Source organism: Apodemus sylvaticus, chromosome 11, assembly GCF_947179515.1.
Source record: "Apodemus sylvaticus chromosome 11, mApoSyl1.1, whole genome shotgun sequence".
NCBI lineage: Eukaryota > Metazoa > Chordata > Mammalia > Rodentia > Muridae > Apodemus > Apodemus sylvaticus.
In genome coordinates this window covers 91887109-92175466 of record NC_067482.1, presented here as the reverse complement: position 1 = coordinate 92175466, position 288358 = coordinate 91887109, and the positions used below count along the sequence as shown (strand labels likewise).

At 42.0% G+C, this 288358-nt stretch overlaps 3 protein-coding genes and 2 long non-coding RNA genes across 6 annotated transcripts; 3 read left to right on the top strand and 2 right to left on the bottom strand.

The window, feature by feature from the left end:
* The first annotated feature begins 9707 nt into the window (after positions 1–9707).
* Positions 9708–44703, top strand: Plek (pleckstrin). Of its 2 annotated transcripts, XM_052198109.1 has the most exons (10): positions 9709–9941; positions 21791–21946; positions 22270–22451; positions 24177–24268; positions 26918–27102; positions 29509–29613; positions 31592–31675; positions 33049–33118; positions 34609–34741; positions 42703–44703. In XM_052198109.1, exons 1-10 carry the CDS (start codon positions 9900–9902, stop codon positions 42704–42706), a joined length of 1053 nt encoding a protein of 350 aa, XP_052054069.1. In that variant the 5' UTR covers positions 9709–9899; the 3' UTR covers positions 42707–44703. The 2 variants fall into 2 exon arrangements, with proteins under 2 accessions (XP_052054070.1, XP_052054069.1); XM_052198110.1 differs by lacking the exon at positions 42703–44703 and having other exon boundaries at positions 9708–9941; positions 34609–34745.
* A 28613-nt stretch (positions 44704–73316) lies between these two features.
* On the top strand, positions 73317–95492 carry LOC127696505 (uncharacterized). Its single transcript, XR_007980231.1, has 3 exons — positions 73317–73437; positions 93347–93478; positions 94308–95492. It is a non-coding gene; the product is annotated as an uncharacterized LOC127696505 (long non-coding RNA).
* Fbxo48 (F-box protein 48) lies at positions 75152–78242 on the bottom strand. Its single transcript, XM_052199306.1, has 3 exons — positions 78203–78242; positions 75989–76321; positions 75152–75525 (listed from the first exon to the last, which is right to left on the bottom strand). Exons 2-3 carry the CDS (start codon positions 76292–76294, stop codon positions 75346–75348), a joined length of 486 nt encoding a protein of 161 aa, XP_052055266.1. The 5' UTR covers positions 76295–76321; positions 78203–78242; the 3' UTR covers positions 75152–75345.
* A 16637-nt stretch (positions 95493–112129) lies between the features above and the next one.
* On the bottom strand, positions 112130–283985 carry Egfr (epidermal growth factor receptor). The gene is made up of 28 exons (XM_052198471.1): positions 283631–283985; positions 169030–169181; positions 168032–168215; positions 165237–165371; positions 161774–161842; positions 160845–160963; positions 159696–159837; positions 157950–158066; positions 157306–157432; positions 157144–157217; positions 156217–156307; positions 154006–154205; positions 151028–151160; positions 148714–148804; positions 146766–146923; positions 143059–143100; positions 140493–140634; positions 139123–139245; positions 137400–137498; positions 133563–133748; positions 126053–126208; positions 125100–125175; positions 123543–123689; positions 121426–121523; positions 120472–120639; positions 120063–120110; positions 119173–119275; positions 112130–118554 (listed from the first exon to the last, which is right to left on the bottom strand). Exons 1-28 carry the CDS (start codon positions 283716–283718, stop codon positions 118193–118195), a joined length of 3630 nt encoding a protein of 1209 aa, XP_052054431.1. The 5' UTR covers positions 283719–283985; the 3' UTR covers positions 112130–118192.
* On the top strand, positions 121447–125423 carry LOC127696027 (uncharacterized). The gene is made up of 3 exons (XR_007980159.1): positions 121447–121535; positions 124211–124332; positions 124631–125423. It is a non-coding gene; the product is annotated as an uncharacterized LOC127696027 (long non-coding RNA).
* Positions 283986–288358: the final 4373 nt, after the last annotated feature.

Sequence of the window (288358 nt, the reverse complement as noted above, 5' to 3'; positions counted from 1 at the left end):
TTTTTTTTTTTTTTTTAATTTTTATGGGGACAAAAATTTGGGTGGGTGATTGGGGTGTATGTGGAAGGAGATGGGAAAGGAGAAGAACATTTCAACATATAATGTATGCTATTCTCAAATAGCTAGTGAAATATTAAAAATAATTCAAAGGAATAATATCAGTGAAGAGGTAACTGCATGTATAGCAGGGGATTAGAAACATGCAGTCTTATCATTCTGCACCTTGGATCTTATCTTATTCATTCATTATTCAAATTACATATTGGCTGAGTCTAGTGATGTATCCCAGACCTTGGGAATCAGAAACAGGCGGATATCTGAGTTTGAGGCAGGCCTGATTTACAGGGTGATTACTAGTACAGTCAAGGTTACACAGAGACATTTAGTTTTAAAACAAAACAAAACAAAGCAAAGCCAAACATAATAAAATAAAATAAAATAAAATAAAAGCTGTCCATCCATCTGTCCATCATCTATCCATCTATGTAACTACTATCTATCTATCTTTCTTTCCTTCCTTCTACCTTTCTTTCTTTCTTTCTTTCTCTTTCTTTCTTTCTTTCTTTCTTTCTTTCTTTCTTTCTTTCTTTCTTTCTTTCTTTCTTTCTTTCTTTCTTTCTGTCATCATGATCTACACACACACACACACACACACACACACACACACACATACACATACACCACATGCACAAAAGCGCTGCTCTTAATATATACCAGATCCTGTTGTGAACCCTGTTGATTCAGTCTGCCTTACATGATGCATCTTCTCAGCACTAGTTGGTATTACCATCTGAAACTTGGAATTCCAATTGGTGAGACATAATGAGACTGTGCTTTGTGCTAAATTAATTTTGTCAACAGAATAGGTTGGTGGCAAAAGCATGTGAACATCAGTGGTCCAGGTACTGATTGCTGAGGTACAAATGCAGTTTGCATTAACCAGGATGAGGAACATAAGACTCATTTTGAAACATAAAAGGACTGCCCTGAATCCTGTCAGTTTTTTAATTGCTATTATCATTATTTTTACAGAAGTGCACTAATATCAGCTCAATGTTAAGTGCCATTTGGAACTTGTAGTAAAAAAGACAGACAGCAAACTTCTATACAAAGTCACTTGTGCAAGGAAGTGTTTTAAAGGTTAACCACCAAAACCGTTAACCAAACAAATATTTGCCAAACAATAATTACACACACTCTAAAGCTTTGCCCAAAACTCAAGTTTTGTCTCAGTCTCTTGAATGAATATGCATTTACATGGAGGAATGTTTAAAGGTTCATCTCCTGAGATTGTGTGTGTGTGTGTGTGTGTGTGTGTGTGTGTTTACATATGTGTTCTCAGATTTTCCAAGTTTTATTTATGAAGACAGATGGCTAGAGTTTTCTATATGTCTCCTATTGTCTTGACAGTCATTGGAATGAGGATCTTTTCCACTTTGGAGTAAAGACATTTCTTTTCCTGAGATTTGTTAAGATATTAAAAACTCTGTGCCATAAAATCTATAAAAAAATAACAAAAAACTCTGCTAAAAATAACTGGTGGATTTAGGGGAGCCAATGTCAGGGTCATGAATGATTTATCTTGGGTGCCAATCAAGGTGGTCTAGAGGTGACATTATGTCAGGCATTGTTGAGTCTGTAATCTCTGGAGTGAGGCAGAGCCCAGCCAAGTCTCAATTTTCATCCTTCTGAATGGTGCTGCATGCGGCAAGTTATTTAACTTCTGTTATTGATCTTGCTGCCTTGACTATAGGACAAGGAGCATAGTAACAATGGTAATCATTGCCTCATTAAATCGAGAGGACTAAATAAGATTAAAATTAGGAAGCATCACTACATGGGACTCGCAGAATCTAGGTATGGGAAAGAAACTCACAGGCAATCCAGTGGAGTCTTTGCAACCGTATTTGATAACTATTTAAATAAATCCAACTATTAGCTTTCCGCCCCCATGTACTATCCTAAGATATTAGTGATTTGAATAATAATAAATTATGTATGCATGATTTAAATGTTAGCATTCTAATAGTTCCATAATCAAGTCATGTTATGATGTTTCATTTCATTCAGATTCATTTGGGAAGAAACTCTTATCGATTTCTGTGAGAGTCTCACTGCAAGGTCTCGCCAGTGCCTGGTGACCACGCCCAGTTCTCCATGGCCCTTTGCAGCCAGGCAATAATAAGCTAAAACCATGATTGTTGTTGCTGTGCGGAGGATGAGGTGCTGACCCAGGAATACCAGCTCTGAGCTGATGATGTCAGTGGCTTCTAAAATAGCTTACTTAAAAATCTTCCAGTGACCTCAGCTGCACTTAATCCCACTAGCTCACATAGATGTGAGCAGGAAATGTAAGACGGGCAAGCGATACCTGTAGCTCCAAGCAGATGCATCCTAGGCAGCCGGTTTTATGAAATCACTCATCTCAAAACATGGAAGGATCAAGATGACATCCTTAGTGTCTAGTGACCATCATGCAGATGTAGACATATGTCCCTGGCTGTGTTAGCCTGGGGAACATCTCTTATCACAGCAGCAGGTGCGCACAGTGTTTCTCAAGTTCTTCACACTTTCATGATGGTAATTCTGGCCCTCTTCGGGGTCTTTTGAGTATTTTGGAGATTCAGCAGATAACTCTGTGGAACCAGAGACAATGATAGTATACACTGTGTTTCCTTTCTTCTTATAAGTATTCATTTACATTTTAGTTCTTTGACAATTTCCTAAGTGCATGCAATGCATTTTGTTCATCTTACCCCCACCACATGCTTCTCTATATGCTTCCCACCCCGTAGAACCCCTTCTTTTCACAAGTCCCCTTCCTGCTTTTTTTGTCACCATTGAGTTTAATGAGGGCTGCTTGCATGAGCAAGGGTGAGGGGTTACTTACTGGCACAGAGACTAGTAACTAGTAGCTATGGTACTAAAGGAAAGGAGTTTGCCTACTCCAATAACAAATAATAGCCATTAGCTCCTCAGTGAAGGGTAGGGGCTCAGGGACGTATAATTGGATAATGGAATGGTGATGGGCCTCATCTTGTGCATGTCCTGTGCACGTAACAATTGCTATGAGTTCAGGAGTACAATGGTCATGGCATGTTCAAAAGATAGTATTTTGTAGAACTCCCCTGAATCTTCTGCCCCTCCTATATAATGCTCCCTGAGCCTTGGAGGAGGTTATATACATGTCTTGTTTAGGACTGAGAACTCAATAGTTGCTTATCCGCAGCACTTTTAGGTGTGAGTCTCTGTGTTAACCATCACCTGCTGTAGAAAATCATCTATGAATAAGACACAGAGAAACATTAAGCCGTGATTAGAAACAAAAGTGTTTACAAAGCAGTCTGATACCGTGTCCATTTAGTGAAAGGACAGAAAGTTGCCTTTGAGAGTCTGGGACCTCCCTATGTATGGGCTTTTGACTAGGTGGACAGAACAAGTTGTAACTTCCCTCTTGAGGAGTAGGCATCCAATCTAAGCAGAAAGAAGCAAGTTATCCCATGAGAACCATGCCATTATTTTACCAGTGAGCGCTTGGGAAGATTGCCTGGAAGGTTGATACTGTAGCTCACAGTGTTCCAAGCAATTTTAGGCCATTGATGGCTTGTCTCTTCCAGAAGGCTGAATAGCATCTTCTAGCCGTATGTAAGCTAGCCAGCAAGGAGAAAGCTTCCTTCTTGGTTCCAAGTTAATTTCCTTCATTTTATAATAAAAGTTTTTGGTATCTTCAGAAATGGATTCTTTTCATATGGTTCTTGTGGGAAACAAAGAGCAATTACAAAAGCTTGTGCCATTTTGTAGACGTCCCTGACAAAGCACACAGTGTAGAAAGATATCCCTGGCATTGGGACTTTTCATTTAATAGCCTATGGCTTCTGGGATCAGCATTATATATCCACGTAGGCAACCTTATAGGAAGTTTAAGTTTTCAAAAATTGTGTTTTAAAATTAGTGTATACTATAGTTTTTTATAATCCTTAGTTCCCATTAATCCTTCTCTTTACCGTTTACTCTCCTTTCCCTCACTTTCATCCTAATTCAATTTTTGACACCAAGTATTTACAATTCTGTTGTATCACATATATTCTACATATATTTCCGCTCTCTTAAAGCTTCTTTTGCCTCAGTCAATGCCACATTTTTGCTTTATGGCTTCTCCATGCCACTCAAACAGAGATAAAATACTTTAAGGTTAGTTGCACATATGAATTAACTACATGTAGCACATTTTCTCTATCCATTCTTCTGTTGAGGGACATCTAGGTTGTTTCCTGATTCTGGCTATTATAGATAAGGCTCCTATAAACAAAGTGGAGCATGTGTCCTTGTTATATGTTGGAGCATCTAAAAAGAGACACAGTAAACTAACAGAAGTTATGAACTAAGTGAATGTAACAGATAGATACAGAACATTTCACCCTAAAAGAAAAGAATATACTTTCTCAGCATGACATGGTACCTTCTCCAAAACTGACCATATAATTGGACACAAAACAAGCCTCAACAGATACAAGAAGATTGAAATAATCCCATGCATTCTATCAGATCACTCACAGACTAAGGTTGGTTTTCAATAACAAAAACAACAGAAAGACCATGTACTCATGGAAAATGAGTAATTATCTACTCAATGATAACTTGGTCAGGGAAGAAATAAATAAAGAAATTAAAGACTTTCTAGAGTTTAATGAAAACGAAGACATAGCATACCCAAACTTATGGGGTAGAATGAAAGCAATGCTAAGAGGAAAATTCATTGCACCGAATACCTTTATAAAGAAATTGGAGAGATCCTACACTAGCAAATTTGCAGCACATCTGAAAGCTTTAGAACAGAAGGAAGCAAACACACTCAAGAGGAGTAGATGGCAGGAAATAATCAAACTCAGAGCTGAAATCAACCAAGTAGAAACAAAGAGAACACTACAAAGAACCAACCAAACTAAGAGCTGCTTCTTTGAGAAAACCAACAAGATAGATAAACTCTTAGCAAAACTAACTAAAGGGCACATAGACAGTATCCAAATTAACAAAAACCAGAAATGAAAAGGGAGACATAACAACAGAAACCGAGGAAATTAAAAAAGACATCAGATCCTACTACAGAAGTCTATACTCAACAGAACTGGAAAATCGAGATGAAATGGATGATTTCCTCCTAGAAACTGAAATGTTGAATGATGGCATTGTTTGAGAACTTCCTTTATTGACCAGCAGATGTTGCTAAGAAGTCATGAGAATGGTGGGCAGGGCAATGTCATAACAAAAAGGAACTGAGACCAGTAAACTCATGAATGGTCATGAACTGAGACTGGTAAACTCAAGAAAGATGACTTCCATTGACTCTCTAGATATACCAAACTGTCTGTCTGAGTACAAACAAAACAAGGCACCATCTTTATATGTTTCTGTTTTGTGCAAGAGGCGTCAAATGTTGGTTCTTTCATCTAGATATATTTTCTATAATTTCTAATTAATGTCAGTGTAATGGGGAACTGCTAGCAACCCTTTGAAATTTTATTTGATGAGTACTTCCATAAGACATTGAATTAGAGGTCGTGACTTCACTGTTGGAAACAGTGAAGAAAACGGAAGGGAAAGAGCTGGAAGCTTCCACTAGAAATGTCAAATGGCTTCTTCCCAGTTCTGCAGACCTTTCCCTCTTCTTTGTTACCTCCTGTGCTTATAGCACCTGGGGCTCACTCTTGGGAAACAGTCCATTCTTTCTACTGTTCAGGGTCTTCTGTGTATGCTCAGTTCTCCTGTTGCCCCTTCACTGACCAGAGGATCAAGTCCGAGGTCAGGTGAGGCCCATCAGAAGCCTGGCACTCAGAAACTGTGTGGGGATTGGAAGTCATGGGCACACTGTCTTTTTCACTAAAATGACATTCTGGTAGTTCTTGTTCCTAGAACCCAGAGCCACCTTGTTTCCTTCCTTCCTGAGACACCAGTCTTCATTCCTCCTTCAAGTTTCTGAATCATCTTATTTTCTTCAGCAAATCTCCATTTGGCTCTATCATCAAAGGAAACAGCTCCCAACTCAAAGGAAGAAAAGCCACAATTTATTCTGGAGCAATTATGAGAGACCATGGTCCACAAACATCCATTTAAGATCTCCCTAAATTTAATTTTCCAATGTGGAAGCAGTTTGTGGAGTTGTTATAATAACAACAGAACAAAGAGAGTTACAAATCAAGGCATTTCAAAAATACATTGGCAGGAACATTAGAGAGGTTACACAGGACTGGGGAATCTTTCTTATGGGCCTCAGATGCTATCTGGTGACATTTTTAGTTTGGGGTTGGTAGAAGATAATGATCTGCGGAGTCAGTAAGTTACAGATTTTTTTTCTCTCAGTCACAGGATATTAGTTTCCACACAAAGATAAGAAAGAGAATGGCTATTTAGATAATCAAAGCCAGTCCAAGATTAGATGCACTCAGGGTCTCTGTACCCGCAACCTCCCAACCTTTCCACAGATATGTAGTTCTATCTGACTATGAGACTTTTTGCAGACACAGCATCTTTCCATGAATTCTCCTTCACACTTCCATTAGTCAAGGTTAGTTTCCTCTGACTGCAGCCACCAGATCATAACTGGTCTACCACATAGCTGGTTAACTAGTTTAACGCCTCAGAAATCACCCCAGTGGTTTCTACAAACCACTTCAATGGATTATATAATATCTGTTTGACTCACCACTGAGAGGGTGCCATCTCAGGATGGCAACTTGCTTGAGAGTGAAGAATAACTAACATTCACAGACCTTGACTGTATTCCATGCAATGTTCTAAACATTAACATCTACTGTCTTATTTAATATTCAGAATAGCCTCATTAGACTGGCATTATTATATCAGTTTTACAAATGATAAAACCTAGGTTGAATGAAGTAACTTTCCCATTATCATAGAGGTTTATTCTTTAGAATATTAGCTTTTCAAAACAGCATTTAATTTTTTAGGGCATCCATCAGCAAGTATCTCTAAGTGGTTGGCTTAAAACACAGAAACACCTTATGCTTCTGCAAGAAGCTGTGTTTTCTGAAAGACACTCTTGCTTATGTCTTTTAGTTGGTGCCCTTGGCATCCCTTGAATTATAAAATTATTACTACAATCATGCCTCTGTGCACAGAATGGGGTTTTCTTTCTGTGTGTCTCTTTTCCTTATATCAACAGTTTGGTTCCATTCTGTCCAAGCATGACTTCGTTTTCCATAACTACTTTCATCTATAGGGGCCCTATTTCCAAATATGTTGCATTCTGAAGTATGGAGTTGTTAGACATCTTTCTTTAATTCACAATAAAATGCCATTAAAGATTGCTCAAAAATAATTCCTTAGTCAAATAAGTTTGAAACATACTATTAAAGGAATTTCTTCTGTAAAACCTTAGTCTGCTCTCATCCCACTGGGAGGACCACAGTGCAGGTGCCTTCCCTTCTGGCTTTAGCTTTTACCTGCTGTGTAATAGAGACTAACAATTTTCTTCTCAGAGTCCTAGCTTCCCTATTTATAAGAAACACAATACTGTACTTTCCCCATGGGTTTCTCAAGAGAATAAATTAAATGAGGTTGAATGAACAACATCTGCTATTGTGCCCAGCATAGAAGCAGGTATGCGCTTAAGAGTAGGCCTTTCGGTTATCCTAGACAGATGCTTTTATTTTTTTGTTTATAGAGAATTTCATACATGAGCAATATTTAAATAATTTCTACCTTCCCTTTTCACCTTCCCAATTTCTCCCATATTCTTCCCAAACCTCTCAACGTGATGACATCTTCCTCTATATTATTACTGTAACCCCCCAACAACAAAAACACTCATAAAAATCCTATTGAGTCCATTTAGTGTTTGTGTTGCTTTTATGTGCATGTGTTTATGTCTGACCACTTGGGATAGGCTAACCTATCAGGGGCCTTACTCCTGGAGAACACGGATTCTGATTCTTCAGCTTACAGCAGCCATGGATGTCTGTAGCTCTTCATTTGGGAGTTGGGGTTTTGTGAGATTCCTCCATCCGTGTTGGTATATCAACTGACATCATTATACACACCATATTTAAACAACCATATTGTTGAGATTTCATGGTTGCAGCTTCCCTGTCCCATCTAGAAAATCCTGTTTAGCAGTAGGCATCCTAGTCTTTTGGTTATTACAGTATTTCTGCTCCTCTTCCACAACGTCCCCCGAGGAGTTTTAGGTTGTGTTGTAGATGTATCAGCTAGGAATCTCATGATCAGATGCTCTTTGTATTTGACCAGTTGTGGATTTCTGTAATGATCTCAGTCTGCTGCAAAAAGAAGCATCTTTAATGAGGGGCAAGAGCTACACTTATGTGTGGGTGTAACTATTAAGAATACATTTAGAGGCTATACTATTAGAAAAATGGCAGTAATATGTTCTCCCCAGGACTTGTTCAGAAATGGGCAGTTGAATAGATTTACAGTGCCAAGCGTGAATTTCGCCCTATCATGTGAGCCTTAAATTCAATTAGATAGTTGCTGGTTACTTCCAAAATGTAAGTGCCACTGCTGTGCCACTGAGATATCTTGCTGGGCTGGTCACTGTTGTGGTTCACAGGCTGTCTAGCTGGATAGGATGGTTAATTAGCTTTTCTCCCTGGGCAATTTACACAGCACCTTTTGATACTATGTGTGCTAGTCCTCATGGAGGAGACTTCTTGGTCCTGTGTCTAAGGAATGTGCTGTCTTCAGCAATAGGATCATACTTTCAAGATCTGGGAGGCATCCAAGGGTAATGGCAAAAGGCTATAATATATATTTTCCACCCCCTGATTGAGACAGAGCTCTGGCTATTCTGGAAAACATTACGTAGACCAGACTAACATCAAACTCACAGAGATCCACCTGCCTCTGCCTCCTGAGTGCTGGGATTGAAGGTGTATACAGACACACTTCGTTCCATTGTTTTTGAGTTCTCTGGACTTCTCTGAACAACAATTTGAAGGGAGGTTTCCTATGCCTTCCAGGTACACACACACACATCATATATGTATTTAAAAAATAACCATATGAAATAATATTTTCCCTAATTTTCCAAACATCCTCAGTGCTATTTGTCGTGTTTTCCTTCTCTCCTTATTATGTTTCCTCTTCTCTCCCCACTCCCCTCTTTCCCTGTTCCTATTACAGGGATAATAACTGTATCCCATTAAGCCTATCTCTAGAGTGCATTGTTCTCATCCCCCCCCCAGATGATCTCTTCCTCCTTTCCTGACTTCTACAGTTTACTATAGGTTATATATTCAAATCTAAAGCTCTGGAGCTAGGGTTCATAAACAAGAGAGAAAATGGGGCGTTTGTCTTTCTGGGGCTGGGTTACATTAGTATAATATTTTCCAGGTCATCCTCTCACCTGAAAATTTCATGATTTCATTTTTCTTTATAGCTGGGCCTCCTAGGATGGGTGGGACCAATGAGGGATGGGGTGGTGGGCACTCACCTGGCTGGGTTTTCTTACAGGCCAGTGTGGGGATGGAGACAGCTTCTTGGCATTTTTTATTAAGTACATTTTTAATACTTCAAGAACAATTCCTAAACAGGACAGTTTCAACCAATAAGGTTTCATTGTTCATTTCTTACCATTTTTTCTCTTTAGGACAGAGTTTTACATGTGGGTGAATATTTGACTAAGCTCTACGTTATTGTTTCCATCATTAGGAAAGCATGGGCCGTTCAGCTATCTAGTTCCTTTTTCCGACTTGTCACCCCAGAGAGGGGAAAAGGATGTCATCATGTAGTCACCAGCAGAAGAGAAATTGTGAAAGAGCCCTCACTGTAAAAAGGGCAGCCCACAGGCACCTCGGCCTTCAGAGGAGACTGAGCTTCTCAGAGGACGTGTCTGAAGAGTGGACCCGTGCGTCTGTCCACCAGGCATGGAACCAAAGCGGATCAGGGAGGGCTACCTTGTGAAGAAGGTAAGTGGGGACGGTCACTTACAAGGCTGGACTTAGAGAGGGTCTTACGGGGGATGAGAGTTTGCTCCATACTCTGCCCATCCCTTCCAGACATGTTCCTTGTCAGATCTATTGGGTTGGGATGAGAGGACTGCATCATATAGACAGTGTGCTGGGGTGGGGCTGCCTCCATGTGTCCCCCTACCCCCTTTTTTTCTTAAAAGTGGATTAATCTAGTTCAGGCATCAGCACAAAATTCAGGCTATGGAAGATGAAAATCCAGATTTTTTTTTTTTTATGACTTAAAACGCTTTGCAACAGCCAAACATTGTCTTTGGGGTGAAAATAGTCTCAGATTGTTGCTTGGAGGACTGTTTAGTTCTTATTTAAATTGACAAGGCTGCAGTTAGGAGCGGCCAACACTGCTGTGAGAAACAGACAACACAATAGAGCTGGGTTCTTGGGCGTTCTCCCACTTCACTGCAAGAAAGACCTTATGCTTCTGGTTAGAGGGTGTGAAGGGGGTTCCAGGTGGTGAGGTGGGTGTTGGCTGTAATCTCTTACCCACAACTTAATGAGTTTGAATAACAGACCACCGAAGTGGTAGCAGTATCATCTTAAAGAACAGAAAAGTGGAGATGTGAGAATACTGAAAACAGCGTGGTGTTGTGGAAAATTGAATTTTGACGCTGTTTCTAGTTTTTCTTCTGATGCTGAGTGTGCTTTGAGTTGTAAAAGTTGCCCGCCTGGTGAATTCACACATTGGAGCTGCTGGCATCCTGTGGGCAATACTCTGGGCACGAACACACTTACATGGAGCCAAGTGGGTTCAGCCGCTCCGAAATGTGGCTTCTGACTAAACTCACAAGAAGCTTTCTAACCAAATGAGCAGCCAATGTGACTCTTAACTTTTAAAAACACAATGTTGTTAATTAAATGGCTAATCAATTTTTGAGAATGGGTCTTACTCTATAGATCTTAATATATTTTCAAGGCTAACCTTGAACTGGTGGCAAGCCTCCTGCCTCAGTCTCCCAGACCCTGGGATTTCAGGAATGAACAATTTGGTCCAGTTGCATCTTTATTTTATATCATGTTGTTTCTTTTTAGCTTAAAATGTTCTATGTCTATGGACATAGGACACTAAATTGTACATGTCACAGCCTGGTTTCACTTTTATTTTGAATTAGAAAGAAACGTTTATTCATCTGTGAAGAGGCTAAGATGTCAGGGCCCAGAGGTATGACAGAGTCAGGAGAAATACTCTCTCTAACCCCTGGGAACTGAGATCTCTATTTAGCACACTAAGGTTTTTCTGAAGGAACACTAATCTCCATTAGTGTTCAGAGTTTATCTGTGGTGGTGAGAGTTATGAGTTGGTACTGAGGAACACACGGGCCTTCAGTGTATTCCCTTATGCTAACTGAAGTTTGAAACTTTCTTTGTAAATGAAACAGCTAGGTGTAGCTTATTGGTAACTGGCATCCATGCCTTCCTCTCTGAGAACAGATAGCAACTGTGACTGAGTGATCTTTTTCCCCCCTGATCAGACTGAAAAGTAATGTGTGTGTGTGTGTGTGTGTGTGTGTGTGTATGCGCGTGCGTGTTTCTCTGTGTCTATGTATTTGAGCAGGTGCACACCTTCCATGGTAGGTGTGTAAAAGGTCAGGAGACAACTTTTCAGGAGTCTGTTCTCTGCCCAGGCCATTCTGCTTGCTGCCAGGGACCTTTAACAGCTGAGCCACCTCACAGGCCAGGCCTTGTTTTAACACAAAATGACAAGATTGTTGTTATAAAGTTTGTATGTTTATATTTTACAGTCACTAGACTATAAAAATATAGATGATTCCATCTGCCCGAAGTGAGGCCATTTCATGAGAAAGGGGGAGCAGTAGATTCAAGACTGGAGCATCTGGATATACTAGTTTTTAACTACTCACAGTAATTCTCTCAGATTATGACCAACAAGTGTCAGTCTAGGAAAGACTCTAGGAGAGAGCATAGTGAAACTTCAGGTTGATCTTTCCATAATGTATATTTCCCATCATTCTCATGAAAATACTCATTAATATTACACTTAAATTTGCATTTAATCTAATATGCATTGTACTTTGCATTTCCCCAGGGCCACTTAGATGGTCTGTCTTGCAATATATGATGATTATCTCATTAGGCACTTTACTTCTATTTGAATGTTTTTCAATGTCAGAACTTGAATCCATTGAGCTGTAACCCCAAATGTTTTGTCACTGAGGATTTTCCCCATCCTCTCATTGGGCACTTTTGCCAGTAACAAGTATAAACTTGAAACTAGGATTTCCTAATTAGGCATTAAAATTCTTAAGGTCCTTATATTTTAAGTTTCTTTCAGTTATATACCATATCAGTTAAACTCTGTTTGTCTGTGAACCTATGTTACAGAGGGTAGCCCATAAGTGAAGATATCTATCAGCAAGTACATACACCCCAACAGCCTGTGGGAAAGAGCCTGGAGTCCCTCCTTCTGTGGAGATTTTAGGATGCAGGAGTGGCCTGCTCACATGCAAGCAAGCCAAGTGCTAGTAACGGAAGTGATCTTCTGCTCTGCTCTTTTCGTTTCTATGTAGCTCAAGATTCTGGTGTAGGAATTAAACATGCTTTTCTCCTATGTCTTAGGAAATAATTATTTTGAGGTAGGATATTTTGGTTGGAAAAATATAGCATTAGAATATGCTGATATAGTAATTTTGTCAAGTCTTCTGGTTGATGGCCAATGATATGTAAACTTCAACATGTCTCTTCCTCATTTCCTCTCTTTCTTTCATTAGTTTCTCTCATCTCTCTCTGTGTCTCTCTCTGTGTGTGTCTCTTTCTCTCTGTATCTCTCTGTGTGTGTTTCTGTCTCTCTATGACTCTGTCTCTCTGTCTCTGTCTCTCCTTCTCTCTGTGTCTCTCATCTGTCTCTCTCTGTGTGTGGGCATGCACCACAGTGTCTGTGCTGAGGTGAGTGAATGACTTGTGGAGCTGGGCTCTGTCCTTCCACCATCTGGTTCCTGGAGATTAGACTCAAGTCACCAGGGTTGGCAGCAAGTGCGTTTCCTACTGAGCCAGCACATGAGCCCATGCTTCTCCTTTGGCTCTGTTAGAGATAACTGTCCACATTTCACAACTTATGTTTCCTCTTTTGCCCCCTGGCTAAGATCTTTAAGTTGAGATTATGGTTGGGGTGGGGGGGGGAGAAAAGGAACTGTCATTGTCTACTCTTTTGTTCTAAATAGCACTCCTTGCCCTGAGTCTTGTCACTTGTGCTTATTTTAAGGAGCATTTGTGGTCCTGTAGGTATAGCTGGATGCTAGACCAATGTGATCTCTCTACAGTCCTAAAACCTCACAGAGAGTAAGTGACTTACTCACTATCAATCAGCTGTAAGCTTGGGGTCAAACCCAGGCTTACCTAATAGCAAAACCCCTACTGCATGATGCCACTGTGTTCTGAAAGGCATAGGTGTACTGCAAATAATATTGTAGTAACTTTAGCTTTTTTTCCAATTAGGGGATTATTTTTTGAGAAATAAATATTTTGGTTGCTATGGAATACATATGATCAGATATTCTTATAACCGTAGCTTTGAAACAAGAGACTATTCCTTCATGTTATGTCTCTCATTGCTAAAAACTAGTTTCCATGACAACCCAGCAATTACTTGGTATTGAAGGATGGACTCAAACAGCAGCTGAAGACCTGAATATCCTGTGAGGTTGATAAACATCCCAGAAACCAGAGTGATGAGAAAGACAAAGACTGGAGGCTGGGAGGGTGTTCCACAAACATAGCAGATGGCATATATTGTTGAGTCCAGTACTGAGCTGACCTTGTGAAGAAAGAAAGGGTTTGGTGGAAATAGGAGGGACATGAGAGAGGCTGATGGGGCAGACGGTGTCAATCAAAGTACTTTATATGTATGATATTGTTTAAGTAAGTAAGAAGGTAAGGTAAGGTAAGGTAAGGTAAGGTAAGGTAAGGTAAGGTAAGGTAAGGTAAGGTAAGGTAAGGTAAGGTAAGGTAAGGTAAGGTAAGGCAAGGTAAGGTAAGTAAATGAACCAGAAGCAGGCAAGTCTGAGATAAAGAGAGCAGAACAGACTGGGGATTTTATCCATGAATTCTTTTATAGAGCCATGTTGTCTTCTGAACAGAATGAAATAGTCTCCACAAGTTTGTGTTCCCTTCTTGGGGCAGTGAACCCATGTGCTCACCATGTTAGGGACAGTTCTAAGCATTAAGTGCGTTAATGTATTCATAGAACATTCCTAGGCTAATCCTAGGAAATGGACACAGTTATCCATTACTTTGCAAATGAGGAAACTGAAGTACACAGTGGCAGAAGGTCTTGCTTAAGGTCGACAAGGTAAAGCATGGCGCGGTGATGTGGAACCAGGAGTTGTGTGGCTGTGCGTCAGCATAATCCAGAGCTGTGTGTGATGGCTGTCACCATGCTTCATGTGGTCCTTACGGGCTCATTCTGCATGACCTCCTTTTCCAAAGAGTTCTTCTCTCTGATAAGAAAAAAGATGGGACCAGGGAGACTCTCAGGCCAGAATCCTTCCAACTGTATTGCTCACATAATTGGACTCTGACCTATCTGTATTGTGGCCATTTCTGAAGCCCTACCACAAGCTAACAGTGTGCTAATCTCTTTGAAGCATATCATATCCTTTAATGTTTATAAGTAGAAACAGATACTGATGTTTTTAAAAAAATGAACAGTTTGTTTAAGGTCACAGAGCCCAAAGACAAATTAGAAACGTAACCACAAATCTAAAAATCAGTTGGTAAAGCACACTGCCCTTCTCTGAAGCTTATTTGATATGTTTTGGTTAGGGAAAGTCCAGTTTGATAGAATTTATTCCTACAAAACTACACTACTGGATAGGCCCATTCTCTTGCTTCCAAGGAGCTTATGTATGTGTCATACAAATGTCTGAGAAGTTGTGCAAGTAGGGAACTAGATGATACGGTTTATAGTGCAGCAGAAGTGAAAGGCTGATTTAATATGCTCCCACTTAAAACAGAACGCCCCATAGGTGTAGAGGCGGAGTGTAATGGTGCACCACTCTTACGTAGTTATGATCATAATAGAATTCTGGGAATTTGAGCTCTGTACAGGCCTGTGAAATGAGAGTTTGAAGGAAAGGGGAAGTAAGAAGAGATCTTCATTCCAGGAAGTGTCTGGGAGGGCCCTGCACAGGCAGGCAGTCCACTTACCTCAGCACTGAGCCTCCAGTGCTGGCTTTAGTCAGTGAAGCTGGACGTGCTGAACAAGAGCACTCCCAGCTACACTTACACCCCCTTCTGTTGTATCGGAACTGTGTGAGGATGGAGACTGCACTCTGTTTATTTCTATACTCACGACACACAGGTCAGGTCTAAAATATAAGAGATCTCATTTCTGGACTGAACTTTTCGCAAGAAAGAAATGTGCCTAAAATAGACGTACAGAGACCAGAGAATAAAGGGTCCACATTGTGGTAACATTTAAGGTATTTGAAAAAGGGGAAGGAAGCTCAGTGAAGTTGGTCATTACATGACCACATTACGCCTGCTCTAAGCAGTTATGATTATTTTTGCATTAGGGGAGAGGAACAGGGTTGCCAGGGTGACCTGGGCATAGACGACTAAAGGGATATCAGGGCCACAGGTATCTAAAGTGAGGTTGGGGGGAGGGGGAGGAAATATAGGCATGAAATATGTAATCAAGCTTTCCATTTGTGCCTTGTGTATTTTGACTTATATACAATTAGCATTCAACACATCTATTGCCAGAGAGCTCACACATTGAAACTTTTTCCTTTGATGCAAAACTGTTTTCTAAAGCACCTAACTAGTGGAACTTCCAAGAATCTCATGCCTACAACCCTAGTACTCAAGATGCTGAGGTAGGAGTATTGCCACTGGTTCAAAGGCTAGCCTGAGCAATATAGAGAAATCCTGTCTCAAAACAAAATAAAACAAAAAGAAATGTGGTGGCACATATTTTTAATCCCATCACTCTGGATGTGTGGACAGAGAAAAGACAGTGAAAAGTCCAAGGTCATCCTCAGCCACATAGTAAGTTTGAGGCCAGCCTGGGCTAACTAAAAAACAGACAAACAAACAAACAAATGAACAACAACAACACGAAACTAAAAGCAAAACCCAAACTGACTGCTACCACCAATAAAAATCAGCATGAGTCAACGGAAGCTGCAGGAATCTGCAGGAACACCATGAGAAGTTCTTTGGTTCATTTCTCTCTTCGAAGTGAAGACCAGCGAAGACCAGTGAAGGGTTGGTCGCACAGCTTGCGAAGCCCAGGGAATCCCAGCAAAGCTTCCTCTCACTGCTTATGTTTATATACTCTTTCCAAACATAATGTGCCCCCTCAAGCATCCACTCCAGCAAAACATCACATGGCCTTTCCTGTGTCTGCTTCAGCAAAGCATCCTCTCATAAGACAGCTTCCAGAAAAGTATCACATGACACAACAGAGTTTCCAAAGAAACCAGAAACTTCCACTTGAACAGTTGGGGTGAAATTTCCTGAAGTATGCCTGTAAATGAAACAGATATGATAAATGGAAGCTAAGTTAGGGCTAAGGTCAAAACATTCATGTCAGGGGACCACACACAATAACCACCTCTGTGACCTGAGGGCTTTACTTCTTTTTGAAGGGCTAGCACAGTTTTCTTTAAAAGTTTTGTTGCTGGCTTTGGGATAGGATCTCACTATAAAGTTTAGTCTGCCTTCAGAATTCTTAGCCAGATTCAGCTGGGGATTACAGGCAAATTTTACCATGTCCAACATGACTTCATTATCATTTTTGAGAATTTTGTTCCTCCTGAGACACATTTACAGAGTGGCTGATAAATGTAGTTATAGGAAAGAATTGCTGACCAATACTAAAATTATCCTTTTAAATTTACATCTTAAGTTTGCCTAGCAAAATGTGGTTTAGAAACACTCTCTGTACATTTTAAAGAGGATATATTAACAACTTCATCATCTTTCAAATGTATGATCGTACTTATCTATCTCTTTGTCAGGGCCTAATAACACAGCTTGTTTCCTTTTTAAAAGTTGTTTTAATATTTTGTCACATTATTGTTTTATATTCAAGTGTATCTTTTTAAAAATATCTAATGCAATCCATTATAATGTAATTTTCCAATTCTGTTGTCCTTTCTTTTGTTAATCACCATAAATAGTATATGATCTTTAAGGTCCTTTCCAAGTATTAGGGAAACCTTTTGCAATGGCACACCATGTTATGTCTAGATCTATCTGTTTTAAAAGTCATGACCTGCTCACTCACTTTGCAGTGTTCAGAAAGTCTTCTGTAAGAGCAGCTGGGGCTCTTAACCTCTGATACGCCTCTCCAGCCCTAGACACCTTTCTTGACTTTGTCTTCATTTTTTTTCAGGTATTTACAGCTCATTCACCTTATTCTGTAGCCCAACATTTGTGAACACTCATGTATGCACAACTACTTTTAAATGGATCTGATTTTAGTCTAGCAAACAGAGTGGTGTCATCCTCATACATTTTGATATTGCATCATCACACTTTGCTCTTACTCATCCCCTCCCTTCTCACCCCACCCCTCCCCCTCCTCTACCCCTCCCCCACCCTCTCCTCCATGCCCTCTCACACCCTCCAGCTGGTTCCCTTCCCTCAGCCGGTTCCCTTCTGCTGACCTTACCTTCTTTATTTCACAATTCTCTGGCACCTTCTTCCTTCCATCTCACTCACACACACACACACACACACAGACACACACACAGACACACACACATGCACACACACACAATAAGACAACACATACACACATATCACTTTAAATCTTGGTACCACATTATACTTTTGGGGTCTAGCATATTTCACTTAACACAGTAGTTTATAGTTGTATCTTTTCTTTCAAGATGCCATAATTTCATTTTTCTTTATAGCTTCATAAAACTGCATATGTGTTTTTATTCATTCAGCTGGTGATGGAAATTGAGGCTGGTTCTTTGGCTTGGCTTTTGTATTCTAATAAATTTTATCATTCTAATGAATTTTAAAGTACATATTAATTACACTAACCTTTAACTCAATGATGGTATATAATAATTATCATGAACTTTCGATTTGTTTTCAGTTTTTATAAGTATTTCACAAAAAAATTCATTTTAAATATGATCATGTTTCATCCTTATAATTTCTGTTTGTGTTATGTAATGCTTTGAGATATATTATACCAGGTCCTATGAGGATGACTGGTTATCCAGTAGGAATTCTAAATTCTGCTCATAACCTAAAACCTAAAACAATTAAAATATTATATGAGATTTCTTTTTAGAAATGTGTATAAGGTGTATAGGGCTCACAAATGAATTTAATGTTTAGACTTAGCTTCCATCCTCAAAATATTATATGTATTTTAAAATCTGAAAAAAATAGAAAATCTGGAGCAATAGTATTCCCAGACGTTATTTTAAGAGTACCGTCATCCCTCCCTCTCCCTCCCTCTTTCTTTCTCTCATTTCTATTTATTTATCTACCTGTTTACCTATCTATTCATCTTTCATCTATATTAAACTGCAAAATCTTGCTAAATTGTATTAAGAAATTGACACAGATTCCAGAATTAAGCAGCTACTCAAGAACCAAAATGAAGATGGCAATAGATGGGAAGGGAAAGAGCATCCGTGAGGAACTGAGAAACCAGGACTCTACTCCAATTTCACACGGCCTGGGCAAGGGTGCCAACACAAGCCACTTCTGCTTCAGGCACTTTATTTGGGTGAAAAGAAACTTGAAGACAGACAGGGAAAGGTATAGGGCATCAAGAAGAGGAGGCTGTCTGAGTGACAAACCAGTGGCTTGTAGCAATCGCAAGCAGACAGAGAAGCTACTCCAAATTCCTTCATCATACCTTACCACATCACTTTCAAGCTTGGGAGAAAGTTAAATTTCTATAAGTGGCAATATAACTCTTTTTGTACAAAGTGCCTGCCTTTTCTTTGTCTTAATGACATCACATTAACTTTCACATGAACTGCCAGACATTCTTCTATGGTCCCCAGGCATGTGTTCCAAACACTCCACCTCATTGTGTAGTGAGGTTGTCCTCCCCTTTATAAGCATTAGGCACTCTACTGAATGCATGGCAGTATCTTACTGTGTTCTGAATCTCTCTTCTCCTGATAAATAGTTATGCTGACTTTTTTTTTAAATTTTAGGACTTTTGGATATCTTCTTGAATGGCATACCCATTTAATGCTGAGGTTCATTTTAAAAATGGAGCTTTACTTATTAGTTTTCAGGATATATGGTTTGTAAATTAAAATAATTGAAGTTGTAAACCAGGAGAGAATTCAATTAAAATTATTTCATGTATTGTCTGTCATAGTGTTCATTTTTGGAAAAGGCTAATCATTGCTAGCCTGGTCAGTTTTTCTTCCATGGTGGAAAATGATAGCACATTTTAGCAGAAAAAAATATTTTAGGCCTAGAGTAAAGGAAGTGTTTGAACAAGCAAAATGACCATTCCATCAGTGTTCATTCTCTCTGCATAAATAGTTTTCCTTTTGACAAATGGACCCTGATAAGGGGGCCTGTGTGTTTCATGATGTGCATTTCCCCGGATATCCTGGGAAATGGTTGATAATTCTATTTTTGGTAGTCACAAAGGGGTGTCACTGTCGATCAAAGAATAGAGGCCAAAAACCAATTGCCTTACTTTCTAAACTCTCTGAGCATAGAGACCAGAAAGGACTTCCTTGGTCTAGCACAGTGGTTAACTTAAAAACAAGATTTTATTAAATTTTTGACAATTCGTATATTTTCATTACATCCACCCCCTACTCCTCCCTCAGTCCCTCCCACATCCATCTCCACATCTTTGCCCTGTCTTTTTATTTTCCCATTAACTCCAATTTGTTCTACCCTTCCACCAAAATGTGGTTCACCCACCAGGAGCCACATTTTAAAGGAAGTCTGGCTGTTCTCTCCTAAGAGATCATGGGTGTCTATAGATCCCCAGTGATAAATGGCGGCTTGGGAACTCTTTCCATGCTATGCTAGAACACTGACTGGCTTGATCCTTTAAAGGTCTTCAGCTGCTGTGAATTCATGAGTTTCATGTTGCTGTAATGTCCAGAGGACACTGTTTTCCTCTGGTCCCCCCTGGCCTTAGGCTCTTAGAATCTTTCCACTCTCATTTCTACAGGGGTGCTTGAGCCTGGGGAAGAGGGTGGGTGACATCAGTGTTCCACTTGTGGCTGAACACCCACTGGCACTCGTTCTCTGCACTTTAAACAGCTGTGTGTTTCTTATCAACCACAGTCCACTGCACAAAATGTTCACTGATCTACAGGAAGAGACACACAAATTAAAAGGCAGGTTGATACTTTGTTCCTTTAGTAGAAGACCAGTAGTAGGTTCAACCCTGGCACCCATAGGTTTTTGGTGTGATTACAGTACCAGACATGCCTTTGCTCCTAAGAGTGGACCTTAAAGTCCAATTAGGCAGTAGTTGGTTAGTTCTCTCCTATCATGTGTTTGAATTCTGGTCATCAGTATCAGAAGAAAGAAAGAGCCTTTCTGCTGAGCAATCTCACAAACTACAGAATACACAAACTAAATGCAAACTCCTCTTTCTGCCTATATCATAGAAAGAAAAAAAAGAGAAAAGAACAAAGGCAACAATAAGTATTTTGTTGAAAATATTTTTCTTGTTCTTTTTGAGAGAACTAATCTCTACAATGCAAATGTTGTGACACTACATGTACACAGATGTGTACACACACACACACACATACACACAGAAAAGCTTGCTGATAGTTCCTCCTCATAGAAGTTGGGTAATACGGATGTGGTTTTAGTAAAGGGTGGTGAAAGGCAAAGGCTCTGGGTAACATGTAGACAACAAGAAGGACCAGTCATATTTCTCAGTAATTTGGTATTTTTGAAAGCGTCTTCTCTTTCATCATTTTAATGAACATGAGCTCTGTACTCATGCACGATGCAGTGAAAGGACCTATAATGCCAATCTCTGGAAAGGAAAGACAACGCCATGATGGCAACTCAATTGTAGGTGCTACTTAGGCTTTGTCAACTTGACACAAACCTTCCCTCTGGGAAGAGGGAATCTCAGCTGAGGAACAGCCTACATCGGATTAGCCTGTGGGCGACTGGTAAAGAAGGGCTCAGTTTGGAAGGATAGAAGGCTGTTAAGAAAGGTAGCAGGACATGCCAGGGAAAGCAAGCCAATAACCAGCATTCCTTCATGGTCTCTGCTTCAATTCATGCCTCCAGGCTCCTGCCTTGAGCTCCTGCCCTGACTTTTCTCCATGATAGAGACAAACCCTTTAACCACCAGGTTGCTTTGGGTCAGTGTTGTTTTGTTGTTGTTGTTGTTTCTTTTTATTTTTTTGTTTTGGTTTTTTTTGAACAACAGTAGCAGAATGCTAATTTGGACTGAGTATCTAAGGAAGCATACAGCCAAGTTTTAGGATGCAAAGAACAGTTGGTGAGGAAAGAGGGAGGAGACCTTCAGATCAAGGCCACAAAGGACAGTTGGCCACTAAGCTGAACCTTAATGACAGAGAGAGGGAGGGGAGAGCTAAGAGAGGCAGAGTTTGGAAGGGGCAGTCTGCACGACCAGCTCAAAGCAAATGGTAACATGTCAGAGATATAATTTTGTCTCAAGACGTCATTGCTTTGGGAGGATTCATGTGGTGTCCACAGAGACTGTCACAAAATACTTTTAAAGTCAACTCCAGGAAGGTATGAATCTGTTTTGTTAAGTGGAAAGCTCAGGTTGCACATTGTCCTGTCCACACCAGCGTCTCACCTCTTTCTTCTTGTTATAGGGAAGTGTGTTTAATACCTGGAAACCCATGTGGGTTGTACTGCTAGAAGACGGAATTGAGTTTTATAAGAAGAAAAGTGACAACAGCCCCAAGGGGATGATCCCGCTGAAAGGAAGTACTCTCACTAGCCCCTGCCAAGACTTTGGCAAACGTATGGTGAGTTGATATCATGAGCCACCGAGACCCTTGTGATACCTGTTGACCTTGGGTGCTCTTTTCAAACTCTGCCTCTCCTAACTCTCCCCCCCACTCTCTATTCTTAAGGCTCAGTTTATGGACCTAGCTGTGTTACCTACTGACCTTGGGTCCATCTGATTTTAGCAGTGTTTTCTGATTAAGCGTCCCCTCTTATTAAGGTCCATTTGTTACCCTGGCATTGGGTTCTCTCTGCCAAAACAGGATTGCATCAACTGCTGTTTCATGAAGGGCCTTAGACCTTGAACCGGGTCATTTCTAATGGAATATCTTTTGGTTTTCAGTTCGTGGTAAAAATCACTACAACCAAACAGCAGGACCACTTCTTCCAGGCAGCCTTCCTGGAGGAAAGAGATGCTTGGGTTCGGGACATCAAGAAAGCCATTAAATGCATTGAAGGAGGCCAGAAGTTTGCAAGAAAATCCACAAGGAGGTCCATTCGTCTGCCAGAGACAATTGATTTGGGGTAATTTTCTGAATTTGCCTCTCTCCACCCTTTGGTATTAGTGATAGGGTGGTGGCAGAGAACAACAGGGAATCCCTAGTCCCAGCAGAGAGTGGGTAATGGGTTCTTTGCAGTGTTCTATAATCTGCTCTAATCACAAGTGCTTTTTTCTCCAGTATATTCCTCTTGGTATATTTGCCTTTTGTGTTAAGCATGGCCTGAAACAAGAGACTCATTAGGAAGACTCTCACATTGGCTGCTTAATATGTCTGATAAGAATTCAGTTCATGTGGGCTGGAGCTGCAAGTGGTCTCTGAGAGGGGACGAGACATATACTTTCTGTACAACTAATATTGGCATGCCACAGGAATAGAATCATGGGAACCTCCATGAGACTTAGCACTTCTCTCACTTGGGTAAAGTCCCAAGAGAAGACTTGGTCTGGTATTGCCATAGCCACTGGTTTCAGACCTCATGTGATTGGCTGGCACTATCAGAATTAAGTGGGAAAAGATGTTCAAACTATACGGGAGCACAGAGTCTTAGACTTATTCAGACAAGGTTACTTTTAGTTTATTATTCCAGGGGAAAAAACTAAGAGGCCACTATTTTACCTTACCACTTTCAGGGAAAGAAGATAAGCTTAAAAAAATCTCTTTCTTTAAGGCTTAAAGAAAGCCTTAACCAATGGCTTGCTCAAAAGCTTGTGAGGAATTGGGGGACTTATCTTTCCCTTGCTTTAACAAATATCTAAAAGAATCAACTTAGGAAAGGGAGAGATTTATGGTGGGTCAAAGTGTGTCCTTTGACCTATTGCTTTTAGCCTTACAGTGGAGACTGGGGCCAGCACAGCATGGTAAATATAATATTTATGATAAATATCATGGTAGATAGCTTGTCTGTCCACTTGGTATTTGAAATATGAAAGAAAGAATTTAGATTCCCATATCTCCACTGGGAACATGCCCACAAATAACTCAAAAAGTGCTCACTGTGTGTGTGTGTACATGTGTGTGTACCTACATGTGGGTCCATGTGCATATGTGTACAGGTGCACATGGTGTCTGGAGGCTGATTTCAGACACCTTACCTTCTCAAATGCCCTCCTGACTGTTAGCCCAAAGTCTCTCTGGAGCCCACTGACTCACTCAGTTAGATTAGCTGGCCAGCCTGCCACAGTGATCCTTCCTGTCTCTGCCCCCACAGTGCTGACAAGGTACTGTGCCCCACTTTTTTTGGTGGCTGTTGGGGATCCAAACTCTGGTTTTCATACTCCCATGGAAAACACTTTACTAAAAGAGTCATTCTGACCACATTTCTTGAATCTGCAACCACCTTCAAACAGCACCAAACTGGGGCACAAACCTTTCAGGTACAGGTTTTTGCAGGACATGTCAGATCCAAACTGTTGCAGGGCCTTTAAAGATCTTTGTTCCTGTACATGGTCGCAGGAACTCCCAATCTTTAGCAAATAATAGGGCAACTCTTCATCTCAGGCACCAGGATGAAATCAACAAAGAAATCAACGAATTTAAGGGATATTAAGCACATCTGGTAAATGCTTTGCAGGTCATGTGATTATGTAAGTTGGAGCACTGTCCTTTAACTCCTGCTGGTCTGACAGACAGAGGAGGCTCGGGGCTATGCTATGCAATGCTGGAACTTAGTTTGTGAAAACCCATCCGAGGTAGTTCATCATTCTGAAATGCTCCTCTCCTCCTTCACCTCCGTTTCATCTCTGCGCAGGGCTTTGTATCTGTCTATGAAAGACCCTGAAAAAGGAATAAAGGAACTGAATCTGGAGAAGGACAAGAAGGTCTTTAATCACTGCTTCACAGGTAAAATGATGTGCACTCCCAAAGCGGGCCGCTGAGGAGGGAACAAGACAAAAGAATTCTACCTGTGCGGAAAGAGTAATAATGGGGCAAAAGCCTTTGGTTTTGTTCAGGACTTCAGAATCACAGCTACATCGACCAAGCATCTCTTTTCTCCAATACTTGGCATTATGTTGAAAAAGTATTGGGAAAGGGCACAGCTCCATGTACTGCAACCCATGCAGGGAGAAACAGGAATTCAGATATGTAGTATAAAGATCTAAATAGTAATGTTAGGGTGTTAGAGACTGGACACAGTAAGGTAGTAGGCGTTTACACCGTGTGCCCGTAGCTGTGGAAACTCAATCACTATAAACACACTGCCTGGTTTCAAACCCTGCATCTGCAGCTTACTACCCACAAAACCCCAGGCAATGGTCAGTTATTCTGTGCTTTCCATGTATACAGTGGGGGAAGGCAGAGGGTACCTACTTCTCAGGCTTATTTTATAGTGGAACAGTACCTGACCCATGCTTGAGTGCTAAGCTTTCGAGGCATTAGGATGATTAAAGAGGTTGTGTATCTAAGTAACAGCGCCGTGATTTTGGAAAAGACGAAGCACTAAGAATCGCCGAGGTGAACCTCAATTTGACCTCAAAGTAGAGGGAGTTTGTGGGGAAGATTTCTGATGATTAGTTATGGTGGAAATGTGCAGGATATAATCCGGAAAAATAAACTTATCAGCTGGAAAATCTGATGGCTCATTATAGAAAACGAAATCGGATGTATAGTTTGGGAGTGTGTCAGACACTCAGCATAGTAAACATGCTTGCAAGAGATGCCACAGGGATACAACTTGGAGGAATTATAGTAGTTTAAGCATCTGAGAAGATGTCAGGTCCACATGAAGTCCATGAAAATGGCTTAGGTCAGAGTCAGGAAGGAGAAGAGGAAATGATGTGATTTGTGCCGTGGGGATGTGGGACTTGAGAAAATGCAGGGAGTAGCCCGTTAGCATCAAGTCAGGATTAAGCTGCAGCATCAAGCTTACTTAGGGACACAACAAAAGCAAGGCAGGATCCAAGGCTGCAGGACAGAGGTCACTGTGAGAGAACCCCAGGCCAAAGGAATAAGAAAGGGTTCCTGTGTAGACTCGGCTGGCAGAACTAGCCCGGACTTGTTTTCTGTTGAATATAAGAGTATTTACTAAGATTCAAGTCCTTCCTGTGGATGGCCTTTATAGGTTCTAGAACTCTCCATGAGTGGAGTCTTCGTGTGATTCAGGCAGTCTCAGCTGAGAGGCAGAGATTAGGAGGCACTCAGCGCTCACATGCAGTGGAGTGCCCTGATAGCTCACGACAAAGAACCCAGGCTGAGGTTGTCGTTCAGACTCCAGCACACCCAGTCAAACAAGCACCACTCAAATGTGAGGCATACAAAATGAAGGCCTAGGAGGCCAACGGAGGGAGGCCCGACGTTATTTCAACTCCCCAAGTCTTTAGCTGCTTATTTTTCAAATGGAGCCAGTAATTGCTACCTCTTTTTCGAGGCTGTGAGGATTGAAGCGAGAATGCCTTCACAGAGAAAGAAATGGGGGTAAGAATTTCCAGGTGTGAAACTCATGGTGTGCTCACTCTCTGAACGAGGTCATGGCTCTGTCAGGTGTCCCACACCCAATGCTGCAGCTCCAGAGATCAGGGCTAGTTGGGCGTCACTGTGTGAAGTTGGAAAGAACACACTTTGTGAATGCAAAGCTTCAGGTTTAGCTTTCGAATAAGATGCAAAGAAAATTATAAATTTTCTTTATTTCATTACCTGTGCAATGTTCTCTTGAGAATAAAGCTAAATAACATGACTACTCAGTCCCTGCCTGACCCTTAAAAGGCATGATGATAAACACAAGTAATACAAGCCAATTTTAATCTAGGGCACACATCCCATTGTGCTATTTGATAATTAACAACTTGAAGTGTCTCTTTGTTGGCAGATTTCTTAATTCAGCATTAGACTCTCCTCAATGACCCACATCTTCCTCTTCCTCTAGACACCTCATGCCTTCTTCTCACCAGCTCCATCTCTGGTCTCATGGGCTGCAATGTGACTCTGCCTTTGTCCACAAGTCTGCTTCTTGCTATGCGGGGCCCTCAGCTCCTATCTCAAATACTTGCAAACATCTTCTTGTATTTTAGGTCTCAGCTCAGGTACTTTCTTTATCAATCCTTTTCTGATTTGACCCAATCATTCATCATACCACAATATTGACTTAGAGCAAAATTTTTTAACTTTAATGTTTGCATTTTCACTAGTTAATCGGCCCACAACTATCTTGTATGCAGTAATTGAGAATCTTGTACAAGCTCAGTCAATGTGTGAGGTAGTAAAAATAATTTATATATTTCTTTTTAAAGTACTTTTAAGTATTCATATGTATATGCATATACACAAATGTTTGTGTGTACATGTGTGTCAAGGTGCACACACGCATGCTTTAACTTTTGCACGATTCTTTCTGTTTCCAAATATCTGTCTTACTAATTTTGTTTTTCCTTCTTGGAGTCCAGGGAAGATGAGACCAGATGGACTCTGTGTGTCCTGGAGCCAGCAGGTGGTTGGGAGTCAGTGGCTTGTGGCTTGGGAAGGAGATTTAGCTTTCCCTTTGATGTTCTCATGCAGGTAGTGGTGTCATTGACTGGCTGGTTTCTAACAAGCAAGTTCGGAATCGCCAGGAAGCCCTCATGATCTCTGCTTCCCTGCTCAGTGAAGGGTACCTGCAGCCTGCTGGAGATCTGTCCAAGAACGCAGCAGATGGAATAGCTGAAAACCCTTTCCTGGACAGCCCTGATGCTTTCTACTACTTTGTAAGTGTGAGAAGCTTCCCACTTGTGCTCAGGGACATAGGGTTGGGGTAGATTTTTGAAGGATAAATAATTTATAGCCACATATGCAAAGAGAATGTGTAGTCGTGAAGAGATCTGAAGGCTGGAAAGGCTGGAAGGAGAAGGTAGCCGAGCTGGTGAGATGGCTCAGAGGGAAAGGTGTTTGCTACCAAGTTTGATGGCTTGAGTTCAGTCCCCAAAACCTGGATGGTGGAAGGGGGAGCCACCTCCTGCATGCTGCCCTTTGATGGTTGGATCTTCACACTAACTCAGGCTTCCTCCTGCTGTGAACTCCCTTCTAAATGTTGTAAATGTTGTAAGGCCACCTGGGAGCGCCAATGGCCGGGCTCCACCTCCACACTTCCCTAACAGCCATAAGGGCTATTTTCTAAGAGCTGTAATGACCATTCCCAGCCCAGAGGCAGAAGAGTGACCCAGTCTCACCCATCAAGAAAAAAAAAATCCCACCAATGCCTGAGTTTACCCCAAGGATCAGGCTGCATTAATTCGTCCAACGCAGACCTCCACAGAAAGCCACCCTCCTGCCCAGTTTTCTGCTGCTTCTTACCCTAGCAGAGCTAGCCACCTCCTGGGTTTTTCTCTCCCAATAAATCTTTTGTGTGAGCTTTGTATTGTGCCCTGTAACTTTGTGGCATTTTTGGCTCTCAACTCTCAGGATACCTTTTGGAGCAGACCTGTAACAGTTTTTCTGGAGCAGGGCTTTTTCTGGGAAACCTCTGCTTTCCAGAGAGGAGCTGGAACACTTACCCTGGGGAAATCCTTGCCGGAGAGAGCAAAGTGGTTACAGTTGCACTGGGGAAACTCCCCCTGTCTGGAGGAGTGCATTTGTAGGGAAAACCTTTCCTTTAGGAGCTACAATACTTCACTGACCTCCATCCCCACTCAGTGGCATGCACGTTCTCATATATATTCAATCTCCCCTCAGACACACACAAATAAACAAATATTTAAAAAACGCATACTAGAAGCTATGAAGTCACAAGGCCCATAAAGCATCTCTTACACCCCTGCTTCCTAGACTTTTCAGTTGCTTCCTCCAATGCTGCCCTCTCCAAGCGAACAGTTTAAAGAAAATGATTGTTTACCTGAATAGCTTTCTGTCACTCACCTTTGAAATTTTATTATTTTTATTCTAAGTCAGTGGTTCTCAACCTTTTTAATGCAGTGACACTTTAATACAGTTCCCCTTGAAATGGGGAATCCTGACCACAAGACTATTTTTGTTGGTACTCTGTAACTCTGATCTTGCTACTGTTCTTAATCTAACATAAATAGCTGTGTTTTCCAGTGGTCTTAGGTGACCCTGTAAAAGGGTTCTTTGATCTCCAAAGAGATCAGAACCTACAGGCTGAGAACCAGTGTTCTAAACAATCATTTAATTTGTTTTAGTTAAGATTACATTGTGTGCAAGTGCTTGGCACTTGCTGTCCTAGACGGTGGGAACATGGCAGTGGGAAGACGACAGCATCCGTCCTGCTATGATGTCCTTTTCTGAGGGCTGCCCGTGAAATCACAAGTGTGATGAGCTGTCTGTGTCCAAATAGACAATAAAATATTCACTGTGCTTTTATATGCATTCCCACCCATCACCTTGTGTATTTCTTATGCTATGTTTACTGAGATGGCTGAACTCATATTATGTAACATGACCCTACCTAGGGATCATACGACAATTTCAGCAACTGTGGACTTCTAGGGGGATTTTCCACAGCTTTGTTTCTATTTCGGATCAGAATGCAGAAGTTAGGAAAGCTCTGTGGAGGACCATCCAGCTTGTACAAACGCAGTGAACATCCCAGACAGAGGCTCATTTCACTTCTGGGGAAGTTCCGCTATCAGCACTTGGTCATGCTTCAGACCTTGGGTCTAACTTTTTATAGTCATTTAAATGAAAGGTGCTAAATTATCTCCTCGCAGCAGCTCCCCCCTCCTCTGTGTGGTTTGTCACTCTCTTAGAGCTTAGTATCCTGACCTCCGGGCAGAGGTGGTGTACATGCTTTTGGTTCTCTCAAGGCGAGAGATGGGTGGAGCTGGGTGACAAATCATGGTGGAGAGGGTTGCATCAGAGTGCTGTCTGATTTCAAAGATGTGGCCATGAGAAAGAAGATATTGCTGAGCCAGACGTAGGATGTTACCCGGAGAATCACAGAAAATGAAAGGCTACTGGTCATATCACACGTGAATAGAGACACATAAGGAGCAGCAACCAGGTGCCAGAGAATGACAGAGGCTTAGACAGCCAGTCCGGGTAACCCTGAAGCTTCAGGTCAAGGTGCATGCAACAGAGAGGCTGGCAGGAGGGGTGTGGCCATCACTAGAGCCATGTACTTGAGACTAATAAGAACCTGCTGCATGGTTTCTCAACAGCCAGACAGTGGATTCTTCTGTGAGGAGAACTCCAGTGATGACGATGTCATCCTGAAAGAGGAATTCAGAGGGGTTATCATCAAGCAGGGATGTTTACTGAAGCAGGTGGGTGACCGCCACTATTTCACCTTGGCCTTCCTCCCTTTTCAAACCTTCCAATTCTTTTCTAAATCATGACTGTGGGCAGAGGGTGGTGATGCATGTTCAGAATCTCAGCATTCACTCATAAAGCTGAACCCCAGATGCCTGTGAACTCGAGGCCAGCCTGGACTAAACTGTGAGACTTTATCTCAAAGAGGCAAAGCAAGAGTAACAAATGAAAAAAAAAAGGCAAGGTTATTAAATAGTATTTAGTTTGTTTGACCAATAATAAACAGAAAATGAAACCCACAAAGTGAAAGACAAAATGTAGATGATGAAGGCCTGGCTCCGGCCTGGGTCAGGCAGGGCAGAAAATGCCCCCCAAAATAGTGGGATGCTTCTTTTGCCCATGTCATGTTGATGAATAGTATTTTAAGAAAATATTGCCCTTTCTTCTTTTAATAGTGAGAAATAAGTTTCCAAGAGATGCCATTAAAAAGATAAAAATATTTCATGGCAAAGTACTTCAAAGTGGCTGGAAAATAGAAACATGCACACTCTCTGGTAACCTTTAAGAGCAAAAAGGTGCCACCCAGACTGGAGAAGCCTGGTCAGATGCAAAACTATGACATGACGCCGACTTTACAGGAACAGTAGGTTAGGTCAGGTCCTGCTCAGAGGCAGGGGCACAGGCACAGTACAAGTATGTGTGCTGGTGTGTGTGTGTGTGTGTGTGTGTGTGTAGTGTTAAGTGCAATTTAAGGTACAATGCAGCTTCTTTTCAAGGAGTTCAGAAGGAGGAAGTATCAATTTCTAGGGGCCGTAGTTTGGACAGCTCTGTTTTGACTGACAAGCTTGGGTCTTGGGTTACAAAAGTTTTTCTTTGTTGTATGTGTCATTGCCATAACCTCTAAATTTAATCACATTAATTTAGTTACGGATATGATGATAGGGGAGTTTCCCTAAAAGCTCTTTATTTGCATATGAGCCCAAAATTTGCTCAAGCTGCGTTTGTCCCGTCTAGTGCCCACATGCCTTTCAGGACATATTTGAGCATAAGGCAAATGGGGAATTACCAAGGGGCAGGAGGAGAGTCCTAGTTTATTGTGTGGAAGAGGATGCTTGTGTAGCTCCAGCGAGGTGAGAATCCAGGTTGCCAAGTGCATTTCTTGTAAATAAAGAGATGTGTTTGTAGTCCAATACAAGCAGAATCCTGTGTTACCCAGTTTCCTGCCTCAGTCCTTTACCTCATGAGTAACCCTGGTTCATATCAGAACCACCAGGGAGCAAATTCAACAATGTTCTTTATGTTCTTCAAAACATCAGCTCTTCTTCCATTGCTGCTTGGAGTTCACCAGAGTTAACCTGTAGAGAAGGTTCTCACTTTCACTAAAAAGAATGTCTGAGTTGCACACTCCACAGACGGGAAGAAGCTGTGTCTAGCTGGAGAACTGTGTTTCCCTCCCCGATTCTTCTCACTTTTATTTCAAGAGAAATAATCATACTCGCTAAATGGAATCAGTACAGGGATGAACCAATAACTGTGGCTTATATTCGGTCTAATCCTTTTTGTTTATTTTCTATTACAACATCTCTCTCATTTAATTCTTTGAGCTCTATATTTATACCTAGTATTTTATTTGTGTTTTGTTATAGTCTCTTTCCTTATGAGTCATTAACTCCTCAAAGATCAGGGCCATTTCTTGAGCTGAGTTACATACCCAACCCTGCTCAATATGTTACATACAGTAGTATGCCATTTCACATAATTCTACTGCCGGAAGACAGCAGAGGACTATTTTAACTTATCCATGTGATTCAATAACATTTGCCTTATTAACTGGTCTTGGTGCTGGCTCCTGGAGAAAGACATGGTGCAGGACCCAGTAATTCACCGTGGCCTTCTTTTACCCTGTGTCTCAGCAGACTTCCTATGTATGCACTGTGTATAGAGTGATGCTACCCACTCATCTGTCATTTCCCTATGTTGTTTTTGGTACAGGGGCACCGGAGGAAAAACTGGAAAGTCAGGAAATTCATTCTAAGAGAAGACCCGGCCTACCTGCACTACTATGACCCTGCTGGGGTGAGGTTTTGTGTAGATAAGTAATATCTACACAAATAGAAGCTTTGCAGTGTGGATGAGCTGGGGTCATGCCGTGCTGTTTGCATAGGTTTCCATCCTCAGGTTTCTTCTTAGTCTGTTACTTTTTTCTACCATTTCCCATGGCAATATCTGAGTTCTTGCATCTCCAGGAGTTGAAGACAATATCAGTATATTATATGTATTTGTTTAACTCAGTATAAGTTATTTTGTCCCAATATATATGTATATATATATATATATATATATATATATCACTTTAATATATATTTATTTATATATATGTTTCTCTTAACATTCAAATAATGGGTTTCATCATGACATTTCTACACACATCCACCTTCTTTGTTGCCATTCCCCTGCCCCAGTGCTCTCTTCTGTCCTCTCTTCTCCACTCCCATTCGATTCTCCCCCCCCCCCACGCCATAAACAGTCCTCTTGCCTTCCTGTCTCATACAGTCTTCACAGCCTCCCCCCTCCTCCCTTTCATACCTTTCCTCCTCATTTTCCAGTGTCTTCACAGGAGAAAACTCGAGGGGTAGTCACCTTTCTGAGTCTGGCTTAACTTGCTTTAACAAAATGGCCTACAGTTCATTCCATTTTCCTGCAAGTATCAATAGTTTGATATTTTACAGCTGTATGTGACACACTTTCATTACCCACCATCCAATCTAACATCCCTGTTGAACTTCAGTGTATTTCCTCCTTTTAGCCTTTTGAGGACCCTCCAACTTTGATTTCCGTAGTGGCTGTCTCAGTTTACATTCCCTGCAGGAGTGTGTAAGGATTCATTTTTCTTCATATCCTCGCCATTATTTCCTATTTTATTTTTATGCAGTCATTCTGACTGGGGTGAGATAGAACCTCAATGTGCTTTTGATTTGCACTTCAAATACATATTGACTGCGTGTGCTTCTTCTTTTGAGAACTGTCTATCCATTTCATTAGCCCAAGTTTTAATTTGATGATTTTTCCTTCATATTTTCTTTAGGAGTCCTTTATATATTTCAGATACTAACTAATGCTATGTTTGGTGTAGACTTGTCCAAGGTTTTCTCCTGCTCTGTAAGCATCTCTTCACTCTGCTCATTTTACTCCACTGATGTGGAGAAGGGTTTCAATTTCCTGCATCCCACTTGTCAGTTCCCGTTATTTTCTGTGCTGCTGGCGTCCTTTCCAGGAAGCCCATTCCTAAACATCCACTTGAAAGGGAGGGTAGACATTCCGCAAAGGACTTTCTTCCATCTCTCTCTTCTCTTACCAGACAGACTGTCCCTGTGCTAGGTCTGCAGCAATGGGACCAGGCAGGCCCACAATGTGTACTCTGGAGACCCAGCAGCCCCTCTCTCCTCTAGGGTGAAGATCCCCTGGGAGCAGTCCACTTGAGAGGCTGTGTGGTGACATCAGTAGAGAGCAGTCCTGATGGTAAGAAGGACCTTCGTTATAGCTTGTATAGTATAGTTATTACGCACAAATTAACTGTCTAAAAATTTTGGAGGGAGTTAAGTGTCATCCCTTCCCAAGAGCTGACCCACCTTTCAGAACTTAGGGAAAGGGGTGTTTTTGTGCATGCCTTGAGTATGTCACTGAATAATGATAGAAAAATCCATTACCTCCAAACCAGCTTCCATAGAGAGCTTGACCGCGACTCCTGATGCTGTGACTTTCCTTAAAGGAAATGATCATGGACTTATCCATATAAGGAAATGTTCCGGAACAAACGGAACACCAGTGCAGTGAGCTGAATGCTCAGTGGGAAGAACACAGGGCATGATTGGCTAATTCTGTGCTACTTAGTCTGCCACAAACACCACTGTGAGCCATGCCACCATCCTGGACCTCAGTTATGGCTCTGAAAATAAGGCTCTAGCCGGACAGTGGTGGCGCACGCCTTTAATCCCAGCACTTGGGAGGCAAAGGCAGGTGGATTTCTGATTTAGAGGCCAACCTGGTCTACAGAGTGAGTTCCAGGACAGTCAGGACTACACAGAGAAACCCTGTCTCGAAAAAACCAAAAAAAAAAAAAAAAAAAAAAGAAAGAAAGAAAGAAAGGAAGGAAGGAAGAAAGAAAAAAGAGAAAAAAGAAAAAAGAAAATAAGGGGCTGAACTAGATGCCTTTGCCACATGGATTAACCTGTTGGGCCCAGAGGACCCAGGGTGTCACTGAGATGTGGTGTCTACAGCCTGCTTTCATTTTTCTTCCCTGTTACATGCCAGGCTTTTTCTTTCTGCCTTATTTTATTTAAAAAAAATCATATTTTTGAGCACAAAATTACATAGAAAACTATGTAACAATGACCGAATTTCAACAGGAATAACTATACCACAATTTGTTTTGTTTGATGCATGCTTATCTGTTTTTATCTCTTGATAATTTTTCTTGAATCAAACGAAGGCATGTAAGGGGAGCAAACCATGGGCGCACTCTGCCTTGACATTCTGGGTTTATTTGTTTTTTCATCTTTTATTAAGAGCTCAGACCTAGGTCTTAGTTTAGACTATAATTACAAGACTGATGTTAGATCTGGTTCGGGTTCATTATATATGCATGCTTGTATATATCAATATACATACCTTTTAATATAATGTGTATTGAGCTTGGCTCTAGGTTGACATTATAGGCAAAACAAAGGAACTCCTTAAACACCATCAGAGTTACCCAATAGATGCTATTGGTGTTCAGAGGCAAGAAATTTAACTAATGATGAAGGAAAATATTTCTCCTTGAATATTATACATGTTTCCTAAAAATCAGTCTATATAGCTATCTTTACAAATACTGCCTATATCCTTAGACAATAAATATGCATTTAGATTTTAGGAGCCTGCGAGACAGGCATTTCATGACTTGGGGGACAAAAAGGGACAGGTGAGTTTCTGGTACCCACGGGTTATTTTACTTTCTCTCTTACCAGGTAAGAAGAATGATGAAGAGAACCTCTTTGAGATCATCACAGCAGATGAAATCCATTATTACTTGCAGGCGGCCACTTCCAAGGAACGTACTGAGTGGATCAAAGCCATCCAGGTGGCCGCGAGGACTGGGAAGTAAGGACAATATTCAAGTCCTCGTCCCCTCCTGAGGAAAGCCCATGTGTAGATAAACTCAGTGCATGACTTGTCCATTCTATGGCAATTCAACCAAAAAGAACCTGGGAGTCGACGGTGTCTGCCTGCATGTCACTAACCAGGTGCCGCATGGTGCTGCCTGTGCCTCTCCACTCAGTCTGGTCTCTCCACCCTATATACGTCCAGAAACCAGATAATGAGCTATGCTGGTGGGCTACGTAGCCTTTCCAGGCCTTCAGGACTCTTGTGGAAAATGAAGGCATAGACTAGGATATCTCTGAGGTCCTCTCTAGGTTGAAAAAAAGCTAAAGAGCCAATAAGCACATAATGCCCTGTGATTGTAATCGCCACGGAAGTGAAACCACCTCCACCTGTCCTGCAGGTGTCCTGTCTTTGGTCGGGTAGTGGGTTCTTGCCTCTCATCATGTGTGCCTGGTCTCTTTAGACATCAACTGTTTGAAACTGTTGTCAAAGTGTGCTGGTAACACTAAGAATTCTCCTTGTTCTCTGATCTCATAACTGTTGTTCACAGCTTCATGGTCATGTAGCTCATGCATACATTTCTCAAAGGTTTCCGCCTTCAGCTTTTGCTGTTGTAGTTCCTGAGGAACCTACACAAGGAAGTCAGGGGCAGCTGAGGGTCTTTCTACATGCCAAAGCTGCTTAGATCAAGATCTGAAGTGGGGTGGGGTCATCCCTTTGTTCTTTTCTGGAATATGATGCATCATTTCTTACAATCATACGGCAACCCTTAAGCCCTTGAGTTTTTCTTATGTTTTACAGAACTTAGTTCATTCAGGGTCCTTGCCTGTGTGAGGGGCATGGGTAGTGACCTGGCTGGTGTGTCTCCCCGATCTGCAGAGAGACATGGGATTGGATTGCAAAGCAGGCTGAATAGATGGCAGTTCTGTCAGCACGAAGGGTCTGGCGTCTATGCAGAGCATGTGCTGAAGGCTATCAATGCCACGAAGTTCTGTTAGACCCTCTGGTCTCAGAGTCATGAAGTTCTCCAGTCTTAAGAGTAAACAGCTCCCATTTGGACTCTGAGAGATTTCTGGTCTTGTTACTAGTCAGAGCTGATTCAAAAATTAGGAACTTGCCTAGGATTTTTCAGTCTGACTAATTACTCCTGTCCTAAAGTATAAAACCAGGTATTCATGTAAAGAAGTATTTTAAAAATTATCATTATTTTTATGTGTATGGGTGTTTTGCCTGTGTGTATGTATGTGTACCATGTGCTACACCTGGTTTCTATGGAACCAAGAAGAGGGTACTAGATGTCCTCATGCTGGAATTATGGATGATTGTATGTGTGTGTGTGTGTGTGTGTGTGTGTGTGTGTGTGTGTTAGGGGGGGGGGAGGTTGGAATTGAACCCAGATCCTCTGGAGGTATAGCCAGAGTTCTTAGCCCTGTGTCATATTGCCAGCACTAAGAATATTTTTCTAACTCCATATTTAGTTCTGTGGTGCAAGTAAAGAAAGGGGAGAACATTTTCCGATTCTATAGCTCCTCTTTTGCAAGGGTTCAATTCCTTTGTGCCGGCATGTGGCTCTGGCTATTCTCAGGTTATTTGATTGATGGCTGAGCGGCAAAAGGCTATCCTTTTCTTTGACTCTTTAGCACTTTGTCTTTATAGAATGCACACAACATTTTATTTACAGTTAGTCTTCAAATAATCATGCACGTGGAGTCAGCATCTAGCTTAGTGTCTTCTGGTATGCTGGCTTTGTTTCACCTCTCATTAACTGCTTTGGATTTATATGATTCACTTCTGTGATCTGAGTAGTGTTTTATTTTATTTCTTAAATCATTTGCATATTCTTGTCATTTAAAGCAAAACAATAGTTAGAGACTGAAGCAATTAAGGCTCGGTAGTTAAGAGTGCTTGCTGTTTTTGCAGAGGACTGGGATTCCGTTCCCTGGTCCATATGGTGGCTCACAACTGTCTGTAATCCCAATTCCAGGGATCCAACACCCTTTTCTGGACTTCAAAGGTACTGGAGACATGTGGAATACATGCATGCATCCAGGCAAGCACTCACACAATAAAACAAAAGTAAATAAGTCTTCTTTTCAAGCCAGTTTACTTTAGGGAATAATAAAATACACCCACACTGAAGACTTGGTTTAAGGCTAAGGTAGAGTGTACTTCTTGTTTTTCACACATATCACCTCAACTACAATCCTCTGACAAATGAAAAGACCCATTAAGTACACATTAAGTACACACCCAAGCTTCCTTCTTTCGGGCTGCTAGGGATGCTGAAATTTCATCTCTGTGACAGCCTAGTGACTGAGATGTCAGGTACCTAGTAATACAGATGTCTGCAACGGCTTGCAGCATGGTGAAGGCTTCCTAACGTAAGCAGTTGCCTTCTCCTCACTCCTGAGCTGTCTCTCGACAAAACAGGTACTTAGGGAATATTTAAATGTGCTATTTATATGTGAGCAACTTTTTGGCCTACAAATAAAACTCAGATCCCGTTGGGCACATTAATAAGATAACAGACATGATTTGAGCACTGTCATGGTAGCCACCACCCTCAGGATGCATGTGAAGGGTGCAGAAGCTGATGATTCTTCTTGCAGGGCAGCTGATGCTGTTAAGAAAGGCTGGACAGTTTTCCCCCTCAGTATTCCAACTTAAAGTGGGGAGAAAGAAGGTGGTTTTGTTACCAGCCGCAGAGGTTTTAAGAAATAAGATACAAGCCAGGTATAGTGGCATACATACGTAAGCCCGGAGCTTGTGAGATCATGGTAGGAGGATGGTGGGTTTAGAGCAACACAGTGAGACCACAGAAATAAGTAAAGAAAGAAGGAAGGAGCAGAAGACAAGGTGATAAAAGGAGGCAAAGATCTTCCTGTCTCATACAACTGATAGACAAATAAAACCTCAATCTTAAAAATGAATCACCTGTCAGAGGTCAAGATCTTACAGGCTGAAATGCGGTACTGACTTAAGGATCAATGTTTGGTTTTTCTTACACACACACACACACACACACACACACACACACACACACACACACACACACACTGGGCCATAGGGAGTGACTTTCAAAGCAGAATGAGGAAATTACTTAAATGAAGACATCGATAACCATTTGGTGCTTGTCAGGAGATAGCAAAGAAAACTCACCGAAGTGTGGAGCCCATTTCCTATGGATTCTTGGGAGAGTGATGTAACCTCCTCTGGCCCCCACCTTTAGGGCAAAAAAGAAGACAGGAAGGTAATTGCACAACAGTTCAGATTGTATTCTGTGTTCTCTAAATACAGGGTTTAAAACCATGCAGGACGTGTTAGGAGAAGTAGAGAAAATGGTAGCAAAAAAAGAAAGTAATGGGGAAGTTCAAAAAGGTAAAAAGTTGCTTAAAAATAGAGTGAAATTATACCCCCGCCGTGTTTGGCCTAGTTTCAGGGCAAAATGAACATAAAATTTAGAAGTCACTAGAGGAGACAAAGCAGGCAGGGGGAGAAACACACAAGGATGTTCGTGGCAAGCCTTAGATGTGATGGGGACTGCACTGCTGGAGCCTGGGATGGGGCTCAGATGCAGGCCTGTGACGTGTAGTTACAGCCCCCCCTTAGTATCAGTTCTGGTAGTCAGCATTCTACCACTGCAACAAATGTCTCAGATACGCCAACTTATCGAGAGAAGGGTTTATTTTGGCTCACAGTTTCCATTAACAGTTGCCTGGCCTCTGGTTTGGGGCTTCTGGTAACTATTTTATACCAGCAGAGAGCAGGTTCTGGTTGTGGGTGTGGTTAGCAATGGAAAAGATTCGGGGGCACTCACATTCTCTGCAGACACATGTTCCCAGCGACCAGAAGACCTACTACTAGACCTCTTACAGATTCTCCTGTCTCCTAACAGAGCTACATAGGAACCCAAACCTTAGCCACATGAGCCTTTCGGTGAGATCCAATTGTGGCAGCCTCTTTGTTAAAATGAAATTAGTGTTGCTAAAATGAGATTGGTGTTGCTGTTAGGATCAAATAGAGCAATATGTATGAACTACCTGGTATGTTTGGACACACTTCAAACTCTAGCTTCCCTTCCTTTTTCTTTTCTTCCCTTGAAGGCATTCATGGGAATCTAAGGCAATGGTTTTCAATTTTAAAAACTTTATCACAATTGCCTAGAATTCTATTGTTCAACATTCCTGTATAAAATTTGCTCCAGACCCCTTGCCCTATAGTTTCAGCATATTCAAAGCCCAGTTTACCTGACTTCTGAATCTATACATGCTCTTAAGCTCACAGTCCTGTCGTAGATATACTTAGCTCTTCCCAGCTTTTGATCTCTGTCTTGTTTCCATAGCAACACTGGTAACTGTGCTCTGGCTCCTGTCCTATCAGCTACAGCAGCATTTCCTGTTAGCACACAGCCAACCCTCACTCTGGGTTCTGGGTTTTATGTGGCCTAAGGGAAACCTCTATGGTCAAATGTAGCTAAGCAAAGGTCTCCACCCATGGGCACTGGTCTTGAGGTTTTGGGGGATTCTACTCTGTGATATGTTCTTACAAACATTTTTTTCTGGACTGATTAGGATGTGTTTACACACACACACACACACACACACACACCACACACACACACACACACACACACACTGGGTACTCATGAGTTTTAAACTTCCCTCTGGATGAGCAGCAAGAAGCATTCACATATACACAGGAAAAACCTGAAGCATGAATAAAACCTAGGGTGTGTCAACAATCAGAAAATTTTCCCAAACATGTGTGAAAAATCAATACATACATAAATAAATAAATACATGAACATACGTGGAGATTCATCAGCCATTAAGGAAGTGCTAACTGAGGCCACAGCAAAGCGGTACCATAGACTTGGGGGGGTTGTACAAACCAACATAGAGTAACATCCTGAGTTTTGACCAGGGAATGGAACACCTGAGCCTTTACAATGGTACAGTTCAATTACTGTGAGAAGTACAGTGGTACAGATACATTGAAGAACAGCCTGTGGGAAGACTTAAAGCATTAGGCAGATCCTCTCTACTCCAATCCTTCATCCATAGCCAAGGGAAATAATAGCACACATCCATGCAGAACTTTTCTGAGTGTCCATCATTTGTAGCTGTCAAAACAAGAAAATGATCCAGACATTTTAGCAGATATAGTAGTAAAAAAACAAATTGTATGTATTCATACAATGACATACTTTACACAATAAAGGAGTGAATTCTTTGTATGTATACCATGGGTAAATCACAGAACAAGTAGGCTCGGAGAAAAGATGTATAGACTGTGTAATTCTAATGACATGAGATTCTAGAAGCTGCACACTAATCTATAGTGATAGAAAACCGATCAGTGGGTACTTGGGTGTGGGAAAGAGACTGGAAGGAAGTGGGTGGAAGGAAGCACAAAGGAAGGGAAAAGCATTTGAGAGGGCTGGGAACCTCCATCTAGAAGGTTGCATTAGTGTCTCAGGTACATAGGAATATCAGCACCTGCTAAGTTGTGCATCATAGACGCCATGTGTTGTGTGACAGGAGGCTTTGCACAGTGGAGGCTCTGTATCTGGCTTCAGCACGAGTAGTTGCCTTGTCAACTCTCCATGTACCACTTGGCATTCTTCTGGAAGTGGTTTGGGGGAAGCCAGCAGCCTATATAGCCCCATCCCTTATATTTGGTGCAGTAAGAAGTATCTTATGATTAGATGTGCACAAACCAGAGTGCTTTGGAAGTGGTGTTCAACCTGAAAATTCTTGCTTTTTCTTGATATATATATATATATATCAAATGCCTCCCCCCATTGCTTTTAACTTGACAGTCTTCCTAAAGTTGTTGGCTAGGCTCCTGACTGCATAAATACTGTATAAAGACATTTGAGGATCTCCCTTACCTACTCAGGATCTTACTGAGTAGGACTGGTTATTCCTTATACCCATGCAAGCACACAAAAGAATGTAGAAGGAAGTGGTTTTTTGGGACTATATGTGTGGTTCAGTGATAAAGTATTTTATATAGAGTTCAGGGGCCTGGATTCAATTCTTAGTACCACCAAAATTTTTTTTTAAATTTTAAAGACAACCCATTCTTGACTTCTCCGGACAGTCATTCTGTTCTGTGGATTACTGATTTGTTCAACTTTCAAGACAAAAGCAGAAACCAACTTGTGATCTTACTCTTTGACTTCCCATTGAACATCTATTTTTTCTCTTTAGATTCTGCATCTTCAAGTCTGTCAAATATAAGTAGTATGGTCAGACAGAATCTCATCTTACCATCTTGTTAGGGGTCTAGTGTCATGTCAGAACCTAAGTGACATGTCTCATGTCAGCAGGAATCTTTCCTTTATTGTCAATGTCTTAACACACAAGGGAAGTAACATCTGGTTGCCTTATTTGTAGATTTTATTGGAGTCAATGTGAAATCAGAAGACTCAGGGCCTAGTTGGTTCATCTATTTCTTGTTTCAGTGACTGGCCTGGATGGTTAGCAGTGTATCTAGCCACTCACTATGATCTTTTTACTTATCTGGCTGTGACAAGTAAACTGAAGAGGGTAAAAGTTGAAGCTAGAAATAAGACAATGAATAATTCACTCAAGAAACAACACTGACCTAGGGCAGACAGAGTAGCCTTGCATATGAAAGTTGTCCCATTTGGAATACATATTTGTCGTAATCTCATTGAAAGGTCATACTAAGTAATGTGGGAAGAATGGGTAAGAGGAAAGGAAGGGTGACACACAGTGCCCTGAGTATTGGATGAAACGTGCAACTCTTTGCTGAGGTGCGAAGATCGAGAGACGCAGAGTACGTACTCCATCTCACTAAGACTGCCACCTATACGTATTTCAAATGGGACTTCTTACATATGCAGGGCTACCTTGTCTGGTCTCAGTTCCTGTTGTTCCTTAAGCAACTATTCATCTATTTCTCATTATATTTCTATATAGAGCATTAGCATTTAAGGCTGTGGGGCTAGTTTTCTTATATATGACATGCTTTGAGCTATTTAAGTAGAGGGTAGATTCGAAGAAATGGTAAGGATCAAATGAAACATTCCTCTTTTAGTGGAGAACTGAGTATTGAGGACGTGTTGCAGGGCTGTGCTGAGTTTGAAGTCAGTAAGAGACAACCCTGAAAAAAAAAGAGAGACACCCCTGACCTTGAATTGCTGTTTGGAAAATGGAAGCCGAGTTCTTAGCAGAGAGGAGTGAGATGTAGATACTTAGAAAGCAATAGGGAAAATGTCCAGGTTCTGAGGTAAAATGCAAGAATCTACTGGGGTCTCACACTTTTTACTTATGTTATATAGTTTTTCTCTTTGTCCTATGTGTTCACATCACCAATACGATGGCAGTAGGTATAATCCACTGTGCATATAAGCTCCCAAATCAGCGATGCAAATGCAAGTTTCTCCAACTGCACTTGAACAGGAGCTAAACAGCTTTGAGTTCTTCCACATTCTAATTGTGACACAGGCACAGACTTAAATGAGCACTGGAGAATGCTATCCAAAATGATCAGCATGAATGTGTCAGGTGGCAAGCACAGGTAGAGTAGAAATACCGCATACTTACTTATCAATTTGGTAAACATATCCTTTTTTCAATGTTTATCTGTAGGTTGTACTTGAGATATAACAATGCTGTCTGTATCTATGTATGAGACAATAGAGAGGAGACTAGTCTACCTTCTTAAGAATCATTTGTCTTCCTTGGGAGATTGATAAGGTGCTGGAGTTATCTTGTGAAATAAGTAATTCGTTTGCAAGGGTAATGATGATATAGTTTGTTTTGGCATTATTATTATTATTATTATTGAGAAATGACAAATCTCCCTAGTTTTGCCAATAGCCATTTATATAATATGTATCCCACCAGGAACCATATCAACTATGTTGTTACAAGTGTTGTTTTGTTTCAAACTCACGCTGAATCGTCTTTACTGTGGTTGTACAGATGAGGACACCAAGAATCATCAAGGTGAAGCTGACTGGTAAAGATTCTACAACCGGGAGAGCAGAGATGGAATCCAAGGGCAGACTTTGAACTCCGAGTCGGCATTCTGTTTTGTCTTCACCTTCCTCACATGCTTTCACGGTGTATCATTTTAATGTATTGTTTATTTAATATTCACTGAAGCAAGAGTTCTCAAGCTTTGTAGGTCTGTTCTCTGCACCCCAGCACTCGAATAAAGCAATTGTGCCTGCATAACTTACTACTGGAAGTCTGGAGACCTCACAGATAGTCCAGAAGTCTCAAGGCTGGAGGAGGATGAGGCCTTTCATCTCGTTATATGCTGAGTTCTCCCCCGTTTTCTTCTCACCTGAATAAAACAATTACCATGACACTTCATACAACACATAAGTCCTCAGCCTACAAGTGTCCCTTGTTCTTCCACCCTTCTGCTCAATGCCATTTCCCCAATGAATAAGGCTGTCAGTTGGGTCCTTAGGAAAGCTGAGTCTGAGAAACATATTAAGAAGGAGAAAGGACAGTATTAAAATAGACAAAAGTGCAAGGAAATAGAGGAAACTTCAACATAAATCTAACAATGGGGTTGTCCTAGAAAGAATAGCAAGGGACCATCTTCCCCTGACCAAACAGGACACCAGGTCCTTTTTCTCGTGCAGAGAAATGACATTAAGTGACAATATATGTATGGTCTAATGAGCAGTATGTATGATCTCTCTAATTACTCAGAGTCTTATAAGGAAAAAAGACAGAAAGAACAGAGACAAGAGACTCTTGGTAAGAAGCATAAGGGTGGACATATGGGAGTGGGTGTAAAGTGTGAGGATGTGTGTGTCATATTCTAATAGCCCCAGAAGCTTCCATCCTCAAATCACTTGGCCTGCAATAACCACAGCCCTAGCACAAAGGACACATTAATGTAATCACAGTGGTGGACAGAGAGGCTGCATACAGGAACAACAGCATTGGCTTCAACTTTCCAACCTTATTTAGCTACAGCCACTTCAGAGTGTCTAGCATATGAGCAGTGAAGACCAGTGCTGAACCCTGTGTGGCATTCTTCAAGGAAATGAACAAGTTATATGATAGGTTGGTTATATTTCATTCTGAATATTTTGTCCTAATGAGAACAGATGATGAATCTAGCTGTGGATTTCTCTTTCTTATTCAGAGTACTCTATTTAGAGACAAAGTGTCCACATACTATAATGTCTAGTTAGAGAGTTATTGTAGGTGGGAAAAGGAAATATACCCATTTTCTGGGTCTAGCACATCCCTCAATCCCTCAATCACATTATCTCGAGTCTGCCTAGTGCACCAGTTACCAATTCTTAATCCATGTTAAGAATATACTTCTTATAATTCATATTTCTGGTTTTAGATCAAAACCCTACCATTCACTGTCTGGATTCACTTCAAGAGCCTCCAAATGGATTTCTGTACCCTACAACTATACTCCAATCTAATATGTATATGTATATATATATATATATCACTAAACTCTACATTAAATGAAGGACCCTTAAATATCTAATGTTTATCTTCAAAACTTCAGCTCATCTCCAATGTTTCTATTGCTTGTACCATAGAGTCTAAGGTGGGTGAACTGTAGTGGTTAATAATGTCAACTTGACTAGACTGGGAGATGCTTAATGTGTAGGGAATCAGTTTAGCACATATATAAATATGTCTGTAGGGAGAATTTTAAAAGATAATTAATTCATGATAGCTCTGACTTAGTGAATGGGTAGTTTAATCCATTGGTAGATTTAAGACTACCAATTGGAAGGTGGTGGAACTTTGCAAGTTGGAGGAAGAAGGTCAATGTGGGTGTATCCTGGGGGAGGCATATCTTGGCCTCTCCTGTTATCACTCTGCAATGATTACTGTCTGTCATAATGTGCCCTTCCCTGGTTCACCACTCTCAATGACCATGGTGGACTGAAACCCTTAAATTTGTGTACTAAAAACAACTCCTTCTTCTAAGTTGTTTCTGATGTTCATTTTGTCACAGCATCAAACAGAGCACATAAATTTGTACATAAGCAAGGGGGTGGTGTCCTTGTTGGTCAAACATGAATTTTCATAAAATTCAGGAGTAAGATGAGAAACTTAATAAGATCTTGTAATTAAGCAGAAATGCAAACAAATAGCTGGGCAGGGAAGAAGTGTCCACTGGTGCCATAAGGACATGATTGGTAGGCGTGGAGCCAATGGCCTTCTGATGGAATCTGAAGCCCACTCCACGGAAAACAATTCGTGTTTAGTACTACTGGTAAAATGCCTATGTCTAGAGAGGACATAAGCCCTACCAGGAAGGCTGATACTATTGTTTTGCTAAATGCACCTTTTGTGTCTATCAAATTGTCCTTGAAAAGACCTCTAGTTTTATGAGTTCCGAAACTAAGAATGTCCTCAGACAAATCCATTGCCTACTTTGCTGTAATCCTTATAACCTATCTGATATTTCTACCAATATATTTGAAAAAAAAAGCCTCTATTCAGGACTTTATTCCATTACTGTGAAAATGCACATAAGTGATACAACACTGTAGTAGGGGTTTTGGGAAACCTCAATCTATATTCCCAAGCCACAGTCAAGTCACTCACATTTTGCTCTAGAATAAACTCTTATTCATTTGAAGGTAAGAGCTGTCTTTTTTGTGTGTCAATGGTGTGGAAGCCCTTAACCCCTCTCCCTATGCACTCTGGATGTCTCCATAAATTCAGGGTGTTCCTGAATAGATTTTTTTTATATAATAAACTGGCATTTGTACAGAAATAACTGCTGGGATTTGTAATACATTCTTGTAAGATTATGTCCTTAACTTGGGATTCTACCTTAACTCTTGGTTGGTACCATAACATAATGGTAGGACCCAGATGGTGTCTGCAGAATGACTTAATGTGAGGAAAAGTCCCACACATTTGTTGTCAAAACATCTTATGTAAGTAGATATAAACAACTCTTTTTTTAGGGGTTGTGAATTGGTAAAGTACAAGAAAAAACTTTATAAATTTTCTACAGGATGAGCTTGAATCTGAATTTACCTGTGGACTAATGTACAAAAGGCAAACATTCAAACTGTTTGCTCAAAATTAGTATACTTCTTATATTTAATTATATATTTCTTCAAAATTTATTGTATTATTTTTCTGTTGCTCTTTAAAGAAATCACCACAAATTGTGGCTTATGATGATACAAATATATTATCTTATAGCTTTGGAAGTTGTAAGTCTGAATTGGGAGTCAAGATGTAAGCAAGGCTACATTCCTTGAGGGAGTGCTAGGGGAGAATACATTTCCTTACTTTTTAAGGTTTATAGAAATGGCTCTCATTCTTGGCTAGGATGTCCACGAGATGGCCAATCTTGGTTGTCAACTTGACTGGATCTGGAATCAATAAAGATGCAAGCTTCTGGGCACTGCTGTGAAGGACTTTTTCCACTAAAATTATTTGAAATGTAAAGATTTCACTCTAAATATAGGTGGCACCTTCTAGTGGCAGCCCAGATAAAAGTGATGGAAGAAAGTAAGTGTTGCCTTTGCCTCCTGTCCTCTCTCACGCTGACAAGTCCACCTCTCCCACTGCTGCTGCATTTCTTCACTGACACGAGAACCAGCTTCTGGGTTCCCAGTATAGCCTGAAGACCAGTAGCTCTTCTGGAATCCTTCAGAATCCATTCCTGCCAGACTGGGACTACAGAGACACCTATCTGTGGATTGGGTAACTGCTGGATTCTTGGCTGTGCCAGTATGAGACAGTCATTGTTGGACTACCTGGATCTTATTGTATAATTCAATCTGGCAAATCACTTCTTAATATCAATTTATATTATCGATCTCTTTTTCTAGAGAGCCCAGCATTGTCACCTTCCAAGCCCACCTATGCCCCACACCCAAGCAGTCAAAAAAAAATGCTCTGAGCACTCCATGGCTTTTTTAGTGGGAATTTCCAAACTCCTCCATAATACTCCCCAAATCAACATGGTCAGATCTGTCACAGCAATGCCATTCCTGGTACCAAATTTTGTCCTCATTAGGATTTTTATGGCTGTGATAAAACACTATGGCCAAAAGTGCCACTTTCATATCACATCGTACCATAGAAGGAAGTGAGGGCAGAAAATTATTTTCTCAGCTGAGGTTCCTCTTTCCTGATAAATCTCATTTGTGTCAGGCTGACAAGAACTAGCCAAGACAAAGTTCTGTCTATAGCAATGAGAGAGAAATAAAGGACAACAAATAGCAAACGTGTGGTTTTCCCTGCGTGCAGATGATGTGATACTTTACAGAAGAAATTGTAAAGACTCCCTCAGAAACCTCTTACAGATGATTAGGATGTTTGACAAAGTGGCAGGTTACAAGAGAAAATTAGTAGCTTTCCAAAATGCCAATGATAGGCACACCAAGAAAAAAAGAATATCAGGGAAACAATTGAAGTTACTTTAAAACATTTCCATTTCCTTCTAAAGAGGGAGAGGGAGGGGAGAGAAGAGGGAGAGGGAGGGGAGAGGGAGGGGGAGGGGAGACAGAATAAATGACTTTGGAGTAAACGTAAGCAAGGAGGCAAATGCCCTTTAAAATAAAACCTTATAGAAGTTACCATTATTATGAGTGTGCCTGTTTCATGGCCTGTGTGGCTGCCTGAACAAGACATGATTAAGGAGGACATCAGTGGACTTGCTAATGTAATGAAGGGGGCAAACTTACACGGTCTCAACCCTAGACAAAGATCTGCAGTCAATTAAGCAACGTTGACAGTGGGAGGAATAGTCTTCCCCAGGTAGGAGGACACCAGTTGGTTATCCAATACCAAATGGACAGTCCTAGAAGCATGTACCAACAGGCAATCTTAAGCAGGCTGAGCGGGTATATGTACATGAATATACATGTATATGTAACAACAGTTAAAGAAAAAAGGTCATGAATTTTGAAGAAGAAAAGGGAGGATAAACAGAACAGTTTGGAGAGAGAAAAGGTAAGGAGAAAATGGTGTAATTACAGTTTCTAAAACTAATCTTATTTTTAAAGACATACTAATTTGACCACGAATCTTCAAATTGCTAGTTGCTATAAATGCTTGGCTAGGATATTCCTGTGGTATGATCACCTTTAAGTGCAGTTTTGAACACAGTTTTTTGTGACAACTCAATGCTACTGCGGTATTTTTATCAAGCAGTGTTCTTTGCTATAAGTGTTCAAAGTTACAATATAACATTTTAGTAATCGAAACTTTGTTACTCTGGAATGAGAAAACTAAGGCACACATCAGGCCTGCTCCCTTTTTAACGGAAAAGATTTTCTGAAAGGGACTAGCATCAAAACACTATTGCTGATACTTGCATCCACAACACCTTGGTAGATTCCCTCCATCTGGGAGAATAAAGCTGTTCACACTTTTGAGAGAGTGTAGTATTATGGTTTCCTGATGTCAGCAGCCCCCTCAGGGAACTCTTAACCTCTCTCTCTGAACATCTTACTTTAATTTAGGTGAAAGAAAATGAGCATTTTTGTTATTGTTGTTGTTGTTGATATAGGTATACAAAACCAATCTTTGGATAAAGTATACTATTTCCAAATCTATATTACAAAGTAAGGTGAGAAACAGTGAGAAAAACTTGATGATGATGATTAGTGGTAGTACTAGTAGTAGTAGTATGTGAATATGTGGTGTGTGTGTGTGTGTGTGTGTGTGTGTGAGTGCATGTGTCTGCACCTTGGCATGTACAGAGGTCAGGGGAGGTGATTCACACCTTCCATCTTCATGTTTGGTGAGTACCTTTACCTGACGGTCCATCTTGTGGACCTGTAACGAAAACTTTAAAGCGTCCGAGGTTTCCTTCCTTCAGCAAACACAGCTAGAATGAGGAACACTTGGCTTTCATTCAAGCCCTTGGAGATTCAATTGAAACACTGTTCCCTCTGCTGGCAGCTGGTGAAATACCATTTTAAAGAAGATGTCCAAAGTGCTTTAGGGCCAGTCTGGAGGACTGGGTTTTTGGAAGATCTTTTCATTTTTATTCTCTACTGATTTAAAAGCAGAAGAGAAAAATGGATAACGTTTATTTTTTCCACAATAAAAATATTTTTTATAAATCTTTCCTTATTTTCATTTTATTAATTGTACAAAATAATGTTTCCTTATGACATTTCATACATTACATAGTACACTTCATCATCCTGAATACATTATTATCATAGCAGGTGACAGGTACTATGAAGGGGGAAATGGGAAAAACAAGGGGTAGGGAGGAAGAGGGAGGAGGAAGGGAGAGGGAGAACAATAAGAGGGGAAGGGGAGAGGGAGGGATAAATAACACTGGGATATTTAAAAAGGCCATAGGAAAAAAATCCAAATAATATATATTTTGTAGAAAATTACACATGACATACATACATATATACGCACACACACACACATACACACACAGCATGGGGCGGGGAGTTATGCTAGTATGGGTCATCCAACCAAATTTCAGTATCAGGAATAAGAAACCTTCCTAATTGCTGGTCAGAGGAGTCCAAGAGATTACCAAATAATATGGACTATTGTGGTTGTTTTTGCTTGCCTTCAGGAATGTGAAGGTACGTCCCTATTGCTGAAGACATTTCAGAATTTGGACATAGGACTGAATGGGATGGAATGGACCTGGGAGCCCCCTCACATAGGATTAGTTTGTAAAGTGCTAGAAAGTGCTACGCAAGCTGCCAAGGGAGAAAAACATTCGAAAGTCCTACTCAGCTGTGATGCTCAAAAGTATAATGACAGCACAGCAAGATATTCTATCCTGGTGTTAACTAAGAGTTTGGTCCAACAACAATTGGATTTTTGGTCTGCTTAATAGAGGAAACTCAAGTTTGGTACAGTAATCCTAGCCAACTACCCAGCTAGTCCATGTAAGCAAGATTAAATGGACTCAGAAGATGCATTTATACATTTATATGTATATATAACAAATAGCAGCAATTAAAGAACAATTTAGATAGCACGCAAAAACAGGAGGAACTTAGAGGTGGAAGAAGGGGGATGGGGGCAGGACAGGATATGCTGGGGTCTCGAGACCATCAATGTGCATTATATGTATGAAATGTTAACAAACTCGTTAGCTTATACAAACAATAAATGTCAATAAAATTCAAACAAAAAGGTGCAGCACTTTCCCTTTAGGTAGATATGGGGGGTTAGAGATGAGACAGCGTGTCAACAGGTGGGTAGCCATCTTCTGATCCGTGAGGAGTGGATGGGAGTGGACATACGGCAGATCTAATCTTTTCAATTAATAGCACCCCTGCCATTTCTACATCAGTTTAGGCTAGCACAGAACTGTCTTTTAGAGGTGAGATTGCAAAGCTAAATATAGGTAGTCCAGTTAAAGTTGAGTTTCAGATATAAAAGGAATATTTTAATGTGTCTTCCATACAACACTGCAGATACACTCATCCTAACAGATGTTTTTATCATCTGTTTGTAAAGTCTGACCACCCTGTTTGGACTTCTAGTTGGTCTCATTTTCTTCTCGGAAAACTATTTGATCAGGAAGATCACAGCACAGCATTTATTGACCTCTGCTGCTCATTCTTGTCATTCTTGATACTGGAGATGTTAACGTCTTGTCAAACATGTAAGAGCTGTCCCCACCCCTCACCTGGGCAAAGCTGGAGATCTGGCCCTGGTGGCCCAAGCTTGAGAGAGCTGCGAGCCGGACCAACTCAGCTGCCACCCAGGCTCAGATACAGGGCTTTGATGGCCCATGCCAACATCTCCAGTGAACTGATGGAGTGAAGGAGCAGTCCTGTAGAACCAAAGCTGCAGGATCTCTATGACAGCACAATGTCTGAGAGGAGCCCCAGGGAGGATCCAGTACTGATAATGTAGCAGAAGCCAAAGGCCTCAAACCAGACCAATGTTAGCAGCGAACAATGGTAAATAAAGCGGTTTGCACAAAAGGCTGTACTGTGGGACACACTGTGACCTTGCAGCTTCTACGTCGAGATTATTTTAATTTTTTAAGTTTTGTTTTCCTTTGAGGGGAGGTTGCAAAGGTAGAGAACAGATACAGAGGGACTGGAAGATGAGTGGGGTTAGGGAGCCTGAGGTGAAATTCATGAAGAATCAATTAAAAAGAGAAAAAGACAGAAAAAATACAGCCTGAAAACCTTTTCTGCAGTTCTGTAGGCTGTCTACATCTGAGCTACAGCCCAACCCTGTTTCTCACTACTTGGAGACCTTTCGATGCCTCTTTATAGTATTGACTTTCGTCTGATTTTGTAAATATAACTATACATAGCTACAAACTCCCTCTTAGGACTGCCTTTGCTATTTCTCAAAGGTTCTGATTTTTTGTAGTTTTGTTCTCATTTGACGCTATGTGGACCTGTGTACCAGAGGCCTTCCACAGAGATCTCTGGCCTGGCCAGCTTGGTGTGAGGGCTCAGGCAAAGAAGAGAGAAAGCTACTTCCAGACTGATGGGCCACAATCCTCTCTGCAGGGGGGTTGTGGGAGGCTGTAGCTACTGACAGGAGCCAGGGGCCCAAGGGGTATGGCCAAATGCATGCTGTCTCTTGCAGGAGATAGTCCACTGCTGGGTCATCTGGGTCTTAAGCCTGAGCTCAACCAGGGACCAGGCTGCCTATCACAGCTCACCACCCCATAATGCTAGACATTTTTCCATTACCTGTCTGATTTCTTTAATAATCCATCGACCATTCTAGAGTGTGTGGTTCAATCTCCAGTTATCAGTTACTTTTTATAGTTTCTATCACTATTGATTTTCTTCAGATGATTCTTCAATTTAAACTAGTGACAGTAGATAAAAACAATGGCCCACAAGAATATTGCCGAAAGAAAAGAAAAGGAACAGTAATTCAGTTAATATATTGAATGTGACTTTCCTCATGGTTCCAGCCAGGAGTCAAGTCAGCTGACCCATATTTTACTAGTGTCGGGATGTAGGGAAATGAGACCCTCCATGGAGAGGGAGGAAACATAGACATTTCCAGAATAAACTAGACAAGGACAAGGGGCACGGGATGAGCCTGTGGAAGGTGCAGAGGCAGGAGTTTTTCAGTTCTGTGGGATGAGAACCCATGCTGAATAGAACCTGCCTCTGCACAGCTGTCTGCCACCTTGACATGTGAGCTGGAGCCCAGAATATGCTCACTCAGGGTGACGCTGCCAGGAGTAATCTGAGCTTCTCCTGGGAAGATGGGACATCTCAGTGGCTACTTGTGGGTCGTGCAGCTTTGAGAGCAGGGGCTGAGGAGTCAGGATCCACTAATGCAGAAGACTCACAGATCCACTTCTTCTCCATCCATTAGCATCTCAGTAACTTACTACCCTAGTATGTATCCTGGGTGTCAACTAGACAGACAAAGGAAGGCAGAGAAGGCCAAGGGCTTTGTGTTAGGTCCATTTATGCACGGAGCAGGGCAGACTGGAGTGAACAAACAAGTCTTTTGCCTTTCAGTGGCAAAGACAGGGTTCCAGCTTAGGTCTGTGGGACTTTGACAGAGAAAGGCAAGATATCCCCACCCAAGTGCCTGCATTAGGGGAGATGTAAGGAGATTCTACAGTGGTAAGCTATGGAAGGATTTGGGAGGAGTAACATATCAAGAGTACAGTTAAGTAAATAAGTGGATCCCAACTAAGGAGTTAGACAGCACTGAGACAGCAGGTTAGTCCAAGAGATGAAGATCCAGGTCTCAGTGGTGGACAAGAGCCTGGAATCCACTAGTGCTAGGAAGCCAAAGGCTGGTGCAGCCCGTTAAGAGAGAGAAAGGTGGGTTATAGCTTATAGAATGCCCCCAGGCCTAGGTACAAGTGCAGGGGACAGCTTCCAATTTCTGGGTCTCTGGAGAGCAGGCTTAATGTGGTTGTTCTCCCTGGAGACCACCCACTTGACTTCAGGAGGGCCCAAACCTTCCAGAGGACCAACCACAACTGCGGCTTCTCTGATACTATATAGGGGTCCTGCATAGATCACTGTGTGTGTGTGTGTGTGTGTGTGTGTGTGTGTGTAGGACTGGGGAACTTTATGGGAAGTAAAGGGAAGCTGGTGTTCGGAGGGATGGTAGAAGAAGAGAATACTAGATCTGCTGTGAAACAAAAACATGAGACCTGCTTTATTCTGGTGTTGGTCTTGAATTAGCAGTACCCCGTGGAAGGCCTGAAGAAGGGCAAAGGCAGGCGCTGTTTCTCAATTTATTGAATGCTCTTCTTATAATAGTTTAGTTTTCTTTAAACTTTCGCTCTGTTTTGTGATTGTAGTTTTAGGTCTGGCATTTTCATCTCTCCTCCACACCATAATTCCCTGGCAAAAGTTTCTATTTTGATCTAGCTTCATTTATCTTTATGGTAGTTACCTGAACAATCATCATTATTTTTTTTTGTTTTTCTTAATTAGATATTTTCTTTATTTACATTTCAAATGTTATCTCCTTTCCTCGTTTCCCCTCCAAAAACCCCCTATCCCATTCTCCACCCCCTGCTCACTAACCAACCCACTCCTGCTTCCCTGTCCTGGCATTCCCCTACACTGGGGCAATGAGCCTTCACAGGACCAAGGGCTTCTCTTCTCAATGATGTCTGACAAGGCCATCCTCTGCTACATATGTGGCTGGAGACATGGGTCCCTCCTTGTGTACTCTTTGGTTGGTGGTTTAGTCCCTGGGAGCCCTGGGGGTACTGGTTGGTTCATATTGTTGTTCCTATGATGGGGCTGCAAGCTCCTTCAGCTCCTTGAGTCCTTTCTCTTGCTGCTCCATTGGGGACCCTGTGCTCAGTCTAGTGGTTGACTGAGAGCATCCTCTCTGTATTTGTCAGGATCTGGCAGAGCCCCTCAGGAGACAGCTCTATCAGGGTCCTATCAGTAAGCACTTGTTGGCATACACAATAGTGTCTGGGTTTGGTAACTGTATATGGGATGGACCCCAGGTGGGACAGTCTCTGGATGGTTTTTCCTTCAGTTTTTGCTCCACATTTTGTCTTTGTATCTCCTCCCATGGGTGTTTTGTTCCCCTTTCTAAGAAGGACCGAAGCACTCACACTTTGGTCTTCCTTCATCTTGAGCTTCATGTGGTTTGTGAATTATATCTTGGGTATTCAGAGCTTTTGGGCTAATATCCACTTATAAGTGAGTGCATACCATGTGTGTTCTTTTGAGATTGGGTTACCTCACTCAGAATGATATTTTCTAGTTCCATCCATTTGCCTAAGAATTTGCATAAATTCATTATTTTTAATAGCTGAGTAGGACTCCATTGTGTAAATATACCACATTTTCTGTATCCATTCCTTTTTTGAAAAACATCTGGGTTCTTTCCAGCTTCTGGCTACTATAACTAAGGCTGCTATGAACATAGTGGAGCTTGTGTCCTTATTTCATGTTGGGACATCTTCTGGGATGCCCAGGAGTGATATAGCTGGGTCCTCAGGTTATGCTAAGTCCAATTTTCTGAGGAACTGCCAAACAGATTTCCAGAGTGGTTTTACCAGCTTGCAATCCCACCAGCAATGGAGGAAAGTTTCTCTTTGTCCACATCCTCACGTGCATATGTTGTCACCTGAGTTTTTTATTTTAGCCATTCTGACTGATGTGAGAGGGAATCTCAGGGTTGTTTTGATTTTCATTTTCTTGATAACTAAGGATGTTGAACATTTCTTTAGGTGCTTCTCAGCCATTTGGTATTCCTCAGTTGAGAATTCTTTGTTTAGCTCTATACCCCATTTTTTAATAGGGTTGTTTGGTTCTCTAGAGTCTAACTTCTTGAGTTCTTTGTATATATTGTATATTAGTCCTCTTTTCCCAATCTGTTGGTTGCCATTTTGTCCTATTGACAGTGTCCTTTGCTTTAGAGAAGCTTTGCAATTCTTATGAGGTCCCATTTGTCTATTCTTGGTCTTAGAGCACAAGCTATTGGCATTCTGTTCAGAAAATTTCCCCTGTGCCCACGTGCTCAAGGTGCCTCCCCACTTTCTTTTCTATTAGTTTCAGAGTATCTGGTTTTATGTGAAGGTCAATGATCCACTTGGGCATGAGCTTTGTACAGGAGATAAGAATGGATCGTTTGCATTCTTCTACATGCTAACTACCAGGTGAACCATCATCATTTGTTGAAAATACTGTTTTTTTTCCACTCGATGGTTTTAGCTTCTTTGTCAAAGACCAAGTGACCATAGGTATGAGGGTTCATTTCTGGGTCTTCAATTCTATTCCATTGGTCTACCTACCTATCACTGTACCAATACTGTGCCTTGTTTTTATAATTGCTCTGTAGTACAGCTTGTAGTCAGGGATTGTGATTCTATCAGGGGTTCTTTTACTGTTGAGAACAGTTTTTGATATCCTGGATTTTTGTTATTCTGGATGAATTTGCAAATTGCTCTTTCTAACTCTATGAAGAATTGAGTTGGAATTTTGATGGGGCTTGCATTGAATCTCTAGATTGCTTTCGCAAGGTGGCCATTTTTACTATATTAATCCTGCCAATCCATGAGCATGGGAGATCTTCCCATTTTTTGAGATCTTCCATTTCTTTCTTCAGAGACTCGAAGTTCTTGTCATACAGATCTTTCACTTGCTTAGTTAGAGTCACACCAAGGTATTTTATATTACCTGTGGCTATTGTGAAGGGTATTGTTTCCCTAATTTCTTTCTCAGCCTCTTTATCCTTTGAGTAGAGGAAGGCCACTGAGTTGTTTGAGTTAATTTTATATCCAGCCACTTTGCTGAAGTTGTTTATCAGGTTTAGGAGTTCTCTGGTTGAATTTTTGGTATCAGTTAAGTATCCTATCATATCATCTGTTGTGGATAGCCATGGGCTTGTATTTTGATGCTAATTCCACTCCTCAGAGGGGCTGCAAATGAGGAGTTGCCTTGTGAACCTTCTCCCCACCTTAACTTTTCTTTTTTTTTTTAAATATTTTTATTGATATATTTTTTATTTACATTTCAAATGATTTCCCCTTTTCTGGGTCCCCACTCCCTGCAAGTCCCATATGCCCTCTTCCCTCCCCCTGTTCCTCCATCCACCCCGTCCCACTTCCCTGTTCTGGAATTCCCCTATTCTCTTGCACCTCGTCTTTCCAGAACCAGGGGACACTCCTCCATTCTTTTAGGACATCATTTAATTTGTGGATTATGTCTTGGGTATTCAAAGTTTCAAGGCTAATATCCACTTATCAGTGAGTGCATACCATGATTGATCTTTTGAGACTGGGTTACCTCACTTAGTATGATGTTCTCCAGCTCCATCCATTTGTCTAAGAATTTCATGAATTCGTTGTTGCTAATGGCTGAATAGTACTCTATTGTGTAAATATACCACATTTTTTGTATCCATTCCTCCGTTGAAGGACACCTGGGTTCTTTCCAGCTTTTGGCTACTACAAATAGGGCTGCTATGAACATAGTGGAGCATGTGTCCTTATTGCATGCTGAAGAATCCTCTGGGTATATGCCCAGGAGTGGTATAGCAGGGTCCTCCGGAAGTGTCACGCCCAGTTCTTGCAATCCCACCAGCAGTGGAGGAGTGTTCCTCTTTCTCCACATCCTTGCCAACACCTGCTGTTTCCTGAGTTTTTGACCTTAGACATTCTGACTGGTGTGAGATGAAATCTCAGGGTTGTTTTGATTTGCATTTCCCTAATGATTAATGATGTTGAACATTTCTTAAGGTGTTTCTCAGCCCTCTGAAGTTTTTCAAGTGAAAATTCTTTGTTTAGCTCTGTACCCCACTTTTTAATGGGGTTATTTGGTTCTCTGGGTTCTACCTTCTTGAGTTCTTTGTATATATTAGATATTAGCCCTCTGTCAGATTTAGGGTTGGTGAAAATCCTTTCCCAATCTGTTGGTTGATGTTTTGTCCTTTTGACAGTGTCCTTTGCCTAATGAAGGCTTGAGCCAATGATTGGACAGGAGGAAAGGGGAGGAGCTGAGAGGAAGGGGAGAAGTGCCAGGAGAGGAATGGAGAGGCTGCAGGGAGAGTAACTCATGGCCTGGAGAAACCACAAGTTATATGGGATAATATAGATGGAAATAGAGTAGTGTAGTAGATCTGCCCAATCTAGGCTTGTAGCTTGTTTTGTTAACTGATTTGAGTTGAGCTTTCTTTTAAGGAGAAATGGGCTGGAAACAAACTAGCAACATATCATCTGCAAATAGTGATATTTTGACTTTTTCCTTTCCAATTTGTATCCCTTTGACCTCCTTTTGATGTCTAATTGCTCTGGTTAGGACTTGAGTATTGAATAGGTATGGAGAGAGTGGGCAGCCTTGTCCACTCCCTGATTTTTGTGGGATTGCTTCAAGTTTCTCTCCATTTAGTTTGATGTTGTCTACTGGTTTGCTGTAAATTGCTTTTTTTTTTTTATACTATGTTTAGTTATGGGCCTTGAATTCCTGATCTTTCCAAGACTTTTTATGATGAACAGGTGTTGGGATTTGTCAAATGCTTTTTCAGCATCTAATGAAATAATCATGTGGATTTTTTTCTTTGAGTTTGTTCATATAATGGATTACATTGATGGATTTCCGTATACTGAACCATCTCTTCCTGGCATCTGTGAGATGAAGCCTACTTGATCATGATGAATGATCATTTTCATGTGTTCTTAGATTTGGTTTGAAAGAATTTTAATGAGTATTTTTAATCAATATTTATAAGGGAACTGATCTGAAGTTCTCCTCCTTTTTTGGGTCTTTGTGTGGTTTAGGTATCAGAGTACTTGTGGCTTTGTAGAAAAAATTGAGTAGTGTTCCTTCTGTTTCTATTTTGTGGAATACTTTGAAGAGTATTGGTATTAGGTCTTCATTGAAGGTCTGATAGATCTCTGCACTGGGAGACTATTAATGACTGCTTCTATTTCTTTAGGAGTTATAGGACTGTTTAGATCATTTGTCTGATCCTGATTTAACTTTGGTACCTGGTATCTATCTAGAAAATTGACTATTTCATTCAGATTTTTCAGTTTTGTTGAGTATAGGTTTTTGTAGTAAGATCTGAAGATTTTTTTTTATTTCTTCAGTGTCTGTTATGTCTCTTTTTTCATTTCTGATTTTGTTAATTTGGATACTGTCTCTGTGCCCTTTGGTTAGTCTGGCTAAGGGTTTATCTATCTTGTCGATTTTCTCAAAGAACCAGCTCCTGATTTTGTTGATTCTTTGTATAGTTTTTTTGGTTCTACTTGGTTGATTTCAGCCCTGAGTTTGATTATTTCCTCCTGTCTACTCCTCTTGGGTGTATTTGCTTCTTTTTGTTCTAGAGCTTTCAGATGTGCTGTCAAGCTCATAGTCTATGCTTTCTCCAGTTTATTTTTTGGAGGCACTCAGAGCTATGAGTTTTCATCTTAGTACTGCTTTCATTGTGTCCCATAAGTTTGGGTATGTTGTGGCTTCATTTTCATTAAATTCTAAAAAATTCTTTAATTTCTTTCATTTCTTCCTTGACCAAGTTATCATTGAGTAGAGTGTTGTTCATCTTCCACATGTATGTGGGCTCTCGGTTATTTTTGCTGCTATTGAAGACCAGTCATAGTCTGTGGTGATCTGATAGGGTGCATGAGATTATTTTAATCTTCTTGTATCTGTTGAGGCCTTTTTTTATGACTGATTAAATGGTCAGTTTTGGAGAAGGTACTGGGAGGTGCTGAGAAGAAGGTATATTCTTTTGCTTTAGGATAAAATGTTCTATAGATATCTGTTAAATATTTTGGTTCCATAACTTCTGTTAGTTTCACTGTTTTTCCCTATTTATTGATGAGAGTGGGGTATTGAAGTCTCCCACTATTATTGTGTGAGGTTCAGTGTGTGCTTTGAGCTTTAGTAAAGTTTGTTTTATGTATATAGGTGCCCTTGCATTTGGAGCATAGATATTCAGAATTGAGAGGTCAATTTTGTAGATTTTTCCTTTGATTAGTATGAAGTTTCCTTTCTTTCTTTTTTTTTTATTCGATATAATTTATTTACATTTCAAATGATTTCCCCTTTTCTAGCCCCCCCACTCCCCGAAAGTCCCGCAAACCCCCTTCTCTTCCCCTGTCCTCCCACCCACCCCTTCCCACTTCCCGGTTCTGGTTTTGCTGAATACTGTTTCACTGAGTCTTTCCAGAACCAGGGGCCACTCCTCCTTTCTTCTTGTACCTCATTTGATGTGTGGATTATGTTTTGGGTATTCCAGTTTTCTAGGTTAATATCCACTTATTAGTGAGTGCATACCATGATTCACCTTTTGAGTCTGAGTTACCTCACTTAGTATGATATTCTCTAGCTCCATCCATTTGCCTAAGAATTTCATGAATTCATTGTTTCTAATGGCTGAATAGTACTCCATTGTGTAGATATACCACATTTTTTGCATCCACTCTTCTGTTGAGGGATACCTGGGTTCTTTCCAGCATCTGGCAATTACAAATAGGGCTGCTATGAACATAGTAGAACATGTATCCTTATTACATGGTGGGGAGTCTTCTGGGTATATTCCCAGGAGTGGTATAGCAGGATCTTCTGGAAGTAAGGTGCCCAGTTTTCGGAGGAACCGCCAGACTGATTTCCAGAGTGGTTGTACCAATTTGCAACCCCACCAGCAGTGGAGGAGTGTTCCTCTTTCTCCACACCCTCTCCAACACCTGCTGTCTCCTGAATTTTTAATCTTAGCCATTCTGACTGGTGTAAGATGAAATCTTAGGGTTGTTTTGATTTGCATTTCCCTAATGACTAATGAAGTTGAGCATTTTTTAAGATGCTTCTCCGCCATCCGAAGTTCTTCAGGCGAGAATTCTTTGTTTAACTCTGTACCCCATTTTTTAATAGGGTTGTTTGGTTTTCTGGAGTCTAACTTCTTGAGTTCTTTATATATATTGGATATTAGCCCTCTATCTGATGTAGGATTGGTGAAGATCTTTTCCCAATTTGTTGGTTGCCGATTTGTCCTCTTGATGGTGTCCTTTGCCTTACAGAAACTTTGTAATTTTATGAGGTCCCATTTGTCAATTCTTGCTCTTAGAGCATACGCTATTGGTGTTCTGTTCAGAAACTTTCTCCCTGTTCCGATGTCCTCAAGGGTCTTCCCCAGTTTCTTTTCTATTAGCTTCAGAGTGTCTGGCTTTATGTGGAGGTCCTTGATCCATTTGGATTTGAGCTTAGTACAAGGAGACAAGGATGGATCAATTCGCATTCTTCTGCATGCTGCCCTCCAGTTGAACCAGCACCATTTGTTGAAAAGGCTATCTTTTTTCCATTGGATGTTTTCAGCCTCTTTGTCGAGGATCAAGTGGCCATAGGTGTGTGGGTTCATTTCTGGATCTTCAATCCTGTTCCATTGATCCTCCTGCCTGTCACTGTACCAATACCATGCGGTTTTTAACACTATTGCTCTGTAGTATTGCTTGAGGTCAGGGATACTGATTCCCCCAGATTTCCTTTTGTTGCTGAGAATAGTTTTAGCTATCCTGGGTTTTTTGTTGTTCCAGATGAATTTGATAATTGCTCTTTCTAACTCTGTGAAGAATTGAGTTGGGATTTTGATGGGTATTGCATTGAATCTGTATAGTGCTTTAGGCAAAATGGCCATTTTAACTATATTGATTCTACCGATCCATGAGCATGGGAGGTTTTCCCATTTTTTGAGGTCTTCTTCCATTTCCTTCTTCAGAGTCTTGAAGTTCTTGTCATACAGATCTTTCACATGTTTTGTAAGAGTCACCCCAAGATACTTTATACTGTTTGTGGCTATTGTGAAGGGGGTCATTTCCCTAATTTCTTTCTCAGCCTGCTTATCCTTTGAGTATAGGAAGGCCACTGATTTGCTTGAGTTGATTTTATAACCTGCCACTTTGCTGAAGTTGTTTATCAGCTGTAGGAGCTCTCTAGTGGAGTTCTTTGGGTCACTTAGGTAGACGATCATGTCGTCTGCAAATAATGATAGTTTGACTTCTTCCTTTCCAATTTGTATCCCTTTGACCTCCTTATGTTGTCGAATTGCCCGAGCTAGTACCTCAAGTACAATAATGAAAAGATAAGGAGAAAGGGGGCAGCCTTGTCTGGTCCCTGATTTCAGTGGGATTGCTTCAAGTTTCTCTCCATTTAGTTTGATGCTGGCTACCGGTTTGCTGTATATTGCTTTTACTATGTTTAGGTATGGGCCTTGAATTCCTGTTCTCTCCAGGACTTTAAGCATGAAGGGATGCTGAATTTTGTCAAATGCTTTTTCAGCATCCAATGAAATGACCATGTGGTTTTGTTCTTTGAGTTTGTTTATGTAGTGGATTGTATTGATGGATTTCCGTATATTGAACCAACCCTGCATTCCCGGGATAAAGCCTACTTGATCATGGTGGATGATCGTTTTGATGTGTTCTTGGATTCGGTTGGCAAGAATTTTATTGAGTATTTTTGCATCGATGTTCATAAGGGAAATTGGTCTGAAGTTCTCTTTCTTTGTTGGATCTTTGTGTGGCTTTGGTATCAGCGTAATTGTGGCTTCGTAGAAGGAATTGGGTAGTGTTCCTTCTGTTTCTATTTTGTGGAATAGTTTGAAGAGTATTGGTGTTAACTCTTCTTTGAAGGTCTGGTAGAATTCTGCACTGAAGCCATCTGGTCCTGTGCTTTTTTTGGTTGGAAGACTTTCTATGACTCCTTCTATTTCTTTAGGCATTATGGGACTGTTTAGATGGTCTAGTTGGTCCTGAGTTAATTTTGGTATTTGGTATCTGTCAAGGAAATTGTCCATTTCCTCCAGATTCTCCAGTTGTGCTGAGTATAGGCTCTTGTAGTAGGATCTGATGATTTTTTGGATTTCCTCAGTTTCCGTTGTTATGTCTCCCTTTTCACTTCTAAGTTTGTTAATTTGGATACTTTCTCTGTGCCCTTTGGTCAGTCTGGCTAAGGGTTTATCTATCTTGTTGATTTTCTCAAAGAACCAGCTCCTGGTATTGTTGATTTTTTGTATGGTTCTCTTTGTTTCTACTTGATTGATTTCGGCCCTGAGTTTGATGATTTCCTGCCTTCTACTCCTCCTGGGCGAAATAGCTTCTTTTTGTTCTAGGGCTTTCAGGTGTGTCATTAAGCTGGTAATGTATGCTCTCTCCATTTTCTTTTTGGAGGCACTCAGGGCTATGAGTTTTCCTCTTAGCACTGCTTTCATTGTGTCCCATAGATTTGGGTATGTTGTGTTTTCATTTTCATTGTGTTCTAAAAAGTCTTTAATTTCTTTCTTTATTTCTTCCTTGACCAAGGTATCATTGAGTAGAGTATTGTTCAGTTTCCACGTGTATGTGGGCTTTCTGTTGTTTCTGTTGCTATTGAAGACCACTTTTACTCCATAGTGATCAGATAGGAGGCATGGGATTAGTTCGATCTTCTTATATTTGTTGAGGTCTGTCTTGTGACCAATTATATGGTCGATTTTGCAGAAGGTACCATGAGGTGCTGAGAAAAAGGTATATTCTTTTGTTTTAGGATAGAATGTTCTATATATATCTGTTAAATCTAATTGGTCCAAAGCTTCAATTAGTTTCATTGTGTCCCTGTTTAGTTTCTGTTTTCCTGATCGGTCCATTGAGGAAAGTGCAGTGTTGAAGTCACCCACAATTATTGTGTTAGGTGCAATGTGTGCTTTTAGTTTTAATAAAGTTTCTTTTACGAAAGAGGGTGCCCTTGCATTTGGGGCATAGATGTTCAGGATTGACAGTTCTTCTTTTTGTATTTTTCCTTTGACCAGCAAGAAGTGTCCCTCAGGGTCTCTTTTGATGACTTTGGGTTGAAAGTCAATTTTATCTGATATTAAAATGGCTACTCCAGCTTGTTTCCTGAGACCATTTGCTTGTAAAATTGTCTTCCAGCCTTTTACTCTAAGGTAGTGTTTGTCTTTGACCCTGAGGTGTGTTTCCTGTAAGCAGCAAAATGTAGGGTCCTGTTTACGTATCCATTCAGTTAGTCTGTGTCTTTTTATTGGGGCATTAAGTCCATTGATGTTAAGAGATATTAAGGAATAGTGATTGTTACTTCCTAGAAGTTTCCTTTCTTATCTTTTTTGATAACTCTAGGTTGAAAATTGATTTTATTTGATATTAGAATGGCTACTCCAGCTTGTTTCTTGGGACCATTTGCTTGGAAAATTGTTTTCTAGCCTTTTACTTTTAGGTAGTGTGTGACTTTGTCACTGAGGTGGGATTCTTGAATGCAGCACAATATTGGGTCCTGTTTACATATCCAGTCTGTTAGTCTATGCCTTTTTATTGGGAAATTGAGCCCATTGATATTAAGAGATATTTAGGAAAAGTGATTTTTTTACTTCCTGTTACTTTTGTTGTTAGAGGTGGAATTATGTTTTTGTGGCTATTTTCTTTTTGGTTTGTTAAAAGTTTATTCCTGTTTTTTTCTAGGATGTAGTTTCCCTCCTTGTGTTGGAGTTTTTCATTTTCTATCTTTTGAAGGGCTGGGTTTGTGGAAATTTGTTTTTGTTATGGAATTTCTTGGTTTCTCCAGCTATGGTAATTGAGCATTTTGCTGTGTATAGTAGCCTGGGCTGGCATTTGTGTTCTCTTAGGGTCTTTATAAATTCTACCAAGGATCTTTTGGCTTTTATAGTCTCTGGTGAGAAGTCTGGTGTAATTCTGATAGGTCTGCCTTTATATGTTACTTGACTTTTTCCCCTTACTGCTTTTAATATTCTTTATTTTGTGCATTTGGTGTTTTGATTATTATGTGATGGTAGGAATTTTTTTTTCTTGTCTAATCTATTTGGAGTTCTTCATGGGTATCTCTTTAGGTTAGGAAAATTTTCTTCTATAATTTTGTTGAAGATATTTACTGGCCCGTAATTTGGGAATCTTTGCTCTTTTCTATACCTATTATTCTTAGGTTTGGTCTTATTGTGTCCTGGATTTCCTGGATGTTTTGGGTTGGGAGCTTTTTGCATTTTGCATTTTCTTTGACTGTTGTGTCAATGTGTTCTATGGTATCTTCTCTACCTGGGATTTTCTCTTCTATCTCTTGAATTCTGTTGGTGATGCTTATATCTATGACTCCTGATCTCTTTCCTAGGTTTTCTATCTCCAGAGTTGTCTCCCTTTGTGATTTCTTCATTGTTTCTACTTCCAATTTTAGATCCTGGATGGTTTTGTTCAATTTCTTCACCCATTTAATTGTGTTTTCCATTAATTCTTTAAGGGATTTTTGTGTTTCCTCTTTAAGGACTTCAACCTGTTTACTGTGTTCTCTTGTATTTCTTTAAGGGAGTTATTTATATCCCTAAAGTCCTCTATCAGCATCATGATATGAGATTTTAATTCCAAATCTTGCTTTTTTTCATGTGTTGGGGTATCCAGGGCTTGGTGTGATGGGAAAACTGGTTTCTGATGATTCCAAGTAGCCTTTGTTTCTTTTGGTAAGATTCTTGCATTTGCCTTTCACCATCTGGCTATCTCTGGTGCTAGTTGGTCTTGCTGTCTCTGGCTGGAGCTTGTCCCTCCTGTGAGCCTGTAAGTCTGTGTCTGTACTCCTGGGAGACTAGCTGTCTTCTGGCAGGACCTGTGTACAGTGGACTATGAATAGCCCCAGATCTGGGATGCAGATGGAGAGTGAAAGGATCCTGTCCTAGCTTCTCCTCCATTACAATGCCTTGTGTGCTCCTAGCCAGTCCTGCTCAGGACAGTTATTGGAGAGAAAGTGGAAAGCTCACCTCTGAGCCTGGGAGTGATAGTGCTCCTGTGTGACCAGCTCTCCCCTGGCCGGACCTGTGCAAAGAGGGCTGTGGAACAGTCCCAGCTGGGTGACCAGCTCTCCCCTGGCCGGACCTGTGCAAAGAGGGCTGTGGAACAGCCCCAGCTCCCTGGTGCTGATGGCGATTGGACCATCTGTTATTTTCAAATTACCAGTAAACTCCACCAACTAGATCCTGTGACTCTGGCTCTATTATGTGGTTTTTTTTTTCATCATTACTTTTAATGAGGTACTACTGCCTTTTAGCATGCTTTATATATGTATTTCATACAGGTCCTCTGCATGGGTAATTGGAGTGGCTCAAGTGATATCAACGTAAAGTTAGGCCTTATGCTGTCATCCATAAAGCTTGCCTTCATAAAATCAGGAATTCAACTGAATTGAAGCTGGGTCCTTTGTGTGGAGCTCTCCAGAGGTGTCAACAGAGTGTATCAGTTGCCCATCCAATTCTTTCTCTTGACTAGGTCTTCAGCTGTAATCACTGTGCTTTCAGTACTGTGAGATTGCAAGAATAATGCTCCCTTTGCTTCACAGAGGTTCTTTGCTTAATTTCTCAGCCTCTTAGAAAAGTATTGGTAAATATATTTCAGCCAAAGCAAATTGTAAAGACAGCATCAGGTAAGGAATTGCCTATAAGATGATCATCTTTACAAAGGTAGTAATATCTTGGGGAAAAACAGTCCTGAGGGGGGAGGGAGGGAGGCAGAGATTGAGAGATATAGAAATAGATAGATAGATAGGTAGATATCTAGATCTGGATGCACTGTCTTATTTGGATAAAAATTGAAAAAAATCATAAAGTATATTGTGGAAGGTATTGGGAACTTTTAAATGGACTATAAACTATATAGTAAGAATAAGCACCTTTAAATATAATAGTGAATATAGGAAAGTATCCTTAGAAGATCCGTGCTGAACTATTTAGGGGTAGAGTGTCAGTTTTGAAAAATGCTTCAGCAAAAAATAAGTACAACACATATTTACTCATATCTCCATGGTGATGTTTACACACACACACACACACACACACACACACACACACACACACACACACACTTTCTGTAGGTTTGATAGCTTCCAGAACAAAACTGTACTACAACACTCCTGGTGTTTCCTCCGTTGCTCATTCTGTGAATTGAAACACACTTGACCTGTAGGCACATCCTCGAAACTCACCGGAGCGCTCATCATACATTATATAACCTCACAGGGCTAAGAGCTATACGTAAGATCATTTTCTTTCAGTTAATTCATAAAATGGAGGTGAGGTGAACACATAAGCTCAGTGTCTGGTACAGAGCCATCTTCCGAGGAATATTGGCTACTGTAATAATTGGCTTTGTTCACAAAGGACCCATTTTCCCTGCTTGAGATCTTGTGGATTTTTACTTAACTGCAAGTGAGAGCACAGCACTGCCCATCTTATGCACCCTTCTCCATTTGTCTCCTGATATTACTACTCAACTTATTTTTTATATTCCTTCTTTTAATTTAATATATATTGTTTACACTCCAGATTCCATTCCCCTACTGTTTCACATTCCACATCTCCTCCCTGCTCCATCTCGCCCCCATCCCACCAGACCTCTAAACTCCCTGGGGCCCCCAGTCTCCTGAATGCTAGGTGCATCCTCTCCAACCAAACCCAGCCCTGGCAGTCCTCTGCTCTATCTAATCAGCTGGTTCATGCTACTTGGTTGGTGTTTGAGAGATATCAGGGGTCCAGGTTAATTGAGACTGTTGATTTTCCTACAGGGCTGCCCTCCTCCTCAGCTTCCCCCAGCCTTTCCCCAACTCAACCAAAGAGGGCAGCAGCTTCTGTTCATTGGTTGGGTCCAAATATCTGCATCTGACTCTTTCAGCTGCCTACCAGTTCTCTTGGAGGGCAGTCATGATAGGTCCTTTTTTGTGAGGGTTCCATAGCCTTGGTAATAGTGTCAGGCCTTGGGGCCTCCCCCTGAGCTGGATCCCACTTTGGGCCTGTTGCTGGGCCTTCTTTTCCTCAGACTCTTCTTCATTTCCATTGCTGTAGTTCTTTCAGACAGGAACAATTATGGGTCAGTGTGGGGAGCGGGCATGGCGGCCAGTCTAAAATGGTGCCTGGGCTGGTTGCCAAGTCACATCACTCAGCAACGCTCCCTCACATTCCCCTTTAAGAGTCACATACGCACTGGAGAAGTGCGCATGCGCCCTTTGACGTCATATTAGGCCACTCCCGGGCCATCGTCTCGATCCTATCACGAGCCTCCACGTGGCGGTCGCTGATTGGTGCAGGCTGGGATATATAATTGGGGCAATGGGCTAGGATTGGGGGCTTCCTGAAGTAATATTCCTGAATAAACTGCCTCGAGAAGAGTCTCCCATGTCATCTCCCTTATTCTGCTGAACGGAATTGGTAGTGACAAGTGGTGGCCCATACGGGGATCTCAGAACTCATCGCAGTCAGGGCAGCTAGCTGGTAAGTCCCCGGGTAAGTGGGTCAAGTGAAAGTTCTCGGGTTAAGAGACAATAAGGTTCCAGGTTTGGACTATAACTCATTATGGGTAACATATCGTCTAGTAGATATTTGCTTGCAGTGCTTAAGAGCCTGTTAGAAGCGAAAGGGTTAGAGTTGAAAGAATCTACATTGCAGAAATTTCTTGGGGCTATGAATGAAGTTGCTCCCTGGCTTGCTGTCTCAGGACATTTGACTTGCCCTAGCTGGGATAAATTGGGAAAGGATATAGATTTTGCTAGGGAGCAAGGAATGTACATCCAGGTACACAATCAATATGGAAGCACGTTTGTTCTTGCCTTGTAGATCAAGAAGGGAAGTGTGCAGCTGAGATTGAAAGAGGAAGTGCAGTTCTTGAGAGAGTGAAAGAGGAGCATTCAGTAAAGTCAGAGAAGGTGACAGCTCTGATAGTTCTAAGGATGATGAGCTGGAAAAGTTAGTGGAGGAAATGGAGTCTGTGAAGCTAAAAGTCCAGCCCTCGGCCCCAGGACCACCTTGATGCTTCTAGGACAGGGACGACTTGCCAATAACCAGACTGGATAGAGGAATGGGGCATAAAATAAAATAAAATAAAATAAAATAAAATAAAATAAAATAAAAAGAGTAAAAGACAAAAAACAGATTTTAGAGACATAGAAGAGAAAGAGAAAGAAAGAAGGAAAATAGATTCAAAACTTTCTTAGGGACAAGGGGAAACATGGAGACGTCCTGTTTCCTCTATGGACCCTACTGGAGATATTATTAGTACTGGTTACAAGTGCTCTTTCCTCTCTATGTATTGTCTTTGGTGCACCAATTTGTCCACATGTGTCTGTCCTTGTTTTGTTGTTTGAATGATTGTCCTATGTTTCATGTTGAAAAGAAAAAATGGTAAATACTTTATTTCATGTTGAAAAGAAAAATTGGTAAAATCTTCATCTACTAGAGGTCCATCTCTTGATCCAGTCTTAGTTTACACAGCAGAGGCTGATTTAAGCTGCCCTACATTTAGCTAGGAGTCAGTCAAGCACAGCTAGAGAAAAGCTGCTTTTAAAGGGCCAGCAGCTTCTCAAGTTCTAGGGCAAGTGGGCTGATGGTTATTTACAAAGTGCTTTTTCTCTTGAAATTGCAGCTAGAAAAAAAAGAGTTTGGTTTAAATTTATAAGATTCGTGTGGTTGCTTCATTTTTGTTTCTGATTGGTCTTAAAGGTATAAGTATGTTTTGCATGTCTTGACTATAGAGTATTGGCTTATAAGTTATTGGGCTTGATTAAAAATTATTACATTAGTAACAAAAAAGTTAGTTTAAAACTGGTAACTCAGGGTTGGAGTTATATTAAACAACAACACATGGCATGACCCAACCCAGGAAAAACAGGCCTCTAAGATACTTCTAAATTAGCATAATATTTCTTACCAACTGAAGTACAACCTACAGCAGTGCTATGGCAATGTGCTCCCTTGTTGTGGGTATATCCTAGAATTTCTCCAGCTAAAACGTCGTCTCATTATCCTACCACTGTTGCTCAGTTAGCATTAATGGGAATTCAACAATGTTTGCAGTATTTTGGATCAGAGCCTGCGAGTCTAATTATCCCCTATTCCTCTCAACAATTCGAAGTACTTACAGCCATAGTTGATGATTGGGCTATAGTGCGCTGTACGTTTGGTGGCACTATTGATAATCATTATCCCAAGGATCCATTGTTACAATTGGTTAAAGAATATCCCATAATATTTCCAAAAAAGGACTTCCACCATGCCTTTGAAAGATAGCCCTGTAATATATACTGATGGCTCAAAGACAGGAGCAGGAGCTTATGTTCTTTCTGGCTCGCCGCCAGTAGTTATTTCATTCCCACCTGCATCGCCACAGGTAATTGAGCTGCAAATAGTAATGTGTGTCTTTGAGTGGTTTCTTGATTCCTTCAATTTGATTTCTGATTCTTTATATGTTGTCAATATTTTAAAACAATTGGTGATTACTGGACAAATAAATTTGAAAAGTACTATTGGGGATTTATTGGTTCAATTACAAGCAATGATTTGGCAAAGAGATCATCCGTTTTTTGTACAACATATTAGAGCACATACTGGATTGCCAGGACCACTAGCTGAAGGTAATGATTTGGCAGATAGAGCCTCTCGCTCTATTTTTGCGTTTTTAAATTCCACCCCTTTTGATTGTGCTCAAAAGTTTCATTCCAATTTTCATGTAAATTCAAAGACGTTAATGGCTAAATTTAAGATCACTAGGGCAGAAGCCAGGGATATAGTAAAATGTTGTACCTCCTGTGCCCCTTTACTTCCTCAAGCCTCTTTGGGTGTTAATCCATGAGGCTTGCGCCCTTTGCATGTTTGGCAGATGGATGTGACTTATATACCAGAATTCGTAAGATTAAGATGTGTGCATGTTTCTATAGATACTGCCTCTGGTGTAATTTTTGCCTCCCTCCATAGTTGAGAGGCTACTAAACGTGCTATTGCTCACTGCCTGGAGACTTGGAGTGCCTGGGGTATGCCCAGCTCTCTGAAAACCGATAACGGTCCAGCATATACTTCTTCATCCTTTGTTGCCTTCTGCCAAGTTATGGGAATTTCCTTAGTACATGGCTTACCCTATAATCCTCAGGGTCAGGGTATCATCGAATGTGCCCATCGCACATTCAAAGAATGTCTTCTTAAACAAAAAGGGGGAATTGGCCAAGGCAGAACCCCTAAAGAACATGTCTCTCTTGCTCTTCTGACTTTGAATTTTTTTCAATTGGATATACAAGGGCACTCTGCTGCTGAGCGTCATGTTTATCCTGATACCACTGAAAAGGGACAAGTGATGTGGGAGGATATTTTGACGGGCAAATGGCATGGCCCTGACCCTGTGTTAATCTGGGCAAGAGGGTCTGTTTGTGTCTTTCCACAGGATCAAGACAAACCACTGTGAATCTCTGAAAGATTGACGCAGGTAATCGCCATGCGACCTATTTCATAGCACAAGGAAGATGAAGCCATGGATACTGTTGGTGGGACTGCTCCCACTGATGCTTCCTGCCTTACCTTTTGATGGAGATATAGCTCCATCATTTCAGGACAAAAGCCATGTCCCATCTGAAGGAGTGGGCAGGCATTGGGTCCCTAGCCACATGCCTGACTCTGATTAGCTTCCTCATGTTGAGGTGTCTGTGTAAAATGAGGACGAGACAGTCGAGATAACAAGTGCTAATGGTGCAAGCCTTTGCGGCTATCGAGGTGGGTCAATCCCCTCAAGTGTGGCTCGGCATGCTAGAGAAGTAGTCAATGACGGGTAAGATCTCGTGGATGTGTTACCAACCTAAGACAGAGAGCAAACCAATGCTGTTTTCATCTTGATGATGGGTAAGGAACAGTGTTGCACAGGACAACCTAAGTCAGGCATTCTCTCTGCCATTTTTGTAAAATAAAGAAGGAGAAAATGTGGGGAGCGGGCATGGTGGCCAGTCTAAAATGGCGCCTGGGCTGGTTGCCAAGTCACATCACTCAGCAACGCTCCCTCACGTTCCTCTTTAAGAGTCACATACGCACTGGAGAAGTGCGCATGCGCCCTTTGATGTCATATTAGGCCACTCCTAGGCCATTGTCTTGATCCTATCACGAGCCTCCATGTGGCGGTCGCTGATTGGTGCAGGCTGGGATATATAACTGGGGCAATGAGCTAGGATCGGGGGCTTCCTGAAGTAACGTTCCTGAATAAACTGCCTCGAGAAGAGTCTCCCGGGTCGTCTCCTTTATTCGGAATTGGTAGCGACAGGTCAGAGGTTTTGACTGTGGGATGGCAACCCCATCCCTCACCTGATGCCTTGTCTTTCTGCTGGAGGTGGGCTCTACAAGTTCCCTTTCCCCACTATAGGGCATTTCATCTAAGGTCCCTCCCTTTGTTACTCAACTATTTTTGCTAAAAATGTTAGGATATCTTAAGTCTTAGAGAATAGGTAAAACAAAATTAAAGCAAAAAGGAAATTAAAATATAGATATGATTTTTTTTCAAATTAGGCATATATATTTGCATATGCCTTAAGGTCTATAGTTTTTATGCACTTTTCCAACTGACAATTGACTGGGTTGTCAGAAATAAGAGAAAGGTTTCTAAGTATATTTTTATATAGTAAATTAAACTGATTAACATTTTTAAAAAATTAATATTCCCTTTTAATTATCTTACTGGCTTTACAGTGTCTGCAGTCACAAGCGTTGTATTTCCTGATGAGGGCACACCCTTTTCTATTTGGCTGTACCTACTCATGCTCTCAGATACAAATTGTTTGGTCATATCAATAAGTGTTCCCCTTAAGCCCTTACTGTGTATCTTGTTATACAAAGAATTATTTTAATAAACTAGGAAACAATGTAATGTTTATTCATTCAACTTGCAAAGATAACACTAGAAACTGACTGGGGTGCCAATAGCAGAAGAAAAGAAATATGTGGTATTTTAAAAATTGAGTTTATTTTCAAGTACTTATTAAAAATACAGCAAAACACTTAAAGTTCCACTTATACCTTTGAAGATTAGAACAATCAACTACATTTTAACATTGAGTATGTCATACATCCCAGGAATTATAGTTTGCATTTGAATATAGTCTTATTTGGTAACAAATAGTAAATATGCTACTATAACAATACATATTTTATATTATTCACAATAATGCATTTTCTTATTCATTATGCATGTGATTACTACTAATAAATAAAACAATAAATAAGAATTTAAAAAAAAAAGCCTTAAAATCGCAGGTTTATGGGTCGGAAAAAATTTAAACATAGTTCCTAAAAAATTCACCCTCTATAGGGGCAGGTAGAGAAAACAACAACACAGTGTGACAGCCTCTGACAATGTTACAATGTATAGACACTTTGGAAGGGTACCACGATTTAGAATAATACAGTTGTGGATGGTTTGCAAGAAAGACTTTTGCCCAGTCAAGAATTGGTAGTGGAGGAAGGGGAGAACTCTTCAAGTGTTCCTTCACATGACCTGCACAAAGGGGCAAAGGCAAGGAAGCAAGCGCGGCCAAGCAACTGTGAATGATTTGGTGTGACTAAACTGAACAGGAAAGTTGTGCAAGAAAAGGCTCCTGGGGTAAGGCAGGGTGAGTCATAAAAAGTCTTACTGGCTTTTCAGAGACATCTGGTCTCTATGTGAATGTAGTGAATGGTCTAAATTAGAGGTGGCATGCTAATTTGAGTTTTTTTTTTTTTTTTTTTTTTTTTTTTGGCAGACTGATCCATTGACAGTAACAGGAAGGCATACTGGTTAGAAGGTTACCATAGCCGTATCAACTTCAAATGAGGGTAAGAAGTGATGAAGCAGAGACAAACATGGAGAAAGGATGAACTGCTCAGATGGTCCCATAGTTAAACAGGTAGGAACTGATTCTCGGCTGGACAGACACAGATCAAGAAAAGCGGAAGCAGTGTTAATTATCTTGAAGCCATGGCCACTTTCTGTGCTAGGGGCTGAAGGCAACAGTCTTTGGTTCTGGTAGTAATGACTCAATAGGATTCCCACAGATTGGGACAGGTGTTTCTGAACTGGACTGGACAAATCTGATGGCAAGTCATGGGTACAGACAACAGAAACACTAGCAGTGGTAGTGATGAGGGGGTAGATGATCAGAATATGGGAAGAAGACCAGTTTGGGCTTGCATGGACATCAGCGTGGAAAGAGTAGCTTTAGTACAGTGAGTCTCCCAAGAGGATTTAGAAGACTGATTAGCGTGTGAAAAGAAATGTATCACATGCCTGCCTATTAAGAATCACAGGGAGTTTCCAACAAATCTACCACGAAGATCTATCAGAGACATTTAGAAAGTAAACTACCTGTGTCTAAGCAGCATTTCCATTTGGTGGGAAGAACAATTATAGGAGACTGAGAAAGAAAGAAATACTGAGCAGATCTGAGGCAGGAACTACTGTTAGCACACAAAACTGGCAGGAAGGAGGAAGGACAAAGCAAGGTTTTAGAATCTCTAAAACTAAAATATCAATGTGAACTACAAGCATCACATACTTGACAACCACGAGCATCACAGACTTGGTAACCAGGCAAACGGAGCCCTACTGGTAGTGCTCCTAGTGCAAAACTAAGATACTAATGTAAACTTCAAGTGTCTTACACTTGAAAAACAATAAGAGCACCCTATGGGTAGGGCAGGGTTCAAGTGTAGTTTGTACTATAAACTAGAAGTAGAGAGACTAGAATCAGAGTCGTACACACCACAATCCCCTCTTCTACTTCCTGTTTTTCTGTGGGACGTGTATTCTGAGGACTCAGTTCTCTTTGTGGCAGGAAACAGTTTCATCACTTGTCTTCCACTTTAAGAAACAGGTGGTTTCAGTCACGTTCCACTCTTAGACTCAGTCCAGTGGCTGGCGGGGGAAGCCATGAGTGAGAAGGGCGGATCCCCATTAGTGCATTCTTTATCAGCAGGAAAACTGACTGGCAGAACGTTCATTACAAGAAATAGCTAAGAATACCCGCAAATGTATGTATGCTACTGTTGTACAGTAAGACTCTTCACTTTCTTGCCTATTTTCAAGATTTTTAAAGTGCTTTTTAAGGATCTCTTCTCAAATCAAATCTGTAGGATATCTTCCTTTCAATGGCACTTCAGTTAAGAGGGCAGAAGCACTAGACAAGCTGTTTGCCTTACACACCGTGGTACATGACTATCAGAAGTAACCAGGGAGAAGACAACAGGGAGCGACAGGCCAGCTGTCTTCAAGCATTTGAATTGCAAACCTAGAGAAGGACTATATCAGTGTCATCCTGGTAGGCAGAAACAGGACAAGCTATGGAGAGCATCCTATTAGGAAACTTTCTAATTATTGAGTCAATCCTAGACTCAACTGCCTTATGATAGAATGGAGAAACTACTAGAGAATAGATGGTTTGGAGCCCAGGCTGTTTGAATTCAGGAAATTTCTGAATAGCCTTGGGAATGGCAATGGCTGGTTTTCAAGGTCATTTCCAATTAACTTTATTTTTAATTTCCATTAAAACACTAGTAGATAATGTGACAATTCATGTGCTGCAGCAAAAAGAATGTATACAAGAGGGAGCATTGTTCTCACAGCTGTCTGGTTATTAAAAAAATGTGATAAGAAATGTTTTCCATAGGCTCCTGTATTTGGATAAGTGTTGGCCCCTGGTTGGGAGGGATGTTTGCGGATGTTTAGGAGATGCGAATTGCCTATAGAAGTGTGTCACCAGCACCAGGCTTTGAGAGCTTGAGACCTCACCTGCGTCCAGTTTGCTGTCTGTGCATGCTTTTGGTTGAGGATGTGATTCTTGGCCTCTTGCTCTAACCTCCATGCCTAGTTACTAAATACTGGCTTCCTAGTATTTAATAGCTGCTGCCATGCTTTCTGTGAAGTGATGGTCTCATATTGCTCTGGAACTATAAGACAAATGAACTCTTTTTCCCATAGCTGATTTTGGTCATGGTGTTTAATTACAGCAACAAAAGGGAAGGAATATAGCTACAGAAAATCCCATACAAATGGCCATACTTGTAGACACTTTTTTACATGACTTACAGAGTCATGAGGATTAACCTGGTAGGTGGAATATGCTACATAATATACTTTTAGGAAAAAAGAGAAACAAAGTTGGGGGGAAAAGTCTCTCTCTACAAAGATACACGTTAACAAAGTCAAAAAGGGCTGTGAGAAAGAAGTATCTAAGAGTACACTAGGTGGCGCTATTAGGTGTTAGATAGTGAGTGAGTCAGGCGGGTCTAACAGTTATTAAATGTCCTGAAACCTTCTACACATTCTCAGTCTATAAAACTAATCTCAGGTTTGTAGAAAAAAAATCAAAATCTTAATCTAAGAGCTTCTACCCCGAGATTAGATCAAGTTTAAATAAACCATAGGTTTAACACATTTTAAAATAGTTTCATTATTTACAGATTCAATCTTTTCCACTGCAGTGGAGCTGTAAAGTTATTAACATTCAAATTTACAATCAATTTAAATATATTGCAACTATTCACTTCAGTATTATTCCATGAGTGTATATATATACTTATTTATAATGAATCTTTAAATAAGTTTCTTCAAAAATTCCCTGAATTCTTGAAGGTTTAAAAAAGAAACAACAGTAAATTCTATCACTTAAAGTAATGCAATATTCTAACTTAAATATAAGGAACAATACATTTCAATATCATTCTATCAGTCTATTATTTCTTATAAAAATAACATTTCATGATTTCCCTGTAGTATAAGACCAGAAGTTTTTTTTTTAACTAAAGTGCAAAATACAAATAAAGCTTCATGTTCAACTTTGTTTCCTTTTAAATGTTAAATATTTAAAAGGCTGAGAAGGACATTATCAGTTTTCCAAACATTTCCTGGAGTCTGAGTGATTTTGATCACGTGCCATCAAACTATTGCAATTTTTCAGCTTCTCTTTCCAGTTCTGCATCTAGAATTTCCCCCCAGGTATCTGCGTCCATGGGGCACATGGCCTGCTCGGGCAGGCTAACGGGAGAGCGAATGTTGCTGTATCTGCCACTTAGCCACTCATGCTTCACTCTGCTCTTCTGGTAATTTCTTAGGAGTATTACCTGAAAGGGATAGACATCATCGTTCAAAAGGACTCTGGCAGTGTGGTTGGCTGGTGTGCATGTCTGCAAGTAGGGAAACTCATTCACAGGACTGAGATTAATTTTTGATGTGGAAATACACATATTAATTGCCTTGATAATTCATGTGTGCATGAATGGATTAGTGTATATACAAAGAGCAGCCTATTGGAGGTTTTCATAATGTGGAAGTAAAGGAAATTGGCTTCTTCACCTCCCTTTTGCTTAACAAGGAAAGTTCCCGACTTTAAGATCTGAGACGTACAAAGCTCAATAGAAAACAGTGTGGAGACTATGACAGGAGAAAGAGGATGATAACTCAACTTTAACTCCTTCCCTAAAGTCAGCATACTCTGCATGTTACCCTAAGTAGAAATAGTATTCTCTTAACTGTGTTATAACACCCCTGTCAAAAACCATGACAAGTTGCAAAGGTTCAACTTACCCTCCAGGTATAACCACTGTCTATATCCTCATCTATTTCTTTTTGGCACACAGCTCTTAAGGCCAAGCAGTGGGGTTTCCATAAGGAGTCATTGTTTCTTATTGCACAATTCCAACTTGTGCAAATCCTGGAAGCTCTGCATAGACTCTGAATGTCTAGCAGGCTGAAAATTTTAGAAGTGACTTCCAGGGGCAGCAGTTCAACAAAGTTACTTTGACTCTCTTTTATTCCCCTTTCAGCATCCTCAGCATTCAATTCCGTATCAGGAACTTTGAAATTATTGTTCTTCTGGAAAGTTTTCTTCATAGCTTGCCAATTGTCTTCATATATAACCTACGGGGCAGAGTTAAATATACTCAACCTCTTCAGACCAAACTGCACATCCTATTCTGAGTGAGGTAGTTTGGGCATGACTTAAAGAACTTTACATTTCTTGACTTGGACTCTCAATCTGCAAGGCAGAATCTTTTGTGTCTCTTGTGTGTTTCATGAAGACTGCCAGGTGGAGTGGGTAAAAACAAGAGGCCACACATCTGAACTGTACAGGGGAGGCCATGAACACATTCCCTCTGCTATATATATAGCAAATATGATTGTTTCTACACATTTTGTTTCTTGCTGCTCTCGAAGAACATTATCTTTCAAAAAAAGGGAAATGATCCTTCATCTCACACATTTACTGAGTTTAGTAAGAATGGCTACTTTAGTGGTTATTAAATCTCTGGGTTGAATTGATGCTTTACCATTGGGTTCTTCACCTTCAAGCTAACGTAGTCACAAACTTGTTGGACCTTTAGTAATTTATATAAGAACTACTTAATTACTTGGATGTAGTGAACAGGTGCATACTCTTGACATAAATTTACCTACAATGGTCTAGGATGAAAATCTGTACATAGTCACAGAGTTTCATATATTCAATTACACTTCAAGAGTGGTGTCTTAGAAATCAATCTATCTTAGGTGCCTAATTATGAGCTAAGGATAACTGTCCCCGAATCTATTAGTGAGTGACAGCTACAATCTAAGTAGTTCATAATTCATCTACGAATCGTATATAGCTATAGATTTAAAGCCTGATTCCAGCTAATGTTCTCAAGGACCACACTGTAAGGCTTCTGGAAGCAAGGCTGTGGGCATCATCTTTGGGCTACTTTGCAATATAAACACAATTTGTGTTCACCTAGTTTATAATATTTACAGTTACTTTTATAGTGGAGAATCAGGGTACAATAGGCATTTGATGTATAGCTAAATAGCTCCTCACTCAGCTAATAACAATTCCCTTTTCAGATGTACTACTCAAGTCTTTTTAGTTACTAACATCATGGTGACTACCTTTGATTAGGCTGTTTATGACCCAAACTGGTTGTGGTTAGAACTGTAATGTCTGTATTGAACAGGGGCTTCCTTTAGAAATAGAAAAACAGCAACTTAGTGTGCAAAACAAGACAAAACCCACAAGATTTTGCAATGAACCTTCTCTGCCTCTACCACTGGAACAAACTGAAGACAAAGCGGTATCTTTGAAACTTAGTTTCTATTAGGTAGTTACACTACATTCAAATGTTTACTCTTTCTCTCAGGTTCTCCCTAGGAATAAAATGCTTCCTTCTGTCAAAGGAATTCCACAAGAGGCAGAAGGTTTTTCAAGTGAACATTCTGTGGTGCCTTGGTCATATTCCCATAAAATCTCACTAGGACTCTTCTAAATTATCTCTTTTGAATGCTTGAAAAGCTATCCCTTGTATGTCGCCTCTTTTTGAACCAACCGAGCAGAACTATTAAGTTAGCTTGGGGTCCTCCCACCTTCCTTTCAAAGACTTACTTTTATGTGTATAGCTGTTTTGCTTGCAAATAAGTCTCAGCACAGAGTGCGTGCACAGCACACAGGCGCTCAAAGGGGAGGTGGGATCCCCGAACTGGAGTAACATCCAGTGGCAAGCCCCCTCTGTGGGCACTGGGAACTAAACCTGGGTCCTCAGGAAGAGTGGACACTCTGGGCCACCTCCAGCCCCTCCACCCACCGTCCTGTCAAATGTCACTAGGAGTGGGCAAACGGAGGACGAGACTAGTTCTTAGGAAGCCCACACCGGTCCTGGCGAGCGCAACCGCATCCCTGCGTGCTGTGAGGACAGGCAGGAGAACCGACCGAGCGAGCACAGCGGAGCATGCTGGTCCCGGTCTAGGGAAGGGCAGAGCCGCCTCTCCTACCTAAAGGCGCGGTCCCGGCTGGCTCCTCCCGCGATTTCAGTCGTTGAGATTTGAATCTTTTCCGGAAGGCCTTCATGTCCCGCCCTCTTAAGTCCCGCTCCGCCCATTTGCACGCGCGGTCCCTTCTGGGATTGGTAGTTTCCCCTGCATTTCATCACCGTAAGTGAAGGAAAGAAAGGAGGCCCAGTCACTTCAAGATCCAGCGTCCCCGTTGAGTGACAGCTGCCCCACGGGCGGGACTTCCAAAGGGCGGGTCTCCCAGTGTATTTTGGCTGTGAGGCGGGGAGGGTTTTCGCGCCAAGGCTCTCTTTCCCCAGGAGACTCTGCAACCTGTGTAGGTGCTCCTTCCCTATGGTGTGTGCTTGGCAAAGGTTGCTGAAAAAGTAGTTCCCGCAGTGTTTATTTTTTATTTTTTGAACAGGTGGTTATTTAAATGTTTTGATAATATCGTGTTACTCATTTCCTTAGTTTCTTAGCATAGTAAATATCCCAGGGAGCTGCCTGGGGAAGCTTAACTCTCAATGTAGTATGTATTTTATCTAGTAGCATCTTGCAAAAACATAGTGAAATACCAGGGACTACCGAGACTGCTATATGTTGTGATCATATGAGGAGAAAGAGGCGAGAGAATATGGTCTAAGGGGGTGTGGGGGAAGGGCTGCCTCAGCGGGTCCAGGCCAAGGCATCCTTTCCCCATGAGGGACCACACACACAGCGGTATAGTATGGAATAGAGTTTATTGGGGAGGGGAGTTAAGTGGGTAGTAGAGGCAGAGAAAGGCAGAGAGAGGGAGAGAGTAGAGAAGCAGAGGCCGCCATGACCAAGTGGAGAGGGGGGAAGGGAGGGGGAGAGAGTAAGAGAATAAGAGAGAGAGGAGGGGGCAGCCCCTTATATAGTGGGCCAGGACTACCTGGCTATTGCCAGGTAACTGTGGGGAGGGGCATGCCTGGCTGTTGCCAGGGGACAGTGGGGTGGAGCTTAGACAGAATCCTAGCTATTTATGACGGAACTGCAAACCTTTGAGCTTATGTGGTTATTAAGTTAGCTGAGCGTTTCATTTTTGTTACCAGAGCATTTATTTGCTATCATTTAGCATTTACCCCTTGCCAGTCTTTCTGCATTTCTCTGTGACTGCTTTTGCATATTACACCCTTATGGCGTTTAGTTTGGACAGTTTATAGGTCTCTGATTATAAAGATGCTGAAGCTAAGACACACTTAAACCTAATGGCAGGAAGCACCCTGGGGGAACTCCCCAGGATATATAACCATCTCATAGGGAAACTCTCAATAAACCCTGTTATGGATTCAAGAAACTCTGACTCAACTGGGAAGACACATTTAAGAGCTGATTACCTAGTGTATTGAGCTTCTTCACATTCCCAGTTAATGTCTGAGATAAGAAGCCAGAGACTTACTTAACAGAAGGAGCAGATCTTGGGGTGAGAGCAGAGGGAAGGGAGTTACCTTCATAAAAAATCATCAATCTGATCAAAGCCATACATCTCACTAGCCGGCATAAAAAAGCCTGCAGTTTTCTATAGAAGATACGAGTTAGAAATACAAGGAAATAGGAAATGGTGTGTGTATGTGTTGTGTGTGTGTGTGTGTGTGGGGGCACCATTTGGTGTGTAAGCTACTTAGTTTTTGTTAACTTGACACCGTGGAAGAAGGAACCTCAAATGAATTGTCTCACTCAGACTGGCCTGTGGGCAAGTTTATGGTGGCATTTTCTTGATGCTAGATCTATGTGGGAGGGCCCTGCCCACTGCCAGCCGTGCCATTCATAGGCAGGTGGTCCTGGGTCATGTAAGAATGCAAACAGCAAACCAAGCCAAGTAAGCTAGTAAGCAGTGGTCCTCCGGGGGTCTACCTAAAGTTCTTGCTCTTCCATTGAGGACTGGAATTAGTCTTCATTTCTGAGTTCATGCTCCTGTACACTATTTCTGAACCTGCTATTTCTGAATCTTTACCTCAGCTAAACTTTATGCTGTAAATGCCACCTTTGACCAGCAGAGGGCGCCACCGACTTATTGGTGCTTTCTTGCTTTCTTGCTTTCTTTCTCTCTCTCTCTCTCTCTCTCTCTCTCTCTCTCTCTCTCTCTCTCTCTCTCCCTCTCCCTCTCTCTCCTTCCCTCCCTTTGTCCCTCCGTCCCTCCGACCTTCTCCCCCCCCCCCCACACCTAAATAATATTACCACAACCTCTTCATTCCGTTTTGTGTTACTTGCATACAAATGAGTTCAGGGCTTGGTGTCCCATACTTGGCATTGGATAACAGATTAGGGGCTCATTCGTGGAAAAGACAAATTCTTGTGCTGTCTGCATTTCTTAGTTGCTTGCAGTTCTTTGCATAGGGGTAGGGTTCTGTGAAGGTTTCCACTGCCATGTTAGCTGTCTGTTGGTGTTATCTTTGCTTGGGCCTTTTTTAGCTAGTTGTATTGTTAAGGTATCATGGATGAGACATCCTCTGCATCTTCAGGACACGTGGTCTTGTAGAAGATTCCTGGGATGTGACTCTTACAGCACTTTCACTCCTTCTTCCAGGATGTTCCCTGAGCCTTAGGTGCAGGGGTGTGTTTGATGGACCAGCTAGAGCCACGCCCTTGTTCTTGCATTTGACCTGTGGTAGTTTAATGTAATGATCTTCATCTGCTGCAAGAAGAAATTTCTTTGGTGAAAGTTGGAGACTGTACTTATCTGTGGGTCTGAGGTTAAAACTTTATAATTCAGTTTGGTATTGTGCTGTTTAGTAAAATAACGGCAGTAGATTCTCCTCTAAGACTCACAAGCTCTAGGTAGTTGGTCAGATTTCCAATTCCAGGAACGATTTTCCTCCTGTTCATCAAGCCTTTAGTTCAATAAGAGAACGACTGGATACAATAACAACAACAGCAACAATAACAACAACAACTATTACTACTACTACTACTAGTACTACTAGTACTACACACACACACACCAATAAAAAGTAGACAAGAGCTGAACATGTATTATTTGACGCCAGCTTTGGACCTGACTTTATCAGTACCTCATAACTTTTCACACAGTAAGGAAGTAAAAAGAAGAGTGATAGATTGAGAAAGTTCTTCTCTTTTGATAGAAAAGAATATTTAGATACTTGTAGAAAAATCGCACCTAAAACCTCAATTTTCTATCTTGGGTTCTAATTCAGCATCTCTCTTAAGTGACCCTATGGGAACATAAACTATTTGGACTTTGATCCTGTACTTGACTGACGCATGTGAGGGTCAGAGAAAACATAGACTCCAAGGAATTCAGAGTGTGTTTTCAGTAAGGCAGACAAAATAGTCAGTTCTCTTCAATAGTCCTCATGTGGAGAAGGTCAATGCAGTGCTGTTGTAAGGAAAGGTGGAGCTGAGCCTTCCACATGTTCCTTTTTAAATCCAGACATAAATAAGACACATTTAGACAAAATTATGAAGTGTCGTCTTCTTCTTTCCCTAGACCTCCATCTTTGGATATAACCCAGAGCTCAGACAAAGGCCCTTATTCTCTGCAGTGATCGGGATCAGCCAGTGACTGGGATCAGGCAGTGATCGGGATCAGGCAGTGACTGGGATCAGGGAGTGGTCAGGATCAGGCAGTGGTTGGATCAGACAGTGGTTGGCTTCTAGGATATAAGGTCTAAATCATTTGAACATGAGAGGGAACTAGCAGTGGCTCGTAGATACCCAGTCCATGCAGAACCTGCACAGTTCTTTTTCTCAGTCAGATGTGGACAGATTCCTTAGCCTGTTCCCTGCCATCTTCTTAGGACCTTGAGTCGTAGACTAGAGGAAGATGGCTTTGACACCACTCTTCATTGTTGAATCACGGTAAAGAAATCCTCAGCCACTGAGTTTCTCCTCTTTCAGGATTCTGAGATGAAAAAAAAAAGGTGTAAATTTCAATGAACTAAGATATAAAGAACTCATTACCTTTAATCTCTTGAGATACGTCATAATAAAATAGTATCTCCTTAAATTTCTCTAAATCTAAATAAATAATCAATAGTAAATAATTATTTGAAGCTGAAACCAGCATGCAGGGGTTGTTGTCTGCAGAAAGGCGGGATGGTAACGTAAGTAAGAATAAAGGAAATAGTTACTGCAGCTACATTGGCAAAGCTTAATGGGAGAATGGCTAAGGGAGAGATTAGTGTGGTGGGGATCCAGGAGATGTTTCTGACCCATGAGATCTTATTAGAGAGAAAGAGTGTAGATAACACTCCCTAAAATGGATGGGGCTAAAGGATTATGTCCCAGCCAGAGGCGGCAGCTCGCCATGGCTAGCCAAGTGGCGAGTGGAGTCTGAGGATGGCGATAAATGCCTATGAGGAAGATCATGGTTCTACAAGACTGACAACTAATGGGCTTGCTCTCCAGAGGATTCACACTCCATAGATAACAATCTGCATGTAAAAGGGTTCTCTTCAGTTTTAGGAAATGATAATGGCATGTACTAAGCATTTCTGTGACACCAGGGAACCGGATTGCAATAGTCTCCTTCCTGGGCAGCAAGCTGTCCTTGAGAACAGTAGGGTAAGAACTTGGAGAATGTGAGAGCGAAATCTAACCCATGACTCCTTTCAGCCATGAATGCACCGATTCCAAGTCTTCAGACTCTCAGGGCCTTGGTTTGTGCCTCCCCAGTGCAGCTGTGGAGCCTGACATGGTTGGCTCTGAAACCAGTTTTTGGAAACCTCTTGAAATCATTAAAAACGGCCCCTTCACAAAAACCACAAATGTAGACTTATTTAGAATGACAGAGATATCACAACTAATAACAGCATAAGTTTGGAAACTGTTACTGAAGTTCCCCATTTCCCGTGGTTTTGTCTTTAACACTATAATTACCTGTGGTCAACTGTGATCTGAAAATGTGAAGTGGAATGTCCTACAGTTAGATATTAGCTATTTTAGTTAGTAAATGAATAGCAAATATCTGTTTTAAGTTGCCATGTTTTAAAGCTGTTTTAATACCGTGATAAACTGTTGCCCAGAAAATGTGTTACTTCTTTATTCAAGGCATCCATGTAGTACACTGTCCAGTTTTTAGTAACCATCCCACTTATGGGAAAGACTATCTTGATATTGCCAGATTTGTGTTTAAGACATCTTTGTTTTGCCTAATAATGACTCCAAAAGGCGTGAGCAGGGATGCCGAAGGGAGGCTCACACGGAAGCACAGGTGACTTGTGCTGGGTGGCAATGCTGCAGGACATGCCGCAGGCTGCTATGTGTAGGGTCCAGTATTTTCTGCTGTTTCAGACAGCTCTCTGTACACCTTCCCCGCAGCTCAACAAGCTGCAGAGCTTTTCTGTGGGTAGGTCAGTTGGGATGAGCCTCTTTCAGGCAACTGGAGTGTTTGTCTCTCCCAGGCAGCCACGGTTCTTTGAGACTGTCTTTCAGAATTTCCTACTGCTTAAATATGCTTGAGGAGGGAGGACTCTAGTATATCTGGCCAGTTTCAGGATATTCTGAAACTTCTGAGCTATTCCTTCTTGAGTCTTAATAAGTTTCCCTGTAGGATGCAATGTTTTCACTTGGAGGAAATTTGTTTACCACAACTTAGAATATTAATGGAGATGTTATTGGACATTATGCTAAGTGAAATAAGCTAGGCAGAGAGAAACAAACATCATATCGTCTTACATCCATCTGAAGTCAGAAATAAATTCAGGTGCGAGTGCTGACCGATGTTCAACCAGCAGGGATCACGGCCTGTCTTCTTATATTCTAAGCTGGAAAACAGTGATAGCAGATATAGAAAATAAGGATATTTGACTAACACATTTGAGTTTTATTTTGACTTTTGCTGTATTTTTAAATATTTTATTGGATATTTTCTTTATTTACATTTCAAATGTTATCCCCTTTCCAGGTCTCCCCTCTAGAACCCCCCCCCATGCCCTCCCTCTATCTCTGCCTACTCCCCCTACCTCTATGAGGGTGCTTCCCCTCTCCACTCCTGCCTTCCTTCTCTTTTTTGCCATATTTTTAGTTATTGGCAGACTACTAAAAGAGAAGTAATTTTTAACTGTACTTAGAGCCGGGTCCTGTGGTAGCCTCTTTGCGTGAACCATCTTCTTTAATGTTCACCCCAGCCCTCAGAGGCATCTGTCGGCCGTGCTACTCTATAATGGACCAGACTCCAGCCCTCTAGTAATTTTCCTAGTTGCAAATCATCCACACGATAATGAATAAAATGTATACTTACAGCTGCTACTGGGCCTGACAGTAATAAGGTACGATGCCTTGTGGAGTCTGTTGGCTCGAGGCCAGTTGTATACATAATGAGAGGAATAGAAATTGGCCAAGTTATGAGGCAGAAAACCCTCTGAGTTCCTGGATGCATGCGCAGGGGAGCTCCTAGCTCTATGTGCTTAGGAGCTGTGAAACATTTTTTTTTCTAAAGGTCTTTTCTTTCTTCTGTGTGTTTGGGAATAGTTTCAAGAGTAACTAAGGAATTGTCTGAAGGAACAGGAAGGAGGGCTGAGAGCAGTGAAGTTACAGATCTATGTCACAAAGCCCTATGTCTCAGAGAGTATTTGTACAATTCTGTCAATTCAGCCATCAGTGTGGCATTATTATCTTCATTTGTTTAGGGGAGAACAGAGGTTCATTAGGGTTGGATTAATTGACCCCAGAAATGAAGATGATGAACACTGACCCTACAAGCAAAATTGTTTGATGAAGGCCAGTGTTTCCTCATTGTTTCACTCCAATGAAAATATTTCTTTCTTAAAAGAGACGAATGCAGAGCAGAATGTTAGAAGAACAGAGGAGTGCACTGGGAACTGAGAAATGCTGACAGTCAGGTTGTCCTCTGAGAGCTCATTCTTCTTCATCCCCACTCCCTGTGCACTACTGCACAACTGTGGGTGACAGCCTCTGGCACCTCGCTGTGGTGTAGCAGGCTCGCAGCTGGAGCGCCCGGCAGACTGACATGTTGATTTTAGGATTCTCAGTTCCTAATAGCACAGCAAATGCTGCCTGGCAACTGCTCAGTGAGACACAAGCATCTGCTACCCTGGTCTTCCTCTCTCTTGCTTCTCTATAGTCTGGGCCACCTGGCTCTCTGTGGCTTCACCAAGACCCTTTGAATGTGAACAAACAGTAATCCAAGCTGGTCTGAGTTTCTATTCCTGCAATGAAATGCCATGACTGAAAAGCAAGTTGTGGAGAAAAGGGTTTATTAGGTTCACATTTCAGCATTGTAGTCCATCACTGAAGAAAGCCAGGACAGAACCTGATGCAGAGGCCTTGGAGGTGTGCTGCTTACTAGCTTGCTCCTCTGTGATTTTTTTCAGCCTGTGCTCTTAAAGAACTCAGGACCACAATGGCCTGGTCTCTCCTCCATTGATCATTAAGAAAACACCTCACAGCCACATCTTGTGGAGGTGTTTTCTCAACTGAGGCTCTGAAGACTGGTTTGCGTCAAACTGACATAAGACTAGTCAGTATAGTCTAGAACCCCAGTTGTCATCCAAAAGAGTTGGTTTAGAACCTCCTCAGCAGCCAATGGCTTAACTCCAGCCTGTACAGACATGTGGACTCGTGCTCCCTTCCCGTTCTACCTTTCTCTTCTCTGCATCACTTAGCTTTATAAGGTAGAATGAAAGAGACAGAGAGAGAGAGAGAGAGAGAGAGAGAGAGAGAGACAGAGAGACAGAGACAGGCATAGAGACAGAGACACAGAGAGATACACAGAGAGAAACATGGATCAAGAGAGAGAGATAGAGAGATAGGGACAGAAATAGGGACATGGAGACAGAGACACAAAGGCAGACAGATACATACAGAGATTGAGAGGAACAGAGAGAGACAGAGAGACATACATAGAGAGAGACAGCATAGAGGAGAGAAAGGAGAGAGACAGAGAGACAGAGACAGAGAGAGATATGCACACAGACAGTGCTCATGACATTTGATTTTCCACAGTTTGGTTCTTGGCTCTCCCTGAACTTGTCACTTGTCACCAGGTTTCAGTTGTCCTGGGAAGCTGTATTTTCACTCCTCTAAACTGTAATTCAAAGAGCTGAACATCTACTTAACTTAGATTTTCTCTCCACTAATAGGAAGGAAAATTTTATTTATTGAATGACATTGGGACCTTAGAATTTAAGATTTTCTACTATTTTGTATTATGCCGGAACTTGGTTAACTCATTCCAAAATACCCAGAACTGATATAAACCAAAACCAAGACCAAACTGTGTAAAGCTAAGCTGATGTGTGCCTAGCTCAGTGGTAGAACACTTCCAAGCAAGTGAAATCCTCTGGGGTCCATCTCCAGCCTAGAAGGAAGAAAAGAATAATATGCCTCAACATCAACTCTTTTAAAATAGTATATCTTGTTTCTACAGAGTCATTGAATATTTTTTAGCTAAATCTAGAAGCACCCAAAGTATCTGGCATCTATTTTATTGAGCCTTGTAAAAATTGTTTCAGTAGTTAATTGGATATTCTGGTGGTCAACAAAAACTACTTTAGGTTCAACCCAGGTCTGAATTATTTTATATGGAGAATCCAAAAGGAAAGCAAAAAGGCTCTTTCCTACCCTGCATGCGAACCGCACCCTAGAACTGTAATGCATATCTCTGTTGCTCTTCAAGTCTCTTTCCTAATAAAATCTTTGCTATGTTGTTTTGCTTTGGGCTTTTAAGATTTTGAGATAGTGAAGTTTCAACCTAGGGTCTCATACCCTCTGGCAATTCTCCAATACTGAACTTTTGTGATCCTCAGTTTTTTTTTTTTAACCTAAAAATGCTTTCGAGACAGGGTCTAAGTTGCCCAGCACAGCCTTGAGTTCCCTCTGTAGCCAAAACAAGCCTTGAACTTGTGATCCACTTGCCTCAGTCTTCTGAGTAGCTGGGGTTATCTGCTTAGGCCAACAGGCCCACCACAATTGCATGGTTTGCAGGAGGGGTAGTGGGCAAAAGCTGGATTTCTGGGAAGTGCAGGTCTGAGAATCCTGTGCTTGGACAAGCGTCTCCCACCACGGAGAACAGCACAGCTGAAACGGATGCATCCTGTGACAAGCATGGGAGCTGGCTTACTTTGTTTGCCAACACACAAACCACCCACTATGCACCGCTTCAGTAATGTGTGCTTGGAGCCAGGTGTCAGTTCATATTCCAGAACCAGCCTCTCAGATATGTTGTCAGGAAAGTAACCGATTGCCTTCAAAATAGTTTCCTTCTCCAGGAGATGATGATGGCAGCATTGGCACGTGACCTTGGAATGGTGTTTAAAAGGAACAGTGCTTCTGTTACACATATTTTCTATTAGTATTTAAAAACAGGATGCAAAGTGAGGGATTCATTTCCACGCACTTCCACTGTCATATGTTGTTTTATCCAGCCCCTGTCCCCTCTGTCCTCTGAGTGAAGAGTCTTCACACAGACCTAGATTTCTATTTTACACTTAAATTGTTCTAAACAGGAATTTTTATTCCTTTCTCTTATAGACATTTTCTGTCTTGGCAATCAGATCCTTTAGAAGTAGGCAGTCTCAGGGGCCTCTGGTCCACCCCTCCTTTTAATGGGGAATGTGAAATATGCCAAGTTCTTACACCAAGGAATTCCTTGGATAAAGAGAAAGTATTATTTTTGTCTATTGACAGATTGAAATGATGCTTAATTATTGAGTATCTACAGATTATTTTTTCTCCTCATTTTAGAATTCCAGACTTTTAAAATTGTTTCAAAGTGCCCTTGTTACTGGAAAATGCCTGTAGTTTTAGTCTTTTTTCCTGTTGCTGGAATAAAAATATTCTTACAAAAACAATTAAGGGGATAAAGGTCTTATTTTATCTCACAATTCTAGATTGCAGTCCAGCACTGAGAAGTGAGGGCACATTTACACTCAAGAGCAGAGAGAATTAATGCATTTATGTTTATGTGTTTTATTTCCCCTCTACTCTTATACAGTTCACAATCTTCTGCCTAAGGAATGGTGCAACCCATAGTGGGCAAGTCATCTCACCTCAATTAATGTGATCAAGATTATAGCTCCACATACATTCTTGCAGGTCATGTTCTCATTAAGAGTCTCTTGCCAGGTGATTCTAGATTATATACAGTTGACAACTAAACCTAACCATAGGACACATAGATAGGTGTGCATAAACAACACTTTTACTTTGTGGGAAGAAAGAAACACTGAAATCCCCATCACTTGCCATTATTTTTGATCCACCTTTAACCCAAACATAGACTCAGCAAAGCAGATTAACGTAATAGTGGGATATCTCTGGGTGCTAGCCATGTAGAATAAACAATGTGTTGCCTTCTGGAGCCTGCTAGTTATGTTTCTATACCTGTTCTTCCTTCCTTCCTTCCTTCCTTCCTTCCTTCCTTCCTTCCTTCCTTCCTTCCTTCCTTCCTTCCTTCCTTCCTTCCCTCCCTCCCTCCTTCCCTCCTTCCTTCTTTCCTTCCTTCCTTTCTTCCTTTCTTCCCCCCTCTCCCTCTCTCCTTCCCTCCCTCCATCCCTTCCCCCTCCCTCTCTTCCTCTACTGTCCTTCTTTCTTTCATTTTTCCTCCTAAGCTAAAGGATGCTAGAATGGTGGATTTGAAAAAGACTTTAGGGTAGACTGCCTATTCCTGTCTTATTTTACCTATTATAAAATAAGTCAGGTGAAAGTCCTCTCAAGAACCCAATCAGTGGCTCACAGATCTGAGACATGATCATGCAGCTCCTATTCAAAAACATGGTCTGTGCTCAAAGTTTTTGGGGGCATCAGTGTTTTCTTACTAAATTTTGTTTATTGAGAATATGTGGCAAGTAATTTGAGCTGAAGTTATGTGCGTTCAAGCACAAAAGAAATGCATTTGATTACAAGATTTGTGTTGTGGTCACTTGGAAAATCATGAAATTACCCTCTCCCAGTAGTGCAGGCTATGATATCATCTTAGAACTAAACTAAATGCATCTGTGGGAAATAACATGACCCATTTCTGTTTTCTCCAAAGTTCTTCTTAGTTAAGGAAAGGTGTACTCACCACCTATTAAATTTTACCCCTCTCTTTCATCATCACCCTTACATATATAGGAGTCCTTATTTTGTAGGCCAAGATGCCATGATCTTGAGGGGAGCAGTTTTTGCTATGTATATGAGTCTGGGCTTAGAAGAAATGATTTATTGCAAAATTCACCATGATGGACAGACTGTCCTTATGCATTGCAAATTCACCACACTGGACCAACTGTTTTTCAGGTAACACAAGACCCACAGTTCCCATAATTTTTTCCTGTTATTTTATTTTATTTTTATTAAACTAATAAAATTTATTTTAAAATATACAACTCAGTATTGACTTTTTAAAAGTCATCAAAATAATTTATAGTAGCTAAATGCCTCTTAAATATACATGATATCTTCTGAAGCTAAAAGTAATCTGTACTCAACCAGTTTTTAAAATCTATTCGGAACATCAAACATGATAGAAGTAGAAAAAAATCTCTTATGAAATCCTCTATAAAAGGAAACTGTGAAACGTTCCTGATTAGATAGAAACTGCTCCATCTCCAAGGGAGAATACTCAGCATAACTGTGGCTTCATAGAATGAACTGGGTAGTGTTTCTTCTGTTTCTAGTTTGTAGAATAATTTGAAGAGTATTGGTATTAGGTATTAGGTCTTCTTTGAAGGACTGATAGAATTCTGTACTAAATCTACCTGGTCCTGGGATATTTTTGGTTGGGAGAGTTTTAATGACTGCTTCTATTTCTTTAGGGGTTATGGGACTGTTTAGATGGTTTATCTGATCCTGATTTAACTTCGGTATTTGGTATCTGTCTAGAAAATTGTCCATTTCATCCAGATTTTCCAATTTTCTTGAGCATAGGCTTTTGTAGTAGGATCTGATGTTTTTTGAATTTCCTCGGTTTCTGTTGTTATATCTCCTTTTTAATTTCTTATTTTGTTAATTTGGATACTGTCTCTATGCCCTCTGTTTGGTCTGTCTAAAGGTTTTTCCATCTTGCTTATTTTCTCAAAGAACCAGCTCCTGGTTTTGTTAATTCTTTGGATAGTTCCTTTCCTTTCTTCTTGGTGTATACTCTCTCCAGTTGCTTTTTGGAGGCACTAGAGCTTTTATTGTGTTCCATAAGTTTGGGTATGCCGTACCTTCATTTTTTCATTCAATTCTAAAAAGTATTTAATTGCTTTATTTCTTCCTTAACCAAGTTATCATTGAGAAGAGCATTGTTCAGCTTCCATATGTATGTGGGCTTTCTGCTGTTTTTGTTGCTATTGAAGAGCAGGCTTAGTCTGTGGTGATCTGACAGGATGCATGGAATCAAGTCAGTCTTCTTGTATCTGTTGAGGCCTGTTTTGTGACCGATTATGTGATCAGTTTTGAAGAAGGTACCATGAGGTGCTGCAAAGAAGGCATATTCTTTTGTTTTAGGATGAAATGCCCTACAGGTATCTGTTAAATCCATTTGGTCCATAGCTTCTGTTAGTTTCACTGTGTCTCTGTTTAGTTTGTGTTTCCATGATCTGTCCATTGATGAGAGTGGCATGTTGAAGTCTCCCACTATTATTGTGTGAGGTGCAATGTGTGTTTTTGAGCTGTAGTAGAATTTCTTTTATGAATGTGGGTGCTCTTGAATTTGCAGCATAGATATCCAGAATTGAGAGGTCTTCTTGGTAGATTTTTCCTTTGATGGGTATGAAGTGTCCTTCCTTATCCATTTTGATTACTTTTGGTTGAAAGTGGATTTTATTCGCTATTAGTATGGCTCCTCCAGCTTGTTTCTTGGGACCACTTGCTTGGAAAATTGGAAAATTCCTTTACTCTGAGATAGTGTCTTTGACACTGAGGTACATTTCCTGTCTGCAGTAAAATGTTGTGTCCTGTTTACATATCCAGTCTGTTAGTCTATATCTTTTTATTGGGGAATTGAGTTCATTGACATTAAGAGATATTAAGGAATAGTGACTGTTACTTCCTGTTATTTTTGATGTTATTTTTATGTTTGTGTGACTATCTTCTTTTGGGTTTGTTGGAAGAATATTATTTTCTTATTTTTTTTTAGGGTATTGTTTCCCTCTTTCTGTTGGTATTTTCCATCTATTATTCTTTGTAGAACTGGATTTGTGGAAAGATATTGTGTGAATTTGGTTTTGTCATAGAATATCTTGGTCTCTCCATCTATGGTAATTAAGAGTATGAAAAAAACCCTCATTTTCAGGGTGTAGTAGCCTGGGCTGGTATTTGTGTTCTTTTAGGGTCTTTATGAGGTCTGCCCGGGATCTTCTAGCTTTCATCATCTCTGGTGAGAAGTCTGGTGTAATTCTGATAGGTCTGCCTTTATATGTTACTTGCCCTTTTTCCCTTACTGCTTTTAATATTATTTCTTTATTTTGTGCATTTGGTATTTTGACTATTATGTGACAGGAGAAATTTCATTTATTTTCCAATCTATTTGGAGTTCTGCAGACCTCTTGTATGTTTATGGGCATCTCTTTCTTTAGGTCAGGGAAATTTTCTTTTATAATTTTGTTGAAGATATTTATTGGCCCTATAAGTTGGGAATCTTTACTCTCTTCTATTCCTATCTTCCGTAGGGTTGGTTTTCTCATTGTGTCCTACATTTCCTCGATGTTTTGGCCTAGGAGCTTTTTGAATTTTGCATTTTCTTTGACGGTTGAGTCAATGTTTTCTATGGTATCTTCTGCACCTGAGATTCTCTCTTCTATCTCTTGTATTCTGTTGGTGATGCTTGCATCTATGACTCCTGATCTCTTTCCTAGGTTTTCTATCTCCAAGATTGTATCCCTTTGTGATTTATTTATTGTTTCTACTTCCATTTTTAGATCCTGGAAGGTTTTATTCATTTCCTTCACCTCTTCTGTTGTGTTTTCCTGCAATTCTCTAGGGGATTTTTGTATTTCCTCTTTAAGGGCTTCATACTGTTTACCTGTCTGCTCCTGTATTTATTCAAGGGAGTTATTTATGTTCTTCTTAAAGTCCTCTATCATCATCATGAGATGTGAAACCAGAGTCTTGCTTTTTCAGTGTGTTGGGGTATCTAGGGATCACTGAGTTAGGAGTTCTGGGTTTTGATGAAGTCAAGTAGCCTTGGTTTCTGTTGCTTAGGTTCTTGTGCTTGTCTCTTGTCATCTGGTTATTTCTGGTGTTAGCTGGTCTTGTTATCTCTGACTGTGGCTAGTCCCTTCTGAAAGCCTGTGTATCAGAACTCCTGGGACACCAGTTTTCTCAGGGAGGAATTTGCTTATAGAGAGCTGTGGCACAGCACCAGGGTGCAGACAGAAACCAGAAGGATCCTGTCTCATGATGTTCCTTGGTCCCTGTGTCCTGATGGCTCAAATGTGTCCTTTTTGGGCCAGGAATTTGAGTAGAAGTGGTGGTCTACAGGTAAGTCAGCACTCCTGGGAGACTATTAGGTATTTGGGTATGGAGTGCTCTGGTTGCAGAAGGATCCTGTCCCAGGCTGTTCCTCAGTTCCTGTGTCCTGAGGGTTCTGTTGAGTCCCTTTGAGCAGATGTGGTGGCAGACTAGCTCTCTTCCAATGGTGTTTAAGTAGGGAGCATTGTGGCACAGGATCAGCTCCAGGCACAGAGGGAAAATCCCAGTTTTCATAATCTTTTAATTGCTTATAGAAGAAATTTTTGACTTCAAAGGGAATTTACTATAGCTTTACAGAACACTCACAATGTTTTGTAATAAAACAATAGAGTTGAGAGGTCAACCTCAGAGAGCAGCCACCTATAAATTAAACTTCATTTTTAGATTAATAAAATCGAGTAAAATATAATATGCTACCTACAAATGCATTCATTTTGATAAAACTATATTTATAAAGAGACTAAAATAAACACATCTGAAGGCACATTAATGACCTTGAAAACCTGTATGATGACACCAGTAAGTAGGGCAGTGTGGGAAGAGAGCTTTGCACCTGAAAACAACCTAAATAGACAAAAGGAACCAGTCTGTTCACTTTCAATTTATCTTCAGCCAAGGTCTTAGGACACAGTTAGAAGGGAACCTGAAACTTTCTCAAAATATCACAAGCACAGTCTCTACCCCAGTTCCTGATACTATTCCCTGTAAAATCTCCGAAGCTGGCTTTCCATCAGTCCTGTTACTTTTATCACTATTGTCTTCTAGGCTCCTGCTAGAGTGGCTGGCCAATGATGCTCACAGCATTCAACTGGTTTACTAATGCAATTTCCAAAGTCTTCTACATTTCCTCAAAAACCCAGCATCATCAGGTTCTTCATAGCAACACCCTAGCCTCTTGTAACAACTTTTGTATTAGCTTTTTTCTGTTGCCATGTTAAAATACCATGATCAAGGCAGTTTAAGGTGAAAGAGTTTATTTTGGCTTATACTTCCAGAGGGGTAGGAATATATTATGGTGGGAATGTATTATGAAAACAGGCAGCTGGGACAGGAAACCAAGTAATAACATCTTCAACTACAAGCAGAAGTAGAGAAAAACTGAAAGCAGGGTGAATCTAGGATGTCTGAAAGCCCACCCCTGATGATGTACTTCCTCAGCAAGACCATACCACCATTCCAAACAGTGTTCACACGCCCAACCAAACATCACAGGGGAGGTGGGATAAAAATATCCAGAAATAGTTTTCTTTTCTTGGAGAAAGTGCAGCAGTATTAGCCTGTCCCAACTCTGGAGAAGTTGAGGGGTTCCCAGATGCTAGGGCATTGTGGAAACCCTTTTCTGTCCCTGAGTGACAGAGGGACCATGTCCATGTGGGTGCTCTCCTCCCATTTTGGCAGCTAAGGGAGTTGTGAGAGCTCCTCCTTAAAGCTTGGTCCAGACCAACATACCAGCCAACATTCTTCTGATCTTCTCACCACCCACTTGCTAACTCCTGCCAGGAAACAGCCGAGAAACCTATAAAGGCTGTCCAGAGATCATGAGGACTTCCTACCAGCTAAGCCACAGCATGGTCCTCAGGTTTCAGCCTCTGTGGGTGGCAATAAGGGTGGCTTTTTGTTTTGCTTTGTTTTGTTTTCAGCAGGGTCCCTGCAGTCAGCTCTGAAAAACTGTGAAGAGTGCTGCGCTCAGAATGCTTTGCGGGATGTTTTTTCTTTTTTCTCACAGACAACTGGAACCTTGAGAGCCAAGGGAGATTGTGGAGAGGATGTGAGCAGATGGCCGCTGAGGATAGCTGACCGGGTGGGCTGGGACCCAGGCCAGGACCTGCCACCTGAGGATTGTGCCTGCTATGTCCAGATGATGATGAGCCTCCAAATAGGGGGCTTTGCTCTGCTGAAAATCATAAAGTTGAAAAATGAAAAGAGATAAAACCTTAATGACAGGAGAATGTTTTGTCTTTAGTGAAAAGGACAACTTCTTAAGATTTATTTTATTTTTTATTCTGTATATGTACGTGGGTATGTTCATGCAAATTTGGGTGACTGAGGAGGTCAGGGTATCTGAAGCTGGGACTACAGGCAATTGGAAGCTACCAAGCATAGGAATCTAATTGTTGTCCTTTGTATGAGCAGAGAGTACTCCTAACTGCAGAGCCTTCTCCCTGCTTAAGGAGGACTTTTAGAAACAAGATTGTTAGAGAATATAAAGGTTATAATTTGATGTATTTAAAAAGTTAACTTTTATTCACTACAGACACTAGAAATAATATTTACAATGTATATAATGCATGTGATTATAAAACTAGAAGTAGCAATATTAAATATAAATGAATTATTATAAGTCAGATAAGAGAGATGGGCACCCCAGTAAGAAAAAGCCCACTAACGTAACTAAAATGTGGACAAATGACAGTGTATTTTTTTAATTTTTACAATTGTAATGTTATATGCAAACACTTTTTTGTATAAAAAGGTGTTTATTTTCACTGGGAAAATGTGAAACACAAAGCAAGAGAGCCCTATTGAACTAGCACAAATTTAAGATTTAGTAACAAGAACTAGCAAGGAGGTGAAGATATGATACCCTTTTTTTGACAATCTGACAGAAGCTTCTTAACTTACAACATCCCCAAACCATTTTCCAAAGCCAACTCTCATCATAGAACTCTTGAGCTAGCAAAAGATACTAGTTTTAATATTGTTTATAGTCTTGGAAGTATGAAAACCAACTATTTATTGCATGGAATATAGTTGTTATAAAGTAAGTTATGATCATTCTATGGAGCATTATGCACCACTTAGAAAGAATTATCTAGGGTTTTATACACAATAGAGCTCTCCAGGATGTTTTACTGGGGGAGAGAAGATACACAATCCTAAACAGAGTAACTCTCTTTGTTACAGAACATGATCTAACACCTGTCATGATTTACTTTTAAGAGTAAAGATGTATTCATGTATAACAATATTACATAGATCTAGATATTAAAGACCTTATATAAATGTTGCAGTGCTTATAAAAATCTAGAAGGGGGAATAATAAGAGTCATTTCCATGTGGAAGGGATGGTGTGTGAGAGAGGAAGGACTCCTGTTATAGGCTGCTCAATTGAGACCTGCAGTAGAACCTCTCTTGAAAAGTTTCCAGTGGGATGTTGTTGATTTTTTCAACCTACAGAAGTTCCTCTTTGGCCATTGATAATATAATTCCATAATAATAGCATTGTGGGTGTCCATTCATCCTGAATCTAAGAGGAGGGCTAGCTGCTAAATGAAATAGGAGCAAAACATCAGGGCCACACCAGAGTTTGGTTCCCTCAACCATTACTGGACACCCCTGATATGCTGATTACCATTCTAGGCACCACAAACATAGCAACTAATGTGGTATAGCCCTTGATTCTAAGGAGTCTTTCATTATAGGAACAATACATATCATGAAATTTTCAATATTAATGTACACATGGGGATAAAAGTATAATTATGAAAGCTTTGAAAAGAACCAACATTCATTACACCCAATCACATGAAAAGTGTCTTCAAAGTAAAGATGAAGGTAGGACATTTACTAGCTTTTTCCCGGTGAAATCTTGAGGGTCTAACACAATTCCAGACCCATAGAAGATACCCAGTAGTATTTGTTGAGAGAAATAATAATGGACTGACTGAATAAAAGCTTCCCAGTAACAAGATATGAACACATAGTTTTAACCTGGCAGACATTCCAAGGGAATATTTTAGATAATGAAACAAAACAAAACAAAACAGAGTGGACATTTGAAGCTATGTTTGGAAAACAAAGAATTACCATTTGTGGATGGGTGCAAATCATAATCCACCCACTCTGAACAATCTCCCTGTAGGCATACGTTTTAGGCAGTTTTATTGGATTTTTTTACCCACCACCCATCTCCACTCCAATCCATTCCAACCACTGAATACTAAATCAGTGATAAAGAAAGTTAGAGAAGAAAGGGGGCATAGACTACTTTCTGATGATTAGGAGCATCAAGTTCCTAGGGGCAAATCCAATGTTCATCATCAGGATAGCTCCAGATAGCAACTCAGCAATCAAGCAATTCAGCAATTCAGCAGTCCAGCAATTCAGCAATCCAGCAATTCAGCAATCCAGCAATTCAGCAATTCAGCAATTCAGCAATAGCAAAAGCAGCAAACACAATAGCAGAAACAAGCAGAAGCAACAGCAGGAACTACCACCACCAGCAGCAGCAGCAGCAGCAGCAGCAGCAGCAGCAGCAGCAGCAGCAGTGACCTAGAGCAGTGGGGGCAGCAGCTGCCCTAGGCCCACTCAGGGGTCATCAAAGAAAGCAACCCCTGATATGCTGATTACCATTCTAGGCACCAGAAACATAGCAACTAATGTGGTATAGCCCTTGAACCAATGCAAGAATGGCATCCATGCCATCTATTGTCTGTTGAATTATATGTACACATTCTTTCCAAACATCACACAAATCCTCTCAAGTATCTGCTCCAGAAAACCATCACATGCCTTTATACCAGGCATCTTCCAGCAAAATAACACATGTCTGTTTTCAGCAAAACATCCTCTCATAAGACAGTTTTTGGAGAAAAACATCACATTACACAACTGAGTCTCCAATGAAACCAGAAATGCCTACTTCACATCTATCTAGGTTGTCTAGTGATCTATGCTATAGTTTCCTAGACACTTTGGTTTCTCACCAAATCTACTTTCTAGTCCTATAGATAAACTCACTCAGCTGGATACAGATTCTCTGTTCCTGTTTTCTTGTTACCTAATCTTGGGTTAAGCTCTGTTCTTCATCCCTGCCAGCTCTCCAGGTTATTGCTTTCCACAGAGGAAAAGTAGAATGTTGACATTACTGGAATCCCTACATCCAAGAAGAAATTATAGGCTATATTTAGATGTCATTTAAATGATATAGTAATACACTCTTTAAAAAGTCTTTTATTTTTCCATGACTTCATATATAAAGTGAAAAGTGCCTGTCTAAATAGACTTAATATTTGTGTCATTTAAAATACATGTGTTGAAGTCCTAGTGTCCCAAATGCAGTGGGAAGTGAGAATCAAACGTTTGTGAAGTAGATGAGGTCATGATGGTGACTCCTCACTGCTAGCATCAATTCTGACTTAGGGTTTCCACTGCTGCAAAGAGACACCATGACTAAGGCAACTCTTTTAAAGGAAAACATTTAATCAGGGCTGGATTACAGTTTCAGAGGTTCAGACCATTATCATCATAGTTGGAAATATGGCAGCCTACAGGTAGACTTAATGCTAGATGATCCAAGAGTTCTACATCTTGATCCAAAGGCAATCAGGACAAGGCTGTTCAATAGGCATCCAGGAGGAGACAAAGTTTCACACTGGCCAGACCTGAGCATGTATTTGAGACCTCAAAGCCCTATCCCCACAATGACATACTTCCTCTAATAAGGCCATACTTCCTCCAAAAAGGCCACAGCTAATAGGGACACTTCCCATATTCAAATCACCAGAACCTCTTAGGATTCGATTAGTGTGTTGGTACCAAGAGAAAACAGAGAACATTTGTGCTGTCTCTTTTCCTAAGTCTGCACACACAAAAGTTCCTGAAAACAGAGGAAGGGAATGTTCACCACTCAGTGGATCAGACACAAACTTGATTTAGGACATTTGCCAGCAGCGCTGTGAGACTGTATCTGCTGTGAGGAGGAAGTCAGGACTCACTACAGTGCCTACCTGTCCTATATTTACTCATCTCAAGAATGTGGATATTACGCTCACTACCCTCCTGGTTCCTTTAGATAGAACTATTTTCCAGTGATAGCTTAGTCTTAAAGACAATGTTCTTAGGACTCTATTCTGAGGGGAGAGATCAGAACAGAAAATTAAACAAGAAATGATTGCATGTATAGTTGCAATGAGTAAAGGGGAAAGGGTATTCAAATGACTTAAATTTCATGCTATCCCATCACAATTGCAAAAAATAGTATATATTGCAAAAAAAAAACCAACTAATTACAAGCATAAAATAAAGAGTAAAGGCCCTATCTTGCTACTTCATTATAGCATTTTTCTTACTGGAGTTTTCAGCTATTAATGATTATTATTTGTTTTGGATGTCTCCTGATTGTTGTGTGTGCATGCACAGAGGTAGCTAAGTTTATATACTTGCAGGTATAAGCATTATATATGATTGAAATTTGAAGATAATTCACAGTAGTTGCCTATTTTCTAAAGTATAAGGTCTGTAGATTAACTTATCAAGCCAGGAGTAGGAAAGAAAATTGAGATTCATAGCTCAGCTAGAAGCCTTCTCCCCTGTAGCCTGACAACCTGCCAAATAAACAAACAAACATAAGACCAAACAAACACTATCTGGGAGAGCTTACTAGCACTGTCATGAGAAGTATGTATCCTCAGTCACCAGACCTTCAGACCAAAATAAGTTATAATAGAATGTACTTGTTGAGGTCCTGGGAGCCACCAAGAAAGGATTAACACCTATCAGGACAGCTCTCCTTTACTTGTCCTACACACAGCAACACCTGGAACCTATTAAGAGTCTGAGGGACCTGAGGACTTTAACTTTCAACTACAATAATAAATGAGACTACATCTGAGTTCTACATCAACACTACAAATATGTCAACTGAAAGATATACTTGATAACAATATAGACCAAATAAAGTTATAACACCAATTATGTAACTCCCCCAAAGTAGTAGTAACATGAAGAATATATATATATCCAAAACAACAACACTCAAGATGGCATAACTCCTCCTAAAATTGAGAATCCTATAGTAAAAGCGTAGTGAGACTGAGTAAGGAGAAATCTCAGAGAAATCAAAAGAAACCAAGGAAGTATATTTAAATAAATTAACGAGTGTCCATATTTGTCAAGGAAATCCAAACAGAAAGAAACTGCTGATCAAGAACATAAACAACAGAATGAAATATGTAAAGTGGTGCAAGACATGAAAGAATTCATCAAAGAAACAGAAATGCTCAGTAGAAACCAATCTAAAATTTGAAAACTAAATAGCATAGTGAGCCAAGTAAACAAATTCTGTGAAAAGTCTCATCAATAGAAGGACTCAAGAAGAAGACAATCTATCTCAGAATGAAGAGAGAGTAGAGGAAATAAAATAATTAACCAAGAACAATGATAAATAGTACGAAGGCACCCATGGTAATTGCAAGATGCAAGCAAAATTCTGAGAGAGCAAATCTGTGGATAATAGAAGGAGAAGAATTGAGTTCTTAAGGCACAGGAAACATGTTTTAAACAATTATAGGACAAAAAGAAATGTAAATCTGATATATGAGGCATTCAGGATACTCAAGAGATAAGACCAGATAAATCAAGACCCTGTATCACGTTATATTCAAGGCAGTGAATATGCAAGACATATAAATTATAATAAATGCAAAAAGAAAGAAATATTAAGCCACATATAAAGGCAGGCCCATCAAAATAACAATAAATTATTCCACTGAAGCTTTAAAAACCAGGAGGGCAGGACAGACATATTTCAGGTTTTAAAAGGTAACAATTAAGACTACTATACCCAGCAAGACTATCATAGTTGAAGGAAAAAATAAACATTTTCTATGATAAGCATAAGTGAAAGGAATTTATGACCACTAAACCAGCTCTGTAGATAATACTTAAGGAATCTTTCATGCTGAAGAGAAAAATGAATCCATTTGAGGCCACATGAGACAATAAGCCATACGAGAGTCATAAGTAAACAAAGAGAAACAGAAAAAAAAATGAATACTACAAAATCAACAAGATGGTGTGAATCAATACATGCCTTTTTGATAACTCTGAATATTAATGAACTCCACTGTAGTGAAAGGTGTAAGGTAGTATACTGGATAAGATAGCAACAACCATCTCTTGCCTCCAAAAAATGCAACTCACAATAAAAGATAGATACTATCAGTGTGAAAGGATGGAAAATATATTTTAAAGAATAAATGTAGGGGAGTATTCAACTAATAGCCTTCAGATGAAGATGTGGAACTCTCATCTCCTCATGTACCATGTCTCTCTTAATGCTGCCATGCTCCTGCCTTGATGACACTGGACTGAATCTCTGAACCTGACTCTATTATGGCTTCTGGTTTCCATCTGTGCCCTGGAGCTAACACAGTGGCCAGGGCTCTCCATACCCAAATCCCACCTGGAGAGAGCTGGTCTCCCAGAAATGCTGTCACACCTAAGTTCACAGGTGAGGCTACCACTATTGCTCCAATACCTGGCCTGAGAGAGACCTGCTATGAGCCCACAGGGCACAGGAACTGTTGAGCAGTCAGGGACAGGATTATTCAGGTTTCCATTTGTGCCTAGAGCTAACCCTGTGCCATTTGTACCCAAATCCCACCTGGAGAGAACTGATTTCCTAGGAGTGTTGACATATCTAAGATCATAGACTCACAGGCTTACAGGCTTACAGGAGGGACAAACTCCAATCAGAGGCAGCAAGACCAGCTAACACCAGAGATAACCAGATGACAAGAGGCAATCTCAAGAACCTAAGCAATAGAAACCGAGGCTACTTGGTATCATCAGGACCAAGTTCTCCAACCACAGCAAGCCCTGGTTATCCCAACAAACCAGAAAAGCAAAATTCAGATTTAAAAATCACATCTCATGATGTTGACAGAGGACTTTAAGAGGGACATAAATAACTCCCATAAAGAAATACAGGAGAACACAGGTAAACAGGAAGAAGCCCTTAAAAAGGAAACAGATAAATCCCTTAAAGAAATACAGGAAAACACAAACAAGCAGGTGAAGAAATTGAACAATACCTTCTAGGATCTAAAAATGGAAATAGAAACAATAAAGAAACCACACAGAGAGACAGCTCTGGAGATAGAAAAACTAGAAAAGAGATCAGGAGTCATAGGTGCAAGAATCACCAACAAAATACAAGAGAAGAAAGAATCTCAGATGCAGAAGATGCCATAGAAATCATTGACACAACAGTCAAAGAAAATGCAAAATGCAAAAATCTCCTAACTCAAAACATCCAGGAAATCCGGGACACAATGAAAAGACCAAACCTAAGGATAATAGGTATAGAAGAGAGTGAAGATTCCCAACTCAAAAGGTCAGTAAATATCATCAACAAAATTATAGAAGAAAACTTCCCTAACTGAAAGAAAGAGATGCCCATAAACATACAAGGAGCCTACAGAACCCCAAATAAATTGGACCAGAAAAGAAATTCCTCCCATTACACAATAATCAAAACACCAAATGCACAAAACAAAGAAAGAATATTAAAAGCAGTAAGGGAAAAAGTCAAGTAACATATAAAGGCAGACCTATGAGAATTATACTAGACTTCTTAACAGTGACTCTAAGAAGATCCTGGGCAGATATCATACAAACACTAAGACAATGCAAATGCCAGCCCATGCTACTGAATCTAGCAAAATTCTCAATTACCATAAATGGAGAAACCAAGATATTCCTTGACAAAGCAAAATTCACAGAATATCTTTTCACAAATCTAGCCCTACAAAGGATAATACATGGAAAACTCCAACACAAGGAGGGAAACTACACCCTAAAAATAGGAAGAAAGTAATCTTTCAACAACCCCAAAAGAAGATAGCCACACAAATATAATTTCACCTTTAACAAAAAAAATAACAGGAAGCATCAATCACTAGTCCTTAATATTTCTTAACATTAATGGACTCGATTCCACAATAAAACGACATAGACTAACAGACTGGATACATAAACAGGACTCAGCATTTTGCTGCATACAAGAAATGCATCTTAGTGACAAAGACAGACACTACCTCAGAGTAAATGGCTGAAAAGTTTCTCCAAGCAAATGGTTCCAAGAATCAAGCTGGAGTAGCCATTCTAATATCAAATAAAATCAACTTTCAATCAAAAGTTCTCAAAACAGATAGAAAAACTAGAAAAGAGATCAGGAGTCATAGGTGCAAGAATCACCAACAAAATACAAGAGAAGAAAGAATCTCAGATGCAGAAGATGCCATAGAAATCATTGACACAACAGTCAAAGAAAATGTCACTTCATACTCATCAAAGAAAAAATCAATTCTGAACATCTATGCTCCAAATGAAAGGGCATTCACATTCATTAAAAAAACAAAACCAAAACCAAAAAACTTTACTAAAGCTCAAAGCACACATTGCACCTCACACAATAATAGTGGGAGACTTCAACACCCTAGTCTCATCAATGGACAGATCATGGAAACAGAAACTAAACAGAGACACAGTGAACCTATTGGAAGTTATGGACCAAATGGATTTAACAGATATCTATAGGACATTTCATCCTAAAACAAAAGAATATACCTTCTGCTTTAGCCCTTCTTAGAGGGGGAACAAAATACTCACTGGAGGAAGAGGGTGGAAGAAACTTGGAAGGAAGAAAGAAGGGTAGGGGAAAGGGGGGCAGGATCATGTATGGGAGGAGATGGAGATGATATCCAGAGTGCCAGGAAATTGAACAAAGGTGTGTATTCATGGAGGATGGGGAAGAGGGGTAATCACCAGAATGTTCTAGATGCTAGGAAAGCACAAGGCTCCCAGGATCTGTTGGGGAGGACATTAGCTGAAATATGCAACAAAGGGGAGGAAGAACCCCCCTCCAGGTCAGGAAAGGGCCCTGGTTGAGGGATGGAGCCATCCACTCATCTCTAACCCAGAGATAATCATTTTTAACCCAGAATTGCTCCTGTCTAAAGGAAATACAAGGACAAACTATGGGGGAGAGAGTAAAGGAAAGTCCATCCAGAGACTGCCCCACCTGCAGATCCATCCCATATACAGACACCAAACCCAGACACTATTGATGATGCCAAGAAGTGCTTGTTGACAGGAGCCTGATACAGCTGTCTCCTGAGAGGCTGTGCCAGTGCCTGACAAATATAGGAGCAGATGCTCACAGCCAACCATTGGACTGAGCATGGGGACCCCAGTGGAGGAGTTAGGGCAAGGACTGACGGAGCTGAAGGGGATTGCAACGCCATAGAAAGAACAACAATATCAACCAACCAGACTCCCCCCCCCCCCCAGTGTTCCCAGGGACTAAACCACCAACCAACCAAAGAATAAAGATGGAGGGACCCATGGCTCCAGCTGCATATGTAGCAGAGGATGGCCTTATCTGGCATCAGTGGGACTCAAGGCCCTTGATCCTATGAGGGCTCAATGTCCCAGTATAAGGGAATGGCAGGGTGATGAGGTGGGAGTAGGTGGGAGGGAGGGGAGCACCCTCATAGAAGCAGGGGGAGGGGAGATGGGATAGGGTGTTTCCAGAAGGGAAACTGGGAAAGGGCACAACATTTGAAATGTAAATAAAATATTCAATAAGAAAAAAGTAGAAAAAAAATGAATAAATGTATGATGCAAGCAGGTATCACTATCCTAATATCTGACAAAACAGACTTCACACCAAAACTGGAGAAAGAAAGATAATCATACTGATTAAGGGAACAATGTATGAGGCAGACACCATTCTAAATGTACATGTTCTGTTCAGGTGCATCCAATTTTATGCTTTCAAAATACTATTAGATGAAAAGCCACAAATTAACTCCAACAACACAACCTAGATGTCTCTCTCAACTGAAGAATGGATAAAGAAGGTATGATACATCGACACAATGGAGTACTACTCAGTTGTTAAAAACAAAGATGTCAAGAATTTTGCAGGCAAATGGATGGAAATTGAGAATATCATCTTGAGTGAGGTAATCCAGAGCTAGAACGACAAGTATGGTATGAACTCACTTATAAGAGATTATAAAGTGCAAGATAAGCGTGCTGTTATTGTCTACAGATCCAAATAAACTTCATGATAAGTAGGTCACATGTGGATGCATGCATCTCACTCAGAAGCGGAAACTGAGTAGTTCTTGGAGGTAGATGAAGAGAAAGAACTGGGTAGGAGAAGGGGAGAGGAGGGAAATGGGGGTAGTGATTAGGTGTGGTCAGAGGGAGGGCAAGAGAGGGCTGGGAGTGAGAATGGAAATTGGTGCAGGGGATCTCTGGTGACTAGCTGGAGGCCTTTGACCAGGGAGGATATGGGGAACCTATGTGGGTGACCCTAGCTGAGACTCCTACCAGAGGGGGATATAGAGACCGAGGCAGACACCTCCTGTAGCCAGCAGGACTTTCAGAAGGGGGACGGAGGCACTAATCCACTACAACACCATCAACCCCAAATTTGTCTTGCCTACAAGATGTGCAAAGATAAATATGGTGCTGAGTCTGAGGGAGCAGCCAACTGATGACTGCTCCAACTTGAGACCCATCCCATGTGAGAGAGCCAACCCAACACTATTAATGATACTCTGCTGTGCTTGCCCACAATAATGTAGCATAGCTGTTTCCTGAGAGGCTTCATCCAGCAGTGGATAGAGACAGATATAGAGACCTGAAGGCTTCCATTTTTTAAAATCTACTTTTAGTAAGGGTTCTCGAATGTTTTGATCCCTAGTCCACTGTCCAAAAGTAGGGGAGCAAAGATGGGAAATAGGACAATGGAATGTGGATCTCTTTAGCAGTAGTTCCTTAGGGCGATTTCAGTCTCCATTTTTCATGATATCAGCATTCCAGTTTGGTAGTTTTAGGATACCAAACATGGGTCAGCAGTAGTGTCACAATCCAGCTGAACTCACTAGGTCCCTGCCAAATCAGCACCAGTCAGGAGAGGCAACCAGGACCAGGCAGGAAGCCAGAAGTTCTTAGTGGGGAATCTCAACAGAGCAAAGGTTAGTCAAGACATAGATGGGTGACCAACAAAGCATTGCAAAGCTAGCTATGCAAGTGATCTTGCCTTAGCAAAATACCATGTGACATGGTCTCACCATGTGAGATTGTGTCACTTGACATATCCAGAAACTTCCATTTCAGAGTCCCACAGCCAAACATTAGGCAGAGCTCTAGGAGTGTTTTTGGGAGAGTAAGGGATAGAATTGGCAAGCCAGAGAGGGTCAAGGACACCACAAGAAGACCTTTAGAGTCAAATAACCTGAGACAATGGGGGCTCACAGAGTTTGGGCCACCATCCAGGGGGCACACAGGAGCTGGACCTAGACCCTCTATACATTTCTATATAAGCAGCTTGCAAACTAGCAGCTTGGTCTTCATGTGGGTTCCCTAACAAGTGGAGTTGGGCTATCTTGGTTTGTGTTCCCTGCCACTGTATCCCCTTGCCCCTATCTGGACTGCATGCTTGGGCCTCACTGGGAGATGCTGTACTTAGTCCTGCTGAGACTAGATGTCCCAGGGTGGGGTGGTGTCAAAGGGGCTCACCTGCAGAGAAGGGGAGTGGGAAGTGACAGAAGACATTTGTAAAGGTAGGACTAGGAAGAGAGTAGGGAGGGAGAGCTGCGATTGGATGTAAAGAGAATAAAATAAATTATTGAAAGAAAAATAACCTCCAGAATAATAGGAGTGGAAAGTTTCAACATTCCACTCATGAACTGGCAGTTCTTCTTCCTAACAAAATAAAAACTGAAAAGGGAAATACGCGAACTAAATGGCATAATTGAACAATTGGATTTAATGGAAATCTACATGGTATAATCTACCAAATTCACCCTCTTCTTATCAGCCCATGAACTTTTTCTTCAAAATGTGTGGCCAAAGGGGTCAACATTTTGCTTTGGGGTGGTATTTTGACTGCAAATGAGGTCCAACATATATTAGAAGCATCTCTTCTATTAAGTATTCTTTAATACACTGTAAGTTTTAGTGGGGGGCTAAACTTTTATTATGTATTCATTGGAATTCTTCATGTTCTACATATTATTTGCTCATATGTCAAAGCTTTTATTCTCAGACACATTTTAACTTTCCACTGTGTTTAGTTATTTGATTTTAAGAAACTGAGAAGTTAGAATGGTGAGTTGGTAATCTATTTCTGTATGATTTTGGAGTTTATTACTAGCCATTTAGGGCAAGTTTCTATCCTAAGGTTAAACACAAAATCATGAATGTTCTGTATACTATTTTCTGATGTTTTTTAGATCATCAGATCATCAGGAATTTGTTTTTTAATAACCCATGAAATAGGTTTCTAAATGTATAGAAAATTTCTCCAAAGCTATTTTTAGAAATCTCTTATTCCTCTAATATCTGGAAATATCAATTCTTACTTTATGCTACATTTCCATTTACATGTGTCAATTTTCTAAGTTGCATTTTTCTATTCATTATTTTTCAGAATACATTTGCATTATATAACTTTAATTATTATGTATATAGTGCATTTTTATAACATTGATATTCCTACTCAATTGTTTCCCAAATATTTTTGCCTATTATGGTACATTTTCTGTTTTTGATTCCAAGTTCTAAATCTCACAATTCCCAAAATAACCATTGAAATTTCCACTTGAATGGCATTGAATTCGTGTAATATTTAGGGATAATGGGCATCTTTATAATATTCTTTCACTTGCAAATGCAATATATCCTTTAAAGTTTCTTTCATGCTTGGTCAAAATTTTGTAGCTTTTATGTTTTAGACTTGAAGTTTATGTGTGCATTTAAAAATCTCTATTTTATTTTATGTGTATGAATGCTTTGCCTGCATGCATATGCACACCATATACATGTCTGGAAACCAGAACATGACGTTGCATTGAAAACTGCCTTGAATTTGCTGGAAATCAAACTCAGGCCCTCTGAAAGAGCAAAACGTGCTCACAACCAATGCTCCATCTCTCCATCCTCTGCATATTCATGCTTACTTCTACCAAAATTGTCAATTAGCTATTTCATTTTTAGAAGATTTATTTTATCTGTGTGTAGTGTATATAAGGATAACTATTTAAAATGTAGTAAGGAATTTTATTCATTTAGGAAAATGTCAGTGGTGAGTTATCCTCTCAGCTTCATGACCTTTCTAACATGGGCTGGCTAGGTTTACAGTACCAGGCATGAATTGCCTTATAGTGGGTTGGCTGATGCTGCCTTTATTCTAATGCTAAATACTGGCTCTTAGATCTGTTTGCCCACAATGAGCAGATTCTCATGTACACCAAATGGTGCTATGTAACTCTTGCTCCTAGTTCAACTGGTCAACAAAAGGCAAGAGCCTGTTCTTGGGCAGTAGAGGGAGAAAGGTGGGACTTAAGGATTGAGTGAGGGTTTGTTGGTAGAGAAAAGAGAAGAAGAAATGACACAGTGGATGGAGAATGCCACCATGAGAGGAGATGGAGACCATGAGCTCATGACCAGGAAAAGCAGCAAGTAACAAGGGACATTGCAGTTGGGAAATAAGTTAGAATAGCTCAAAACTTGCCCAGTCTAGGGCTTACAACGTGTAAGTAAAATACCTGGATTATGTGTCTTTTTTATAGGCTAGATAAAATGATTAATTTTATTTACCTTGCCTCCTATTGAGTGTGCCTTAAATCCAATCAGATAGCTGTTTGCCACTCTAAAAATATTTTTAAAATGTCACTATTGTACCACTTTGGATGCGCCTTATGATACTCATTCTTGTTGAGGCTTGCAGGTGGGACAATTGGGTAGGACTATCAATCACTTATCTCTCTTGACTGCTTGCCTAGCTCGTGCAGATACTACAAAACCTAGTCCTCAGGGAGAAGGCTTCTAGGTCAATTCTAGCTCAATCCTTCCAAGTCTAGTGTCTGAAGCGCGTGGCATCTTTAATAATAGGGTCTTACTGTCAAGTTCTGGAAGGCAATAAAGGTTTCACCTCATCAAAGAAACTTCTTTCTGCAGCTCATGGGGACCATTACCTGAGATGATTGGTCAAAATGCAGAGAAATTAACCCTGGTATGCCCAAGTCCAATCGATACATTCATAACACACATTTAACACTTAAGGCTCAGAGAACAGTGAGGCTGAAAAGGTTTCAGGAGCCAGAGGCCCAGTGCACCCTTTGAGGTAGTGTCTTCTAGACTTAACAGGGAACCTGCGCCTGTGAAATCTCAATGAAACTGTTGCTTAAAGACCAGGGTGCGTTAAAAAAAACATGTGTTGCAGACTTAGTGCCTAGGAAACTGTGACTGGGAGGTAGGGCCCAAAAGGGGCGTGCCCTTCTAGAAGGACTGTACTCCCTTTCTCTTATTCCTTTCTCTTATACCACTCTCTTTTCATCATCTCCCCTTTCCTTTCCTTCCCCCCTCTCCTTTGTTTCTCCCTCTCCACTTTCTCTGTACAGGCTAGGTGGTGAACTGAGCATGTTAGCTTGGCCCTACAGCACTGCCATGATGGTCTGCCTTGCCACAGGCCCACAGCAACCAGACTTTTAAAAAGTAGTGGCAGAAAGCCAAGCTACTTGTTTCCAGAACACTGAATATCTGGACAGTTTCAAGTCGGGTCCTGTCTGATTCTTACTCAAAGTGTCAGGGTCTTTTTGGTAGACATATTTATCCACTTAACAATGTTGTTATCCATTCCTGAGTCATAAGTGTGATTGCATTTGATCTAATGCTTCATGAGCATCTGCCAGTACCTTTCTTATCACGTCTTCTGTAAATAAGCAAAATACCTGCATGAGCAACCCTAAGTTGCTGCAATAAATGATTCAGCTTCCTGTATCTCATTAACTACATCTATACCCTCAAATGAATCATTTTGTTGGTTTGTTCGTTCCTTCCCTCATTTCCTTCCTTCCTTTCCTTCCTCTTTTGTACTAATCTGTTTGTAGATTGAATTGCTAAGACTCTTCTCATTGTTTTCTATTTTCTAAGACACTTCAATAATACCATTTGAAGCTTTGACAGGTCACTCCAAAGTCATCGGTAGGGCTTAGTAGGCAAGCACATGTTCTATGTAAATATAAGGACCTGAGTTCAAATCCCCAACACTCATGTAAAAAGCTAGATATGGCCACATGCCTGTTATCCAGTGCTGTGGAAGGATGGAGACAAGAGGATTGGTTGCTGTATCTTGCTGGTTGCTGTATGGATGCAGTTTCAGTGAGATACCCTTTCTCAAGGGAATAAAGCAGAAAGTAATAGAGGAAGAGGGAGGCCCACATCCTCTGGCTTCTGTGCTCACATGTGCACAACACACACACACACACACACACACACACACACACACACACACACACACACGAGATATTTCCAGTGCTGGGCCTTTACCCTTTCAACGTCTTCATTTTATTGATGTGTATGAAAACACCTGCTGCTTCCACGAATCCCCACCCTTTGTGATCGACTGCTCCAGCTTGTCTTAGGCTTCTCACTTATGTTTGTGCATATGGGAACAGTTCAGCTGAAGGAGTGCATGACAGCAGAGGATGCTCTGTCACAACTTAAATTACCCTTGTTCTTCTTCTGTTTGGGTTCAGTGAAGGTTGTTACACGGTGAAGGCCGACAGATGCAGAGAGTTCTGGGAAACTGGAAAGGTTTAAGGCAGCAAGCTCCATCAACATGAAAGCATCAGATAAGAAGCGGCCTCATACAGTCTCGGAGAAGCAAAAGGGTGCGTGATCCTTCCTCATTCACCACCTCATGGTGACCATTTTGTCCTCAATAAGGCCTTTTCCATGCAGAAGTTCTTTTCAATCCTTCTCTAGGAGCAGGAAGCTGGAATAAAGGGCCAATCACTTGGCACCTGCTTTTACTCTGTGGATCATGATTGGTTTCTGGGACCTGGAGATACTTATTAAAGTATATATAATACAGATCTCTAGACTCAGGGTACAGTCTCAGTTGAACCAGAGTTGAAAGATGAGAGTTGCACACTGTAGGCTCTGTTTTGACTGTGGATGCTAACATTCACGTGGTGTTCTGACTCTGAAGCTAGGAATGCCTCTTGTTTGGCATTAGCAGGGGAGATGTCAAGGGTTGGAATCACAGTAACGTTTCTGGTTCCTCTTGGACCTAGCATCTAAGCTACATAGCTAGTGAGCAGACATGGAGTTAGGAACAGAAGGCAGAAGCTGAATGAGGAGCTCAGGGCCTGACCCCCGCTATCCACAGAAGGTTTGCATCTCCAGGAGCTTTCAGAGTCATTGGCAGTCAATAGAAGGATGGGGGCTCCCAGAAGTCATAAAATTACAATTAACAAATGGGTAGCCACAGGGTCCTATTATATTGTTTCCATTAGAAGAGGACTCACGGATTTTCACTGTTTTCCCTCCAGTACTTCAGTGTTCTTTTTCCAAGGGACAGAAAAACCTTAGTGGATAGAGACTGAAGACACAGCGAAGCACAGATCATGGGGACCGTGAGTAACCAAAGGATGTAGGGCAGGTGGTTCCTCCCCGCTGGACTTCCATAATCTGGAATCATTTCTCTCAAGGAGAGTTAAAGGTAAGCGATTATTGGCCCAAAGGCAAACTCTCTTTAGGCTGAAATGCTCTCTACACTTCAGCTAGAAATATGGGCAGCAGCGAGATTATAGTGCCAGAGGGCTGATCAGAGGTTAAGGCTGTCCATTTGGGACTGTGAACCATGGCTTTCACTTAATGGGCAGAGAAATCCAGGGCCCCTGAACATTCCCACCTTTACACTGTTTGTTGTAAGTTGCTCTTCTCTGTAGAGGAGCTAAATTCCTTGATTGGAGGTCTTGATCCTTGGTGAAATGTGCTCTGGAGGCTTCCAGAGCTTTCTTTCCCAGGGGCCCAAGCGGGGAGGATGGGGACACAGCCAAACAGTGGGCGGAAGGTAAGGGAGCAGGAGAGTGGCAAAGTCCCACATTACATTCTCGGCCCCGAGACAGAGCTGGGAGGCTCCTTATTTGCTAACTGTACATGGACTTAGCTGTCTGGGAGTCCTCCTTCTACATGGATTAACCCCATACTTGTGACTGATAGTGTTGAGAATGAAACACACAGAGATAAACTGCATCTTCTCTGGAAATGATTCAGAGGCACTACTGTAGCTATTTTGGGCTGCTGGAGCAGGCAGAGCCCAGCTTCCTGTGCTCCGTGCTCCCATGTAAAAGAAACAAGGTAGGGCATTGTGTGGGAACAGCTGGTGGAGGGAAAGTTCTGGAATGAAGTGTTTGGTTTGTTCTCTGGAGTCAGAAACTACTGGAAAGTCAGAAACTTAAAGACTCATAGACCACTCACTGAGCCAGGGCACTGATTGCAGGTGTTAGTCCCACCTTCCGTAGCCAGCTGGTGACTTAGCCTGCCCTTCATGCCCTGTGTAGGCCAGGCAGGCTAACCTAGATCCCCAGGGCTGCTCAGTTCCTGTGTCTGGGCATCTGGAAGTTGTTCTCTTCTGTGGTGCCAATTGACGCTTTTGTAGGATGCTTTTCCGTTTTTTGTTTTCGTTCGTTTGTTTTAGCATGTCTACCTATTTGTCAAGAATACAGAAAGTCTTGAAGAGATCATACTGTATCTGAAGAATCTAAACAGAATTTAGGAAGTAGACCCAGTAAGTGTCTGAAATGACTCGTAAGTTTTTTTTTTTTCTGCAGAGTGAGCTATCCAGTTACTAAGGTAAGGATGGGTGTGACAGAGAGGCCACATGTGTGGGGACAGGAAGCGCGAGAGGGAGGAAGAACCTGCGCTTTCTTTTCTATTTTACTATGATTCCAAATCTTCTCTGAAAATAAGGTTTATTAATTTTTTTAAAAAATGTTTTCAGTTGGGGTGGGGAATACAGCTCATTGGTCCACACAGCACCACAAAATCAGCAAGTTAAGTCAAAATAAATTTGAAAACAAGAAAAAGTCAAGAAAGTGTCTATAGTCAGATATGAATAGTAACAGAAAGCACACTGTACTGTTAACAAAGAATGCTGAAGTCATTAACTTCTTAGGAGTAGCAAGCAATGAAGAACACACATCCAATTTTTAATACTTAATGTACAATCAACACGTTCTAATCAACAGTATGTAAAAGACATCTTGCTTTGCATTTGTACAAATATTGTTTTCATTATTGCATGACTTTACAAAGTTAAAGTGTACCATATAAGAAGCTGTAAAACTATTGTGTGAACTAAACTAACATGTGATTACTGCTGTCTGTGCTTAGTCATGTCATGACATCTGGAAACAGTCATTACATCCTGGGGTGTCGTCATTTCTGCATTTTTGTATTATACAGTAACAACACTTTGTATTCAAACCAAGAGAGTACGGCATTACATTTTCCAAATTAAAAAATGCATGTAAGACGTATAAATGCAGATCCTTTCTTATATTTTTCTGCTGATGTGAGGTAATGACTCCTAGCAATTTTGTTGGAAATTCAGGCAAGACTGGAAGATCATGGTGCACATAGCAGAAAAATCTGGATTAGCTGCTTCAGTGTTTTATCCCAGTATTGTGTGTGTGTATGTGTGTGTGTGTTTAATGAAAGATTCCACTTCTTGGAGTCTTATTCTTACAAAAGCCACATAAGTATTTAGTAATCTGCCCATTGCAGTCAAAATAATAGGTCAAGGTTTTCCTTCTGGGAGATGGAGGTTTGTGGATTGGCACATGTTGGTGGACTGCCAATGAAGTTGGATGTATAAGCCGCATATAGAGCTTGCTTAGGTAACACAAAAATAGTGCTGGGGATGTCTGGTGTCCCTTCTCTAGCTTCTCGACCTTTGGCTAGATACTTTAAATGGCCAGGTAGCTGCCAGGGGAACCCCGCCTAGGTTTCTGACACCCCCACTCTCCAGAAAGATGCTGGAAAGCAGACTTAGGTTTCTCTGGGCCTGGATACCATCCGCATCTACAGAGTCACCTATGAGTCTATGGCTAATCCCTGAGCTTGTATTTTTTAAAATCTTAAACAGGGTTAAAAAAAAATCATGATTCTATACATGAGAAGGGACTTAGGACTTTTAAAAACTAAAATTTCTCAAGTTTTACTCCGTGGAGACTCCTATTTGATTGTTCTTGGGTATGGCTGGATTTCAAGAGTTGTAAAACCAATTGAGGTGATTTTATGCTGCATGTATGGCTGATAAGGCTGGTCTAGGGTGACCCTGTTTGCACGTGATACATTTCAGAAATATATTAAGTAACCCAAACAAGCATAAATATTATTGCGGCTTTTCAGACATTTCTAGGACACACTAGTGAGTGAACGGCATTGTTACTATAAAAACAAAATAATTGATGTTAATGTTGCATTAGCATATGTAAACCAACAAAATGTTGTGTTTCATGTCATTCATTTACAAGGTCATTTAAATTCCTCTAGTGGTGACCAGCAGGTAGCAATCCCTCTGCTGACGTTGCCCCAGAATCCACAGCTTCTTCTCAGACCAGCACAAAGCTCATATGCCTTTCATCTTTTCTGCCTGTAACGCTACTAAATGACTCTCCTGTCATTCACCATGGAAATGACCTACCTAGCTTAGTGCTGTAATAAGGATGCACATTCACCTAAGAGACCTCTCCCCTCTCCTCAGTGGAACTGTTTCTAAGCAAAGATTTCAATTTCAAATTTTGATTCTATTATGGTTTTTCCAAAGCAGTTTTCTTTAGAAAACAACAACAACAAGAACAAGTTTCCTAAAAAAATATACTTTACAAAGTTCAGTGCTACATAAAGAGGACAATATACTAAAAACAGGTACAAAAATACATTTACATTTACAAATTCTGTCTACATGTGGCTTTAACAGTAGCAAGATTTTTGTCTCTGGAATGGTAGCTGTGGCTGGGATGAAGAGTGAGGGGCTTCTGCTCAGTTACGGTTTTACAGCCCCCAAGCAAGGAAATGTAAACAGATCATTATGCTTTAATACAAACACAAGCTTATCAAAAGAAAGTAGAGATTAGGCATAACTTTAACATCTGCTTCTTAAATGGGAACAGCTCATCCAGTGCGGGGAGGTGGAAAGTGGTGGGTTTTTATGACTTGTTTCTTAGATAACACACAATGTCCAAGGACTTTAACAAGATGTCCCAGGACTTTAGTAAGGCCCAGACTTAGATTTTTGCCATTTTCAGGATAAAGGTTTCATTGGGGGAAAAAAAAAGAGGAGGATTTTGGAAAGGCTACACTTGTGGACAAGGAATAGTGGTGACTGCAAAGTTTGGTTTCTGTGAGCCAGTAAGTCTGTACCTAACCAGGGGTTTATTCTACTCTGACCTGGCATGATCCTGTACCATGGACGAAGACGATGCAGATGAGGACTGGGATCAAGGGCGGGGTGCCCCTCTAGGATTCTGACTGCCTGAGCCTGCAGGGGCTGGGAAAGCCTTTCTAAGCTTTCCAGTACTTTCCATTTGTAGTGAGGGTAGATGTGGGTGCATGATCTTCATGTACCAGCTTTGTCTTATGTAATGCAACCAAAGGACCAATATGAATGAACCACAGCTGGGCAGCCACTAGTGAGTGCCAATGGTCCCCTTATCAAGCCTTTTACAGTGGCTCTGGAAACTTTGATGCTTATTGCAACATCCTGGAGGTACTTTGAAATGCCCATGGGCTTAAGAAGAATCAGGTTAACACTGTACTGGCTGGAAACCTCCCAGGGTAGCCCACCCAAGACACACCCAGTGCTTCAGTGCTTATGCAGTCCAGCATCGTCTATATCTACAGTTTGGGGATGGGGTGGGATGATAAAGAAAAAAAAAACAACCAACCTACCAACCAACCAACCAATCAAAAAAAGGCCCAACAAATGCCTAGACTGTGTTATCATGAGCTGGAATGCAACTTTGTGCTTTCCCAGGGCTTCTACCTATAAAGCCTATGACAGAAGGGACTCACAGCAAATTTAGCATTTAAGAGATTATCATTTTTCATCGTGAAGTAAAAAAGTAATTTTTATAGGGTATAATGATAGCAGCTCTTTGTACATATATATATATATATATATATATATATATATTTGTACAATATATATAATGTTTGTGCTCATGTAAATGTTAGCTCCATATATTTATTTCTCCATGAACTGCCCAATAGCCAGGATGGGATCAAGACATAAAAAGACTGGACTGAGAGACAATTAGTATAAAGAAGCCCTGAGAGGTATATGAGGCTGGTTCACTGTGGCAGAGTTAAGCTGAGCTAGGTCTGCCAGCGATGGACTGGAATGCTGGTCCAGCATGGTGCCTTCCTTCTCATTACCCCCAGTAGCTGCTAAGGTACCTTTGAAAGACATATCAGACATTTAAACTAGGATTCCTAACAGTAGGAAAATTACTACTACAAAGTATCAACAAAATAACTTGATGGTTGGGGGCCACCACAACACAAGGAACTGAATTAGGAACTGCATTAGGAAGGTTGAGAACCACTGCAAAAGGAAGGGTCTGCTTGGCAGAGTTCACAGCCCTGTCTCCCTGCACAGACACAGTGAGGACACACTGGCAAACATACTCTTAACCCTGACAACAACTAAACTTTATGCTGAGTACGTAAATAAGAAGAAAAGCAAGTCTGAATAGTTTTGCCACTTTATTTTGTTATAAGAAAGTATTTCAAAGTACAAAAATACTAAGGTTTCATTGCTACAATTTGCATGGCTTGTGATGCTTCTCTCTCACTGATTACCTGTTCCTGATAGGTACCTGACAGACTCATTCTATACTCCAATTTTGAGCGAAATCCTGACTAAATGTTTCCTCTGTGTTCACTGTGATCAGCATGGCATTTCCTGGTGATGACATGGAAATTCAATCTCCATAAATGCTGCTTAATCTCCTTAATTTCGTAGATGGCATCTCTTTTCACAGATGAACACCAGGAGTGGATAACAGGAAACCCAGAGGGTGCTGCGAGCTTCATTCCCAGGCCTGAGGGAGCAGCAGGCATGTAAGGATGATTGATTTGGTCTTGCCCCTGACTTTCTAGTAAAGCCCTCTGATCACTGCTCTCTTGGTTGAAACCTTGAAGGCAGTGGTTCTCAACCTGCGGGTTTTGACCCCTGTCAGATAACCTGCGTATCAAATAGCATGTCAGATATTTACATTGTGATTTGTAAGAGTAGCAAAATTACAGTTATGAAGTAGCAACAAAAATAATTTTTTGGTTGGGGGGTTACCACAACATGAGGAACTGTATTAAAGGGTCATAGCTTTAGGACCAGTGAGGACCCACTGCTCTAAAGAAGCACTTTCCATTTTCCTGGTGTTTATGACCTTTAGATCTCAGATGGATAGTAGGCAGTCTTGTCTCCTTTGTGAACTTTCTAGATCTCTCCAACAGAATGTACCATCCTTCTCTGTGCTCTAGTGCCTGGCTGATACCTTGTCTGGCATTCATCATTTTGCCCTATGGTTAGTGTATATAAGTCCTTGTCCATCTATTACTTGGTAAATGGGAAGGGATGGATGCCAAGATCTTTATGATACTGGTTATCAAAAATGGCTATTAGCCTATCAGGCTGCAAGGAGATCTTGGGTAGCCGGATGCACCAATGATGGTGAGATCACTTGGGGATGAATCCCCTCCCCTCTGCAAACATCCTTGGGAACATGGCCTCCCCCTGCAAGCATCCTTAGCTTTCAAATGGATACTGCATTCCACTCTGTTCTTGACATTCTCTTTCTTGGAACCTGCACACTGAGCCTACCATGGGTTGCCCCTTATTGCATGGAAGCCTAGATCATTTTTCTAAAAGGGAAAAAAATGGTGGCAGCTTACCAGGGAAAAAGCATATCTCTAATAAACACTTTTAAAATTAAATAGATTTATCCTCCACGTGTGGTTTACACTAGTTTTAGGGTGTAGAGGGGTGAACGTAAAGTGGATTTGAAGAGCAGCTTTGCCTCTATAGTCTCATATACACGCCTCAGCAGACACAATGCTGAGACGAAAAATTTGGGTTAAATTCCTCTATGGATTTTTGCATGGTTACTCCTTATTTAAAATCTTTTGGTTGCAATACTGATGGTTCAAATGGGTTCGAATGTGGAATCATGGTTGTTCTGATAATACTTAATACTGGGTTTTTCATTTGTTTACTTCATGAAATGAAGATAGGGAAGCATATTTACAACTCAAAACAATGAAACAGAAAACACAGAAGGAAGTCTAATAGAAAACACTGGTAAACTAGCGTGTGCTAAGTGCCAGGGACATAGTTATACAAAAAATTCTACCCCGTCATTCCTCTTCTCCCAGCCCCAGTAAGTGACAAAGTGGCTTATCCTATCGTACCTGCCATGCTTTAATGCTGTACAAGTGTGACCTGCTCAGGGCACCCAGGGCTTCTTGTGTGTTTAGTTGTCTTGCCACGGAAGTGTCTTGATGCAGAGCTGGTGGATCCAACTGTCTGGTCAGTTGACTCCAGGCAACTCTGTGTACCCAGACTATGAGAGTACATGAATCAAATCAATAAAGACAAGAATCCCAAAGTTCCCTAAGCAATAAGCTCCATATGTCTGTTTTTTTCCCCATGTACCTCACCATGAGGCAAACTTCTGTTCCAATGGACCGTGTTCTCGAAGGATACCTTTTTGTGGCGTCTTCACAGTTTGAAGATCAATTGATGTACCTTCAACTTCCCAAAGGGCATCAGGGGAGGGGCCCACTTCTTGGCTCAGTGACAAAGCCCATCACAGTTAGACTTTAAAGCCAGTCTGAGGGTTTGACATTTGACACAACGTGGGCATGGCTGTCAGGAGTGGAGGTGCTGCCATGGCTTGGTCCTGGGCTTCTAGAAAGTCCAGAAAGTTACAGCTTGTATGATGCCCCTTCATGTCATGCCCCGATAAACTCGCTGCTTGGAGGTGCCACCCGTAGGTACTCTGCATTTTCAGCTGTAGGGCCCTTAAAGATGCCGTTTGGCTTGGCTTCCTTGGGGAAGAAGTCCTGCTGGTAGTCGGGGTTGTCCAGGTTCGTTTGGTGGCTACCTTTCTGGATCCAGAGGGCAGAGCTGTTAAACCCACTACTGAGACAGGTAGGCTGGGCAGTGTTGAGATACTCAGGGTTTCCCACTGCATTGCTGTGGGGATTTTGATAATGCAGGTCTCTCCCAGGAGCTGGATGCAGGGGCTGATTGTGATAGACAGGGTTCTGCACAGAGCCTGCTGGCCTCTTGGGAACAGACTGGTTTATGTATTCTGAAATGAAGAAGAATGCACAAGTGAATTAGTATAGCTTCATCCTAAGATCCTGATGCAGAATTCCATGGCTCACTGCAAGTCCTGCCAGTGTCCTCAGTGAGACGACTGACATCCAAGAGCAGAAAAGTTTTGAGAATACCATGGAGGCTACCAAGTAACCTGTGATATTTTCTGTACTTCTCAAAGCAAATGGGCATCAGTGATTTTTGCAAGTTTAAAGGATGATGTGGTGTGTGTGTGTGTGTGTGTGTAAGAGAGGAGACAAATGTATCCATCTTTTATATGCAGATACACACACACACACACACACACACACACACACACACACACACACACTATACATACGTACATGGACGCTTTCACCACTTGCTTCCAAGCCGACAAGTCCGCAGAAAACCTAGCTGTAACTTGTATTTGTCACAGGCCTCACAGCATGATAAGTTCTCTTTGTTTTGCCTTTTTAGTTCATTCGTCATGCCTATAAATTTGCCACAGTCTCCACTTCTGGATGCGGTGTGCCTCATCCAGGCACACAGGATGTCACAACTGACTTGTGCCTGAGAACATGGCAGTAGGCACCAAGGCCCATCACTGCTTCCTGAGCAAGCTACTCACCAGGTGCAGGGAGGAATGCATCATCCATGCTGTCCTCTATTAGGACACCAGTGGGGTCAGAGCTGTACCGCTGCAAGAAGGTGTCTTCTTTGATACGGCAGCTCTGTGGGCAGGAGAGGCAAGGTTAATCCAGTGGGGACTACTTGGCCTATGCTGCAGAATGGCCTCTAGCTGTGTGTGGTGGCCTTGCTTGCCATTTCTCAGGGACCATGAGTTCAAGGGCAGCTGGGCCACAGAGTCAGATTCTGACTCAACAACCAACAAGAAAAGCAGATTCAATGGAGTCTGCGAAAGTAGATTCTGACAAGCTCCAAAGTGACCCTTGCCCCAGTGGGCTGCAGACAATCAATGTTCTGGTCAGTGCACCTAATGGAGCTTCCCCAGGGATGGAGGGGTTGCCATCCGTGTTCCATCGTAAGGCAATCGCATGCCACATGTGGCTCCTGAACACTTGAAATGTGTGAAGAAATGAATTTTATATTTTATTTCATTTTAGTTAAAATTGAATTAGTGATGTAGCGGCTCCTGACAGCACAATGCAGGCAGCGACTGAGGCACTGTACTTCATCCCGGTCAGTGTGACATGGAAGGTTAGTGCCAAGGCTGGTGGCTCCCCCACCCCACACAGATCCTGCTAGTGGGTCTGGTGGAGACCTAAACGTTTGTATTTCTAACAGGTGCCAGGTGATGCTAATGCTGTCTGCCTATGAAGCACTCTTTGAGTGGTCCTGCGATAAGTGATCACTAATTGTTGGCCTTGGAATTCCAGTCAAACAAGCCATGGTGTGGAAAAGAATGTGCAGGGAGAGAAGTCACTGAGGTGTGGACTGAGATGGGCACTGCCCCTGTGTAGCTTATTCGATTCTGGTTTATGCCACGCCCATACATACCCCATTTCTGTTAATGCAAGCCACGGTGGAATTGTTGCTATTTGCACTCTGGAAAAAAAGAGAAAGCAATGTTGGGTCATGCACACTGGTGTTTTCTCATCCATTTCCATTGGATGCAGGAGGTAGATCTCATAGAGTCAAAATATTTCAAGATGTTGAATGTTTTCTTGGAGAGAAGAATTATTGTCTCAAATTACAGCTTTAGAAAACCTAGGCAATTAAATAACTAAAATCCTCAGCTGTTGATTATGATTCTAGGTTCTATTTGGTTAAAATTTACTTTTCTTCTAAGTAAAATACAGAAAATGTGAAGTAAGTCAATTTAAATGAAGAGAGAGAGAGAGACAGAGAGAGAGAGAGAGAGAGAGACAGAGACAGAGACAGAGAGACAGAGACTGAGACTGCATACCAGAGAACTCAAGAGGGGTGTCCGCGATGTGGATGGACTGTTGAAGAAGCCCTGCTGTGGGATTAGGTACTCATCAGCATCCACTACATCTTCCATGTCCTCTTCTTCCATCAGGGCTCGGTAGAAGTTGGAGTCTGTAGGGCTCGGCAAATGCATTCGTTCATCCCCCTGGTGCGGAGATTTTGATACTATTAGAAAGGGCTCTGCTTCCCGGTTATGGGCATAGAGCCTTTATCAACAGTTGCCTACAGGTTTGCCAGTTTAGGTCTAGTATAGACCCTATGGTAGCTCTCATATATACAGCCCCTTTCCATCTTAGTGTGTGGATGCTTTGGAATGTAATAAAACACAGAAGTCTCCTGAGTCTGACAGCCTCTGCATGAAACACGGTTTAAGAGAGAGGAGAAAAAGAAGCCATGGGAACATTTAATGTCCACTATACAATGCTATGTGGTGTGTGTATATATATATATATATATATATATATATATATATATATATATAATTTTTACTGAAGGTTTAAAACTTGTCCACAAAGACAAATTATCTTGATTTTGTTCTTCCAGAATGAGAGGTAAGCAGATTGGTGGTACAAAGTGGCATGGGTGTAAATAGGGAGTCAGGGAAGGAAGCCATGTAGGTTAACAATGAAGTCTTGCTTCTCTGTTTAGCAAAGATAGGGCTTTAATTAGCCAACAAATGAGGTGACACTTGCATATGAGGAGCAGATTGGGTCCAGGTTGGACTGCTAAAATGCAATGGTGACTTAGATTTGGGTGGGAGCCACCACTTATCCCATGTAGTTCAGTCACCGTATCATGATGGAGGCGGCTCCAATGCGCAAAAGGATTTATTAACAGGAACATGCCCCATGGGCTGTGTTGACCCAGCACTGTGGCATCTGGAGCTATTGGAGAGATTTTGATCATGGAAGAACAAACTTTGGCCTGGTACCTGGATAACAAGGTAGCGCTGTGGGTCTCGGGCCATTTTGGAGAATTCAAGAATCAACTCTCGAAACTTTGGGCGGCTATCTGCATCTATCATCCAGCCTGAGAAAGAAGGTAAGCAAAGCAAAGCAATTAGAACCCTGGAAGAAATGACAAGGAAGGCATTGCTTTAAGCATTTTATGCTGTGATCTTGCTAGGCAAATGAAGGCACATAATCTTTGGGAGAGCATTGGCACATGAGCTGACACTGATTAACTCTTGAAGTCTGTGAGAAGTTATAATGCCTTGTGCGTCCATTCCCAGCCCTACACAGCAGTCTCCAGTCAGCATAACAATAACATATATGCTAATGTTTTTTACGTTTGTCTTTCCTTAGTCATCATTCTTGCATTATGATCTTCAGTGACCACAGGTTATTGCTGTGTGCAATCACTACAGAACTACTCTGACTTTGGCATGCCTCTGTGTTTTCTTTGTCCTAATCCACAGCTTTCCAAACTAGAAACCAGATTAAATTTACAGAAACGTCAAGGCCTTATTGCATTCTCCATTCACTTAACCATTCATGCAAGTGACAAGGTTGAATCATGGTCTTATCAATCAATCAATCAATCAATCAACCAACCAATCAACCTATCTATCCATGTACCTATCCATCCATTCATCCATCATCCATCTGCCATCTCTCTATCTATCTACCATCTAACAATGTATCTATGCATTGATCAATGTATCTATGCATCTATCAATGTATGTATGTATGCATGTATGTATTTATGTATGCAATGTATGTATCCATCTATGTATCAATTATTTATCAGTGCTGGGAACTGAACCTAGGGTGTCATAAAGATATACTTAGTAGTCACAGAAATGCATTGCTTTACCAATAATCTAAACATAGATCCAGCAATGGGGAGGATAAACTGTGCACAAGAAATCCTTGTGCCTTTTGGGGATTCAATTTATTTTTTCAACTGGATAGCAAGCTATTTTAAGCTAAACTGCTATGTGACCTTAAACAAATCATGTAACCTTTCTGGGTCTCAGCTTCCTCAGCTGTAACCAAAGCAGTGAAAATAGTCTATTACACTTTGGTCCAAATTTCAGAGGTATTTATGTCTAAAGTTCAGAGATATTATTTATGTTAAAGCAGCTGTGCTGGTTAGATTTTTTTGTCAACTGGAAATGAGTTAGAGTCATCTGGGAAGAGGAAACTTTAGCTGAGAAAATGTGCCGGGTAGGTTGACCTTTCAGCAACATTTGGTTGATTACTGAGTTATGTGGGGGAGCCCAGCCCACCGTAGACTGTGCCATCCCTTGGGCGGTGCTTTTTCTGATGTCTAAGAAAGCAGGCTGAGTGAGCCAGCATTCCTCCATCTCTGCTTCAGTTGCTGCCTCCAGCTTCCTGATTTGAGCTTTCCCCCTAGCTTACCCTGATGATAGACAGCAAGCTGTAAGCTAAAGAAAGCCTTTCTTCCACAAGTTGCTTTTGGTCAGTGTTTTATCACAGCAACAGAATGCAAAATAAGACCACCACTCTGTCATATATATTCTCCACCAATGCTATCACATGTGTACTGTTACTTTCAGAACACACTTGTAGATTCATATGGAATAATAGCACTGATTCAAATGCACACTCCTGTTGGGATTAACATGATTAACTGCTTTACTGCAGGAGGCCTCACATAAATCCACTGTTTGAAAGATTTAAGCCACAGCAGAAACATTGATTCTATCAAACTCCCATGGTTACTCATTGTTAGGCATGTTGTAACATTAAGTCTCTCTAGCAACAGGTCTCAAAATGCAATGCAACTTTGTAAGTTCATTGAGCAACTCAGATAATAGAATATCTGGGAATAATGGCTTATGAAAGACTTCAGTTTTAATTTATTTGCTTGCAAATATGGGCAAATACGAGGTCAGAATGAGTCAAGCAAGTGAATCCTGAAGAATGCTTGCTGGAAGTGTGTATGATGTTTCTGGAACTGTGAGCCTGCCTTGAAGACAGATGCTCTTTCTTCGGGGAAATGAAGGCCTGGGCTATTTGTCTAAGAGCAGTTACTTCCGGGCAGGCTCAGCCCATGGGTGTGGGTGGTCCCCCAGTCACTTACACTTGACCATGATCATGTAGACATCGATGGTGCAGATAGGTGGCTGTGGAAGGCGCTCTCCTTTCTCTAGGATGGATGAGATCTCACTGGCAGGGATTCCATCATAAGGCTTGGACCCAAACGTCATCAGTTCCCACACGGTGACTCCTGAGCAGGCAGAACAGGCCAAGGAAGTCATTGCATTGGGAGTTAATGGTTAACACACCACCAAATCCTTAGCCATCATTGTTGGTATTTTAAAGTCTATGTTTCTGTAGCCTTGAGCTGTTGGTTTGACTACAGATACCTTGGGTTTACCTATCAAGTAAGATAATAGCATCCGTTTCACAGCATGGCTTCAAGGATATAGTAAGATCTTATATAGAACAAAAAACTCCAAAAACAAAAAACCCCAAAAAACAAAAAACAAAAACCCAAAACAAACAAACAAAAAAACAAAAAACAAACAAAAAACCATTTAGCTAAATGTGAGGCATATAGTTGCTGACTGATAAGTGCAATACTTATAACCTTAAAGACTGTGGAGCTTGAGTTCGCTCCAGAACAAGATCTGCCCACTTACACAGCTTCTCTGAGTACCTTATACTCAAAGTAGTGCAAACAAGGACCTTATGAAGCAAGGTTGGAAATTGCACATCATTTGATACATAATCTTCTTTGTTCTGTAGCTAATAAAATCTGACGTATCTGCTTGTGTGAGGGAAAATGTTCAAGACAACCTGAATTTGTGTTCCTGCGTGATGGCCACTCACGTCTGGCTCAGAATGAAGCATCCCCGTTTGCCTATGAGGTGAGAGTTGTGCTTGACAATGATACTGTTTTCGAACCTTTCCATGAATTGCCCCGGGGAAATTCAACGACCAAGTGCCTGACACGGGAACCAAGGACATTGCTCTTAGGCCGCAATAGGCTCAAGATAAGGGACGAACAAGCTAGGGAGGAGGCTAGCAGGAGCAGTCCCCTGGGAAGGGGACACCCAGTCCCGCGCATGGTCTGCTGTAGTCATAAGAGCTGGGCCCTCCCTGGCAAGGAGGGTCTTCCTTGGTAACAAGCACTAACTATCTGCCCGTTCTTACTTCTTCCCATAGGTAACCTCATGGTTCACCCTGGCTAAGCCACTCTCTTTGACTCAGAGAGTTTAAATCAAGCACCACATGAAACAACAGTCTTGGCCATTTCATAAGAAAACATTATTTCTCTGTCAGGAATGCTTCCCCCATGAAACCTCATCGGCTGTCTTCCTTTGACTCATGTCAGGTTCACAACATGAGCTTCTGTTTGTTTGACCTCTGCAGGCAGAAGCTTAACCCACATTTGGGTCCTCTTCCCCACCCCCACGACCTTTCCTGCAGCGTGAGCTCACAGCTGTCTCTAGTGATACTTGGTGTGGTACTTCAGCTTCGCTTCCTTTGTCAGATTCTCTTAGTTCAGTCGATGGGCACGCTCACTGTCTTGCAAGGTAACACGTGCGTGTCAGAGCATATAATGTTAATTAACAAATAATACGAGCCGGCTTAGCCTCAGTACAAATTCATTAGCGTCAGAGTTTTGACTCACCATAGCTCCAGACATCGCTTTGGTGTGTATAAATTCGGTGTAAAATTGATTCCAAAGCCATCCACTTGATAGGCACCTTGGGACGATGTGAGATGGGAGAGAAAGCAGCAGGAAGACTATTAGCGTAGAGCTAAAACATTTTGTCACTCTAGGTGGAATCACAGTTGACTAATGAGGAAAATCAAGTGACCTTCCCTTCATGCTTCAGGTCAGTGCTCCCTCTCCGTAGGGGGCGTTTAAATTTACCAGGTGGGTCTCCACGAAAGCTGCAGCCAAGAACATTTTGGGCAATGGACTGTTTTTGATGAACTGAGGCTGTGGTATTTCCCTGTAGCCCTAGCTCCCAGACTTTGGGTATGTTTTCAATAACCAAGTTCATGGGATTGAGAGTGCTATTTAGAGACACACTGTCAGCATGATAGGACGGCTATAGCTGGGGATGCCTGAGAGGCCTTGGGGGGGGGGTTCTGGCAAGGCCATGAACCCCTCACTGCTGTGACAGAGACCTTGAAGGGACTAAAAACAACACAGAGGGAAGATAATCAGCTCTCTCACTGGCAGTCCTGTCGTGAGTTATATCACTGTAACTCCTAGAACAATGTCACTTGTTGAATATGAGTCTCAAGAGAGGGCGCTACTAAATTTGTAGTGATATTTCCCAGCGGTCTTTTGAGGGATGTTTTCTTCCTAGAGGAGGGAGTGGGACTCACAGTTGTTAACAGTCACCTGGAGATGGGACCTGGCTCTCTTTGGTCTCTGGGCAGAACTCCCTCTTCACTCCTCCCACCGACATCCTTTCTCAATGTAGAGGATGACTGACTCGACTCCGGTCATGGTGGCAGCTTCTGTGACCCCATTCAGAATCTTTTGGCAAATGCTGCCCACCGTTGACAGGTAGGGGGATGGGCCTGAACTGTGAGGAAAATGTTTCCTGGCCTACTCGCAGAACTTACTTTGCCCCCCTCGGCGTGATATTCTTTCTCCTCAGCACCAAGCAGTTTGGCCAGCCCAAAATCTGTGATCTTGACATGCTGTGGCGTCTTCACCAGTACATTCCTGGCTGCCAAGTCACGGTGCACCAAACGCCGGTCTTCCAGGTAGTTCATGCCCTGAAACACAGAGGACACTGCAGTGAGGGCATGAACCATCCAGGGGACCCCCAGTATCGTGGGAACTGTCTTGCACCTGAGCACAAAGTTAAATCCACAAGAATCTCTGGGCTGCTCAACACCAAGGACTATATTTTTAACCTTTGTACTTTGCTTGACAGATGCTTGCAGTTGGTAAGCATTAGGAATTATCTGGAATGAATGACAAGGCACATGAAGGAAGCTGTAGCCACATGTGATCAAGAACTTTTCTCCATCCAGATACTCAAGTTGCAAGTAGACGAGGCCAGGGGAAGAGTAAGGCTCAACTGTCCGGCGCAGACCTCAGGTTCCTGCTTTGACTCCAGTTGACCGCCTTGAGCCTCATGAGGCCTTATGCATCCGCTCTGTCCTCATTTGAAGGGGGTTAAGGCCTATCTCACTAGGCTACGGCCAAGCAGGGTTGCCTGGTTGAATTTCAGACATACCTTTGCCATGTTCCTTGGGCTGTCATCTGTGAATCCCTCACTGATAACAAAGAAGACTTTGCCCAGGTTTACTTTCCAGAGTCTTTTTTTTTTTTAAATTTACTTTTTAAAAACTAAAACTATGTGAATATGGAATATGTTTTACAAAACACCATCCTCTCTCACTTCCTCGGCTGTCTCATAATTCTGCTGCAATTGTTATCATCAATATAATGGCAATAAAGAAATCATGTAGCTATATGTCAAATGATGCCAGATGAATTTCCAGGAACACTCCCTTTGGAACGCTGTCTTTTCTCCAACTTTCTGGTGTCCCTGTCACGGGCAGTTTTCCTCCCTGCTGGCTGACGAGTGTCACTTTTGGTCTCAACTCCTTCTGTGGTGCGGGATCAGCTGAGCCTGGCTCTCTTGGAGTTTACCTCCATGGAGTCTCCTGACACTAGCTTTCCGGCAATGCCTTCTCTGTGCTGGGCCAAGCTCTTCAGGAGGCGCAGGTGAGAAAGAGTCAGCGTGCTGAGGCTGTGTCTGTGCTTGTTTCAAGCCCTCTCCGTTATTCACGTGCACAGCACACCTCTCCTCTCCAGCCTGGAGTGTGGGCCCCATTTCCTGCTTCTATCAGATTGATGCTTTTTGAACCTTCTGGCACAGAGCTGACCTGGAGCAGTTTGTTGGGGACACCCTGGAAGTAAGTGAGATTTTAGCCAGCTCTTCTTGTTCTAGTGTTTTCACTCTGATTGAAGCACCTCCACTTTGTTACACTCTCAGAGTACACCTACAGAAAAGGTTCATCCCCACAACTTTCAGGCAAGCTGCTTGTTTTTGCACAGATTATTACATAAAAGATTATTGTTGACCTGGCCTATCTAGGCCCTTTTCCTTTTGAGAACAGAACAGGCCATCTCATGAAAACAGATTTCCACAAGGACACTATCAAAAACCCAGCACTGAGTTCCATTTTGGAAACCCTTGCTATCTTTCTTTCCTTGGAAAATGGAGTCACTGCCCACATCTCTTGTGAAAATGAACCGAGTCCCCTTCTTCATCAAATTAGTGAGGAAGTGACTCCATATTTTAGATGCTGTTCAGTTCATGTGTTTCTTTTTGAAGATTGGCATGCACAGGGAAATAAAGGTGAAGAGTCCTTGTGTCTACTCGAGAGGACGCTGGCAGATTCTTCGCTGGACTAGCACTTCCAAATTAGGAATGGCAGAGGGATTGGGAGTGAAAGGCCAAGAAGAAGCAGAAGCCTAGGAAACACTTACACACACACACACACACACACACACACACACACACACACACACACGACTCACTTTCTCCGCTTCTTCTCTCGTCTGATTGAGCTCCAGAGGCTGCCTCCTTCCTCAGCTCCAGCCTCTGAGTTATGGACCTGTTATTCTGTCCTAGCCTGTGTGTCTTATAAGAGCAACGTCTCTACATATTAAATATGATGAACTTTTCCGCACTAGGAAAGGAGTGCTAACACTTGTCCTCCTGCCTGGGTAGGATGCTCTCCTTGGTTCCCTCCCTGCCTTTCTCCCTTGCCTCTCTCTCTAGTCCCACCCCCTTTTCTCCTCTCCTCTCCCCCATCCTCACCCTCTCTTACCCTTGCTGTCTTTATTTTTCTCCATACCGTCTTTCACTCTTCCTTCACACTGAAAGCTACTGTGTAGGTGCTGCACAGGCTTAGAGTGACAAGTCACATACAGTCCCTACGCAGAGGACCAGCCACCCTCTCTCTTTCCTCCTCTGCCTTTGTTTAAAGCGCCTTGCTTTCTGTCCATTTATCACACTTACAAGGAGGACTGGAGAGCTCATTTTAAACTGCGCACTACTTCCTGTATTGGCTCTTAGGTGTTTTAACTGTTTAACAGACTTAGGCATGCTGGTGCACGCCTGTAAATCAGAGCACACCAGAAGTAATGCCAGGAGGATCTGGAGTTCAAGGATACCATTGAATTTAAGGCCGGTCTGGGCTATTTGAGACTCGGTTTGAAACAGCAATAAAATGTTCAGCACAGATTTGGTTCATGAGACACATTTCGAGCATTTGTTAAAAAAAAAAAATGAGCAATTGAATGATAGCTATGTGGAGGACGCACCAGCTACCGACATAGTGCAGCGGCCTCTCTGGCTGGGTATCTACAGAGTCAACTTGTTAGAGACCCCAGGGCTCAGATCTAGAGCAGGCTGCTTCTCAGACAAAGCTCTCAGTCTCCAGCCACCATGGGGATTAGCCCTAACTTCCCCTGCTGTGGCTTTTGAGTGAAATTGGCCAGCTGGACCAAAACTGCTTGTGCTACCAAAATCAAAACAACAAAAGTCTAGCACTTGGTGGTGTGTCAAGAGCACAGTGTCATTGTGTGAGTCTGATAAATCCACAGAACCCTGCAAGCTCAGCACACCCACAGGCTTTAAAGGAACATCCTGGCTTTACTCTATACATAGCTATCCTCAGGAGAAAAGCTTGGAGAAGCCAGAGGAGAGCTCGCACATGCTCTGAGGTACATAGTTTAGCAAGGGTCCTACCTGAAGAGTAAACTGGGGACAGAGAGATTAGGGCTATTAGAACCTAAACACAACTCCATCCACTTCACTCTGCCCCACACACTTCCAAGGCAGTTCAAGAGGCCATCTCAGAACCCAGCAGGGTTATATTTTAACTGGTTACTACAGATAAGAGCTGTGATATTGCTTATGAACTCTCTGAATCTAAACAGTAATATCAGCACTGGCCCCACTGGGGCCTCGTAGAAGTCTCATTTCCTGATTCTTTTTACTGAATTGAGTTTAATATTTATTTTCATCTCATTGCTCCAGGGCAGCGAGAATGGATTTTGAACAGCCGAGTTTAAATAGTGATTTTGAAGAGTGGAACTGCCGCTTAAAAAAGCTGGCCTGCTCATCTGTCACCCGGGGATGTCAAAGGTCTTTATGGAACACTGTGTTGCAGAACAAGACTGAGTGTAGAGGGTGACATTTGAAGACTGATCTCCCAAGGGCTGTATATCCCCCATAGCTTGGGCAAAGTTCAGAGAGGTTACTGCAGGATCCATTTCTGTGCTGCTCTAGAAACCATGATAAAGATAAGCCCAGACTTAATGGCCCTCATTTTCCCGTGCAAGGAGGGAGAGGAGCTGGGAAACAGATGGGGAGTGTTTCTGTGCTTTAGCTTCCAGTGAAGAAAAAGGAGCGTAGACATGTCATCAAGTGTGCATGGTGGTCAGTCCTCCCTCTGAAACTTGCTGGGTTCTGGTAAACCTGCTTCTCACACGCGTGCTGTAAAGGGATCCATTTATGTTAACTACTTAAATGCAGTTATATATTTTTCACTTTCAATGATAATAGGAAAAAAATCAAAATGAAGCAACTATTTGTTCTTTCAACATGGGCACTGTTGTGCTGTGCATTTATGAGATGTGTGCTTTGAAGACAGATGGCTCTTAGGAGTCCTTCTTTCTGGCTCATTGCGGATACGAACAGTGGGTACATTGAAGCACTCACTAATCTCAGTCCCTGGGAGCTCCAAAGGGTAGATGTACAGAAGAGAATCCAGTTTTGCTATAAATGGTTAGGAAAGTAGCTGTACTCTACTGATCTATACTGGTTTCCTCCCTCACGACCACTGGCCTCTCCTTCCTTCACCCTTTATTTTCCATCTTCTTGACAGTTTAGCTCAGACAAGGAAAGTGTATAATCACGAGTAACTACGAAAACTTCTGAAGATGGTCAATGCTTTTGTGGGTCACCTAAGGTATTTATGGAGTAATACATCCTGCTTTGAAAGGCTAAGACTTTATAGTTTGTCCTGAGCTACTAAATGCATCTGGGAAGTTTTTCTCTGCTCATATAGAAGTAAAACAGTTTAATACTGAGATATATTGCCACTAACCCAGGAGCAAAGTTTTCTCCTTATCACCTGGGAAAACACTGTGCTCCTCCCCTTTTGGGGCATACACTCCACCACTTGGCTAGCTATATATGGTACAATAAGGTTTCCTTGTGAATTCCTAAGCAGATGTACCACAGGCAAAGAATGAACTGCCCCAAATGTGGAAAGACTTCCAATCAAAATAACCATAAGCAAAATACAACAGCACAGAATACAACAAGTAACAGATTGAAATTATGATTATTATTATGTACAAAACTGTTTTAAGAGACAGTTGAACCTCAGAAATATGTTCAAAATTTCTGTTTAAGGTGGGCACTATCATGCTTCCAGAAAGGGTGGTTTTTAGAAGACATTCAGACTTCCAGTGCGAACTGAAAGTTCACGGAAATAGTAATCCCATTTTGATTCTTGTAAAACTCCTAGAGACTCTCTGTGTACAGTGTTTGTGTGTAGCTGAAACAGAATGCAAGGACTTGCATGGTAGTGGGCATTCTACACTGAGCCATGCTCCATCCTTAAGAGGACTGTCTTCTGTGGAAGCTGAGATGCTGTGTTTTCAGGAACTTCTGGTGACCTCGACATCAGTAGTCATGCAAAAAGAAGTTGACCCTAGGAAAGTAGAGTTCTGGTACTCCTACCCCAGTGTGGGGATGCAGCTAGGTCTTACTGTACAGTTGGGGAAAGTGGTCACAAACTCAAGAATAAACTAGATCTCTCCAGAGATTAACATGTGGAAATAAAGGAAGCAGAGTAAAATAAAAAGAAAGGAACAAAACTTGAGAAAGGAGCGCATCATGCCCTGCCTTAGGGAATGCTGGAGAAAATATGAGTGAATTCCAGAGTTGGAGAGTGAGGGTTTGGGTAGGCCTTCAGCTACCATCCACCATCCTATATCTAATATATAGCTGTTCCGGATTAGCCAGGGGTCAGTTACTGAAACAGGTTGAATAGTGACCCAAATTTTCATATCTATTTGGAGCTGCAGAATGGAATCCTATTTGGAAATGAGATTATAAAAATCTGATTACCTACAGATGTTGAGATACATCTAACTAGATTTTGGATGGGTCCTAAGTCCAATGATTGAAACCTCTTTTTTTTTTGTATGTATTTAGGGGATGCAACTTGATGTTTTTGCATGTGTTCCTGATGTGGAGAAACTAAGACAAGCTAGTAGCATAGCTGTAACCTCAGCTCTCTGTGGTCAGGATATTTAAAACCTGCTGTCTTAGTATTTTCCAGCCCAGTGACTGGCATCTTTATGTGAAAATAGGGGGCACCTGGACAGAGAGACAGGGGGAAAGTCAGATGAATAAAGAAGTAGGGACTCAGAGATGCTATACAAGCTAAGGAGTGCTGGGAGCACCAGAGGCTGAGAGGCAAGTATTTAGTCTCCCAAAAGCCTGTAAAGCCAGTGTCCCTAAAACACTTCGAGGTTAGACGCTGACCTCCAGAATTACGAGGAGAGAGCTTGCATAGTGAGAAGACACCAAATCTTTACGGCTTTTTCATGGTAGTATCAGGAGACAACTACTTGTCAGGAGATACAAGCAATACACATTTAGCAGCAACGAGAATCTACAGCAATTGGGTTGCACACTACCCTGTTCTCAGACTACTAACACTCATAATTTAACTCCTATATTCTGTGCAAACCATCAAGACTGGACAACGGGCAGAGGTCAGCATACATGGAGACCTCTGGAGAGCATGGAGTGGTCTCAACTTTCCAGGTTGCGACTGAAACATCTCAGATGGCACAGCCATATAAAGGACATTTTGTAGTTTGGATCACTGGGGAGGGGCCTCACCAGCATGACCCAAAGAATCATACCAAGCAGTGCTCACCCTATGCCTCAGATCTCAAAAAGTTGGTTTCGTTGTGTTATGTATGCATGCACTTGTGTCTCTCTTAGAGACAGGTGAGGTGAGTTCAACATATCCTGCTACATGCCAGGAGCAACTTCCACCATGACCAGGGTTTGCACATGCTAAGAACTGGTCCATACCTGGAAGTCCATTTTCCTCTGCTCCTGTGGTCCCTTACACATCCTTCAACATCTTACCCAACTGTCTAAAGAGAATGGGAACAAACACCAGGCTTTACCACAAATTCCTTAAATTCAACCATGTGAAAATGTACCCTTACTGTCATAGAATAAGCCAAACTTTTCAAGTTTGGTGCCAAAATATGATGCAGGGCTGAGACTGTGATGGGGGAAATTCGAGATGGAAGTCTGAGTCCTTAAGAGACCTGTGGATAGTTGAACACTGGATTTGTTGCTCCATGCTCATCCTCAGCCCTGTGGGTGGAGGGAGTGCGCGATCCCTCAGTCACTCTGTGCCTCAGGAATATGCCTGTGACTGGGGACACTGAAGCAGCCCAGCCAGTGGCCTCTTTGGACATGAACACAAGGCTTGATGTTGGCCCTTGTCCCGTCCACATGTCCACACCATCGCCATCTCCTTAATTGCCTTCTTCTGGCCATACTCTGTTTTACTGACCTTACTATCGGGTCCTAACTGAGGAAAGCATCCATCTTGCCTCAGAAATTACCACAATGTTCACCAGAAAAGAACTCCAGAGATACAAAGACAATATCCAGTATTGTTTTGCACCACATACTGAGAAAACCGTTCATGTGAAGTGGCTAGATTTCCAACGTGAAGTGTGTGGCCACTGGGCAAATCAAGCAATTGAACATAATCTGAAATAAGGAAAACTATATATCCTGTATGCAAGCACACACATATATCTTCTCAGAAAACCCAGGTACACAGAATAGAGGAACTAATGGATCCTCTTCCCTTCTCTTAGATCACCCTTGCTGCTTTTCTTAGCACTCTTACCAATGATCACTGTCACCCCTGGAAGACCAGGGTGGAGTACAAGTCAAAGTACTTTGTACTATACAGGAACACTGATCCTGTGCCCGAAAACTGCCATTGGCTCTTTGGGTACTCCAGTGGGCAGACCTCCCAATGTGCTCACCTTTGCGATTTGCACACACCAGTTGAGTAGGTACTGGGAGCCAATGTTGTCCTTGTGTTCTCGGACATAGTCCAGGAGGCAACCATAGGGCATGAGCTGTGTAATGAGCTGGACAGTGGAGGTCAGACAGATGCCCAGGAGGCGGCATACATGAGGGTTGTCCACACTGGCCATCACATAGGCTTCCTACAAGGTAAGGACAGCAGATGTATCACACTTTTTTCCTGGCTGATGGGAGAGGCAGGCATATTCTTTTCTGGGTAAAACAAAATGACTTTGGTTTTTTTGGTTTAAAAGGATGTGCTCTGTATACAAGTGTCAGGTTATGCAAGACTATTAAATGCTAATACACCATGGGAGGTAGATTTTTTTGGAGTGTTCCGGGTTAAGAAGAAAAGACCCAAATGGAATTTGCCACTGGTAAAAGCTTTGATGAAAAAAGTGAGGCATCTGAATCACCGTGTTATTTCAGAGTTTAGGAAATGCTGCTATCTTCCTTGAGGAGACCTTCTTCTCAACATATCAAGGCTAATGATGATGTTATGGTTTTATGAGGTTCAAGTTTGGATCTCAGTGTGCCCCGAGTGGCTGGCTTGCTCAGTTCATCAGAAGTGAGCATGGATCATTGGTACTGTAAAGACCTTATTTTGCAGTCTCTGAGTCAGTAGGTTTCTAGAGGAAGCTCTCCTTTTCCAACATGGAAGACTTGATCCAGACTGAACTATGAACAGTGGCAAGAAATTTTAGTCAAGACACCAACACACAAAACCTCTGCAAAGATCAACCAGCGAGGCACTTTCCATGTACCAGTTCCAGCCTATGAAATGGATATTCATGCATTCGAGATACTCATATACATTCACATGCTCACACATGCTTACTTAACACACTCTCATACATACCCATACTGAATCGCCCACACATACCCCCACGCACCCACACACATATGCTGCGGTATATAAATCTGTTTTGCATTTTCTTTCCATTACTTGGCCTAAATTTAAACTGGAAAGTATATGGGAAAATTATTAGGCCGTGGGATTGCCAGAAAAGCACAGATCACATCTCTCCTCTGGGTCTGGGAAGCTGTACAATCATAACAGCAATGAAATCCTTTGGCTCTGCCTATTTTCTTGAGATGTGTTTGAGATTCGGGCACATATTGTATTAATTTCAGAGGGGGAGAAAAACATCTGCAAAACGGAGAGCTTTGAGAAGCTTAACTGCCACAGGCTGATGATGCCTGGGATGGGAACAGAGCAGGGGGTGTGGGCGTCAGGCCACACAGAGCCTGGAGCCCCGCCAGCTGATCCTACTAAAATATGATAGACAAACAGAACTGGGCTGTCACTTCCTGCCTACACCCAGCACAATGGGAGTGTTGTGTAGTCGTGTGCAAAAGTTAAAGTGAGCTTTGTTCTTCCCTGTTGATTTTGGAACTTGGGAAGGTGCATTGTGACCCACAGCAGCAAATATGCTTGGTATCCTACAATAATCTTTGCACCCACTGCAAGCAGGCAACACTTATAAGGGAGACCCCGATGGCTTTTGTCCCAGTTTCACTGGATGCTGGTTTGTCCCTGAGGCTTTGGTGACCCCAAAAGGTCACTCTTTGTCACTATTGCTAATAGGAGATTTGAATCCTTCCTTGCTGTCTTATTCATCTCTGTATTTGTTGTGTTATGAACGGAGGCAAAGGGTCCCAGGAGATGCTAAATTTTTTGAGAGTCTTAAACCCATAAATCTTAAAAAATGAATAGTGAGAGGGCCAGTGACGTGATTCACCGTGTGATAGTGCTTGCTATGGAAGGCTGAGAGCTCAGGTCTGGTCCCTGGAGTCTACAGACTATGCAGAGAGGTGAGGAGAGAACCAACTGCACGAAGTTATCCTTTGATCTCCACACATGTGCTGTGGAATATCTATCTCAGGACATTCCCTTGTCATGTACAGATGTATATGAGCTCATGAGTGTACACACACACACACACACACACACACACACTTAAGAAAAATGAAAGGTAGGAACCTGTGCAATTTAAAAGTCTTTACCAGTTAATTAAGTCAGTAAAATCCACGACAGACAGGGGAGCTAGACCACAGAGTGTGGGCTTTCTGGAACTGTTTGCATGTGCACGGCAGTATTTAAGAAGCGTGCTAGCCGAGGGCCGTTCACGTGGCAATGCTGATTGATGTGCTACTTAGTGCCCCGTTGAAACTGGTCTTAGAATCACAAGCTTCGTTGCCTTCATCAGAAACCAGTTCCTCCATGTTGCTGCCCCCACTGAGCCTTCCAGCAACAGAACATCGGGCCTGTGCTAATGGATGGGCTGGAGTCTGTCAGACCCAGCCTCTTGGAAAGCAAGCCAGAAGGTCGTCACCTGCTAGCTGCTGCAGTCACAACAGCTGACACACAAGGAGAAGACCAGAGGTGACAAGAATGAAAAGACAGCAGGGAGGGTGGCGGGGGGGAGGGGTAGAGTGGTAGAGTGGGGGTGGGAGCATACACAATGGAAAGAGAAAGAGGCCAAAGAGAAGGAGCAGGGTGGGTGCCTTCAGATGAGGGGCGCACTTGACTTGTATGACTTTACTCTTTCTTCCTCCAAGGCCCCCAAAAGCAGATCTCCAGCTTCTTTTCTGGAGCATATTTATCATTCAGGACGATCTGTCCTTATGTTACTACCTTATTAACAGAGCTCAAATCCACATTATTGGGTGTAATTTGTTAGCACATCCAGAATGAATTAAAACACAAACTAAGGAAGCAAGGTTGACTATGTGATTTTCTTTTTAACAAATGTGAGAGACTGTAAGTAAAACGTCTTCACAGGCCCCTGGCTACTTGACCGTAGTTATGTTAATAAGACTTGGCATTGATTTGTAAACGCTAAAATTAAAGATAATTTTGCTTGACAAGTGTATTGCCAGCACTCATGATTTTCTGTGACATTGCATCTCATTAGCAATGTGCAATGCGGAGCTCCCCTGAGCATTCTCTGCCTTTCGTCATCTTTCTGTCTCAGGATAGGTGAGGTTTTCACCATCTTATCGGAAGCCCTGGCAGATACTGAAGTGGGCTCTATCCAGTTCCAAGATGGTCTCTTTGCATCACCTTCTTTGTACCTCTGTTCAGTCCTAACATGAACCAAGAAAGTTAGGAAAAATAGAGGGAAATTCAGTAGAATTAAAAGTAAAAAGATGTTCTTGTAGAACATCTTAAATGCTCTAGAAAGTACCAGTCAGCAGCATGGGGGAGAGTGATGTTTAATTTAGTTGGGAGAGGCTTAGAAGCTGAGGTAATGGTGTAGGAGGCTTCACATTATTAACGACTGGCATCTTTTATAAAAGCCATCACAGAGACAGCTAATACAGCAAAGCAAAGTGAATGCTTATTTCAGACATTGTGAATTACCTTATAAACAGTGCTCAAATCCACATTATTGGGTGTAATTTATTAGTGCATCCAGAATAAATTAAAACATGAACTAAGTCCCAGCAACCACATGGTGGCTCACAACCATTTGTACAGCTACTATGTACTCATATACATAAAATAAATAAATAAATCTTTTTTAAAAAAGCCAGGCAGTGGTGGCGCACACCTTTAATCCCAGCACTCAGGAGGCAGAGGCAGGCAGATATCTGAGTTCGAAACCAACCTGGTCTACAGAGTGAGTTCCAGGACAGCCAAGGCTACACAGAGAAACTCTCCCTCGAAAAACCAAAAACCAAACCAAACCAAACCACCACCACCAATAACAACAAAAAGCCCCCATGAACTAAGGAAGCAAGATTGACTATATGAAATCGTGCTTAGTGAGACATAAAAGGAAACTCACATCAAGGATTTCCTTGTTGGCTTTTGGAGATGTGGCTTCTCTTAACTCCTTGATGGCCACAGGGATTTTCACTTTCTCACCTTCTGGGATCCAGAGACCCTGAGATTAAGAAGAGGGCTGATATTAACCTGAAATAATGATGCCAGCAATATGTTGCCTTGTGAGATGGATGGATTTTATAAGGATCCCCAATCTTCAAGGGCTCTACATTACAAGACAACAGTGCTGGGGTTCTTTATATGTCAGAAGTTCTTAGCTATCAAGGTCTGAGAATCTGGATAAGTTTTGGATCAAAGCAAGCAAATACCATTCCATTTCAGAGAAGGCATTCTTTACAGCAAATGGAGACTATCACAGAAAACCACAACTGGACAAAATGCAGAGATCAACTGCAAGTTTTCCAGAGGAGGTGCCAGAAACATTAAGATCCAAGATACCAGAAAGTCTGTTGTGAAATGGTTTTCCCTAGAAATGGCTCCATTGACAAATTGAGAACATTGCAATATCAATGGGCATGCTAAGGCAGAAGGGGGAAATTTTATGTGGTCTTACTCTAGGGGGATAAAAAAACTATAGGTAACGAATGACTGCAGAGAAGAGAATTAGCTTCTCTCAGAGATGAGCCCCCTTATTTGTGCATATAAACATATATATGCAGATATATATGATTTGAGAATCATAATGAAAAAGGAGCTAACTGAAGAGCAGGGGTCATGGGAAATGGTGGAGGAAGGGTACCTGGGAGGGGAGGAGGAAGAAATGGGAGAAGAGAGAGTGATGTAATTTTATTCCAATTATTTAAAGCAATCATATGACACTCCCAAGGGTTTTAGTGTCCCACACCTGTAATCACAGCCCTTGAGACACTACTGAAAGGTGATTGAGTTTAAAATCAGACTGGGTTATGTAGTAAGAATCTGTCTCAAAAAAAAAAAAAAAAAAAAAAGAACCAAAAAAAAAAAAAAAAAAAAAAAAACCCTGTATGCTTGAGCTGGTGTAATGGTTTGAATGAGAACTGCCCTCCATGGCCTTGGATACGGAATACTTGGTTCCCAGTTGGTGGCTCTGTTTGGAGAAGTATAGGTGGGGCTCTATTGCTCGAGCAAGTACATCACAACAAGGACGCTATGAGATTATTAAAACTTTCACACTACTTTCGCTCATTCGTACTGTTTTGTGCTTGCATTTGAAGTTGGGAGTTCTCATTTTCCTGTTCCTGCCACTGGGCCTGCAGCCTGAAGTCATGCTTCCCCACCATTACGGACTCTAACCCTCTAGAGCTGTAAGCTTAAATCAAGTCTTCCATAAATTGCCTTAGTCATGGCACTAGTAGAGAACTAACCAATACAGCTAGTTATAAATGTAGTGTGAATCATTCAGAATTTGAACTGAAGTCAGACTTTATGAAAAATGGATCTAGAAAAGAAGATTGAAATGCTCATTCCACGATTTAGTCTAACAGTTCAAGAAAAGTAGACTCTATATGTCTCTCCCCGCTATACTCCCAGTCTTCTATTGTGGTCTATGATAATGTGTTTGCTTTCACAGTGATAACAAAGAATAAATTCCCTGGGGAAACACTACTTTCTACACCTTCAATAAAACAGGGAGATGATGATAAAATCAAATTACTGAGGAATCTGATTTAGCCTCACAGGGCTGGAGAACATAGCAAACACTGGTACCCAGAAGCCTAGTGCAGACCTGTCTCTAGGAATGTTACCTTATACACTGTGCCAAATGCTCCCGAACCCAGAACTTTGATCTTTTTGAATTCTGTTTCCTTTAGTATCCTCAAGAGGGCTTGGTTCGGAGCTTCTCCGCTGGGTGTGAGAGGTTCCACAAGCTGTGAAGAGGGGAGAAGACCTGAGATGTTACCACCATGTTGTACAGTATGTGACATGTATAGTAGATTCATTCAGAGCAACAGTGTCCAGCAGCTAACAGCATGGGGCCGTGCTGTGTTCGAAGGAGCAATGTATTCAAAGGAGCAGTGGACATCTTTGCTTAGTAATATACATTGCTTAGTAATATATATTACTTAGTATGTACTTAGTACATAGCTAATATACACTAGAAACACAGATCTTCTAATATAGGTGTTGAACACAACATCTACCCTCGAGGACTATATTTTCCCTTTCTGTTTTAATTGTCTGTCAGTTTTACTTGAAGTACCATAGCAAGAAAAATGTTCTACCATAGCCATTTGGGCCATTTCTGGAGCTCATAATACCTCCATGCTTATGAAGGACAAAGGCTTCAGAATGCGGTGCCAGACACAGGTGCTGTGAAGCCCAAGACCTATGGCATAGAGATGCCACAATCTTATGCCACCATAAGATTTCAATATCTCTTTTTGTGATTCTTTTCCTAGGTACATGGACAGGAGCTTCTCCTCAGGTGGGTCTCCACTAAGCTTTGTATTTCAAAAGACACTGTGTAAAAACATATACGCTTTGTTGAATGGAGATTTCCAAATATAACTAATTTGCGTATCATTGGACTTTTTTTTTTTTTAGGAAGAAACAACTTCTAAGTTTTATTTATTTTAATTTGATATGTTTTTTATTTATATTTCAAATGATTGGACTTTTTTTTTTGATTCTTCCACCATAACGTATAAATAATACCGACAATTATGTAAGGCCTATGGTTTGGGCAAGTGTCTTCCAAAGACTCATATGTTAAAAATGGACTGTGAATGACGACATTGGGAAGTAGTGGGGCCTTTATGAGGCTGGGACTACACGGAGGCTTTTAAGTGGCTGGGGACAAGGTCCAGAAGGGACATTGCCTCAGTAGCCTCATCTCTCTGGCGTGAGGTGAGTTAATGTGCTCCACCATGCACTCCTGTCTGAAGCCCAAAGGGATGTTGCTAACCCAGAACCCCTAAAATCCATGAGTCGAATGAACCTTTCTTCTCCAAACATGGGTTATCAAGGGCACTTGTTAAGGATGATGGGAAGTTACAGTGTCTAATATGTAAAATTCCACATCACAAATTCTCAAATGAAGGCTTTTTCTCCCGGAAAGCAGTTGATGGTAATGAGGATGTTATTGATCCAGAGGCAACCAGGCCTTGCTGCTCACCTCTCTCTCTTGAAGCAGGCGGCGTAGTGTGCGCTTTCGAACAATGTGACGCCTTCGCATGAATAGGCCGATCCCAAGGGCCACCACCACTATGAAGAGGAGGCCTCCCACAATCCCAGTGGCGATAGATGGGATCTTCGGCCTGGAATGAGAGACAAGAGAGGGGAATATGGGCATTTCACTCAGGTTCTGCACCTTTTGATACAGTGATAACACTTAAAATTATCTCAGAAGTTGGGATATGGCTGGCTTATACAGGGAACATGCCTGGCAGCTAGGCTAAGCTCCAAGGTAAGGTTTCCAACATTTTCAGCTGTTCTGCCTGCGGTCAGTTTTCTTTTCTGCATTTAAGACAATTGAGGTCTCACCTGAACTTCTCTCATTATTATAATTGTTTTATAGTCTTTTGATGAAGAAAATATTAATATAAAATTCAGAAAATAGACCAAGACAAGAATACCACCTTTTAATACTTTATTTTTTTTGGAATTTCATACACGAGTACTGTATCTACATCATTGCTATTCCTCCAATTCCCCCACCAACTTCCTTCACTCCCTAAGTTGTAAATATTTAAACCAGTTGTGTCCATGTAGTATTGCTTATATGCGTATGTGCTTAGGGCTGATCCCCTGAAATTGGATAACCTATGACGGGCTTGCCTCTGGAGAAAATTGATTCCCTCCCCCTTTTAGTAGCCATTAATTGCCTGTGGCTTTTCATCTAAGAGTGGGGCTTTTTGAGATTTCCAGTACTGCCATTGTGTAGGTGATGTGTAGACAACTATATCTTTGAGAACTCATGGGTACAGCTTTCTCTCATATATGGAAGACACTAAGAGCAGACATCCTGGTCCTCCGGCTCTTAGAGCATTTCTACCCTCTCTGAAATGTTACATGAACCTTAGATGTATGGCACTTCAGTATAAGTAAATCCTGCTTTTTATATGAACATGCGTCTTTGTTCTTTTAGGAGCATATATATGAAATTGAAAAAAGTCATCCAGTATTTTCCCATAATTCCGTATTTTCCCATGTTGGGAGATCTTCAGGCACACTGACACCCCTGGTAGGGTCCCCTACTTTTAATGGGATCCCTATGTGAATGAATGAGCTCAATGGAAGCAAAATCTGATAGGATTTAGATATAAAAATATCACCATTGCTGTGACTGTCGCCCCAATGTATCCTCAAACGCCAGGAATTGGTTAACTTTGTTGTCTTACCAAGGTCAAATTCAATCTCAGAAAGATGAAAAATCAGTAGTTATGTCTTCAATCACACTAAGATTGACTAAGGACTATCTGAATTAATATTACTAATTCTAAATTTGGAATCTTTAAGGATTAGTTTTTATTTCTTTGATGGTGGTGTGGTGCTAGGCTGAAAACTATTATCCTTAAGAATCTATATCCATTTGAGCTTTTGTTAAATTTATTCTTCTTTACAGGATAATATGTTAATGAATAGCAAAGTCATCCTCACAGACCTGTCTCAATTGAATCAACTATGAATCATGAAATGGTTTGCAACAATTCCTTCTTAGGGAGTATAAGTCATTTCCTGAGCTTTCGAACAACCCCCTATTAATAAAATTAATGAATCTTCACCAATATTGGAATATATGAGGAATGATTTGTTTCAGAGCTTGTATTGAGAAGCTACAGAAGCAAAGGCAGGTGGTTTAGAAAAGAAAACTGTTAATAAAGAAATGATTGCAAAGAATGGTCACTGACTGTTTTAAAGGTGGGGATTGTTCAGAGAACCATTTAAGTCCTGGATGCTGCCCAGAAATACAGGGGGCGTTTTGCTTGGGAAGTGTCCTTGGAAACTGAGAGGAGACAGGATTCGGGACTGAGACAAGGCTTTACTTTGTTTTACTATTTCAGGTGATGGCAGGAGGGATCAGCTAGCACATCATGAAGTTAAGGAAGAGATGGTAAGGGAAGGGGTATTTGTCGACATCCATAACTAGGGAATAAGCCTGAGCATCAAGCAGGAATTTTGTAGATAATCTCAATTCTGCACGAGATGCTCGCTGCTTGATACCACAGATGCGCCATGACTCTGAATGGAAATTCATACATAATTTAACGTTCCTCAGGGCAGCATTTCAGTCCATAGTAAGAACTTACCAGAAACAAAATGATGAGGGAAATTTATTGGCTTTTCTGGCCAATGTGTTTGAAGAAGAAAGAAAAGAGAAAGTGTCCCCAAGATAGACCTTCATACCATGTTTGTGGCATGAGCCCTGGGGTTACTGAGAGGAAAAGATGAGACTTTAAGAAGTGCTGAGCTTTAAGTAAAGTGGCTGTATTTGCAGAAACAGATACACAGACAGAATGGGGTGGTCCACAGTGTTAACCTCTTGTGAAGCTGGTACTAGCCCTGTCCACCATATATGCTGTTCACTGACCAATACAGTGGCCACACGGCAAGAGGGTGGAGTCTGAGACCTGTGGCTGGCCAAGAGCATTTGGAAGAAACTGGTAGGTGAGAGGGGAATCAGAGATAGCTTCTGGTCTTAGAGCCAAAAGGTCTTTCATATCCAGTGTCATTGAACATACCCATCTGGTGGTCCACATCCTTGAAGACCTGGCCCAGAACATCTGTAGGAAAAAAAGTACCACAGCTTTTTCATCATTCTTCATTGGCATTTGTTTGGTAATTTTCCACAGTAAGTCATAAAGCAATTGTGGTAAACCACTCGTATATAGCTATAATCATGATGATCTCAAAATTGGGCAGTTACTAATGTATTTTCTATACATCGATCCAATTACATAAAACAACATACTTGTTCATTTAGTCAGAAAATAATATAAATTTTGAGTGACAGATAACTATCAATAAATCAGACAGGTCATAACTGAAACATAGCACAGTGTGTAGTTGTCATATAGCTGGCACCAAATGTCAGGATGGAGAAGGGAACAGTATGCCAAAGACTGCATTTGGAGTCACACCCTAAACACTCTGGGCTTTCTACTGCATGGGACAGGAATTGGTTCTAATCTCTACCCTCTGTTTTTCCTGGAGTTTGAAGGCTTAGCTCTCTGACTTTTCCTTGCTCTCAGGTAGAGCCATCTGCAATGTCTTTGGCCCTTCATTCATAAAACAAATGTGCTGTTATTGTATCTATAAGCAGTGGGATCTAGCAGGAGGCCTTCTAGTTACACAAATAGATAGTCAAAGCAAGCTAGGAAGCATTCTCCAGTGTCGGTTAGACTCTCCTTCACACACAGCATCTGGTGGTTTGTTTGTTGTTGAGTGTGAAACACCAGGAGCCCGTGCCTGCTGAGGGCATTGACAGTTTGGACAAGCTGCTTGATTTCATACAGCCTCTGAAAGCAGCACTGGACAATTGCCATTCATTGTCAACAGGAAGCTGTGATCAGTGAGCTCAGAGGGGAAGACAAACCAGTTCACATGTAACAGGATGACCAACAGGGACAGTGGCAGCACAAAGGCTACAGAAGGGAAGGGTTGGGACATCACAAGAGTAAGAAACCTGCGAGAAAGTTGACAGAACCTTGCGTTTGGACTCCCAGTGGCAAGCCAAGGAGGTCATATCGGTTACGTCTGACATATTCTGTCCCCAACTCAACTCCTTCTTTATTGCAAGAGATTTATAATTATAATTGTAGTAACAGATTCACATGGACATACAACTAAAATGGGCAAATTCTTGTGGAACCTCATTTAATTTAACAGGATAAAAAAATGTCAAGAAATATTCCTCTTCTGTTTAATGTGAAAATAAGGTTCAGTTTAAAGATGAATGTGCCTCCAGTATCCCTGCGCACACACACGCTGAGGTGCCACATCTGTAGCACCTGAAGTTATGTAGGATCCTTATGCTATAGTCTGGCTTTTGACACAGCTGGCTCATAAACTGTGAGGATTGCTGAGTCCTATAAAATCTTTCCTTCTCCATAAAAATAGGAAAAAATTCTACTTTCCCCAAAACTTAGAGGGGCAGTATGTTAGATGATGTATACATCATAAATATTTAAGTAGGGAAAGGTGTCTTCATTTTTCGTTGTCTTCATCAAGATTTCACCATATTTAATAAGTCATTTTAATCAAAAAACTTCCTCTGTAATTCATTTGTTTGAGATAAGGCAGGGATAACAAGACTCTATAAAAGTACATGCTCCTCATCTGACTTAATAGAATTAGGAAGAAAATTAAAAAATATCAGACTAACTAAACAAGCAAACTTTTAATTTATATTATGAACAAATTCCATCTTTCCATGCTTTAAAACTTTTTCTTATTCAAGGTAAGAATGCATACTAATAATTCTTCCTGCTCAGTGACTTTTGGGGTCCCCCTTAAGGCCAATAGTACACATTTACAGGTAGAAATGTACAAACACACTTATTTCCAAAATAGAGAAGAGGGGAGATGTTAATTTATTGTATGCAGCTCAGACAGTTATGTTTTAGGGAGTCTGCTCCAAAATCGCTTATGCAAGAAAAATGAGCTAAAAATGGGCAGAGCATAATTTTCACAGGCTTTGCAGAGTTTGCACATTGAGGAAATAACCAGCAAGGTGATGCACACATGCTGAAACCTGGACTGTGTTAAATTGCTACCACAGAGACCGCAAGTTCCAAACCCACACCTGAGCTTGAGAAATATTATCATAAATGTGCAAATGACGCTTTCCTTATCAGTATAACAGGAGTCTCAGACCAGCAGCCAAAGCTATTCCTAATGTGGAAACATTGTTATCCTACTCCTCATCATCATATATCAAATGCTGACTTCAACTATCACTGTTTCTGATATTCTGGAGACTCTGAAGATTCTATTTACACAATCAAAGATGTTTGGAAAAGAAATTAAATTAAAATATTTCAAGGTAATATGATTGTTTTCCTAGAGAACTGATTGTCCTACCAGTTACAGTCATAAGAATGTCCACTGTCACCTTCACCACTGTACTCACTGGCACCACCATCACTGCCCATCCACACAGTCAGCATCACCGCTATCCACATCACCATTACCATTCTCCACATCACTGTCCCCACCACCATCTACATTGGCATTACCACTATCCACATCTCCAGTCACCATCACCACTATCCACATCACCATCGTCATCATTATCCACAGCATCACCACAACTCTCAATCTTACTACCACTCTCAGCATCACCCTTCCCATCAGCATCACTACTGTCCTTGCCACCACCCTTACCATTAACACTCAGCACTCATGGATCAAGTGCTCATCCTGACTCAGTCACTATTTTAAGTGTATTACAGATATTAACTCATGATCACAAAATCCTGCAATCCAAGCTGAATTATTTATTATTGTATTTTACAGAAGAATCTAGTTAGATACACAGCATCCTAAAGCTGTATAGTTGGTATCGAAGAGATCCAGAGAAAGAAAAATAGTTCTGAGCAAGGATGGTGGTTTTAAGAACTATAATGAGATTTATATATTTATAAAATTATAGTATTCTGATAAATCAGGATTATAGAATCAGAATATTTCTGCAAATTATACACAAAATAGATTTATATTGTAAAGCTTAATAATCAAATAGACTTCAAAAGGATAGTTTGGAGCAACATTTCAGAAAACATTACACACACACACAGAGTCTCTCTCTCTCTCTCTCTGTGTGTATGTATGCGTGTGTTAGAGAGCGATAGAGAGAGAGAGAGAGAGAGAGAGAGAGAGAGAGAGAGAGAGAATGCACTATGTAGTATGAAAGTTAACACCAGTTGTCATCCCTCAATCACAACTGCTCCTGCCTTTTTTTTTTTTTTTTTTTTTGAGTCAGGTTCTCATTTAACTGAAACTTGCCAGAAAGCCCCACTCCTGGCCTTCACTTTTCTAGCACTGGGGTTTACTGTCATCATTCCTGATTTCCTTTTACATGGGTGTTGGCTAGCGTGAAAAACATGTTACTGATTGGGTCATAACCCCAGCCCCTTTACCATCCCCAATCCACAACATACCTATCCCAAGCCTCTTCATATAGATGGGGAAGAAGTGACAACTTGCCCGTCACACCCGTCCATCACCCTTTCCCACTGGCACAGGCAGTGTCAAAGAACTAAGACTACTGAGACAACCATGCTGAGATGCTGAGTGATATTCACCACAAGTATGAGAACTGCTCTCCAGCACACCACTGCTGCCACCATGACCATGGACTTGAAACATCTTAGGGTCCTGAAAATTTAGTAGACATTTCCAGCCAACAAGTTTTCATGCACTGTTATAGGGGCTGCACTACACTTACCCATAGGTACAGTTTGCATGGCACAGGTGGCACACATTATTCGCATCTGCATACTTCCAGACCAGGGTGTTGTTCTCCCCCATGATGCCGGCTGGGCAGGTCTTGACACAGTGTGGGCCATCAATGTAGTGGGCACACTTGACACAGTTGTCTGGTCCCTGAATCAAGGTGTAGAAAAGGTTGCACATCTTTTTCTTTCTTTTTAAACATAAAATAACTTTCTATATAGTATTGACTATGAGAAAACAAAAGCCAAGTGATATAGACATTCTTTATTCTTGTTGTTTATGCAGTTATGTCTGTGAACTTGCATGCTTGGTGCTCATAGAGGACAGAGGAATGCGTCAGACTCCCTGGAACTGTAGTTTCAGGTGGCTGTGAGTTGTCATGTGGGTGCTGAGAATCAAACCAGGCCCTCTAGAAGAGCAGTCAGTGCTCTTAACCACTAAGGCATCTCTCCAGCCAATGCAGAAGTTCTTAAAATATACGACGAGTCCTGTGATTGCTTTTGCTTGCCATGCCCACGACATGCTACATTTCTCTGACTGTCCCTGGCTTTTCAAAAATATAAGCTTTTAATTAATTATGTAGTTATGTTTATGTGTTTGTTTTGAGAGTTGGTGATTTCTTGTAGGACACTGAGGGAATTTGTCAGGCTGGGATGCCAGAGCCTTTACCATTTTGTTGGTTCTCAGATGCTGTGATCACTTATATAAATCTATGTCATTAGGATGCTATCATCTGCTGAGAAAGGGTAGCTGATATTTTATTTTCATTAGATTTTGAGCCACTCTAGTCCAACAAAGTTGCATAAATATATTCATAGCAAAAGCAAATGCATTTATTATACTCAAACATAAATTAAGCTACATTCTTCACCTTATTTTAACAGTATTTTAAGACATTGTGGGCATCATGCTTATCAGAGTCATCTTGATTGGTCTACATGTATTTTGCAACCTTATCTTTCTTTAGTATCACATTTGAGGTGAAAAGGAATTGCTGAGGGAAGTCAGTCTTCAACCTACTGAGGCACATGTAGGAGCAACCCTTCTTTGTATTTCTCCGGGGAAAAGAAGGTGGCTCATGGCAGTGCTGGCTAGAGAATGGACGGTGAGTGTGCAATCTTAGGTTCTGTCTGTAACACTTTTAATGTCCTTGTAAAATCCTGAGATATGAAGGCAGTGGGACTGCCTGGGAACTGTACTTCACACCATACAAGGAGACTAAAATAAAGCCGTTAGGCAAGGTTTTTTTCTTTTGGATCGCTCAGTGGTTCAGCTTTGTCCACTCAGAGGCTGATCACCCTCAAAGCCAGAGCAGATGAACACTAAAACAAAACCATCAGTTATTTCACTGTACCAAAGGAAATTCAGCCCAGTGCCCTGTAAGCCTGCAGACCAAGGGCTGACCTTTCAACCAGTCATACCGGCAGCCCAGATTTCTTAACTCAGTTAGGTTATATTCTGCTTGATTTACAGGCAACTACAGAACATGTTTCAATGCAGGAATTTAGATTTTACTGAGTTTGGAACTCAAACTGAACCAAAGGCCTGCCTGTTCATGGTATTAAGTACTAACAGGGTATTGCTGTCAGAGGACCATGATTCTCATTCACATTCCTTACAAGTTTGCTGCTGTATGTGTAAATACGCAATTGATTTTCAAAAAAAATGCAGGAATTCCTTTAAAAAATGTAACTTGGAGGTAAGCCCCAGCATCGGGTATCCTGTGGCACAGTGAAGGGCCAGTCAAGGTGAAAGGTGTGTGGGACACTGGACAGACAGGTGTGAGGCATTTCTACTCAGCATGGTCCCCTTTCCTGGTAAGATCATGAGCATGTCTTCCCTGGAAAGATGAAAAGGACCATCTTTCCTACTGGAGATGGCTTGGATCATTGATATTTCTGCTGGTGCTGTCAGGAGTGGGAAACAGCGGAGGCTCTTACCCGGCCTGTACAGGTGATGTTCATGGTCTGGGGCAGACATTCTGGATGGCACTGGATGCATTCAGAATTTTCCACAAATTCCCTTGGCTCCCTGGGAGAAGAACACATGAACAGATCATGCCATACCCTGACTGGCCACAACTATTTCAAGTAACGCAAATGACCTATCCCAGAAATTCAAAAGAATCTTAAGGTCAAAGGGTCAGAATGCTAGGATTGCTTTGAAATATAATGTGCTGAGGTCAACTAACAGAGCCTTAGGTCATCCCACAGATATCTTCATTTATAATTAGAGTTCTTTTCTGACATTTTTCATCGGCACAATTTTTGAGTGCTAGGTAGTAAGAAAACCAACTCTGAAAAGCATCTTTACGAGGCATCCCTCTAAGACCAAATTCAAGCTGGAAAGAAATGGTTTCTGAGCCCAAGGGAGAGGAAAAGAATCAAGCCTGTTCACTTCTGGGAGCTCTGGAAAAAAGTCTCCCTGTGTCCAGCCTCTCCTGGTATTGTAATGTTAGACACATCAATCCAATAGCAGACTTCTCCCAAGTGATCTTTCCTTTGCCTACTTCAGTGGTTCAGGCTGTGCTGGCAGCATCAAGAAAGAAGCAGAAGAGCTAGAAGACATGCTGGGAGAGACCATGGAGCAGCAGTCATGGGCTGAGTTGCAGAAGTGACAGTGGCCAGCTGCTTGACAGGTGGAGAAGAGGCAGCGGAACAGCTTGAGAGGGGCCAAAGCTGGCATGATGGTGAACTGAGGAGGAATATTGAAAGGCTGTACAGACAAGGAGAAACTGTAGGTCATGGTTGCTGAAAGAGTTCCAGAGTAGTGCCCAGATTTTAGAGGCAAGGGTCTCAGACATCCTGGGGTCGAGAATTACAACAGTAATCATTGTCAGACATTGATAGACAGCCCCTTTTTGAGGCTGCACCAGGAGATACTAAGGGCTAGGGAATCTCAATGTGCTAGGCTTATACACACACTGTATCATTTAAGAGTCCTACATGGCAGGCCTATGCATGAACACTAAGACTTATAGAGCTAAGGGTATCAATAGACAAGTAATAAACAAGGATTGTGACAGTAGAGGGTCACACCTGCCTATTGCTCCTACTCACTCTGTGAAACTCAGAAGTGTACAAAAGAAGCCCATGACCACACCAGACTGGTCTCTCCTTGTCACCCCACAGTTCCTATACGGACAGACCAAAGGGACCACAGCCAACTGACAAGTAGTGAAAAATCCAGAGTGGGGATTTTCTGGGCTTTGTCTATTTGTCGCCTCCTGCAGAAGGGCCTTGGTTTGCAGAGTGGTCAGGTGCTACACCAGGACACCAGGCATCCCCCATTAAGAGACCCGGGTCTCTGGGTACAATGAAGAGGTTTAAAAGATGAAAATGTGAATGTCTGTTTACAAGAGGAAGGATTATGTCGGCCCTCCACATGTCAAACACCAGCTCTAGCAGTTGTCCTAAATTCGTTAAGAAAGTATGAGGAACTCAAACTTGTCTTTCCATCCTACTCTGGAATATTTCTGGACACAAACTGCAGTGCCCACCCTGTTAGCTGAACAGGAAGAATGACTTCCCAGCATCGTCTGTAAATCACCTGCCTCTTCTCGCCAGAGCTTTCCCTATCTCCTTGAATTAAAAATAAAGAATGCCTCCCTTGGTCCCTTCAATCAGGTCTCCAAGTAATTTGTTTTAACCACTTTCAGTAATAACTTGAAAGTTTACACAGATATTGAAATTCTCATTGTATGCATATGCTGTGCTTTTTATTGATTATTATTAAACTAAGCAAATGTATTAATTACTTCCTTGTCCTGGTTGTATTAAAATTCATTTAATAGTGTATCATTGTATGCTCAGGGTACATAAAGCTAAAATTAAATAGGACATACCCTATGCTGATATATCTTAATTCAGCGGGAATAGTGGACTGGAAAGGAAAGGCCAAGTGCTCGTGATTTTTGGCTATCCCAATCACTGTGTCTGTTCTATCTTGAGAGATTCATGTAAAATGAAATATTTAAAATATTTTCAGAAATAAAAAGACATGATAAATGATTAGTTTGGATTAAGGAACCATGAGAAACTTACTTTCTAATGTGATGAACACAACACATTAGAAAAAAACAACATAAAACATAACAACAACATTTTTTTTTTGCTAAAAAACCAAACATAAAACAAAGATAATATTAAGAACAAGAGAAAATGCAAAAAACTTGGATGACTACAAAGCTCTAAACCCAGCATGGCGGATGGATTAGTTCTTAGCTCCACAGAGGCAGAAAGAACAGTGTCTCACCCCTCCAGGATGTTGCACTTCTCCACGCACTCCCTGCCCCTGCTCACATTCTGGCAAGAGACACAGTCCCTGGGCTCAGGACCCCAGCAGCCTTCCGAGGAGCATAAAGGATTGCAGATGTGGTTCGTGGCCCCTGAGAAGACACAGTGATTCACAGGGTCAGTTAGGGGACAGTAGTGTAAGGGATCAGAAGAAGTGACACTCTTCTGAGGGCAGCCTGAACCTGGCTCTGGGGAGACTGGTGATGGACGCTGCAGTGGACAGAAACGTCAGGGAAGGTTGTAGGCGATTCCAGTGTGCTGGGCACAATGCCAAGAGCTTCCCGTAGAGGATTCCATGTCACTGAAGGAATACCATGTTACTGAAGTCATCATGTATGATTGGGAATCAGAAGCCAGAAGTGATTAAAATACACAAGACACGTTCCTGAAGTCCATGTGGGCCAGGGGAGTTCTGGAACACAGCATGGCTTCTGCCAGAGTTCAGAGTCTTGCCACGAATCCTGGGGCAGTTGCCAGTTTTAACAGCTAATTCAATGGTTTAGAACCAGAGTTGGGAATAGAAATGTGAAATGTCGCACATTCTTTGATGTGTATGTGTGCATACATGTGTGCATGTGTACTTGGCTATAGCAATCGAAGGATAAAGTGCACACAGAACTATCTGCACTTAAAATATAATATAGGGAAATACTAAAGCTTGCATTTAAAGTTACAGATATTTAGTAGCCTAGACCTAAGAACATATGCTATCTTACTCATTGATTTGACATTAAGGGAGAAAGGTATTTCTTTGGATTACGGTTTAAGAAGGGATGCTGTCCATCACAGTGGTAGAAGCAAGAGGCAAAGTGTTCAAACATTTTTTGTAGAGGGTATGCATGCCTACACGCCCCTCCTCCCTTTCCCTCTCCCTCCCTCCCTCCCTTCCTCCCTCCTTCCCTCCCTTCCTCCCTCCCTCCCTCTCTCCTTCTCTCTCTCTCTCTCTCTCTCTCTCTCTCTCTCTCTCTCTCTCTCTCTCTCTCTGTGTGTGTGTGTGTGTGTACAGGTCAGAATACTATTTGTGGAGTCAGTTCTCTCCTTCCTCCATGTGAGTTCTGGGACTAGAACTCAGGATGTCAGGCTTGGCAACCATGTTCTTTCAGCTCAGCCATCTCACGTGCCCTTGATAAATTATTAACACTTTCTATATTGTTCAAAAGCCTCAAGTCTTATTTTTCTCTTGGGATTCAAGAAAATCTTTTAACTCTTGGCTTCTGTGCAAAGAAAAAGTCATCTACAAACTTCTAACATACAATGAATGACACATAGTAAATGTTCCATTTCCATGAGTAGAATCAGGGCACAGCAACGAAAGACTGGACCAAAGCAAAACTAAAACCCAGCAGAACTACCCAAGAATTATCCACGTCTTCGTAATCCTGTGCTTCCAGGTCTGGTGCGGTGTGGAAAAGTTCCTCCTTTAGCCTGCTCTGTACCATGCCTGCAGTCTTCCTTCCCAGGCATTCCGTAGGCTGGCATCTCTAAAGTCCCAGAGTGCCCCCTGCCTCTCAGGCTTCTTTGCCTTCACAGGCTCACACAGGCTTCATTCACAACGCCAAGCCTGCCAAACACCACCGGACTTGACTGGCTCTCTGTAATCTTGGTACAGGTTTCCACGCCCCTTTCAATCTTGTATCTTCCATGTGTATAAAATCAGTATCCTGTAGATGAGGCTGCCCATTTCGGTGACCAGCTAAAGATGCAGCCTGGCCTCCAGTAGCAGGCAGTATCTTCAGCAGAGTTCTCAGTGTTGGCTCTCTTCTTTCAAGTGAATGTGCATTTCCTTTTGGTGGGTGGGGTCTTGCCCTCAGAGCCCTTTTTCCCTGTTGTCTCAGTGTGACTGTACATGGTGTCCCTTTAGTGGAACTACTATTTTTACAGTTACAATTGCTTCCTCAGCACCTGTCTTATGTGTACCTTTAAGCTCTTTCCTTTGCCTATCAAACTGTGTATTTTCATATCTCTCTGTCCACTTTCTTCTCCAGTATTCTGTAGTCCTGGATTAGAGCCATGAGCAGGAGTCTTGGTACAACCTGAATGCTGTTCTTTCTGTTTTGAGATATCCTCCATCAATCAAATTGGGCCATTGCTCTCTAATGACTTATGTTCTCAGGACATGGGCAGAATGCAGAGACTCATTACCAGAATGTACCAAATGACCTTAACCTCACTTTCCAATAGTGTCCTTGCTCTCCTCTGAAATCTGATGAACCGGGTTTCTACTGTTCATATTTCTCACTGCATTATGATCTTCCAAATTCCCACCAGGATGGCTTACAAAATTCTTGGGCTTTCTTGAATATAGTTCCAAATGTCTCCACATTCCTCCCACAAGCTAGTCCCAAAGGTCTAAGAACCACATCCTCAAATCTGTCAAAGCCAAGACTCCTCTGCTTGGCATTAATTTTTTTAACTGCTTTCCTCATTACTGCAACCAAATACTAGACAAGAGCAACATAAGGAGAGATGGGTTCATTTTGATTTACAGTTTAAGAAAGGGTTCCATCAATCATGGCAGGGGAAGCCTGCCAACGGATGTGTGAAGGAACATATGATCCCATCGCAACTAAAGGAAGCAGAGAATGCACAGGAAGTGGAGCCCACAAGCATGTCCTCCTCCAGTTAAGATCCACCTTCTAAAGCTCCCACAGCCTTTCCAAACAGCTCAGTTAGCTAGGGACTCAGTGTCCAGACACATGAGCCAATGGAGGACATTCCACGTTGAAACCACACAAGGCAAATTCACCTTACAAGATGAGAATATTCTAAAAGCAATTCTGATGCTAGTGCTACAGTTACAAATACGCAGATTTTAATTCAATGAAGGAATTAAGAAAAGCAATTAGAATGTTTGGGGGAAACCTCCTCAGTATTTCTTTCAAAAATAAACTACCTCCAGGAACTATCTGTGCGGGTGAGATGTGACCAGCTACTTACGGCAGGTGTTCTCAGCTCTGTTGTTCATGATTTTGGTTTTCTGACTGGATGTCCCGAAGAGTTTTTTCCAGTTTATCGTGTTGGCATAACACAGATTTCGGTTTCCAGAAATGATCACATCCCCATCGCTGATCTCCTTGAGGGACCGCAAGCCCAGCGATGTTATGTTCAGGCCAACGACCGCCAGAGAAAACTGACCACTGAATGGGGGAAGAAGAAAATTGCATTGTCAAGTGATGGCAAAAGCAATGGTCTACCCTCAAATTTAGTTTTTCTGGGCCACTTATATTTTCTGCACACTGTGTTCTAGTTGTTACTCATTATTCTGTGAAAAGTATGAATCACAACTTTTAAAAAATGCAAGTTTTTTAAATTAGATTTCTTCAAGGAAAAGACAGTTTCTCATTCACTTACTATCTTTGAACTTGGATAAACAGAAGAACTTAATCAGTGGCTTCATGTCATTTCATTTACTATATTTATGGCTTTCCTAGAAGTCAAGAACATGCTTTCTAACATCTGTCAACATCAAAATGTACTTAAGGTAAATATGAGTATCTATCCATCTGCCTACCACTCAGCTATCTGGTCATGTTTATCGAGTGAATATCTGTGGTTCCATTTGCAAATACCACACAGGTTAAATATTTGTCTCTTTTACTCAGGGAACCTGTCTAAAGGTGACATAATAATCCAGACCAAGGTTTTTGAGTCTGTAGAAATACATGCAGCTTTAGTGAGCACCTTGTGAGCCAAGGGTGAACACTTGAAAGGAGAGCCACGGAGGAAGGGCATGGAAGGGTGACTTTCTCCAAGCCATGATACCTGAGACCTGGAGAGCAGACCCAATTAAGATTCTGCAGGTGTGTGTCTGGATGTCTGGATGAAAGTTAGCCAGATAAGAGAGAATGGAATCCTAAGCCACAGGACTATGCAGGATGTGTGCACTTGGGGAGGGCAGGGAGATAGGGATGATGATTGAGATCAGATCAAAAATTTATGCCCCTAGTGGGCATAAATTTTCACATGTGATTGGCGGAAATGCACATAGAAGCGGTGAGTGTTTGTAGGAATCTTCTTGATGGAAGAAGAAGGAGCCATCTGAGACAGGATGAAAGGAAGAGAATGGAAGCTAAGGGGTTAAATACCAAAGTTTAAAGCAGTATTTGCAGCCCCTCTTCCTAGTCAAGCTTACTCAGCTCCCCTTCATGAATGGTCTCTCCCCACTGCCTGGTTTCAGAGACCTGAGGGGTCCTGGGTAGAGGAGATCCAACAACCATCACTTACTGGGAACTTTCCCCCAGCACATGCCCAGAGAAGCCAAGGAATCAGTGTCTGGCTGGGGTCTTTCTTGCAGGGCAAGCCCCAGCTTTTTTGTGAGTCATGCCAGGAACTAACTAGCGGTCATCCCTTAGCTTAAATGCTTAAAATTAAGCACGAGGCAGCTGCTTGAAACATGGTGCTAACCTCAGAAAGAGTATTGCTGAGGACTTCAGAGCAAAGGCAGGTAGCAACAGTAGCTGCATGCTTAGAATCAGAAGTGTCTCTCTAGAAGAGTTTATGTATACTCTATGTACGTGCTTTGACTTGTTAAATATTCCACAAGATCAGTGGGATTAGTGATGATCGTGGTGGTGAATTTCAGAAAAAGCTTTTATAATTAGAAAGTTTCCAAGGCAGATTTAAGCTACAGATTTCTGAATTTCATTTTCTTACCACAAATGATAGGATTCCTCTTACTTTATGAAAGCTCTCCATCCCTCTCCCATCTTCTCTGCGCCCCCCCCACTGTGTGACAAATTATATATGCATATATAATCAAATATTAGCCAAACACAAACAAGGAGACGCCCTCTAAAACACCCAGTCTTATATTCCCAGAGTGTCAAGACAATGTAAATGAGCAAAAACACAGGAGCTGGGAAAGTTTAGAGGGATGAGGAAGACATCAGACATTAATGCAGTGTGAGATCCTGGAGAGGGCAGAGAAAGAACGGATGCATTCGTGGAAACTCTGGTGAACTCAGAATGAAGGACATGATCGAGGGAAGAATGCTGCCCAGGGTCAAATTCTTTATCTTAATTTTCATATCTACTCAGGTAAGTTGTTCACGTTAGGGGACACCGAGTGGGAGCTCGTATCTGCGCTATTTCTATATCTCTTTACAAACCTGTAATAAATCTACTAAGCTTCTGTTACGGCCAACTTACTGTTGCTTTGTTCTACCACGTATTATTTCCAGGTTCTCAAAAGCATGGAGGTCAGTCCAGTTTTCAGGCCAAGCCTGAATCAGCAAAAACCCTAGAGGGAAGAAGAAAGGCGTAGACACACTGTTAGTCATTTCTTTGTTGAGGGAAGCATGCTCTAGGACTTGGATAAGGCTGCCGTATGGACCGAGGCAGTGTCCCTACCACTAAGAATGATGGTGCATGTCCTCACACAAGTCCAGGGGATTTAAAAAAAATTGAAAGAATCCTATTCCTTCTATGCAACCTTGAATCCCTGGCTGCCCCTCCCTCAGTGCATTAGCCAACTTCCACCTGAGAGGTTGACACAGTGCTCTGATTCTGACATCCTTGAGGGATGCCAGATTACACACCTGTATCCTTCTCTGACTGTTTCCCAGTCTCCTGTTACCCACAGTATCCTTTTAAATATTTTTTCATTTAACTCTGATTTTCATATCAATCCTGTTTTTCATATCAAATTATTTCCCCTTCAAAGATGGAGAAAATGGAATGCGGTGGCAGTCATAGACACAAGACTCCCTGGCTGACAATCATTTGAAATCTAGCTTCTGAAACTCCAGAAACTGCACTGACTTCTAGCATTCAACCTTGTATCTTTCCCTCTGTCTTCTCTCTGGGGGTGGGGTCTGTAAGGATGATGAACAGTCTGAGCAGGAAAGAACCACTCCATGTGTCCACAACAAGTCCAGCATGGTTGCAGCAGCCTGGGCTTAAAGTGCTTTCAAGCTTGCATCAAGGGAAACTGGTCTTTAAAAATGTCTCAAAGAATTCACCATAATGGGTAAGCTTCAGACATCACATCCTTATGTCAGGAAAGAAGGGGAAATGTCTGGGAGTCTCTATAAAATTTAATTTCCCATGTATGCCCTGGCACACCCCAGTACAAACCTGTTATTTCTTTTACGGTTTTTAGAATTTCTAGTTCCCGTGGGTCTAGAGGAGGTGTGCGTGTGAAAGAATCCCTGAAACAAACAGCAACATGATTACTGGTCATTCTCCATGGCAGAAGATTCTGCAGCTCTCCGTCCAGACCGCTCAGCTGTCACTCACCCCTTAAAGGCCACTGGCAGGATATGAAGGTCCCCGCTGATGGCGGTGCAGTATTTGAAGTGTTTGATGTTTGTAGCATTTATGGAGAGTGTGTCTTTAAATTCACCAATGCCTATGCCATTACAAACTGTTAAGAGAGATGTGTGTTCCATTACATTTGTTGAATCAAGAAGGCTGACTCTGCCCAAGCAGAAGCAAGAGCCTGCTGCAATTGCACTGTTAATTCACCCCCAATGACCCGGAGGGGACCCTCCAGGTGCCAGGACTCCTGTGACAGCCTTCAGTGTTCCCGCCAGTCACTGGAGTAGGGCTTGGCCTGTCCTTGTCACAGACCTCTGTCAGATTTAAATTTTCTCACTGGACTGAATCTAGCCACTCACAAAGACATTGACTCCTCCCCTTTCTGTCTACAACAGTTCACCGACCTGGGCTGCAGGTGGCGCCTCTGTACCTGGTTCAAGAGACCTCCCCCATCTCCACCACGTGTAAGTTGGCTTTGCAAGTTTATCTTCTACTTTACAGACAAAATAGATTGTTTTCTTTTAAATTAAAAGAGTAAGGTACGTTCTTTTGGAGGTGGCCGTAAGAGTTCAGCACAAAGGTCAAGGAAAAAAAAACCTACTGAATACCTGTAGGCTGCTTACCTTTGCGACAGGGCCCATCACATTTTTTACACTTGCTGACGCCATCTTCTTCCACTTCGTAGTAGTCAGGCCCACAGGCCCGGACACATGAGCCATGATCTGTCACCACGTAGTTTCCTGAGGAAGAATCAATGAAAAGAAGGTGTTGAAGGCCACAGCAGGTGCTCCTAACCTTCCACAAACATCCTCAAGTCCTGCTGTGTATGGGCTGATGAAAAGATGCCTCTTCCTTTGGTTGACTTTACTTTGAAGAGAAAGACTGACAGATTTCAAGTAGAAGAGGAACCAAGATCTAGTTTAATGGCTTTTCTGACCTAATGTAGAGAAACAGACACTTGATCTCAGGTGCAAAGCAGCTGTGCGATGAAATACCACCATGTGTGTTCACGGACTGAATGTCCCTCGCTGAACGTGAGTTTCCTCTGGCAGGTCTATGCTTAGAATATACAAGGAAACCTAGGGTATGTAGTACTCACACTCTAGTGCTTATCAGAAACACCATGCCCCATTGAGGTGACTACAGTTTGTTCTGTTTGACACCAGCTTTGCTCTTTCCCACCTACTATGCAGTCCTTGGGGAGTTGGTAATGAGAAGACCAGTTTGTTCTGCTTCCTAAACAGGTACCCCAATCTTTCTCTCCCCTCTCCTCCCCTTTATGTAGTCTATCTTAGTTAATATTTATGATTACAGTATTACTAGAAACTCTATGCTCCTATTTTCAGTTTCCTAAATACATGCTCAAAATATGGGCTTTGGTACTATATCTATGAGTCACATGCTCTTGTCATTGTAGGTTTTGTCTCCTGCAGATTTTAAAGATCTGTTATCAACCCTTCACACAAAGATTCTATCTGTGGCATGACTGTGGTGGGTTTTTCATCTTAGTTTTCCATTTACCTTAGAGTGGTTTGTTGTTCTCATTCTCTTTCTCTCTGTCTCTGTCACTGTCTGTGTCTGTCTCTCTGTCTCTGTTTCTCTCTCTTTGTGTGTGTGTGTTTGTGTGTGTGTGTTGTTTGTGTGTTTTCTAAATGGACTTCAAGCACTCAAATCTCGGTAGTCAAAAATCTCACCCTTATAGTTTCCCCTTTATATATTTTGTCTTAATTTACTTTCTAGAAGATTGGTTTTAAGGCTCTTTATGAGTTGTTTCACTTTCTCTGTTTGAGATGATCCATGTTGCCATGGTTACCATTTCCCTATAGGTAGCATAGAGTACCATCATACATGAATAAAACTTGAATTCAAATGAGTAAATCAAAGAAAAACCAAAACTAAAATACTCCAAGAGCCCAACCTTAACCTGAAATTCTCCCACGCAAGCGGGTGGGTCTGCTGCCTTTTCTAATTGAGGTCTGTTAAATGCCAGCATAAAGCACAGTTAAACAATGGTTGGCCCAGAGGCTCATGATCTTGTGTTAATCAGCTTCAGGACACTCTAGGTTACTATAGCTGGCTCTCCTACTTGAGGTGAAGCAATAGGTAGTTTGCACTATACAGTCTGACCTTCCACAACACTGGGGTCAGTGAGGTCAAGCCATCTTTTAAAGAGAGGCACCCTGGCTGCCTCAGGTGGTCCCTGCTGCCCTTGCTCAGCACTGAGTGTGGTCCTCATCTTTGTGCCTAGCTAGGCAGGTCCTAACCTACTTGACGACAAGGCAAACATAGTGGCTGCCCCCAAACTGCTGAGGACTCCAGCATAAGACAAAAGAGGACATGATGACAGATGGGTGAAAGGGGACACTCACGGGGGCACTTCTTCACACAGGTGGCACCAAAGCTGTACTTCCCCTCAGGGTTGACATCCATCTGGTACGTCGTGGGGTTGTACAGCATGAGTGGTGGGCAGGTGTCTTTGCATGTGGCTTCATCTCGGAACTTGTGGCAGACCTGTCATAGGAGGGACAATGTGTACGGTCAAGGATGTGGCATCCAAATGAGAGGAACCCATGGCCAGGCATCCTGGAGGACATTGGGACAGCGACAGTTCTCAGTGATCACATGCTCATTGAGAGAGGAAAAATGTTTAGTAAGCCTTTCCAGGATATTCAGAAACACCTTCCTCTTACAAGTACTAAGTATACATTTGTAAGTACTCTGACTGTCCCAATTGATATAACCTAGGATTTGTGGCTAGAAAAAATACACCTTTATTGATTATAGGTAATGGCAAAATCTACACATGATATTGGAAAGTAAGGTGTGACACTATTTTTAAACTCAGTTTTTATTGGGTTTCTCTCATAAAGAATGCTGAATTTATTGTCAAATTGCAGGAATCTTAGCATGAAGGTTCCATGTTGAAAGATGTTGGATCTTCCTAAGAACTTTACTTACAGTCTTATCCCTGGGCTGCCCATTTGGATCAGTCCAGACTACCCAAGAGAAGAAAAAAATCCCTTGAACCAGGATTGGTTTCTGGAATTTAAGAATCTTCAGCTCCCCAAACCATAGGATATTCTCTACTCCAGCTTTAGGTGGATTTCCTTTTCTGGAGCCTTGTGGAGCTCTGCTTGGGTTGGCATGGAATCCAGGAATCACGTTCACTAACCCCTGGCATTTGCAAAGTTAACACTAGAACTTTCACCAGAGATTCCTCAAAAGTGGTAGGGGGTTTGAGGAGGAGACACTGTGGGATGGGGTAGGGTAGGAGGGGAGCATCCCAAGAGGGATGAACATATGGTGTACGAATGCTGCACTGCCTAAAGGTCTGTGTAACTGGGGGGGGTGGTTCTCAGGGGATATTACAGAAGAGGCTCTCTACATTTGTCATAATGTCGTTCCTGTTGTCCCTGACACTATTTACAAAGTGCACCACAGGAAGGCTGCTGTCCCAGTCAGATGCAGAGCAAGTGCCAGGCTCTGCAGCACAGACTCCCGAGGAGCTATAGTCTTACCAGACAGTCACTCTCTCGGGGCCCTGTACATCCTGCAGCACACTGGTTGTGGCAGCAGTCACTGGGGGACCTGCCACGACAACGCCGGGAACATTGCTGGGCACAGATGATTTTGGTCACTGAAAAAGAAAGATCACTATTGAGCTGTGGCAACTCGTCTTCTAGAGACACCAAGGGAAGCTCGCACACAGTGGAAAGAAACATGGGGGGAAATGTGGGTTTTGTGACAGGGAACAGCTTCTAGGTGTTCATACGCAGACAAACAATATAATAACAACTTTCCCCTTGGTATATTTTTCTTATTATTTATTTCAAATCACTTGGGAGAAATAATCAAAACAAGCCTGATCGGATCTTTTGAATAAGTAGATATTAGCTAGGAAATTCTTGGCAATACAGAAGGCAATAGCGAGAAGCGTTCCTGGCAGGAGGCAGTGTTTAAAGGAACGAGATAGTTACGTCACAAGACAGTTATGCCACAAAGGCAATGGACTATAGTCAATTTTGAAGTGGATACACTCCCAGGTTCTTTGTGTGTGGCAGTAACCACGCTGAAGTAAATTAAACTTTGTTTTTTAAGTTAGTGGGATTCACGCTCCACGGAGAAACACTGTCAAACTTCTATTAGTTGGTACCAGAAAAAAAGGAAAGGTTGGAGCAGGGGACAAGGCATCCCGTGTGTCACCATGGGCACCTGGGTGGTTGGCTTGCATGCATTTAATGACTGGTTAAATTATCCCAACTAGCAAGCCCTAGATAGTTGCGGGCTGTGAGGCTTGCAAGACGGATGTTCACGAAGCGGTTAACTCTGGGTCTTTTGCCAACCTGCTGTATTTGTTTAGTCACAAAGTGTAGGAGAGGACGACCACAGACTGTGTGGACTCCCTCCCCAGGGCGTGTCCCTCAGGCCCTGATGCTGCAGGACTTACGTTTCTGGCAGTTCTCCTCTCCTCCTCCCCAGCAGCTGCCATTGGGACAGCTTGGATCACATTTTGGGCCTGAAACAAAAACCAAGTAGTAAAATGTCTATTTCAATAAAAATATCAATGTGGAACTGACGACACTGCTCTCAAGGTCCTAAGGAATGTCCTAGAAAGGAGGAACAGCTTGGAAACTTTGTATTCACAGTTGGCTTGAATGCTTTGTAGGATAAATTAATAAAGGACTCCTGCAAGAAAGGAAAAATGTCGAGCCACGGGCCGCTTTTGTTTGTACTGTAGCAGTGGAAGCAGAGACAGAGGGTACTTACTGACTTGTCACAGCCACACAAATGACAAAGCTAATGAATTTAGGCTTCCAGAGGTGCTACCTGATTAGGCGTCTCTAACCAGATTGGCTCATTGTACACTTACTCACCTTGCGACATCCAGTCTTGACTGGCTGCGTGGGCCAATCATCGCTGGGTGTTTAGGATGTTACGTCATGGCTGGCGAATGAACGCTCCTCTCCTCCAGGCCCTGGAGTGGTGCGGGACTCCAGGAGTTGCACCGGAAGCAAACATTCTGATTCCGTGAGTCACTTGGCTAATCACCTAAAACCTTAGTCAATAGCTGGCATACTACTGTCTGGAAATCTTTGTAATTGCTAAATATTTGTATTTTTATACTTGGTCAATATCAAGTTGCAGCTGCAGAGGTTTTCTCTTCAGCCATTAATCATCCCGAGAAACACGAGGATCAACGTGCTGGCCGACACGGCTGTTGAAAAGTTCTGTGGAACAGATTTGTTTTTCTTGCTTTGCTTTTTGTGGTGCTGCTTACTCCACACCTCTATTAGACCTTTAGAGAGCATTCTCCTTAGGTCTGTAGCCCTCTTCGGGCAATCAGATCTCATAGAACAATTTTATTTCACATGGAAGCTTATTTGCTGGTGTCTGAACTTGCTTTACAACTTGATTCTTGATACTATAAATATTTATCCTCATCTTTCCTTCTAGGACCATACCTTTATTATGTAAAATCTAAATTATATTTATTTATATACTTACATATACTTAATACATATTTGGAACTTATATTAATGTATGGAGTGGCTGATGATTTTTCTTTCTCATAAATCCACTCTTATAACCTCAATTTGTAAACTCTATCAGTGATAATATATGCTAGCCACACTGGGCTGCTCTTCTGAATGCCTCATATGTATAGCATTTAAGATTGCCTCATAATACTGTTTTTGTTGTTAAAGATGAAAGGCAAACTTTTCAAAAGGACTGTGTATCTGCAGCTTGTTAACCGAGGAGAGTAGAAGGCGACCCAGGAGATAGAGATTGCTTGTCTTCTCATACATATAACTCTCATTTCCTACTTGTTTTTAAATATCTGTCATAGCTCTAATACTTTGGGTTATTTGTCACTTACTCATTGCCACTACAGAACAATTTACTGAATCGATTTTTACTTGAAATGCCACTTATTCCTGCCATTTTAATTCAGTTAGGATTATTCTCATGATGAATACTACAGTTTGGATATGTAATGACTCCTAGAGGTTCACATTTTATGTCAGGGAGCGTTGATGGGGACTTTAGGAGACAGGACCAATGACTACTTGGCAAGATGTGTGTGAATGTTATGAGGGGAAACTAATCATTCTCTAGCTGGATGTAAGACCCACTCCACAGAAGGAAACACATGCCTGGTACTCTAAATACAGCCAGGAACCCATGGGCTCAGGAGCTCTAGGGAAGAAAATACTTATTATTTTGCTACACAGACACAGCCTCAAACTGTCCTCAGAGTACTCATCTCTGCAGTCATTAGTGCTCAGTCCTCATCAGAGAGGCTTGTCTGTGTCGTAGATAAGGATGGCTACAGAGATTCCCCTGTGTCAAAGTGCAGAGAGTAAGTGTCTTTGGAATGCTTGGCCATAAGTAGGAAATCTGCCTCACAGCCCTTACTCCTCAGGCTCTAAGAACATCACAGAAAGGAGGATGGAAAGATGATAAGAACCAGAGTTCAGGGAGGATGGCTGCGAGACAACATCTGGACATGACACAGCTGTTCTCTCAGGGACTCTCGGCAGCTGTGGCTGCAGAAGACCAAGCCTGTCAATATGCCAGAAAAGATGGGGGAAGGGATCATGAGAACCCATCCATGGCTGCTAGAAGAGGGTGTGGCCCCTGCTTGGTTAAGGATGCTTCCGGGGATGCCCTACACCCATGCATGTGTGTTCAGCACTACTTGTATTCAGTGGATTGTTTTAACAAGATAGGAAAGTGGGGTGAGGTCATGGGGAACAGAAGGGTTACTTATATAAATGTAGGGAATTCTCAAATAATAAATAAAAATGCTATATTAGAAAACAAGGGTAGCAGTACTGGAATCCCAGTCTTTGAAGGAACAAGCCAATCCTGACCTCTCCTCCTTTCTCTTCTGATTGGGGCACCATAAGGGGAGCAGACTTCTACCTCCTGTGGCCATCACGACACATGGGCTGACCGTAGGCTCAGGAACGCTATAGCCAACTGACTATGGAGGAAACCTACAAAGCAGTGATCCTAAACAAACCTTCCCTTCTTTAAACATAGGCATTTTTATTCCAGTAACAGAGAGCTAAATATGTTATTAAATTAATACCTTACAAGTTCAGAGACCAAATGTTAAAACATGTAAATCTTTTCTTTCTTTCTTTCTTTCTTTCTTTCTTTCTTTCTTTCTTTCTTTCTTTCTTTCTTTCTTTCTTTCTTTCTTTCTTTCTTTCTTTCTTTCTTTCCTTCCTTCCTTCCTTCCTTCCTTCCTTCCTTCCTTCCTCCCTCTTCTCTCTCTCTCTCCCTCTCTCTCCCTCTCTCTCCATTCCACACTCTCTTTCTTTTTTCTTTGTTTTTCTCTGTATAGCCCTGGCTGTCCTGGAACTCCTTCTGTAGACCAGGATGGCCTTGAACTCAGAAATCCTCCTGCCTCTGCCTCCCAAGTGCTGGGATTAAAGGCATGCGCCACCACTGCCCAGCCATGTGAATTTTGTATACTATTTTTTTCAACATTCCTTTGTGGGTTTTCCATATCCAGTGAGTATAAATTAGGCTCTCTATCTAATATTTTAAATATGTGTGACTTAGTTCATCCATTGTACCTATTCCACCTGAGTGGTGGAAGGGGAGATGCCCTGTACCAGCAGACTGTCCCTGCGACTTGCATCATAGAGAAATTTTTCTCTGCTAAATAGGCTCACAAATGTTCCACCATGATGACTGTTGTATTGAACAATGAAAAAGAATTATATTACTGTCTTGAATAAAATCACCTCTAATGAAAAGAGCATTTGCTTACCACTTACTTCTCTTGTACATTAATGGATATGATCTAAAGTTAATATTCGCTCTCCCACCCCAACACTGTCCACTTCAGCCTACCAGAGGATCTGAAGCTAATAGGGTATGAAAGGCATACTTACAGCTGCTCAGGTGGTTCTGCAAGTCCATTGACATGTTGCTCAGAAAGACATTGTGGACGATGTCCCTCCACTGGATAGTCTCCATATTGCAGAGGATGTGGTTGTTGCTGAATCGCACAGCACCAGTCAGGATTTCTGCATGAATGGAACCACAGTGATCAGGACCCTTTGCCTCCTATTAACTCACACAGTGCACATACTCGTATCTTTACCTTTGTAACATTCTGTTTAATGTTTCCAATGTGCAAATATAGATGTCCCCAAAAAAGACCCTGTAGAAAATCTGCTAGGGATATGTGAAGAAATTCTTCATGATACTGACCTGAAAGATTTATTATTCTTTAATGATTTGGATGTGAAATTTATAAATCCATTGTGGGAAGGACAGACATATGATGACTTGTAGTTCCGGGGCCATCTCAGTTGGAGTGGAATGGTTGAGTGATGTGAAGGGGAAATCGGGGCAAAAATATTTGGACTTTTAAGACCAATACAGAGTGACTGTCACTGGGCCTACTCTCGGTGTCACTGGAGGATTTCCACCAAAGAAGGAAAGAGTCCGAGTGTGATATGAAACAAGAATTTTATGCATGAGGAAGACTCAAAGAAATACCAGTGGTGCAAGAAGATATAAGGCTACACAGTCATTTGCAAAAAGAAATGAGATGACATTACAAAGTTGGGGCTGAGAAAAAAATCCAACTTGTTCAAAGGGAGAAAGCTACAACAGAAACATTAGATATAAATATGGAATGATTCATGTATTCAAAATCCACAGATGCTCTGGTCTGCAAAGATGACTTTGACTTACAGGCTTCTCTCTGAGAATTGAAATGCACAAAGAGATAGGTATGCCACAGCCATGTCCACAGGGAGCAGGACTGAGAATTGATATATAGACATTACCTCCACTGATCTTCACTGAGGTCCAGTGGCTGTCATTTAACGTGGGAAAAAGACTGAAGAGTCAGCTCAGCTGTTGAGAGCATACATTGCTCTTCCTTAGTACCCACAGTGAGTGGTTCAAAACTGCCTGTAACTTCAGCTCCTGGGCATTCAATGTTTCTGGTCTCTATGGGCACCTACATACACCCCACTCCCATACATATACAATAATTAAAATTGAAAGTAAAGATCACAAATGTGGAGAAATCCAACCATAGATATGAAAGTGACCTCAGCTCTGCACAGGTCTGGAATGAATGCTCCTACACACAGTGCTGACATGGGGGGGGGTGTTCTTTGGGAAAGCTTGTGGGGACTGCTAGGGTGACAAAGAGAGGAGATTTGCTCATGTTCAGAAACGTAGTTTAGAGGACAAGGAGACTAAAAGTGCCAACAACTTCCAACAGACAGAGGTTCAAAGCAGAACAGCAGATCTGGGACCAGTAGCAATTCTCTTGACAGATGACAGGGAATGGAAGAAGTTTAGAAGGAAGGAAGGCAGTCCAGAACAGGCTGATGTGGAGCTAGCTCAGCCTGGAAGCGGTAGGATAGAAAGAAACAAGAAGAACCAGAGGAAAGAGGTTAAGCATAGATAGCATCACAGGGTAGGCACATCAAGGTTGTTTGGGTGCTGAGTGGTGGGGCTGAGGCCGGAATACAGACAGCCTGGCTCCGGGAGACACGGCTGCTGCCTAGTTTCCTCACATGTATGAGGCCAAGGCAGGCAGAACAAGGCATGCCAAAAGTACCAAACAGGCCATTTCATGCAATTTGTCTATGAGAGAGATGAATGCAAGCCCCAATACAGAAATATGCGTGGGTGCTCAGAGTAGTTAGAGTGGTGGGTGGGAATTCTGAAAGCAGTTTATAGAGAGGCAAAGCAGGGAAATGAGGAAGGAAGTGTCTGGCTGGCTGCGGTCCCTTGCTTCAGCATGACTACATTCTAGCTCCTCACACTGTGAGGCTCCCACTCTATATTCTATCTTTGCACTCCATCCCCTTCCAGGTTCACATTGCTACCCCATCAGAACTGCAGGGCATACAGAGATGACAGAACCAGGCGTGGGCACAGGGCTTTGGGAGAGCTGTCTTACTTCCACACCTTTATCTGTAAAATGCCAGTGTACAGTACGTGCTGTGAAAGAGGACCGTGGCATTAAGTGAGTGACTGACTTGAGAAGCATTTTATGAAGCACAGGGGGTTGGGGGAGGGGACGACTTGCTTCTCCTCATTTTAACCATCTTCCCCAGTTTCCTCTCCAACTTTAAAACCTCCCCTTCTCTCCCTAACTCACACCTGAGTCTCCATGTAACAATATTAACCTTGAGACCTGCTTCTCTATCATGGAAGATTTTTAAGTACATTAGACCCCTCTTGCATGTATGTCTCTGTCTTCAGCTGCTTTTGGTCCACGTTGGTAGAGAAGTTAAATGACCAAATTCGCAAGCATTTGTTCCAGCGTCCTAACTGTTCTGTTAGTTTTCATTATTGTTATATCTTGCTGTGCCTAAGCAATGAATTGAGTGACAAGAGTCATATTGATAAAGAAAAAAAAAACATGGTATGTACGGTGTGCAATAGATACCTGATATCCTGGATTGTCTTGAAATAGGTCTGTGCAGGATGAAGGGATGACTGCATGGCCTTATGCTTCTGGCTCAAGCTTACTTCCTATAAACTCTCACTTACCAAAGTTGACCAGATTTCTGAAAACATGGATATTATTCCTTATCCATGGAAGAACCAATTTTTACCTGGATGAACTATCTTTTCAACTCAATATTTATGCCAAATTACTGTTAGCAATTGCCATCAGAATCCCTCTCTGCCTTGATGTTTTGCCTCTTACCTTGTAAGTTCCTCATGGGCAGTTCCTTAAGCCCGGTTCTGTTTGTCCCATAGTTGGACAAGACGGCTAAGGCGTAGGTGTTTTCATAGAGAGCATTTCCCCTGATGATCTGCAGGTTCTCCAAAGGGATCCTCTCCACAGTGTTGAGGGCGATGAGCACATAGCCAGCCACCTCCTGGATGGTCTAGGAGAGAGAATGAAAGCTCATTAGTTTGCTGTGGGTGAACAAGAAATGTGTCCAGGAGCCCCATTTAACTTCAAGAGAACATTCATGTGGCAGAAAAATCTAAGACACGTAGATGATTGCACTTAGGTAACAATTCCCTTGTGTTTGCATTAGAAGCCTGTATAAAGAAACAGTATGTCATTTGACATGCTGTGACTCCCACTTTGACCCAAATGAAAATGGAAGTGAAAAGAATTACCTTGAATGTATCGATCGTGATTTCTTGTGGAAGGAAAAAATGGGGGCAGGGGAGGGAATGAGAAAGAAATAAAGGCAAAATAAACACAAAGCATTTGCAAATCAAATTCAAAATCTTTGGAGTTGGCTATTAGGATACCTTGCTAGGAATATTCAGGAGTTGTGTAAAGTCCTTATAAATTAGTGATAGCTATGGTGTGTTTATTCCGCATTCATAGGTGCATACTCCAAAACTGAGTTTTGAAAATTTATCATTATTATTATTTGGAAAGCTAGTATGCCAACATTATCTGGCTGAGACAATGGCCAGCAGTCAATGCTAGTGTGTATGAGGACCATGGGACATCAGGTGGGTTTCTGTTCTATTTTCTTTCTCACAAATCACTTGACTTTCCACAAACAATTGTCCTTGCTGGCAGAGAGGATTTGTCATAAAACCCACGTGTAGTCCCCGGGAGTTGTGGTTTTCCTCAGATGAAGTTGTATATCTCAATTCAGATTTGGCTACAGCTTTTGTTTGCTCATGTTAACTTCTATAATGATTGACTAGGATGACTAAATTCAATGAACTAACCTTTAAGAAGGAAAGGTCATAATTCTTTTGCACATAGGTAATTTCCAAGTTCCCAAGGACCACTTCACAGTTGTTGAACATCCTCTGCAGGCTCAGAAAGTGGTCTTCAAAAGTGCCCAATTGGGTGAGTCTGTTACTTGTGCCTTGGCAAACTAGGATAAAAAGGAAAGAGGTCTTTTAGAAGATGCTGAGTAAGGTGGCAAACCACAACAAAACAATAGTCGTCAACTTTGGGAGCCACACTGGCTTGCAGTCAACTTTGATCAAAGCCACCACAACGCTGATGTGGTAAGAGATGTTTAAATCTATACAACTGTAATACATAGTAAGACAGAACTCATCCCTGTGAAGCATGCAATCATGTGATATTAAAGATACAGAGAAAAGAAAATATTAAAAGTTCAAGGGGGTAGAGGATAGAGATTCTATAGAAGTGTTGTGTTCATTACTTATCTTGTTTCTGTGACAAAATCCGTGATAAAAGCACCTTAAGGAGGGAAAGGCTTCTAGTTTTAGGGAAGACAGTTGGTTTTGGTGGGAAAGGCATGACAATAGAAGGCTGAAGCAGCTGACCACACTGCATCCAGAGTCAGGAAACAAGAGAGATGGGTACCACTCAGCTCCCCTTTTCCTTTTTATTTAGTACCCCAGTCATGGAATGTTGCTGTCTACCTTTCTACATCAAGTAACCTAGTCTAGAAGATTGTTCACAGATATGCCCAGATGTTTGTTTCTGTGGTGATTGTAAATCTTGTCAAGTTGGCATTCAAGATTAACCATGACAGTCTTTAATATAGGATAGGCTTAAGAGTGCCCATCAGGAAAGATACCCATCAAACCTATGTGGATGCTACACTTTCTAGTGAGTTAATAACAATACAATGGACATTTCACTTCTCAGAAATAAGTCTTACATTATAATGTATATAGAGAGTCTCCAAGAACATAACACTCAATAGGCAGTGTTTATTAACCACAATTCTGTATACCCTCAAACAATGAAAGTAATGGGATTTTAAAAGTCATCTGTCTAGAAATTAAAAACATTCCTCTGTATTGTCAAAGGACAAATTAAAGCTCTGATTATAAAATACCCAGAACCATTTTATTAAAATAAGAAGACAACATTTTAAAGCAGTGGGTTAGTAGGAGACCACCACATCTTTCTGTCCTTTTCACATTGTGTTAATCCACCCAACACAGTCAGGTATCCATGTTTGCCTTGTATGCTCTGCCAACATAAAGCTTGTTAAGACATAAATTTTATCCAAGAAAACACCAGAAATTAGTGGCTAGAGTTAGACCACATTAATGTACTCAGTAGTCTACATTTAAAAGCAAAGGAGAAGACAGTAATAAAATGGTATTTACAATCTTGCTTTTGGGGAGACATGTTTAGGCAAGTATAACAAAACAAAGAGGCTTGGAACTTTTGAAGCAGGGAGCTTGTTAAGGGATACACTCTGAACCAAAATTATCCCAAGAGTGAAGAAATATGGCCTCTGGGTTTAGACATTACATTCAAAACTGGCCAGATCCTTCTGTGTTGCTAGAGTTGTTCCCTTGATAGTCACAGTAACCAGGGCACAGAGCACAAAATAAGGCCAATGTCAACACAGTGGTACTTTCTTCAGGTACTTTTACAATGCACATTTCTGTTTTATAGGCTCCTTTGTTCCCTCCCCTTGGGTTGTTCTATGAGCATCATCTGTCTGGCCTTGTATGGTGGAGCCACAGTAAGCAACCAGCACATGTTCAGACACCACATAATCAACCCCAGGCATTTACAGACACTGTGAAGCAATCTTCACATCTTCTTTAACTCCATGGGAATCTCTCTATTCCCTTTCCATTTTCTCCCACTAATTTAGCAGGGAATTGTGAAAGTTGACAGGATTGGGTCCTCATCTCCCACTTCTAAAGACAGGGTAAGGTCATAATTTTTCCAAATATGACTTGGACTTGACCCAGTATGTCTGGTCCGCGCTCACCTGAGAGTGTGCACTGCTGATGTTTACCACTACTTGAAACAATTGCTTAACTCTTCTGTGCATACAGACAGTGCAAGACTATGTACCGACTCTCAGGCCTTAATATGTCACCGTAAATGTAGGTGTAGAGGTTGGACAGTCACATGCCACCTTTCCATCATCACATCAGTGATAGGCAGCCATCTTTCCAATTCACGGGCAGCCTTTGTTTTTAGTTCCTACTGATCAACTGTGGCCCTGGTCACCACATCTGTTAGTCTTGTTCTCTTCATCAGTGTGGTATGCAGAACCTGCTGGAGCTGGGACTATTTCAGGTGGCATTCCTCAGAACATGAAGGTATTTAATTATATTTAAAATTTCCAAGTACTGTACCTGCCACTTTAAGTTTTCACTAAGGTTTTTCTTTATTATTAAGATAATTAGTAGCTTTCTTCAAACAGAAGTCAAAACTTACCATCTGCAATTAGTGCATTGTAAAAAATGTATTTGTATTTCATTCATCTATTCAAAATGATAAACATGCATTTGAAGAACTTATTTGTGAATACTTATTGGGATCTTTATTATCTGTAGTTAGGATAGGATATGAGTACTTTCACACTCAGAAAAGGAAAGATTTTATGTTTGGGAGTTAATACCAACATTACTCATTATTGATGTGGACATTAATTCAGAAAACACTTTGTGACACAACTGAGAAACTTATTTAAACCATGATTCCATGCTGGAAAACCTATTCTGAGAAAAAAAAGGCTAAAAATTTCAAACTATGTTATGTACAAAGTTTATTACTTTTTGAATATGGTGCATAAAAATCTCAGAAAAACTTAAATGCCCACTGTCCTACCCTATAGGTCTGTGTTTGAGAATAAGGAAGATGTTTATATTTTGTATGATTTAATAAAGTCAAGTCTGTGTTGATATGTATGGGTTAAGTTCTTGTTTCAAAAGAAATCATTAACAATTCTGTCCATTCTGAGGGGCTGTCTCTCTTTTTATGTTTATAAGAGATGACAACATGTAAATTGAGTCTAGGCTGAAGACGAGAATATGTTCACACAGGAGGAAGTATATCTCAGTAGAAGGACACACAGGCTCACAGACATGCAAACACACAGACACACACACACAAACACACACACACACACACACACACACACACACACACACACACACACACACAGCCATGGGGGCAGAAGGGGTGGGAACACAACAATGGAAGCATTTGACCTAAATTTCCTAAAGAAAATGTCATTGTGGCTCTGTCTTTTGATCAAATAGTTAACCTTAAAATATTTTTCTTTCTTTTTGCAATTGTCTTACATCCATAGCACTGGTTAACTTGAAACTTGCTATCTAGACCAGGCTGACCTCAAAATCAAAGGAATCTATCTGTCTCTACCAGAAGAGTGCATCTTAAATTCTAAATCTATAATAAAAAGCAGATGGAGTGTCAATAACATAAATAAAATTATTAAAAATAACAACTACAGTTTCACAAAAATTTGGAGTTTGAAGATTGGTCTCCAATACTTCAAACACTCTACCAATGAGACTCTCCTACCTCTCTAGCAAGAAGGATTTTTATGTTTGTTTTATTAAACCAGAATAAAGGTGAGGGTGACCTCTTCCCCAGTGGATGCCCTTGAGTTTATTCCTTGAATCCTGTAAGCCTCAGACAAAGTGGCAACAATAATATTGTTCTCCCAGAATTGTTTGAAGATGGAGAAACAAGTAAGAATCTTCAATTTTCTTTTATTGAAAGAATTCTATTCCTGTCACTAATTGAGAATGTTAGCATGATGTGACATAACAAGAGAGAAGGCCTCAAAGTGAACAGCATTGTTAATAATTTCTTTTGAAATTCACCCAGACTGATGTTAGGACTGCAGGCACTGCACACTGGGGCTGCACATCTGCATACTCACTGCTCTGCTGTAAGACATGGTAAACAGCTACTTCATAGAATATTTATCAGATCAGAGTATCAAAAGGAAGACAAAGTGTCTGTCATATTTTAAGAATTTCACAGACAACCAGTTTGGGATTGAATATTAAAGCTATTTATTAGAAGCGAACTTTGATATTATGCTAGGACTGTCCATGAGAAAACTAGACATTCAAAGGGCTTCAAGTTCCATAAATGATGTAGTAACGTGACTTCCCTTCTGCAAATCCCAGGCAAGTACTACCAATAAAGAACAAAGGTTGTGTGACTTGGGTCTTCAAAGCACTTAGCTTCTGGGCCTTAAGCTGTAGAACAAACATTTATAAATATCTATAAAAACTGAAGGCATTACAATATGAACATCCCCATGTAAGCACTTCACCACATTGTACCACACTGATACACAGATCCATCTGGTTCCTTGGATTATATTTTAAAATAAGGGGAAACACAAGTGAACTCACTTTAACTCATGGCACAGTTTAGTGTGTTTACAGCTGTTTTGAGGAATCATGTATGATTCAAGCAAGTGTACATGTGAAAACAATGTAAAATCCTATCATGATAGAAACTGTCACTGTCTTCCTGAATCTTCCTTCTCAGGTAGTCTTGGCCCACACCAGACACAATATGATTCTAAATAGTTTCATATGCAGTGTGGTTGCGTCTACAAAGGAGCATCACAGGAATGATTCATGAAATAGCGTCCCCTTTAATTTGGATTCATCGCACATCCCAGCATATTAGGAATTAATCTTTGTTTTCGTGACAGATTCCAGGCATGCAGTAGGTGAAGTTATCTGTGCAGTTTCCTAAGACTCCAAGGACTAATTCAAAGCGTGCTTATTCTTTCTCTCAAGGAAACCCCCACTTAACTGGAACTAAGGAAAGCCTGTCTGCTTTGTGCAGGGTTCCTGACTTATATGGTAGGCACATGCTCCTCTGTGCTCATACTACATATATGACTCTTGCCCTAATCAACACACGGCATAAGACATGCTTCTCCAGAGGCCTCCAAATTCACTCTCATACTTTTATAAGTACGCAAATAAATTCGTAATTGTTTTAACTTATTGTTATTCTCAGCTATGCATCAATGGCAGCCAGTGTTACTGGTTTCTTGGGGATGTCTCCCTGTCACCTCTGGAATTGTGTCTTTTGTTCTTACTCTGTTTTTTATGGAGCATTCCACTTTCAAGCAGAGACCACATCACACAAGACCTGGGTCTGAGCCATCAGAATAGTTCCTGGCTAATGTGTCATTAGCATAAACAGGAGCTTCAAACTGTGTAGTTGTGACCCCTGCTAGTCACTTTCTCACTGGCTTTTTGATACACACGAATCCCTTTAGTTTCTCTCAGACCCATATACATAGCTCTTGTAGACTGGGCTTCCCCAACCAACTCTTTACAATGTGATCTTCTTCAGAGCTTCTCCTAGCTGTTTTATTTTCGGTTACAACTACGAAATAGTTTTCAGTTTGTAGACACAGGCACATATGTGTCAAGCTGAATCCATATTGCAGCTTACAGATAAATGTATACTCAGAGAAGAGCTCTCTTATGTTTTTCTTAATTTGCTTTGTATGTTTTAATAAATGTGTGGTTCTAGCCATGACAAGTTGTAGCATGATTATGCGCTTGCAAACTAAAACAACCCAATTACGTTTACAAGCAAAGCACATTAAAATAACATTTCTTGCATTTTGAGCTGCGAAAGCAAACATCAAAACAAGTGGACTTATAGCCCCATGATTCTCCTCTGTCGCCTATAAATAATTCCAAAACAAATTTCTAGTTTCTAAGAGAGTCCATGCCAATTAGTGTTAGAATCCCTTTGTACATTTGTCATACTTCCTTGGGAGGTAGGTGAAATTTCTGAGTTACAGGAAGGGCAGTTTTATGAAGGACAGAAGAGTATGTCTTCAATGACATCATCAAATACCTTTCTGTTAGCAAGACTGTCATCTCCAGCAAGCTAACTCCTCTCAATATGCTCATCAGGCAAAAGGAGTCAAGTTTTACCTATTTAACAGGGTAATTGTGAGTGTAATAAGATTGTGGACAGGGGCTAGAGAGATGGCTCAATGGGCAAGAGCACGTGCTTACCCACTCCACGTTGGTTTCCAGCATTAGCATGGGAATGCTCACAACTGCTTGCAACCTTAGCTCCAGCAAACCCTGCACCCTCTTCCTGAATTCTTGGGCCTTGAAGCTATCTATCCAAGCCCCCACAGAGACACACAAATATGAATATTTTAATTTAAAAAATTATAAAAAGAAAGAAATATTGTGGACAAAAATGTGCTTTACAAATCTTATTCTTCTTTTAATATAAGCTATGTGCCTCACCAAGGCTTTATGACAGCAGCAACGTTTCTAGATATTTCTGCTTACATGTCTTCAATGACACCAGCAACCTTTCTCCCACTGCTGTTTCTTTAATTGACAATATGAAATCACAGGTCAGTCTATCCTATTCTTCTCAAGAAGTTGAATGGTGAATCAGAAATAAATTTGTCTTGTAAGTCAATTATAATTAATTCAATAAGAACCCACTGAGGACCTGACATTGCTATAGCAGGCAGTTTTCCCAATTATCTACACTGTTGGGAAATACTCTTGACACAAACGCATATGGTAGGAAAAATGGATTCACAGCAAACTAGGACTGAAAGGGTTGGAGTACTTCTGCTGAACAGGGCACCATGGAGAAAGTGGCCCTGGTTGAAAGTGTCTATATGGAGATATAGAGTAATCGATGGGGTGTCACCGTGTTTAGCTTCTTGGAGCCGGACAGAGCGAGTGAGCACTCCTCTCTGGTCTGAGTTCTAGTTCTCTAACCTCGTTACTGCTTACACAGTCATGGGTACGGCTGTTTCTTTACGAAGAGGCACACTTCTGCAGTGAATACTACTTCATTTCCTGAAGCCTACCAGTCAAACTTCTACTTCTGCTCTTTGCCTCCAGGACATTTTGATGACCCTGACCTATTTATTCAGAACTTGCTATTCTCAGAGGATTTCAGCTCACCATGCCTGGCAACATGGAGTCACAAACAACCCTAGATTCGATACTGCCACTGCATCTCACAGTTTCAGTGTCTGAGTTCAGCCAAGAACTCCAGGAAGTAGCTAGCACTGCTACCTCCCTCCTATGGCTGAAAGCTGGGGCTGGGGGGAGGCCAGGGCCCTCACAAGACCTCAGAGAGAATGTACAATGAGTATAAGTTAGCTCCTTACATTTGTTTCCTGCTACCACGGGATGCTAGGACACGGGAAGGAAAAGGAATGGAGAGTTTGGATGTGTAAGTACGAAGGGACATAAATGATTATCACGTGGCATAAACTCTAATGAGGAGCAGAGGCACAAAGGTGGGAAATACAGAATCCCCACTGGCTGGGTCTAAAGATGATTGCATGAAAATTGGCTTTGAAACCTGACCAATTGGCTTCAAGGGAAACAGGTTTTTACTGAATCTTAGAAAGCTCTTTGTTGATGCCAACGACAAGTCACCTATGACCTCTCTTCAGTCTGTGAAGTGGAGGACTAGACATCAGAAAGCACTTTGGAATTGTGAAAGGATAGTGGTGAGTTGGAATCTAGTCTCACTAGCTAGTGTGCCATGTGCTGGAGTTTACCCTCACTATCCAGTGTTGCCAAGGCCTTGGAGCACTAGTCTTCACCTGGCTGCTTCCTTAAGAGCTCCTTTTTTGTCAGGAGGGCTGAGTGCTTCCACCAGGGTGTGGTGCCTCTTCCTCAACCATCCATGTCTTTCTCAGAAAGGCAATGGGAAGTCAAAGTGAGACAGGTCTGTAAGATGTCCTTACTCTGGGCCCAGTCCCCACCCAACTCACATAAATTCTCTTTCATGTCTTCCTCAGGTCCAATGACTCACTCCCTGATGATGATGGCTGAGTAATGTTTCCCAGATTGGGCTGTTCACTTGCAGGTTGAACCATTCCTTTAGAATTCATGTGGATGCCATATATGGCCAACAAGCATTGGGACATGCTGGGCCAGCAGAGGCCAGAACTACCCTGCAGCCAATAAGTAAGGTTTACCTTGCTCTGTTGTTTTTTTCACAGGCTTGAGAGGTTGCTCTTTCTTCTGTTCATTCATTTCTTCATTCATTGAGTTACAGGAAGGGCAGTTTTATTAGGGGCAGAAGACTATATTTCCAATGACATCATCAAATACCTTTCTTTTAGCAAGACTGCCTTAGTATTGTCTTGCTGTGTTGTCTCCAGTTAACCACATTCAGTATGCTAACTGGGTAGGTAACATGAGACCAGTTTTACCTATTTCACAGGGTGATTGTGAATAGTAATACAGATTGTGAACAGGAGGCTCAGTGGTTAAGAGCACTTGCTGTCCTTTGAGAGGACTCCAGTTTGGTTCCTGGCTCTCACTTGGGGAGGCCTACAAATGTCTATGACTTCAGCTCTAGGTTGTCCTTTCTTCTGTTTACTCTTTACTTAATCCATTGACCCACAACATGTTTAATATAGCAGGACAAAGATAGCCGCCAAGGATGAATCAGAAATACTAACTCAAGGAATCCAATAATCCTTTGAGGAAATGACATGAAACATGAAGTAGTTGTGGAACATCCCATAATATGTGCTATGCTAAATGAATGTAACAAGGCAGCAAGAGGAGACATCCCTGGGCTTCAGGCACCAGAAAGAAATACTCCAACATCCCTTGGTAAACAAAAGAAAACACAGCATCAGATCAAAGGAATAAGTTGGCTATAAGTGTCAGTGTTGAATTCAGAGACCTCACTAGTGCCTCAGTTTTTCACTCCAAAAACTGTGTGTGTGCTTGCGTGTGCGCGCGCCTTCCATTTATATGGATTTTTTTCCTGTATTCCTCTCCTCCAGATCACTGCCAAAATTATTACTCAGGAATATAGTTTACATTATTTATATGAATTATACTTCAAAAATAATCTTGGACAAGGTGTTCAATTTGCAAGGAAATGAAAGAATTCAGATCCCGAAAATGGGATTGGAAATTAGTTTGGAACAAATCTTTCTCTGCAGAGAGAGATTCTGGCCACTGTAAGCCATGCAACACAGTCCTTCCTACAAGACAATTTACGTGGTTTTCTATTTTTGCTCATGTTTTTCAAAAACCAGATTTTAATGCGCCATTGTATATCAGGCCATCTCTGGAAATATATACACATCTATGTTGTCCTACAATGAGCACTAGAAAAACAATTTAACAAACAAGTGCACAGTTCCTCTTACCACAGAAAATCAAAAGAAAGGACTAGACACTGGACCTAAAGGAGTAGTTAGCGGTGATGATGCTGAAGTTGAGAAGGAAGGCCGCTAAGAGAAATCAGAGGGTGAAGGAGGCTGAGGTGAAGCAGGCTGAGGATGAACCTGTATGTAGAGACAGAGCTACGGGCCAAGACTGAAGCTGCACCCAAGGCTGGCTTCTTCTGTTCCTTTCGGGCGGAGACTGTCCTTTGTACTAAAGTTACTTTAAAAAGGAAGAAAATAATCTTTAAACAAATTGCTGGCTTGATCTCTCCAGTGAGCGCAGTGGTAAGCTTACTGTTACTTAAGTTACAGAAACAAGGCAGGTCTCACAGCTACTAAAACAGATAGGAGTGTGTGTCTTCATCAGAAAAAAAAGTTTCAAAAGCAAAATGAGAGAGAAGAGAGAGAGGAAAATAAACCCCTAGATGTTTGACTACAGAGTGACTTTAACCAGACTTTTACTGGCACTTGACAGTGGTTACTACACGTGCAGTGACAAGTCAGGACTAAAACCCCGTTTCTCCCTTTATCTGAGCAACTTCCTAATCCCTCGGAGCCTCTTATTTTCATCTATTAAAACAGGAACAAAACAATTACTATGACTCTGGGAGGATTTGGTGAGATGGGAGGAGTCCCTGGCAAAGCACGTGATAGGTGGAAAACCCTCACTAACCCCCACTGTGGCTGGGATCTGAGTTAAATCTGGATGGCTTCCCACTAGCATGAATTGCTTCCTTCCGTTCAAGCGCTCTCAGAGGAGGCTGACCTTGCCCTGCTGCTCACACTGCTGGGTGTGTGGCCATTCTAAGAGCTGTAAGGCCTTGCCATAGAGGGAGGGGATAGCTAATGCTGACCACAGCTAACTGCCCACCCTAGAGGCAGGGATGTGACCACGGCTCAGCAGGAAGGTAACTGGGCCCACATCTTACCAGATGGACTGTGCTGTGATGAGGCACTTGGCAGTAAGGAAGCCAATCCTACAAGAGCCTTGCAAAATTCTTTCACAAGGAGTCCCCACTTGCCTCTTGGAATGTTTTCTCTTGTTGTTATTTTTCATTCAGTAAAGGGCCTTTCCTGACCCTTTGCAGTGGTTTTCTAAGTTGATTATATAAAGACTAGGCTCACAACCAAAACTAAGTTGATTTGGATTTGTGTGCTGTGTTTGCACATGTTTTTATTCGGTTGTCCTTGAAAATGAGCAGCCTTTCACTCATTCTTCGCTAGGCTAAGTATCTCTTTGTTTGATCTAAATGGGGTAAAAGGCTGTGGTGGGGTGTGGAGCAGAGCTGTATCCACATCTTTCCTCCCCGGGAGGAGGCCTGAGATTCTCTTAGAAATCTTGAATTCAAAGCCCATTTTCAGGATTCACTACAGGGAAAAACCCCAAAACCTACTCAAACAACATTAACAACTACCAAATTCTCTCATGAAAAGCCCAAGCCAAGCTCTGCCACAGAACTATGTGAACTTGGCCTCCAAAAGCCATCTCAATGGGCTAGCTGTTGTGTTCCTTCTAGGCTGTGTCACCTTTCTCTGGGGGAGGCTATCAAGTAAAAGAGTGTGTGTTCTTAGGCATTGCCACTGTTACTAGATGGCCCAAGGGGTCTGCACAAATACTGAGGGCTTATGCCCACCAGAACTGGCTTTCTATCTTGCTCATTGAAGTCAACCAGAGGGAGCCTGAAACATTATATATGATGTTCTAGAACAGGACCAATCACAGTTTCTCTCAAAAGCTCACACGGAGTGTAGTTGTGAAGATCAGGAGGTTTCTGTGCCTACCTCAGCTCTGCAGGAATAGTAACACAACAGTCGTAGCAATTGGAGAATGGATGCATAATTGGCTGGGTTCTCATGAAGTTTCATTGACGAAAGCAGGTGGTAGGATGGACTTATACTCCTGCTGTGTTTTACCAGCCTGCTTTAAAGGAAGGCTTACAAGAAGCCAGAAAGTATATAGTTCCTGTCCACCCCTGTTCCTGTACAGGCTAGAGATAACATTGACGGGAATGATAGATCTTTCTGTTTGTTTGATTTTTTTGAGACAGGGTTTCTCTGTGTAGCAATGGCTATCCCGGAACTCCCTCTGTAGACCAGGCTGGCCTTGAACACAGAGATCCATCTGCCTCCACCTCCTTAGGGTTGGGATTAAAGGCGTGAGTCCCCAATACCTGGGCTCAATGATAGATTTTTCTAAGGGTATACTCTTAAGAGATTTTCTTAGGCTTAAGCTTTCCTTATTTCCTTATTGGCTAAACAGAGTAACTACTGTAAGATACAAGATACTGAAAGTTGGTAGGAAAAAGCTGTATAGTTGTGTGTATGTGGTGTGTGCTGGGCATCTCTGGAGACGTACCTCTCACTCTACTTCAAGCACACTTAGTACTTCTGCCGTCTAACAATGGAATGAATGCCCTTCTCTCATCTTGCCATCTCTATGGGGCAGTTATTCCTTACGTTTTTTGAAGCTTGCTGTATCTTAACCTCTCTTGGCACAGCTTGTGGTGTTTTTAGACAATGCTGCTCACTACTGTTCTCAGCCCATTGCCTTCCTGTAGGGTTTCCTCCTTCCCAGGCCTCCCAGGCACCTCATGTGTGTGGCTTCTCTGCACAGGACGTCTCGAGGGCCTGGGTCTAGCTGTTCTTTCTGGCTTTGTGTCCTTGTAGCTATCTGTGTTTGTGAAGTTGCTCACATTTTAGTGAGGAACCTTCTGCCTTTACACAGTATATTCTGTTTCTTTAATGAGATAATGTGGCACAGGGACTGGTATCACAGACCTGCAGTCCCAGCCACTCAGATGGCCGAGGCTGGGGACAGTCATAGGCTGGGTTGGCTGAGGAAATGAGACTCTGGCTCCGCCGCTCAGTGACAGAGCACTTGCCTAGCATGCCAGGACCTAGCTTTTCCCTTCAGCACTGACAGATGAGAGGGCAGGTTTGGTAGTCGATTCCAAAGCTTAGACCAGGAAGTATTTTTCCTTGCTGTGTCTTGCTTGGGATTTAGATTCCTACCACATCCTAAGAGCCTTCAAATTCAGTAGAAAAACAAAGACACCTTCGTTTTCAAAGGTTATTGCTGCCTTAACCGTGAGATCACCTCACTGTTACTATAGTGTACATGAATACATACATAGAGAATTGCCCCAGCATGTCACAAAGCACATTTCATATCTTCTTTAAAAAAAATAATCCTGCCTCAACTACAGATAGCTTTTGTGAATTTCCTCATCACATGTGCTTAAATGGTCTTTAGAGATTCTTGAACTTGGCGGAAGTTTTCTATTGGTAACAAACTCTTCAGATTTTCTTCCCCTAAAGGACAGTTATAGGCAGGTTTGCAAGCAGACAGACAGCTCGAGGGTGCTCTTAAACACAGGCAGCATTAGTGAGGCTTCGTGAAGGGCGTGACAAGTCAGTCTCCAGGAAGCTCCACAAATCTAAATAGCTCCAGTTAGGCACAGCGACAAGCCTAGAGACTCTGCTAATTAGGTGGGAGGGAAAGAGGAGTGTGATGTGAAGTGACAGGACCCCAATACTTGGAGTGAACCCACTACAAATGAAAGTTACATACTCCTTGGTATGTCTGAAATACCAAGTCGAAGCTCAGTGAATCACTTCAGGAGAGAGGAAACCACTTCCTGCCTTCTTGTGCCAGCCATGCTTCTCTGGTTATCGTGTTAAACCTGACAGCACAGGATGCTAAAACTAGTGTGGGCATCATGGACTTGGGCATGTGCCTGGACGGCCACTGCAGGAGGGTCCTTTTCAGCACCCATTCGGTGGCAGGAAGGCAGAGGGGCTTGTGGGATGGACGTGTTTCAATAAGCCCTCAGCCCTAAAGCAAGTTTTGTTTTTCCTTTTAAGCTGACTGCGGGGAGGCTGAAGCCAGAAACTGGAGAAGTGAACGACTCTAAGTGTGTACTTTATGTCTTAACTCAATTTGGTCTGAAGTTGTTTACTTTGGCCCACTGACAACAAGCCTTTGCAGCGCAGAGGAGGGAGAGAAGAAGGGGGGGGAGGAAGGGGGTCGCTCCCAAGGGTGCCATGAGTCTCTTCTAATGAACTGCCTCTAGGCTGTTGAATGGCCACTCAAAGACGATATTTTCTCCCCCTTGAAGCCAAGAAAGTTTTCTACACAAGCATTTCTTTGTAATTTCAGTTCACTTTTACAGTAATTTGTGCTTTTAGTTTAAAACTACAGATGTTGTGTGGGCAGAGGCAAGGGTGAGGATGGGAAGGGGGATAAAGAAGTGAGGATGTAGGTGCCTCTCCCTTAGAAACCTTGGCAATGCTTTCTTTCCTCCCTGGATGAAGCCCATGCAGTTAATGAGACATGTGGATAGTTTGGGATGCCACTGCCAAGGCTGGTGGCTGTGGTTTGATTTGGGGAGGTTAGACTAGGCGTGCTCTCCTGCTCATCCCCTTCCAAGGAAGCCTTACCTTTGTGAGGAGATTATCTGGAATTGCAACATTATATTTGGTAGCATCACAAAAGTTAGGTAGCTGAACCCAGCCACTCATCAAACACCACATTGCTTTGTAAAAGACACCAGAATCCCAAAGTACCATAGAAACATTATATGTCTTCTTAGCAACTAAGAATAATTTCTTCAGGAATGCAATCAGTGGAAATACACTTGTACATTCTCTGTAAGTTATTCATTATTTCATCTTGATTTGAGGCATTTGGGTGTGTATAGGTTTTACTGAATACTTATGTTGGTTTCAAAATCTTTTATAACAGTGTTTTTCAAACTTTTTAATTCTGCAAAGTTTTAACTTATGTCTTATGTTTTAACTTTTATGTTGTGGTGACGCCAACCATAATCTTCATTGCTACTTTATAACTGTCACTTTTCTACTATTATGAATTATACCATTATTTGAAAATACACAGGATATCTGATATATGGATGCAAAGGCTTGAGACCCACAGGTTGAGAACCACCTTTCTATAGGAATCCTATATCTAAAGGAGGAAGCTCATCACCTAGCCTTAATCAGGTTTTATTGATCACAGACTAGCCTTGTCCTCATTTGAAAATAGTCTGCCATATGGATTACTTTAATGAGATTTTGCATGAAAAGCTATACTGCTGTAAACTATCGACCACTCAGTTCATACTTTGGCAGCCACTTTCTGAATGTAAGGCACCATGCACGTTGCCAGCACCGAGTGATGAATGCCATGAACGTGCGTTCATGTGGCCCGGGCTTGAAGCTACAGAGACTGCGCTAACCCCTACCTTTCACAAGAGGCCAGAGAGCGCTGCCTCTGGCTAGCCGATGAGAGAAGCTCCCCGAAGGACTTTGAGGCCTGAGCTGTCCTGCGAAGAGTGATGAAGTGTTGAGCGGGTTCAGAACCAGGGGGAGAAGAGGAAATAAAACTAAGCAGACAGAAATGAGGGGCATGATGAAGGGAGGCCCAAATGCAGCTGCTGAGTGAGGGAAACTCCTTGTCCAGTTACAGCAGTGTCTGTGGGAAATGAGACAGCACTGACTAGCAGGAGAGTGACTTCTGCGACTGGGGGTCTATCTCAGAGCCTCTGCAGCAGGGGAAGGTGCTCTGCGATTGGGGGTCTATCTCAGAACCTCTGCAGCAGGGGAAGGTGCTCTGAGATTGGGGTCTATCTCAGAGCCTCTGCAGCAGGGAAAGGTGCTCTGAGATTGGGGGTCTATCTCAGAGCCTCCACAGAATAGGAAGTTTTTGTTTTGTTTTTGTTTTTGTTTTTTTTTTTTTTTTGCATTTGTCTGATAGCAGAGCGGTGTGTGTGTGTGTGTGTGTGTGTGTTTGTGTGTGTTTGCTTGCTTTCTCCCCACTCCCACAAACATTTTGCAGCAGCCTGATGTGAACTCATCCTATCCTAGGTGTGGGCTGAGTGTAGCTGAGAGGTCAGGAGGCACAGATGACCTGAAGCTTCCTCAGGTTAGGAAGAGGCATGATGTGCCCAGAGATGTGGGATAAAGGCTCCCATTATTCACAGGAGCCTGCTGGGGACACAGAGGCCATCAGGAAGGCTGGATGGCTGGAAAAGGGAGTGCTAGAGCGATGTGGGATCATAAAGCCAGGCTTCTGGATCTAGTCAGGGCTCAGAAGGCTCTGAGGCCTCAACCTGTGGGTTTTGACCTCTTGGGAGGAGGTGACTGACCCTTTCACAGGGGCCACATATCAGCGGTCCTGCATATGAGATATTTACATTAAGATTCATAACAGCAGCAAAAATTATAATTTTGAAGTAGCAATGATTATAGAAAAGTAGTGACTTTATAATGGGGAAGTCACGACAACATGAAGAACTGTATTAAAGGGTCATAGCATTAGGAAGAGCACAAGCTCGGCTCTACGGGAATCACTGCTCTCCTGTGAGTCGCCTCCCTCCCATCACAAAGACTCCCCAAGTCAGTTCTTATTTCCTTTCAGATCCGGTCACCACTACCCAGATGCTAAATACATTTGTTAAATTAACGGCTGGTGAAAGCTGACGTGTCTATGCTGTCCTGCTCTTGGAAAAATTCTAATATCAACCTCAGCTTGGCTGAAGCTACCCAGGAAATCTTTGTAATCCAAAACAGATCGATTCTGCTGTGTCAGGCTGCATTTCTACACCATGTTTAATAGCCATCCCCTAAACAAGTACCAGTGGAAAGGAAGGAAGGAACAGCTGGTTCTGGTGGGGAGAGGCGTGGAGAAGAAGGAAAGGCAGGCAGGCAGAGGACACATAGCTTCCTGGTTATGAGATCAAAGACTCTGATAGAACACAGCCTCTGAGTGGCTCCTACCAACGCAAGGGGAAGTTGTCGGAGGCATTTCCGATGGTCAAATAGGCATCTAAGCAGGGAAACACAAGATGTCATGGAAATGACACATATGCTATCTGTCTGAAGAGCTGACTTGTCCTTTTTGCTTCTCTTCCGGGGCCTCTAAGAGCACAGAAGCAATGTTGGAGGAGGGGGAGGAGGGAGAGGAGGGAGAGGAGGGGGAGGAGAGAGAGGAGGGAGAGGAGGGAGAGGAGAGGGAGAAGAGAGAGGAGGGAGAGGAGGGAGAGGAGGGGAGGAGGGGGAGGAGGGAGAGGAGGGAGAGGAGGGAGAGGAGAGAGAGAGGGGGGAGGAGGGAAAGGAGGGGGAGGAGAGAGAGGAGGGAGAGGAGGGAGAGAGAGGAGGGAGAGGAGGGAGAGGAGGGGGAGAAGAGAAAGGAGGGAGAGGAGGGAGAAGAGGGAGAGGAGGGAGAGGAGGGAAAGGAGGGGAGGGAGAGGAGAGAGAGGAGGGGGAGGAGGGGAAGGAGGGAGAGGAGGGGAGGAGGGGAAGAAGAGAGAGGAGGGAGAGGAGGGGAGGAGGGGGAAGAGGGAGAGGAGAGAGAGAGAGGAGGGGAGGAGGGGGAGGAGGGAGAGAAGGGAGAGGAGAGAGAGGAGGGGAAGAGGAGGAGGGAGAGGAGGGGGAGGAGGGAGAGGAGGGGTGTATGCTCCAATAAGTGAGATTGAAGAAGAGTTTATGTTATCTCTGCTTTCTGAGTTTTATCTCCAGTTTTATTTATGGCCAGAAACATCCAAGTTTTCAGGAGTTTGAATTATACAGAATTTCCAATGAGGATGACATGAAGAACTTTTGCTTTTACGTTAGAGATTTCATTACCCTGAACCATCTGAGACATTTCCTTGTGTTGTAACACTTGGATTTAGTTCATGGAATATTCCAGGCTCTCACAAGAAAACTCCCTTATCTCTTTCTTTCTGGCTTGTAAACCAATTCAGCAAAGCTCTAGCTTGCAACACACAGGCAATTTACTTGACCAGAAGTGTGTTATCTAACCTGTCAACCAAAACGCCTAGTACGTTTCTCTCCCTAAAGCTGCCTGCTTTGTTCCCACCAGCTTTTTCTTTTTAAAAAGACTTCATTTACTTTTGAAAATTTCATTCATACATATTTTGATCATATTCACCCCTCACTTCCCTGACCTAAACTTTCCCTGGGATACCAGTCAACATATATCCCCCCTCCCAAATTCATGTTTCATGGCCTACCTCCAATAAGCCACTGATTCTAATTACTGCTGCTCCTAAGTGCATGGGGGCCATTGACTGGTGAATGTGGAACTTACCAGAAGCCACAATCCCAATGGAAATAATTCTCCTTCTCCCAGAAGCCATCAACTGCTAACAGCTTCTCATCTGGTGGTAGGGCTTCATGGGACCTTCGCCAGCTACTGAGCCAGAAGGGTCAAGAATACCCCAGAAAGACCTACAGAGTCAATTAACCAACTAACTTTGGCCCAGGGGAGACTGACTAAAGAGAACCACTAACTAAAGAGCATACAGAGGTTGAACCTAAACCCCCTACACATTTGCAGCAATTGTGCAGCTTGATCTTTATGTGAGTTCCCTAACACTTGGAGTGGGGCTGTCTCTGACGCTGTTGTCTACCACTGGATATTCTTCCCCTAATTGGACTGCCTGGTTGAGACTCAGTGAAAGAGGGTGTGCTTAGTCCTGCTGAGACTAGATGTCCCTGGGCGGGGGAGGTGGTACCCAAGGTGGGGGGGGGGTCTTCCCCTTCTCTGAGGAGAGGGTAATGGGGGAAAGGAATTTGTAAGGGCAGGGCTGAGGGGGAGAAGGGAGGGGGTTGTGATCAGCATGTAAAGTGAATAAAAAATAAATTATTCTAAAAAACTGGACTGGCTTGATCTTCTGCAGGTCATGTGGAAGCGACGGCAACTCTGTGGGATCATGCGTAAGAGTGAAGTCCTGTGCCAGAGGCCGCACTGCACAGCATCACTTCTTATTCCTGGATCTTAGCTCCCTCATCCATGATGCCTTGTGATTAAGGTCAAGACATATGGGGCAAAAACTGATAGAACTAGACAGAGGATTCTGAGTTCTAGTCACTCCTAAACAATAGGCTACCCGTGGGGCCTTCTGAAGAGCCAGTTTCCTCTGGTGAAGGGGGCCTGGGGTCAGGTGATTGCCAAGCTCTCGGTAAACGTCACCTTCTAACATAATGAGTGTCCCTAGCTGTGCAAACACACACACTCCAGGAGAAGGAAGACGTGAAAGCAAAGTCCCTGTCTTACCCGTCTCACGGCTACACAGAACCCCGCCCCTTTCCTAGATGGCATCCACAACAGTGTAGAAATAAGGCTGTGTGTTTTACAAAAAAAGGAAAACAGCCTGCTGGAGAACGGCATGAAGGACCAAGATGACTGTGTTTATTACACTTCATTTTTTTTTTGATATCACATCCTTTGTCTTTCCCTACATTGTGTGATTTATAAAATGAGAAACCGAGGTTCAGATAAGTTACATATTAAGTGGGGAAGGACAGAGGTGGCGTTACAATCCTTCCCTGACTGACTGTAGGGCTTGTCTGCGGCTTAGGGCTTTATCCTGACACTGACATCATAAGTAGTTTTGCAAGCATAAGGTGGAGAACTTTGGCTATTTGAATTTCAGGGAACATACTCATCCATATAGGTAAATAAAGGAGTTGGACATCAGCAGGTTCTGGGAAAGATTTAGTGCAACGGAAACTTCCAAATGTCTCTTGGGGAATGTAATTTGCATCTATCGAAACTTTTAAAGTTGCCCAACGACCCAGTGTCTCCGCCTTAGCACTCAGCAGAAGCAAACACACAGGTGTACTGAGAACACAGGTGAGAACATACACAGACTCAGAGCCACCCAAAATAGGGCAACAGAGGCCAAATGTATCAGAGGCAGGATGGATGAGCACAACATGGGGCTGTCCACCACAGGAAACAATACTACCACACAGAACCCTAAGGCAAGCATTTCCATACTATAAGAGAAAGAAACCAGAAGCAAAGGTGGATGGACTGGACAATTGTTTCCATCTTTATAAAATTCCAATGTGGGAAAACAGACTTCCATGAGCACTAGGCAAGGCATTAAGAAAGCACAAAGCATGTTGGAATTGTAATGGTAGCCTCTTCGCCCAATCTGAGCACTGTCTACAAAGAGCTTATTGGTTGGTAATGATCACCACACTGCACAGCTGCCAGCTCATCTGTTGATTTCAGATGGGGTCCAGCAGTGTATGTGCATGGGAAGGCATTAAGAGAGTAGATTCAGTGTATGAGCTAGCAGTACTTTCCAGACACCACTAAATGACCTGCAGAAGGTGAGGTCCTCACACCCCCCACCAGAGAGCTGACAGGAGTGGGTTGAGGGCAGTGGGATCTCAGTGGCCTGCTACGGAACAGACACAAACGAGGCAGGGAAGCCCGGATTCCAGATCTGAGACTTAGAGAATTTAGAAACCGTGTCTTTCTGAAATGCTGCTGCTTGTCTTCCTTTCCTAAGAGAATTCTGCTTCTTGTAACGTTAATTGAATTCTGTTTACAGCTCCCAAATAGATAAGGTTATAACAATAAGCATGAACCACCTTGCAAATTAAAGTACACAAGTAATTGACACTTAGGAATACTTTTTGTTTCTAACTGCAGACAGTTAGAAAGTGTGGCTCTTGGTATGCATCTTTCTACACGTGATGCACAGCTACATACACTGAAAAGCTCTAACAATCTGTGCTTCCTGGGAGATCATAAAGCTAACAGACCCAAGTCTCCACTGCGGTTATGAAAACCAAGGGTGAACCAGCCATACTGTCCAGCAGAAAGTCCTGGCAGGATGTTATATGAATAGAACCTAATGGAAGACAGAAGCGCTGTGGAGAATGGGCATGTCCTGGGCAAATTCCATGTTGAGAATTCACTGGATCTTCAGGGCAGCAACCGGGCGTGTATCGAGGACCTGGGATGGGAACCTGTACCATATGCTCCAGCGGCCCCGGTATCTTGAGAAGACTTCTGGGAAAACCCTGCTTTTAAGAATATGAGTCACTTCTCTATCCTGTGAACTGATTGCCAAATCTATTTTTAAAAGATAAAATAGCTCAAATACTAGCTGTTGATAAACATAAATTCTTAAATGCAGTAAGGGGATAATAAATATTTGCTAAACAGAGATAATAAAAAAGTAATCACTGACTGGATATTTATGTAGTACGGGCAATGTGCTTGGTGTAATTATGATCCTGACATGTGAAATAAAATGTACCCAGTCCATATTTCTGAAACCAACAGTGGCTGAAGCACATTGGGACCATCAAGAATCTGAGATGCTTTTATTATAACTTCATCCAAGCCAAGATTTAGTGAGATCACGTAAACTTCACCACAATGCAAATAAATTACTGCAATATTTTGATTACAATTCCATCTCTCAAATTCTGTTACAGGCCACAATATGTTTAGAATTGTCTATATGATGAAGAATAAAACACAAACACATGGTCTAACACTTTCTCCATGGGCTAGATAACTGCAGTAGATGAGACTGTATTTCCAATCAAAGTTAATGGTTCCTTGTCACAAAACCATAGATTTCTAAGTTTTTAAAGGACATATTAATTATACAATGTAAAGTAATATGCTAATAAAGCTATATAAAGTAATATAATTGTTAACCAAGTTACATAATTAATAATTTTAATTTCAAATTATTGAAAATAGCATTAATATTATAATATGTAAAATTGTAAAATAACAAGAATTAATTATTATAATTATAAATTAATTAGCATTATAAATTGATAAAGTTAAATGTAGGCGAAAATGTAAAACTCTAACACAGATATAGGATTAGATGTGTTTTAAGCTACTGAGTGTCACGGAATCATGTCCCTTTACATCTCTCTGCCTTCAGGAATGACAGTACCTCTGTCTGTGAGCCGAGAAGGTGTGTCAAATGACAGCAGGAGCAGCAAGGACCAGTGTCGGTGTCTGTTTGAAAAGCATCTCTCTTGGCATGGCTACGCATGGGAGTCACCTTGGAAACTTTTCAAACAGGACGCAGGGAAGAGAACTGTCACGATGCGCTCCAGACTCTCAGAGCCTCGGCTACAGCTACAGGGTGTTCACTCTGCTCCCTAGATGTCTGTGGCATTTGAAAAGGACTTGAAACTACATTCAAGATAAATATATATTATTAAAACACCATAGGAGCCCAAACACTGTCCTGCTGCTTATGAAATCACCTTGGGGGTCTTTGTCAAAGCTAAATGTCCATGAATATTTTTTTATTTGAACCAAACTTCACTTTCCAGCCAAGATATGAAACAAAAGATGGACTGCTAAATGATGTTCTTGGGTCAAGTAGTGTACCTAACTAAATTTCTAATGGCCTTTTCCTTATTGCTGCCCTGCCACTGAAAAGACCCTGGCGAAGAGGAGACAATGTACTTGCCCAAAAAGCAAATACATCCAGTTCATCTACATCAGAGTGCACTTTGACAGGCAAAAAAATGAGACTAAAACCACTCTGCAGTTATCATAGGGGCCTAGGGAGGAGCTCTGCGATGTTTCTCCATGCAGAATCCTTTTGCTGTGAGATATCTCGGCAATGGTGCCTGGGAGGATTATGGTCCATGATGCATGATCGGATTCTACTAAACCCTGGTCACGCTGCATTGTCTTGTTTAGCCACCACACCTGGCACAAGTATAGCCCTTCTGTTAGTGCTATGTCATTATTAGTCAGATGTTTAGGGAATGGATGATTCTAATTCATGGAAATTTCTGTTTAACGGAGGTCTAAATCACAAAGTCTCTTTCTAGCTTGAGTTTCAAAATTCTTTCTACATAGTACAGGGTTACTGCTCACTGCCACTATTGTCTTGTCAGTGACAACTGTGCCAGGGTCTACACACTGCCAATTCTTTACAAAGTCTACTACTGAGTCATTCTAGATTTATCAGTGTTAATTTTATCTCCCTTGATGACTGAACCATCATGACAATATCTATTCCTGATGATGATGATGATGATGATGATGATGATGATGATTATAAATTCATTTTTGAGGCAGGATCTCACAGTGTAGCTCTGGTTGTCTCAGAACTCACAGTATAGACCAGGCTGGCCTCAAACTCACAAAGACCCACCTTCCTCTGCCTTGTAAGTACTGGGATCAAAGGTGTTTGCCACAACACCTGTCCTGATTCCTTTTTAGAAGGCATTTGAAGGTTGTGGGGAGTACAACAAGTCTGCTTGTTGCACAAGACTGAACACAGCAAATCCTAGCCCCACCTCTGTCATTAATGATTTAGTTCCTTTAACCAATGCCTCAGGATTTCAGAGTACATGAAAAACTGTACTGACCACATCTCGGCTGCTTTTTATTCATACTGCCTTTTGTTTCAGGAGCTGCTGGGTAAAGACATTTTCATCTGAGGAAGACAAAGTGAACCCCTCAGACTTGGGTTTCTTGTTTGGATCAGCTGTAGCCCCCTTTCCAGATCTCTCTGGCTGCCCCAGAGGCAATGGGGCATCTGGACAATGACAGAATACCTGGTTGAAAGTGACAATTCTCAGATCAACTGTGTTACACATTAGAACGGATGACCAGCCCTCAACCATGTGTCACCATCCCACTCTTCCACCTACCTCACTCATCACCTTGTTCCTCAGCACTCACCATGGCCTCACAGACTTCTGGGCCCTGCCTGATGCCTATCTCTGATTACTTGTGCAGACTGTCATGCACACACTGAACTTGGGAAGAGCTCCATACGGGAAAAAACCCGCCTGGCTGTAGCTGTCACAATCCTCTGACTAAACCACCCTTCACGCAGTCTGACATCCGAGTGATTCACTGGGAATCCTAGAAAGTTTCAGAGACTAGCCATCCAGGACTCTGCTAGCCTTTCACCAGGGAAATTGTTTGTAAGGGAAGTTTCCAGTCTCCAGCAGGACAGCTGCTGCTTCCTACTGAACAAAGATCTCATGTCCATCAGCAAGACCATCTCAGATGGGCCCGGTAGAGCCCAGGTGTCTTCATCCACGTCACCCGGAGCTCCAGTTCTATGTGGACCTTTGTTCCGTGTGAGCTAGAGAGCTCGAGTCCATCACAAAGCTTCTCCTGGATCTGCATGTCCACCCCAGCTCCCGCCCTCAGGTGACTTTCGACTAAATGAGGTAATGTGAAAAAATGCTTGCACAGAAGAGCGTGTCATATGGGAATTCATCTCAACTCCTTCCAGTTTCAAAAATGTCTCCCACACTTGGCATCACCCCAGGCCTCCTAAATACGCTATTTACCTGTTCTTTATTTAGGGAGTTGCCAACATAAAAGGATGAACCCTTTTTAAAAGTTCCACAAAAATCTATCTAAGGTGCTTCTCAAGTTAATTCTTGCCTAGGTTTGATCCTATCTTATTTTAAACCTTGTAACTAAACTTATCCCTCCTAAGATAGAAGCAGTTCAGGTTTCCCATCAAGAAACCATTTCTATAGGATTATATCCAGTCTAGAAGTCACAATGTATTGAAGCCATATTCTGAGTCATTTAAAAACCTACTAACATAATCAGCGTTGCAAGCAGGCAGGGAGCCTGGTGGGTCCTGCTCCGGAAACTGGACTTCAAGGCTCATAAACAAAAGGTGTGAAGTTACCAAAAATGTCTAGGAAGCCAGATGAAAGCTGCCTGCTTGGGCAGCTGCTCCAAAACTGATTATGGTGGATTGGAAATCATATCCTGGTTGATTGAGCCCCAGACCACAGAATGTCTGAAGAATGAAGCAAAACACTTTAGTTCTAGTGTCGTGAGATGTGACTGGATTGGAGTGAGAGGACTCAGCCCCAGCAGCCAAGAGAGACCAGGCATGCTGGATACCCACCCACCCCCACCCCCAGCTGGCAAGATTCCTTGGGAAGAGTGCAGTCAGCTGTCTCCTAGTATTCAGCAACTCCAAATCCAATTTCTATGGTTTCTGAATCAGTTCCTGGGATATAAATGGAAGAAGGAAAAGGCAACAACGATGTTTCCAAGAATAAAAGCAGTTGCAGGTCTGGAAACGCCCCAAGTCTCCACTCACTGGAGGAAGCTTTTCAGGACGCACTTGAATCCCCTTCATCTCTGCATAGCATCAATGGAAAATGAACTCACTCCCATCCTGGCTTCAGAATGCCTCTCTAGCTGCTTCACACCTGGGCCTAAGATCTGCCAAGGGCCAGCTGGTCATGTGCAGTCTAGTGGATGACGGCCAGTGAGAGGCAGAAGAAAGGGGAGCAGGCTGAAACCAGTTCGAAATAAAGCTTATGAAACAGTATTTGCAATTCTACTTCCAGATGGGAAGAGGAAAGGGCAGGAAAACACAGAGGTTACAGAATGGGTGCTGCAGCTTCATTTTGGATTTCTCCTATCAGCGGGGTCTTGTACAGTCTTGGTTTGGGATACATGCTAAGACTATGATAAATGAGTGAATATTTGTAAGACATTTAAGATGTTTAAAAAAGCTTGCAAATCACTGAGGTCAAAAGTATTTAGTTTGTTTTAAACCTTTGTCTCCTCCTTCTTCTATGCTCGGGCTACCCAACACTGCAGGACATGGTCTTTGGAAGATTGAACAGCCTTGGACACAACAGTTCGAAAGAATACTTCTGTTTTGTTGTATACTCTGATTCATAGAAATAACTATGTCCACAGGATCCTCCCCTCCCCTCCGGCTCCATTCCTATTTATAGAAACATACAGACAAGAAGATATTGTGGATCTCTAGAATTTTATACCATGAAACATATTATGCAATGAAGTATATTATGTGCAGCTTAAAAAAAAACAAGTTTCACAAACTAAATGAAAATAAAAATGTTGAAAGTCTTTTTGGAAACCCTTTGAAATTCTCTTAAGAATTATAAGATTCTTTCCTTCCCCACAACAATATCTTACAATGTTTTACCTCTTCAATGAATGCTCATACGTTCTGGTATATTTTTTTTTCTTTTATCCCAAGCCTGAAAGCACTTTCAAATTTGATTAGCTGGGTAATCATGCTCAATGGAAAAGGTCTTTTGGCCCAGATACTGCATAGCTGGTGTGCCCCACCCACCAGGAAGGAGCTCGCTCCACTCTTTACAAAGCAGCTCAGCCTAGAACTCTGTCAGTGCTCCTTGGAAATGAGTATGCTTGTTTTTGCTTGCTACAGATTTCCACAGGGCAGACTTCCATTGTCAGAAAAGAAACACAGTCTAAGAGCAGCAAATTGCCTTAAATTTGTCATGGGAAACAAGGGCTCACACCTAAGCGCAGGGTGAGTATCACTTTAAGGGCTGATGTGATATCCAGTCTCCCTGCAAAGGTAACATTCTGACTAACAATGAGTCACATGGGAAAGCAGGAGGCCATTGAATCACCGCCTTAGAACCTGCCCTGTCTTGCTTCAGTGAAGCCCCTGAAGCAGCAGCTGATTCCAGCCAGCAGCCAGCATTGCTGCTTTAGAGAGAGGCCCTTGATTCTCTCTATCTATCTATCTATCTATCTATCTATCTATCTATCTATCTATCTATCTATCTATCTATCTTCAGGAGCACGAGGCTCTATCTCAAGAGCAAAATTTGCTTAAAGCTGATTGATTACCTAGGAACCCATGCCAACACTGACAGATCTTTCATTCCCCTAGATATACATTTTTGTTTCTAATGAGAAAGGTTGCATAGTCTTTCGAAGAGAACGAGAGCACATGCAGGTAAGCTCTGTTTAGATGACATCAGTGTGTTGGGTGGAAAGATACTTAAGCAGCTTTGCAGATCTCATAACTTAAGTCTTCTCTACACATTAATATATGCCCTGTCTAAGTTGCAAGGTGAGGGAATTTATGGCCAAACAACGCAACCTATCCATCCTGTGGACCCGGGCTGTCAAGCTTATTAAATGCTATTTCTATTGCTTTCTTTCCAGCCAATGTTTATCATGTTATTCTATTTTATTATTATTTATATCCTTCCGTCTACATTTCTGCTTTCATCATTAAAATGCAAGCTTCAGGGCCTTATCACCATTTGTTTCTATTGCCAAGCACAAAGATCTATGCATTTGGGATGCTTGTTGCCTACTGTAGAGGTCAACGCCATTGGACTTTAAGTCGGATATTGGATCATCATATTTACACTCACTCACCATCTCTTCTACCAGCAGCAGATAAAGAACTCTGAATGACAGCTCCACAGGACCGTGAAGATGAAACCTATCTGCAGCTTACCCCCTCCACCTCTGGTCAGAGCACACAGCCCTTTCTAGAGTTATTCATAAATCCCAAGCACTTGATCTTCTTCCCTCTTAAGTACATATTATCAGCTTCTACTAAGCACTTCATATCACTTAACAATAGTCTTCACTTCCCACAGTTACCCACAAAAGCTGGCCTAACTACATAAACATGCATAATCAGGAGTGCTCATTCTGGCCTTTCAAAGGAATATGCCAAATATTTGACAATAGAAGACATGACAGGAATAGTAGGACCATCCACACACACAAACACAGGACAACTATTGAAAGAGTTTGCTAGGCCTCTGTTTCCGCAAGAAAATATGCACAGACAGTAACAGGAGGTTAAAGACAAAAAAATTAGAAAACTTCTAGAACTTAATTCTGAGGATTACTTATCAGCTCTGAGTTATGTTTCAAATGTGTGATTCTTATTTTGTTGACACTTTCCTTAGACAATTATTCTCATGCTATTTAGTAAACAAAAATTTGGAGGTCCTATACCAATTTTGAGTTGTAGGATATAAGGTTATATACATTTTAACAGTGTCATAATTTTCCATAATTTTTGAGCTTCTAAGAAGTAAGCATTACTTTGATTGTCAAAAGTAAACAAAAAAAAAAAAGAAGAAGAAGAAGAAGAAGTGGTTTCCACTTTTTGTGGGAAGAAGACAAGGAAAACTCCCTTCATTGTCCTGGATGGTCACCATCCTTCTATGGACGTAGGAGACAGTGGAGGAGCATTGTGACCTGCAGTATGGATTTGCAGTAGTGTGTGGATCAGGGAGAGAGTAACAAAGTATGGCTTTCCATGAAGCTTACAATCAGCCACAGCTCTAGCCTGCCTCCCTGCCCTCAGGTCTTCTGAGCCTGCACACAACAGAATTCCTATAGATGACAAAAAATGTTCTTAACACTGACAGCTTTTCCTATGGAAAAATAGAGACAAGAGCAAGATTGAAGATTTTTGTCTTTTAAATGATTCCCAGTGTAACTAGGACTCCATTTTGGAAATTCCAACAACCCCAAAAGGAACAGAACTTTTGTTCCTCATTTCAACTTTTGAGGATGAACACAAGAATACATGTTTATATGTTTCTAAGAAGTCTAATGGGAAGCAGGGAAAAGGTGAATTTCTTTTTTTGCAGCATGGAGTGTTCATTAGCAGGTCTTTGATTATTGACTCTTTTATGTACAGGACCGAATCAGTGCCATGGGATCCCATCATTTTCCTTAGTTTGCAAACCATTTATTCAGGCCTGCCTTTTTACCAGTTCGTACCAAGTACAGCGGGGAAAAGAGGCAGATAGTGCAGGGCTCACAGACGACAGCTGTGAGATGCTTCTGCAAAAAGCCGCCTTGCAGTTGAAAACACAAATCTTGTCCATCTGGAAAGTCTGTGACCTCGTGAATTTGGAAGTTAAATGTTCTCTGAAGTGGAGGGAGTCACTCAAGGGCTCCATGCAGCACCGTCTGGTGCGCTATGGTGGTGCAGCCACAGAGCCACCAGAAGATCTGCGTTCTACTGTTCCTCAAACCCTGCTAGCTTCACATCACATTCTAATGCTGCTTTACTGACAACTGTGCACAGAAAATTCATTAATGATGAAACCAAAACAATAAGCTGTTCATTGGTTTTATCGCACAGGTGGTGTATGTCATCGAATAGCTGAGTTTCATAGAAATTATTCTTCACTGAGGGAATGATTGTTTTGTCATTAACTTGCTTATGTAGGTTACAATAGTGATCTATCTATCTATCATCTATCTATCTACTATCTGTCTATCACTAGTGTCAGAAAGAAAAGATGGGGAGGAAGAAGAAGCCATGGGCAGGGATGAAAAGTAGCAGTCCTCACACCATGGACTGTATAAACCATGATGCTTGGGTTTCAGTAACCGCGTGCTACCTGCTGTGCTTTATATGCGGGTTATACTGTATGACTGAAACTTCTACATATACAGCTATATTAAACAATGAAAACAAATTGAGGAACACTTTGAGTCAAGAGTTAAATATAATTTCATGATGAAAGGCTGAGGTCTTCCTTGAGATTTTTTTTTTTTAACAAGCTCAATTGATACCAAATTTAAAACAACCTGAATTTAGAGGCATCTAAGAGTAAAATGCATTTTTCTAATATTTAGATATTGTATGATAAGCTATCATGCTATGATAGGATGTAACAGCATTCCACATTTGAGGGGGGAAATGGCTTTGAATCAAAGGGAATATTTCAGATTAGTACGCTCATGAGATCCAGCCTCTTGGAAAAAAATATATTTATTTTTGATGCCAGGGACATGGCTCATCAGGTAAAAGCATTTGCAAAGCAGACCATCATCAGAGCCTTCTGGGAACCCATGGAAAAATCCAGATGTTGTGGCATGCATCTGTAATCACAGCTGTCCATTGGTGACAATGGAGTAAAAACCAGAGATTAAGGATGAAGCCCACAAGCCAAGGAGCTTGGAGAGTGCTCCCAGTGGAAACAGGAGAGGCTCCATTTCAACAATGTGGGAAGGTCAAGGCAACACCTGAAAGTTGATCTCTGACCTGTATACACATGCTATGGCAAGAGCATATGCATGTATACAAACACACATGTGCACAGGCATGCATGCACATATATGTGGGCACACACAAATGTCAAAGTAGTAGAGAAGCAACATAGGTTTTTTTTTTTTCAATACTTTGAGTTGCTTTGAATCTTGGCACAGAAGACTAAATTGTCTTTATCTCTATGTGGGCAGCACACATGGTGCCTTTCCAGATGTACAGAGTAATATAAAGAAACATCAGCATCTGGATGAACAACAAGAAGACACAATGGTGCCCAAGGAAACTGATCAACTTCACTCCAAGGAGCAAAGCTCTTTATGAAGTAAGCTGAAAGGAAAGGATGGGGGTGGCTGTCCAGAGGAAATCCCCGGAACTCCCAGAAAACAGAGAGAGTTAACAGGATTGGCGACTTCTGACCCATGTGATTTTGGTGTTTGGGGCTAGGGAAGACACTGGGGTACATGTGACAGCATGCAGATATACTTGGCATTGATGTTTCTGTGTTGTATTCTACTAAATATATCCTTGCAGCGAACAATATTTCTGTCAAGGCTGGGACACATATATTGCAGACACTGCACACGAGTTTATGGCCTGGTGATGCTGTGGCTGTCAATTGTACACTTGGTGATATTTGCACAATGAGAAAATACGGTGTCTCTGGGTTTAAGTCACAGACAACTGTGCTGGGTTTGTAAACAATTTAGAGTTTTTCAAGCACCAAGTGTTTAATTACTCGTGCCTGTTGGAACAGCCATGGCCGTGGGTTTCCCAGTGATGGGTTCCAAGTGAGCCCCCGGCTGTTCTTTAGCCTCTGGACCTACACACATCTCTATCCACTGGACCATCGGCACACTACGTCAAATCACACTTTACAAAACTCCTCAAATTTGTTGTTTCCCAATAAGGATCCAAAAATATGAAGATGTCAGCCCTTCTCATTTTATGCTTTAGACTTTGAGCTTCTCTTCTGAGCATCCTAGTTCTTTGTTTGTCTACTCAACAAATGATGTCTTTACACAAATAGCCAAATGTAGCTGGGATTCGATTGCAGCATCAACCAATAGCACTGAAAAATGATTATATACTGGGAACACAACACTGTCGTCACCAGACGACCTGGATCTATTTTTACAATCCATACTGGATCGCTTCAAACCCTGACCTGCAGCATGTTGAATCTGTGGCCCTCAGATTATTTGCGGTGACACGCAGCTGAAGGCAATAAAGAATGCAGTTCACTATGAAATAACCTCAAAACCATTATGGGTTTGGAAGTTATTTTTTGAGATTAGTTTTTCTTCTATAGCTCTATTGAGAGGTTTTTAAACAGGCACTTTGCAGTTGATGACATCCCTTAGCAGGCTTAACAGTTTGGACATGTATGCTACAATAGTAGTGAGATGGTCACATATGCACCATTGTGCCTGGGGGTGGGGGTGGGGTGGCTCAGCTGTGCCTCTGATCTACTGACAAGCATCAATCCTGCAGGAGCTGTTTGCATGAAGGAGGCAGGGAAGAGTAGTATCCACTGTGAGCTCACAGAATGTTCTAGAGCCTGGTTCTCTTTGGTTATGAGTGACTTGTGTAATCAGAAATTATCAGATAATCCATTATTAGCAGCTAAAAGCCACTTGAGAAATATGGTCTTTGGCAAAACTCCTTAAAACAAGTGAGGAAAATGTAACTGCAAATGAGCTATGCAGTTTTACCAAAAATGCTTGAGGCAATCCAGCCATGGTCTCAGTTGTTCCTCTCCGTGTGTGCTTTCTCAGCTGCTTTTAGCCATGAGCCATACCGAGTTATGACATTTTTATGAGGGAGACACATTATAATTGACCACTTAATCTAGAGACATATGTCCTCAAAATGAAATCATTGCTTATGATAATAATAAATAATAACAATAACAATTTAAAATAATACTCTAAGAAAAATCATACTTCGAGTCAAACTTCATTAAAAATTCTAAACTCAGAGTCAAATGTTCACTGTGATTTGTCTCGAATAAGGTGTCTCTGCACTATAAATTGATCATAATTTTAAAAAAGGATAGGAAAGGACAGCAATTAATATTTCCATCACCGAAAAGTTACCAGTATGCTTTTTCATTGGATTTAAACAGCTTTCTCAGTCAGCATTGTATTAAGTAAAATCAAGGTGCCAACCATGAATAACTATAAATCACGTTTTCTGACTCAGTGGTCTATGTTCAGTTTACTGGAATGCAACAGAAAAATAATTCAAGATTATTAGCATGGACATTTTGTTGAGACGAGGTCTCACACTGTGGTCCAGATGATTCTGGAGTCATTATGCTCACTATATAGTAGCTCAGGCTGGCCTCACACAGACAATAATTCTCTTCTCTCAGCCTTTCCATTGTGGGGATTAGATATGTGGGTAATGAACCACAGCTAGCTTACTGTTTACTTTTAGGTGAAGAAAGTCAATGCTTCCCCAGAGTAGCTGATGCCTTTTTTGCTTAGTGGATGGAGCAACTGGTCCCATAAAGAGTCAAGGCAAATGAAGGTATAACACTGGCATTTCATTACTAAGAATATTCATTATCACTGACAAATTGTCAAACTACTAAGTAACAGGCATCGTGATGGTTCAGGTAACCCCAAAAGACAGGCCCTAACGTTTTTCAATTCATAAATGAAAAAGTAAGGCTCAAGGGATTTCATCTGCCAACAAAACATGATGGATATTGGGTCAACCCAGCTTGTTTTAAAGTCTATGGGTCTAGGCAGTGGAGAATAAATTGGAGATTCATGGACTAGGGTTTCCATTCAGATAGGCAACTTAGTTTCTATGTGGCCTTGGGAAATTTAAATGGCTTACTCTATGCCTCAGTTCCTTTGTGGTAAATAGCCTACATGCCGTTTTGTAAAGAGGGCTATTAATGAAGACTCAAAGCCCATAGACAAGTGCACTCCTGCAACATAGTAAACATTTAGTGAGTGCTTTCTATTGTTGCTAGCCACAGGTGGTCTGATCTACTCAACCTTACAGAAGTGTTTTTCAAAATGAGTATATACAGACTGATAATGTGTATTCTGTAAACTGGATTTTTAGTCAGGTCAATATTTTTTTTCTGTTTTTAAACACAAGCATAGACCTCTACCATTTGCATAGAAAAACAGAAATTAAACAATGCAAAGTAATGAATTTTTGGTATAGAAAAAGATACTGTTATTTAGCCAGATCAGTACTACATTGTACGCTAGATGCTGCTTTGACTGGCTGAACTCCCAGAAAAAAGCAGAAAGTACTCCAGTTGGATGTTCTTGTCCAGTTTAGCTTGGTGAGTGAATGCTACTTTAGAGCAGTTTTTGGCTGCCCTTTCTTCTGCTGTGCAGACCAAAGAGGGGGCTAAAGAGAAACAATCAGACACATAAAGGCTGGGAATAAGCTGGCTCAGGGTTCCTGGCATTGGCAAACCCGCAGGAATGGCTTCCTGAAGTACCTTTCCAGGTTTACCAGGGGAGACAGGAGAGAGTCACGAATAGGAGTTGAGTATGAGGTGAAAGCAGTCGCATTCTGAATTCTGGGGAAAGAGCCAGAAAAGTGGCATGTTTGTACAGTTGACCTAGATAGGAATGACCGGGGAATGTGGCTTTTCAGGGCCATAGAGCGAGGTTATAATGTCAGTCTTGCAGCTTTGGATTCATGTATGACAGGCTTTAAGAAAATGTTTACCCATGTGTCATAGCCACACCAACCCCCCTGGGTGTTTCCAAAGCCTTTCACTGTATGGAAAGGTGAATGAAGAGGAATCAAAGTTACCGAAAAGCACTGTTCAGCCTCAGGCCACCCTACAACATGCAGAAATGCTGCAAAATTACTGCCAGGTCAACTTGTCCCATCTTCAAGCAGAGTATATGTATGCAAATAAAAATCTATCTGATGGAAAAAATTAAGTAGCTATTATAATTGATGCTTATGCATTTATAAGTTTGTTACTAGTGTATCAAGCAACCTCAGTAAATGCATTAACTTGATTCATTTTGGATGGCAATACAAAGATGGCAGGTCAGTGCACTAGCAGAAACCAGCAGTATACATGGATGCAAGCTTTTAGCCTGTCTTCCAATTCACCTCCACTTTAAAGGGAAAACTGGAGGGTGGAGATACTGGCCACTGGCACAGCATTTCTCTACATGCACGAGGTCCTGCGTTCCCCCTGCAGGACTGTAGTGGGGTAGGCAGATGGTGTTGTGAGGGGAAGGAGTCAAGATGGAGGTGGTTGAGAGGATCTCATGGATAGACCACAAGTTAAACAAAGTATGGTAGTCAGAGGTCTGACTGACACACAAGCGCTTTTGTGGTGCCACAGAACTCTGCTTTCTCCCAAACTGTTTTCATCAAGGTTTGGTAAATAAAGCTTCAGACAATGTCAGACAATGTCAAGAAGAAGCATGTTGGGGCTGGACGGCAAAGGCCACCTGTGATGATCTCGGAAGTTAGAATGAAGAAGTGTTGATAAAGTTTTATTGATTTTTATGAGCGTAGATAACGAGTGTTTACCTCAGTCACAAACTCTAGGAACACAGGTGTGTGTGTGGGTGGATGGATGCAGGCACTTCTGCTGGTTATAAGTAGCCACTAACCCTGCTCTGAAGGCCAAGCACACTTCCTAGCAGCACTGGACCAACTTTTTGGAACAGATAGTATTGATCCCACAGATGTGGGGAAGATGATGCTCAGTTTTGGGAATAGAAAGACCAGTTTCTTCAAATTATGCAAGGACCCAAAGGAGGGGGGAGGGGACAAAAGAAACAAAAAACCAAAAAAGACAACAGCAGCAACAAACTCTATGCCAGAAGAAAGGTGACAGAAAGACATCGGCATCTTTAACAGAGATCTTAGGGAAATACCAGCTAACACTGGGGCTGGTCATGGTAAATTTGCCTATTATTAGACATATTCAGATGAACTTCAGGGCTCCCTACCTTTTGCTTCCCCCTTTCCTTCCCTCTGCAAACAATGATATGTATTAATTAAGGCTCAGTTGTTAACTGATGTCGTAATAAAGAAGATTGGTGCAGTGGGGTGCAGTACAAGTGCTCTCTGGTGGTTGACTTCCAGGTTGTGGGGAGTGCTGTATCCCTAGGGATGGAGTGTGTAGATTACACCGAGGCCTTGGAAAAAGTCAGTCCTCACACATGGTTACTCTAGAGAGAGCGGAAGTGGAGGTCCCCTTTCATAGCCATGCATAACCACAGTTATGAACACAATTACGCTGCAGTAAACAGCTGTGGTGACTCTAAAACAATTTAGACAACAGCAGGAACGGCAGGAGAGAATTTCCTGCCGGCTTTTCTCTCTTCTGGGCCCTGACGCCCACCTCAAAGACTGCACCTAATCTCAGAGGACCTGGCCCCAAAGATGTTTCCAAGATGTAGCTAATTCAACTGTTTACATGTAGCAGCTGTCAGGGAGAGATTGCTGTTGTGTGTATAATAATACAACTGTGACTGCAGCAACCTTATGACCATGAGCTCACCGAGTCCTCCAGGAAGCTCCTGCCTGTGTGAAATACTTGACATAATTAAAATTGGAAATCTAGGTCAGCCAGCCCCTGGGCAGTTTAGGAGAGAGTGTTTGTGAGCTCCTAGCCCTGTCCTGAGCATGATCAACTGTCTAGAGAAGGACTGTGGTTGAAACAGTGCATCAACAGCCTCTGTTCAGGAGATGGTTGTTCAGAGGAAGTCCTAAAGAAGAAGCTCTTAGACACAAGTCTTTCTTGGTTGGACTGGTTACAGAGCCGAACAGGGAAATAGTGCCCTGGTGCTTCGAGGCCCAGAGTTTTAGGACAATTATAAAATAAAGGAAGATGATAAGCTGGGCACTATGTATATGCCTGTCATCCCAGATCCTCCGAGGGCTAAGGCAAGAGGGTGATTTGATTCCAGGAGTTCAGGACCCCCATAGACAATATAACAATATCCTATATTGGGCTGGGAAGACAGCTGAGGAGAAATGTGTTTGCTTTCAAGACTAAGGAGTTGAATTTGACCCCCTCCAATATTCACATGGTAGAAGCGAACTACTTCTTGACAGTCCTCTGACCTTTTCATGAACACCATGGTTCAAGCCATTCACTAGACACGCACACACACATGCTATAGAAATAAACAGAATGCCATTTTTAATTAAAGGATTTCCATCTCAAGCAAAAGAAGAGTCAGCAAGAACGGGAAAATGTAATATGTCAGATAAGCTGATAGGAAGCACAGATGCAATTAACACATCCATTCTGTTTCTGAGATCTTAATTGAATACATTGGTTTGTCTGAGTTTTCGTTGATAGTATTAATGGGAATGGAGTTTTTGCTTGTTTCCAAACTCTACATCTGCTCAGAGAAGTGTGTGAGGGGCACAAAGAAACACTGTGATGTCCATATCGTACTTTTTGTGGGAACCAGAGCCCGAGGGAGTGCACACAGGGCAGGAGAATGCTGCCTCTCCACCTTTTGAGGATGGGTGCAGCTTGCAGCCTGGTGAGAAGCGACTGCATTTAGAGGACTGGCACGGAGGGATGGTACCACTGTTCACAGCTAGTACTTTGACAAGGCTGGAGGTGGCAGCAATCTCCACTGTCCTGACTACAGATCTAAAACCAACAAAGCGCCGAGAGCTGTTTCCCCCCATTCTCAGGGTGCTGGCTCTCACTGCGAACTGGGCATACTACTCAGGCACCCCAAGAGATTTTGTTTTACCTTCTCACAGAGCTCTCACTGCCGTGGCGGCTCATGATCATTCTGACTGTTAACTTTCAGAGGCCAACTGTCACTTCTAGTTCTTAAAAGACTGTACCACCAAGAACATCACCCATGCTGTGGCTGGAAACAAAACACGTCAGATGTGACTGCTCGCCCCAATACTGGCATCGGTTGCGCAATCAGAAATCGCTGTGTAATCTAATGAGACAAGGGGAAAATGAAGCTCAGCTGTGGTGTGGGAATGGGGTCACGATCTGCCTAACACCAGGGAACACTAGAAGGCTGTGCAAAGAACACTGGTCTGTGGGCATGAGAACAGTAGGGAGAGAGGACATACAAGTGTGGTAGAATGGGGTTTTCCCTTTCTCTTTGAGTCATGTGAATAGAAAGTAGAACACATAGAAAGAACCAGCATTTATTAAAACTCCCGAGCACAGGCTCTGCCCCTCTGCCTCCTCCTGGATGCTATTTTGACCACAGTGAGGCTGCCTGGGACTTCTGCTTAATCTGTCACAGCGGGAATCTGAAGATTTGTGGGAGTGAAGGTTCAAACTGTTTAGTAAACTGACGCACAGCTAACACTCACATGCCTCCGTAATTCACCTCCCTTCTCAACTCCTTTCTGATTCTTTTTAACAAGTAAAAACTTTGATTCATGAAATCCCTGCAGGCTGTTGCTCGATAGGCGGGTTTGCCTGGCTCGCTTGGTTTTTAGTGATTAGCGATAGTTTAATTTTTTTTTATCGTTACGTCGTTGAATGACATGTCTTTGAAATAAAGTTAGGAAAGTAGATCTCATGGAGAGTGAGCTGGCTAGAGAAGGATGTGGGAGAGAGAAATGGAGGTGAGAAGGAGACTGGGCAGAGACAGTTACAGTTGCATGTCTTCATCACAGCTTGTATTTATATATTATATATATATATATATATATATATATATATTGTGTCTTTTATAAAGCAGCTACAAGGGAAGACTTAATGTTTCAGCAGAAAAAGTGGCGTATGTTTGTAGTCCTGCCTGTGATAATTACCTGGTTTGATCATTACACAATGTACACATACACTGTAGTCTATAAATCTGTACAGTTATTGTGTCAATTTAAAAAAGAGAGGGGGAGGGGGAGGGAGGCAGATGGAAACGGAGAGTCGGGAAGGAAGAAAGCAGGAAGTGAGGACAGAGCCCAGTTATGTGGGCTGGAGTAAGGCACAACTTCCATGGCTTGAGCACACTAGCAAGCTAAAGGGAGACAGCAAGATTGCAAATGGAGGCTTTCTGAGCAATGGAAGGGAAACATTATACCAATTCATTCAGCTTCATGGGCACTGGTCTGGGACATGGTGTGTTGGTCACTATAGAATGAAGGCTAAAACTCCAGAATTCAGGAAGGCGTTGTGAAGAAAACTCACCACTCTAGAGCTTCGCCCTGTCTGGCAGCAAGGGTCCTCATAAACAACCTGGAGACCAGGGCCCACAGGGGACAGACACATTGTTACTAGAGAAAGCAGCAGAGAGGTTTCTTTTTTTGGTGAGCTAATACATTTCCCCTTCACAAGTGTGGTCCTTTAGTTTTCCCTGGTCCCTGAGGTGACAATGTTTCACACCTTCCCTGAAGTTAAACAGCAGAGACTAGAACATTTAGGTTTTAAATAATAGGCGGCCCAATGCTCTTTCTTTTATGAAGAAGCAGAAGAAATGAACAGAGATTCCATAGACAGACCATGCAATATTCCAACCATGCTGTGGGTTAGCTATGAACACAAGGGTGCACTCTGGCATGTGTCACAGGAATCTCTGTCATTACTGAGTACCCCAAAAGTAATAAGATAAAGGTGTGATGGTGAGAGTGTGAACATTTCACATAAGCTGAGAGAGGCAGGGGGCTGAGAGGGAGGGAATCTGGGACCCTGTGGTACTTGCGGAGCCTCAAATTAGCTTGCTTTTTTCCATTGCTAAAGAACAGGGAGAAATAAGGATTTGCTTTTCTCTACTGCATGCTGTGTGTGTGTGCATGTGTGTCTGTGTCTGTGTCCTGTGTGTACATGTGATCCTTTGAGATGGGTGTTAATTCTTTCATTGTACAAATTAGGAACTGGAGGCTCTGGGCCTCACTCTCACAGCTGCCCGATAGGAGATCTGCATGTAACACTGTCTTGTTGGAAGATGAGCTAGATTGCTTCAGTGTGACAAATCTTCTTCAGAGTGCCCTTCTGCAAGAGAGAGCTCTAATGGCTGGCACCATCATTGCACATTAGCTGTGTAGCCTCTTTCCTTTAGTCTTCAGAACACTCCTAGCCCTGCTTTCCCCTGCTTTAGGGGAAAGGTGGTTTGTACTCGAGAAATGACAAGTGAGTGGAACTTGCAACTATAGCCACATAGGAAGAGCGGTAACATACCACCGTGGGGCAAAGGGCCCCATTTTTTGCCATATTCTGTGGGGCCTGAAGCTTTTGCTACAAGAGGTAAACAGTGGGAAGTAATGGTAGATTATGGGATCAAGATACACGGTATAAATGTATGAGACTTTCAATGAATTAATAAAAATATTCTCCCAAATTCTTTATTTTGAGGTCATGTTCAGGATCCTAGCCTTGGGCACAGAAATGAAAGAGCTTGGATACACGAGCTTCCTTAGCTGGTCAGTGACCATGTCTGTCTTCAAAGACAAGGCTCTCCCACCCCTTTTCTCCCACCCCTTCTCTCTGTCTCTTCTGTCCTTCCCTTCTTCCCTCACACTGTCTCATTAGATGAACAGCAGAGATAAAGAACCCAGAGATAAGCCTGCCATTTTATACTATTTCCTGAGTCATGACTGTAACTCAGCACATGCTTCAGGTCTAAGTTTTCTGCTTTCTTTGCAGAATCTAGTCAACTAAATCCCTTGATTTAGTTGGATGATGGGAGCCACAGAACCAGATGCTAAGGGGAGGAAATGCACCATGGCCATGACCATACCTTCTTACCCTCCAGAAGGTAAGAGCTCTCAGTCAAGAGTGCAAGACACTCTTGGCACGTCTACACACCCCAAAGCCAGAGGTGCCTAGGGGGCTCATGGCATTCATTCAGGTGACTCAATCCATGTGTCAAAGACTGTCTTCCACCTGGGAGAAAGTTGCGAAAGGACATGAACAACAAGCTGATGTTTTCATCCATCACAAGTCCCTGGACAATAAAGCAGGGCTCAGAGGCTCTCCCTCAAAATTCCCATTTACTCTGGGCAGTTCTCTTTAGTCTTCCAAAGCTGAATCCCCATTGACATGAATCATGGTTTAACATGGCTGGAGATGCGTCTGCTAGATTCTTCTGTGCTTTTCTCATTTTCCAAAAATAATTGCTCCACTTGCCAAAGAGTAGGATCTGGCCAGATCCTGTGAAATGAGCCTCAGCTAAGAAAAAAAATGTGATCCTATAACAATGAAGATGGACAGGAACACTCCGAAAGCAAGATGAAGTCAAGGTGAAGTCAAAACCCAAGCCTATTTCTTTTTTCTTATTTCGTTTCACCTTCATTTTCTTTAAACTGATCCAAGAAGGTGAAGCCTGGAGGTCTGCATATGGCTATCATATTAGAACAATAAAGGAAAACCAGCAGGGTGCTTTGAAAAACTCACCTTCCCTATTTGTAATACACACTCTGGGCAGAAAGTCAGGCCCTGCATGCACTCACGGCTGGCTTCCTACTCTGTAACCCTTGGTCTCCTGGGTAAGCATTCTCCCAAAAGTAGTGTGCTCACTGTCCAGATTGGTGGCCTGTGTGTGAGCTTTCTGATGCCTGCACATCCTCATGGGGTGTGCTAGTCTCCCAAATGACTCCTCCACATCTGCAGATGCACCTACATAGACGGTTGCCTGCAACCCACTGCTCAGGAAGGGCTGACAACGCAAGCCACAGGAGCTTGGCATCTGCACAAGGCAGCTGCCTCTCATGACTGACTGAGCTCTTTCCTGAGGATAAAGAGCTGGATGCTGGGTTAAGCTAAAATTCATTTTTCTCCCTGTAAGTCAGTGGAAACTTCTTTCCACAGATTCATTTCCAAATGTAGGAATGTTATCACCAGATGTCACCCCTTCAGAATAAACATATTCTTCATAATAGGGGAAAGTGAACTTCATGGAGCCAATCTCGGCTCTGTAGAATAGGTTTGATTTTTTTATTTGTCTAACATGAGTTGCACTGCAGGTTTTTGGTGGATACACTTCCTGACTCACACATGGTTTTGCCATCATTTTTAATAGAACTGATATTTTTTAAAGCCAGCTGCTTCATGTCCATTGGCACTTCTGCACCTCCAAGGCCTAGACAACTCCCAGAGCTACCACAGCCTTTAAGGCAGGATGAGGAGACAAAGGGCCGATCTTCACCCCCATTCCTTTTCCCAACCCCAGGATGGCCAAGCACAGCACCACCTTAGGGAAGATGTACAGATAATCACACTCATGTCTCCCACTCCCTAAACCAAGGAAAGAAGACACACTGGCTTTCAGCTCAGAGTTGCTATTAAAGCTTAAATTGGGGTCCTAGAGAGATGGGTCAGTGGTTAAGAGCACTGACTGTTCTTCCAGAGGTCCTGAGTTCAGTTCCCAACAACCACATGGTGGCTCACAACCATAGATGATGGGATCTGATGCCCTCCTCTGGTGTGTCTAAAGACAGTTACAGTGTATTCCTATACATAAAATAAATAGATTAATTAAAAAATTAAAATTGGGGAAACATAGCATTTAAAAGTTATTTGGTTTTATTATTGTTGTCATTATTGTTATTTATAGGCCACAGATATACTTAGAAATGACTATTTCTAAATAAGAACTCTTACATCACAAAAGTTCAGGAGAAGTTCAACAAATGTACAACACAAGAAGGTGAAAAATATCCCCTTTTGTTCCCATGGACAAGGACTCAAAGTTGCAGAAGAGAAGCTGAACTAAGATTTGAACTTGCTTGTGGTCTTCTATGTGAATAATGGTATTTTGCCATCATGCCAGGATATTGCTTAGGCTAATTACTCTGAGTGCAAGTGGAATTAAGAAGACCAGTAGAAACCAATCTCACTCTTAAAAAGCATACACACAGATACAAGACTTTAGAATTTCAAACATAGGAAAAATGAATCAAACAAAAGACAGTGCAAAAAAATCTGAGAATGCTCATTCTGGGAAAAGCATATTAAAATGTCCAATGCCAGCTTGTGAGAGCTTATTTATAGAAATCACTGGACCATTCAGCTCATCTCTGTTTTAGCTACTGGTTGAGGAATCCAAGAGACAGACAAACTGGCAAAATGAATGTTAGAATCTCCTTTTAGTTTAGACTCTCCTTTGTTTTTAGGGTCTGCAGGTCAAACTCATAGTCTCAAGTATTTTACCGCAGACACCTCAGCCCCAAGGCTGCAGTCTTTTGTTTAAAATAGAAAGGTCCAAGTTGGAACCTTGGGTGGGTTAGGACAGGACACACAGAATTAACCAATCAAGTGAACTCTATAGAGATGAGTTCTCAGACATTGGAACTTAATACTTTTAGCTGGCTATTCTTTTGAAAAAAAAAATGCAGACACCAGGAGTCCTCCAAATCCTTAATCTCAAACCCTATCTCCAAACAGACCAGATTTTAGCAATGCCATCAAACCCACACTTATCATCTGCAAAGTGCTAGAGATATTTTGCTGGTGTCTCCTCTTGGTATGGCTGACGCAACAACAACACAGTTGTAATTAGACCAGCACAGGAATGACGTCTCTTGCCACTGTGCTTGGCAACATTTGATACTGCAAGCTTGTTTTGACCTGGGAGCAAAGGTATATAAACTGGATCCCTTCCATGCTTGAGTTTCCTGTGATGACAAAAACACTTTTCCTCCCAAACTCACTTGAACAATAACGGGGGTGGTGGTAGGAAATGGAAAACATATCACGTGTGTGGGTGGGCCCAATTTAAGAGCATTAGGCTCTCAGCTTAGATTTGATTTGCTAGTACACTACAGCATGAAATAACAAGAAATTGGAGCCTAAGTGTGGCATCCTTCAATTGCAGGGCTCTGCATGAGACTGGGGTCACAGTGACACAAATCCCAGGGCCATATCAAGTTTCACAGGGAGCCCCCCTGAGTGCTTTTCTAAGCACTGCAGACCTCAGCATTGATTGAATTGCCAGCCCAGGTGAAAAGGAAAGAGGTCTGGGAAATGAAGTTTCATCTGCCCATATTGTGCAGGGTTGCTGAGACACCTGGTAATGCTCTCTGAAAATGAGTAAGGGCTGCCCACTCAGGAGACAGGACATCAGTTCAATTGGATGGACTAAGTTTTTTTTTTTTATAATTTATTTTTATTTTATGTGCATGGGTGTTTTGTCTGTATGAGGATGTCGTATCCCCTGAACCTGGAGTTACAGGCATGTGTGAGCTGCTATGTGGGTGTAGGGAATTGAAACCAGGTCTTCTGGGAGAGCAGTCATGCTCTTAACCACTGAGCTATCTCTCCAGCCTCCAGAACGTTCTTTGGGAAACAGAGCGGAGTAGGGATTAGTCATGATGCTTAAGGACTTCATGGAAGTAGGGACTTAATAAAGTGTCTTCTCCAAAATCTAACAGACACACTCAGATGACATATGCACGCATACACACCATGTACACACACACACACACACACACACACACACACACACACACACACAGTGTCAAAGCAATAAATATCTTAGATTGTCCACACTTTCTGAGCAGATCTCAGAGGCTGAGGCTCTGGCCTACAACAAGCACCTTCATAGCTCCTGTCTGCCACCACTCTGGGGCAGACTTAAGAACAAAGTCAGAGAATTTTTTTACCCAAATAATGGAATTTGTGATCACTTCTCTTTGGCTGTGTTCTGTAGCAGGTGACAAGAAAGAAGCAGTATACCAAAGGAGGCTGGAGGGACCACAGATAACCATCTGCCTTCTCTAGCTATTCCTTTACCTCACCTTTTGTGGCTGCCACCAGTTCCTCAGCCCACACATCTGCCTCTGCATCAGGAGCTACTATCATCAGGACCTTTCAAGACAGTCCTTGTTATGTTTCATTCCCCAGATCTTAATAGCCTGTTACAGGAGAAGCATTTGTTTATCTGGCTCTTCTTCCTGAGTTTGCTGATGCTTTTAGTGCAGGGGCTTTGCTTTGAGAGACTGAAGGTCTTTTCTATAATGTGCTGTTGTAGAAAGAGAAATGGTGTTTAACTTAGAGAACAGGGCTCAAGTATGACCAACTTAGGATACGGGTCCACGAACCATTTCAGAAAGAAAATTTAGCTGTTGCCAAAGTCAGGTGAAATCATATTCAAATAGGAAACAGTGTCTCACACAGGGAAAAATGTATATACTTTAAAAATTCACGTTTAAAAAAAGCTTATAAACCCAAGTATGGTCTGTGTTGTGTAAACTTCCCACCTAGAGTCTTTGAAAATTGAAAGGCATTTTTAAGTTTTTCACAGTTAAAAATCAAACAAACAAACAAACAAAACCCAAAGGCCTTCCTCCTGCATGTGTGGGTATTTCACAATTCACTGCCCTAATTGTACAAGCCAGGAAGATTGTCTTCTATAAAAAATTAAATAAATAAAAAAATTAAAAAGGTGTGTTTTTTGGTTTTTTGTTTATTGTCTTTTTTGTTTTGCTTTTGTTTGTTTTTTAAAGATGTCCTTAGAGTCCGGCTCAGCAATTGGGAGGAAGCATGGCTCTTGCAGAGGGCCCAAGTTCCAGTCCTGTAACCACGTCCAATCTGCAAATCCAGCTCAAGAGGATCCCATGTCCTCTTCTGTCTATCACCACATATGCTGTCCACTCATAGACAGACACATAGAACTAAAAATAAAGTGAGTCTTTGTAAAGCTACATTTTAAAAAGTTTTATTGCTTGCAAATGACTCTTTCAATGTGTGAGGCTTACCATAGCTTTGCATCTTGGGTCCCTGGGTCAAGTTCTGGCCTTTAGCTCGGGTTTATTGTGGTGAGTGTTTTAAGAAATTAGATGATCTTTCAAAGTTCCAGGGTTGATGTTTTTAGTAAACTGTGTGCTTGCTGTGATCTAAAGTGTTTTTTTGTGTTATTTTACCTTTTATTTCGCTCTTAGATCTGAATCTTAAGAAAAACAGAAAATTCTAGAAAAGCTGTACACTAAATACCGAAGGAATCCTGTCTCTGTGGGCTGAAGGACCAGGTGCCTAGAAAGGGTTTCTTGGTTTTGTGACCTGAGTTGGTGACAAACTCCCGAGTTGGCCTACACCTCATTGTGGTAACAGTTTTGTGTCTTAGAAGTATCTAAAATTTCTTTTAACGACAGAGTGAAGGCATGAGCACAGAGCTGAGAAGGTCTGACAAGGCCCGGCAACCATTAATATCAGCATCAGCAGGGATGCAGCCGGGTTCACAGAGAAAGTCTAATGGAAGCAATGCTCTGAGCAGCGGTGGGAGGTAGGAAACAGGAAGCCCAGAGGTACCAGAAAGCACCATGAGGCCACCTCGCTGCTAAGGATCCGATATACTGGAGGAGAGTGAGGTTTACAGATCACGGTTTAAACACAATACATAAAAGGACGCTTGTGAGACAGCAGTGTCTATGTGAACCGACTAGTTAAAGATGATGCAGGGAACGTGTGGTTATTTCTAAAGTGTGATAATTAATTGTGATAACAGGAGAAAAAAGTCACAGTGGAGAGACACATGGTACGCAGCATGTAGGATGACATGGCGTAGGTCCTTCTGCCTGGTTAGCTTTCAAGTCCTTCAGAAATGCAAGCACACTTTACAGAAAGAAAAAATATGGCGGTTTTGAGTCTAGATGCATATGACAGCATCTGTGAATAATTGAAAATTACAGCAAAATTTATTAATTTTTTTTTAAATATCAGTCCCTTCCCTTTTAGGTGTGACTTATACAGCCTACTTAACTATTCACAGGAGGTTTGTACAAACAGGGTCACTTAAGGTGCTTGGTGCACTAGCCCAAAATTCCAGAACAATCTAAGTCCCAGTTACTGACAGCTTTGTGGAAGTTGGGACAGCTGCTAGATAAAGGACTTGGATTTATATACACTGAAATTGGGAAAAGTCTCAGCGAAACTGAACTCGTTTGAAAAATATGTGTCTGACAATGTGTGTCATATGAACTCATATCTGTATGAAATATATTTAAGACAGATTCTATTTTTAATTTAAATATATTTCTATGTAAGGTCCTCAGAATAAGCATTTGGTATCTCCCCAGGCCTGGGAGTGAGTGCAGAAACAGAGGGTTTGAGAAAGTGCCCCTGGCTTTTCCAGTATCTTATTTGAGCAGGGGGAGCAATTGGTGAACTTTAACAAAAGAGGATATTTTTGTATCCTGTAATGAAAACCAAGCCAAATAAATAAATGAATGAATGAATAAATAAATAAATAAATAAATAAATAAATAAATAAATAAATAAAAGAAAGGCTGGCAGAGTCAGGGATCAAAAACAGAGGGTCCCGGAAGGCAAGTCTGTCAACTTCCAGAGAGGGATGGCTTTGGAGCCAAAGGATGAGAGAGAGAGAGAGAGAGAGAGAGAGAGAGAGAGAGAGAGAGAGAGAGAGAGACATACAGAAAAAGACAGAGACAGAGAGAGACAGAGAGACAGAGAGAGAACATTTTACTTTCATCATAAAGGCCTTTCATTAAAGAAAAAAGAAAAGAAAAGATTGTCAACAATGGGGTTGATATCATGAGTAAACTCCATTAGCAGAACAGAGGAGGCTGCCCCCAGTAATCACAGGCAAAGTCAAGATGACTGCAAAGGTCGCATGGTCACTGGAACACCCCTGTAATTTGTATTGTAATGAACTATTACCTCAGTGCAATCATGTGCCAGGCATTTAATTTACAAGGGCAGATGCCTGGCGGTTGACTTTAAAATTACTCTGAAATTACCCCCATGTAATCTGAACAACTACAAGTGTGGCTTCATTAGGAGAGAGTGGCACATGCGGGCTTGGGGACTACACACTGATTTCTACTGGTTATGCTGTGTGCACCTGTGTTCTGAAGCTCCCAGTGGTATCCTCCTAAAGCCTGTCCCCCATTTTTCCTTTGCTGGACTGCAGACTCTCCCTGGGGTCATCTGGACAAAGGGGCCCTCCCCATGTCTACCCTACCTTCGGTCAGCGGTAAGCTGCAGTATAACATGGACTGGAAAATAAAAATGATTTATTTTTCTTCTTTTTCCCTGGGAGCTCTACCATCTGTTTCCACTAAGGAAAGAAGTACAAAAGAAGGAGCTGAAGGGGTTTGCAATCCCATAGGAAGAACACCACCACCAACCAACTAGACTCCCCAGAGCTCTCACGGACTGAGCCACCAACCAAGGAGTACACATGGCTACCGCTGCATTTGTAGCAGTGCCATGTGGCAGCGTTGTCTGGCATCAATGGGAGGAGAGGTCCTTGGTCCTATGAAGGTTTGATAGACGCCCCAGTGTAGGGGAGTTGAGGGTGGGGAGGTGGGAATGGGTGGGTGGAAGAACGCCCTTATAGAAGCAGGGGGAGTGGGAATGGGAGAGGGGGCTTTTGGGAAAGGGGGAAACCTGGTAAAGGGATAGCACTTGAAATGCGAATACATTAAAATAAAGTAAAGGAGAGGGGATACTACTTTGTGGGCTGGGGATGCTTCCCTGGACTGTGACTCAGTTCTGCTCAGGGCAAGAATGTGCCAGGGAGGCTGGCCTTAACTGGGTGAGTGCTTGCTTGTCCGGATAAACCAAGTTGAGTGGTTTGCAACCTGTCACACCACCACAAATGGCATGTTAGAAAGTACGGGCTCTCTTTTCCATCAAGGTTGGAGCTTATTTTTGCTTCTAGGAATCGCAAATCCTTGGTGCCAATAAAACATTTTACCACACGTTTTAAATGTTTTGCATGTGGGCCAAGCTTCGGTGAGAGAAGGCTCCTGCTTTTGCTTCTGCACAGTTTCTGTGGCCAGAATGCACTTTTCTGAGAACCACCCTCTAACAGGGTAGGTACCAGTATGCCCAGGGATGTGCTGGTGCTAAGTGAGCACCTTTGCTGATGTTGACCAATTCAGTGAGATATAATGAGTTATTAAGAGAGCACGTGTTCAGGTAACAAGATTGAAAATAAAAATCGAAGACTTCTTGAAACACTGACTTTGAATGCTGAGCTGAGTTTATGGGTCTGGGCCCAGAGCACAGCACTCGCTAAAGGTGGAGGCAGGGGTGGGAGTGGGGGGTGGGGTGGGCGTGTTCCTATCTGCGCATGCCCAGTGAGGACAGGTTGGGAGTGGGGTGGGGATAGGTTGTGTTTCCAGGTCTCAGTTACGCAGTGAAATTGTAAAAAAAGGCTAAGTAAACTCTGACCATCAGATAATGGGCCATTATAACCCTGGATGACTTCCTGAATAGTCTAAAACGCGGTGTTCTCATTTCCTGCCTGCAAGACAAAGACATATTCTGACAGTACTGTTTGCAAAGGGACAGTGAGCGGCTGGAGCTGGTCCGGGAGAGCGAGCAGGCAGTGGTGGCCAGTCCTGAGCTTGTAAGGTCAGCAGCCCAGGGACAGACAGTAGGACAAGGAAATCCAGGCACAGAGGTGCAAGGGAGAAAAGGGAAGGGCGAGCCACTATGCGGCTGCTCCCATTAAAACAGAAAACTCTGCTATGCTTGGTTTTAGTCCAAGCTCCTGCCAGGAAGGCGCTGGCTCACACAAAAGCCGCGGCTTCATTTTTTCCCATACTCAAGTGGTACATCTTTCAAGGGCTCTTTTCCCCTAAGCTAGCAAAATCATCCCCCCACCTCACCCCTCACCGCCTTCTTCCTCCCTTTCCTTTTATGTCTCCCTCCTTCCCTTTCTCTCCCCGACCCGCTCTTTTAGGTTACCACAGACCTAAAGAGTGTGTAGACATAACCTTGTTAAGTCTCTGAGCATCTGCGTCTGACTGTGAGAATGCTCTGGTTTGAGATTCCCGACCACTAGGTCTGTGAAAGACTCGGAGTTAACTGCTCAGCAACAAATCGATCCCTGTGGGAACCAGGAGGCAATGAAAAACCCAGATATTTCATTTTTAAACATCTCTATTTTGGGGCTTGGCACACCGTAAGCACTTGACACATAGCCACTGTAATGCTAGTATTAGCTTTTTAGACTATTTCTGAGACATCACGGCAAAACTATTATCAGCTAGGGGAGGGGTGCTCTCATTCAGAGTACAGCAAAGTGGAGCAAACATACAGGCGTCCAGGCGTCGTGGGCCCCTTCGCAGACCTGGCATTTGAGGGGGCCAGCGCCTGTGTAGGTCTAAAGTGAGGGAGCCTCTTCTTCGTGCAGGCTCAACCTCTGGGAAGATAGATGGATGTGTGCAAAGATATGCAGAAGACTGGAACTGTGTTGAGTTTTTGGAAAGTCAAAGGAGCTTCCGTGAATGCAGCGTATTCTGGAGAGATGGCTCAGTGGTTAAGAGCACTGACTGCTCTTCCAAAGGTCCTGAGTTCAAATCCCAGCCACCACATGGTGGCTTACAACCATCAGTAATGAGATCTGTCAAGGCCCCTGTGCTAAAGCCTTTCCATTGTATCTTGTGGTATTCGGAAGTAGGGCCTTGTGGAGAGAAGCTTGTCAGTGGTGACACCCTTTTCTGTCCTCTCTTTGGTTTTATTGCCACCATGTACATGGCTTTTGCTAGTTGTACTTCTCAGCCACAGGCCCAGAAACAAGCCAGTGACTGAGCTTGGATAGAAACTTATGAAATTGTGAACCGGGTCTTCCTTTGCTTCCTGATTCTGGGTAGGTGTGATTCCTCAGTGGCATAAGGTTGATAGATGAGATTCCTTAATTTTCTCACAGGCCAACATCCCAGTTCACTGTTACACTGTGACTTCTTCCTGGAGACCTTGCCATCCTCTGACCATTCCAACTTCAGACATCCCTACCTAGCACAGCCTCAGAGCTTAACAAGAGCTTAGTAAGACACAGAATCTGATCCAGTTCATATTTCTGGCTTATCCCAATATGACTTGACACACATTTGTAGATAAGACTACCAGGATTAGTTGGTTTAGAGAAGTTAAAGTTTTGAAACTGTAACTAAGGTTCCATGTGAGTTAGTTTTGAATTAATGGTAAGTTTAATCTGGCTGGGGTTGACTTGATCAGGTGGGAAGAAAAGGCTGACCAAAACTTCGTTAACAGGAGATATTTCCCATCAGAAAGAAGCTTGTAAAAGCAAAATCTCATCCCTATGACTTCAAGAAACAAGAGGCTGACAACAGCCGGAATGAACTAAGAGAAGAATGAAGAGTTCCAGATGGGAGCTCGCTTTGACTACAGCCTTGTAAGACCCCCCAGGACACTGAGAACAGAGGCACCTCTTTGATTATACTTCAGACAAATGTTGTCGCCTTTATAACGACGACGACCCTTTGTGTACTATTCTCACTACGCATTTACCAATAAACTGTATCTCAGATGGTACAGCTTGCTGACAGAGCATCTGCAGCAGTCCCTCTGGACTGTGGGAGGCCATGGTGGAGTGAGTCAGAAAGACTATGAAGAGGAAACCTTTCCCGGAGGTCAAGGCTGCCTTGTTAAGGAAGATAGCCCAGTGTTTTTTATGCCTTTTAGAAATCAGCCCAGGCTGTCTTAACGATGTTGGTGATATCTGCAGGGCTAATACCATCAAAATCAGCCTTTAAGGAGTGTGTAAACTTTTATGTGTTGTGACGTGAATTATTTTAATAATATGTGCGTAAGTCTTAACTCTGGTACATGTTATTTGGAAAGAGGGTCTTTGAAGATACAGTCAAGTTGCAGTGAGGCCACTCTTGATGAGGGTAGGCCCAATTGCTGGTGTTCTTACATGATGAGAGGAAATTGCACACACACGGGTGCTCAGAGAGAAGAACACCATGTAAGGACAGAGAAACAGACACATAAGAAAATGCACTGGAGCCGGGCAGTGGCGGCACACTCCTGTAATCCCAGCACTCTGGGAGGCAGAGGCAGGAGGATTTCTTAGTTTGAGGCCAATCTGGTCTACAGAGTGAGTTCCAGGACAGCCAGGGCTATAAAGAGAAACCCTATCTAGAAAAAAACAAATCCAAAAACCAAAAAAAAAAAAAAAAAAAAAAAAGAAAAAAAAAGAAAAGAAAAGAAAAGAAAAGAAAGAAAGAAAGAAAGAATAAAGAAAAAAGAAAATGCCCTGGAAGACAGAGAAGTGCATGCACCTCCCTTTTAGGTTTTAGAGAAAATATAACTCTGATGGCCCATTCATTTTAGATTTCTGGAATCTAAAACCTTGAGAGAATATATTTCTATTGTTTGAGACCAGAAAGTTGGTGGTGCTTGGTTGTAGCAACTGCAGGGAATGGTATACTATAATTGCTCAGAATTCTGCATGCATGCAAGGCATTTAAACAGTGTCTCAGGCAGGAACTGATGTGAACTCCCGAGCACAGGGGTGTATGGTCTGCTGCATACGCTGACGGAAAGACTGGCAACCTGGACAGTGATCATCCAAAGATACAGGAGAAAGCAAGTCTTTGCCCACATTGTTAGGTAATACATTAAGACATTGTGCTGTCTTGTTTTGTGGGAGGCTCCGCAGCTAACCAAGTTCTTAGATGCCATCAGCTGAGTTTAGCTTGGAAATAAACTGTTTCTGGTGAACAGTAGACAGGAGACAAGGGAAACAAAAAGAAAACAAAGATGCTTATGAAGAAATGTGAAGTAGTGTGAAGAACAATCAGAAACAAGGAAAATGGGGAATAGTGACTGTTTTCTACTAGAAGTAGAAAGTTCTACTAGAAGTTCAAAGTATACTAACTACCTTCCTGCTCATGAGGCATGAAGAAAGATCTAAGCTCCTTCACACATGCCATGTAAGTTTTCTACTGCTGGATTTTCCTTTTTATAACTGTGAATATTCTGGTTTCATCTCGAATCCACCGGTAGCCTCAGTTTCAAACGCTGGATGTAGAAGGGACTACATCAAAATGGGATTTCAAACTGAGTCTCGACCCAGCATTGTATTGTGACATTGTTACTGTGAACTGTGGTGAGTATAATTTAAAGTATGAAAAAGAAGTAGAATAGAATAAAAAAGACAGATAACAGAAGAGGTCGGAGTAATTCTGTCAAGATAATATGTGCTGGAACTATGTGGAGGCACAAGTATATGTCAAAAGAGTAAAAATGCGTTTGTCAGAAAATACTACTCAAGCTGCTCAGGGAGGGAAGCTATCAAGAGCCACACCCAGCTGTAAAGAGGAGAACCACAGTAAGGACCAGAGTGGCAAGATGCTGTCGGTAGTGCCATAAATGTACTTGTATCTTAGGAGCAATCAGCACCCGGAGTAATCCAATTGGACCTAAGTTGCACTGAGTGTGTGCGAATTCACAATAATCTGTGAGTATGGCGATAGCAAACCCTAGAGGAGAACCAATTACTATCATGTGACTGAAGTAATATAGCCGCCAATTGCCTTTCAAATACTCATCCTTATGTCCATAGTAGATGTAGTTCTCAGCTAGCGTCACAGAAGCTTCTCCTTAAGACACTCAGAGGCTATTAGAATGATTTACAACTGGTTCAAATGAAGACTAAAGGGCACAGTAAGGCGCAGGGAAGTTCCTGGAGGTGAAGGCAGAAAAAATTTAAGGGCCCAAGTACCTGTTTTCCTTAGGCAGCACGGGAGCGCTTCACCCATGAACCCTCAGCAATATGCATGCAGTCAGCATGCCAACATGGAAGAAGACATGTCATAAGGCTCTCCTCTTAAATGAAGAGCTAAAGACTTCTTAGGGATGAGAAACCAGTTGTTTGTTCTTTTAGGGACCAGAGCATTCGTAAGTGGTTAGCCTTAAACACATGCAAACATAAGCAACATTAATTGAACCCAGTAGGGTGTATGTGAGTGAGTGTGTCTGTGTTTGTGTGTGTGTGTGTGTACATATATATTTAATTACAGAAGAAGAGGTAATGAATTTGAAAGAGGATAGTGGTAGGGTGGGCATGGAAAGAGATGAGTGGGAGAAAAGAGTAATAATGACAGAAATACAGAGAACTCATGCATGGAATTCTCAAAAGATTTTTATAAAGAAACATTTCTTAACTTGGTCAGGTTGAAATTTTTTTGTAAGCCATACTAAGCTAATGTTATAGAATGGTTTCCATGTCAGATGATTCTGAACTGTTGAGTGGCTCAGCAGAACACACCAAGGTATACTCTTAAGTGAGGTGGGGGTAGAAGGTTTAGAAATTAAAAAAATAAATAAAAATCACTGTTTACAAAATGGCCTCATAACCCCCGCCTTCCTTCCATCAGGGTTGAGAACTATGTGGAAGTGACCATTTCTAGCAAGATAAGTGGGTGTGTCCGAGATGAACGTTTGGCCAGGGGAGAGGATGTGAGTCTTGCTTTCCCAGTGGCAACAGAGAGAGCAGTTAGGAAGACACACCCACTGCTATGTAATTACAGGTAGTTGGGGAGAGGTCACCTCCCAGGTCTTGAGCTCTTGTTCTTCCACATTGCACTTTGGACCTGGCCTGTCCCAGAAGTGGACAAAGTCCTCTGAGAAAAGGAAAACCAGATCTAGTCTAGACAAGATTCCTTCATGCCAAAGGCTGAGTGGACCAGCCCATCACCCTGCCCAGTAGACCCTCCTCCTCCTGCTGCTGTGGTGAATGAAGAAATAAACAGCACAGAATCCATCATCTAAGGGGTGGGCCATGTGTGCAGATGACATCAATGGATAACTTCTCTTGCTGCAATAGTCCACAATCAATAACATTCTGTTAATCATTTCTATTCCCCATGCACACACAGTTCTGCCAAGAATGCATTTCAAATGCTTTCTGTTCAAAGCAAATTTGTTGTTCCATGTGAAGAAACTTTTTTTCCCTTGTGGAAGTGTTGAAGACAGGTGTACATCTTTAACATCTAGGATCCACAAATATGTGTTTGTCTTTACATTTTGCTGAATGCATGTGACTGTGCAGTGCCTACAAGAATCACCTTCTTGTGTCAGGGCAGGGCACTCAATCTTCCCGACAAATGATTGCTGCCACTGGGTTGTGTCTTGGCTCAACAGAGAAGAACGCTCCATGTTTTTCCTTATATCTGCGCTATGGTATATGATTTAATCTAATTTTATTTTCAGTCGACGAATGAAATTTATAAGTATATAAATTGACATTTTGATATTTGCATCACTGTGGAATGGCTAGATTAAGATAATTAACATATGTGCTGCTTCATATAATTTTTCTTTTATTTTGGGATAGTAAAAAGATATTTGTTTACTCTATTAGCAGTGCTAGAGTCTGTAACACACTGTTATTAGCTGTAGTCACTGTGATTTGCCATAGACCTCTTAAAGGTATGTCTTCTGCAAACTGAAATCTGGTCACCTTTCCAAGGTATCTTCTCGTCAGTCCCTGGGGATCATGCTTCTTTGCCTCCATGGCTTCTGCCCTCCCTTTCAGATTCTACATGTAAGTGAGGTCACACAGCATGTCCACTCTGCATCCAGCCTACTGCATGTGACCTAAGGTCCCTTAGCTCCGCTTGTGTTGTGATTTGACAGGTAGCATTCCATCTCATCTGTACTAAACAACAAGCAGAGGTGGGTACTCATTACATAGTACAGCATTACAGTGCCTTACATGAAGACATAGACCTTTTCAAGGCAACTGGACATCACAGCAAAAGCATGCACCATGATGTAACTGCTTAAACATTTAAAAAGGAAAGAACTTCAGACTTAAATCTAAGACACGAAAGAAAAAACTTCCAGAAGATACTGTGAGAAAACATGAGAGCAGAAAGCATAATTCATGAAAGGCAAACACTTTCATGATAAAATTATTTTCTTTTATCTGGCAAACGATTGTGTCAAGAGATGGAAAGTGAACTATACACCACTTGTAGAGGAGTCACGCAGACTATATAAAGAACCCTGAAAGCACAAATGTCTGTCCTGGCTCTACGCCTATATCCGCTTTGCTGGAGTTCTTAGAAGCCCACTGCATTTGTTTCCCACAAGCTGCTGGCTTCACTTCCTTTGCCTACTCAGGTTTTGAGGTTCTATGAAAATAATAGCCAGTGAAAAGCAAGTCAGACAAGCATATTTCTTGCCGACCCACTGAGAAGGCCACCAATAAGCAAATGAGAGCTCACGGTGTGGTTTGAAAGTCTCCATCAGAATGTAATGCCCACTTGGAAGCGCTAAATGGAGACACCAGGTGAGGACATTTTAAGGGCTGATCGAGTCACAAGGACCTGCCTTCAGGAGTGAATTAATCGGTTAGTGAAATAATAGGCTCTTTGGTTACCTTAGAGTGATTCTGTTACAGAAGCCGTCAGATACATCTCTTTCCATGTGACTGCCTGCACTGTCTGGAGGCTTCGCAGAGTCCTGACTTTCACCAGGGTACTCTCCAGATGCAGCTTCCTGACCTCCGCTCTTCCAAGCCTCTCTAACCCTGAGCTGAATGAAATTCTATATTTTATAAATCATCCAGGCTGTGGTATTCAGTCATAGCAATGGAAACAACCTGTAACAAGTACAGTGTTTCTAATCAAAACTAACGTGAGAAAACCAGTGGTAAACAAAATAGCAGACAGTAAGTGGAACTGAGATTTAATTGAGTATGTCTCAACCTTCCCTGGAATCTGGGCCCTGAAAATAATTCATGAAAAGAGCCCAGCTCTGACAGGGAAATGAAGTAACCTGCAAGCCCAGCCTCTTTTTCTCACCATCTCCTTCCCCAGATGCAGGGCACACAATTGTTTTTCAACTCTCCTCACTCTAGCATCCATCCATACTCTGGCCATTTGTCATCTCTGCAGAGTCCACAGGGGCACATCTGCTCACCTACTGTCTCTACTGCGGGGCTGGGACACAGCACTACTTCTGCAGCTCCTCAGACTGCTGACCTGCTCACACCGCCCACCCCCGACTCTGCCTCTTCCTTCCCTCTCTGGATGCTCCATCCAAAACCCCCATGTGGGCTTCTTTTCTTCACCTAGTCCTTACCAACTCAGGACTCCTTGGTCCTTTAGTTTGAACGCAGCCTGTATCCGTTTCAATACACACAGCTTTCCAGAAAGCTAAGTTTTGATTCTCTTTATCCTTCTGAAACCACCTAAATACCCTCTGTTATCCAGAAGAACTGGTGAGTTGTCTGGAGTCCAGCGCTCTGTTCTAACCCACTCTAGTTCAGAAAGAAGCCCCAGCTATCGTGAATAGGCCAGCAATGTGAATAAAGAATGTATAGAATAAAAAAATAAATAAATAAACAAATTGGTGTGTAAAGAGCCCAAAGGATAATAAACTGGGTATGTGGTGTATTGTATCATTTTTGTGTACTTTGAAATGGGTAAATAAATGAAATATACCTTAAACAAAAGAAATCACAGGTCAGGACATTCTTTGTTTGTGCTGCTAATCCATTGCTCTAGAGCAGGGGCAAGTGATGTCACAGAGACTTTGTACTACCTATTCAGTTCTTTCTCAATGACACTCCCTAACCCTCTCAGGACAGCCCAAATCTATGGCTCTGTTGTAGTAGCCAAGGTCTTATCAAGACTGATCCAACCACTCATGTCAGGATGGCATGGGCATTACTTCGTTCATTCATTCATTCATTCATTCATTCATTCATTCATTAGCTATAGGGAGCATGTGGTCCCAAACTAAGTGAAACTTTTTATAGACAAGCAAAAATACATCACAGTCTATAAAACCCATTTCCCCAGGGTGTCCAGAGCAGAAGGAGGAAGAGAGAAGTGTATAAACTTTTATGTGCTAAGGTATTTTAGCTGACTTGGTATAACTGATGTACATTTCTTATCATTTAAGAAATAAGGTAGAAAAGGTTTTCCCCTTTCTGGAGACAGTGTCAAGTCTAAGATCATCATGCAAAAGGAACTTTCTGGTACTGGTAACTGCTTTGAGGAAGGTATTATGGGGAAATGTTACTGGAAATCTGATGGACAGAGCTCTGCCACCTAACACTGGAGGATCACTCATCCCCACCTAACACTGGAGGAGCACTCATCCCCACCTAACACTGGAGGAGCACTCATCCCCACCTAACACTGGAGGAGCACTCATCCCCACCTAACACTGGAGGAGCACTCATCCCCACCTAACACTGGAGGAGCACTCATCCCCACCTAACACTGGAGGAGCACTCATCCCCACCTAACACTGGAGGAGCACTCATCCCCACCTAACACTGGAGGAGCACTCATCCTCACCTAACACTGGAGGAGCACTCATCCCCACCTAACACTGGAGGAGCACTCATCCCCACCTAACACTGGAGGAGCACTCATCCCCACCTAACACTGGAGGAGCACTCATCCTCACTGCCACCTCACCGCCACCACCTAGCTCTTCCCTCCTTCCTGTATGCCCGTATGCAAATGTAAACATGTAAGATCCTATCAAAAATGGGAACAAGATAAGTGCCACACGGTTTCCAGAGAGCCAGGAGTCAAGCCTGCCCCTGACTCACACCCATTATTCTCAACTGCTCTCAACTGCCATGTACTTTGCCCCAAACAGCCCTGGCCGCCTCCTCCCCCTTCTACACCCACAGTGTCACTGGGTCACTTCAGATAGTGCTTAGCTGGAGAAACATTGCAATTGTGCCAAGTTTTGTTAGCTAAACAAGACTGAGCCTGACGGCGTCAGAGCCTGCTCTCCAGTCCCAGCTCAGGACGCAGCAGCCTCCAGCTCTGTGCAGCTGCCTTAGGGTGAAAGGCAAAAGGCAACTCTGCCACTCATCAGCCACCTCTCCAGAGCATCTCTTCTAGAAGCTAACTCTAGAGAAAGACTTCACACAGCCTGGCACAGCTCCTGCGCTTCTCCAGAATGCTGTTTTCCGGATTCTCTGGTAGGCTCAGTTCCGGTTGTCTAAACAGCTGCCCTTCTTCTAGTCCTTCTGAGTTGTTCCACTTGAAAGTAAACACTGGTGTTATTTAATCACATCATAGCTTTGTAGGGAGAATTAGACGGGAATGTGTGAATCAGGTGTGCAGCAGAGGCTCATAGCACATGTACATCCGTGTAGGGGGACAAAACACAGGCAGCAGTGAATACATGCAGGCTTCCCTGTGGGACACCAAGGAGAGGGCAGATTTCCACTTTCAGTGTAAATGGTGTGACCAAGGTAAGACCAGTCAATAAGGAAAGCATCATAGTTCCTGCTGTGGTCTCTAGGTACCTCCAAGAAAACAATCTCACAGCTGTAAATATTTTTTCCTCAGACAGAAGATGCTCCAACATGTAATAAGGACACATGCTCCACTATGTTCATAGCAGCCTTATTTATAATATCCAGAAGCTGGAAACAACCCAGATGTCCTTCAACAGAGGAATGAATACAGAAAATGTGGTACATTTATACAATGGAGTACTACTCAGCTATTAAAAACAATGAATTCGATAAAATAGGGACTGGAGACATAGCTAGCAGTTAAAAACGCTGGCTGCGGGCAGCGGCGGCGGCGGCGGCGGCAGCAGCGGCAGCAGTGGCTGCTCCAGCTGAAGGGCCATCAGCAGTGGAACCAAGGCGTCACAGGGACCAGTTAGGCCCTGCGCCCACGACCACTGACCTTCGCTGACCAGCCGGACAGCAAGCAGCTGCAGTTGTGCGGCGCCTTTCCTGCACGGAGGCCACCTCAGAACTCGGCCTCCCACCAGTCAGGAGAGGAGGATCCATCTTGGTTCCGTACTCCAGGAATCGGACAGACTGAGATCCAGATCAGTCTGGGCGGCAGCATTACATCTCCAAGTCCTGCAAGTGGCTAGCTGGGCTTCCGGGCGGCCAGCTGGGAGAAGTCAGTGTGCTCCAGTGAATCCAGCGGGCCCCAGCGGGAGCCTTCGGGTGCCTGCTTTGGGATCTGAACAGCCTGGGCAGCAGCACACTGTCTACAAGCAGTGCAGGAGGTAAGCTGTGCACCAGAGGCCAACTGGGAAGGGGCAGCTTGCACTGGTGAGTCCAGCACTGACAAGATAAACTAACACCAGTGAGATCTAGATGGCAAAAGGCAAACGCAGGAACGTCACTAACAGAAATCAAGGCAATATGGCAACATCTGAACCCAATTCTCCTCTACCAACATGTCCTGGATACCCCATCACACCAGTAAAACAAGATTTGGATTTAAAATCACTGGTCATGATGCTGGTACAGGAACACATGAAGGTCATACATAAAGAAATTCAGGAGACAATGGATCAAAAGGTAGAAGCCCTTGCAAGGGAAACACAAAAATCACTGAAAGAAATCCAGGAGAATACAAAAGCCAACAAGGAGGAAATGCAAAAAACACTTAAAGAAATACAGGAGAACTTTGCTCAACAGGCTGAGGTCATGAAAGACGAAACACAAAAATCTCTTAAAGAAATACAGGAGAACTTTGGTCAACAGGCTGAGCTCATGAAAGAGAAAACACAAAAATCTCTTAAAGAATTACAGGAAAACACAAACATGCAAGTGAAGGAGCTAAGCAAAACCATCCAGGATCTAAAATCAGAAGTAGAAACAACTAAGAAAACTCAAAGGGAGACAACTTTGGAGATAGAAAGCCTTGGGAAGAAATCAGGGGACAGAGATACAAATATCAACAACAGAATACAAGAGATAGAAGAAAGAATCTCAGATGCTGAAGATTCCATAGAAACCATGGACTCAACAGTTAAAGAAAATGCAAAATGCAAAAAGCTTGTAACCCAAAATATCCAGGAAATCCAGGACACAATGAGAAGACCAAACCTAAGGATTATAGGCATAGAGGAGAGTGAAGATTTACAACTTAAAGGGCCAGCAAATATCTTCAATAAAATTATGGAAGAAAACTTCCCTAACCTAAAGAGAGAGATGCCCATGAATATACAAGAAGCCTACAGAACTCCAAACAGACTGGACCAGAACAGAAATACTTCCCGTCACATAATAATCAAAACACCAAATGTTCTAAACAAAGAAAGAATACTAAAGGCAGTAAGAGAAAAAGGCCAAGTAACATATAAAGGAAGACCTATCAGAATCACAGCAGACTTTTCACCTGAGACTATGAAGGCTAGAAGGTCCTGGGCAGATCTCATGCAGACTCTAAGAGAACACAAATGCCAACCAAAACTACTATATCCAGCAAAACTCTCAATCACCATAGATGGAGAAACTAAGATATTTCATGACAAAACCAAGTTTACCCAATATCTATCCACAAACCCGGCCCTAAAAAGGATAATAGGAGGACAACACCAATACAAGGAGGGAAACTTCACCCTGGAAAAAGCAAGATAGTAACCTTTCATCAAACCCAAAAGAAGTTAAGCATTCAAATTTAAAAAATAACGTCAAAAATGATAGGAAGTAACAATCACTATTCCTTAATATCTCTTAACATCAATGGACTTAATGCCCCAATAAAAAGACACAGACTAACTGAATGGATACGTAAACAGGACCCTACATTTTGCTGCTTACAGGAAACACACCTCAGGGTCAAAGACAAACACTACCTTAGAGTAAAAGGCTGGAAGACAATTTTACAAGCAAATGGTCTCAGGAAACAAGCTGGAGTAGCCATTTTAATATCAGATAAAATTGACTTTCAACCCAAAGTCATCAAAAGAGACCCTGAGGGACACTTCTTGCTGGTCAAAGGAAAAATACAAAAAGAAGAACTGACAATCCTGAACATCTATGCCCCAAATGTAAGGGCACCCTCTTTTGTAAAAGAAACTTTATTAAAACTAAAAGCACACATTGCACCTAACACAATAATTGTGGGTGACTGCAACACTGCACTTTCCTCAATGGACCGATCAGGAAAACAGAAACTAAACAGGGACACAATGAAACTAATTGAAGCTTTGGACCAATTAGATTTAACAGATATATATAGAACATTCTATCCTAAAACAAAAGAATATACCTTTTTCTCAGCACCTCATGGTACCTTCTCCAAAATCGACCATATAATTGGTCACAAGACAGACCTCAACAAATATAAGAAGATCGAACTAATCCCATGCCTCCTATCTGATCACTATGGAGTAAAAGTGGTCTTCAATAGCAACAGAAACAACAGAAAGCCCACATACACGTGGAAACTGAACAATACTCTACTCAATGATACCTTGGTCAAGGAAGAAATAAAGAAAGAAATTAAAGACTTTTTAGAACACAATGAAAATGAAAACACAACATACCCAAATCTATGGGACACAATGAAAGCAGTGCTAAGAGGAAAACTCATAGCCCTGAGTGCCTCCAAAAAGAAAATGGAGAGAGCATACATTACCAGCTTAATGACACACCTGAAAGCCCTGGAACAAAAAGAAGCTATTTCGCCCAGGAGGAGTAGAAGGCAGGAAATCATCAAACTCAGGGCTGAAATCAATCAAGTAGAAACAAAGAGAACCATACAAAAAATCAACAATACCAAGAGCTGGTTCTTTGAGAAAATCAACAAGATAGATAAACCCTTAGCCAGAATGACCAAAGGGCACAGAGAAAGTATCCAAATTAACAAACTTAGAAATGAAAAGGGAGATATAACAACGGAAACTGAGGAAATCCAAAAAATCATCAGATCCTACTACAAGAGCCTATACTCAACACAACTGGAGAATCTGGAGGAAATGGACAATTTCCTTGACAGATACCAAATACCAAAATTAAATCAGGACCAACTAGACCATCTAAACAGTCCCATAATGCCTAAAGAAATAGAAGGAGTCATAGAAAGTCTTCCAACCAAAAAAAGCACAGGACCAGATGGCTTCAGTGCAGAATTCTACCAGACCTTCAAAGAAGAGTTAACACCAATACTCTTCAAACTATTCCACAAAATAGAAACAGAAGGAACACTACCCAATTCCTTCTACGAAGCCACAATTACGCTGATACCAAAGCCACACAAAGATCCAACAAAGAAAGAGAACTTCAGACCAATTTCCCTTATGAACATCGATGCAAAAATACTCAATAAAATTCTTGCCAACCGAATCCAAGAACACATCAAAACGATCATCCACCATGATCAAGTAGGCTTTATCCCAGGAATGCAGGGTTGGTTCAATATACGGAAATCCATCAATACAATCCACTACATAAACAAACTCAAAGAACAAAACCACATGGTCATTTCATTGGATGCTGAAAAAGCATTTGACAAAATTCAGCATCCCTTCATGCTTAAAGTCTTGGAGAGAACAGGAATTCAAGGCCCATACCTAAACATAGTAAAAGCAATATACAGCAAACCGGTAGCCAGCATCAAACTAAATGGAGAGAAACTTGAAGCAATCCCACTGAAATCAGGGACCAGACAAGGCTGCCCCCTTTCTCCTTATCTTTTCAATATTGTACTTGAGGTACTAGCTCGGGCAATTCGACAACATAAGGAGGTCAAAGGGATACAAATTGGAAAGGAAGAAGTCAAACTATCATTATTTGCAGACGACATGATCGTCTACCTAAGTGACCCAAAGAACTCCACTAGAGAGCTCCTACAGCTGATAAACAACTTCAGCAAAGTGGCAGGTTATAAAGTCAACTCAAGCAAATCAGTGGCCTTCCTATACTCAAAGGATAAGCAGGCTGAGAAAGAAATTAGGGAAATGACCCCCTTCACAATAGCCACAAACAGTATAAAGTATCTTGGGGTGACTCTTACCAAACATGTGAAAGATCTGTATGACAAGAACTTCAAGACTCTGAAGAAGGAAATGGAAGAAGACCTCAAAAAATGGGAAAACCTCCCATGCTCATGGATCGGCAGAATCAATATAGTTAAAATGGCCATTTTGCCTAAAGCACTATACAGATTCAATGCAATACCCATCAAAATCCCAACTCAATTCTTCACAGAGCTAGAAAGAGCAATTATCAAATTCATCTGGAACAACAAAAAACCCAGGATAGCTAAAACTATTCTCAGCAACAAAAGGAAATCTGGGGGAATCAGTATCCCTGACCTCAAGCAATACTACAGAGCAATAGTGTTAAAAACTGCATGGTATTGGTACAGTGACAGACAGGAGGATCAATGGAACAGGATTGAAGATCCAGAAATGAACCCACACACCTATGGCCACTTGATCCTCGACAAAGAGGCTGAAAACATCCAATGGAAAAAAGATAGCCTTTTCAACAAATGGTGCTGGTTCAACTGGAGGTCAGCATGCAGAAGAATGCGAATTGATCCATCCTTGTCTCCTTGTACTAAGCTCAAATCCAAATGGATCAAGGACCTCCACATAAAGCCAGACACTCTGAAGCTAATAGAAAAAAAACTGGGGAAGACCCTTGAGGACATCGGTACAGGGAGAAAGTTTCTGAACAGAACACCAATAGCGTATGCTCTAAGAGCAAGAATTGACAAATGGGACCTCATAAAATTACAAAGTTTCTGTAAGGCAAAGGACACCATCAAGAGGACAAATCGGCAACCAACAAATTGGGAAAAGATCTTCACCAATCCTACATCAGATAGAGGGCTAATATCCAATATATATAAAGAACTCAAGAAGTTAGACTCCAGAAAACCAAACAACCCTATTAAAAAATGGGGTACAGAGTTAAACAAAGAATTCTCACCTGAAGAACTTCGGATGGCGGAGAAGCATCTTAAAAAATGCTCAACTTCATTAGTCATTAGGGAAATGCAAATCAAAACAACCCTAAGATTTCATCTTACACCAGTCAGAATGGCTAAGATTAAAAATTCAGGAGACAGCAGGTGTTGGAGAGGGTGTGGAGAAAGAGGAACACTCCTCCACTGCTGGTGGGGTTGCAAATTGGTACAACCACTCTGGAAATCAGTCTGGCGGTTCCTCCGAAAACTGGGCACCTTACTTCCAGAAGATCCTGCTATACCACTCCTGGGCATATACCCAGAAGACTCCCCACCATGTAATAAGGATACATGTTCTACTATGTTCATAGCAGCCCTATTTGTAATTGCCAGATGCTGGAAAGAACCCAGGTATCCCTCAACAGAAGAGTGGATGCAAAAAATGTGGTATATCTACACAATGGAGTACTATTCAGCCATTAGAAACAATGAATTCATGAAATTCTTAGGCAAATGGATGGAGCTAGAGAATATCATACTAAGTGAGGTAACCCAGACTCAAAAGGTGAATCATGGTATGCACTCACTAATAAGTGGATATTAACCTAGAAAACTGGAATACCCAAAACATAATCCACACATCAAATGAGGTACAAGAAGAAAGGAGGAGTGGCCCCTGGTTCTGGAAAGACTCAGTGAAACAGTATTCAGCAAAACCAGAACGGGGAAGTGGGAAGGGGTGGGTGGGAGGACAGGGGAAGAGAAGGGGGCTTGCGGGACTTTCGGGGAGTGGGGGGGCTAGAAAAGGGGAAATCATTTGAAATGTAAATAAATTATATCGAATAATAATAAAAAAAAATAAAAACAATGAATTCATGAAATTCTTAGGCAAATGGATGGAGCTAGAAACTATCATCCTGAGGGAGATAACCCAATCACAAAAGAACACACACAGTATATGATCACTGATGAGTGAATATTAGCCCAAAAGCTCGGAATATCCTAGATACAATTCACAGACCACATGAAGCACAAGATGAAGGAAGTCCAAAGAGTTGATACTCTCTGTGATCCTTATTGTAAAGTGGATCAAAACACCTATGGCTCACAGCCAACCAATAGAATGAGAATAGGGTCCCTAATGGAGCAGCTACAGAGAGGACCCAAGGAGCTGAAGAGGTTTGCAGGCCTGCAGGAAGAGCAATAATATGGACCAACCAGTACTTCCAGAGCTCCCAGGGACTAAACCACCAACCAAAGAGTGCACGTGGAGGGACTCATGGCTCCAGCTACATATGTAGCAGAAGATGACCATTTCAGACATCAATGAGAGAGAGGCCATTGGTCCTGTGAAGGCTCGATTCCCCAGAATAGGGGAATGCAAGTCAGGAAATTGGGAGGGCATGAGTAGTGGGAGGGGAGATGGGATAGGGGTTTTTGGTGCGGTAACATGGAAAGGGGTTAACATTTTAAATGTAAATAAAGCAATTATCTAATAAAAATAAAATAAAAAAGGATAGCATTAAAAAGTTTTTTTTTTCCCTCAGAAATCTTATTTAATGACGATCAAGGAATTCTGTGTTCCAGAGGCCAGATTCTTGGCCCATTCACATCACTGTGTAAGTAGCCTACAGGTGGCATAGAACACTAGTCACTCAAACTGTCACATTTACCAAGACCTCCCAGAGATGAAAGGCTGAGCCGCCATGCACTGGAGAACCTTAATCTCTCACCAAAGCATCAAATGATTCTTCAAGTCACACATTACTGCATGTGTCCTCAGTAAGGGTGCATACATATCATATCGGCATTAATGTGCGGTTTTATCTAACTTGTCTTTAGCTATTATGGTTCTCTCTCTGCGTTGACCTCTGTTTTCTAATTTCAAAGCAGATGCTGGCTCGTGTCCTCAGCAGCTTGCTGTTTCCGTCTTCCTCTCATTGTCTATTCTCCATGCTTATTGACATCCTACAACAGAATGGCCAGTGACAGGGACCAGGCATACCTGTGCAGGTGCAAACCTTCTATGAAGTTCCTCAGAGCTCCGACATACTCAAGTGGGTCAGTACAATGTGTGTACGAACAAGTCTTTGAGAACTGAGAGCTGTGTGGTTCACTAATGACATTCAAACAGGCAGAAGCTGGAGGCTTCTGTGTGAAGCAAGGATCATGTTTTAATCAGGGTTTACTGCAAGGTGTATTGGAAGAATCATACAGAGCTCTAATATTAATTAATTAAGCCTTGTTTATGCCATAGATCATACATAGCTACACTCTTCCTGAAGGTTAGGAACACATCCTTCTGACCGTGACTACATTGGGCCACTGGAAGCCCAAGTTGCTGTCATGAGGATTCTTAGGAAGCAATGAGAACAGGCCAGCTCACTCATGTGTGTGTGTACACGCATGTGTGCATGCCTGCCTGTGTGCATGTGTGTGTGTGTTTGCATATGGAAATAGGCATGCCCAGCAACAAAAAATCAAAAAAAAGAAAATCTTTCTCTCAATATTAGTTGTGTCATTTGGGTCACACACTGTCCTAAAATTTTTTTTTAATTCTTTAATCCTTTTCTACAGTCCAATCTTCCTTCCTCTCCCATCACACCCCCTGACTACTCCCCACTTCAAACATGCCCATCATTGTCCTAATAACTTAAATTAAAAGGTGCATGACTTAATGCTTATTAGGATTTCTGTCTGCCAAAGAAATTAGCTTTTGCTGGTAGCACAGAGCCTTCATACTAAAATCTTCATGTGCTGTGACTCATTAAAGGAAACTACAAGGCTTTCCTAGGTTTTAAGTATATTTGCTTGATATTTGTTACCGTTTCTATCGGTCTGTTCAGTTATGGTGAGGATTTTATTTCAGTCTAAAGTTTTAGCAAGGTAAGTTGTATGGAATGTTCATTAAGCTCCCGAACAGGACAGATTGTAAGGCTCAGAGCTGATGGAACACAGCTAGCCACCCGAATGTTCAAAATAAACCACAGTAGCACCTTAAATGCGATGTTTCCATACCAAATGTGCCATTCATAACTAATTGCTAATGGACAATGGTTAGGCTGTAAAAAATGGGCAAGAACAATTAATTGAGTTAAATAAGCTTGGATATTTCCAGTTGAATGGAAATGCCCAGTGAGTCTGCTTGCTTATTTTGTAAAGAACTGTTATGTAGTTATAGATTGCATTCCCACCAACTGAAGCCAGCCCATCTCATTTAGTGCTCTTTTTAGCTCAGCAAATTCTGATTTGGAGACTTGATGTGCATGGGTTTTTGTAGAATCCTATTTGCAGACCAACTGAAAAAAGAAAAAAAAATAAAGAGTTCTGATCCCAGAGAACATGGTGTAGCTAAGAGCTTGCCAGAGACAGCAGCTGTGATGGCCCGAGAGGCTGCCTGGGCTCTTTCCTCACTACTGTGGTGAGATCAGCCTCCTAAGCAAACTTGTAACCAGGATGCAGGCTTCAGGTAGCCCAATATCATGAAGCCCAAAGGATGTAGTCTTAAGACTCAGCAAGCCAGGTATAATTTAGGACATAAGGGGGAATCAGATTAGTCAATTCATCCTAAATATCTTGCTTGCTGTCGTTTCTAAGTGTACTCCACAGTTGCTATATTCTGAAATTAAATATAAACTGTTTGTGCTACAGAAGAACTTGTGTCTCAGGAGTGACATTTTCAAGACAGTTGATAAAAGGGAAAGTCCAGAGAAAAAGGTCATGGTTGCAGGTGCTGAGAGGCGGGGTCTTTTGCATAATGTAGGAACAAGGCAAGAAGTGCACCCACTACTATCCAGGTTACAGAGACATGGTACTAAGGTTTAAACATTTGCTTCTTCATTTATTGCTTGAACTTGTGTGTTGGGGAGAGGTAGTTCACCTCAGACAGGTGGAGGTCAGAGGACACTATGTGGGAGACCATTCCTTCTACCATGTGTGTCCTGAGGTTTGAGTTTGGCTCAGAAGAAAAAAGGTGCTTGCACCTGCTCTGGTGAGCTATCTCTTCAGGCCCCTGTGGCGTTTCTAAAGAGTATGTTTCTTTTAGCTCTTGCTTCTGTACTGGTTAGTCTTTGGGGAAGAACACAGAGTGGATCATGTGATTTATTCCTCCAAGGATGGTCCTTTCGTGCTACCCACACACCTGTGCCTTCTGTTTAGCTACCTATACCTGCTCGTTAAAATCTTGAAGCACTTGACAAAGTGCATTTAGTGGCACTGGTAGAAAGTCTCTTGAAATCTCCTTCTTGATTTTCCACTAATATGATGGTTATAGCCAACGGTTTCCAGAACAGAGCTGTACAATAACACGGCTTTAATTTTGGATAACCTTTCTGAATGAAAATACATGTTTAAAAATGACCTTCCCAGAAGAACTTTTTAGTTGTTTGACTGATAGATTATATGTCATTCCTTAATTTGACGACATAATCTTGACATTGCCAGTTAACCTAGTTGATTAGAAATGTCCCTTGATATAAAAATATGTATTAGAAGCATTACACATTCCTTAATAAGATTAGACATAGAAATTAAAAGCAGAAGGTATGTGAAGAAAAGAGAAGATGTTTTTAAAAAGTAAGGTGATTTTTAAAAATCTGTATTACCCACAAAAATTGTTTCTTGAAAACTTCCCATGCCTTTCATCTGGAGAGAAAGTGTGACATCACCACTTACACATTTTGTTTCTGACATGAGCTAAGTACAGAAGCCCATCATGAGCCAGTGTTTGTTTTAAACTTTGTCACAACTTTCAGTTCTTATTCGAGACATCCAGAATGGAGCAGTGTAAATGATCAACCAGGAAGGAAAATAAATATCAAGTCGCAGACTGAAACTGATCCTCCAGAAGTTCTTACTGGATCCAGAATGGGACTTCCTGTCAAAACAGACGATTTGAAAGATGACTCAGGGTCTGAGAAGATGTGTGGACTTGGAGCAGTCTTTCTTTTCTCACCAGGAAGATAGTATGCACCTCAGAAGGAGCCCGCATGTGACAGGAATGACAGAAAGCAGACTCACACTCCGGAAGAATTAAAAACCATCAGAAAGCCAGCACTTAACGACTTATTGCGCCCGTGCCTGAGGGCTTTTAGGGCAGCCATGAAGTGCGCAGAGTGTGCACAGTGCCTGTGAGGGAAGGGCAAACTGAGCTCAGAAAGAGCATACCAAACAAGGCACATTCAAATTCCTGTTGGCAGATTTTGGAAGTTGTACAAAACCGCGGCACCTTTCACTTACATGCTGTGGAAGCATCTCCCATTCAAGCATGCCAGCAGCACATTCTGAAGAATACTTAATTTTATTCTCTCCCCAAACCCCCAAATATCTTCTCATCCACCATGCTGTGCCATGCTCTGTATCAAATCTCCCTCTGCCTCATCCTGGATGTGGTTGCACTGAAGGGATTCCTTCAAGGTCCAGAAGAAAAATCAAAGGTGACTAGATGGTTAAACAGTAGGGGGAAGAAAGCCCATGGTGTCAGATATTTGTCATTCTTCAGGAGGAGAAATGAAGACTGACTGGTAAGGTAGCCAGAGGGTTGGCTTCCAGGGGAGACAAAATAAAGCCAAGCCTGAGAACTCCTGGTTTAAGAGTGGTGACACATTCCGGCCTGACAATCAGAAAGATCTCCCCAACCATGAGCTGAGCCGAGCTGAGCTGCACTTAATCTGAAAAGGGGGAATGTAAACCCACCCACCAAAGAGTACACATGAAGGGACCCATGGCTCCAGATGCATAGGTAGAAGAGGATGGCCTTGTTGGACATCAATGAGAGGAGAGGCCCTTGGTCCTGAGAAGGCTGGATGCCCCTGTGTAGGGGAATGCTAGGACAGGGAAGTGGGAGTGGGTGGGTTAGTGACCAGGGGGAGGGGGGAGGGGATAGGGGATATTTGGAGGGGAAATGAGGAAAGGGGATTACATTTGAAATGTAAATAAAGAAAATATTTAATAAAAAAAGAAAAGGAAAAAGTAAAAGCTGTTTGTACACAGTATTTTCCATACTGGCAAATATACAAGAAAAACAAAACAAAACAAAAATCAACCAACCAACCAAACAGGTTCACTTGGAGATGTCAGAACGCCTAGCATCATGTGAGCCACACTGTTATCCACCAGAGGTTACTCTAAGGTCTTAAAGAGAGACAAGATGGTAAGCTATTTGAGGCATTTGCTGATAGTTATCTAAATACAATTTAATAATTGGCTGATCTGAGCAGTCATGAAATGACTAGATAAGCCATTCTTGTTTCTACTGGAACAAACAGGCATCATGTGAGGTGACAGAGAGCATCGTGACTTTGCAGGGAACAAACACACCAAAGAAGGGAAAGTCATTACCACCATCGCACAGAAGAGGAACTCATACGTGTGTCCAGGACTTCACAAGCCTCAGAGCGTCAACATCCCCTAAAGCAGTGGTTCTCAACTTGTAGGACATGACCCTTTTTTTGAGGGGGTTGCACAGGGGTCTTCTTTGACCATCAGAAAACACTGAAATTTATATTGTGATTTGTAACAGTAGCAAAATTACATTTATGATGTAGCAATGAAAATAACTTTACGATTGAGAGTCACCACAACATGAGGAACTGGATTAGACGGTCACAGCATTGGAAAAGTTGAGAACCACTGCCTTAAAATAAAAAAAAAAAAAAGATTATTAGGTCTGTGGTGCCAACAAGAAGGCAAAGGTGCAGGTGGCTCAAGGCACTTGCTATCCAATCCCTCAGCTACTAATTGGGCAAGCTGGGATGCGTACTTCATTTGTGTAACTACAGCATATGTTCTTTTATCTCGAGACCTAGAGACTCACCTTGAATAGGTCAAGTAAGGACAAGGCCTGTTCAAAGTTGCTTGAACCAAAAGGTCCAAATTGCTTTGCTAGCAGCTTCTGACCATCAGCAGATGTAACATAAATTGAAAAGGAAGTGTGAATTTTAACTTTATATGTAACAGTTCATTTATGTTCTTTTGGGTCACATACAAAAGGAGAGCTAGCTCTATTAAGGGCCAGGGCCGTGGGGCTGGGGGTATGATTCTGTGGTAGACAGTATGTGAAACCTAGTGTTTTGTCTTCAGCACCAAGGGAAGACAATTTCCTGGCTGAGAACTTGGGGCAATGTGCATCTGACACTCCAGCATGTACACAGGACACTGCACTGGCCACAGTGACCTCAGCAGGACTAGGCCAGGGCTGTCTGCTTTTTTTCTTGCCAGTACTTTGTGATCCAGCCCAAGAGAAAAATCTGTAGCAACGCTGGCTCTTTTCTGTTTATGTTGCTAAGTTACTGGATATTTTGTCTTGCCTCATCCAGAAAACTGTGGTAATTGTCTTTAAACAGATAAGCAGCACACTGGAACATAGTTAACGTGGCCTAAATATGCTGAGATTTTTTTTTATATGTTCTTTTCCTCTTTCAAATACAGTCTACAAAGAATGGTGATTCTCCATCAATTTGAAACAGATTTCAAACCTCTCTGCATTTAAGCAGAAACATGTCTATCTGGAGTGTCTGTGAACTACAGGTCCTCATCCTCATACCCGTGTGCTGTGCTGGACTGCGCTGGTCATGTGCTTAACATGGACTGTTAGAAAGGAAGAACAATTGAAGTCTGAAAGGCAGGTCATGTTGGCTGTGCCACCAGTACAGGATGGACTTCAAGGAAGACGTTAAAGAGATTTCTATATTGTAGGAGGTCCAGGCTATCTCTCCAACTCCCTTTTAAAAGCAAAATACGGGCAATCTCTAGGTTGGGGCACCCTATTTCTAGGACTTGTGGGGGCTCCATGGCAAGAATTAGCAAGGAAAACAGAGGTCTTTCAGGATAGTCATAGCACCACAGGACCCAGCGCCTTGGCTATCATTGAGAAATGATTGAGTAAAATAGAGTTCAGATAATAGAAAATGTAACATACATTCAAAGCAATTACTTCTTTTCTCTAAGGTGTAAAGGCCTAACAAAAAATGTGTACAGTTTAGGAAACACGTGTATCCTGAGATGTCCTTTATGAGTTTCCACTCCATCACACACCAATAGAACAGGAACGATGTGTCTCTTCCCCATCTCCTGCTTTTGAGCAGTGATGTCTATGCCCTGGATTCCTTGCTGCTACTTCCTAAGAAGTGCCTACACACTATTTGCTCAGTGTGAGTAGGTAGTAAGAGGAAGATCCCAGGACACTCACGACTCAAAGAAAGGACCAACATGCAGATCCGGACATGTCTCCACATGTGCTTTGGCACAGACCGCACCAGCTCTAAGCTACTGAACCCAAGGCGGTGGCGGTGTGTGTAGCCATGTGCCTATTGAATGAATGAGAACTTTATGAAGTGGGCTCTTTCTCAGACCTATCAGGACTCACTGTTTATCCTTTGTCTTTTCCTCTCTGCAGGTCTGATGTGGGAGATGAGTGCAGCAGCACCTCCACAGGGAGAGCTAAATTGGGGGGGAGGGATTCAAGTCTTCCTGCGCATCATTTCTTCTTTCATATGTTTGTTGATTTGCTTCTCAGATCAGCATGGGCCACCACCAATGCTGCTAACAACAGTACTAGAAGGCATTCGCAATCCCTTCTGACAGTGTCTGTGTGTTTTCTTCTACAAAAGGAACTGAGGAACTGAAGGCCAAGTCTCTTTCCATCCCAGGATCTCATGCTTTAAAAACACACTCTTTTCTATGTATCTGCTCTCGGTCTGTCCTCACATTCCAAACTCGTGAGGGAAATTGGATCAGTACTCACTTTGGCCCTCTTTCTTCTCTAAACAGGTCAACTTTTAAAAATGAATAACTTTGCCTTATTCTAAGCTCTGGGGATCCTGTGAAGCAGCAGAATAGCTCTGAATGGAAAAAAAAAGAATAAGTAAGTTGATATCAGGGGCATTCAAAAGAGTACAGTGCTATCTATCAAAACCAATGTTCTGTCTAAGCAGAAATAAAGAATAGTATTGTTTGCTGTAAAGGAGGGGAAACTGGAGCTTTGAAGACTCCAGAGAGAGTGCATGGGGAAAAGCCACGAAGTTCAGAGAAAGGTGGGATATGGCATGTGGCAGAGTTCTTTGAAAACAAAAGAAACCTGTTTTTCTAGATGTATTGGTGTTCACGAGCTTCTCTGGTGAGACGCTTGAAAACCAGCAGGAACCACATTGCTCTTTGTCACAGCCAAGGAAACTCCAGGCGACTTCTTGGTTCATAAATACATGGCATATTTGTGAAAACATCCCTGGAGGTAGGCTGCCTGAAGTGCTTGGAAGAGGGAAATGCATATGCAATGTCTTTCAGACTTTCTGACCTCAGAGGTGACAGACAGATAACTGCTGGTGTGTCCCTAAAGGACACTAATTCTGAAAACTTCAAAAGCTTACTCAGGTAAGGTCCCTGGTCAGTGCAGCTTCTTGCACTGTAAATAACCCATTTAAATTCCTGAAGACAATGGCGGTACAGTAAGACACAGTAAGAGTGTGTCTTTCACACAAACAATGAAGTTTAAAAAGAAAGTGACCACATCCCACATCGTACCTTTACTTAAATTATTTGCATAGTCTGAAATAAGCATCTCATTTAAAACAACACAACAGAAATAAAACTTTACCACCCATCTCTCGAACACATCAGGAACTGAAAGTCTCAAACTGTTTCCTAAGACTTGAGTCTCTTGATACTGCTGAAGAAATGGTAGCGAAGAGCTGACTATCCATGGGGACTTAGCAAATTCACACAATATCTCCCCATGCCAAACAGAATGTCTCTCCTCCTTTGCCGCCCCTCTTTCTCTCAACACTGTTGTACAGGCTAATGCTGGAGTGGATAAGGTCTTCCCATGTGGACTGTGTCTCTGCGGAGCTTTATACTAGTTTGTTCTTTGATGCTAATATGAAGCCTGCAGCTAGCTGACTATCTCTGTCCCTTGGATATAAGCAGCCTTCCTTCACTTTGACTTTATTCTGGGTCTCACTGTGTTGTACCCACACAGGAATGTGTGGCTGTGACGAGAAGGCCAGCCTCAGGCCTGCCTCCTGAAACGATGACCTCAACAGGGAGCTCTGGGGTTTCAGCTCTGTGAGGATTGGGAACCCCTGTAAGTATTCAAACATCCTTCTTTTTCTCGCTGCACTGTTTACAGGGCTGTAATATCCTTCTTGTTACAGTTAAATACTAAGAATATAATGTACAATCGCCTTCAAGAACAGCTGGGAAAGACCTGCGGCTGCACAGCTGAAGGTTGGTGCTAGGGCAACTCTCTCATGTGCAAATCTTCCACATCTCATACTGTGGAGAGAACCAGGATGTGTCTAGCTGCAAGCAAAGGGAGAACGGATTTAGTGTTCTCCTAATATCAGTGTAAGACCATGGGTTTAAACTGTCCCCCTTTAACCTAGCAATCCAAACTGAGAGCAAAACAGAATGACTTTATGACACTGAACACATAGAAGGTACTCTATTGTTGTGTGTTCTAAACCAGTTAGTTTGTGCCATTCCCAGCTTTAACTTTCACTGACTTAGAAACAAGATTTGAACAGCACAGGTTGATGGTCTTCTTTGTCGAGGAAGGAGTCAATATTTCAGGCTAAGAACCATTGCTCATAACTAGTGGCCAAAGCACATTCCAGAAAATGTATTTGTTTTCATTTAGTAGGTCTGAAAATAATAGAAGACACAGCGAGGGACCAGTTGGAAATCCAATGCCACAATATTATGGACACAGTAGTGTCCTTCAGAGTCAGATCTATGGTTACCTTAAACACAGAATTTAGACTGGACTATAGCTATTTGCAAGCATTACCTTATTGATGAGGACAATACTACCAGCTGGGGGAATCCTGAGCAAAAGAGAGGAGAGCAGGATCACAGCTGTACATGAGACTGCATAGCTGTACATAGCTCCCGCTATGTCTATGGAGACCCTTCTACCAGCTTGCACACATGGCCCTCAGTATTGGAATTTAGCCCTGTAGTCACTGGTAGGGGGAAAAACATTCACACCCAAAAGAATCTACAGCCTTTTGGAGACTGTCTTTTTCAGGACACACAGAGGCAGGTGCCACACATACACCCTGCCCTGAAGCTGTAAGGAGAAGAGCAAAAGGAATGTGTTGCAGAAAATAGTTGTACCTTGACAAACGATGTGTGACTCAGCTTCATTTGGTTAGGAGCTGTAATTTACTGTCCTGTCCCAGTGTTTTCCTCACCAGGAGCCATGCTGGTCCTCCAGAGAAGCAGCAGCAAACACCCGCTGCTCCCCAAGGGATAATCCACCCCCCTCCATTCTCCCAGCACATCTGGCTTGCTTGATGTCTCCAGAGGTGTGCTCTCCAACAGAGATGAGCTCTTTACTGTGCTGCTTACTTACTCTGCCAAACTCACACTACTGTCTCCTTCCTTTTGGAGGAACCAGACAGTTTTAAAATCAATGGTTCAATCAATGCTTCAAAAATGGGGAACACTGTCAAGTCTCTAGTGACTTCCTAACTAATTATTTGTAATTAATGTAAACATGACTCATCTTTTTAAATATAGAAATGTGTACATATCCGCTCAGATACAAAGTGAGTGAATCTTTTTTGGGGGGAGGGGAATTGATGAATTAGAGGCCTTGGACGCTCATTAACTCTTCGGTATCACCCAGTGCAATTTACTGGCCTAGGGAATTTCCACAGGGCTCATGAGTCACTAGCTAACACTCTTTTGCCACTTCCTTCTTCCCTGGAAGTAATTGACTTAGAACACCTGAGATTTTATACATTAAAACTCAGAGTACAGCAGGATTCTCCAGGAAAACTAAGAAATCTCAGTTGCATTTTTCAGAAAGTACAAGGAACTTCCTCATTGAAGCCTTCTACATAACAGGAATGTGCCATCAGCAAAAAAACCTGTCACTTTCCCACTGACTCAGGTGACACCTGGAAGCCTGGGGGATGTTTATGGAGATGTCTTCACTCCATGCCTCAGGCTTCATGCGATGCCAGGTGGACCCTTCCCAGAAGCTGCAGGAGGCTGCCTTGTTGAGCAATGGTGGGACATGCTCATCTCCTGGGCTCTGGCTTGTGAATTGCCTGCAGTTACATGGAGGATGTAAAACATTAAATGTCCATCTATTTTTTAATCTCCATTTTTTATACCCTAATGTTGGTCTTTCTATAAGTCAGAAGTCTGAGACCACTGAAAAGACAAGCTTAAGCCGTTAAGTAGCCTTTGCCTTGCTGTATACTTGTCTCACAGTCTCTTCAGGCAGCTCCCAGGCATTTTCCAACTACTGTGGAAAATGAGAATTGCTGGCCACTAATTACTTATACAAAGGGTGATGGTTGATTTTGAGTTCAGAGGCTGCAGAGTCGCCTTTAGACCCAAGTTTACCCAGAGTCTATGTGTGTATCTTCAGGTACCTCAGGAGTCGGAGAAATGGATTCTGAAAAGACGCAGTGTACTTTCTGTCTGTGTATAGAATATAACAAAGCAATGCAGGATGCCCTGTAAAATCATCAGGTCTAGATCAGTGAAGTTGAAATGGTTGCTCTGTTAATCCACAGATGGACATTACAGCAAATTGTTGCATAATTGGAACATGACACAAGTATTATGGATTAAAACTCTGTTTGGCTAACATGACCCAAGAATCATATGAGGAATTCTTCCATGGAAGATGCATTATTCTTTCTGGGTATAATAAAAAGGCATCTGTTCCACTAAAATATATGACAAAACTTGACACATTTTTTCCAATTAGAATTTTACTACCCAAGAGCTGCATGAGGAGGTGAAAAGTCAACGGAAATGTGTTACTATCAGGAATTACTGTGATGTTAGATTTCTTTCAGGTTTAGGGAAAAGGTGTGTGAAATTTAGCATCCAGGGTACTCCTCCCATCTTGAGGTAGAGGCTCATCTACCTTTCTTTGTGTCCAGGACTAACTGCTCCTTGTGAATCGCTATCCCCATAGCCTCCTCTCACTGAACAGGTCCAGCACTGAGACAAGCATCTTCTCTTGGGCTTCAGAAAGCTTCCATGAGCCTTGCAGCCCGGCGGATTACAAGGTGGCTGGGTCTAGGTTAGCTGTGACTTTTGTATGTTTATGGTAAATCACTTCAGGGGGGATCTCATGGGAACAAGGCTGTGTTCTTAAGTGTAGATTTAACATTCACTTAAAGATCCCATTTTGGCTCATTAGATATCTGCTCCCACACCTGGCCTTTTCATCTCGTTCTCCCACAACTCTACCTCTGTCCAAAAAAAAAAAAAAATCCTCTATCATTTCAATCACATCAGCACATGTGGTTCTACCTAAATGATGGGCCATAGCGAAATAAAAGACTAGAACCAAATTGCTTTCCCAGGAAAGAGGATTCAAACAGGAAACTCGGGGGAGGGAAAATGGACCGAAAGGCAGAAAAACACGGAAATTACAGGAGGTAAAAGTGGAGCCAGGGTAATGAGGGTTAGCCGTTCTTGCTTCTGGGCATAGATTTCTTCGTTTCTCTTATTTTTTTTTGTAACTTGACCCCCATCTGCTACTTTGATTTTATCTCAAATGGGGAAAATGGAAATGCCATGTGGCGTTGTGGAGCAAACAGGCTCCAAAACCTTCCAACCCTGGCCTTACCTGGCAGTTTTTGAATTGGTTGAGATGCTGCTTGCATGTCTGGTCCTCACAGGCTTTCTCCCTGTATAAAGGGACTGCACTGCCTCGCTCCAAGCTAATTGCAAGCACTAAAATGGAGAAATATCACCTGTAGTATGAAGCACGGCATGGGGCAAGCGCAGAGAATGGGGTCAAGTCCATCTGGTGTGTGCAGCGAGGGTATGGCAAGCCTCACTGAAAGCCTGATTCTGAGCTGAAAGCACAGCTTCCCACTTGAAGCAGCCTTGCAAACATTCCACCAGTCAGTTCCTAATCTTTCAAAGATCAGACTTGGGCAAGAAAGGAGGCAGCTGAGACTCCAGAAGAAGCCCCTTCCATGTAAAATAGTAATGGGAAACTACAGTAATGAATGGGTCTCTGCCTGCTTATCACATATGACACCAGTGGCACAGATACAATGGAAGCAAACACACAAAATTATATTTGAAAAGGCAGGGCGCACTTTTCCATGCAAATGATAGATGAAAAGAAAAAAAAATATCACGCAATTGAATGAGCAGCAGTTAATTATTCTTCAAAGTATTCCAAAGGCTCTGATCTTAATTAAAGGGTTAAAGGTATGGAGGTTGGCCCCTTTGCTGCTTACTGCTTAACCCTTTCATGCCTGAATGCTATTCTAATTTTGGTTCATACAAATACAAACGTGACATTACCAAGGCCCTGATGTGCCTTGAGGTCTTTTTCATGCTTCAAAATCTTACTCCAGACTCTTCCCTTTCTCTTGTCTGTGCAGACCCAAGTTCTGGAGAACCTTTTACTCTTCCTCCAGGGTCACAAACCTCTGGAAGGCTGACACCAGCACTATATGGTCTCAGGCAAGTAGAAGTATCTCTTCTGCTGAAATTTAGTACAGTACGTAAGGAGGTACTTGGTACTTGGTACTTTAAACCTCAGCCTAATTGTACTCACTTACAGATCCTTAGGCTTCATAAGCAGATTCGTTTCTTGGGTGCTGTAAAAACTGTTTCTTGAGTTGCTCTCTGTCCAGCAAGTTAAGGATAATAGGTGCTGACTGATTTGACTTCGCTCATCCTTTGGCTTAATTTCATTTATCTTAGTTGCAAAATATAGAAAATGAAATCCCAGAGGTATGCTTGTCTTTGTGTTGTTACTTACAGTTCTGCTTTGTTTTTGGTTAATCTCTCGTGGGAGGGGCATATGTGTCATGTCATGTATGGGGAGGGTAGAGTACATTTTGAAGAAGTCCGTTGTTTCTGTCCACTATGTATGGGTTTCAGGAATCAATTTGGATTGTTACCCTTGGAGACAAATGCCTTTAGCATTTACTGTCCCATCCTGCCAACTCTAGATGGTCATTTTGACATATAATATCCTCTGAGATCCTCATTTTTGGGAGAGAAAAGCTTGCTTTCAGAATGGAAAATCCTATGAAATGTGTTCATTTAACCAAAGTAAAAAAATACAGGCTATGCAAGAAGCAAATAAAGGAGAGAGCTAGCTTAAACCAGTGTTGGCTTCTGTAGTTTAAAGTTACAATGACATCAGAAAAAATGTACTGATAAAGACACAACTGGGCTGTGTACACGGAAACTAATTGGAAGCAGCTGAAAACAGTACAAGGGAAGATGATCTACTTGGACAGTTTCCTTTACTGTGGGTGGGCTAGTTTGTCAAGTCTCTGTAGCCTCCCCAGAGCTGTGTCCCAAAGGCTGAGTTGCAACATATACCTAACATAAAAAAGCAGAGTCTGCATCTCCAAGAGATATGTATGCTTCTACAGCTTAGGCAGCTATTCAATAAAAGAATGAAATCCTAAATAATTCATTCCACTGCTCATTTTGCTTTCTCATACAATTTTGTGTGCGTGGAGATGAGGTCATCAGGAGCCACATGTGCTTACCTTCTTTAGGATAACTAACATTGATTCCTGACAGAAGATAAAGCATAGAAAGCGAGTCATGCGTGAGTAACATAAGAATGAGTTCATGGGCTACCTTTACTGTCAAAGTGCATTCAAGACTGAAGCCCTGGCACACACAGTGGCCAGTGCTCTCAGTGTCTACTCCTTCACTCTCACAAGGAACTGCCATCATTTCCCTGGTGACAAGCTCACATGATCATGTGAATTCTTCTGTCTGACAGAGACCCATCCTTCTCATAATCATCTGTGACTCTCAAGAGTACAAGGTGAGATATTACTAAAATTATTTCCCAAAATTAAGGCAAAAAATGAGAAACTGATTGAGGTCAAACTTACAGATAGATATTTTCTAGATCATGAGTCCTTGAACTAGTCAGAATTCACAAAGATGGGAGGAAGAGATGCTGAGGAAAGGTTGATTCAATCTCTTCTTGCCCCATTCCAATGCTAGGAAAAATATAGGCCCTTGAAAATACCATCATTAAGAAAGGCTTGGTGGGAGAAAAAGGGAGACACATCTCTGAGTTCAGAGTCTAGCCTGGTCTACAAAGAATGTTCTGGCACATCCAGAGCTGCATAGAGAAATCTTGTCACTAAAAATCAAATACGTAAACAAATAAAATTAAAAGGTAAAAGGAAGAAAGAAAGAAAACATCATAATTATTCTGTGAAATTAAAAAAAATACCAGTAAATTCCACTCTTTGAATTAATCCCCAAGAAAACAACCCAAAAGAGAAATATAATTTCCTGCAAAACTAAAGTGCCACTGAAGGCTGAAATACCAGGAAACCACACAAACTGGTCCAAGAATAGTGGAACAAAGCAGAACACATTAATAAAACTTATCACATGACTTTCAGGGCTAAAAGCATATAAAACAGTACAGTTATGAAAGGTAAGAGTCATGGGATAGAATAATGGACCTTAAGAAGGATTAAATTGTCCTCTTCGTGGCAGAGGGCATCTCAGCATCTGTTAGAATCACCTGCAGCCTTTCTTCATGTGACATGGGATGTGTCAGTACCCAACAAGTCCTTAGCACCTAAAGGGAAGACCACTGGGCCATTTGCTCTCTGGCTGACCATGCACGGAGAGGGCCGTAGCTTACTGTCTGTTTCTAGACAGACCTCCACCCAGACCTTACCTGGCTCGGATACATCTAATATTTATTTGGTACATCGCTGGAAGGATGAAGGCAAGTGATGTGGTGAGATATAATAATTCCATTTCTCCACTGTGTGGGATTTCTGGTTGGTCTCTCACAGCCCCCAGGAGTCACCTTATACTTAAGAACACTAATGCATTCAAATACCTAACAGGACCTATTGGACTGTGGACAGTAAAGTTGACAAATCTCAATTCATCTTACTTTATACCAGAAAGTAATGTGCCTGAAATGTTAAACAAAATAACTTGGTCAACTTTAAGGAAATAGTGCTTGAGGAGATAGACATGTATACCTTGATTTGAATATTATAGTCAGTGGAGAGCAGTGGTTCTCAACTTCCATAATGCTATAACCCTTTATAGCAACCTTAAAATTATTTTTGCTGCTACTTCATAACTGCAATAGTTCTACAGGTATCAATAATAATGCAAATGTATGTTTTCTAATGGTCTTTGGTGACCAGAGTGAAGGAGTCATTTGAGCCTAAAGGGGTTGCAACTCAAAGGTTGAGAACTAGTCTAGATATTTTCAAGACATCTCCTTGTAGTCCATAAGTGTGTATAATTTTTATGTACCATTAAAAATGTAAATAAATGACTCAATCAAAACATGAGAGGTGGATGGTGAAATTCTACATTTTTTAATTGTCAGTTGATAGTGAAGTCAAACAGGGCATTATAAAGTATCCGACAAACTCATTCTAATTATATTTGAACCCAAACTCGTAGCATTTCAGTATTCCTCTGGAATAGTGAGTAGGGTTTTTATTTAACTGGATTGTCATGAAAGCAAAGGTGTAGACCAGAAGAGGTTAAGAAAGTGTCTGCTTCAAAACCCTGAACCCAGTTGTAGTTCTAGAACCAGTATTTAGCTCAAATTCCTATGAACACATTCTCCTCTATGGAAGGGGCTCCTAAGGGTGCATTTCAACCTTGCTCAAACACTTCCCTGCTGACGCAGTCACAGCTCTGAACAGTGCATTCCATGTTAGGTCTGTTCAGCTGTTTGCAACATTCTTTCTTAAGTTGATCCAAAATTTGCCTCCCTCTGAACTTCAGACCATTCATCTTAGCTTTGTACTCTGGAGGCAGAGCAATGGTCCACGTCCTTCTCTGTATCACAGAATCTGCACGATGAGAGGACAGTTGTCCTATCACCTCTCATCTGTCCTTTGTGCCTTTGGCTGCTCTGCACAGATTTGTCTTTCACCTCTAGAGAGACATTCCATTTTACAAATTTCAGCTCACAATGGTTCCTTTAACACTTTAAAAATTATAGTACGAGGAGTTACTCTGTACTCCACACACATTCTAAACAGCACAGGACTTGAACATGTGATTAGTTTCTGAATGTGAGACATTGTGCTTTTATTAATAGAGTCCAACATCAGCACCCCCCCCCCCCCCGTTGTTGGCTCATATTGACCTGCATCCAATCCAAACACCTGGATCTTTTCACACTTATGTAATTGGTGTTTTTCATTCCACCAGTCACTCAACAAATATTGCCTCCAAGAAAATTATTTCCACACTAAAATCTGACAAGTTTCTGTAAGATGATTGAGAGACAAACAGACCAAGTAAACACAAGGAATTCTGACCTACAGTTGAACCCGAATTTTACTTCTTCGTGAATTTAAAAGCTATATAATGTATCAGTGAGTTGCTGAGGGCAACCAGATCCAATAGCAAATGAGCCTGGAACACACTGGACTAATGAAGCTAAATTGAATCACATTTCAGTGCTGTGTGTGCAATGAGTTTATTCAGAGGGGCCATATAGATATTCATGAATACTTGATCCTATCAACACCTTGATAATCAGTGGAAACAAATCCTTAGCTGTGAGTCAGAATATGTCATATTTAGAAATAATGTAAATAATGTTCCCGGTTGCTTTCTGATTTAAGCCAGATATGCCTGTTAGTTTTAAAACAACTGGACACAAATTAGCATCACCTGGCCAGAGAGTTTCACTGGGGACTGCCAGTATTAGGCTGGCTTGTGGGCATGCCTGTAGGGTATTGTCTTAGTTGATATGGAGAGCTCCGCTCACTGTAGACAACACCATTCCTAGGTAAGAGGTCCTGAGCTCTATATAGGTGGAGAACCAGAGTTGAATCCATGCAGATGAGCAGCATGTATACCTTCATTTCTTGATGCGAATGTGGTGTGGATAGTTGGGCAGATCCCCATTACCTTGACTTCCTCAAATGATGAACTAGAAATGTGGAATTACTAATCAAATAAACCCCCCTCCCCTAAGTTGCTTTTTGTCAGATTTAATAACATGAACAGAAATGAAACTAAGACACAAAAGTAGAATTCCTTGATTTTTGATGTGCCACATGTTCCTAAACATAGATCTACTTCCATTGAATATAAATACCCTGAATACTCATGCATTTCCCAGAAAGGTCCTAAGCTACCAAAATCGCCATATATAGCCTTTACAATGTAAACATAAATCTTTATGTTTCAACAATATGCTTTTGTTTTATTCTTTATTAGTTAGATTCATCCTTTCAAAATTTCACAAATGTGTACAGCACATTCTCTGATTGCCCATCCATCCCTGTCAGCTTTCCCAGCCCTCTCTAGGACTCCCATACTGACATCGGTGTTTGAGAGCCACTGAGTTTAATCTGCGTCATATTTCCTCACCACAGGAGCTGGGTGAGCTTATCAGTGAAGTCCTTCCACTGAGGACAACGACGTCTCCCCTTCCAGAATCTAGCAAAAGCCCATAGTTCAGCAGGGAGAGTTAGTGAGCCTCTCCCTCTTCTCTGACTGATTGTTAGGGACCACTGCACACAACCACAATGGCTATGGGTTTACCATCACAATGCCCAGATGTCTATTTGCAGCCCATCTCTCTATTTTCTGAAGATGCTTTTATTCATTCGGTGGACCATTTGTTAAGAATCAAAGCTTTAACTCATCTTTTGTTTTCATTGTTATCCAATCTGTCAATTATAGAATCAATGCAAGCTCTCGGCTAGACAGAATTAGGGGAGTCTGCCAAGCCTACGCTTGAGAACAGAGGTCTGGGGAGTCAGTCCTCACCCAGCAGCCCTCACCCAGCAGTGCTCACTCTGGGTATCCTGGTAAGCAGAGAGAGTGGACAAAGCACCAGAAACTGCCCTCAAACAGGGAGAACAAACCAAGAAGGGAAAGCACAAGTGACCAAAGATAACTGACTCCGACTAAAGCTGTCCAAGGTGAAGTTCTATGAGGTTCCGTTAGTTCTGTTGTCTGAGGTAGGGAATTGGTGGAACAGTAAAAGGTGAGAAGGGAAGTCAGAAGACAGACATGAGTTCAAGGAAGGGCCTGTACTTATGAGAAAAAGGTTGAAAGGCACCATTGTGCACATTGTGTGTTACGTACAGTTACAGAAAATCCGTCACACTGAGTCATCATTGCCACTGCTGAATTGTAGGCTGATTGTATGTTCAGTTTCTAATTTGATACAAGTAGTTAACCTGGAGATTTTTACGCTGCTAGTCACATGCTAGGAATTGCATCTAAGCTACATTTTACAGCCTGGGGAACTTTGCAAAGGTATCTATGAGGTATTATCCCAAAGTACTTCTCACAGATTCACAGCTTTGGGGATCACCTTGGGAGTATTTTAGGATCACAGGATAATTCCGAAGACTAGGTGGAGAAGTGCTACTTTGTGGACTGCCCTGGCTACCTTGGTGAGAAGTTCTAAGGGGGAGCAAGAGAGGCAGAAGAGATTCACACCCCTTTTACTGGAGCTGAGGGAGGGGCCTGCGATCCTTGGGAAAGCAGGCACTTGGAGAAAGGCCATGGTGGGTGTGACTCGGGTGTACCCTGCACAAGAGGGCCATCCTCAGAACACTGCCAGACTGCTGTATACGGACAGGACAAGTGCAGCTTGAAAATATGCAAACAAGTTCAGCAGGCTCTATAACAGGTTTAGGAGAGGCTTGAGCAAGGATCCCACCTTCTCCTTAGATCCAAGGAAGCCTTTGACTGTGAATGAGGGCCCCTCTGCTTCCAGGGCAGGGTATTCAGTTTCCAAGCAAGCTTTACAGTCACACTTGCTGCAAAACTGTGAGTCAGAAGAACTGTTTCACTCTTAGCAACCAGATACAGGATTGGCATGTACTTGGAGCCAGATGCTCCCTGACCGGATAGCAGCAATTGAAGGGGTTCTCTGTTTCTAAAACCCTGACCCTGTAAATGAGTCAGGAAGAAATGGGTACTTAGCAATTACCAGCCTGATAGAATTGAAGCCGCACTACCTGCATTCACAGCACTCCTGTCTACACACACACCAACTTTCTTCTTGTCCTAGGAGAGCTTTTCAATCCTCAAGTGGCACTTTCTAGGCAAATGTAGCTCCATATTACACATTCTGGGGTTTGAGACTCCAGGAAACTTGCCTAAAGGTACTAGTGTCTGGAGGTCCTACTAGATACCAGTGCCTAGAGTTCCTCCTAGCTGCTGCTGCCTTTACAGAAACAAATCAGGCATCGCAGATTGGTGGAAGGGATAGCTTCCTCGAAATCCAGACTTGAGAAAATAGCATGCAGACTATAAGCCTCACAGACTCTAAGCATTCCTCAGCTTCAAAAGAGTAAGCAGTCTCTGGGGTTTTCTGGAGAGATAGGAAGATGACTCCAGCACTTGAATATTTTTTTTTGTTCTCCAGCAAAAAATTCCTTAAAGGATGAAGACTTGATCTATGTTTCCTTCAAAGGTATTCTTCCTCCCTGATTCCATATGTTCCTATAATCACACCCATTTTGCAAATGGAAGGCAGTGAGTGGTAGGCAAAGGGATGGTGTGTGTTCCACATGAGGGGACTTAGTTTTTGAAGTGAACACAGATGACAGGCATAAGCAAGAGCTCACAGGCTTTGTTTATTTTGCATATCAATTCCCAGTTGGGGAAAGGCTATTCCTTCAACATAAAGTGATTGTTTAGATTCCCTCTAATTTTCAGTCTGTCCTGTTGTGGTTTCCAAGGTTGAGAACTGAAGGCTAAAGGAAGCACTAATTTCTTTAAAAAGAGAACTTGAGAGAGAGAGAGAGAGAGATCCTGGTTAGGGGATCTGGGCAGTGAGGCCTCAGTGCTAGGTATAATGAGAAATCTTTAGTCAACCCCTCTTTCTAGAAAGGAAGTGGGGTTAGTGCTCAGGAACAACAACAGGCAGGTGGGGGCAGGCAGACGCTGGCTGGCCACTCCAGTGCTCCCAACTGTTAATATGTTAATCCCTGTGTGCAGCGAGAGAGGAAGACAAGACAGCTCTCTCTCTTGCAAGCTGGAGAAAATAAAAACTGTTAGGGATGGAGGGAATGAATTTTCAGGACCTGTCCTCAAGGACCAGGTTAGACAGCTTCCGCCAGAATCAGTTTATTGTGGCTGGGTTCACAACTTTAATCCTAGCACTTGGGAAGCAGAAATAGGTGAATCTCTAAGTTCTAGGCCAGCCAGGGCTACATGGAGAGATCTTGTCTAAAAAATGAGAACATGCAGAATGTTTATACACAGATTTCTGACCATATGATGGCAAAAATATTGAGCCAAACACTGGTCATTGAGAAAAACACACAGCTCTAGACAGTGTTGACATCATTCTTCATATATACCTTGGGTTGACCCTGAACCCACGCATCCTTCCTGAGTTGGAATGTGTTTTACTCTAGGATCGAAAGTTGTACGAAGCTGTGTTCCTGAAAAACTGAGCACCTTTTAGAGATCATTTTTCAATTGAACAATTGGGGGTAATAATTTTTATATCAAAGCAATTATGGGTTATGAATATTTGTGAATATGAATAAAGAGAACATGATAGGAGAAAACTTAATTTGAGATGATAAAAGCACATAATAATTCAAATAAATGTTTCTTTCCCCTTTGTGACTGATCAATAAACAAATCCAAAACAAAACAAAACAAAAAATGAGAACAAGCACAAAACCTCACAACAAAAAAAAAACACCACAAACACCCCAAAACAAAACCCCCAAACAATACCCACCCCTGAAAAAAGAAAACAAAACAGAAAAATGAAAAAACAACTCTAGTAATCCATTGTACAGCAAATTAGAGGTGAAAAAGAAAGAGAAAGGAGAGGCGTCGGAATAGGGAAGAAAGCATTTTAGTTTGTCAGAAGTCGTTCAGTGTCTCCAAAGGAAGACAGACTTGCCTCCCAGGAACGCTCTACTGGAAAGGAGAAGACCAGAGCTGGCCTGGCTACCAAGCGTGCTCAGCTTCCCAACGTTACATTTTAATTGTAACCTTTTGTTTTTTGGCCCTGGCCAAGGCTCATGTCTCTCAGGTCTATCAGAGAAGGGCACGTTCCAGGTGGGGGCCTTGGGGTTCCCACTATGCGGGGCCATTGGTTTGAGTCCTATGTATGCTCAGTTATTCTACCCAACCCTGTGCTCTGCTCTCTACCCAAGACAACAGTTTTGTTTTTGAGGGGAAGTCAGCATAAGTTTAGAGGGCCTATGACATAGGTATTGTTCTATAATCCATTTGTGAAAATCCCGAGAACAGAAATCATGCAGCCAAAGGTGAAAAACGTGGAAGCTAAAGACTCCCAAGGTTCAGAATGATTGTAATTTGCCCCAGGAGACTCCACAGGGTAAAATGGCACTGGGCCAGCCATTGTCCTTTGTGTGCCCACACTGGCTTGGCAAACAGTAATTTCGGATGTATACTTTGTCTTTTTTTTTTCTCAAGATATACTGTCCCTTTCCAGTAGCTAGGAATGTTTCCCAGTCTCTCACTCAGAAATCATACTGTGAGGTCTTATTTATCCAAATACGAACCTGTGACACTGGAGCATATCAAGGAGCCACAAGGATTTTCCTGAAATCAGCAGAACACACATGAAACTGGTAATAATTAAAATAGGCTGCCCTGAAGAATGTGCAGCGGGTTGCATTTTCTCCCCAACCGAGGAAAGCAAATATTCCTCTAAGAATAAGCAAGCTACACTAACAGTATTTTCTCCAACATCACAACCGTAATATGTTTGGTGGGAGTTCCTTCTAGACGCTTAGGTAAAGAAGAAAGTTCCGGTGCTGCAAATCAAGTCATGTTTCTGTTTTCTTCTGCCGTTTACAACTGTGTCGGCAATCATGGAGAATGACACTGCTTAGGTAAAGGAGGAATAGTCAAGAGGAGTCAAGATCTGTGCAAGCTCTAGCCTTCTGCTTCTGCAGAACAGCTCCTCCACACTTTCGGCCTCATGTAGTGGCTAGGAGCTCCTGTGACACCCCAGAAGGCTGACTATGATTCTGGCTGGGAAGAGAGCAGCACCTTAAGTCCTGATTCTGTTGGCTTGTCCTTTCTTTTCTTTCTTTCTTTCTTTTTTTTTATTTTGAGAAGAGATTTTGCTTGTGAGTGAGGGAATACATGCAATTTGCCAGACAGGAGACTGAATCCTCATGCTATTATATACTAAGATGGGATAGAAATAGGGCAATAGTAAAAAAGAAAAGAAAAAAAAGAAAGGAAAACTGAGGGTGGAGAAATGAGAGGACAAATAAAATGTAGGAAAAAAATACATGCTGAATTTTGATCTGCATTAAGAAGAAAGGAAATTCTGACAAAGGCTATAAGCCCGATAAAATTTGAGAATGTTAGGCTAAGTGAAACAGTCACCAAAATACAAAACAAAACAAATTATTGGATAGTACTATGTGTATGAGGTCTAGGGAGGTTGCAGTCATAGAGGTAGAAAACAGTGATTGCGACTGAAGAAACACATCAGGTTTGGTCTGATAAAGTGAGGAGGCCTCTACAAAGTTACTGATGGTGATGACCACACAGCAGTGTGGATAGACTTCACCATGCCACAGAATTTCATGTTCTGTGTTTTACATAAGAAAAATAAATTTAAAAGCAGAGAGTGGCCAAGAGAGGGGTTTGCCAGTTAGACCCCAATCTGAAGGAGGGACTTGGGACAGGTTCTTGAAGAGTTAGAAACTCAATGTGGGGGTGAATGTGAAGTCTCAGTAAAATTGATGACCAGATTTTATATCTGGAGCTATTCTTTTTTCATTTATTAATTTATATAATAACTTTACATCCCTATCACAGACCCCCTCCCCCCTCTACTTCCAGCCCCACCCTTTCATCCCCCTTCCCATCTCCCCATTCCCCTTCTCCTTTTCCTCAAAAAGGAGACACCCTGTGCCTGTATGAACCTGCCCTGGCATATCAAGTTACATCAGAACTAAGGTCATCTTCTCCCACTGAGGCCAGAGAATGCAGGCCAAGTAGGGGAAAGGGATTCAAAGCCAAGTAACAGAGTCAGAGACAGACAGGGAAAGGGAAAGTGGAAGCCCCTTAATAACCAACACCTAATCTCTAATTGTTGGGGGTTCCCACATAAAGAACAAGCTGTCCATTTGCTGCATATGTGTAGAAGGCCTAGGCCCAGCCCATGAATGCTCTTGGTTGGTGGTTCAGGCTCCGTGAGCCCCCATGGGCCCAGGTTAGTTGGCTCTGTAGGTCTTCTTGAGGTGTCCTTGACCCCTCTGGCTTCTGGAGCTATTCTCCAGACGTATAAGTATGACGTATAAGGAAAGGGCATCTGCTCCTCTGACCCTGAAGATACACAGTCCAGAGTTTTCTTGAGTTTACCACTCTATAAATCATGTATTCGTCCTCTGCTGGCCTATCACTTAGCTGCACTGGGCCAGAAGCTCCCCAGTGTTGCCGCTCACCGGAGGATTGTGGCTGAGAGCTGAGTCAGGGAAAGGGAAAGTGGAGGCCCCTGAATAGGGAACACCTAATCTCCACCTGTCAAAATGAATTACCGAAGCATCACATTTCATGTTCTGCATATGCTTAACGGCTGATAGAAGCAAGCATTCTGCATGAAAAAGCCAACTAACCCAAGACACAGGAGAAAGGAAAGGGCGGCTAAGTCTCCTAGACTTGCATTCTTGCTTAAATAATGAAGAATGAGAGGGTTTGGTAAGGAGATACACTAGAAGAAGAGAATGCCATCTTTAAGGTTACTCTCAAATTCTGTTCTTGTACTTCCTATGGGAGGTTTTATAGAATAGCTTTTCATGGAGAAATCCATGATCATTGTGCCTTCAGTCAGTGTACAGATGGAGTATAGCCATTGACATTGTGAATGGAACTCATTCTTGCACTAATGGGTGCAAGAGTCTCTGTAACTTTCTATTGCCTTGGCGACGTGGAGGACTTCCTGCTGTTGAGGGTGCATAGTGAAGGCACAGAACACTTCTACTGATTTCTAGGGAGTGGAAATATCATTTAAGAATAGGCTTAGGGACTTCAAAGCATCTGTGTTTCCATTTGCTAAAGTGCAGCTTCTCTGCGAGGCTATTCTTAGTGAGAATTAAGCTAGATGGGATCTATCAGGCTTTTACAACCACCAACTCTGTAAGCTGTTTAAATTCTTAGCTATTCAAAGGAAGAACATGTCTTAGGAGTTTTTCCATTTCTTTTAATCCATGTTTAAACTTTGAATGCATTATCCACTCATGCCACAGACTGTGACATAATGGTGGTAGTGTCTGTAAAGAGATACATGCTTAGCCCATCCCATGATTCCCAACAGCCAAATAGGATACTGTACCCTCATTTTAAGGTTAGCATTTACCAAGGTCACATAGCAAGTAAGATACAGTCTCAGTGGGAACCTGGTACAGCACAGAGCTAACAGGAAACACTCCACCCACCGGTTCACATGAGCATGTTAATTAAAAACTGAACAGACAGAACCCCCTTTTAATATATCATGGAATTCCTGCCATACTCAACTGGATGTGCACGTGCATCCCCATATACAAGGTCACCCAGAGGCCACAGGACAGTCCCAGTTCTGTTTACCTAAACTTCACAAACATCTCTGGTGCTTGTAACTCTGTAAGGCACACATCCCACACAGGACCATGGTTCTGGCCGAGGCCTTGCCACAGAACACAATATATACCTGTCACCAACAAGCATATCTCGTCCCAGAACAAGGAATGAGGTAAAACAAACAAAAAGACAACTTCAACCTCAAAATTATTGACTGAAAAGCCAGGGGCTAGAATAGAGCATGGAGTGTGTCTTTGGTAACCAACTCTGTTATCAAGCAAAACACCAAAAGACAATATCCCCTTAAAGCACCTATTTGACTGCAGTAAACCCAATAAGTACATACTAGTGTGCAAGCACCCTGTGCAGTTACAAAATAGCCACAAGAGAAGGCGGAAATGATGAGCTAAAGCTCAGAAGTTAGTAGTTTCTGATCTTCAAAGAAAGGTTTGTTATTCATTTGTTGGGAATTTTTATTTGATTATTTTCTAATCATGCCTGTAATGGGAGAGTACATAGATTCATATGGTTTTAATTTTAATTGTTTTAAAAAGAAAAACATGTAAGGTAAGTAGACTCAATTTATTTTTCCACTTAAAAATTTATTTTTTGTGTGTTATGCATGTATGTGTGTGTGCATGTGTGTGTATGCATATATGTGTGTATGCATGTGTATATATGCAGGTATGAATGTATATGTGTGTGAATATGTGTGGTGGGTGTATCCATGCATGTATGTATGTGTTTGCATGCATATGCATGTGTGATATACATGCATGTATATGTGTATATGCATGTATGAATATGTGTATATATATGCATGTGTGTGCATACCTGTGTATATGCATGGTGGGTGTATCCATGTGTGTATATATTTGTTCGCATGCATATGCATGTGTGTATGCATGTGTGTATGCATGCATGTATGCATGTTTGTATGCATGTGCATGTATATATGTGTGTGTGTGTGCATATGCATATGTGTATGCATGCATGTGTCTGTATGAGTGGGTATATATGTGTGTGAACATGTGCATTTTTGTGTGTGTATATGTATGTTTGTAAATTTGTATACATGTGATCTTGGGCTTGTTTCCCAACCAGCTCGTAACTTAGTTTACCCCGTTTATTCTATGACTACCACATGGCTGGCTACCTCTCCTCAGTTTCAGGCATCAGTCTCCTCAGAGTTTGGGGTGAATCTGTTCTCTCACCTGACTCTATCCCAGAGTTCCTCTCTTCCTACTAGAACTCCCTCCTCCTATTTCTTGCTTCAGCTAATAGGCCATCAGGTTTTTACTGAAAGGGGATATTCCATACAATATACAAGAGGTTCTCTCTACACTGCGTGTCATTTCCCTTTCCCCCCAGTGAGGGAACCACAGGCATGTGCAACCTTGGTTGAATAATTTTTGTGAACACTGGGGATTTGAACCCCAGTCCCTACACTTGCACAGTAAGCACTGCTACCCACTGAGCCATTTTTCCAGTCTCCTCTTCTTTGTGCTCTGCTTGCATTTGTTAGTATCACCTGAGGACTTGGGTAAAGTGAACTCACCCTATGTGCGAACTTCCTCAGTAGTCTTAATTATTGCAAGAGGTCTGGTTACAAATAAATATAAATTAAAGTCAGATCTTCTACAATCCATGCCATATATCTAAATGTGGCATTTCAGTTTTCTAATATCACTGAATACACTAAGAATAAGTGCAGTTTTATTAAAAGCATAGCATCTACATTCTTTTGCCCCTTATATTTTTATGGATGACTATGCTATGCTGTTGATCAAATACAGGATTCAATGCATGCTAGGGAAATTCTTTAATGATAAGTCATATCCTCAGTTTTTGATGTTTTTAAAATATTTTTTTCAATATTTAAGATTTTAATGTAACCACATTATTCTCCCTTCCCTTTCCTCCCTCCAAGTCCTTCCATATATATATATATGTATATATATATATATATATATATATATATATATATATATATATACATATATATATATATGGAATAGTAATACATACATATATATATTTATATATATATATACATGCATACATACATGTATTTTGATTGAAAAGGTTGTATATATGTATTTAGGGATATAAATTGTATTTATATTGTATTTATGTAATTATGCAATTTAATATTATAAATACACATGTATTTATGTAGTATGTGTTTAGAAATTGTCAACATTATATGTATATATTTGCACACAATATATATATATTATATATTGCACACAAAATATATTATATATATTTCTAAATACATAAATAAAACCTCTTTCTTATTTGATATTTTCTTTATTTACATTTCAAATTTTATCCCCTTTCCCATTTTCCACACCCAGAAACCCCCTCTCCCATCTCCCTCCCCTGCTTCTATGAGGTTGTTCTCCCACCAACTCCTGCCTCCCTGCCCTGGCATTCCCCTACACTGGGGCATCAAGCCTTCACAGGACCAAGGGCTTCTCTTCTCATTGATGCCCTACAAGGCCATCCTCTGCTACATATGCAGCTGGAGCCATGGGTCCTTCCATGTGTACTCTTTGGTTGGTCGTTTAGTTCCTGGGAGCTCTGGGGGGGGGTCTGGTTGGTTGATATTGTTGTTATTCTTATGGGGCTGCAAACTCCTTTAGATCCTTCAGTCCTTTCTCTAACTCCTCGATTGGGGACCCTATGCTCAGTCCAATGATAGGCTACAAGCATCCACCTCTGTACTTGTCAGGCTCTGGTAGAGCCTCTCAGGAAGCAGCTATATCAGGCTGCTGTCAGCAAGAACTTCTTAGCATCCACCATAGTGTTTGGGCTTGGTGTCTGTATATGGGATGGATCCCCAGGTGGGGCAGTCTCTGGATGGCCTTTCAATCCTCATGTTACTTGAATTTGTATGTTTTCTGGGCTGATAATTTGGTATTGATAACAAACTTGGTGTGCTCTTCTCTGGGGAAGACTAATTCTGCTCTCAGTGTTTCTCAATTACCTGTAGTTCTTTGTCTTATGTTGAACAAGGACAGTACCAATAGATATGTTAACATGGAAGGGGAAAGCTCAGAAGGCCTCAACCCTAATAAGCTAAGTCTGTCTTCACATTCATGCTCCCCTTTCTGCCCCTGAAACCCTGCAAGCTTTTTCAAGAAGAATACTTATGAATACTCTTCTTCCAACAGCAACTGACAAAGTTCCCATACAAACATTTCAGAAGGAATGTTTTAACTGCCTTGTTTTAACTGGTCAGGTAAATGGATCCACTTTTGAGAGATTCTTAAATGATGTTCAACAGCCTGGTAAAGATAGGTATATCTACCGAGTATGTTTAACAACCTTTCTGTGTAACTCTGGAAAGAAAGGACAATGGATAGGCTGCTTTATTGCACCATGTGGAATCTTTTTATTCCCCAATGGTACCCAGGGCTTGGCTAACGGTAGGTGAGTGCCTTCCCCGCCACCCCCAGCCCATTTCTGAATCTGTAATCAGAAATGAGCTATGTGCTAATCGGATCAATGGTGTCCTTTCCAAACACCAGACTGACAGTTGCTTCCTTTTTAAGAACATCTGTCAATAGCATTGTGTGCATAAGAATCTGAGCTGGGAATCATTGCTTAAGATGTGCCAAGCCAAATGCAGTCCTGTAGAGTGAATCCCAGGGCCAAAAGGCATAGCCTATAGACTCCTTCAATGGCCCTTCCTCAGTGGGCTTTCAGAAGGATAGGCCATTCTGAGCAGTTAATTATGATTAACTGGTACATCCCCTGGCTAAGAGCAGAGTGTCAGAAAGGAAGGGAAAGTTGTATTGACCTAGACACTTATTCCTTTCCCTCCATTAATTCCAATCTGTCATAGAAATAAAGCTTAACATGTAAAAGATTCAGGCCTAAGGACCAAGAGCTCAAGCACAGGCGACAGATGTGTGACGTCTAGCAAACACAACCTATTTCTGGGACCCTCAAGACAAATATTCCTATAGTGTAGTTGGTAATTTACTCTCCAATAGAAATGTAAGGGAAATTATACATATAGTTTGAGACTTCCTAGAAGCCACAGCAGTAAACATGTTGAAAAGAAGCAGACGGTGCTAATTTTTTCGTGGCATTAACTAAACTATTCATCACAATTTTCATCTAAAATATGTAAGAAATTCAAAAATTGTTTTTGCCAGACACAAGGCCACACCCTTTTAATTTTGGCATTCAGAACGTGTACAGGAGTTTAGTTTCTCTATGAGTTTGAAGCTAGCCTGATCTACATACTGAGTTCCAGGCCAGCCAAGGCTACATATTGAATTATTGTCTCTATTCCAGATAGGTGAACTCAGCAGCATTTCACAAATGCTTGCTGGGATTTCTAGTACAGATCTGTGGACAGTCTCTAGCTTATAGCACACATTAATCTGCACTCACCACAGTTAAATGCCCCAAAGCCAGCACATGTGGCTCGTGTCCTTTGCCATCTGAGGCTTCAATGACCCAGAAACCACATAGCAGCAACAATAAACAGCTAATGTTTATAAGCACTCCCTGTATGACTGGCCCTCTCTCTGTAGAATCTCCAAGAATCCCCTAGGCCTGAACTATGGTTATACTGGAATTTTACAGGTGAAATTGCGGCACAAGAACGTCTAGGTGTCCCTGACTGAAGACACAGCCAGTAAGTTGTGCTACATACACTCGGCTTGTATGAAACAGCTGTCAACAGACTCTAACAACCTCCTTTCAGCACACTATCACCTCTCATTAGAGGTGGAAGACACATGCTATCACAGGTAGACATAATTCTTTTTTTCAGGTAATAAAACTAAGGGTTTTTTCTTGGGAAAAGCATATACAAGCTCAAGAGAAGTCTAGTCAGATATTTAGTGAGAGACAGTCATATTGAAATTGGTTAGAATGTACCTAATTGAGAATATTCTTAGTTTAGTGGCTAAGAGTTATTAATGCATTTGGAGGAACAATCACATTAAATATATATTGTTAGAGCAATAACTAATAAAACATGGCAAGCAAATACACTAAGTCTTTGTGATGCCAAATACTGTAAAATATTTATTTTGTTGTGTGTATGTTCTGTATGCCTGTGTAGGCATGCCAATTTGGGATGCTATTCTGCAAGAAAAGTCCAGATTATTGCTTTGAGACAGAGTTTCTTGAGTCTTAGAATCCACCATGTACACAAGGTGTGCTGACCCAGGTACCTGCAGCTTTTGCATTCCCAGCAGTGGGATTCCAGCAGGAACCTTTTGGCTTTTCATGTGAATGCTCTGGAATGAACTCAGGTCCTCATGCTTGCGTGGCAAGCACTTTCCTGACGGAGCTATTTCTCAAGCCCCTGATTTTCCAATGAGCATTTTTGTTGGGAACTCTAATGCCATGACTTACTGATAGTTGCCTTTTTTCAGCCTGGGGATGCTATAAATTTTGTGGTACTTGAAACTTGAGCAATCCTGGAAGGGCTTTAAGGAAACTGGCCACAGCTCATGGTGGTAGGGATTGCTGCTAGGAGATGCTGGAGAGGCAGAAGCAGAAAGATTTTAAGTTTGAAGGCAACCATGCTCATAGCATCAATTGCTGAGTTATGGGTTCAGTGAGACCCTAACCTTGCAGGAGCACAGCATGTAAGTACGTACTCACCAACACACATGATTGTGTACACAGACATACAATACACACAATGTTTTTTATGCTGGCCACAGAGCTTCACAGAATGCCATGCTAGCTGTGAAGCTCATCTGCATGTTCCTTCTAGATGGTCAGAGTGTCTGCATGCTCCTTCTAGATGGTCAGAGTGTCTGTATACTCCTTCTAGATGGTCAGAGTGTCTGTATACTCCTTCTAGATGGTCAGAGTGTCTGTATGCGCCTTCTAGATGGTCAGAGTGTCTGTATGCTCCTTCTAGATGGTTAGAGTGTCTGTATGCTCCTTTTATATGGTCAGAGTGTCTGTATGCTCCTTCTAGAGGGTCAGCATGTCTGTATGCTCCTTCTAGATGGTCAGAGTGTCTGTATGCTCCTTCTAGATGGTCAGAGTGTCTGTATGCTCCTTCTAGATGGTCAGAGTGTCTGTATGCTCCTTCTAGATGGTCAGAGTGTCTGTATGCTCCTTCTAGATGGTCAGAGTGTCTGTATGCTCCTTCTAGATGGTCAGTGTCTGTATGCTCCTTCTAGATGGTCAGAGTGTCTGTATGCTCCTTCTAGATGGTCATAGTGTCTGTATGCTCCTTCTAGATGGTCAGAGTGTGTGTATGCTCCTTCTAGATGGTCAGACTGTCTGTATGCTCCTTCTAGATGGTCATAGTGTCTGTATGCTCCTTCTAGATGGTCAGAGTGTGTGTATGCTCCTTCTAGATGGTCAGAGTGTCTGTATGCTTTATCTAGATGGTCAGCATGTCTGCATAAGGTGCACAGCTTATGGTGCCACGTAAGTCAGTGGCCAACCTTTTCTCTTCAGTTGTTCCAAACCCTCCGTGGACCACTATTAAATGAGAAAGCTGGATAAGAATCTCATCTTATTCTGAGCTTACTCACTCATCCCAAGAATATTCCCTGTGTACCTCCTGCTCGCCAGCCACTGTATCAGCACATACAGCCCGATGTAGAGAAATCATAGTGCTTCTGGATACATGTGAGCAGTGCAGTGCGGGAGCATGCGTGGCTGCAGTCAGGTTCAGAGTCAGATTTGTTTTCTCAAGGTGGCCTCTGAATCAACCGGGACCTTGGGTCACCTGTTCAGTTCAAACACTAAGAGAACACCCAACAGGTACGTAGCTGTCTTCTAGGACTCTGGTAACCCATCCACACACAGCCAAAGGCAGGGTGATTGCCCAGAAAGCCGCTGGGTCAGCCTGCCCCCACCCGTGTCTGGAGTGACCTTTGCCTGGCAGTGGACTCTCCTTTCATTTTAAAGATCGTTTTAAAGTGCTGTGAAGCAGAGAGAGGCAAGGCACTGTTCACCTGTGTCATACCAAATCTACTTTCACTCTTGGGCAGGCTGCTACTACCGACTTTAGAACAGATCAGCTGCCCTCTGTGTGTGTGGAAAAGCTGGCCTCACACTAGCTGGTTCCCCCCCACCCCCCACCCCCAGCTCTGAGAGATTGGTAATCTGGAAGAGTTTGTTACCCAGTAGTGCCCTTGAATTGCCAAGAAGGCGGGGTTGGGTGAAAGCAGATAAAAGGAAGAAGGAAAGCACGTTTTACACTTAATTTGTATTTTCTTTTTCTTTACAGCACAGCAAGAGCTCCTCTCTAACACTGGAGCCCTACTGACTCTCCTTAAGCAGGTTTCTGGGTGGGTGTAATTAAAGTGTCCTCGAATGGCTCCTGCTTTCACTTGGTAAGCTTTCAGGCGGAACAAGCTGGTGCAGGTGGAGGTGGAATGTTGGCCGGAGTGCAGCCGAACAGGAATGCCAAGCTATGGGCTGACTGGGGACTCCTGAGCCCATGCAGACAGAACCCAGCAAGGCAATGATGAGCTGCGGGGCAGCAGGAATGAAGCACAGAGCCCTACTCGATCATTATGTTAAAGAAGATGGGTAAGCATGAGCTGTGGGGTATGGCTGGCTTAGCAAGAAGGCAAACATCCGCAAGACTGACATTTCCAGCTCCAGCCATCCCTGGCAGGGATGGCTCTCCTACCCATTAAAGAATTCTCTGCAGCACCCTTGGCCCCTATCTAACAGATGCTAGGAACAGGGCTCAGTACAACTTCAAATGCTTTCTTCAGATATTACTAAGTATCTTCTAGGGCAGGGATGGGAAAAAGAATGGGCCTAGCTGCTAAGTACTGAACCAGGCATGCATATTCCTAAAGTGTGTCATCCTGCTTCACAAGTCAAGTCCTACGTTACATTTTCAGTCCTAATGTGGTGGTAAGACATTGGAGGTAGATAGCCAGTAAGAGTGAAGGAAAGGGACCACTTCAGTGGAAAGAGATATTAAAGATATGCCAATCAGATGGAAAGAAAATAGCATCTGCCATTGTCATTGCCGATTGGCCACCATATTGCTGATGCTTACAGTTCATGATAGAGTGAATTTGTTCTTCATGGTGCTTCTTGAGATAGCAGCTTATACTTAGTTACAAAGAGAATCAAAACCAAACATATTCCTTAATGGAATATTTGAGGTATGACTTGGTTATAATCTCTTATCATATATTTATAGTCACATTATCATATTTTATGTAAAAAAATGGTTTTCTTTTCAGTACTAAGGGGACTGGAAAGTCTGTATATTACGCTGTCCTCGTGTCAGTTTGTGTGAACTAAACTGATGTTGAATACTCCAGAACACGCTTTTCTGTCTCAAGAGGTCTACCCGACTGTTTGAAGTGTTACTATGCATTTCCTGAGTAGGTATTCAGTTATAATTTAACTATTACTGCCTTAAAATTATGGTTAAACTGATAGACTTCAAAGATGATTTCTCTGAAAAGTATTACCTATGAAGACCCACGCCATGCTCCCGTGTGTTCAGAGAAGCCTTGTGTGGGATTGTTTTCTGGGTATACAAGATCGCTGTACTGAAGGCCAGTGAGAACATTTGTGAAATGCTGTTATTGCAGTTTAGGTCTGTGCTGGCCTAATTCATCAGAGTGTGTCAGTAAATAAAGGTGAGTTAGGATTTCAGAAGTTAATTTGGGACACATAATAAATATGCTAAATATATACAGTAAATATACTCGTGGTGTCTATTCTATACCACATAGTATAAGGAGTTTGGAGCTGAACATCCTTAATCTCAGCCTCACTCCAGGAGTTTATATATCATTTCTGCCTGTTGTCATGGCTCATACCATGTATTACTATTAATATTAATCAGTAATGAAGATACAAAATCATTTGCCTAAGGTCTCTACTGAAGAGAACGGTCCAGCTTGGTCTTTTTAACCTGTAGAAAGACTTCCAAGTTTACTATCATTGTCACACAGAGACTTCCAAATAGGACTGTACATATTACTCTGCATATGACATAGTGCACTGACTCTAATCCTAGATCAATCACAAATGTTTTCTATGACAACACAAGAAACATCACCCTGTAATTTCTGAAATTTACAGTATAATTCTAAATGTTCCAATACACCTCACATGTACTTAGCAGTATAAAGTATACACAAAGGTTAAAATTTCCTATGAGTCCCATACCCAAGATCCTATCTAATGATAAGCTGAGATTTTTCTGTTAAAATACATGTTGCTGCTAAAACAGAGTGCCCCCCCCAAAAAAAATTAAGTTGATGCTGAAAAGCAAACAGTAGTTTTGTCTTTCAGTAAGCCGCTGGTTCACTGTCAGAAAGGGGGATGAAAAGCACATTGTAACATTTGAGACCAGATATAAAATGGTTGGAATGAAAGAAGCAAGATGCAAAGACCTAATTCACCTGCTTCATATTTACCAAAATTTATTTTTCATGGGGAAAAATAAACTTCAGAGGAATCACACAGTTGCATGCCTTCTGACTCCACCTTTTTCTTATTAATTATCTCTGAACTGTCTTTGTGGGTGGAAGGGTTAGTACTGCTTTGAAGAAGTGCAGCACATGTGTACCCTCATTCTTTGAGAATCTGTAAGCAGTTTAGCACACAGAGGCATAACTCATTTTTTTACATTTCCTGGAAGTGGGAGGAAGAAATTCTCTGACCTCTAGGCTCCCTGTAGTAAACCCCAAGAATCTTGCACCAAACATGCCAATGTGCAATGCTCCTTCCTTGAAGGGGGTATAATGTACACAGTATTGAGCACGCAGGGAACTCTGAATTTATACTTCACCATCACGTCGGAGTAAAGAAAATAGCGGGGGAGAGTCGGGGGTACAGCTTAATCACTCGTTTCAACAAAGAGGAGTGTGAGGGCCCAGGGAATGCTCCAAGAAGATTCCATTTCTCTCCCAGGTGACACTTTTTTCCCCAATAGCTTAGAAATAATTTCGTATTTGCTTGCCTGTTCAGGATCCTAGTTTATGGATGTGTCTGACAGTGTTTATTACTATAACAAATATCAAAGATGGTCATCTTACTAAGAGAAAAGGCTTAGTTTGCCTCAGGGTTTTACATGCTCCAATCCATGATCTTAGACAGACAGACAGACAGACAGAAAGAAAGACAACAAGGGTAGTGAGTATGTCTTAAAAACAATGTCTCCCACTTTATGTCCAGGGGTACAAACAAACCAATGAGGAGGGTTTTCTTTCCTCCCAAATCAGCCAATGATTTAAAGATTTCCTATGGGTACCCACCCGATAATGGGCTTGGTTCTAGATTGTCCTTCCCACCCTTTTGTCCACAGTCTCTTACTTTGAAAATCAAGGCATTCCCTCTCTAGTCTCCAATCTTTCTCCAGACTTCAGGCATCAGACCTTCTAAGGGATACGCAGAGAAACAGCTGCCAGTGCTGAACAATGAACTGCATATGGGGAGTGCTGAGGGTTCAGAGACCTGGAGAGACGCAAGGTGACTCACTGCCTCTCTGGTGCCTCTGGGCCTCATCTGCCCATCACTGCGTACAATTTCCCACCTTAAAGTGAGCATTCACAGTGTGCACAACCTCCCAGGAAAGACCACACACGTTTTCTTCTCTCTAATTTCTCTTTTCCTCTGGTGTGATAAGATCTGGGAAGGCGAGCTGTTTTGACCATAGAGACCAGCTTTACTGTAAACTGTAGTGACAATAGGATGCTGGGACATCATTCTCACATTGAAAAGGACCCAAAAAGTTTTGAGTGCCAACATGCTGCTCCTAAGGTTTTAGATTTCAAGGTATTTTAGAATTTGGTGTGTGTGTGTGTGTGTGTGTGTGTGTTCAACTTGTTCAATTGGTGAAGTCTCAGAAAAAAAAAAAAAAACTCACCTCTGAAAAGCTCCAAAATCAAAATGCTCTGCTTCCAAGCAATTCAGATAAGGGACACTCCACGGTAGTTGAAATTATACACCTCGCAACTACTAGGCATATGGTAAACAATGACAATGCCAAAGGAGAATCATCAACAGCACACAGATTTTTCGCACTGATTTGGTTCTATCCAAACATAGACACTTGAAGGTTGCCTACTGTGTTGCCTTTATCAAGCAATCACAGAGGGAAATAAGGCAGTGCTCTCATGATTATTCAAATAAGACAAAGTGTGACACAGGCCATGCTGTGTGGGAACTATGAGGTACTCTGTAGAGCGGAGGTACTGGCAATGTTTGTACGCGCGCATTAAGCAAATGCAGCTGGGCCTTCTACAGCTATCCCTGTCCTCAGTGCTGAGGCATTCTCAAACCTCAGCGGACTTGAGTTTCATTTTGAGAAATGGAATGTAATGAATGAAGTCTGAATTTTAGGGTCGTTAAGGAGAGAGATTATACTTCCTATGCAATCCAGAGTTAAAAGTATGGCAGTATGCAGGAAGAATTTAATGCATGCTAGTTGAGTCAACTATCCTGAAAAATGGAATGTACATAAAAGGTTCTTCCAAAATTTATTGATGTAAACTATCCCTGCTAGTAAAGGAACACAATATATGGTTTCATGCTGTAATGGGTGTAGGACTCAGGGCAGGCACAGAGCCTCAGGAAGCTGTCCCAGGATCAACAGTGTGCCGTGACTTTACTCTGTGAGTTATGTGCTCTCTCCTCACAGTGCTGATGTTCAAGATCATTTCCACGTGTCTATCTGAATATGCTTCCTCTGAGTATGAAGGCTGAGGCTGGATGGGAACAGGCAAGGGGTGGAGGTGCAGGTCTTTGCAAGAGGATACTTTCTTTGCAGAGTTTCTGTAGTTGCTGAGTGTCTGAAAACAAAAGGCTTCCACTGGTGGAATTTTACACACAGAGTGTTATTTTGTTGCTACCTTCTTCACATCCTATCTGGGTATAATTTGCAACAAGCTAAGCGTAAATTGTAGTAACAATATGAGGAAGGTCATTCTGAGTTAAAGAGCTCTGATGTCCAATACTTTATATGAGATTATGGGCTTTCTGAAGGCATTGTAACTTGCTGAATAAGTTTTCTTTCTTTTTTATGTATGGTGGAGGGTTCAGGTGCCATGACATGTGTGTGGAGGTCTAACGACAACTTTGTACAGCTGGTTCTCTTCTACCTTTGCACGGCTCCAGGTACTGAACTCAGGTTTCTAGGCTTGCAAGGTAAACAGTTTTCCATGCTGAATCATCACACTGGCTGCCTTGTGTCTGTCTTGTGCATCGGGGGGTTTGAGTACAGGGGCATCCTAGAAGTCTTGAAATTTTTTTTACAGTATAATGTCCATGTAAAAAGAACACACATCAAAGTGTTTTAGAAATGGTTTTAGAAATGTTTTAGTAAATTCATTTATTTGTGTATACAGCACCTACATCAAGACACATGACATCACCAGCTTCCCAATGAACCTCACGTAGCACCCTTATACTTAAAGTAAAGCCACAAAGCAATCAAGAAGCTCAGGAGGAGTAGAGTGGCACACGGTCTCCTTGTGACTTGAACAGAACATATACTTGGCACATGTAAGTCAACACAAAGACTACAGGGTTTGTTCAGTTCTCCAGTCCCCTCCTCATTTCTCTGTCTGCCTGCGCTAAGTCCACTCCACACCTCTCATCATGACTCCATGGCTTTCAAATACTGCAGACCAGAAACTTTTCCTTACAAAATTTCCATATGGTATTGTGAAAGACATGGTCTCCATGCCATTACACCTCCAGCCTTTGAAACAGCAAACTCCTGGCCTGGGTTAGCAGTAGGCAGAGACATGGACATAAAGATACATAAATTTTCTGCTCAGATGGTACCACGGGGGTCAGAAGAGGAGGACAGAAGACAATACTGAATCTCCTGGAAGAGCTTTTACAAGCTCCTAGAATCTGTCATTCTTTAAAAACAAAAGGTCTACAATTTCAACACTCAGGAGGCTGAGGCATGAACTTCACAAGTTCAAGGCCAGTTGGGTATTATAATGGTGCCCTATCTCAAACAAGCCAAAACAGCGCAGAGATATTGTTACCCCAACAAACTATGATTCATAGTCATATAAATTCGTCTTTATTGTTTTCAGAACAATTTCTAAAACCAACAACAGCTGCAGTCTTAACTTCTCCAGTAAAATAAAAAATTCAAGGAGGCCATCGGGATGGGGATGATTCCAGGCTTAAGGTAAAAACAGGCTTTCCAGAGAAGATAGGTCTGCTCCCCGGGATTCACATGGAGGCTCACAACTCTATTAACTCCAGTCCTAGGAGGCCCAACACCCTTGCCTGGTGTCTCCTGACACTGCACACATGTGGTGCAAAAACATACATTTAGGCAAACCACCAATACACATAAACTAAAAACAAATAAACCTCAAAACAATAAAGATACTAATCTAATAAATAAGATCAAATATTAAATTCAAACAAAATGTGACTTGGCAGTGAACAACTTGAAGCTTACATACAACCTGACCAAGAGTGGGGATGCCACTACCATTTTCCCCTCTTCCCAATCACACCTTTCTTTTCCCTTTCTAAAATTTCAAAAGTAAAACATTTACCACAAATGTAGCACTGGAAAAAAAAGAGGTTTCCAACCAACATGTAAAACTTAATTTCACTTCCCTTTGTGCCATAGAAATTTCCAAATCGAACAAAGCCTTCAACGTGTTTGACCTCCCCTCCCCCCACACACAGCTGAGCTGTTAGAGCTTTAAAAATTGTCTTTAAAAATCTCACAGCCAGTGGAGGCCAGCCAGTGTGAAGTTTAAACTACCCATCCTGTATCTGAAAACCATCTAGCTAACAAAGCCTTATGCAGCGTAAAATGGCTATGCCACAGGCAATGTGTATGAGATGTTAAGTGTCAACTTAGAACTGTTAGCTTTTCCATTTTTGCTGTTTCTTGTAACAAAGCAATTTATTTTTATTTACAGATTTAAAACACCTTTAAAAGTAACATTATATGGTGCTGGTAGAAAGGAAGCCTCTGCCCTACCTTAATTCATCACTAGTCTGTTTGCCACATGTGTGTCTGATGGCCACTGAGGCCAGAAGTGGGCATCAGATTCCCTGGTTCTGGAGTTACATAGGTAGTGAGTGTCCACACCTCCTTGTGAGTGCTGGGAATTGATTCTTAGTCCTTTTACAAAAGTAACCTGTGCTCTTAATCTCTATCACCTGAAATCTGTTCCGTGGGTGTGTGTAAGTAACACTCGCAGCTATTTCGTTATGGTATGAGTGAATTAAAGAGACAGGAAACCTAGTCAAGTCTGTGACTAGCCCCGGGATTAAGTAGCTCTCCTGGGGGAAGCGTAGAGAGTGGCTCCAAACTCTCCATGGTGAGTGCTGAGTGGTCTCAAAGGTGTGTGTGTTCATGGTTACAATTGTTGGACCTGCAACTGTTGGGAGATGCAGGATCATTTTGGAGGTGGAACCTAGTGGGGCAGTGTTTAGGTAACTGGAAATGCAACATCAAGGGAGAGGGTAAGGTCCCAGTGTCTTCCTCCTTCCCTCTGCTTCTTCATCTGGAGCTGGCTAGCTTTGCCCTGTCCGGGCTTCACACCATGACGCACCGTCTCACCAGGAGATCAAAGCAACAGAGATAACTGATTATATGCTGGAGCCTCCACACTTTGTGTCCAAGCAAATCTTTTCTCCTTAGAAGCTAATTACCGCAACAGCTATCATCTATACTGATAGAAAACAAACCAAAGTGGCCATAAATACACTAAGCATGGCCTGAGCCACCAGTTAAGTCTAGTGACAGAGAGAGGAACTGAGATCGATACTTGTGTCTCTTGAGGAAAGTGCATTGCTTCTGTATATGCCAAGCACTCAGACAACACGTGTTGCCTCCTTCTGTGTAAGAGTGAGATGGTTGGGGGATTCATGAAGGGTCAAAGGCTGCACACCAAAGGGCTGAGGGGAGTGGAGTTGAACCTGTCTCCCATCCAGATCTCACTAACCCTCTGAGGGTTTAAGCATCGGGCAGTCATCTGGGGCAGAGGACAGAGATGCTGACCAATCTAGGGATGCCTTTCCCAGTCAGGTGGCATTGGCTCAGGACAGTGACACTGTGCAGGATCCCAAAATAGCCCCAATGAAGGCCAAGGGCCCTAGACCTAGTGCAGGACTTCCCACGGTAAGAGTAAAGGAACACACAAAAAGTGCTTTTTCCAGGAACAAAACATTCATCCATTTTTTTGTGAATATTGTATTATATAAGGTAAGTAATACAAATATGGAGACCCGTGCACGTTTACTGCCTGGGCAAAGATCTCGCTACACATGGAGTCACTCTCACCCGTTACTCTGTGACACTTTCCTGTCCATCTGGAAAGTAAAGATTATCAAATGATCCTTATTAACAGTCTCTACCCCGAAAAAGCCAAATCACAGACAGCATATTTTGGTACAAGTATTGTATGGGGATATTTACAGTTTAATCCCAAGGATGCATTTCACTATTCATGATTACAAAGATTTATCATTCCATAGGTGCTTGAGATAGTAAGGTATCTTTGCTTTTTCTGGAACAAAAAACCGATACCCATCAAGGCTAGTAGGACCAATCCTAGGATGGCTTATGTAATGTATTTCCTAAACTATTACAATTTTGAAGAAAAAAAAAACCCTCTTTACAGGCATGATCATTTGGAGACAAATTTAGAATCAGTGGACGTTTTCAAACATCTGTCTAGGTAGTCTGAACTCTGCACAAGTGGTTTCTTTTGACCTCTGACATGGTGATCCCACTGTTACCCCACAAATAGCATTCCTGGCTGAATATATGTGTCCTGCACCCCTTTTCTACACAGAAACACCTGGCTGTTTTTTTCCCTTATCAGTAAATGACAAAAAACATTCTACTTTAGAATCAGAACATATAGAAACAGACACAGGTTTTGTGAGAAAAACAGTTCTGGGCTCCCCATCAGGCTTCTGTAACCAACAGATGACCAGACACGTTTGCTGTAAAATAATAATAGTAATTATAATAGCAGAGCATTAGATAGCCAGAGTCCACACAAAAGTGCCAAGCCAGCTTTGTCTGTCGTGAGCACAAATGGCCACTCAGCCTGGATTGGAGTGTATGTTGTTTATTTGTGTCATGGTTCCTGTTTGTTCCACTTGTTAGATGCAATCAGGAGCATGTCAAGTTTCTGCTTATTATACAAGACAGCCCAGAAGTCTGTGCAGACGAAACTGAGTGGAAGAAACCTTAGAGACCCATTGCATCTGCACATAGCTCTGCCAAGCTGCTTCCTCAGGCAGACACCGACTTAATGATTTAATTGTTCTCTCTGTCTGCTAAGAATGACGCCACTAGGGTGGCATGCTTGACGCCTTTCTTCCAAATGTCTAGGTATTAATTAACTATTATCTGTTCTGTTTGAGGGTACTCTTAACTGATCCGGGGGCCTTCTCTGCCTCAGTAGAACTTCCTGTGAGTGTGACCTGTAAGTTCCATGAGCTCAGCACTCACATATGTTTTCAAGAGGATTAAAAAAAAACATACACAAAACTCCAAAATTTGCAAAAGTAGGAGTATGCAATTTTCAGGTCACCTTCCCATGTACCCCACTGTCACTGCCTGCTTTAGCATGCACCCGGCCTTAAAGGTGTGAGTTTAAACAATACTGCCCTCCTTACACAGTATATAAGTCTAATATTTCTGCAACTGAGCAACCTTATGAATAGTTGGAGGCTTTTACCACACCTATCACCCAACAGAACTGAAATTCTGTTTTTCAAAAGCCGAGGGTTTACGGACAATATTATGCCACGAGGAAAGACTACAGTCAGATAATCAACCATCTGGGACCTTTCTCGCTCAACCACCTCTCCCCCCAAGCCAGGCATATCACTAGGTTTGTGTTCAAAAGGGTAAAACTGATGCAAACCCCCACGTAACTCTCATACTGAGCACCGATTCATTCTTCTTCTCCAAATTGCAAAGCCTTCTGTTCTGCCCTTGCTCTGCAAACTTTTGTTGACTCAAGAAAACCCAGCATACACATGGGCAGGTAACTTGCAACACTTTCAAGGTCTATTTACTACAGCTGCCTTGAAACCGACAACCTAACAGCCTGCTCTTCGAAAGCCTTTGTGTATTGAAGTGTTCATCATCTCCGGTTGAAAAACCAACCATCTATCTTCGCAGTGCCATCGTTGAAACTGACAAAATAGGACAACAACCACACACTTATTGCTTCACCGACATCCGGGACTTTCCTCTGTCTCACGTGATAGCCGTGAAGCACGAACGCGCTTTGCAGGAATTTCTGCCCGAGCCCTGAAAAGTTTCCGCTGTGAGGAATCAGCAGTGACAAAATGTTCCTTCCTTCTCGGTGAAGGAAAATAACATTGTGCTTAGACATTTCTTAGGGGAAAGGTACCTCACCATCCAAGAGTGAGCTACTCACATGTCACATTCCACATTCCAATCATTCAACCAACAAAGTTCCTCTGAGTGAATAATTTGTTGTATATAACAATTTCTCCTTAAAAGTCCAGGCTCACGCCTAGCCTTGCAGAGACTTGAAATGCCAGGGTAGGCAGATACCTAGTGTTTTTTTGGGGGGGGGTCCCACCCTTTCAGAGGAGAGGAGAGGGGGCTTGGAGAAGGACTGTTGGACGAGGTGACCAGGAGGGGTCAGTGAGCAGAATGAAAAATGAATAAAGAAAATAACAAAAATAAATTCTTAAAAAGTCAGTGGTCATAAGTCTCACTCCAGATGGAATAGTTTCAATAGTGGATATTAGGTAGAGAACAAACCATCCCTGGTGTGTGTGTGTGTGTGTGTGTGTGTGTGTGTATACGTGTGCACATGCGTGCATTTTTGTTGTCTTGTTTCAGAATAGCTATTTGAATTTCTACTGAGTTTAACTGTGTCCTTTCCTCTAAATTTTAGAGGTGACCCAATGACCACTGTAGGTCCAACTGTTCAATGGCCATGTGTTACCATGGACACCAATGACTGTCCCAACAACTGAACCAGGCTGCTTTGGCCCCCCATTTTTCTTGCAAGTATTTTTAAGCCTGTCAAGCTGACAGAAACTATGACATAACATGTCTAAAAAATTAATCAAGCTTCTAATTTCTAAAGTAAAATTTGGGCTAGCACCATGGCTCAGAGGATAACAGTGATAACTACTAAGTCTGAAGTCCTGAGTTTGATCCCCAGGATCCACATGGTGGAAGGAGAAAACCGATTCCCACAGATTGTCTTCTGATCTCCACAGTAAGGCAGCGGCAGACACACTCATACATGCACGCATGCACGCACGCACTCCAGGAAAGTATGTAAGACAATCATTGCTTGTCTTTCTAACACTATACTAAAATACACTATAGAAAAAAATACAGTTGAGTTATTAGACTTTACAAGCTAGTGCTAGACCACACTTAAAGTGGTTGGTCTAAATCACTGTGCACAGCCCAATTTTAAGCACATACAATGGGTAATAGGGTATGGGACTAAATCAGGCAACATGTGGGTAAGAAGGGAAAGTTTAGTGCGATTATAAGTTAAATTTTCCCACAGCTTGTAAGTATTTACTATTTCCCTTTAAATAAACAGAACTAGCTTCTGACATCTGAACCATTTAAGAAAAAACTTTTGAAATCTTTCAGTGACATAAAATATTCAAGGACACCTGTCCTTAAGGATTTACACAAATTCAATAATTATTTTATTTCAGTTTTTTTCACTGCTGGGATTATAATACAACATTGCTCTCTTCCCTCTTTTCTCCAAGCCTGCCCACCTACCTTTCCCATCTCCTTTTCAGAGGCAGACCCTCTATTTTTTTTAAATTAATTGTTAGTGCATACACACATGTATACACATAGAGTCCTAATATTCATGACCCTAAAACAATGAAAAATTATGGCGATAGTCAAAGAGACCACACCATTCAGTTTGTCAATAGAAATTTCATTTTAACCATTGTTTGATGCATCAATTTTTATCCCAAAGTGGACTACAGGGAAGGAACGTTTGCAGTAGTCTTAACAACAGTACAGGAGGAAGCACAGCTGCTAAAGCAGCCATGACGTCATCCACTCAATGCACGCACCCTCACTTTAATGGTAAAATAAAGTCCTTTACAAACTCTCCTAAGTCACCTGCAGAGGTCCCTTAGTTGTCCACAGCTATAGGTGCCCAAGCAGTAGCCAACAGCCTTGCTTTCCTTATTCCTTATGAGTCTACCTGTTTGTTCCATGATCTGTGCGAACCAACAGGTGAATGTGTTCACCAAATGCATCTTCCAATTCACAAGTGCAACAGCTCAGTTTGAGAGACTTTTTGGGAGCTCATTAGGATTCGATGTATATTTATTGTGGCTACGATTAAGGAGATGTTGAATCCCCTGACTTCAGTAGTGGGGGATTTATAAAGCATGTAAAAAAAAAAATCATCATTTTGCTCACCCGTAGCAAGGTTTAGAGGGTGAATGTTATTGGATGGGCCACTTAAAAATCTCCCAACTACAGTCTAGAGATTCTAGTTAATTCTTCATATTTTCTCCTTAATTTTTAAATAGTAACACTCATATTTAAGTTGAATTACTTCACAGTCAAAGCACTTTACTTTTGAAGTAATAACTTTCTTTAAAGTGCTTTAAGTAAACCATGCCAAAAAAAAAAAACAACAACAACAACAACAACAAAAAAAAACCAAATCGTTAGCATTCACTATAAAGGACTTCAGGGTTACAGAAGGCCTGGAAAGGCATTGCTGGGTGGTACTAGGGCTGGCCAGAGTATCCACATTCTTTTGTTTGAGACCAGCAAAATTTTTGTGGAGACTTCAGTGCAACTATCTCTTTTTGAGAAACTGCTTCTATCATGTGGGGAGAATTAGGTCTTCTCTTTTGTGTACTCTAATACAAATCTCAAATCACATCTGTTGTTAAACATGGCCCTGCAGGGCGCTGTGCACACAAGCCTCCCCCAGCTCAGCCTAGAGGTTTAAGTCCTCTGAAAGCAAGCACCACTCTCTCATTCCTCTGGTGTATCCAGAACATGAGATGGGCTTGTAGACATGGCTGTTGTCACACCCTGCAGTGCTCAGGAACCTCTTAGAAGGATTTTCATTTGATATTTACTATACAGACCAGTGATTTGATGATGACTTAAGAAGTGGGGATTGCATAGACGTGTGTGTAGCAATTTATAAACAGTATGGCTTCCCACACACCTAACTATTCTATATAAGTTGTTGAACTGCAACTAAAAAGATCAATAACTAAAAATAAGCCTGTATATAAAGGAGGAGGAAATCCACAGCTCTGACAAGTTTAACATTGGTGCAAGAGTGAGCATCTGACAGGAGGTTGCATGGGGATAGTGGGTCTATGGCCAATGAATGACATTGAATACTCCTCCAGTGCTGGTGAGATTGCAAGATGGTACAACCACTTCGGAAATCAGTCTGGTGGTTCCTCAGAAATCTGGGCATGACACTTCCAGAGGACCCTGCTATACCACTCCTGGCCATATACCCAGAGGATTTCCTGGCATGCAATAAGGACACATGTTCTACTATGTTCATAGCAGCCCTTTTTGTAATAGCCATAAGCTGGAAAGAACCCGGTGTCCCTCAACGGAGGAATGGATAAAAAAATGTGGTATATTAATACAATGGAGTACTATTCAGCCATTAGAAACAATGAATTCATGAAATTCTTAGACAAATGGATGGAGCTGGAGAACATCATACTAAGCGAGGCAACCCAGTCTCAAAAGATCAATCATGGTATGCACTCACTGATAAGTGGATATTAGCCTAGAAACTTGGAATACCCAAGACATAATCCACATATTAAATGATATCCAAGAAGAATGGAGGAGTGGTCCCTGGTTCTGGAAAGACTCAGTGCAGCAGTATGGGGGAATACCAGAACAGGGAAGTGGGAAGGGGTGGATGGGAGAACAGGGGGAGGGAAGAGGGCTTATGGGACTTTCGGGGAGTGGGGAGCCAGGAAAGGGGAAATTATTTGAAATGTAAATAAAAATATATTGAATAAATAAAAAAAATAAAAAATAAAAAGAAAGTGATGATAGGCCGTGTTGTTCTAATGTCTGCTGTCCCATAGATGTTCCCATCTCCATACTTCATACTCAATGCATCTAGACATTGAATTCATACTCAGTCCTGTTTTCTGTGATTTACCAACCTTCTAACCCTACACATGGGTTCACTGTTTATCCCAACTTCCAGGTTGGAAGTTTGTGTCTTAAGTCAGCATTCTCAGCTGTCCCTACTTGTTCCCTACCATCCTCTGTCAGATCTGCCTCCAGATCAGTCTTCTAGTCACTTGTCTTGCATCTTCCTTAATCTTGCTTAACGTCACCTGTAACAGTCATCCATCCCTCCATTTCCACTGATATGCAACAATCCAGGCTTTATGCTTCCTGGAGACATTAACCACCGGTCACTTCCTCCAAGTTCTTTAGGTTCTCCAGGAAGTCCTTTCATGTAGAAGAAGATCCAAAATTGTGCTGTGATTAATGGAGCTCATCTGGAACTGTATAGAACTTTCTCTCTCCCCCTGTTGACTCGACCTTAGTAGGGCACTAGTGTGCTTCCTGGACCTTGACTCTCAATGCCACTTCTGTAACCTGTAGTCTCTTTTCCCATAGGATTTTTCCACTTGGGGATTTTCTTTGTCTCCTCCTCAGGTAGAATTAAAAGGAAAACACTGTCGAGCAAAGTATCCTTTATCCCACACAGATCTTCCATTTCTTCTATGATTCTGTTGAACATTTACTTATGATCTTTCACTAGGTCTTCTACTCAATGACTTTTAGACATATCAAGGGACATATCAAGACCAACTCGTTCTCAAACCTCAAAATATAGATAGCACAGCACAAAGTATGCATCATGGCTCAAATACAAAGAAAACTGTAAAAGAGAAAATAGTTCTAGGTGCCAATGCCTGTCCTTATATTCAAAAGGCAAACAAGAGTGATTAACTTACACAATTGTATAATGCAGCTTATGTATGGGGACTCTTCAGTAACAATGAAATTGCAGGGATATTTAGGGATACCAAAAAAAGGCATTATAATGTTCCCAACTGTAAGTTTAGCCTCTTGTCGATGAAAAGTTGAACAGAGTTAGATAGGGCGCTTGGAATCTAGGTCTGTCTGTGAAGAACTTGCCCAGAAGGGTAAACCTGAAAGAAGGGCACCCTGTGATTGTGCCCATATAGCTTCTAAAGCAAGCTGCTGGACCTGGTAAGAATGAAAGTAATTCTTAGCATATGCATTTCACAGATAGACAGTCTATCTGTAGAATTTACTTTACAAATTGGTAATAGTTGTGCTCAATTTATATTTGGAGAGAAAGTTTTTTTTTTTTTTTAATTGAAAGGGTGAAATGTTGTGTGATATTTCCTATCCATTCACATTGAGGCAATGAGAGGCCAGTGATTGGAGGGGAAGGAGGAGGAGGAGGAGCTAAGAGAAGTGAGGGGAGGAGAGACAGGCTTGATGGACAACAGGAGCAAAGCAGAGGGAGGCCCCAACATCCAGATGGCTTCAGTCTGGAGCTTTGGAGAGGTTAGAAATATCGGGAGAAGACTTTATCATTGTAAATTGGCAATATGTAATTGGGAGTTTTATATACATAAAGATATTTGGTTAGCTATTCAAGTTTAAGAGTCATGCTTTACCTGATACTTGGAAGGAGTGGTGCAGAGGCCTGGCAGGGCAGTACTCTTTCTTAATTATTACCCACTACAAAAAGCACCAGACATTTGATAGTGACAGAGCCATCAGAGATTAAATTACCAAATCCAGCACTCTTTTTTCCTTTTAGAAAAGTTATGATGTATGAGGTTAAGTACACAAAGCCAACTAAAGCTCTTTAGTCTATTGGTGCTGCCACCTGACTTCAGATAACATCATGTTCTACCACTGTGAATGCACACCATAGGAAAGTCAGTCCGAGCACAAGTCTCTTTTACATATTTGAAAAGCAGATTACCAACATTTAACTTGTGGTTTCAAGAGCTACATATATTTAGAAGCAATGATATAACCATTAAGATCCCCCGCTAAACTCATAATGTCTGGCACATCTTAAGCAAGCAATAAACATTTACAGAATCTAGAAAGGAGACCTCTGAAGTCTGGAGTTCCAGTGGGACTTTCCACCAAACCCAGACTTGGAATGAAAACATAAGTATCTTGCATAGGAAGCCAGGCCTGTGCTTCCCAAAGCCTAGTCTTCTGAGAGACAGACAGACAGACAGTCTTGAGAAGCCTTTGGAATCCCCTTCAAGTTACCTTTACCTCCAAACTCCACTGCCTTATTCAGATTGAGGGTCCCTTCTCTCCTCTATTGCTCTGCACACAGGATCTTTTCCAAAGAACTGCCTTCTCCTGCCATCACGGTACAGGAGGAGCTTGTCCAGCAAGTCCAAGTCAATTCCTTGACCATATTTTTTTTCCCCAATGACTATACTGCCACCATCAAAGGCAACCCAGGAGACCATAGCATCCATGAACAATAAAGTAGACCACTAAACAAGCAAGCTTCAGAGGGAGACTGATCCTCAAATGCCCTTTTCCTGGTTCTTATCCTTTTAGCACCAGAACTGAGTCATTTACACATCTAAGCTGTGGGGGAAAACATTACTACACTTCTCTATGCATAGGTTCCCCTGTACAGATGATGAGAGCCACCTCTCACTACATGCAACGTGAAGATTGACAAGGCACTTAAAGCAGTGTCTGACAGTCCTCTGCTTTAACAACAAGTACAGATGGTACTTTAGATTGGAGGGGAGGATGAACACCCTACCTCACTTAAGGGAGCCAGTCTGGAACAAAACTGACCAATTAAACAGATCTTGTATCAGCATGTTGCAGGAAGGGTGTCTTCAGTTTTCAATAATCTGCCCTTTAGAGCTTAGCCTTTTTATGTTACTTTAACATATTAATATTTGTTTGCTACCTTTACTGCTATACCCAGAAGCATTTGGTTTCAAGTGAACACCATACAAACAGACAAATGGAGTGGCATTTTTTATTTAACCAGAAACAAATCTCCAGCCACTAACTGTTCAAAACAATAATACCTAACAGCCAAGAAGCCCAGTCCTGCGGAGACACAAGTGGTGTTCTACAGGGGCTCTAATGGAAACAGAAAACTAGGGGAGGTAGACCCATGGGCAGGCACAGATGCCAGGCAACTGGCTGATGGGGACTAGGTGCCTTCAGCTAAGGAAGGTAGGAGAAAAGCTTCACACTGATCCCATCTGTGAAAAAAGCAAGCCCTCATTTACTGACTTCACCCTGCTTTTTCCTGTACTGCAAGATTTCCCAGACCCCTGCTCCTCAGAACTGTCATGGTAGTCTTCCCGTAGATGTTATCAATTTTTGATTTATGCTAGTTAGTCTCAAATCAGATGCTACAAGAGTTTTAAATATTCTCTCAATAGACTCGTGAGATCTGAGTGTACGGAGTGGTAGCTAAACACTGGAGGAGGGGTGTAGTTTGTTTTACTTGTTGATTTTTAAAACCAAATGATTTCATTGTGTAGTTAAGTTTGGGGAACTGAGCCTTACACCCCCTCCAACAAAAGTGCATGGAGCACCAACCCCCAAGTCCAACTTGGATGTGGATGACATCAACAGCAAGTGCAGACCTGACTCCTGGAACCCGAGCGGCTGGATTTTGAAATTGTGCAATTAAACCTTCCGAGGCATGTTTCTCGTGTCAAGTGGGTTTATGGTCGGGTAGTCATGAAGCCAGACTTGTTCATGTTCCGTCTGGACAGTTGGCACATGTGATCCATGGACATCAATCTGTTTCTTTTTAATTAGGGGTTATATTTTAGTTGGCCAAATATCAATCACCTCAAAAAGGAGGAAGGGGGTGGGGAGGGGAAGAAAGAAAAGAAAAAGAAACCCAAGAGGGAAAGTCTCAGAAAACAAGTAAGAAACTTTGCTACCAGCCTCATTTTGGAACACCAAGGGCGAACTATACACAAGGATCCAGCTGTCAGGAGGAGGTCAGCCATACCTGTGCAAAGCCAGGAGATGCTGTAGAAGCCCAAGTTTCTGGGGATCCCAGGGAAGCAGCCACCCCGCAAGACTAGCTCCAATCTGGCAGGGAGCCTTGGTCCCCAACCAGTGCACCTAGCCTGGCAGGTCCCTGGCATGCTCTATGCCTAAGAGGCGGAATCGACCCACCCCACTCGCCACCCCTACGCCCTCCTTTTTTTTTTTCCTAGCGAAGAAACAAATCACCACTACCATCATCTTTTCTCTGAGGTTTTAGGTAGTTAGTGACAGAGATATCTCCCACACTTCCAGGTCATTGCTGCAACTACACACCCCTGGAAGGGGCACACAGAAATCTGCAAGCCACATTGAGACTCCCAGGTCTTGAGAGAACCCTGGCGGAGAAGAGAGGTGTTGAGGGCACACTCCAAACCGCGCTACTTAGAGGTCCCGACCTTGACCAGAGGCGCTTTGGTTCTTATTCCAGTCCCTCGGTTCTTATTCCAGTCCCTCGACTCCCAGACTGTGCCGGTCGGACCTGCCCTTCGCGCTTGCGGATCCGGGGTCCCTCCGCTCTCCCTGAGAGTACTGGGCGCACGTGTGCCAATGCCAGGCGTCCCGCGCTGTCCCGCACCACGTTTCTACTCCAAACGCCTACTGAGCGCAGAAAAGTGAGGCAACTAACTTGGCAGCAGTCGAGAGCCCCGGAGCGCACAGCCGCGGCTCCCACGCTGCTCTGGCAGCCCCTCTGCCCCAAGCCAGGTCTCCCTTCCTTCGGCTGCCCCAGTCTCGCCCATTCCCGACACGAAACGTCCAGTCCCTCCTAAGGTCCTGGCCGCCTTTGGGGGCCAAAAGAGGAGGAGCGGGCGGCTGGGGACGCAGAGTCCGGAGCAGAGGTTGGGGCTGGGCGAGCGTGCTCGCAGGGGGCGCGGGCCAGTGGGACACGCCCTTACCTTTCTTTTCCTCCAGCGCCCCACCTGCGGCGCAGAGTGCGGCCAGCAGCACCAGCAGCTTGCTTCTCACGGTCCCCAAGGGTCGCATCTCTGACCGGGATAGATTGGCTCTGGCTCTCCGAGATTAATCCGAGACAGACGGAGTCCCACGGTCGTGCCCGGTGACTGCGTCGGCAGCGACGCGACCCGGACTCAGGCTCCTGTCCAGGTGACCCGTAGTCTGTCTGGGAGGCGGAAGCCTCCGGGACTCACTCCAGACTCCCTAGCCCAGGAGGAGCGCACAGTGCGGGAAGAAGAGGAGGGAGGCTGCTGCGCGTTGCGCTGGGGCTGCCCAGACGTCTAGCTCGCCTGGGTCGGGACGTGGGGGGAGGCTGGGCGGGAGGAGGAGGGACTAAGTGGAGGAGGAGGGATCCAAAGGAGCGAGGAGGAGGAGAATGTCAGGAGAGAGGAAGCGCTCCCTGCGAGGATCGAAAGCAGGCAGTGACCGGAAGGTGGTGGTGGATGGCCTTGGCCACCACTAGACAAGGCTCTGGAGGCGAGTTGCGGTTGTGTGCAGCAGGGCAGTGGGTGGCCTTTGGGCTTAATTTCTGAGTGGGGATTCCACTACGTTGAATTTCAGGACCTAGGCAGTCCAGCCAAATCCTTGTCAGGGTCCCCTTCTTCCTTCCCTCTGTCTCCCACCTTCTTTATTTCTTCAGTTAACAGAGCAACTCGGTTACTAACTCTCCAACCTTAGAGCGCAGTTTGGAAAATAACACAGATGGGGAGGAGGACGCTGTTAACTTACTCTACATAACTTCTGGACAGCTGGATCTCAGTAGGGCCAGGCAGCCCAGTTCCCAACCGCGTGGACAGAGGGGGATGTAGCAAGTCTGAAGTGGTCCTTCAGATCTCATCAAGAACCCTCCATGTCTTCTGAAAGAAGGGCAGCCAACTCCTGGCAAAGAGAAGTGCCTCAGTATGTTTGCTGGGTGAATTCATGCATGTTGGGGAATAAAAACATGGCATTTTCTACCAGTCGGGAGTGCTTGAAAAACTAAGCAAGGTGCACATGAGGAGAATTCCTCCTCAAAAGCAACTACTTGACAGAATAACAGTGAACTTATCTTTAGAGCAGTTAGCAGCATCCAGTGACCCAAGCTAGCCCTGCCTCACACCAGGAGGCAAATTGCCAGGTAAGTTCACCTAGAATTTGACCAGTAGAAATGTGTTACCGAATCGCAACTAAATTCCTTCAGCAAAGACCAACTAATATCCCTACTCCTTAGCTATCAGAGAGATCTTCCCTGCCTTTGTTCAACCCAGAGTCTCTGAGTTCTTAAAAAAATCGTTTGGTCCCCTAATTTAGGCCCCTTGGTGGTGGGTGTCCGGGTTAGTAGGAGTCATGGCTAACCAGGGAGGCTCAGTCCAGCCTTTCCTTATTGCATGTGGCCAGAAAGGAGGTACCCAGGACTTTCTTCCACGCCCAGCAAAGACAGGGCTGCTGCCCAGGTTTTGCAGGTGGCATCCGAAATGGAAACCTTTCACCCAGCCTGGGCAGGGACCCCCATCACACCCTGAAACCTTCCCTGAGAAGCAGAGCAGGGCTTCTTAAACTTTCCCCACTGGCAACCGCTTTTCATAGAAGTTTTTACATAATCTTGGGTAGGGATTTTATATAAAATAGGTGTGTAAATCAGACATTTACTAATAATAGATCATAACACAATGTTAAGATAATTTTTACGTGTGACCTCACCACTTATTAAAGTTAAGGTAACTTTTATTGTTTCATAAAAATTTCAGAATACTTGACGCTAATATAGAGCATCTGCAACACTGTGCAGAGTTAATTAATATTTTGATTTACAGTCCTCAAAGCATGAAATAGAAAAACTATATTTAGGACCATTTTGGCAATTTCATCCTAATCTCATGCTAAAATTCTGTTACCTTTTTTAAAAAAGAGACATAAGACATTGCTTTTAAATATTAAACATTCAAACACAATACAATCCAAACACAGCCCATTTGAAGCTCATATGCTAAGGAATGAGAGTAGGAGAATATTAAAAAGTTCTCATTTTCTGTATTATGACATTCTTCTACAAGAGCAGATAATTGTATGTGAAGTAAAACTTGCAATCTATCCCATGTGAAAGAATTGCATCTGAACTGAGTTTTGACCCAATACTTCTTGGTACACCATGGTGTAACAGCAGGTGCAGCACAAAGTGCGAAGAATAATGTGTGTATAGAAGCAAGGCCACTGTGAAGTGCAGTGCAGCTCCATGGGGCACTGCCAGAAACACCTTAGTGTGCTTAGAATTTTTTAAATTAAACTTTGGGGTTTTTTTGGGGGGGGGGGTTATTGCACATCCAGAAAACTTTTACTGTTGCCAAAATTTTTGTACCCTCTTCCCAGAGACACATGTGGGAGGGTAACTCATGTGTCAGTTTTCTGCTATATGTTTAAAATAAGAACTTAGGGCAGTTTTTAAAGTAATACAATAATAAGGGCAAATTAGAAAAAGGCAAGCAAGAAATATAACAGTAGAACACAAAATGAAGATGGAAATGAGTTTTTAAAAATCTGCAGACAGTGAAGGTTCCCACTTTTCCAGGCCTGGCACTCTGGCTTAAAACTATATCTTCTATCAAGGGATATAATCAGTGGCACATGTCATAATGAACACATAGTAAAATAGAAATGGCAATGATAGCTACAGCTGATTTTTAAGAATATTAAGAAATTTCTCCTGTGAAGCCCTGAAAGAGGATTGTTAGGATTCTCTCTGTGGGAAGAAGCAACAACATTCATAAGCAGATGGTCAGAATATCCCTCGGTGTGACCTGCTGATGGTTAGAACATTCCCCAATATGATCCCATGCTAGACCATCCTTCGGTGTAACCCCACTGCAATCCGGCTTCTCAGAGCCTCCTCAAAATCATCACCAAGGAAGCAGCAATGCTTTGAAGTTACAGAGCATAGAACTAGGAGAGCATCTATGAAATATGCTTCCCTTCAGGACACCTACATGGAATCTTCTGGAACTCCACCCTAGGATGCCTGCATGCACTGTATAATCCTCTGAGCTTTAACTATGAAGATTGACGTCTCGATAAATTTGTACTCATTGGCAAGTACTAGAGTTATTGATGCTGATGTTAAAGAAAAGTGGTCTTGGTAAGCTGGCAGAAAAGATTTCTGGAAAGAGCAGAGGAGCCTTGCATAGCCAGAGCTTTGCACACAGGCTCTGTGGAGAGGAATCAAGGTAAAGTACTTGGTACATTCTACGCTTGATACAGGTAACCCAGGTGAAGTACTCTCTGTTGCTACATCATCCTGGAGGGGCAGCAGCATCCCAGACTCTGCTGAACTCTGGTGAGATGTCAGTATATCTGATGACCCATGTGCCAGCTTGTATTTCTTTGTTTCTATCTTATTATGAGGTGACATTGTTGTTTAGAGACGATAAAGAACTCTCTGAGTCCTTGCTGGATGTTGGCATTGGGACTCCAGATTCTATTCTGACATATCCTCAAAATTTGTTAGGTCAAATGAAAACAAAAGTTCAGCTTGGCCAAGAAAATAAATGAATAAAGTCCAGACTTGACATATTAGCAAGTCCATGCTAAGATCACTTTCCACAACAAATACCTACAGTGTGCCCATCATTTTACAGCAAGCTATCTGTTCTCTGTCACACACATTAACAGGGAATTTTTCTGATAAATGGCTACATTAGAGGCTTTTGAGCGTGGTATGTTGAATGAGTGTATACTCTTCCCTAAGAGTAACATGAAGTTGAATTTCCAGAATTGTCAGATTCCATGGGAAGAAAGGCAGGCTGTGCCTTTTGAGTTTAAAAGAAAAGTAAACCTGAGGGAGGAAAAAAAAAAGGAGAGGAACAGATTTCAAAGTTTGCAGATATCTTGTAAAGCATATTCTGGACCTAGCTAAGAATGGAATGAGCTGACTCCAGAGTATAATGTATTTCTCTAGAGGTTTTGCCCTCACAGAAGCAATAAATGCTAAGGGAGATTATGAGTCAAATTCTAAAATTATGAAAAATGTGTTCTTCTAAAGTTTTCATTTAAAAGTATATGCGTTTAATATTTCTTACAGACCTATTTTAAGGATACCCAAAAATCTGGTGACAATTTGCATCAAGGGAGCTGTTGGGTGTTGAGGGTTTGAGGGAGAGGTTTTTTTGCTTTGTTTTGTTTTGTTTCATTGTTTGTCCCTTTATGAATTTAGAATTTTGTCCTGTGAACATAAGGGTCATTACCCACAGATGATCCCTGCTGACATTAGGATAGCAGGCTCTGCTGCTCTTCTGGGCCTTGGGTCACCTGACTCTGAGTGACCATCCACGAGGGAAAATGCTGACACAAAATTGTTCTGTTGCTAAGATCCAGGCCTGGACAGTTTCATGAAGCTTAACAAGGCAAGTTGCTGAATATGGTGAAGAAGCAATGTGTCTCGGACCATCCACTAGAGACGTGGGTTAAAAAAACACATTTCTCTTCACAAATCTAGCACTGAGAGGTGGACACAAGGAAGTGAAGCTCACAGGGGAACTAATGCCTGGCTAGGAAGCCCTGAACTGAATTGACACATGCTTGTCTTAGTAAGGGGATGCCTGTGAGTTACAAACTCCATAGGGACCCACTTTTGGGAAGATGCCAAGGATGATGCATTAAAGTGAGTTTTACACCTAGGATACTGATCACATTCTCACAGA

Coding starts and splice junctions, on each gene's coding strand:
- Plek (XM_052198109.1), top strand. CDS start 9,900: ATGGAACCAAAGCGGATCAGGGAGGGCTACCTTGTGAAGAAG. Junction 29,614..31,591: donor AGGGATGTTTACTGAAGCAG/GTGGGTGACCGC, acceptor TTTTTGGTACAG/GGGCACCGGAGGAAAAACTG. Junction 33,119..34,608: donor AGTAGAGAGCAGTCCTGATG/GTAAGAAGGACC, acceptor CTCTCTTACCAG/GTAAGAAGAATGATGAAGAG.
- Fbxo48 (XM_052199306.1), bottom strand. CDS start 76,294: ATGAAGAAAACTTTCCAGAAGAACAATAATTTCAAAGTTCCTGATACG. Junction 75,526..75,988: donor ACAGTGGTTATACCTGGAGG/GTAAGTTGAACC, acceptor TATCCCTTTCAG/GTAATACTCCTAAGAAATTA.
- Egfr (XM_052198471.1), bottom strand. CDS start 283,718: ATGCGACCCTTGGGGACCGTGAGAAGCAAGCTGCTGGTGCTGCTGGCC. Junction 133,749..137,399: donor CCAACAAGGAAATCCTTGAT/GTGAGTTTCCTT, acceptor CTTACCTTGTAG/GAAGCCTATGTGATGGCCAG. Junction 119,276..120,062: donor CTTGCATTAACAGAAATGGG/GTATGTATGGGC, acceptor TCCTGCCCACAG/AGCTGCCGTATCAAAGAAGA.